General features: G+C 40.8%; 15 protein-coding genes, 4 non-coding genes and 1 pseudogene across 22 annotated transcripts; 12 read left to right on the forward strand and 8 right to left on the reverse strand.

Annotated features, from left to right (window-relative positions):
• The first annotated feature begins 2950 nt into the window (after positions 1-2950).
• On the forward strand, positions 2951-39935 carry LOC129361674 (uncharacterized). The gene is made up of 53 exons (XM_055032673.1): positions 2951-3112; positions 4146-4299; positions 4383-4459; positions 4537-4714; positions 4797-4958; positions 5988-6121; positions 7022-7180; positions 7270-7453; positions 7543-7754; positions 8727-8915; positions 9039-9181; positions 10379-10538; positions 10618-10701; positions 11091-11228; positions 11615-11731; positions 11812-11904; positions 11987-12204; positions 12292-12485; positions 13389-13637; positions 14471-14691; positions 14812-14976; positions 15223-15300; positions 17143-17517; positions 18238-18591; positions 19479-19805; positions 19894-20025; positions 20108-20260; positions 21010-21126; positions 21206-21379; positions 22214-22412; positions 22742-22896; positions 22974-23086; positions 25710-25791; positions 25892-26029; positions 26190-26358; positions 27624-27739; positions 28015-28161; positions 29704-29820; positions 29917-30075; positions 30281-30442; positions 31957-32119; positions 32365-32552; positions 32626-32718; positions 33732-33936; positions 34017-34204; positions 35114-35211; positions 35419-35603; positions 37298-37497; positions 37821-37989; positions 38523-38632; positions 38758-38871; positions 39522-39648; positions 39746-39935. Exons 1-53 carry the CDS (start codon positions 2951-2953, stop codon positions 39754-39756), a joined length of 8511 nt encoding a protein of 2836 aa, XP_054888648.1. The 3' UTR covers positions 39757-39935.
• A 7140-nt stretch (positions 39936-47075) lies between these two features.
• asip2b (agouti signaling protein, nonagouti homolog (mouse) 2b) lies at positions 47076-51682 on the reverse strand. Its single transcript, XM_055033379.1, has 4 exons — positions 51590-51682; positions 51389-51507; positions 48404-48474; positions 47076-47625 (listed from the first exon to the last, which is right to left on the reverse strand). Exons 2-4 carry the CDS (start codon positions 51495-51497, stop codon positions 47458-47460), a joined length of 348 nt encoding a protein of 115 aa, XP_054889354.1. The 5' UTR covers positions 51498-51507; positions 51590-51682; the 3' UTR covers positions 47076-47457.
• Positions 51683-65021: 13339 nt separating this feature from the next.
• Positions 65022-69799, reverse strand: LOC129361676 (sorting nexin-16-like; annotated as a pseudogene).
• Positions 69800-71524: 1725 nt separating this feature from the next.
• On the forward strand, positions 71525-85060 carry LOC129361810 (receptor-interacting serine/threonine-protein kinase 2-like). Its single transcript, XM_055032930.1, has 11 exons — positions 71525-72107; positions 73355-73508; positions 74111-74266; positions 74359-74516; positions 75798-75847; positions 75924-76085; positions 76773-76858; positions 78179-78286; positions 78783-78882; positions 79340-79525; positions 80361-85060. Exons 1-11 carry the CDS (start codon positions 71911-71913, stop codon positions 80747-80749), a joined length of 1746 nt encoding a protein of 581 aa, XP_054888905.1. The 5' UTR covers positions 71525-71910; the 3' UTR covers positions 80750-85060.
• Positions 85061-85797: 737 nt separating this feature from the next.
• On the forward strand, positions 85798-94370 carry LOC129361811 (Y+L amino acid transporter 2). The gene is made up of 10 exons (XM_055032931.1): positions 85798-85977; positions 86163-86695; positions 88690-88815; positions 88892-89036; positions 89954-90077; positions 90705-90808; positions 90905-91001; positions 91111-91260; positions 91902-92085; positions 93128-94370. Exons 2-10 carry the CDS (start codon positions 86176-86178, stop codon positions 93220-93222), a joined length of 1545 nt encoding a protein of 514 aa, XP_054888906.1. The 5' UTR covers positions 85798-85977; positions 86163-86175; the 3' UTR covers positions 93223-94370.
• A 456-nt stretch (positions 94371-94826) lies between these two features.
• On the reverse strand, positions 94827-100672 carry wu:fc46h12 (uncharacterized protein LOC568958 homolog). 3 transcript variants are annotated; one of them, XM_055033433.1, is made up of 7 exons: positions 100543-100672; positions 100375-100428; positions 97389-97556; positions 97098-97206; positions 96450-96560; positions 95521-95599; positions 94827-95421 (listed from the first exon to the last, which is right to left on the reverse strand). In XM_055033433.1, exons 3-7 carry the CDS (start codon positions 97487-97489, stop codon positions 95330-95332), a joined length of 492 nt encoding a protein of 163 aa, XP_054889408.1. In that variant the 5' UTR covers positions 97490-97556; positions 100375-100428; positions 100543-100672; the 3' UTR covers positions 94827-95329. The 3 variants fall into 3 exon arrangements, with proteins under 3 accessions (XP_054889408.1, XP_054889409.1, XP_054889407.1); XM_055033434.1 differs by having other exon boundaries at positions 100375-100458; XM_055033432.1 differs by lacking the exons at positions 100375-100428; positions 100543-100672 and adding an exon at positions 98645-98695.
• A 630-nt stretch (positions 100673-101302) lies between these two features.
• On the reverse strand, positions 101303-112613 carry ccdc39 (coiled-coil domain containing 39). The gene is made up of 20 exons (XM_055033257.1): positions 112374-112613; positions 111360-111479; positions 110669-110815; positions 110438-110596; positions 110268-110360; positions 109323-109451; positions 109022-109213; positions 108833-108936; positions 108615-108747; positions 108153-108347; positions 107877-108041; positions 107648-107785; positions 106414-106622; positions 105486-105603; positions 105239-105398; positions 105015-105121; positions 103235-103375; positions 102696-102875; positions 102517-102599; positions 101303-101695 (listed from the first exon to the last, which is right to left on the reverse strand). Exons 1-20 carry the CDS (start codon positions 112497-112499, stop codon positions 101524-101526), a joined length of 2871 nt encoding a protein of 956 aa, XP_054889232.1. The 5' UTR covers positions 112500-112613; the 3' UTR covers positions 101303-101523.
• Positions 112614-113257: 644 nt separating this feature from the next.
• On the reverse strand, positions 113258-118459 carry dcun1d1 (DCN1, defective in cullin neddylation 1, domain containing 1 (S. cerevisiae)). Its single transcript, XM_055033259.1, has 7 exons — positions 118204-118459; positions 117194-117407; positions 116356-116524; positions 115475-115605; positions 115315-115397; positions 114270-114366; positions 113258-114170 (listed from the first exon to the last, which is right to left on the reverse strand). The coding sequence occupies exons 1-7, from the start codon at positions 118204-118206 to the stop codon at positions 114094-114096; spliced, it is 774 nt and encodes a 257-aa protein (XP_054889234.1). The 5' UTR covers positions 118207-118459; the 3' UTR covers positions 113258-114093.
• Positions 118460-118826: 367 nt separating this feature from the next.
• Positions 118827-119817, forward strand: setd9 (SET domain containing 9). Its single transcript, XM_055033258.1, has one exon. It carries the CDS (start codon positions 118886-118888, stop codon positions 119720-119722), a length of 837 nt encoding a protein of 278 aa, XP_054889233.1. The 5' UTR covers positions 118827-118885; the 3' UTR covers positions 119723-119817.
• Positions 119818-126408: 6591 nt separating this feature from the next.
• Positions 126409-133840, forward strand: eif4a2 (eukaryotic translation initiation factor 4A, isoform 2). Its single transcript, XM_055033071.1, has 11 exons — positions 126409-126538; positions 128379-128436; positions 128545-128677; positions 128894-129033; positions 129443-129611; positions 129690-129799; positions 130834-130977; positions 131863-132000; positions 132073-132162; positions 132404-132483; positions 132805-133840. Exons 1-11 carry the CDS (start codon positions 126510-126512, stop codon positions 132947-132949), a joined length of 1236 nt encoding a protein of 411 aa, XP_054889046.1. The 5' UTR covers positions 126409-126509; the 3' UTR covers positions 132950-133840.
• On the forward strand, positions 128720-128796 carry LOC129362376 (small nucleolar RNA SNORD2). Its single transcript, XR_008606217.1, has one exon. It is a non-coding gene; the product is annotated as a small nucleolar RNA SNORD2 (small nucleolar RNA).
• On the forward strand, positions 129286-129361 carry LOC129362380 (small nucleolar RNA SNORD2). Its single transcript, XR_008606221.1, has one exon. It is a non-coding gene; the product is annotated as a small nucleolar RNA SNORD2 (small nucleolar RNA).
• Positions 130609-130788, forward strand: LOC129362379 (small nucleolar RNA SNORA81). Its single transcript, XR_008606220.1, has one exon. It is a non-coding gene; the product is annotated as a small nucleolar RNA SNORA81 (small nucleolar RNA).
• LOC129362378 (small nucleolar RNA SNORA81) lies at positions 131018-131207 on the forward strand. Its single transcript, XR_008606219.1, has one exon. It is a non-coding gene; the product is annotated as a small nucleolar RNA SNORA81 (small nucleolar RNA).
• Positions 133841-142589: 8749 nt separating the features above from the next.
• On the reverse strand, positions 142590-150983 carry b3gnt5b (UDP-GlcNAc:betaGal beta-1,3-N-acetylglucosaminyltransferase 5b). The gene is made up of 4 exons (XM_055033072.1): positions 150722-150983; positions 150570-150614; positions 148511-148661; positions 142590-144283 (listed from the first exon to the last, which is right to left on the reverse strand). The coding sequence occupies exon 4, from the start codon at positions 144008-144010 to the stop codon at positions 142844-142846; it is 1167 nt and encodes a 388-aa protein (XP_054889047.1). The 5' UTR covers positions 144011-144283; positions 148511-148661; positions 150570-150614; positions 150722-150983; the 3' UTR covers positions 142590-142843.
• A 2662-nt stretch (positions 150984-153645) lies between these two features.
• tbl1xr1b (TBL1X/Y related 1b) lies at positions 153646-170982 on the reverse strand. 2 transcript variants are annotated; one of them, XM_055033358.1, is made up of 16 exons: positions 170796-170982; positions 168536-168592; positions 166673-166776; positions 166378-166523; positions 166033-166249; positions 164674-164806; positions 163676-163817; positions 162610-162673; positions 162402-162499; positions 160312-160372; positions 159947-160068; positions 158949-159023; positions 158728-158855; positions 157403-157568; positions 157200-157301; positions 153646-156059 (listed from the first exon to the last, which is right to left on the reverse strand). In XM_055033358.1, the coding sequence occupies exons 3-16, from the start codon at positions 166728-166730 to the stop codon at positions 156033-156035; spliced, it is 1539 nt and encodes a 512-aa protein (XP_054889333.1). In that variant the 5' UTR covers positions 166731-166776; positions 168536-168592; positions 170796-170982; the 3' UTR covers positions 153646-156032. The 2 variants fall into 2 exon arrangements, with proteins under 2 accessions (XP_054889333.1, XP_054889335.1); XM_055033360.1 differs by having other exon boundaries at positions 170792-170982.
• Positions 170983-176663: 5681 nt separating this feature from the next.
• Positions 176664-185884, forward strand: kcnmb2 (potassium large conductance calcium-activated channel, subfamily M, beta member 2). Its single transcript, XM_055033329.1, has 5 exons — positions 176664-176865; positions 180815-180940; positions 181466-181636; positions 183382-183577; positions 184784-185884. Exons 2-5 carry the CDS (start codon positions 180882-180884, stop codon positions 185066-185068), a joined length of 711 nt encoding a protein of 236 aa, XP_054889304.1. The 5' UTR covers positions 176664-176865; positions 180815-180881; the 3' UTR covers positions 185069-185884.
• A 4790-nt stretch (positions 185885-190674) lies between these two features.
• Positions 190675-209952, forward strand: LOC129362051 (phosphatidylinositol 4,5-bisphosphate 3-kinase catalytic subunit alpha isoform). Its single transcript, XM_055033372.1, has 21 exons — positions 190675-190976; positions 193091-193495; positions 193583-193792; positions 194514-194764; positions 194853-195098; positions 195308-195393; positions 196669-196774; positions 198088-198240; positions 199798-199932; positions 200043-200167; positions 201076-201157; positions 201287-201451; positions 201550-201653; positions 202609-202780; positions 204447-204553; positions 205073-205194; positions 205479-205557; positions 205726-205896; positions 206743-206860; positions 206955-207106; positions 207360-209952. The coding sequence occupies exons 2-21, from the start codon at positions 193144-193146 to the stop codon at positions 207628-207630; spliced, it is 3207 nt and encodes a 1068-aa protein (XP_054889347.1). The 5' UTR covers positions 190675-190976; positions 193091-193143; the 3' UTR covers positions 207631-209952.
• A 3445-nt stretch (positions 209953-213397) lies between these two features.
• Positions 213398-215978, reverse strand: kcnmb3 (potassium calcium-activated channel subfamily M regulatory beta subunit 3). Its single transcript, XM_055033591.1, has 4 exons — positions 215876-215978; positions 214589-214792; positions 214020-214191; positions 213398-213801 (listed from the first exon to the last, which is right to left on the reverse strand). The coding sequence occupies exons 1-4, from the start codon at positions 215959-215961 to the stop codon at positions 213433-213435; spliced, it is 831 nt and encodes a 276-aa protein (XP_054889566.1). The 5' UTR covers positions 215962-215978; the 3' UTR covers positions 213398-213432.
• A 3431-nt stretch (positions 215979-219409) lies between these two features.
• Positions 219410-232456, forward strand: mfsd8l2 (major facilitator superfamily domain containing 8-like 2). The gene is made up of 11 exons (XM_055033377.1): positions 219410-219728; positions 220966-221151; positions 221338-221400; positions 222270-222389; positions 222602-222681; positions 223033-223294; positions 225807-225880; positions 228287-228500; positions 230168-230290; positions 230461-230591; positions 231597-232456. The coding sequence occupies exons 1-11, from the start codon at positions 219653-219655 to the stop codon at positions 231675-231677; spliced, it is 1410 nt and encodes a 469-aa protein (XP_054889352.1). The 5' UTR covers positions 219410-219652; the 3' UTR covers positions 231678-232456.
• The last annotated feature ends 41094 nt before the right edge of the window (positions 232457-273550 follow it).

Here is a 273550-nt window from a genome sequence, read left to right on the forward strand (position 1 = left end):
TACTCATATTTGCATCCTGTCAAAGAAAAACTCAGCCTTTGTCTTTTAGCAAAGGTTTTACATTCTTCCTAAATTTCAAACGTATAAATAGAAATATTTTGGTGGTTCATTTGAAAATGACACAATTCCTATACTTTATATTTAAAAAAATAGTAGACATTGTCTTTTTTCATGTCATGTAATATTTATGGCTCCAATCGAGTTTTATTTAACTGGACTTGGACAAAGAACAGCTCTTTAGATGATAACTTTTGCAGACACTTGCCATAGAGGACAGGTTTGAAGTAAACAAAGATGCAAAAGGATCCTGAAAATTTGTTCCTTTTTTACTTCTGGCTTTACTCAACTAAATTTTCTGCAAACTCAGTCGACCAGCGACTACAGTTTACTGATTGAATTGTCAGTAAAACTATTTCAGTCGACGACAACGACCAATACTGATACTCCTAGGTCTGTTTGCAGCCCATCACCCCCACCGTTTTTCCTTCCTTCTACTTTGTCCTGCAGGGTCATGAGGTTCATCTGAGCCACAGGGGTGTGCTGATGGCTGAGGAGCTGCGACTGCCCTCCCTGTCTGGCGTCCCCATCAACCTGGGCGTCAATATGACCTCTCTGCTTTCACTGCACCTGAAAGGCAGCGTTAACTACAGGGACACTTCGCACTTCTCCTTGAACGGATACGTCCGGCCCAAGTACTGCTGAGTTTACAGTCTTAACAGTGGCCACATGGTTAGTCTATCAGCAGAGTGTAACTGGTGTCTTTGTTCCCAGTGCTTATGTGGGCTTGTCAGCCAGGATGGGGGTGGACGGTGCTCCGGGTCAGGCCGCGGTTGAATGGCTCGCCGAGCTCAGGAGCTCCCCCAGCCTGGATGGGAGCTTCCAACTGCAAGAGGGCCGGGAAGTCCGAGTCACCCTGAACACACCACAGGACTTCATGGACATTATCTCTCTCAGGTAAGCGTTGGTATTTAATGGCGGTTTAGGCTAGCTTTTCTTATTTGAGCCAAGTTTACTTGGGTTTGCTTTTGACATTAAGGTTAAAAATAAATAAATCTTCAGCCAAAAGAAACCGACATCTGATTGGATGTTTTCTCTCCACTGCTGTCTGGTTTCTTCAAAGCACGTGGCAGAAATTCAGTTTTTGTTGTGAGGTGTTATTTAGTGTTGATCTTGTTTGCGTTCTGGAAAAATAAGTAAATTGATTAAAACTATGACCAAATGCTTCCTTTACTAAATGAACACTGTGCCACATTATTATTCGTTTAAGTTTGAGTTGGTCCTCCTTTGAGCAGAAAAACATCCCAAAGACATTTAAGCACTGAGCTCACAAGACATTTGAAGTCCTGCTGTGATATCTGACACCAAGCTGTCAGTAGCAGATCCTTAGAAAATCGTAATTTGGGTCTCCAATGGTTTGAATACAGTTAGTCCCAAAGTTTATCGAACGACAATGAAGAAACTCCTAACCAGTGGAGATGTGTCAAGATGTCACAACTCTCGACAAGCTTGTTTGTGTAAAAACACACTTAATGAAATAACAGAAATAAAAAGAAGCTGTTGTATGAAACACGCTGACCGTCTCTTTGTAATTAGATAATCTGTGCCTCTACTGTGGCATCAGCCTTCTTCTATTTGCGTAATCTGTTGGGATAGCAGAATCACAAGCATCATGAAGAAAAGATTTGAAAGATAGATCTGGAATGCTAGCTTGGACTATAGATGTCCAAGCTAGCCACAGAGATGTGGGCAGTACTACCAGTGTGACTTGCAGCATACACTCTTCATAAGATATTGCTTGATGACCCAACATGTCTCATGTACGCTCTTGCTCCTTTTAGAACATTTTTGTTTTATGCTCTACAAATTTCGGATATTCCCTTTGATCAGTTGGAAAGTGGGTTTGTGGTTGTGTGGTTATTGTCTAACTGCAATGCAAAAGAGGCTACTAGTTCCAATAATGGGCCACTGAGCTATTTGTACGCGCCGTATACTGGACAGTTAAAGGGTAGGGCTACTGGACCTCAGAGAAATCTAAAATGGGAGCACTATCATTTAAAACTAGAGTAGAACAGTTTTATTTTCATTGCTTACACAAATATATTGGTGAATAACTTAAAATTTACAGGTGACAAAGTTAGCATCACAGCCACATCGGCTGATTTGTTTCTGAAAATCGACATGCAACCTCTGTGCTGTCCAGCTCCAGAGTGTTCCAGCTCAGCGGAGACCACAAAGAGGAGATGAAGGGACCAAAGAGTCGGATCCAGAAGACAACCTGCACCCCAAAAAGCTGTGAGTTTGTAGTCATGGCTTTACCTTCTCTGCTTTCTCTGCCATTTTGCTAAAATGATCCTAAACGAACCATCAGTGTTACCTTCTCTACTCTACTAAACAGACACTGAGTTCTGACTCGATACATGCATTTTTTTATTAATGGGGGGGGAAAATTATAGCAGAGTAGTCCAAAACTTGTATTTTAAATGCAAGAAAACTTGTATTTTCAAATCAAAGTTTGAAAATACAAACTGAAAATACAAACTGAACAGAGAAAATACAAACTGAACAGAATTTTTTCCGCTAGATCCGTATCAATATCTATAAGTCTATCGATCTATTGATGAACCGATCATATCACTCTATTCTCATTTCATTACATAAGTTATACCATGCAAGGAGAATTATTCAATTCATTTTAAAAAAAGGAAATGAATAAAAAAACTAAAGCAGCTGAATCAAAAAAGACTTCATAAACGGTTTGAATCAGAAAATTTCTGTTTCTTTCACTGTTCCACAGGTGGTTGGTTGACAAACTAAACCTTAACAATATCTTTACTTGACACTGTCCACACTCACATAAAAGTAAAATGTTTTTATGTATTTTTTGATATTTTGCCATTCTTTTCTAAGGTAGTGTTTTGTAAGTGAAGTATGGTGTCCTGCAGGGTCTAAAATGATTGGCTGGCAGCTGTGCTCCAATGTGTCATACCCTTCACTTCCCTCTGGTGTCGCTCTGCCCCCCACTGGACCGGCCCATCTGTCGCTCCGGCTGCTGAAGCTGGACAGAGGCCTCCACTATTATCTGCTGGAAGCTGCTTACTCATTACATTACAAGGTCTGCATGCACTATTAATACTGACCCATTCAATAAGTTAGGATATTACTGAAAGCTGATGTATTTCAGGAACTTTATTTCTGTCAGTTTCTTTGTTTCTGTCAATAATTATTATTTTCCACACGTTGCTCATAAAAAACATGACATTTGAAATTGAAATAGTACATTAGACAAAAAAAAACATTACTGAAAACAGAAATTTATGCTAAATCAAACGTATTTTTAGTATCTGCTTAAATGCTTTTTTCAAAAGGAAAAGTTTAAAACAATATAACTATTAAATATACTGGTGAACATTTATGCAATTTAAATGAAATTGTTTCTTTCAATATAAATGTATATATCCTCGTGTGATATTGCCTAAAGATGCCAAATTAATATTTCGATAATGTTCTTTAATGTGTTTTCTTTGGATATTTATGTAATAAACCAACACAAAGCAGCACATGTATGTGAAGTGTAGGAAAACGGTTCTGGTTCTTTATAAGTAACTAAGAAAACAACTTTAAAACCCATGACTGTGTGGTTTCAGGTGAAGTATGTTTGCTTTATATTGTTCAGTCCATCCTTTAGATTGGATGTAACACTGCTGTAAACATATCAAGATGTGGTTGCACTACTAAAACCAAATGGCCAGACTAGTGGAGCGTTAAAAGAAGGAGCCGGGGCATTGTTGTTTTGGCAGCCATTTTATTTTAGTCTTAGTCTTTTGGATGAAAATGCCTCTCTAATTCTGATTTAGATGTTTGTAAATGTGAAACTCAAAGAGGTTTTAGTCAAGTTCTAGTAAAGGTAAATAAATAAATAAATGTGTTATGTCTTCATAAGACGTCAGGCTATCCCAACAGATCACAGGCAGTCCAAGGCATGTAGCAAGTCACATTAATGTTTACTTTATGATTACAACGTGTCAAACTGTGGAACAGAGTTGTAATGTTGATGTATCAACTTCATGTGCTGTAATGGACAACCTTAGCTATGCCATAAAAGAGCTACCGGTACTCTATTCATTGTCTGTCCTGTTTTAACCCAGAGGGGGACCTGGCTACCCAGAGAGGCCTCCATCCACCTCCTCCTTGCCACGCCCCAGTCCTCCATTCCCAGGGACATGTCTCTGGACCTGGCCTTCAGCTCCCACAGAGTGCTGTTCAGAATCAAACACCCACTGAAAACCATCATCCTACAGGGTCAGGACAGAGGAAGCATGAAACGGACTTGGGGTTTCTCAGATATTGAGCCTATAAAGACTTGTTTTTCTATGTTTCTTTAGGACAGTTTGATCAAGAGAGGAATATAAAATCTGGGAAGCTTGAGCTTGTAATTGACAGTGTCCATTGTTATATCCTGGTAAGTATTATATAAAAAGTTTGAAGGCATATTTGCTGAGATTCGATTAAACAAAACTTTTTTTCTTGTCTCTGCAGGGCTTGGTGGACAGCACCAGCCTTCAGTCTGAGCAGAGAAAGCGCTACCACCTGGAAGTTAAGATGGCCGATCAACGGCCTGCGATTCTGTCTGTTAATGTCACCCGCGGATTGGGCAGGAAGAGCAGCCTCTCCGCTACTCTGAGGAACGTGTTCAGAGAGACGGCTTCGCTCTCAGGTGATGCTCTGCTGCTTTCACGCCCTAAAACGTCCATCTACTTTTTCAGATGTCACAAAACTAGCAGTTGTCTGTTGTTTAGTGGCTCTGGAGCGGCGGCAGGACCTTAGCAGCAGCAGCAGCCAGTACTCTGTGGAGGCTGAGCTTTTCTTACCTGGACTGGTGGGCAGCAGGATGCTAGGATTGATGGAACAGAAGGGGGCGCTGTGGAGCTCTGTCCTTAGGGTCAAATATGGGCTGAGAGGTGAGAACAAATTACGACCAATACAGTGTTAGCAGCAAGCTGCCATCTTGAAGTGAGGGTTTCAGTTCGCATGTAGAATATGAAAATGTATTTTGTTTTGCATTAGAAACTATTTAAAATGTAAAACCTACAAAGAATGAATATGCAGTGGTGGGCACTGCCAGCTAAAGAGTCAGTTAGTTAGTTAGTTCTAAGCGCTAATTATAAACTTTAGCTCTGCTAATGTTACAACAGTTGGTTAAAACAACATTTAGCCAAACTAATGCAACATTCTGAATTCAGCCTGATACATGTTATTGAGAACATATATTTGTGACTTTTTTTTTTGGACCTTTCACCCAATTTTACTTTCATATTCATTGAGTGTTATGGCTAATTGCTATTTGATCAAAAAATACATGAGGCAGTTTAATCATGTACTTTTTGCAACAGGAGTTCCAATAACAGGAACAGGAATTCCTAAAAGTACACAGTCACTAGTGAACAGTGATACAAGTAGTGACTGTGTTCTACAGCGATGCATTATGGGTACAGAATAAATGTCATTTGATGTACTGCATCACAGGTGGAGAATGTGAAGAGAGAGAACAGGACTGCTAAACAGCTTTCGCACACTTCAAAATAAGAGCATGAGCAGAAACGTTTAGCTAACTGAAGAATTCCTAAGAGTCGATAAAAACAAAATTTTGGCACAAATGTCAACTGAAGCTCTGGAAAAAAGCCAAGTAAATTAGTGTTTCAGAATATGTCTGAAAAAATGAATTCAGGGGAAGCTTAGTGCGCTAAATGTTCTAGTAGTTACCAAAAACACAAAAGCACAAAATGAAAAATTAGCTCCGCTTGTGGCACATTCGTGGATTAGCGAAACTGTATAACAGGTCGAGGATTTAAAAAAAAAAAAAAACTAACAAAAATAATCAATTTATGTTTCAGACCTTTGCAGATGCCTACTCCACAATTATGGCACAATATGTAATGATTGTCACTATGGTTAGTTTTCTATAATTTATGGTTTCCATGTCCTCACAGGGGACTCCAGGAACCTGCATCAGGAGTGCTACACATCCCAGAGACTGCGGAGAGGGAGGGACTCCAACCTCACGTACATCATGAGAGCTGATCATGAATTCTACTGCACTAACATGGAACCTATCAACCACAAGGTGACACTGAACAAACACCGGCACTTTGTGAAAGATTGAACTTTTATGGCAACAGCATCATGTAACAATGAAAATGAGAAAATACCAACTCATTGTTTAAAAACACTGATGGCACAATTATTAGCACCTCGAACTAATGTAATGCACCTAATGTAACTAAATCCTTTTTTAATATATATGTACTTTATCTCTTGAAGGGGCAGTATGGGGTAAAAACTACTTTTTGAGCTTTATATCATCTTATAAAGTCCTTTATCAAAAACATATGTGAAGTGTTGCTTTGATTCTTTCATGCATGTTTACAAAATCCTTTAATCTCTTGTGATAACTAACCAATCAGCTGAGTGAAACGCCTGGGTGGACCTAGCTCCGCCTTCGAGTCACAGTTTCCAAGATTCTCCCCATAATGCCCCGATCAGCTCCTTCAGACTAGCCAGCAGCAATTAGCAAACACCTGGTGGAACTGTGAATCAGCTAAGGTCATTAAATGAGCTTCTTCTCAATTCAACACTGGTAGAAACATTGTTAAAGGGTTAATGGATGTTAATTGTGATGACTTCGAAGCTAAGTCGTATTTCATATTCATCAATTACTTTTAGACAACTAAAGTTAACACAGTTACGTAATTATGCTATAAAGTGGTGCTATGTGCCTGGAAAACACATAATATTGGCCCTTCAAAATTGAGTGTTCCATGACTTCCTGTTTCCTGTTTGGAGATTTCATCTGGATGTGATGTTAAAGAACTGTGTCATGTTAATTTGGTGCCCTCTTTAAAAGCTAAAGGTGTAATACTAAAGACCTTCCAAAAGACAACCAAGCCAGCTAAACCTTATAATTCTTGAGCCATTCTGATAGAAATGTGTTACAATGAGAAATGATCCAGATGTCTGTGAACAGATCCACATGAAGCATGAAGAAAGCCCCAGCCACATCAAATCCGTCCTGGACCTGAGCTACGGCAAACACTGGGATGAGATTAATAACAAACACACGCTGCTCCTCAGTCAGTCCTTCAGAAACCAGTCCACACAAAACCACACCAGTTACATGCTGGAGGTAAAAACTCCTTTGTTTTTTCACCGTTTTCTTATTTTTGTCTTTGTATAAATTGTGTTCCAAAAGGTGACATGTTCTTTCCTTCCCAGTTTAACCTCCAGGTGCCTGAGAAGAACTTGAACTACAGGACTCAGCTGATGCACTCTCGCCTGCTGCAGCACGGCTCTGAGAGCAGCACTCATCTAAAAATCAACTACAACAACCTCGTGCCTCTGGTGGCGGGGTTACACTGGAAGAGCCCCCTTGAAAACACCCTTCGTAAAAAATGGGAAGGTGTGACGCCGTCGTGTGTATTTAGATGCGGGGAACAACTAAGCACCTGCGTCCGACCCGCTGACCATCACCTCTGTGTTTCCATCCAGGCGCGTTCAACATGGACACACCTGGACAGTACATCTACGCTGCCTACAGGGTGAGCCGGCCAAACCGCCACGCCCTGCAGCTCACCTCAGAGCTGACGGCCAGCAAGTGGCTGACCATTCGTAACCTGGTCCTGGACGGGTTCTACAGGGATCGGGGTAGAGAGAAGGCAGCGCGCCTTGAGGTCCACACATCAGCTGCTACCTACGTCCAGGTAAAACATTCATCAGCTGAACAGTAACAGCATAGTGCCTTGTGGTGCCTTTAATGGATAAGCATCCATTCTACAAGATGGCAAAATGTTTTATAAGTCTATGAAAAGTTAAGCATACGTTTGTATTCAGGCTCCTGGCACTAGTAAAATCTGACCAAGTATTTTGGGTCACATTTTCAGTGCAAATACTTTAGTGCACATCAATTAAGAGAAAACTATCTTCCAAGTAAGTTTTCAACATAAAATATGTTTTAAGTCAGTCATTCCTTAATATTGATGGAAAAGTACTAATTCTGAGTGAAATAATGTGCCAGTGGGACAAGACATTTTTTCCATATTATTATTCTTGTTCCACTGGCAACTACTCAGCTGTTCAAAACGGCAGGGTGGACCTATCCCCGCCTTCTAGAAAAACATCCTCTTCGGAGCAGCAGTTTAGAAACTTTCCACCTTCTGCCTCTCAGAGCAGCCCTCCGCCACATCTCCCCCACTCTGCTCCTTCAGACTAGTCAGCAGCTATTAGCAAACACCTGGTGGAGCTGCGCATCTGCTGAGCTCATTATAGGAGCTACTTCTCAGTGTTACAATGCTGGTAAAAATGTTATTAAAGGGTTAAAAGAGAAGTCACATTGTGATGACTTCCTGATGGTGGAGTTTCATGAGCAGTTTTTAACAAGACAGAGGCCCAATTTCAAGAAGTCAAATGAAAAAATAAAATGTCTTTTGTCATATTTGACATGTATAGCATTTTCTTAGCAACTGGAGGTAACAGTTACTTGATTGTGCTACAAAGTGGTGGAAAATAGCCTGGAAAAAGCATAATACTGCCCTTTCTATTGAAAAAAAGTTAGGAGGCAAAATAAATTGATTAAAGTCGAGAATCAAATTTTGGATTAAAAAAGAGGGAGGTTTATTTTGAAGCCATACCATCCGGCCCTGCTTTGATGTCTCATAATCTGTGTCTCTCTGCAGGCGAGGGTTTGGGGTATGGTGGGGAGGCAGGCGGTGAAGGCCCACGGCTCCTTAGCTTCACTCTGGACTCCTCCTCTGAAGGCGAATGTCTCTCTGGAGAGCTCTAAATCCAGCCACGCCTTGCTGATGAGCGCCACATGTGGCAGGCAAAATGTCAGCTTCACTGCTGCTGTGAGCGGTGCTGATAAGGTGGGTGGAGGCAGTGGGCTACGAGGGTTGGAAGCCTCATTTATTTACAGTATAAATGTGTCAATCTTTTTGCTGCTTGTGTAACGTCCTAACAAGCCGTCTCTGTTTGTGGACGTGTTGAAGAATTTGAAGAAGAGGCAGGCAATATTAAAGATGGCCTTCACCGAGCCGAACAGTCCGACCATGGAAATGGAGTTAGAGGGATGGGTGGAGGAGCTGAGGAGGGACAGGAAGATGTATCAGAAAGCAGCCCAGCTCCAATTTAGGTGTGTGTTTCAGTCCGCAGGATAAAATCCTCCTTTGATCGTTGAAATTGAAGTCAGCATCTGATTGACAGCTTATGATTCAACACCTGAATATTTGATCTCAAAGATAATTACTTCAATTAACTTGTAAAATCTGAAAGAAGTGGAATTTCTGAGTTTGTTTTACCACTTTAGAGCAAGTCCATGTTGAAAATGACACTTAAACAGAATTTTTCTACATAAATGACAGATTGTACAAAACACTAGTTATATTTCCATTGATCATACAGTTAAACAATTTGACATTTCAAGAATTAATTTGTTTAATGAAAACACAACAATTTCAAAACACATATTTCTTGGATAAAGTTTTTCTGCTAGGATGACTTAGGGCTTTTGGACCAGATCAAAATTGATTTATGTCCACATAAGTGGAAACACTTTTGTTTACAACACAAGAATCACATGATCAACGACTGGATGTTGCCACTGGCGCAAATCTCAAAGAAGAAGAAGACAGCAGGAAGGGTTGGAGGATTTTGAAAAATGATTTTTAATGATTTACCATGTGAACAAACTCATTCATGTGTAATTTAAATTGTGCTTTTAATTTAACGGAAACACAGAAGTTACGAAATTGTGTTATTTCGACATAGGCGAAATATTAAAAAAGTTTTGCAATGGAAAACACAGTTACTGTCATTTCCCAAACATTGTGAACCAGTGTTTATTTTCTAGAGTCATTTGTATAGAATAATTCTGCACAGGTTTCACAGCTAAACCTCATGTGATGCATGAAGTTGATAAAAGTTTCACAAATCCAAACATGTTTTTTAGAATTTGCCATTAGAGTAAAATAATTCTGTTTGTCATGCAGCATGAACAGTGTTGCATTCTGTGTGTGGCTCTTGTACTTTTTAAGATGAACCCCATTGAAAAGAAAAGAAAATACCTTAAAAATCACTCCTACTTTCCCCAAAAAGGTTTCACAAACCCCAAAGTATGATTTCTGTACTTTGTCATCCGGATAGATTATTGTGTACATTCAGGTACCAACTATGAAAGTACTGATCTATTGGCCCCAATTTCCTTAACTTTAGGAGATTGGCCAGAATTGGAACCTAAAGCTGTGAATCATATACGAACATCAGCATCATTACCACTAAATTAGCTGCAGGTTACTAGAAAGCAGGAAGTAACAACTGCCATCTCACACAGGCAGCCCTTCCAGAACTTTCCTCAGACTCTTCTTCTGCGAGAAACCTTCACTGTGGACCTCGTTAAAGGCCTTTATGTTTTGGAGTCTAAAGCCGGTTTCCACGACAACCAAGAGGTCGTCCACACATTGACTCTCAGCTACAAACCGCCAAGCCCATTTGTAAGTGATTTGCTTGATATTTCATTGACTTAACAGAAAGTGACATTCATTGACCTTTTTGCTTAATTATGACCTGCAGGTTTGTTCTGCACTCATCCACACGTTCAGCTCTGACACTTTTCCATCAGACTCTGAGGTCTGTGTTACTGGAACCAGCAACAAGGTAAGCCCCGCCTCTTCAGAACATTAAAGGGTTTTTTTACCTGAAGGGACTAAAACCAGAAGTGACAGGAAGTCAAATTGATTCCAGTGCTAATAACTTCAAAACTATTTTTCAACATGGATGGATGGATGGATGGATGGATGGATGGATGGATGGATGGATGGATGGATGGATGGATGGATGGATGGATGGATGGATGGATGGATGGATGGATGGATGGATGGATGGATGGATGGATGGATGGATGGATGGATGGATGGATGGATGGATGGATGGATGGATGGATGGATGGATGGATGGATGGATGGATGGATGGAATATGAGTTAAATGGATGATGTAAAACAGATTATTCTGGTGAATAATCTCTCGTTCTGATGCTTTTCCACAGACACACAGAGATCTACGAGGGACGCTGCAGGTTAGCGGGGAGGACAAACTCAGCCTCTTTGGGCAGATTCAACAGAGCCCCTCCAATTCAATTCAACAGACAATAACAATTAAAGCAAACTTCACCCATGAGCTACAGGTCAGTCCCTCCACCCTCAGCCTCCACCCCCTTTCTGTTCTACGATGTTACATTGATTCAATCAACATTGATGTTGATTGAATCAGAGTAATTTCTTGAGACGACGTTTGCTGTGAATAGGCTCTATATAAAAAATTGAAATCAAAAACACGACCACACCACTGACGGTGCTTCTCTACTTCACAATCCTACACTGCATTACTGTCACATGACCAAGCAAAAACCAAACCCCTGAAACACAAATGGCAACAAGATGGACATAAACATTGGTTGTTATTGGACCAAAAATGACATGTTAAAAATGATTGGCCAACATTTTAATGTTGATATCGATGTTATTGCAAATATGAGTGGACCAGGCCTTCATTCAGGTGTTTCTGTTCCAGCTGCAGCTGCCCTCCTCTGCTCTGATGGAGGGATACTTACACTGGATCCCTCAACACAGCACTGACTTTGACTACCAGGCCAGAGGAAAGCTGAGACTAGAGAGACAGGAGTGCACAGTGAGTGTTAAAGATACAGCACACATTCAGATCAAAGCTTGTTAAACATCCAGCACCAGGCGGCCATGTTGGTTTTGCAGCTTTCAGTGCAGCTGAACGGAACAGCAGGAAGAGTCAGCCTCCGTTCCTCCCTCGCTCATCCCTTCAAGTCGAAGATTCCCAAAGCGCTAGAGGTGTGCTCTGTGAAAACATCAAAACATTTTTTGTTTTTGTTGTCGCTACATCTTCTCATTTTCCTGTCAATGCATTGTCCAGGTGAAAGCTGCTGTAGACGCCTCAGAGACTGGCAAAAGGAGCAGTTCATTGTGTGTGCGAGCAAATGGGATGAGCAGGGTGACTGTGACTGGTCAGATGTTCCACCGGCTCCAGAATCCAGACAGAGCAGTGAGACTGGACCTGGATCTGTCCCAGAACCTCCTTCCGTCAGTCAGCGCCCTGCAACTGAACATGGCAGCCAACGTGTCAGCAGACAGGTTAGTTAGCCAATGTCTGTGTGTCTGAGAAAATGTTTTATAGATCTGTAATAGTTTTTATTTCCTCACCTGTTTGTCCTCCTCCAGCGTGGCTCTGCTTGGCTCTGTCACACAGGGACGGGAGGCGCTGCGGGTCCAGGTCAAAGGGTCACGGATAAACTCCCAGGTTCTCCGACTGGCTTTGTGGGGGAACGTTCACCATTCCATGTCCGTATTGAAGGCTCTGCCCTCAGTCCTGGGTCTGAACGGAGTGTTAGAGGGCTCTGATACTTTAACAGAAGGTGCAGCTTTACGGTCATTGGGAAAGTATTTGTCCCCTGTTAGCACTTCCACATATTGTCACCATAAAACACAAAACCAGGAGGTATTTTTATCCAACACAGCAACACAAATTAGTGTAAAGAGGAAGGAAAAAAATTTAAGAAATTGGCTCATTTGAATTAATTAGTGGGACAGCATTATGTAAAATCAATTCTATTGAGTTTTACATTATGTTTTAATGTTATTCCCTCATCAAAAACATATGTGCAGTGTTGCCTTGATTCTTTTATGCATGTTTGAAAAATCCTTGAGTTTCCCATGGCCACCATGTGGAGTGCCTAAACTCTTCCTCCCATGAAGTGCCACCTATTTCCTCAAAGCTTGTCCTCTCACTCCTCCAGACTAGCCAACAGCAATTAGCAAACATTTGGTGCTGGTGTAATTGCTGAGCACATTATAGGAGCTACTTTTCAGGCCAACACTCCTGAAAAAGGCTGGAAATGGCATAATGAGAGGCACTGTTGTGGTGGTGTAGTGTTGGAAAAAGTAGGAGCTTCTTAAAGATAAAGTGGCCCAATTTCAAGGTGTCAAATTGGGAAGTTTAATTGTCTTTTAAGTCATGTTTGATATATACAGCAGTTTTTATAACAACTAAAGGCAACAAGGTAACTTGATTTGGCTACAAAATGGAAAATTGCTAATACCAACCCTTTAAAGGGTATCGGTAAAAAATTTTGAAATAAAATATGTAGAAGTTTGTGGTTGCAGTGTAAAATGGGACGAAAACTTCAAAGGGCACGAACAATTTTGAACAGAACTGTATACAGTAGAAGGTCTTGGCACACTACCTGATTTGTGCCATTTTTACTTGAGAACAATCGCCACAAATCCTGTTATTTTTAGCTCTGTGCCTGTTGCTGCAGGTCACCTGGGGGTTAACGTGATGGAAGCTGTACACAGCATAGAGCTGAGACATCAGCTGGATGCTGCAGAAGGTCTGGTCAAAGGAGAAGGAACGATGGGAGGTGACTACCAGCGGACACAGGCCCGGCTCTGTGTTCGGTCTGGACTCCAGAACCTGTGCGCTAACGTTACCCACCGCCTGGAGAACCGGGGAAACGGACAGCTCTCTGTTCAGCTTTCTCACTCTTTCCACCAACTCAACACCACAGGTGAGCTCTATAGATTTTCTTTAAGACCTGTAATGTAAGAATGTCCAGAATAGAAGAGAAGTTTTTAAGATATTGTTTACTATAAGGAGACCATGCTGTCTCAGTGACAGCTGTTGCTGCAAATCAGGGTTTTTCTTTTGAAATTCCTTGAAAATGCAGAGCCTCTGGGCCTCCCAAAAGATATGCAACCTGGCTGCAAAAGTCCAAACATTTAGCCTTTCTGTTGTCTCCTGATTGTCTTCCACTCTCTCAGAGCCTGAATAAACTGCAGACGCGTCTCTGCGTGTTGCAGAAAATGCAGTTTTCTTTTGAAAAGTTTCTTTCTGCTCCAGTGATTGGTTCCAATAATTGTTCAAGTTATCATTCAGGGAGTTTTAAATCTTCCCATTCCGATCATTAGCCATTTTTTCCAGTTTTTTGCAATTCTTTAATTACAGAAATTTATGCAAAATCAACATAAAAACTACTGCATAATTGTGAGTTTGTTGAAGATTTTCCACAAAAAACGTTCAAACATGTTCGGTTTAAGTGACTTCTAACTCCTACCTGCAGGTGGCAGTATTTCCTACTTATGCTGTACTGCTGCCTCAGTCTTACTTGATGTCAAGTTATTGCCTGATGAATGTAGCATAGAACAAAATTGGAGTTATTTCAGTTCTTTAAAGAATAAAATATTTCTAAAGTAGCAACACAAAATCAGTGATTTTGATTGCAAATAAACACAACAGCAAAATCCTGGGGGAACTGATTAGCTCAGTGCATCTCTAATTATAACTCAGTACATAAACACATGTGTTTATGTATCTGTTAACTAACTGAGGTTGTGGTTGCAGGCATTCCTGATGACAGCAGTGCTAAGGTGAAGTGGACCCAGGATGAATTTGGACAGTCTATCCTTGTAGTGCTGCAGGCTGGAGCAGAGCATGTTAGAGCTGAGTTCCTCAGAGACAGAACAGACCAGAGGTGGAGCTACTTCTCCAAGTTCCAACATCAAGTCAAAGCCCTGAAAGCAAGAGGCCTGCCAGGCTCATTCCAAGCCACAGCACAGCACCAGGTGCAGGAGGCCTGTGTACTTTGTCTTTGAGATTATTTGAACGAGAATGCATTAAGAAATCATCTCTCTCAGAGTATTTATACCCATGCTAACATGTCCGTTATGTTTTTTTCTCCTCAGTTAGAAACAGGAGGATTTGACATAAGTCTGGTTCTTAGCGTGGAAGATGAGAGAACAGCAGAGATGTTTTTCAGCATGGGGTCAAAAAATAAGACGTCTGCTTTGGTCGTGATGCTGTGGCAACACATGAAGCTACTCCAGGGTCACATCCCCAATTCTTTACAGGTACATTTTACATTATTTTGATATATATTGATTTCTTTGAAGAAGGTATTTTTTACCCTGGAAAATATAATTTTTTGTTATAATGACAGAGCCTTCCTTCACATGGCACTTAGACTCCACCATGAAATTAAGAGGCATGCCAGAAAGAAGATGGTCAACTTCAAAAAGGAGTGGCTACAAGATGTAGCCTGGCCCACAGACCAATTGCAATTGAAATTTTACCAAAAGGATGTTTTGTTTTCGCAGATGAACTGTACAGGGGTCTCCACTGAAGACCGACTCTCGGCCCACTGCTTTGGAAACGTGGCAAACCGGCCAGTGGAGGTACAAGCCGTTCGCTCCAACAGACCAAACTGCGGCCTCTGCTATGGCCTGTCGCTTATCCATGTTAGTCTGTGGCTCCAAGCCAAAGGTTGCTACCGTTCTGGTGGCCAGAAGGAACTTAGAGCCAACCTGAGTCATTCTTCTCTGCACTTCCTGACATATTTAGGGCTGCCCAGCAAATCTACCGTTAGGCTCCTCCTTAGGCCTGGCCCCCAGAGGTGGGTTTTGGGGACTGGGATGGTGGCAGGGCCTTGGAGAGCAGATCTGAGAGCAGGACTCAGGGTGGAGTCTCTCAAACTGTATGCCTGGCATGGACTGCTTCAATATGGGACTCATAGTGATACACAAAAAGCTGTAGTGACGGGCCGTGTGAAGATGAAACGACTGTGTGACGTGAGAGCAGAAGCGAGTGTTTCCTATAACTCTGCTACTTCCTACCTGTTGGCTGCTATCCGATGCACAGAGGTGAGGAAAGTGGTCTGGGTGCAGTTTGAGAATATTGTGGGTCCCTTACAAAACAAAACGTCTTTAGTCTTACATGGAGAAACATGGAGCAATAGTCTGAAGGGATTCCTGAGCTACGAAGACCAGCAAGGTTTCCTCAAATCATTTCAGTCTATGCTAGCAAAGGAGCACAAAGTTGAGGTAGGATGGAACCCCAGTGACACTCTCATCCCAAACAAAGTGGATTTCCAAGGATCGGGTCAGTTCCACCATTCTTCCTTCTCTGGAAGAGCAATATTGCTCATCAACAACGCATCTGCACAGATTAACCCCACCGCCGCTTGGAAACTCTTCACGTCTTTCTCAGCTAGCTTTCTGCAGAAGCTGAAGCCACAATGGCTCCTCACCATGACCGCGTCCACCACACCGCGTCAAGCCCAGGCTGAGATGGAGAGTGATGCGTGCCAACTGCTTCTCTTGGCAAACAGACACCAGGAAGAAGAAAAGGAGAGCAAGTGGACGCTTTTTGCCCATCAGAGATGTTTCCTTCTGAAGGTTAGCGAGGAAACAAGGGACCAGAGAACTTGTTTTCCTTCAGAGAGAAAGCAAATAAACCATCTTCCCTGAAAGATGATTTCTGCCTTTCTGACCTTTATGTTTTGTTATGGATAATGGAAACGATGCTGCATTGCCTGTTTTCTGTTCAACAACGTGGCCCTTAAAATAGCCCACAGTCGTGGTTGTAACAGCTTACAGCAGGTCAGATGTTTGCATCCACTTCTCAGGCTCCTGAGCTGCTGAGCTCCTAAGAACAGGTGGAATTGGCATCATGGAGAAACGTTCATGTGATGACGTGTTGAAAGGGGGAATGTAAAAAACATTTGGGGCTTCTTAAAAAGTCAGGGCAATTTCAAGGTGTCAGATATTGCTATAAGGTGAAGTAAAATAATTACAAACATAAATACAAATACTCTGAGACATTAACATCACTTCCAGTCTAAAGAAATTTGTTGGTAAAATGAACTTTAATCTTGAATCTGCCATGAGTGTGGATAGTTTCAGATTTAACTGTGTATATTTAAGGCTCTATTTAAAAATCTGCTCTTGTGTGGATTAAAGAAAATCCACTGTAAATTCCAACTTATTCACCTCATTCTTATTGCAAAGTTTTTGTTGTATCATCCTTCAACCTTGGAAGAAGGAACACATGATGAAAAAGCTTAAAATTTATACGCCATTCATGCTGATGAGGAGTGGGTATAAAATTCTCAAGCAGACATGGAGGACAGTTTACTCCAGCAGTTTAAATTTGTACAGGAAAATGAATTTAAGAAACTCACAGCAAAAACATTTTCTATTAGTCTGCTATTAGAGTGTCATTTTCTTTTCCTCCTGCAGACTCTCATTGGTCCACAGGCCTCAGCCAACATCTCCGTCTCCCATTCAGGATGTGACAGAAACCTCAGAGCAGATCTCCATGCTGGAGGGGAGCAGAAAGGTTCCATCAGTCTGTCTCTAACCTGCGATCCTCATCGCAGTCTGCGTGCATCTGTTCTGCACTTCATCAGTGCGGTGAAATCGCTCAGATTTCCCACCAGCGCAGCGCTGCCTCTGAATGTGTCAGGTGGACGTCTGCCTCAGGTGAATGCTACCCTGGAGCTGGGGCGGTGCTTCCTCCGGGGCAGCGTAGGTGACTCCACCGCTCCGCTGGCGGCTGCAGACGGCCCCCAGTCGCTCACTGTGAATGTGAGAAGCCACTGTCCTCTGCTTCAGGTAACGGCATGTACAAAACAAATCGCTGTAAAAACATTACAGTTAACGATGAAATATTTGTTCTTAAAATAAGGAAGATAAGAAATGTTTTCATTTAACTGTTGGCATGTATTTATGACAGTGTATTAGAGCCATTGGAGATGAAGAAAAAAAAAAGTAAGTTTCAAAAGTTAATCTCTGACACATTTTAGAAAAAATAACAAGGACATGTCAGAGTTTCATAAATTGAAATTTCTTAGATTGAAACTCAATCTCACAAAATTTCTAGATTTTTTTTCTTTGACATTTCTGAATTTCAAAAGTCAAATTTCTGAGTTTTAGAAATGTGAGTGTCAAAGGTTGGAAGGTATTGACAGTAAAATTTTTATTATGTACTTTAAATATCTAATTTGTTGGTGAAAACATAAAAAATGAAGGTCAATTAAATTATACACCGCAAGGTAAAGTTGTCATTTCTAAAAATAATTTGAAGTATTTTAAGTGTTTAACCCTAACCCTATATTTATTGAGCCATTTATATATCTTTGCTTTTATTGTTAACTATGCAAGTTTTGGGCTTTCATAACGGTCACTCGTCATCATATTTCCTCTCAATCAAACTGTTCCTTCTGATTGCTAAACTACTGTTCAGCAGCTTTTAACAAGTGTATAAAGTTATCAGCAGACAGACTGCCTCTAACAGCCCACAGCATGATGCTTCTCCCACTGTTTATGGCGCAGGAGTGGGACCTCCCTCAGTCTCTGGCCCTTCGGGGCCTCTTGTCGGTGGCTCCCTGCCAGTTGACCATGTCGTCCTCTCTAAGGGTGGACGATGAGGATGCGTCTTTAGAGCTAAGTTGGTCCTGTGTCACTCCGTATCTCTTCGGGAGCGTCAGTCAGTCGTTCTCTGGGCTAAAGAGCCGAGGTCTGCCGCAGATGATTAGCGTGGAGGCTTCAGCTCTGGAGGGTTCGGACCAGGGTGGAGCCGTGACTGTTGATGTTGGGACATGTAGGATTAGAGCCAGGAGAATCGTTCAGGACAGAGGAACGGGACAGCGGCTTTGGGCCTGGGAGACAGACTGCCCTGGGTTACAGGTACAACTTTGTTCCACGTTTCATCCAGCTGGACGTCTCGTTTTTACTCTGTCATATTTATATGAACAGCTAAATGCAAAGACCGGAGAAGAGAGGAATCTATAAGGCAGGGGTGTCCAAAGTATGGGCAAGGGGCCATTTGCAGCCCCTGGAACGGTTTAGTTCGGCCCCTGAATTATTATTTCCCCCACCCCCTCTGCAGGTGGTTTTTTTAATAATAACAAACTTACGACCCACAAATTGTCACAAAAATGTTAATTGAAACAAAAAGTGTTCCTTTTAAAGGAACAGTATTATGTGAAATTGACTTGTTTGAGCTTTACATCATGTTATAATGCTATTCTCTCATCAAAAACATACATGGAGTGTTGCTTTGATTCTTTTATGCATGTTTGAGAAATCCTTTAATCTCCTATGGTAACCATTGAGCTGTGCAAAAAGGCCTGGTCGGACCTAGCTCCGCCTTCGAGAGAAAGCTCCTCCTCAGAGCTCCAGCTAACAAACGTCTGCCTCACAGAGCTGTCCTCTGTGACTCAACCACTCAGCTCCTTCAGACTAGTCAGCTGCAATTAGCAAACACCTGGTGGAACTGGGCAACTGCTGAGTTCATTGTGTGAGTTTCTTCTCAATGAGAAGCTGGTAAAAACTTTGCTAAAGGGTTAAGAGAAGGGCAGCGCGATGACTGCCAGAAGGCAGAATTTCGGTCTTTTGTTTTTGAAAAGATGTTATTTTTTTTGGCATGTTAGATCTCTTGAGTTGACAATTTTGGCCCATGAAGCAAACAGTTTGGACACCCCTGCTGTAAGGAATCCAGATATCCTGAGTTTAACATGTTTAGTTCAGCACCAGTTTGGGTCACAGTGACAGCTGGATGTGTGACCCAACAGGTTCATGTGAACGGCTCAGTGTGGGAGCACCCTGGCGGCGTGTGGACAGCTGTGATGGAGACTGGTCTGCAGGGCAGGAGAACGTTCCTCAGACTGGATGCTGAACCCGGGCCAGAGCTGAGAGTTGAGGGCGTGTTGGACTGTGACAGTTCCCCCCTCACCCCTTTGCCCAACAGCAGTACACTGAGATTCAGCAGCTCTGGATTACATGCTGCAGAACTTCTTGTTCAGACGAAGGAATGCCACCTCAGAGCTGGAGGAGATGTAATGTCACGTCCTGGCCTGCAGGTGTCACTGCTATACCACAATAACTGCTCTATAATTCAGGTACGGGTAACATGCAATAGATTCGTTACACAGAGCGCATCACTTCAGCATGATCACTTCATTAACTGATGTTTTCCTGCTTCTAAAGGAGTGGTTCAGTCCAAACATTATGCAGGCTTCAGGCTCTCTGCTGCTCTCACCAGCTTCTGTTTCCTCCCACATCTTCATGGTGGTAGATGGCAAAGAGTTGCACACCGTGCTGTCTGCAGGACAAACTGAGGTTTGAAAACAGAACTGAAATGATGTTTCAAATCAACTCGTTTGACACAAAGACGTCTTATTGTGCGTTTCTTCTTCTGCAGGTTCACAGGGAAGCATTTCTACATCTGAACCATTCCGTCCCCCTGCTGAAGAAACTGGGCCTGTCTGTGAATGTGTCTCTGGCAGTACACTGTGAGAGTCACAAAAATGGTTCACGCTCGTTTACGGCCAATGGCAGAGCAGAAAATCAGCAGGTAAGAACAGCAGTCAGATAAACTGTGAGGTAACGTGTTCCCTCATTTAACCAGAGCTCTGTCCAGATCCAGAACTGAAATATTCTCAGCATGTATCCTCATTCATTTCTTATTGAATTTTGATTTATTGTTGTGTTGAGGATTTCCAATTAATGATGTTTATAATCCATTAAAACTGTACATATTGTCAGGATTTTTCTACAGGGGCAAAGTAATTTTATTTATGTAGCATCAAGGCAGGTCATAGTGCTTTACGTGAATCAGAAGGAAATACAACAAAACAGCAAACCAAAGGAAAGAGCGAAAGAAAAAAAGAAAACAAAAAAGTACAAAACTACGTAGTCTGGTCAATCAAATTCAAATGCTGAGATGAGACCTCCAGAAAGCTCTGATGAATCAAATACCTGCAAATCCTAATAAACTGAAGGAATGAGATTAATGGGGTAAAGAAGTGTTGGTTAAAATTTCTCCTCAATGATGTGAGACCTGAAAATGCCTTTAACTTTTTAGAGTTATTTCTGCAAAAATTGGTGTGTTGTTTTTTCATTGGAAAACTGTAAACATGTTTTCTCTTTATCATTACAAAATAAGAATCTGTCGTCCATTTCTGTCCGTTTTGATATGAAATGGTTATTTTTAGAACCTTTTAAAGACAAAACTATTTCTACCATCACAATACATAAAACCCAAACTTGAAATGGGTGTAATTTATTTTTTGCTGTGAGTCTACATTTTTTTTTTTTTTCCAGTTTTCTCAAGAGCTGAAAATGGAAAGGACATCTGAGACTGTGAGGGTGCAGAGTGAGCTAAAACATGCGGTGAATTATCTGGACAAGCTGGGAGTCCCTGGAAGCAACAGCGTCCAGGTTGGCTTGGCTTTCACACCATAAAAACAACGGCTTGCCTCTGGGAGCAGGGCCACTGAGCTCGGGTTGTATGTTCCAGGTAGAACTTGGTTCTGCTGAAGGACGGATCCTAAGCCTGGAGTCTCAGTGTGGAGCTCAGCAGTCAGGACTCAGACTGCAGCTGAAGATGATTCCTGAACTCAAAGAAGTGAGGGGAACCTTGTGGCACGGTTCATCATGGCTTCACCGCCGAGGCCTGCCTCTGAGAATATCGGTATGCTGTAGACATGTTAATAGACAAAAACTCTCTCAATATATCTATCTAATATATATAATAGATATAGATAGGATAGATATATTTAGATTATAGATATTATCTAGATATTCTTTTTTTAATTCCAATAAGAGATCCATCCAATTTAAAAAATAAGGAGAAAATCTGCTATAAAAAAAAGAACCATGGAAACATACCAAAGACCAATTGCATAGAGCCTCTGCAGTTGTCCAAATTAATTCCCCAACACTGAAAAGATGCTGATGAAATAAAACAAGATACAATATGTTTTTAAATTACGCTTAACTTATTTAAAGAAAAACTCACTCCAACGACTTTTCTGGGATGCAAAAAGGCTAAACAATCCACCTCGTTTAGGCTAATATTGCTCGCTATCACTTCTTTTCAGTCTACGCTGAACCACGCACACACACACTCGAACTCGAGTAAAGTCCATCCTGATTGGATGAATGCTGTGGCCCTGGGGTGACCAAAATTAGCCCCAATGAGCTGCAAGCCGAGGCGGCGTGACTAGACTCCTGTCAGCCGTTCTGACCAATAACACACAGTTGTATGGGGCTGTCAGAAGCCCTGGCGGCTTGACACCTGGTTTGTTGAAAATTTAACAAAAGATGATTGTTATTTATATACCCTATTCTAACCCTAACCCATTATTTATAAAATGTATTTATTTTTAAGTTTATTTTAACAACATTATTGTAAATGTCAGGGAGGGCTTAGCCCTACTAGCTACTAGCCCATTTGTACCAGCCGTTCTTGTTAATAGTGATGAGCAGCAGATGTATTGAGATGTACTTGTGTTTTCTCTCCCAGGGCCTTTGCTCCATGAAGGGAACGTTGTCTGAGCTCCGGTCCAGGGCTGAGCTCAGTGTGGATGGACGCAAGCTGCTCACGTACGGGCTGAATGTCAGCGAAGCTGCCGGTCGCCTGGCTGGGCTCCTCTCATTGTCTCCTGCTGCTCTCAATCAAACACAACACAAGCTGGACTCTGTCCTAACTGTGCAGTTCAAAGGTCAAGACATCGTGTCATTTCACTTCTTCAAATATGTCTCAGTTTAGAAATTAGTTACACTTATGTTTTCTCTGAGGGCAAAGGATTAAGGCAACTGAAAGTATTGTTAACCAGAACTGGAGCCAGTTCTCACAGGGTCATAGGTCACCTCAGGAAATTTGCTCACTCCCTTTGACCCGTACCCTCTGCCTGCAACCCAGGAAATGTTTGGCATGTTGATTGATTGGGTCACCATAAATAATCTGTATTGTAGTTTTCATAAATTCAGGGTCAGAAAAATCCCAAGATGCATTGCACTAACTAGCCTTCTCTTCTGCAACCGTCTTCAGGTCCTTTAAGAAGTGCGTCATTAGACGTTCACCGCCAGGACTGGAGGTTCCGGGTGGAGGGAGAGGCCGGGGCCTGGGGGACGCATGGTGGTACCAAGGAGGCCCGGTTCACACTGAGGCACGCTGAGCGAGGAGAAGCTAGCCCTGCCTTCCAGGTGTAACGAGGTCAGCATGTAGAAGGAAGTTCCCACAGCACTGCTCCTCCCCACTAACGACCTCTGACTGGTTTCAGGTGGAGGGCTGGGGGAGACTGATGGAGTCCCTGCTGAGAGCCTCCATGGCCGTCAACCCTGAGCTCAGCTCTTCATTTGCACTCATTGTCCAAGGACACACCTCCACTCCCAGGTACTGATAGTGCTCAAAGATTTTATAGCTGATTTCCAATCGCTAGCTCTGATTTCTCTTTAAAAACTGTAAATAAATAACAAAATACTTTGTTCCTTTGGCTATTTTTTATTTCTTAAAAATTGGCCCCATAGTAAGACACGTCCAGACCCGAAATAAACCAGGCACATTAGCTTAATTCAGATTTTACTGCTTTAAATTGTAGGGTATAATTTGGATAAGCTTCTGCAGTTTTTAGCTCTTAAGTATTTAACATCTTCTAGCTGGTAGGGTGAGTTAGGTGCATATCATCTGGGATGTGCGATTGTGCTTCTTCTGACTTAAATAAATCACAAGGCCGCTCACCGATCCTGAAGACAGCTAGCCGAGTCTTCTTCACTCACTAAAAACGTCCACACCGAAGAGGATTGTCGTCAGTATGACCTGGCAGCACTGCTTTATGCTGCAGTTACCAATCAGATTTTTCCAAGCATTCACAGATCACAACCTACAAACGTAAAATCGTCTGATTCTGATCACAGCTGATATTTTGGTTGATACACAACAAACCTGCTTCAGGCTTCCTTTAGAAATAAACTATCCAACTATCATGTACCATTTCCCATATGTCTTTCTATTTTTAGTTTTTGCAACAAAGTTTAAAATGAGAGTTTTTCATTAGTTTTCTTCTTCTGCCATTTTTAGTCCCTTTTTGTCTGAGGATTTGTTTTAAATTATACAACTGCAACAAGATGTTGCCTTCAGATTAGAGCCGCCAGTCGGCCCCAAAATGGGTTTCCTGCTTGGACGGAGTGATGTCCAAACATCTTCCAACTGCTGTAGTCAAAAGGAGGATCTTTGTTCCCTTCCTCTCACTTTGATCACAACCACCTGTTGATGTCATCTGTTTAGAATAAAGTCAACACTTGTTTAACTAAATTACTCAGTGCTTCCCAAATTAAAGGAAAAACATTTCTATGAATGGCAGGCAAATCAATGTCTTTATGTTTTAACTGCTACTTTTTGAACTTATTCGGATTAAAAGTGTTTACGTTTTAACCCCTTCATTTTCTGCTCTACTAGCTGATTATGTAAAAAATAAAACCTTGTGCTATAGGAGTGTCAAGAATTGGCAGCAATATTGATGTTAATTTCATTTTACTTTTTTTATTTTTTGCAAAGGTGCCAATATCTTATTTTTTTAGTCCCAGAACCAGACCTTCTGGGGCAGGGATGTCAAAGTCAGACACACCGAGGGCCAAAAAAAAAATAATTTGCCACAAGCCGAGGGCCGGACTGGTTCTACGTTTATTAAAATATGTTGAAATCTTGCACAAAGCCTGTTGAACCAAGACCTAACACAGTGTATATTACTTAATGATTAAACAAGTAAAGCAATATTTTCTTATGGATCTGTCAGTAATTTCAAGTGAAACCATTTTTCAACAGGCAAAGAGACAAAAAAAAAAAGATTTTTCTTCCTTCAAAGAAAAATCGCATGTCCTGTACATTAAAAGAATGAAGCAATATTTTGTTGTGACTCTGTCAGTAACCTCAAGGGAAAACCTTTTCAACAGGCAAACAGCAAAAAATGAAATTGTTTTGGAAAACTAAATATGTTTCTTAATATAAAGATAAATACATAAATTGAAGTGCATGCATTATCAACTGAAAATGCATTATTGTGCTGCTCTATGATGTTCATATTCTTGTCTTTGTCTTAGATTATATTCTTTCATTCCAGCCAAACTTTCTCCACACAGGAGACACACAGGCAGTGATGGCAAGTTACTTTGAAAAAGTAACTTTAATCAGATTTCTGATTACTTCTTGAAAAAGTAACTTTGTTAGATTACTGACTACTTGATTTGGAAAGTAACTATTTTACTTTAAAAGTAACTATTTTAGTTACTTTCAGCAGCTAACAACAACAACAACGGTCCACCACCTGTAAAAATCACATTGATCTTTGCCAATACTTAATAAGTTATGCGATAATGATTACATCAACAATGTGTCTCCACTTATATGGTTGAACTGAAGGAGATTAATGATTACAAAAGTACAAAAAAAAAAAAACTTTAGTAATTTGTGCATGTTTTTGTGTGATTCTATTGTATGGAAAACTATAAATAGGATTTGGCCCAGTGCTGTGGCCTCTGGGCCGGTTCTAACAGTAATTAAATATCATCCTGGGGGCCACAGATAATTGAGTATGCCGGATCTGGGCTGCAGGCCTTGACTTTGACAGATGTGTTCAAGGGAAAACGACTTGGAGTTTAATTACAGTGGAACTAAACTGGTGTGAATTCAACCAGACTCAAAGCACACGACAGTCTCTGTGTTCTCAGTGGCCATTAGGGGGCAGTCTATAAACAAGCTCTTCTGTTATTAGTTTGACTTTATGAAAGTGACACTGGTAGCTTTATTGAATTTGAAAGGCTTGTGAAAAAGACAAATCAATAATATAGAACATTTATAATATAAATTAAACACGGAACTGGGCCAAATTTCATACAGTTTGCATTAAAACATTAAAATTTATGAAAAAAAAAACCCTAGAAAAAAATGGCAGGTGATCTGAATGTAATGTGAATTACTAATAATAAGAATACCCATAGCTGACCTTTGTTGTGATGTCTAGCAAGGAACTGATGGTGAACGTGGTCCACAGCGCCCCCCAGCTGCTGCCATACCTGCCCCCCCAGCTCCACCTCCGTTCTCAGGTGGGTTCACTCCGTTTCAGCCAGGCACTGGGTCTGACTTCCACATCTTTACATTTGAAGTAGAGTTGCCTGCCCCTTAAGATTCTCTTTCCCGTCCCAGTTGAACCAGTCCCAGTCCAACGTGGCAGCCCTGGTGGAGGTGTTGTCAGGCAGGAGGAAGCTGTGGGCTCTGGGGGAGCTGGCAGCCATGGAGGGCAGCTACAGGCAGACTGTGGAGGTCACACACTCCTTCCCACAGGTACCTCCAAGATAAACTATCAGTTCCCTCTGTGGAAATCTTTCTATCTTCAGATTGCATTGTCCTATAAGTTTATAAGTTTGTCTATCAGCAAGAAAAATGATTTGAATTATTTTGATTAGCTTCTCCTACAGAACATGTAAGTGTGTTTGTGTGTTAGCTGCAGCCTGTCCCCAGGCTTGTCACCATTAGTACCATGTATGAGGCCAGAAGGTGGCGCCACCTTTTCCAGCAGGCCACTGTATGGGGCAGCCATCAATTCAGCTTGTCTGCTCTGCACTTGGCTGCTCCAGGTCTGGACTTTGAGGCGGGCAATCGCACTCTGAAGGGTAAACACCAACACACACACACTTTACACAACCTCACATACAGTTCACCGTAAACATGTTCATAGACTGTTTTTCTGAAGCTGCAATTGCAAATGTCACAAAATATTAGTATTTTTAATGATCAACAAACAAAAAGTACTAAATGATTGTTGTATTGAAAATGCATAGATTTTCAATACAATTTGTATTCAATACCATCAAATACCATCAAAGTCAATATCTTTGATGGTATATGTTTTGGAGAACGAGTTTGCCCCTCGATTTGTATTTACAGTGTATGGAGAAAGTACAGGCATGTTAATAAAACTAAAAATATTTTTTTGTCACTCATTTCAGAAACTGAAACTCACATTAAATAGACAAAGCACAAATTATTTCAAACCTTTATTTCTTGTCATTGTGATAGTTATGGTTTACAGATGGCAACCCCCCCCACCCCCCGAAAATTCAGTCTGACAGGAAATTACACTTTTTCCTTCCACTCAGCTTTCTATAAATATTCTTGGAGATACAACTCTGTAAACATTCAGCTTCTTCAAGAATTGACAGTATTTTTGTGAAGTGTTTCTGACTATCTTGTGAACTAGTGAGAGACCATTTGGAGGTGCAGGAGTAAATTAACTGTTCAGACATTAGTTTGCAATTTTTTTTATTTTAGTATTTTCTGAGATGCTGAATTTTGGTTTTCTGTTATCTGTAAGCCATAATCCCCAAGAAAGACACTAAGGCTTCAGATATTTTCCATTTATATAATATGTTAGTTTTCCTTCAATTTGGTTTCTTTCAACAATATTCTGATACTCTTCTTTAAAGTGTTGTTTTTTTATTCTTCGGTGATACTGCTATTCAAATGCTTTTTATTGTCGACTGGTCACACTCCGCTGGCAGCTCAGACTTCTGTGAGCCTTTCTGGAAACGATTGTCTTGTTTTTGGCTCACCCTCCTTTCTCCAGTTCGGGTGTGGAGAGTCGGTTTCTCCAAAGTTCTCTCATCTCCATTCTGGCTGAAGCTGGATGCTGTCTAAATGTTTGCTCTTGTGCTTTCTTGGCAGTAATGCGTAAAATTGTTTTCTAGAAGAACAATTGCTGTGTGCTCCCAAAGGACTACTCTGTAATTTTCTCAATCAATCTTTGTCTCTGTTCTGTTTAGTATCCTGTTCCTAATCTGTGTCCTAATCGTTCCTGCTTACAGATAGTCTCTGCACGCTTCGTTAGAGGGATGCAGCTGGATGAGATTTTTAGTTTCTTTATTGTTCTTCCCATCAGTCCAGGTCAGCGGCCTCCCCCGTTTGAGCAGTCTGGAGTTGGTGCATGAGAGCTCCTTCCACAGCCGACTGGACAGCGTTTCACTGGGCTGGAAGAGGCAGGGACATCTGGAGCAGGTGAGACTGAACAACGTGTCCCAACCCGGGTGGAAAGAAAAACGCCTAAAGACAAAAGCTTCTCTTATGAAATGCATCTGTAATAAAAAACCGAAAGCATATATCTTTAGGCAACAATGTGTCTATATGGAAAGCATATATTTTTCTTCCAGTTTCGGTCTGGATGCTGAGGTGGAGAATTGTTTCAACTTCGTTTACTTTTCCATCTCTTCCAGAACGTCATAAAGTGTTTAAAGGTCATTGTTTTCTTTTTTTTATTATTGTTTTTTGCGCAGGCGCACATCCTCAGGTCGTGGAGTCACTCTGAGGAGACAAACGAGACGAAGCTGGAGCTGAAGCATCCCTTCTGCTCGGCGCTGAGTCAGCTGTCTCTGCACACTCTGTCACTCCGCTCACCCAGGAAGAGCAGCAGCAGGCTGCAGGTACACATCCAGCTCCTCACACTGCGCTCAGTCTCACAACACGCTGCTTTTTGTTGCTCCATTAGATTCCATCCACTCAGAAGTGATACTCTAAACCAGGGGTGTTTAGAGTAGGGCCATTTTCCATCCCTTGAAATCATTCTGTGTCCAAAATATAATAACACACATTCATTTCATCAGACTGTTAATGACAATACGCTTAAAATGAACTAAACTTAAATTTTCTCTGATCTAACAATGCTCCAAATTAAAATAGGTAGACAATTGTAACATTTGTTATATTTCCAGCTGCGGTGATTTTCTTTCACACTGCACTGAATCAAACCAATCAATCCCTTTGGAAAACCTGTTTCCCCTCCTCGCCTGTGGTGGCGCTGTTGTAGCATGTTTTTGTAGCCTAGAATAAAACTAGAATGATTTACAGATTATTTTGGGGTAAGCTGATAGGCTTCATTAAAATGATTGTGTGTCCATTTTATTTTTACAACAGAAATGATTTAGCTTTTTTTAGCATGACTGTGTATAACGTCCATTGTAGATAGAAAAAAAAGTTGTAAATTTTCACACAAAAACTCTGTTGTGGCCATTTTTATGTGGAAGTTTTGTAAATTGTAAATGCAATAAAAAAAATTTTGGGGGGCAGTTAGAATATGTGTTAGTTTAGAACCACAAGCTGTAGCTATTTTTTATTTTTGGTATTGTTTATATTATTTTGGTCATTTTTAGACCCTTCCACCGATTTAAGTGATTATGAACACATTGTCTTTTGTTTTGGTAAACGTCTGGTGTGATGACAGGGGAGGGTTTCGTAAAATGATTATGTTTGACCACTTTTTTAACTTACACATTCAGATTAAGATAACATTTGTTTTCATCTCAACAGAGGTTCAGATGAAAACCTTTGTTTAGATCAAGAGGTCTTTACTTATTGCTTTGTCCATATTTTTGGGAGAAATAAAGTATGTGTATTTACTCAGACAAACAAGTTGGAAGTGCATTGAAGAACCAAACCACCTGTCGCCTCCGGCGGCTTTTCTTGGACATTTTTGGCTTTGGAACTTAGAAGGCAACAAAGGCAATTTTGAGATTAATTTCAAAATTTCTGATTTTTTCCTAGGAAATCTTTCAATTTTCAAACTCAGAAAGGTTCTGTTTTTTTTTCTAGAAAATTTCTCTTTTTTTGGCAGAAATTTACTCCTGTTTTTCCTTAACTACAATGGCCCTAATACACTAATAGTAAAGAGATGGAAAAAGTCTGATTGTGTAAGACAGCCATCCAGGTAGTAATTGTGTGTGTGTGTGTGTGTGTGTGTGTGTGTGTGTGTGTGTGTGTGTGTGTGTGTGTTCTGCAGAGCCATTTGTCCTGGAACGGTGCCGTTCCAGTCAACATTTCTCTCACCCTGAACAAACTCGGCTCCAGTCTGGGCCGGGCGTGCGTTCTGCTTTCAGCCAAGCGGGTCTGTGGATTTCTGCGGGGTCAAAGGTCAGGGCAGGAGGGGATGCAGTTGTGTAGGAGCATGAAGTGCATGTCTGTTGTTGCAGATGGCAGTGTCTTCTGGAAAGGGCTGCGTATCGATGGGGTACCGTGGAAACCTGTATTCACAGACTGCAGAGGTGACATGGCACAACAAGAGTTTCAGGCAGGGCCTGACGTACCAGGTACTACTCTGCTTCTCCGTTAGCAGAGAGACCGTTTCAGCTCAGGATGATTTTAAATGGAAGAAGTTCCTCTTTTGTTTCTTTGTTTTCCTCCAGAAAAGTGCTGAGGGATTGCACGGCCTCCAGCTGTATGTGGATCTCGACCGAGTGTCCCCCGCACCCTGTCACTCACACATGCTCCTGGCCAAAGTCCAGACCAACCTCAGGGACCGCTTGGAGCACAGAGTGGAGCTGGGGGTTTGTCCCGAACAGCCGGTGAGTCCTCACACTGGTAACCATGGAAACTAGAAGAGGAAGAGGAAGTGATCCTCTCGCTAAAAGGATTTGGCAGAATCTAAAGATGTCCACATTCCCTGTGTGTGTGTGTGTGTGTGTGTGTGTGTGTGTGTGTGTGTGTGCGTGCGTGCGTGTGTGTGTGTGTGCGTGCGTGCGTGCGTGCGTGCGTGTGTGTGTGTGTCAGACTGTGTGGTGGTCCGGGTCCCACAGAGTGAACTCAGGAGAGGAGCTGATCTACAGTCAGTGTAACGTTTCGGTGACGGGTCAGCCGCTCTGGTCCCACTTCACACTCACCCTCACCAACACCTCCACTGCCCAGGGGACCAACATCTCTCTCTATACTGAGGTAAAGATACTGCTGATTATTCACTTGATAAATGGGTTCCGAAAAACATCTAAAAAGGATCATGTCCGTTGGATTCAGCTCCCTCTGCTCTGACGACCAAAATGCTCGTCAGAGCTCTAAAGTTTCTAAAGTTTCTAAAGTTACTGTCAAAAATCAGCAGCAGTAAGAGATAAAAATGGTAGTAGTTCACTTTTATGCTAAATATTTGCTCCAAATTAAACATTTAGATTGTAAAACTAAATATTTAACTTGCTAAAATATTTATTTAATATAAATATTAAGTAAATATTATATTGAATATTATCTATATAGAAAGTCAAATTAAATATTTGTTATTATATAACTATTTAGTTTGGACGTATAGATAAATATTTGGCATGTAGACAAAATACATACCTTGCTAATTAAATCTTTAGCATAGTTAGCTTGCTCGCTAAACATTTAGTTTGAAATGGTGATGTGTCATGGTGAAAATATGACTATGAGAAATGAACTACTGGAGCCAGTGTCCAGGCTGTACCAAGCATTCCAGTATTAGGAGTTCTGTTCATTCTCAGCAGAACTCCTCCCAGCGGTTCTGGAGAATTTTAATGTCACCTTGTAAATCTGTGAGATCCGCCGTCTCTTTGGAACCAGAGCGCGGGAATTCCTCCAATAAAACCGAGCATCTAAGGAAACACTGACTGATAAAAAAATAAAAAGAAGAGAGGTTATTCACCCAGATGGAGTGAAAACAAAATGAAAACAAAATGAAACTTATACTGAATTCAGACCCAGTGTCAAGACTCATGTCTGAACAATTAAACACATTTTACCTAAACTACACGTTCATGTTTAAACAACTGCAATGAAATTAATATTTCAGATTCATTCAATGGTGAAGTTAACATAGGAAGTCAAACAGTTCACTAATAATTACAGAGAGAAATGTGTTCAACATGAATTAAAATCCATTTAATAATCATTTAGAATATTATTGAAAAGTCCATTTATTTCAATAACTCCATCACCATTTAAAACACTTACACAGATTAATTAGACAAAGATACAGTTACTTCTCTAGAAATGTTAAGTTAAATTGTCATAAGGTTAAATAAACTAAGGTGTAAATGATAAACTGAAAGCTGAATATAAGACAATAGGAAACTGAAGGATAATATGAATACGATATTGCAATGAGTAAATATGTGATTATAAAATAACATTTTTCCAACAGATTGTTGACTCTTTTTTTTCCTTAAGAAATGATTATTTCTTATTATATAAGATTATTTTCTAGAATCTAGTGTTTTGTATTTACTGAAATTTAATAATCCAAATTATGTACATGTTGTGAAAATTTACTTCCACAAATTGTCTGTTTTGTGCATCTTTTTCCGCACCTACATTGTTCACATCATCAAACAAGATGTAAAAATCTTCATGTTAGTTAAACTAAAAGCTTAATTAATATTTTTATTCTATGTTGTCTTCTATTAATGGTGTTTTGTTTTTGTTTTTTTTTAACTTTCCAGTCAGTGGTGGGTAACTGGAGCTTGTTGTTGGGCAGCAGCGGCTTGTCGGGGCCCTATGGGGCCGGTCTCCAGGTTCATGCCACACTGGACCGCAGACACCAGGTCTGGGTCAATGGAACGCTGGGGGGCCGCTGCCTCCGGACCGCCACAGGCTACATGAGCGGTAAACAGAGGATAACCGCTAACCAAGTCCAGAAACTAAAAAGAGTAAATATGAACGTGTGTGTGTGTGTGTGTGTGTGTGTGTGTGCGTGCGTGCGTGTGTGTGTGTACGTGCGTGTGTGTACGTGCGTGTGTGTGTGTGTGTGTGTGTGTGTGTGTGCGCGCGCGCGCGCGTGTGTGTGTGTGTGTGTGTGTGTGTGTGTGTGTGTGTGTGTGTGTGTGTGTGTGTGTGTGTGTGTTTTGCAGGTCCAGGCCTCTGTGAGGACTTCAGGGCAGCAGTGTGTGCAGGAATGAACCACAGCTTTAATGCCGAGGTGCAGAGAAGAGAACGCTGCAGAGAGACTGAGACTCTGGGAAGCTGGTCACTGAAAACGTCCAATCAGAGGCTGGTGATGTCAGCCAGTGGCTGCTTGGAGAGATTAACTGAAGTTGAGGTAACTAACGTTTTCAGATATGATCCAGTATGGAGCTGCTTCACTCTATTTTCTCCTCTCCATCGTTTCATAGGAGCGATTTCACTTCCTGATCTCTGACATCCAGAAGGAACTCCTGGAGAGGAGGGAGGCATTAAAGCGTCTTCTAGCAGAAACCACTGAACAGGTCTGCTGCCTTAAAGCTGCACTTTAAAAATTCAAGTTTTTATTTTTTGCTAAAAATTTCCCCATGTCATGTCAGAAAAATATGGTGTGAAAGAATGAAGCTCCTCCAGCTTCTTCCTTTGAAATGCATGGCTCAAAAACAACCAATCGGAGCCCCGAGGAGCGCCTTAGCACTGTCCCTCATTCTCATGTACACGATGCTAATTGCGCTAATGGTGGAAAAACAACTTAGTGTCCCAGAAAAACTTACCCTCTAGCATTCACGGCAGGTTTTGCTGTGGTGAATCAGTTGCGGTGTAGCAGAGAGCAAGGTGGAGGATGTGAGCAGCATGTACATAAGCCTGATCGACAGTGCTAATGCCCTCCTCCTGACTCTGATTGGATCGTCACATGTTATAATGCTATTCCCTCATCAAAAACATACATAGCGTGTTGCTCTGATTCTTAAATTTGTGCTTGAGAAATACTTGAAAATCCATGGCAACCATTCATTGAGTTCAAAACTCCTGGGTGACCCAAGCTTCACCTCTGAGACACGGCTCCTCCTTGGAGCTCGAGCTTTAAAGCTACCCTGAGCCTCACAGAGCACATGTCCCTCACAACGCTCCATTTGGCTCCTGCGGACTAGCCAGCAACAATTAGCAAACACCTAATAGAACTGCATATCTACTGAAATCTTTATAGGAGCTACTTCTCAATGCAACGCTGGTAAAACCTTGTTAAAGATAAAAATAAATAAAGTAAAAAAAAATTGAGTTTTTAAAGAAACAGAGTCCCAATTTCAAGTTCCCAAACTATGACGTTAAATTTCCTTTCAGCACAATTACTATATTTTTTATAATTACTGAAGGTAGCATAGTTACTTAATTGTGCTATCATACTGCCTCTTTAACAAATATGTATGAAACACATTATTTTTTCTAAAAGTTACATAGTGCAGCTTTATTTTTTCCCCAGTAACGTCATGCTGGACCTGCAGGTGTTGTGATTAACTCTGTGCTTCTTGTCCTCCAGCCTGCAGACATGCAGCTGCTGCAGGCCTGGACCTCCGTCCCTCTCCTCGTCTCCCAGCATGCCGAGGGCCTGCTGGTCTGGGGCTCCACAGGGCTGCTGTCCCTATGGCTCAGCAGCTCCCTGCGCCGCTCGCTGACCAGCAGCCTGCCTGACCTGCTGGATCGGCTCCAGCAGGCCTCGCTGCAGGGGCAGCAGGAGCTGCGGAGTGAGTGTCTCCGCTGTCGGAGTTCTTCCTCTCACTGACAGGAAGACATCATCAGTGCAGTGTTTGAACTTCCTGTCCAGGGCCGCTGGCGACCCTGGCTGGTGTGTACCAGGACGTGAAGGGCCAGAACCTGGAGGCAGCGTGGAGGGAGGCCGCTGACATGTGGTCCGGCAGGCTGCTGGACGTCCTGCCTCCTGAGCTGGAGAACCTTCACCTCAGAGCCCTGGCAGCAGCAGGCGCCTCCGCCCTCACAGCCGCTCTGGAAGTGGTGAGGAAACAACAACCTCTGCTTATTTTCACTGTCAGTCTTGTGTGTTTGAAAGCAGAAACATTTTTGCCTCCTCAAGTTTGGAGCTGACCCTGTCTTTGTGTCTTTGGGTTGATCCTGGAAGCAATCACTTAATCTGAATTAAAATGAGCTTGGTAGTTTACATTCTGATATTTGTAGGACTGCAAGTTTGTTTCCAGAGGCATCATAATCCATTTCATTTATGGTTTTGGCTGTGTGTTTTTTTTATTTTTTTATTTATTTTAGTTATTGTTTTTGATTGCTGGGTTTGATTTCGGATATTTACATTTTCTTCCCGTTCCACACTGCAAAAACACAAAATTGTACCAAGTAATTTTGGTCTAGTTTGAGCAGAAAATATCTTAATATACTTGAAATAAGACTAACTTAAAAGTAACTTCATAAGTGAATATCTCCTTAATATTGAAGAGAAAATTCTCGTTCCATTGGCAGAACTATTCACTTATGAAAAGGTAAAAATGTCTTAACAGTTAAAGAATCTGCCAATGGAGAACTTTCTCATCAATATGAAGAAATTATTTACTTAAAACAAACACCTGTGCTTTGCAGCTGAGTTACTTTTAAATTAGTTTCGTTTTATTTCAGGTGTGCTAAGACATTTAGACTAGAAATTAGACCAAAACTACTTGGTAAGACTTTGTGTTTTTGCAGTGCAGTGGTGTGTTGTGTACAAAAGTAAAGTTTTAGTGTTGCCGATCTTATTAACAGCATTATCTTAATGTTTGTTCATTTTTTCTGGGAATTATTTTTCTTGTTTCAGGTTGTAAAACAGTGCCACAACAGAGCAGACTCATAAAAATCCTAAAAGTCAATGAAAGCATGTGAATACCATGAGTACTGTGTAGTAACTGTGAGTGTTTGGTTCAGGCGGGTCAGCAGAGCTCCCACTGGGCCGAGGCCAGGCTGGCCACGGCTCTGTCTGGACTCAGGAAACGACTGGCTTCTCTCTACACATTCAGCCGCAGGTACTGCATAACTCAGGCTCACCTTAAACCTCCGTTAGCTCCTGAGTTTATGAAAACGTTCGACCGTGTAAGAGCTGGAATGTATCCCTTCGGTTTTCTCAGAATAAGCCCCCGCTGACCTCAGTCGGTTGAAATCCAAATAAAGACGACATGTTGACGATTTCAGTCCAGGGAGCCACTTGGCCAGATATGTGTGGTTTCTTTCAGGGACTGCACGGTCGCTTTGTCGGTGCCGCTGCTGAATCTCAGCCTGTCCAGGGCCACAGAGGGCAGGTTGTTGGAAACCGTGCTGGAGGAGTGGCTCCTGGGGCCCCTGAGGGCCCTCGCCTCTGTCAGACCTGCAGCCGAGCTTTATCGCTTCAAGAGGAGAATGATGGACAGCCCGTTCAGACGTAAGCTGCTCGAGGGTTGAGATTCAATATGTTCATATCAAACCTATTGTTAGGTTATGGTTACATGAAGCATAACAGGAGTTTTTTATTTGATGTATTTATTTCAAACAGGATTTTAAAAACAAGGGGGGGGGGAGTGCATACATAAACACTTTATGTAATCATAACAAAGCGTTCTTATTTAATTTTTCACCTTATCTCATATTATTCAAACATGATACTTACTGACTCAGTAATTATCATGAATTTGTAATTATTTAAACATGATTTCATATTCAGCTGTTGCAGTAACAGATGATGCTTTAAGACGTTTTGTTTCACTGGAACCACTTCAGTAAACTGTCTGTCATTGTTGTGGTTGGGGAGACGCATAATGGAGTCTGATTTCTTAAAAACCAGGCGCAGCTTAAGAAGCCGGCTTGGCTCTGAATACTTTTACAGTTCATATCCGGATCCTGCGCCACGTTTGCTCATCAATGTTTTTATCTGACTGAACAGATTTCTGAGCTGGTTTCATGCGTCAAAGTTCCTGCCAGCGTTCTTGTTCACGCTGAAGCCATTACAGGAACTTTTGGACTTTCGGAATGTTCGGACCGCAGCTCAGTGGAGTTCAGCGCTGGCAACCCTGTCCAGTCAGAGAGAGAGGAGCGGCAGTAAATCACACACCGACTCCTTTGTCTCTTGACAAAACACATCTGCCGATGGAAACAGTTCGCCTCCAATAAAACGCATCTCTTCAGACTCAGGAGCCTGATTTCTACAAAGCAGGAATCCATGACATTTATCAAATTAGTTTGTCTGTTTTTGTTTTGTTCAAACGTAGCCAAGTGAAGGGAAGGGAACACTGTTCTTACTGGAAACACTCATTTCGGGGTGGTGTCACTAATTCGTACTGCAGTTCCTGCCAGAGCACCTGTTGACGCCGTCTAGAGTGTTAATGGAACAAAGAACCGTCAGGCAGATCTGCTTCGGTGCTGCACTGTACTCAAATAAATGTTCTTTACTAAAAGGAGCAATAATAGACGCAACAAAAAAGAATAAATCAACTTCTACAAATGAACCTAAACTACCACCAGTTGTTTCTAGCTAAAGTAAACAAAGTTGGTAATCACATTACAATCCTATTATTTTGATCTCACGTTACCAGCAATATTAACTGCATGCTTCCGTGAATGAACTCTTATTTTGAGAATCTAAATGAGACGCTTTCTGTGTCGAAATAGCGACAAATATTGAATTAAAAATACAAAATAAGCAACTGTCTGTTTTACCGCCGTATGCGCTGTACAGTGGCTACTGGAAAACACAAGTGTTGTGGATTTTCCATTTTGCAAACCACTTGCTGTATTCTCGCTGGCTGTGCAGGAGGCTCCACTTCTGCTTTTCAATGATGTACGCTTGTATAACTGCAGCCACTTTAATGTGCACGTGTAAACGTTGACTGCGTGCGGGGCGTGGTCAGCAGCAGTTTATTTGGATTTAAAGTGACAGAGTCATAAACAGCTCATTCTGACAGGAGGTGAAAATAGGCAGAACTGAGCAGGTGAAATCTCATAATCTAAGAATGAATTTCTGCAAAAAACAAAACAAATGTAATGAACACATTTCGTTCATTGCATTTCGTTATAGACCTGTCTTAAGCATCATAGGTCACCTGTAATGTGTTTGCCTCTCCCCTCTCTGTGTTCCCACAGACCAGGCGCTGCTGGTGGCTGATCAGTTTGTGGTGACGTTTGACGGCCGCCTGTATGAACTTCCTGTTTCCTGTCCGCTGCTCCTCGCCCAGGACGTCCGCACCGAGCCGTCCTTCACGCTGCTGCTAGGCGCCGACGCTCAGCGCTCCCTGCTGATACGCATGGGCAACAGCAGCGTCCACATTCAGCACACCGGACAGGTTTGTGCACTGCCTGTGGAAAGTATTCATCCTCTCGGATGTTTTTCCCCGCCTTTTTAAAAAAATCACTTTTACAAATCAGTTGTCATCAACAAAGTTTTGTTTTATTTCCACAAAAAGTTACAAAAAAGGGTTAATTGTCTCGTGTTTTTCAGTTTCTATTTTGTCAAAAAGGCCACATTTTGTTGATGGTGATTGATTTTCCAAAGCAAAAACGTCACAAAACACCCAAGTGGAGTGAATACGTTTTACAGGCACTGTAAGTGAACGATGTGTTTAATCAGATTTGCTGCCGACGGTTACAGAGACTCTCTCTGTCTCAGGTGAAAGCTGACTGTAAGGACGCTGTCCCACATGGACCCCTCAGCAGCCGTGGACTGAGTGTGAAAAAAGGCTCAAACAAAGTACAGGTGTCCAATCAGGAGGGACAGTCCGTGTCATGTGACCTGCAGCTGGAGTTGTGCAGCTTCACCCTGGATGGATGGTTACATGGTAGGAGCTGACACCTGATTTTTACATTTATTGTTTTTAAAAAAAGTCATGTTTTTTTTCTCACAGTGTGACGTTAAAACAAATAAGAAGAAAATGTGTTTGCTTTAATGTCAGACGGTAAGATTATGGTTTTTTTATTCAGGGTACCAGTGGCCTCATAAGTTTACATACACAGGTGGAATTTCTAATTTTTTTAAATTTTTTATCCATTTTCCATGAAAAGTGCCTGAGAACACAAAATACAATTATTTTCACTCGTGCTCTGTGGTTAGCCGAAGCAATTTATTGTCAAACAAAAATCACAATAACATTTTTCTAGTGATTTACAAAGAGTAAACCCGTTTGTTTGAAAAAAAAAAGTCTTATTTAAACCACTGAGCGTGAGTGGAAATGGTTTCTGCGTTATCAGTCATATTCTCTGAAAAACGTCCAAAACTTCAGAAATTCCACCGGCGTACATAAACTTCTGAGCCGTATGTAAGCGTGTGATTTCCACGGAAAACGTTTCTGCTCGGACTCGTTTCCCTGCTCAGGCGCATCCACCGGCCTGCTGGGGACCAACGATAACGACGCAGGCAACGATCTCTCTCTGCGTGACGGATCTCAGGCGAAGACTCTGGAGGAGTTTTTCCACAGCTGGGAGGTCGGATTTTTTTGTTGTTGTTTTTCCTCCCTCAATGTTTAAATGTCATAAATGTTTGCTTTGGTGGAGTAGAGCTTATCTGAGCGTGTTTATCTTTCGCCGGTCCTGTCTGTCTGCGTCTGCAGCTGGAGCCAAAGTGCAGTAAATCCACAGAAGTTTCCACAGCAGCGGCGAGACCAGCGAGCTGCGCTTCCTTCTTCTCTTCCCCAGATTCGCCTCTCGGTTCCTGTTTCAGAGTGGTAAGTGAAGAGGAAAATACTTCTGGTATTTCTCAGCCGCTTTTTAACTTGTTGGAGATAAAGAAATTCAAGCTGATTTAAGGGGGGGGGAAGCACTGTGTGAGGAGATTTGTCTGGCAGGACATCTCAAGGAGATTTTTCCAAAATTGTATTGAATTCCATGGCAAGAAACAGCAGATAAGTTGTCCAAAAAAATGTGTTTTTCTCCTTTTCAGGTGAAATCTTGTTGAGATATTCTTTACAGGACCATATGATCCAAACAGATGCAGAGATTTTTATAATGTAAATAAAAACCCGATGACTGCATGAGAAGTCTTCATTTTTAGTTGGATTTTTTACTTGAATTTGCTCACAGCATTTTGAATAATATTCAAACTATTCACATTCAGATGTGCAAACCTGGAAGAGAGGACTTGCAGCTGTAAATGCAGTAAAATGTGTCCAAAGATCTACAATGTGCGGTGTGCATTTATATTTAAAAAAATTGTTTAAAATTTTGGAATTTGGAATTTATTAATTTGCATCTACTACTTTATTGCAAAAAACAAACTGAAGTTTGTAATCAAATGTAAAAAATGAGAAAGAAGTGCTGCTGACCTGAGTGTATAGGAACCAGAGTAGCAGCTAGCTGCGGGGATGTGTGTGTTCAGGTGGATCCAGCCCAGTTCCTGTCTGTGTGTGGGCGGAGCTCCTCCAAAGCGCCCTGCAGGTTAGCGGCAGCGTTTGTTCACCTCTGCCGGCAGAATTACGTTCCAGTGGAGATCCCCGGCCAGTGTAGTAAGAACAGCAGCATAAAATAAACTCAGAAGTTCATTTCAGGTGTTAAAATACATTTGAAATAAATGGAGCTCTTCTTTTCTCTCTTGTGTTTCAGTGAAGGTCTGAAGGACAAACAAACTGCAGACTTGGCCTCTGAGAACCTCTGTTCAGAATGAATACATTTACATACCACTGTTTTCACTCTATATTCATTTCAATGACATGTTTTAATGTGTTGTTATATTTGCTAATGTACCTTTGACAAAGATTCTAGAACTTTAAATAAAAATCCTGTCCTTTATGAATCAGTATGGTTTGGTTCATCGTGAATAAGTTGCATAAAGAAAGCTGGAAGGCGGGTTAATCAAACCTGGTGACACAAGGACAATAAAACATGCACTGATCATTTTGACATCGTGGGCAGAGGGACCTATACTTGTTTCAATATTTCCTGGTTACAGTGAAGGTCTGATTGACAATCTTATTATTATTTAATTCACATGCTAACATGGCACAACATGAGGGTGGTGGGCTATTTCTTTTTGCTCCTGTTTTTACCTCCTCCATTTGCTTTTCTGCCTGGAGCCGTTGGGATTTGGGTAAATTTGTCAACAAAAAATTGGTTTTAGCATTTAACTTGTGGAAATAACTGCCCAGGTTCTTCTTGTCATGTTGACGTTTCTATTGAAACGCATAAAAACACTGAGCCAACAGGTGAGGTTAGGAGGCTAGGGAAGGAATGATTTATTGTGACATCAGAATTATTGTGAAGTCTGAGGAAAGTCAACCTTCTGATTTAGAAGAGTTTCATATTCCTCATCTGTGTTTCATAAATGCGGCTGCAAGATTGGCTGAATTTGATGTTAAAGTTCGTCCTAAATCATTCCAGAAAACCAGTTGCTAAGAGTTTTGTAAAATAAACTCATTGCTATGATAATCTTTTCTTTCTATAAGTGACATTTTGGGGGGAAAATCTAAAGATTTATATATATTTAAAAAATTATTATCAATGTCATTTTTCTTAATTGCAAAACGTAATCTTAATTATTTACGCAACATTTCTACCAACTGACTGTCATTCAACTGTGAATTTTCCCCAACAGACTCAATAATTTCTCATCAGAGGAGCTTTGGAGCAAAATGGCAAATCATATGTGAATGCTAGCGAAGAATAAAAAAATATTTGGCCAATCACCATTGTTAAATTTAAGGTGTTAAATTTAAGGTCTTTGGGGCGCTGGAAATATTGTCCCTGCTACTGAAAATGCTGGAAGTTTTGGATTGCTGTGGTGACGGTTCATGATGGAGACTTGAAGGGAAGCTTGGACTGAATTCTCCATCTTGAATGACGACGCAGAGGATTTTTCCAAATGGCTGCTGAGCTGCAGCTTCTGTTGCGCAGCGTGTTTATTAGCATTAGCAAACATTGCTGGGCTCTTTTCATGTCCATCAGCTGGTACCATTTGTTCCTAGCTGATCAATTATGAGCTTTGCTGTGGTTTATGTTGCTCTGGTTAGCATGATGCTAATGCTGCTTCAGGTGAATGTTGCTAAGGTTTTTTTTATTGGTTTTATGTTTTTGATATGAAGCTCCTCTTGCCTTTTTGCTTCTGTTAAAGTGTTAATGTTTGAAGAACGTTATGTTTTTCTGAGGGATTGTCGTCATTTTCCGAACATTCATCTGAATGTTTCCAAGAATTTTTCTCACCAGGCAGTCGCCACTATGTGCGAGGAACACAGAGCGTTTGTTCCCCCAGGCGGTCTCTCTGAACACAATGAACATCTTAAGGCCAGAGCAGTCAGATCTTGGCTGCGAAACTAAATAAGCACCATTTTAACTAAAAAAACATTGAGTGTACATATTAATATATGTACATATTGTTCTTTTAATTTTTCTAAATATTTTTGGGTTTTTTTTTTCATACCCTGGCAACTTCATAAGAGGAAGACGATGCTGGTAAGGCCAGGCACAGAACGATGAAGGTGTGTTGTATCTTGTGACTTAAACTTTTTAAAGACATAACTCAAATGAAATATGTGGGAGTCGCCAACTGATGAGATGGCAGCCTGAGGCGGAGCGGCGCCCACAGCGGCCTTTTCACACAGCAGAACACAGATGGTTATTTATTATCATTTAATTTTAGGTTTCTCTCTTAGCAAAGTGAGAATAAATTAAAGGGGAAACACGTTGGCAACGTGCCGTCACAAAGCAGAGGTCCGTGTCATGAAAGAGTTCTTCTTTCAGTTCAGAAATACTTTACTTATACCCAGTGAAAATGAAATGTGAGTCATATCATCCAAAGTTCTTCCAAGTGTTGTTGTAGATGCTGATGCTATGATCAGGTCGACTCTGTAGCGGTCTATATTGCAGCGAGTCTGAAGTAGCCTCTGACTGAAGATACTCTTATGAAACAGGCTTGCTACATTTAGGAAGGGAATAAATCCCATCTCATTATTGAAACAATAATCAGGAACATTTTTTAGGAACAATTTGTTTTGGGGAGGGGAGGGTTGTCAAAGTTACCTTGACGTGTAACGTAAAATGTGATTCAAAAAGCTTTAAAAGCTCCTTCAAGCTGCAGGACCAAAGATGACTAGTGATGCACATCAGACGTGTTTTTCTCAGTAAACAAACTGTTGAGAAGTAAAACTAAAATTCAAATGTTGCTTCCGTACACATTTTGCTCAGTCTCACTGATCGAACCTCTGCTTTACCTTTACAAAAGTGTAAGGTTCTAAATAAAAAGTTTTAATGAGTAACTCCTTGATTAAACTCCTCATAAACACTGATTTATTGTAATGGCTCCCAATACAAGTTCTGGACTATTAAAATGAGCTGTTTTTGGCTCCCTCACGCAGAGCTGCTGGCACTTGCTCAGCCCTGCCTCCCGTTTCAAACTCTTCTGATGAATGTAAGAGTTAAAGTGCTAAATATGAATGAGATATTTACTCTCTTTGACAAAAAAGCCTAAGTCAATTGTAGACTTTTCCAAGTTTGGGGGTTCCGGATCCCACAACTCCCTTAGGATTTCTGCCCATGGGTTTTAATGTATGTAATGTATGTAAAATTAATTTCATAAATTCACTTTAAATTTAATAAGTTACTCATGGATCCTGTCTCATTTAAATCCTAGATGGTTGCTGTCACTGATCGCAAATCGTGTGTTTTTATTCGGTCTGTGTCTTTAAATCCAAAGTGGCGCCATATAAATCAATGGACTCTTCTTTTTGTTTGCTAAGCCCCTTTCACAGTGCTGGACCTTTGCAATTTTGCCCAGTTAATATTTGGCTTTTTTCCTCTAAATTTGTCTGATGCCAGACATAAAATATTTTTTTTTCATTACAAGAAAGTTTGGTACTCCGCCTCTCACCTGGAACGTAGCTGAAGAAAGACGCCAGCCACCCCCCACCCCACTATGGACAAGGGTGAACAGAAAATGGATGGACGGGCGGACGGACAAGAAAGTTTGGCCCCTTGAAAAAGAAAAAACAGGTGGAGGTTTTCTGGACAGTCCAAAGTGCAGCTTGCTAAAGCTGGGTGATTTCAGACACACGAAGCGTTCTGTCAGATCACAGTTTGGCAATAAACACAACCACTTCTGATCATTATGGATTACTTTGTCATTTTGCATCAAAATGACAAAGTAATCCATAAGTAGAGATCACAGGTTGTGTGTTTTCACACCATGATGTTGGGAATGCAGAAACAAAGGGGCGGGGCTTACAACTCACAAATGTACAGTTGTATTTGGAAGTTCCCATTTTGTTCAACAGGTTTATTTAGGGGATTGTAAGGTTCCTTTGTTTCAAGCTGGAATTTTAGGCTTCATCACATATTAAGATAAAATTGATTGTCAATCAATTTTATTTTAATATTGATTGTCAAATCAATATTAAAGATAAAAGATAAATAAAAAAAGATAAATAGGACATTGTTGGATAACTTAAATTTGCTAAGTCTCACTACTTTGTTCTTCAAGAGGCTTCATGATGTCATGTGACTTCACAGAACAGCTGGACTTCAGTAACCACACGCAGGTGATGTTCACGCCACACTTTTTATGTAATCATTTGTCAAAGAAAAACCTTTCAAAATCACAAATACTTTTCCTTCATCGTCAGGGTCCCGCGCCACGTTGTGTCTTTTCACAAATAAAAGTGAACGTACTCTTCTTGTTCATGTTAAAGCTAAAATTAACAAAAGAAACACCCACAGGGTCACATTCAGAAGTTTTAATGTGGTCTTATTTTTGGAGCTGCTCTTGTTTTCTCACCCACAGAGGGAATTTCTGGGAAACACATTTCAGCTCTTCTCTTTGATAAATGAGTTCCAGGTGAAGAAACTGGATAAATAAAGTGATTCCTGTCAGCAGTCTTCTGCTGCTACTTCTGAAACGCAGACACGGGTTCTTACTCAAGAGCCTCGAAAAGCCAATAACAGTGTATATAATACCTTGTAAAAATAAAATGAAATAGGATTCTCATGCTGCAGTGCGTCATATTAAACCAGTGTAAATGAGTTGGCTGTGGTTGGAATACCAGCCTTTATTCTTCAGATTGGATCCTCCAGCACGCTTCACTCTGTGGTTCCAGTCACTGCAACGACGCCAAATCCTGTTTCAACATCACTGACAGAGGTTTAACTTTACTTTTGTTCCTTTTGAATTGCTTGATATTGCAACAACAAAATTCAAAGTATTTTTGTGGGGGGATCTTATAGGAAAGGGTAATAAAGTAGTAAACATATACAGGGTTTTGAATATTTGCATAAATGTAAAACTTGAAGACTGTTATCCATGTTTAAACTGAATACCTGTAGAAGTTAGTACAGAAACAATGAACAATTTTTAATTTAACTCCATGTCTATATATTCAAAAACTACATTTATTGTTAAATTATTTTTTTTAAATATGAGCTCAATGAAGATGTTTTTAGTTTTTAATCTGTTATTCAATCATCAGATTGGTGCAAAGTGATCTTATTCAAATAAAAAAAACAACCTTAAATGTGGGCTGCGAATGCTAGCATTGGCATTAGCATCGGTGCTGCTAATGTTTTCCATTGAGATGCTATTTGAGGCTTGAATAGCTTTGCTGATATGCTAACTCCTTTTAGCACAACTTGAAGACAACAGTATTGTTTTCCAGCGTCCCATCCTATTGTCTTTTTTTTTAAGCAAATATTAACCCTCAGTGGACCAAGACAAACTTCTTCATTATCCATCGCTTGTGAGTCAGATTTACGGGTGCACCAGAAACGGCTGAACATAAATGTTCCTGTTAAAATTTGTGTAATTATTTAACCAAATTAACGTGTTAAAATGCCCAACCCTAAAAATTCAAATTTATTTCACTGTGAAGTCTTCTGTTTCATCTGCTCTGCAGTAAATAAAAATTCCAATATTTCGTTGAACATGAGTAGAAAGGCAGAAATTATTGTAGGTCTAAAATAAAAACAATTTATGGTTTTTGCCTTAAAAATGTGTGCTATTGCCTAACATTTTAGGATGAATATTTTCTGTTTTGCTTGTCTTTTTCCACCAACAAAAATAAGAATGGTCCTAAAAAAAAACAAGGTTAGTCAACAGAAATAACCAAAAAAATATTTTCATCTTTTACTACATAATTTGAGAATGAAAGAAAAAGCATTTGTTCTTAACATTTCATCATTAAAGATCTCATCCTAACATTTGCTCAATAATTCTCCCAAGAAACCCCAAACGTGTCGTAAAATCGTTCAGGTTAACCTCAGTGAGAGCTTTGCTCAGTAATAAAAGAGATTCCTAAACTTCCTTGACTCTTGTCCACACAGTGAGAATCCCACTGAGTCCGGCAGCAGCACAAAGCAAATGTGTTTCCTGATGGAGAAGACGGACGATGCCTCTGTCATTTCATGGCTCCCCTGCTCACACATTTAAGTTGGACTTTATCGCCAATCTTTCTTCTCATGCTCTGCCCTGAAACATGAATGCGTCTTGTGTGCGAAGCTGTACTGCTTCTCTGTTCAAACCTTTCCAAGTTTGTGAGTGTGAAAGAAACACATTCGATTGTGCTCCATTAAATGATCTCACTGGTGTAGTCAGCCATCCTTCCTTCATTTTGCCTTCAGTCAGTCAGTATTTTCCTTCTTTAAAACGTGCTGTATTCGTTTTAGATTATCAAACAAATTGTCAAAGATAACCTGACTAAATGCAAAAAGTTGTTTTCTCAGCAGTCCTTTAAAATCACATAGAGAAATTTGTAAACCACTCTTTCTTGCAGATTTCTTGATCAGTGGTTTATTAGATTCAAATTAGATCCTACCTATTAACAAATAACGTGCGCTTAGTCCTTTTATCAGTGTTGTAGTGTGGCCGCCATCCAGCAGAGGTCGCCGCTGGTCGTCCTAAAGTGGAGCCAGTTGATAAAGAAACAAAGATGGCGGGGCCTTCCCAGAACCGGGAAGAGAAACGGTCCCAACAGAGTCTGCATTTCATGCATTTCTGTTTTGAAATATAGAAACTCGACAATCTCCTTTCTAGCCCTGTCACAATAAACGATAAGCCAATTTATCGCATCATATATTAAAATGACCTCTATAATTTCCATTTGCATGATTTATTGTTTTTTTCTTCAGACTGACGTTTTGATCTCAACCAACCCTTTTTATAGAAGAGCAGCTTTTCATCTTTTATTAAAGTTCCTGTTTTGCTATATTTTCATAATATATCTAAGATTACTGTGAGAAAACAACAATTTCCATATTTTTAGTCAGTATTTAATACGGCTGATATTAAATGATTTCAAAATTGTTTAATTTCAGCATATTATGAGAACTGTAGCCTGTTACTTTATGGAAAAATGGTGAACCCTGCCTGCTAGGATACTGCATGTGGTATTTAGTAATGTTATCTTTGACATAAAAATATATTGGATGATGTGAAACATCTCAGTGTGACAAAAAATGAAACCTAAAAGCTTATTTTCCCAACAATGTAAATTGTGTTTTTTTTCTTTTAAGATGTTTTTAATTAATTTTTTTTTTTTACTTTTCAGCTCAACACAAACCCCATATCATCATCAGTTTACTGCATATTTATTAGATAGCAAAAATATAGTCATTTGACCTCATAAAACCACACACAAACAATTAAGTGCAAGCAGTAAAGGAATAATAATGTACATGCAATTTGTTTTTCCACACCACTTCTGCTGTGAGTCTTAAAGAAAAGATACTGAAGTCGTACAGTAAATGTCAGGGTCTCCACATGAGTGACAGGAGAAAATATGCAAATATTCAAAAGCAGCAATGCCTGAAATTCAGTCACAGTTAACGTTATTGGCAAGAAACAAGGAAAATGACACAAGTCAAGTTTTCCATTGGCTACACCCTCTGATAGGAACACCATTCCTGTTTTTAAGGCAATCTTAGCGCAGCAGCGATGCTTTGAACTGTCTCGTTTGAACTGTCTCGTCTCTGTGAGGCGACACACACTGATGTGAGCTAACAGACAGCTCAATAGTGTAATGAGCCAGAATCACTTCATAAACTTATTCTATTCTAATTTTTTCAGAGAAATGGCAAGAATCAGTGTTTATACAGGAAACGTTGTACACTTTTAGTGAGATCTAGCAGGCTCATATGTTGCGTCTTTATCTGCCTTCAGAGGCAGATAAATAAGCTGCGTGTGATGACAACTTAGCTTTTCTTTTATGCTATATCTCCTTAGAAACATCCCCTTATTTTTACTATCTTATTCACAGCGACTGCGCTCTGCTGTTGGATGATTGAAGCAGAATTAGAGAAAACTCCCCAAGTGTGTGCAGGGGTGTACCGGCGGGTCGCCACTAGGTCCTCTTCAGGCAGAGCGGATTCATCCTCCAGCAGTGACAGATGGTGTTAAAGAGCCGGCAGCGGCAGGAGGCGCACGGGTCGCAGCAAGGCAAGTGTGAGGAGCAGTTCTCCATCAGGCGGCCGCAGCGCCGCGCCGGGGTCAGGATGTGGGACTTGTGTCTCTGAAACGGCAGTGAAGGCGACAACATGGCATGTTGGAATAGAGACTGGACCTCAGATCAATAACAATAAACCAGGGAGAAAGTCTGGAGTCGACTCAGCTGTATGTTGGGACGGGTGTGTGAAAGATAAGCATGTAGCAGTAAGAAATTGATCAATTAATCACGTGATCAATAAAGATGAGCTCAATAATTTCCATTTTGGTGATTAATATTTTTGAAGGGCAGTTATGCTTCTGGTTGTAAGAGGATTTTGTTTCATTATTTTTTATTGTTTTATTTTGTCTCCCGGTTCAAATGTGAAGTGTTTTTTGGAAAAATTCAAGTTTATTGGTGTTCTGGAGGCGAAATGGCATTATCACCCCATTCTCAATATTATCACCTTCCTAAAATGTATCACTTTTGGAAAAAAAACCAATCTTTTTGGCAAAAGTGATTTTTTTGGAATGTTTTAGAAAAGAGAACATAAAACTTATGCCATTATTTTAGAAATGTGACAATATATTATAATATTATCGCCTGTCGTAATAATTAGTGGGACGATTTATCGTCCAACATAATTATTTACGGTGACAGGATTAGTGGAAGGATTTACAGGTCATTGATAGGAGTTGGTCAATAAGGGAACTTTATTTCTTGTTCAGTGAGAAAAAGCAAAACCTTTGTTAGACAACAAGAAGGCGTACAGTATTCACTGTGCCGTGTTGGCAGTAAATACTGTCAGCGTAGTATTTATATGCCCCAAGAAAATTGCTTTAATCAAAAAAGAGTAAAAACTTACAATGTGACTCTGCTCTGCTGGAGAAATCTTATGCCTCGCAAATAGTCGTCTTGCTTTAGTTTGTCCCCAAACTAGGAAGAGAGATAACACATGAAAAAAGGTTTATAGACAAGAGACATTTTTTTCTTTACTTTTAAGCATCATTTCAATTCTAGAATTAAAAGAAATGACACTCGATTGGACATCCTATGGATCTGTCTTTAGAGAAGCACCGAGCCAATATATGTATTGTATTCAATAATATTGATATGTTGTTTTATAGTCGATCTATCCAGCTTTCACTGCTTTATTCACTGAAAAAAATCCAACCAGATCTCAAGTCAGTTCTTATCTTCCCACTTTTTTAAGTCTCAGAATATAAAACCATTTTAATTTCAGAAATTAGAAAATGTATTTTGTCCCTTTTTTAAACTCTGGACAGCAGTAAACAAAGTACAAATATTGTTCTCCAAAATAATCCCGGGACTTTGGTTTTCCAAAGTTTATCTGATCATTACCTTGTAGATTATTTAAGTGCAGCAGGTTTTATCCTATATTTCCCAGTGTTCTTCATTGTTACCTTTATACAAAGTTTATTCCTTGGTGCTCAGTTTCCTAGTTTATTCTCCCGTTCTGTTCTTTGTCATTGGTTCTCACCGTCTTTCGCTGAAGAAGGGTTTTCTTTTATGGTTTCATAATTACAGACCTCCGCTTCACCTCCTGCCTTCGGTTTTGCCTACATTCGTATCCGACTTGAAACCAACCATGACAGATGCATACCAAACTGTCTTTTTTTTATTTTTTATTTACTGTTACGCCCGTGACATTAGCCTTTCATAACAGAAGGAGAATAATGACAGAGAACAAAAACAACCCCCCGGGCCAAGTTGCACCTAATCATCTGGAAGAACAGGGTTTAATTTAGACTGGCCTATCACCAACGAGCAGGGCGCCGAGGGGTCAGCGAATTGCCAGATAATTGGTGGGTGAGAGCAACAGAGAACTTGGCATGTTACATCTGTTTTGAGCGATGGAATTTATAGCTAAAGTAGATGAACATTTATCTCAGAGGCAGCCAAAAAACACTCTCCATTAATGAGTTGAAGATGTGAAAATCGGTGCAAGTGGAGTCCTCTGGGGAGAACAACTACTCAGTCATTAGGCAGGACTTCTTCTGCTTAAGAATATGCTCCTTTGATCTCCAGAGGAAAATATGTTAGCAGATGTTTTGGTTAGCATCTCCTAAAGAGAGTTGTCAAGGCTTAATTTAATTATACTTTGAGCATGAGAGGTTGGATGGTATCCACAGACTAATGGCGAAGTATTGTTAAAATATGAACAGAAACACTGTGCTGCTTCGGCGCAAATCAACGTAGTCATCCTCACAATGCTTTGATACTTTCAACATTGAAAGTATTCAAACCCCTTGAGCTTTCTCACACTGTTAGCACTGCAAAAATCAGAATATCCATTTGGGATTTTATTGGACAGGCAAACACAAAGCAGTGCAGAATAGTGAGATGGAAGGAAATGATACATGGATTTCAGAATTAATTAGCATATGAAACTGTGAAAGGTGTTGTGCATTGACATTCACCCCCCTTTACTCCGATACCCTTAATGTCCTTCCAAAGTCACTGGATTAGTAAATAGGCTTCACCTGTGTGAAATTCAGTCTCAGTGAATCTGTGGGATATTGGTCTGGACTGTGGAACATTAATAACACAGTAAGAGATGTGATCAGATAAAGTTGTGGAAAAGTTTTGTGAACAGCATTGTGTGCATGGGTGATATATACGATTTAACACCCACACTTTTCAGACTGAGTTAATATCTTTGTTCGCCTGGGCTACATTTGGACAAAACAAAATGCAGTTTTTAAGCAACATTTCTGGGACAATGATCGAAGCAGATGCTCAGAGTGCCGGACTTGGTGCTGAATACATTACCATTCAAAGTATGAAAAATATTATCCTGTTTTACTCACTTTTATAGCAAAAAAGCAAACAACAATAATTTCTTAACATTCATAAATGTCTTATTTTCAACCGTTTCAAATAGTCACATATATATATATATATATATATATATATATATATATATATATATATATATATATATATATATATATATATATATATAAATTAAAGAGCAAAACTGACTGATATATATAATGATATATATTGAAAAAGAAAAATGTAGTATTTTACATGTGTTTCAGTCCAAAATTAAAAAGTTACATTATGTGGGGGTGATGTGTTTTTTTAATTAAATGGAGAGAAAAAAAGTCTTCAGAATAATTTCTTAAGTGTTGGAAACCATGGTTTTTATAACCCAAGTCATAGAGTTCAAAGGCAATGCAACCAAAGAATAACCTACATAAACTTTTGATTTTAAAGACATAAACCTGACACGTTTCTCTCATCACTGCAGCAAATAGAAATAGTTTTTCAGAAACTCTCAATGACCAGAAACTATACGTTTGGTGTGATTTAAGTATAGACATTAAAATAAACATGTCTTTTAATTTCCTGCAAACCTTTTGCTTCAATGGTGTACCTCAGCATTATTGAACCAATTAAAATGACTTAATATTTTATTTATAAACTAATATTGCTCTTTCATACGCATTTATTTAGCTAAAAGTAACATAGCAGTTTCAAAAAGTGACTAAAGTACATGTACAATTTTTTCAGATACCAGTCTGACTGATAAAACCCAGAATGCCTCATGCTCGAACAGGAGAGCTTTTAACTGCTCGTCATTAACCAGATGTTGTCTATTAAGCCACATAAAGAGAGAAATGAGCTAATTTCTCAGACTTTCCTAAGTTTTCCAGATGTGAGGTGGAAGCATATATTGTCAGTCGGACTATATAAGCGCCTGGCTTTTTGCGGGATTTATCCATCATTTCCACGGACCGCGCGTCCCTCAGGCGAACAATTATTACGGATAATAAAAAGCAGAAAGAAAGCCGGCTGCAATGTGTTTGCTGAACGTCCGTACCTGTGACGTTCTCGGTCTTCCTCGCGTCTTTTTTCGTGTCCTCTGCCCACGAGAGCGGAACGGAGAGCAGCAGCAAGCACAACAAGTGTCTGGCGGCGGTCCTCCTCATGGTGCTGAACCTGTTGAAGATGGCAGAGTCACAAAATGCGTCTCTGGGTGTCGGCGGCTGATGGGGGAAAATAAAAGCGTCGGTTCGCCTACTTTTTGTCTTCTTTTTTCCCCCTCTCTCTTTCTCTTTTCTTCGGTTTTGAAGGCTCGGCTCTGCGTGCGACTCCGGCGACGTCTCGAGCTTCTGCCGAGGCCGAGCGCGAGCGACGAACAGGCGGAGCGCCGCCGCGCGCCGCACCGCGCCGCACCGCGCCGCGCGCGCCGTAACGGTCTCGAGACGCGGCGGGACGCGACGCTGTGGGCGCCCCGCCATGTTTAACACGAACATCCTATTAACATTATATCACTGAGGTAGCTTGTAAAACAGGTGAGTTTTGTTTTTTATTTGACCAATTCGTCATGGAGGTACTGCTACCTCTAAAATAAATGAATGCAGTGCAAATATGCGGTATTTCTTTTCATTTATCTCAAAAAGTGAAACTGGTGTGTCGTAAAAGATCATAACGCATAAGGTGACATATCCCAACCCTTTATTTCTTGTCATTTTTCTAACGATCGTGGGCTTTCAGACAATGGAAACCCGAATTTTAGCACCTCTGACATTTTGAATGCCATGAAAATGTCAGAATCAGCTCCTAATCATTCTTTTTTTTCATTCATTTATTTTATTTTGGTAAACTGTCCACATCACCAGAAACAACAAAGAAATAACAATAAATAACCCACAATTTACCAAAAAAGGAATAGGCTGAAGCAAAACTTATTCTTAGTCTAATCAGCTACTTAACTCAAAACACCTGCAAAGGTTTTCTGAGACAATGAGAGAAACAAAGAAAGAAAAGGACACTGGCTGAACCACAACCTTGAAAGGATTGTCAAGCACAATCCATTCCAGACTTTGGGAGATCTCTGCAAGGACTGGACTGAGGCTAAATGTTGAATTTTCTGTGTCGATTCATCAGTGGTTTAATTGCTAGCATTCCCAGTCACATCCCAAACAAAGTACGAGCTAAATATTGCAAAGTCAATAGACTGTGGAAGAAGTCTGCGTGTTGAGGCGCAGCACTTCATACACAGTTAGCCGCAGGAGGGACTAGAACACCTGAATCCAATGATACGGGGTGGTGAGCAAATGATTTCAGCGTGGCGTGTACACTTCTAATGGGACGTGTAAATCCAACCGGATGTCAGCAGCAGCCCCAGGAATCAGCGCAAGTCAGTTCATGAAATGTGTAACGAAAAAGAATGGCACAGGGAGTAAGTGTTGAAAACAAGAGCTGCTTTGCAAAGATAGCCAGAAAAGCTGAACTCTGCCAAAGATTTAAGACCAATTCTAACTGCTACCAGTGGAAAATAACATCAGCCAGTTTCAGTCCTAATTGATGTCCAAGGCATCACAGAAGAGGCTTGTCGGGATGGTTAAAAGCAATGACTATCTATCAAGAACTTTGCAACTTCATAGCATAGCACTGATAATAGACATTTTTATAGTCTTTGGAATGTTACAGGGGTACCACCTAGGCGCTTCTCTACAGACTTATGACACAGACGTCAAAACAGAATGCATTGGCACTTCACAAAATCTGAAAGCTTGCAAGAGGGCCACTTACAGAGCGCTTCGGAAAGAACTGGAATTAGCAGGTACATTTTCTCTCTGAAAACAATTATCAGTTCACTCAACTGCAGTGGCCTCTATGCAGTCATTACACAGTGCTCCACTGTTGAAGAAAAGCATGTTGAAATTTGTTTAAAGTTTGCTGGAGTTAAATTTGAACTCACACTCTCACTGAGCTTGGAGGCGGGATAGCAGTGCTCCAACAGGAGTGAGAACATTATGGTGTGGGGCTGTTATGACAATAACAAACTTTATAATAGAGGGACAGATGAATGACATTGTTAATAAGAAAATGAATGTAATAAAGGGAAAAGAAAACCTCCATTGGTTTTAGAGACCAAAAATAAAGCTGCTAGAATAAATCAGGCAAGTTGTAATTTTTTGTAAAACCCAAAATATGTTGGGCTTAATTGGTTAAGTGTACGATTCATAGTTTCTGCAAGTCTGAATCATGTTCAGTACTAGTCATTTTATTTTATTGCACACAACCTGTTTCTTCTTTTTTTCCACATGTAAGTGCTGATTCTGGTACTTTAGCTGTTAATGGCATCTGGTGTGAATTTTCCCTGCTGTATGTGCACTAGCACGACACGGATGGAAATCAGTGGATAAATATATAGTTTTGCCATGATCCATTCTTCTATTCATGATACTTTGGAAATGATTAAACAGGAAACACAGATGTTTTAACATCTGCCATGTGTTACCACATGTTTCCCATGAGCCCACCTATACCACCAGCGGAAACATTTCACTGTGGCGTCTTTCAGAGATGTTGCACTAAAACAATAAGACGATGAAACATACATTACATGTTCATTTGTAGCAAAGATGTAAAGTGTTGCTCACCCAAAATCTCTGCAATATTTAAAAAAACCAAAGTGTATTTGCTCTGGCCCAGTGCATCATGTGCAGTGCGTGGCATAGAGCACTGATAAAGTTTGTCACGACTTGCAGTTCATGCAGAATTCATCTCTGGAGCTTAATTCTGTTTCTATGGTTACCTGCTATGGTTACCTACAGTTTGCATCCCCCGACCAAAGGTTGTGGCCTTTCTCATAAATTCACTGTGGGCTTTTAAAGCCTGCACAAAAAAGAAGACTAAAATAAATTGACTGATTAAAATGTTTTTGTCTTTGCAGAAAGAGGAGACACTGGAGGGAATAAGCTGATTATCTCCAGACCTGTGGCCTATTTTCTCTCCATGTGTTAAGAATTACACAAATTGAAAAGCATGACAGGAAAAAGATTTATTAGTGGTAGACTTGCTTGGATAAAACTGAGTGATTGTTTGCAATTTTGCCAGAAATTTTCTATTATGACAAATGAAGATATTTTCTTCCATCTCGGCTTGGGGTCAGGCAAGAACTAAGGCAAATCTTTATCAATGTATTGAAAAGGATGCTGTTCAAAAGGATACGCTTAAAACGTGAAGCCCAAATGTGTTCTTAAATTAAGACAAATGTATAAACTGTAGGGTTTATTCATGAGTGTTAAATCAACATATTCTATGAACACACCCAGTGACCCATCTCAAGCAATCATTGATTGTCATGACTGATGCAGTAGAGTAAGACTTAGGCAAACAATGAAGTATTTGTCATGCTAGAACAGGAAAGGTCTTTTAGATTACACTTCTCCCAATCAACTAGTTGACTTACATATTGTATCTAATGGTTGTCATAGAGACTCTAATATCCTTGAGAAATATCCTTGAGCCAGACATTTTTGAGCCTTATAGTGACGATGTGCTTTTGATCATTGTCACGTTAAAAAGAACCCAATCTGCTTGGTCTTAAGGTCAGCCATACTCAGACATTCTCCTTCTGCACAAGGCAAAATGATGATTCCATCAGTCTGACAAGTTATCCAGGTCCTGGAGAAGCAAAGCATCTCCAGACCAGAACACCGTCCCCGCCATCCATGACCGTCTGTCGGATCAAATCAAAATCAAATCAAATTTTATTAGTATAGCACATTTCAGCAGCAAGGCATTTCAAAGTGCTTTACATCATAAACACAAAAACACAAAGTCATGCATCATGCAATAAACAATACATTGTTACATATTACATTTCAAATACAATTCTAAACAGGTGTGTTTTTAGTTGAGATCTGAAGGAAGTCAGGGTTTCTGCTGTTTTACAGTTTTCTGGAAGTTTGTTCCAAATTTTTTGAAATAGGAGAAGATGCTGAGCCTGTCAATTGTTGCAAATAATGATTCCTTTTCTAAAAATACTGAGTTAACTTTACGCCAGATTTAACAAGAGTCTTGGGAATCATGAAGAGATTATATTGTGGACAGATTGGTCATTGTTCCTTGCTTCATCTGTGGACAATGACCCTCATTGTGGTTCTCTGGACTCCCAAAGCTTTAGAAAGTCCTTGGTAACGTTTTCCGAACTGATAGACATCAGGCACTTTATTGATTTCTAATGTGTTCCCTGATTTCACATGTCTGGTATCAATGCCTTATAGGGATACCAAGGATCTAGAAATCACAGAGTACACCAGCTTCTCTGTCTGCTGCCTGGTGTGCTCTCGCTGGCCTGGACCAAGAGAAAGGCCTCAGTGTTTGATATGCATTGCTCAGCGGAAAAGTTCAGCTCCTTCAAAACAGCGGGAAGCCCTTGTGGCATCCAGAAAGTCTTGGTGGATGAGAATTTCCAGAGCATACGATCCAGAAATGCTGTCTGTTTCAGCTTAACGTCAAATGCCGGGTGGAGTGTTGTTACTGAAACCTGTGAACTGGAACACAGACACAGCTTCACCCTGGGGCAAGAGCACTGTATTCTCAAAACAGAGTCAGGACTTATATAAAAAAAAATGTAGATGTTGCAAAAGCTATGTTGTACAACTTTACAGACACGTTTGCTTGTAAAACCTGTCACTCGTCTTTTGCAAGTTGGCACCGAGAGACAGAGAAATCAGCCACAAGCATCCGACAGGAAAGAAGGGACTACTTTCTTAAACCATACTGAGGTCGAATGAGTGATTGGGCTGCTCAGGGGGTTCAGAGTTGGAAGCCGTTCTCTGACAGTTTGTGGTAAAGTGATGTATTGCGCTTTTACTTGGAAACGTTTGTGAGGACCACTGACAACCTGTCCAGAGTTGCTTCTTCCCCAATCACTGCTGGAGATAGGCACCAGCCCCATGTGACCATGCAAAGATAAGAGGTACAGGTACAGCCATGTGGCTGCAAACTTTCTCCTGATTCTTTTGCGGCCAAAAAAAAGGGGCAAGACATGAGACTAATTGGACAACTTGAAGCTAACAGGCAATCTTGACAACATCTAAAAAAAGACACAGATGAAAAGAAAACTTAACATAGACCGAACTAAATTAAGACTGAAGAGGACTTGTACAATCACAAAGAAGTGGTCTGCACAAGGCCTGCAGGATTCCGGGATGGAAATTACCCAGACCTGCAGTTCAAGCTCTTCTCCTGTCTTCCAGAGACACATAAGATGGAGATGGAAACCAAGAGAATAGCATATCCTGGTTTAATTGAAGAGAAAAACACAAAATGATGCACACTGTGAAGTGTAACGATCAGGATCTAAAATCCATCCATCCATTCTGCTCAGATGTTTTTCCATTTGTGATGTGCGTTCAGATTGTCAACCTTCCCTCACCTCAGACGCTGTGAGTGCTCCCTTTCTTTTCTCTTCGTTTGCAGCACAAATTAAGTTCCAAATTAGTGTTGAAGGCTGTTAATACACAGAAAACCTTGTATTGCAGCTGTTCAGAATGAGCTTCATCTTCATCATGCATCTAAGGCCCACCCTGTCTGGCTCTCATCAACTCCTGCGGACAGCTGATGCTCCATCTTGGTGATGGGTTCTTCAGGACTCACAGTCCTGGTGCTGCTGGAATCATGCAGAGTTCTCTTCAAAGTCTGCATTAAATCTTACAAGACTAAGCCCTTAGATTTATTAGGAAAGAAATTCGTTTCTTTGTCAGTTGCTTTTAACTTTTTGGAGCTTTCAAGAACAATCAGCAGGAAGTATATCCTACAGAGCTGAGAGAAAGTATTTGCTCCCTTGCAGATTTCTTACTTTTTTTGCCGTCTTTGTCACACATGTTTTAGATCATCAATCTGATTTCAATATCAAGCAGCGATAACCTGAATAAATATATATATAAACAGTACTGAGAGGGAAAAATCTTTTCCACACAAACTTTGCCTGTGTATAAGTACAACTGGCCTCTAGTTAAATCATAAATTAATGGTGCACAGTGACATTTTTTGGGTGGCTGAGTTCAAATCACACACAGCCCTGTATACAGCTGGAAATGTAGAAGAAATAAATTATTTAAATAGAGCCTGTCTGACAACATGAAGTAGGTGAAAAACATAACAAGGCACACATCATGAGAAATAAAATCATAAACAGGACTAGAAAATCATTTTTGATGGCTTTGGGAGTCCAGAAAATCACAGTGAAATGATTATCCACAAATGGAGAAAGTTCACCACTGGGACAGTGGTGAACTTTCTCAGGGGAGGCCGCTCCACCAACATTATTCCAAAAGCACATCGATGTCTCACTCAGGAAGTCACAAAAGAACCTCGACGAACAGCCAAAACACTCCAGGCCTCACATGCCTGTTAGGTTCATGACTTAAAGGGGCAGCGTGTGTTTTCAGACACAAAACACCATTTTATAGAACAATCAAGAAACTATGTTTACATCAGTTGTTATAAAAATATTGTATATATCACATATGACTTTAAAAAAAATTCAACTTTGTAATTTAAGGCGTTTGAAATTGGGCCTCTGTCTCTTTAAAAACTCCCGTACTTTCTGATAACTCGGGCTTCAGGAAGTTATCACAACATGGCTCCTCTATTTAACGTTTTTACCAGTGTTTCATCAAGAAGTAGCTCAATGAAACACTGGCAAAGAGCCCAGCAGGTGTTTGCTAATTGCTGCTGACCGTGAAGGAGCTGCATGGGGGAGTCACTCTGAGAGACAGACGCTTGGAAACTCCAGCTCTGAGGAGGAGCTGCGCCTTGAAGGTGGTGCTAGATCCAACCAGGTGTTTTTCACAGCTCAGTGATTAAAAAATTCCTCAAACATGCATGAAAGAATCAAGGCAATGCTCCAGGAATGGCATTATGACACAATGTAAACCTCAAAAAAAGTCTACTTTACATAATACTGCCCCTTTAATAAGAGATCAAATGTCATCCATGGGAGAGCGCCAAGGCCAAAACTACAGCTGACTGAAAAAGAACATCAAGTTCTAGTCAAAGTCTGATCAAAGTACAGACTTAAATTGAAATGTTTTGGCAGAATTTGTTATGCTCAAAGTGTGGCTGAATTCAGTCAGTCACATAGATAAATGTGTGTACAGCGATGTAAGAGTGGGTAGATTTCTTGTGTAATGGAAGAAAACTGAGGAGTTTGTAATTGCATTATGCTTCTCTTTTAATTTTTTTTTTGACAAAACAAATGTGCTAATCATCTTGTACTAATTTCACAGTCTCAGCGCTCTGATTCACAGGAGCCCATCAGGGAGATCAGCCACTTTTTCTGGGTCTGGTTTTAACCGAGTCCAGAACCTGCTCCGCGTATTTCTGGATGTTGATTTAATAAAACAAAACCGGAAACGATAAGCTGATCATCTTTACCTCTACTTTACCTTTTAAAGCCTTGATATTGCTTACATTTAACTTTAAAGCAACACAGACTTGATTTCACATGCATGACAACATTTTTGCAAAGTTTGATGTAAACCACCTGGACTGTTCCAGTGTGTTCCTAAATACGAGACATGAAGCAGGCCCTTCTCAGAAGGCCCTTAAAGGGCCGGCATGGGTGAAAGGAGTTCACAGTTTCCTGATTTACGCTGGAAATTCAGCAAGAAGCTTGAAAGAAAAGAGGACTCATCCTGAGCCAAGCGTGAGCAGTTAATGCTTTGTATAAGGAAGGGATTTTTATTCTTAGTGTCTTAGTGGTTTTGACTAACCACTAAGACCGATTGCAGTTTTCTGGCGATCACAGATGTTTAAAAAACTTGATCTGTCAATTATGATTTTAATCTGATATAATTTCTTTCTGTTTTGCTAAATATAGCCACAATGATGCAAAGTTGTCGGCAATGGTACGACTATTATTGTCCGCACAGCCAGGCAAAAGGGGACAGTGACTGATTTTCAAACCTTAGTTGAAGTAGATATGATTGATGGGTCTCATCTATCTCAGAAACAAGTTTCGATCAACCACCAGTTAAAGAAATCGAGGTCGATTTATCTGTTCAGCCATAGTTGTAACTCTATGTTTGGGTTGGGATTCAGAGCATAGTCTGACCGTCTGTTTGTGTAAGAGTCGGATAAAACACCCAGAATTATATTTTTACAAAGGACAGTGGGAACATAAAAAATCCAGAAGATTTTCCATGTTAAAAATCTTAAAGACAACTCACTTCAGAACAGTCTACTTCTTAGCTCCAAGCGACAGAAAGCAGCTCACATTTTACTGCCACATACATGCAGTCCTGTAAAGCCTGGTTCACACAGCCAGATTTTAAAACAGTGCTCTGATTTTCAAAAAATCTTATTTTTCACTGACATACGTAAGTTCAGAGTAATCAAACATGGCCGACTGAGACGAAACAATGGCAATAGTGTCATGAAATGCAGTGTGAGGTGGTGAGGCAGACGCGGTAGACCCAGGTAGAATGAATTGAGTGACGATTTAATGGTGAAAAAACGAACAAGTAAATACAAAACAGTCCATAAATCTGGCAGCACAGTTGAGGGGAAAACTTGGGTTCAGCACTGGTAGCAACAAGGTACATGAATGGACTGACAACACACCTGACAAGGGCCCGACGAGGAACAAAGGACACAGGTGGGATTAAATACACAGAGACAAGACACACCCGGGAGTGATCAAGGAGAGAGAAGAACATGGAAACTCAGAAAACTCAAAACTAAACACAGAAAAACACAGAACCTGACTGATAGCCTGTGGACTATATATGTATATATGAGAGTCAGAGAAAGAGAGGCTAAGAAAGAAAAAACAAAAAGTCTCCAAAACGTCCACCAGACATTTTGAGGCACCATGACAGTTGTCACATTTTATGACCTTTTTCAGCTTTATATTATCATGTTGTTCCCTGATAAAAACATACCTGGAGTGCTGTTTTTATTCCTTCATGCATGTTTGAGAAATACTTTAATCTCCATGGCAACCATTCGGCTGTGTAAAACACCTGGTTGCACTGAGTGCTGCAGTGAAGGATAAAGCTCCTCCTCAGGGCTGCAGTTCCAAGCTTCTGCTGCCTTCCCCCACTCAGCTCCTTTAGACTAGCCAGCAGCAATTAGCAAACATCTGGTGGAACTGCCCATCAGCTGAGCTCATTACACAAACTACCGCTCAGTGAAGTTCTGGTAAAAATGTTGTTAAAGTGTTAGTAGAGGAGCCATGTTGTGATGACTTCCTGAAGGCGGAGTTTCAGAAGGAATTAAGGCGTTAAGTCAAATTTCTTTTGAGTCATGTTTTATAGTAGCATGTCCCTGAAAAATACATAACACTAACCCTTTAACACTCTGCTGAACTGCAAAGAAGAATTAATCGAGAGGACTTCAAGTCTGACTTCTCTGCTGACAAGTCTTGATTCTTCCTGGTTCCTTGTTTGAAGCGAGCCTTAGCTAACTTCTCCCAGTTTGTTCTAACACTGAGTATTCATCTCTGCAGTCTGGGTGAGGTCTCTGTCTGTTTGAGGCTCCCACTCCTGATCCTCCACTGGAAGTCAGCTGCTTATTTCTCAGCGAGGAGAGCCTCCACCTGCCTTCAGGGGCACCGACTAAAGCAAAAACACAAGTCGACCTTAACTCTCTGGCTCCAGTCTGAGAGTGAAAAATGTCCAGCTTCCACACAGCTGTGAAAGAATAAGCTTCTCACCACATCAAACATCTCGCCCTGCGAACAGCAGTACTCGCTAAGAGGGAGGACAACGCATGCTTGCCAACACATGGCCCGTCAAAAGCTTTGCAGCCCATGAGTCCTGCTGTCGCCCAGCAGATTCTGAGCACATAAACAACAACAACAACAAAAAAAAACAATACAAGATAAAAGACAAATGGTGTCAAAGTGTAGTCCTGACACTCTTCCTCTTGCTGGGGGACAAACATAGATCAAGAGAAATGACTTAGTAGTAAACAAACTAAACAAAAACACATGTATTTTATGCATGGAACCGGAACATGCTGGCTCAAAGCCATAACCCCGCTGAGTGAAATCCACCCAGGCCTGGATCGGTCCAGTCCGGACCCGGACTCTGTTCGCAAGCTAAATAACCCAGATTGGTTTGTTTTCATCCCAGGAGTGTTTAGGACGCCTGTAAACCTTTAAGTGGATCCTGCTTTGGTGAGTGTGGTGCCTCTGATTCAGTAAAGGAAACCCACTCTCAGCTGGAACTTAACCAGACACCAACACTGGGTCTGTCCTTGCTCGACCGTTGGGTTAATTTGTTGATTGGTTTGTCTTTTGAGGAAATTTCCCTTTTGCATGGTTGATTATGCTGGAATTCAGATTTTTATGAACAACTGATTTATAGTTAAGCTACTTCCTGCTCTTTAATTGTCTTGTATCCTCTGCCAGTGCTCTCTGATTCCACCATCTGTCTAATGTTTTGTTTCTACTCCGCAGAGTTTTACTATACTTTAATTATATGTGATGTTAATTATGTTTATTTACAGATGAGGTCACAGTATAATGGTCTAAACTTTTTCCCTTAGCTCGAGCTAAGGCAAAAATAAATAAATAAATAAGATAAATTTAAAAAAGCGTAGCCAACTTTACAGAGAAGCCGCCGCCACCTAGCAAGAAAACAAAAAAAATCAACAGCAGCCACAGCTGTGATTTTGAGTTTGTAGCCTGGATGCTTCAATTGTGGGTAAAATGTTCTTGTTTTCACAAGACGACATCAAGAGCAGATGCTCTCAGGCGGTCCTGACCCACAAGAGCAGTCATACCAGGAACACCAAAAGGCCTGCAGTTCTACACATTTCACACAGTGTTGTGGATTTTCTTGGCACATAGTGTGACTTTATAGCACAGTCAAGTAACTGTGCTGCCTTCAGTTGGTAAAGAAACGCAGTTTATATCAAAATAACTTAAAAGAAATTTGACGCTTTGAAATTGGGTCTCTGTTTCTTTAAACCAAACTCCTACTCCTTCTGACACTCCGTCTTGAGGATGTCATCACATCATGCCTTTTGCAAAAAAAACAAAAACAAAAAACAAACCAAAAACAAAACCTTTTGTCAAAAAAATGACTTACGCTATTATTTTAGGAAGGTGATAATATGTGATCATTTATGGGTCTTCTTATCTTTCACACACACGATACTGTACAACCACTGTTAAATTAAAAGCTAAAAATGGAAAATTAAAGGTATTCATCCAGGGTTTTTGCTTTTGATTTCACTTAATCAATTTCTTTTTTAAATTATAGGTATGCCAGAGGGCAAAACCAAAATATTCAGCTCTGCTGCCCAACTCACAAATGCATTTTTCTGATTCATGTGTATTATATTTATCATTATTTATTACAGCAGAGTTATCCAGGACATGTTCCTAGTTTACTGACATCTGCTTTGGTTTGTTCAGGTGGTCTGCGAAATTCTTCCCTACTGGACTTCAACTCTGTGAAGTTTCTGACACTCAACAGGTTCAGACTCTCTCTTTTTTTTTTTAGACTGTTTGTGCTCATTATCAAAAATTGCGAATAGTGTATTTTGAACTTTCTCAGAATACATCCATAAGCTAAAAATAAAATGAGATAAAACATTCCTCCAGCTAACACTCAGAAGACTTTCTCTTGCTTTGACTTACATTTTTTAAGAGACAGAGTTGTAGATTATTTCAGAGTTGTGTTCTTTCTCCTCCAAATTGAAATATTTTGAAGAACTGATTCATTGACTTTTACCAGTCCAGCAGCTTTTCAGAAGAATATGATGGATTATGTTATCAATATTGGAGGAAAACCTTGAAGAAGTCTTGGAAAAATAGTTGATCAAGCAATATTTACAATCCTTTTCTTGGAATTAAAGATATACAATAGTTTTTTGTCAAACGTGATATATGTCTGAAAATGGGATCACCACAGTCAAGATCATGGCAGACTGAGAAATCCAAATTAAAATCACGGATCCTCTTGCTTGGCTGCCGCAGCAACACATGTTAAAAATTCATAAATGCCAACATTTTCTTTTGGAGTAAACAGCAAATGGGAACACAACAAAAACAGGAATGCGCGGCTGAAAAGGCGCACAAGAGGCTCCCAGATGAAGCAGATTTATTGTGTGAGACAAAAGCATATCTGTCCATCTTTTATGTCTGGATCAGGATTCAGGATTGCAGGGGGCTGGAGCCAATCCCAGATTGGTTTTTAGCAACGAAAGAAAGAAAAGAGAAAAACCACTGAAAGTAGGCTAGTGGGACAAAACAATTCTCAGTGTTAGCATGTCTTCTTTTGGACGCGGCGTGTTTTCACGCTGAGCAAGTGGAGATGAAAGTTAGAGGGGAGATGAACAGAAAGAGAAAAACAACAAACTTACTGATATTTGACAGGATCTGACCAAAAGAGCTTCTGTTTCTACCACTGGACATGAGAAATAGTGGGAAGTTAAAAAATGATATTAGACAATATCAGCTCATTAGACTCAAACTCTTAATGAGGAAACTTGAAAGAAGTCTGTCTATCTATCTATCTATCTATCTATCTATCTATCTATCTATCTATCTATCTATCTATCTATCTATCTATCTATCTATCTATCTATCTATCTATCTATCTATCTATCTATCTATCTATCTATCTATCTATCTATCTATCTATCTATCTATCTATCTATCTATCTATCTATCTATCTATCTATCTATCTATCTATCTATCTATCTATCTATCTATCTATCTATCTATCTATCTATCTATCTATCTATCTATCTATCTATCTATCTATCTATCTATCTATCTATCTATCCATCTATCTATCCATCCATCTATCTATCTATCTATCTATCTATCTATCTATCTATCTATCTATCTATCTATCTATCTATCTATCTATCTATCTATCTATCTATCTATCTATCTATCTATCTATCTATCTATCTATCTATCTATCTATCTATCTATCTATCTATCAAAAAGATATTTACAAATTTTTATTTTTGTAAATTATGATGATTTTCTGTTTACTAATAAAAAGATAATATCTAAGATGACATCAAACTAATAAATATGTGTATATTACTATGCAAAAATGTGGGCTTAATGAAGAGCAGCTTTAACATTTGGTTAAAGGTTATTTTCAAAAGATAATCCACATCAGTGAACATGTTCTGAGTTCTTGATTTTAGCTTTTCTCCTGTTATTTTAGACTCCCACACATGAGTCCTTTTTTTTGCAGCTGTTTTTATTGCCATGAATAGCAGCTAAAAGCCTTTTCAGAGGCTTATTTTGTATTTGGATATTTTTCGAGTGAAGAGGCATGAAAAGGCCATTCAACCATACAACAGGACTAGAATGAATCAGCTCTCCTTTCAGACATAAATGTGCTAATTTTTTATTGTTTCTGAAGTGTAAAACCCCCCAAAAACACTTCTGTTTATTATCCTGCTTGGGCTTTTAAGAATCATGTCTCTCGGTTTAGAAGCTTCACTCTTGGATTCACAGCACCACCTTGTGGTCATTTCCTACATGTCACCTGTGTTGATGGACGATGACGCTCATCTTCAGTCTTTAAAACAATTTACACTGAAACCGTTAGAGGATATAAAATGATTACAGTCAGTTAACAAACATCTTTACTTCCTCTCCTACTGATGCGCATGCAACAAACTCACTCCTAGTGGCATAATCGAATTCCAAAAGTAACATTTATTAAACACAACCTATACAAAATTGCTAAATTGTTGAATTGCAACATGGAGCAGCTCTGTTACGATGATTCTGATTTGTTCCTTCTGAAGACCTTTTAGTTCATCTTCATGTGATCGAGGTCCGACACGTTTGGACAAAAATTCCTGGACCTGGAGTTGACCTCCAGCTGTTAGCAGGTCACGACAGTCATGAGGCATTCTTCAGTCAGAGGCTTCAGTCCAGTAGCAAGACTGACTGCTACTGGAAATCCATCCTTCCCACAGCATTACTATTCATAACAACTCTTGAAAATATTTTATAACAGCATTTGGCTTCAGTTTGAGATAAATAAAGCCCATTTTTAAAACTGAATTACATTAAAGCATATTTGAATTGGTTAGAATAATTGGAAAAGCTTTTTTTGTTTTACTGCTGTGTTCTGTTATGTTCTTTTGGAACTGTGCGTTTCTGAGGGAAATCTACAGAAAAGTCTTTTTTCATGGCCTCCACTCTGAAATCCAAGTCTTTTTAAAATCTGTAAGGGTGATAAAAACTGTAAAGTTTTCATCTTTGAAGACTTGACCAACTGCAAGTAATATATTTACTGTTCACATTCTTTGCACAGAACCCCACTTTTAAAAAATCCCAGGTAAATCACAGATTACTGCTGCACAGAAAATGAAAAAAAAATTAACATTTAAGCTTCAGCACATCAAGAACACGTACAAAAAAAAGAGACTATTTCAAAACATTCTTTTTTTTTTCTTTACTGCTGATTCAGGATAAAAAGCTTCCAGTTTGTGTCTTGATTTAATTCTCCCCTGGTTCCTTTGTCATTCCGAGAATTCCCAGATTTTGCATCTGTTCGTTCACATTTGTGTCGTCGTTTTTGTGTAGATGGAATTCCGAATCTGGAACATTCAAAGCCCTTGAGATAAATGACAAAAGGTAAAGACGTTTGAGAGGAATCTTTTCCATCAAATGTGAGATTTTTCAGATTTTCTCAAAGTTTGGAAGGCGACTAATTTTACCTGCCTTTCCTCCACAGCAGGTTGATGTAGTTCTCTTTATCCTCTAAAGACTTGGTTAACGAGTCAACTTCTCTCTGTTTTTCCAGGAGTTCTCTGAGGAGGCGATGATTCTTTTGCTCCAGAGTTTCACAAAATGCCTGCTCGGCAGACAGACAGCGTTTGAACTGAATCAGAAAGTCTATTCGACCCGTTTGAAAAAACTAAACTCACCCTGCTTTCCTCCGCACTGTAAAAGGGACTCGATGGGTCGTCCGCAGACAGAAAATATCTCACAGGTTCGCTGAGAAGCCAGAGAGGTCTTTAGCAGTTAAACAAAGACGACTCAGGGCGCCGTCTGCAGGAAGGGATCATACCTCGTGCTGACGTCTTTGTGCAACATCAGACTCTCCAGAAAAGTCCCAAACGCCTCTTCTCTAGAAAACTTCCATCATAGTTGTCTTTGAATCGTCGTTTAGGAGGCAGCGTTTGATGGAAACTGGGGAACAGCTCTCTGAGCTGCAACAGGGACACGGAAAAAAGAGAAAAATATATATTTGGTGTTAGATCATAGAGTCAATATGACTTTTTAACATTGATTTCATTCATAAAGTAGCCTAAATAAGTTATCCTTCGTGAAAAGGTAGTTGTAGTTATTATATCACGAATTAACTGTCATTAAATTAAAAAAAAAAAATCTGAGTAGAATTGTTGGCACAACTATGGAGGATTACTGTCACACCCGTAAAATCAAGAAATTACTGAAACAGAACCAGTCCATCAACATGAAGTTGGCTCAAAGGTCTCAGAAGGCAACACACGGCTGAAAAAAATTGAGATTTTCAAGGGCTGTACTATGTTTTTTGTTTTATTTCCTTGTTATGTAGTATCATTTCATAGCAATAAAGTTATTTGGGTTGTTGTAAAAATTTATAATTTGACTTCTGAACTTAACATCTGGAAATTGGGTCTCTGTCTATTTAATGACACTCCTGCTCTTTTAAAAGAGAAAGAGCAGCAGTCTTCAGGAAGTCATCACATATCGGAGCTACACTGAGAAGCAACTCCTATAATGAGCTCAGCAGATGTGTGATTCCACAGGGTGTTTGCTAATTGATGCTGGCTAGTCTGAAGGAGTCGCAGAGGAGGGCTGCTTTGTGCGGCCAGAAGCTTGGAACCTGCAGCTCTGAGGAGGAACTTCGTCCTTCATGGCGGAGCTAAGTCCACCCAGGCGTTTTACACAGCCGTATAGTTGCCATGGAGATGAAAGGATTTCTCAAACATGCATAAATGAAACAAAACACTCTAGTATGTGTTTGGTGAGGGAATAGCATTATAACATGATGTGAAGTTTTAAAAAAGTGGATTTTACATAATGCTGCCCCGTCTGCAAAAAAATAAAAAATCATTGCGATTTTGAGTCGGGAAAAGTTTGCAAGCTGTTTGTCTCTACGGCTTTGAAACTCAATGAAAACACTCTAATGTGTTGTTTAAACCCAGTAGAGCATCTAAATCACTGCTGGTTTAACTGTTTATGATTTGACAATAAGATAGAGACAAAAGTGGCGTCCATGAGTGTCAAGCCAAACACAGGAAGAAAATCACCAACAACATCAAGAAAAGCCACTGAGTATCAAAATTTCACAAATTTTGGATATTCTCTACAAATCAAATCATGCGTTCCAAACTGAATGTTGTGTTTCCTCGGACTGTGTTTGTCAAAACTTCATGTAAACAGAAGAAATCGGTGAGGGAACGTTTTCCACAGCACTGCACCTGCTCTTCACCGATTCCTAACCTGTACAGAAACTCAACCTCCTCCTTCGTGTTGCTCCTGGCTTCACGCCCCGTCAGGTCGTGACCTTCGTACGAGGTCAATTGTGCGGTCGGTGTGTGAATAACTCCCACCTGATTGCTGAGTATGCAGAAGTCTGTGTATCTTCTGAAGACCAGCCAGCTGCCTCCTTCAGGCCTCTTTATCAGAATCTTGTAAACCTACAAAACAGATGGAATTATTGAGCGATCAATATCAAAATAAAGTATTGTTGGAAGACATCTTGTTTTTATGCTGTACGCATTGGGAATCTTCTCAATGGGAAAGAGCCACTTCATACACTCACTGCCTTCTGAGTAACATTACCTGGTGATCATGAAAGGTTTATTGTTTATTGCTTTAGAAAAAGAAAAACATATCTATGATGCCCCCGAGTAGGTCGAACAGAAACAGAGAAAATACATATGCATTCACTTATTCACAAACATATACAGTAATGTAAGAACAAGACATTGTCTGGGTCAAGTTCTAGTTGTATGTAATAATACTTTATTTAGCCATAAACCAGAATGCAGTCAGCTCAAAAAGGAGTGGGGAGAAGACAGACTTATTCACTCCTACTCCCTTTAAAACAATCTAAAACTCTATAATACATAATGAAATCATATTAAATTACTGTTAATTCTACACATGTAGTGTACATGGTTATTACTTTTTAGCATTCTTTGGAAGTGTTGTGGCTATCAACTTCTGTTTTTTGGTTTTTATTTGTGTGTTTTGGGCTTTTCTGCGATGTTTTTTTTTTTTTGGTTTTTGTTTTCAAGTAATATCTGTAGTTTTTGTCCGAATGCTTGTGGTCTGAAGCCCAGAAATAATAGTTTCTACTGTGTGAGGGACAAATCCTTAAATAAGCTGACAAAAACTAAACAATTATTTAATTTAAAAAAAAAAAATCTGATTAGTCTTCCCTTAATCTAAATATGATGTCTCTCCCCTCCCCCCATCTTCCATCAAAAATACTAACATTTTTAAAAAATGACAACGGTGGCATCTGAATCTTTTCCAAAACTTTTGGCTGGGAAAGTTCCAGTGAAAATGTTGGTCATGCGACTAAATTTTGCAATAAACCCTCCAAAATAATTACCATGAAGACAAAACTCAGAAAATGAAAAGAGCAAGCAAATGTCATTACAGATGGAGTAGGGCTGGACGATACGGCTGAGAAATGTATCACCATATCAGCATTTTATATATTGATAATTATTGATTAGTTCTTTTTTTATATATATCTAAAATACTGGCACCACGTTTTGTATTTTATCCACAGTTTTCACTCGTTTTTTTTTCTCTTTCTTTTCTTTTGCTTTGAGCGATTGATTATACGTCATGGTGATAAAACCTAAAGCTGCTGCTGTGACTCATTAGTTTGTTGCTAGGTGACCAAAGAAGGAGTGATTTTGGTTGAAGCCACCAATCTCACCTCGCTGTCCGTAAGACGTTGAGCAGCTAAAGCCTTTCCTCTGCCTACGTCCCCCAGAATGCTGTGCGGTTCTGGATGGGAATTTAGTGAATATTCTATATATTGAATTTCATCTTCGTCCTAGAACAATAGCCGAGATCATTCCTTGACAAAAGTCCTTCTTTTTCTGCCTAAATCATCTTTTGATGAAAAAAATGAAATTTTAGGAAGAAGACAATATTGAATATTATATCAGATGGATTACCTATTGATATTCATCATGTTTCTACTGTGATATTTACTGTTTTGATTTATTTTCTTCATCTGGGATCGGACTTCCTACCGTGAGCTTTTCCCTCTCCTTCAGAATCTCATAGCCCAGCAGAGTTGCACTGATGGGTGTCTCCTCTTCCTCAGTGTTCCCTGGCCTGACACTCTGCTCTCCTCTGGGTCTCCTGCAGGCCTCATCTACCGTGAGCGGAGAAGCCCCTCTGCTCAAACTGGAGCTGTTCACTGTGAACCAGTTGATAGCTAAATGGACTGGAACAAACGGGTCAGCCATTCGACTGTTTTTTTTTCTTTTTTTCTTTTTAGTGAACACCTGCCAACACACACGAAACAAGTTCATTTACAGCCACAATGAGAGATAACTACAAGGACATCATCCTGGCGGATTCTGGTTAAGTTCACTCACTTCAAGTCAGATTTGCTTTAATCCCAGTTTCATTCCTCGTCCGGACTGTGGGATAGTCTCGCTGACTCATCAACTTTATGTGGCTGGATGTTGAGTAAGCAGTAGTTATAGTGCAGCAAGGAATTTATTGACCTTGTGGGTTACACGCGTTTACGATCACAGAGGGTGAATGCACATACAGTCATGTGCTACTGTGTGCCAGACAGGAGGGACTTCCTGTTTCTATTAAATGCCAATTCAAATCAATTAACTGGACGCTTCAGAGAAACGACTCAGCCATGTTATATTTACAAGGAAAAGGCTAAAACCAGCCTTTTTATGTTTAAATCATATCGAGGATACAATGGAGCATCAGCTAAGATAAAAAACACTGGAATCAAGAGAAAAAAGTCACAATATTATGATAATATTATAAAGTAGAAACATGTTGCGTCACAAGAGTGTTGCAAGTGATAATTGCACTAGAATATAATTAAAAAAGAAAACAACAATAAAAGTTAGAATATTGCCAGAATAAATTTCCAATATTAGGAGAATGAAGGTGTCACAAAAAATAATAATGAAAAAATTATAATGAAGAATGTTGAGCATCTTGTGAATTTGTCCTTTGGTATAATTTTGTGTTACCTTCACACAAAATAAAATACTTTATCTTTTAATCACATCGGTATCAAATTCTGTTTTAGTTGCTGGTCTTTCAAACAGTTTTACAAAGGCTGTGTCTATTTTGAAGACAGAACCTCACAAACCAACTCAGCAGGTCCTGTCAGATCCTGATAACCATTTTCATCACCATCAAGTTTTGTCTGTTAGAATTAGGATATTGTTTCAAAATGGCATGATGGTCCAACTTTTTTTTTCTTCTATTATACCAAGAATCCAAATCATCTTCCTCCATCTTCGTCATACTTCAACAAGCTTTAATGTTTTCCTCTGTTTACAATCTCCAATATATCCAAAAGCAGATCAGATCTCAAATCACAGGCGTTGTTGATATGACATTGCATTTCTAATCCTATTATGGCTGATGCCACATGGCGCTGGTGGAAAAACTCTTTATTTGTTGATGCATATTTTTCTATTTTATTTTTTACTTTGCTCGTTTATTTCATATTATTAATTTTTTATTTGTTGAAGAGAGTTATTTTAAAATAACTCATTTGTTTATCAATGCATTTCTTTTGTGTCTCAAGACCCGAAAAACCAATGAAACGGTGACATTTTCTCTAAAGTCACGGTAAATAAGTGGTCACATGGCTGAATGCCGCTTCAGTCTGACACCTTTGAGGAAAACCCCGATTGAGGGAAATTCCCGCACATCTGAAACCCCCCCGACAATCAGCTTGTGCAAATGGTCGAATATCTTACTTCAAGTGAAATCGGAACAATAAGATGAACTGAGTGACTTTCACGAATATCGTCTTTATTAAAACAACGTCTTTAAAAAAACACGTTCTGTTAGAAATGACGGGCTCACGTATACTTATAGCGTTTACTTCCATCGATAACATGAACTACGTGTCCACATGTTTTATTGTAACTGTGGAAATGTCGTTAATCCTACAGACATGAACGTACCACACAGACCCGGAAATGAGTCGTCATTGACAGCGCAGAAAGTGTCTCTCTTAAATATTCGCGCAGCTCCCGCAGCGGCGTCATTCCTGCCGTCCTGCAATAACTCTCCCTCCGCTGAGTGGTCAGCGCGGCTCTACATCACTGAACCGAGAATTGAACGCTTACGTGCTCAGTTATGATGTTCTCTTAATCGGTAAAAAAAAAAAAAAATCGCTGAACGGCGTGGCTGGCTGCTCTCTTTCAGCCTGTAGTTAGCTTAGCTCACTAACATTCGCGACGTTTCGGTAGGCGAGTAAATGGGATAGCTGTTCCTCGTTGCGTTTTACCGCAAGAGGCAGTTCTGCTGTCCGTCCGAGGCTGAGCCTGTGCAGTCCGCACACACCTCCCTATTAGAGAGCGTCATGGAGCCGCACGGGGCCGCGGGCTGCGTCAACATCGGGACCTTGACGAGCACCCTGCCGGTGATCCCCTACCAGAAGCTGACCGACTTGTACTACCTGAGCAGAGGAGGCTTCGGCACCGTCTTCAAGGCGCAGCACTCCGACTGGAGAACCACGGTGGCCATCAAGTGCCTGAAGCTCGACTCGGTCGGAGAAAGGTACCCGGGTCAATGTTGCTTTCAGTGTCAGTGTTGTTGTCAGTGTCAATGTTGTTGTCAGTGTCAGTGTTGTTGTCAGTGTCAGTGTTGTTGTCAGTGTCAGTGTTGTTGTCAGTGTCAATGTTGTTGTCAGTGTCAGTGTTGTTGTCAGTGTCAATGTTGTTGTCAGTGTCAGTGTTGTTGTCAGTGTCAGTGTTGTTGTCAGTGTCAGTGTTGTTGTCAGTGTCAGTGTTGTTGTCAGTGTCAATGTTGTTGTCAGTGTCAGTGTTGTTGTCAGTGTCAATGTTGTTGTCAGTGTCAGTGTTGTTGTCAGTGTCAGTGTTGTTGTCAGTGTCAATGTTGTTGTCAGTGTCAGTGTTGTTGTCAGTGTCAATGTTGTTGTCAGTGTCAGTGTTGTTGTCAGTGTCAATGTTGTTGTCAGTGTCAATGTTGTTGTCAGTGTTGCTTTCAAAGTTCTTAGAGAGCTGTAAGTTACATCAGAACTCATTCAGGTGATGGACAAAATAACCAACAACCAATCAAGTAAAGCGCTCCCACATCATGACCCTGTCACCACCATGCTTTGTGGTGTTTCTGTCAGGTTTGCATTGACCGGAATAAATGGAGAATTACAACATTATTGAGAATCAAAATTTCTTCCATATTTTCACTTTTATCAGACTACTAAAGAAAATATGGTGAAATTAGTGGTTGTTGCTTTCAGGGTTTTTCCACCAGACTGTGACTTTAAAGTTGGGCAAGCCAAAACATGCAGATGCCCACGCTGAGCTTTTAGGATCACATGGGCAAGTTTACTCATGTCAGCAAGGTGCCGATTAGACTCGTGCACATTGGAAACTTTTCTAGATAAGTTTCTATTTGACACAATCTGCCTTGATCAGCCACTTAAAGAACGGCTGCACAACAACCTGTGGTATGTGCTTCCTTTTCAGCGTCCCTATAGTCCTGACACATTCGGAGGAAACTGTCCCAAAATGCTTCATCATAGTGTTGATGATGGAGTGCTCATCATTTAAGCATTCTTTTAATTATTTATTATTATAATTGTTATGAATGCTCTAAGGTAAGGTAAAGAAATGCCTTTGCTTTAATAGAGGGTAAAGGTATTTACCCTGCAGACAGTCTACTTAGTAAAAAAAAAAAATGTCGATTGACTGCATACATTTCTTTATCTCATTGTTGGGAATGTGTGCCTAGCGTTTTGGCTGGAGGGGCAGAGGTCACCCGAGTCTTTGGCTGTGTTTCAGAGAGAGGAAGTGCTTGCTGAAGGAGGCCGAGGTGCTCCACAAAGCCAGGTTCAACCACATCATCCAGATTTTTGGCATCTGCAACGAGCCCGAGTTCTTCTGCATAGTGACAGAGTTCATGAGCAACGGCTCTCTGGACCAGCTGCTGCACGAGGTAACCGCACGGCCTCCCGGTGAGCTCTGACTGGTGAAGGAGTGATTCGTTAGCAGAACTCGGAGGGTCAGAATCGGCTGCGTTGGAGCAGCGATGCGTTTAAGCTGCGCATTAGCTCTGTTCTTTAGTGAACATGGCACCAGAACAGTTTCCAGCCGTGACTGTTCTCATTTCTGAACTGTTGTGCATCTCCTATCACTATGGCAACGTGCCACATGAAAGTCCCTCCCTGCAGAAGTTCAGCTTATCTAGTGAGCTGAACAGTTCCTGTTTTTTGTAACTCTGTTGGTCGTACTCTTTGTTCTCCTGCTCCAACTGTGACCTCTGTATCGATCAACTCGATACAGTTAGCCTTGTCTTTCTTCTTTTTCTTTTTCTTTTTTTTTTTTGCCTTGGCTTGCCAGTGAGTGAAACTGAAAATAAAAGTGAAACACTGAAACCTCCAGTCTTTGGTGAAACTCTGAAACAGTCCAGAGATCAGGAGTTCAACTGATTCTTGGGAAATTCCCACATGAGCTAATCCATATTGGCTTCTCTCACACTTTGTGTTTGGGCTCTTGCATCACATTTCATCAGCTGAAGTGAATCTTTTCCATCCACAGAAGGAGCTGTACCCGGTCCTCGCCTGGACTCTGCGCCTGAGGACTCTGTACGAGATCGCCTTGGGGGTCAACTTCCTCCACAACATGACCCCGCCTCTGTTACATCACGACCTGAAGACACAGAACATTTTGCTGGACGGAGAATTTCACGTGAAGGTTTGCTGCCGAGACGTGACGCGGCTGGCAGAAGAGTTGTGCAGCGGGTCAGCTCTGAGACTCTCGCCGCTCTTTGCTCTTCCTCTCTCCAGATCGCAGACTTTGGTCTGTCCAAGTGGCGGCAGCTGTCTGTGAGTAAAGGCTCCGGGTCCAAGCCCACCGAGATGGAGGGCACCGTGATCTACATGCCCCCTGAGGAGTACGACCCATCCAAGACCCGGCGGGCCGACGTGAAGCATGACATGTACAGGTGAGGCTTCAGAGCTGGAGCTACGGTCGCCTCAGTGGGGTTGATGATTCTTTCTTAGCCTGGTTAGGAATTTATAGTGTTATGGAAAGTTACTCACACATTTTGACCTGTGCATTCCGTCACATTACTGCAACTTCTGACTTATGTGTAGTTTATGCAGACATGTTGTTGTTTACATCCAGTAATTTTGCTGGAGGGCAAAAAGATGATTCTTGTCCTGGGCAGCCGTAGCTGCACTGCTGCAGGAGAGCAACATGAAACCTGGAGATGTAGCTGCTGTTAATGTAGTGCAGAGCGTCAAATCAAAGGGAAAAATAATGCAGAAAACTGTTGAAGAACAACTAAAACACACTCAGTCTTCTTTTTTCTTGCTCTTCTCAATAAGGTCAGGTTTTTATACTAATCTGATTTAGAGAAGTCTGATCTTTTGACTAAATTGATGATATTTTTGTGACATTATCAGATCATTTCCTTCGGGAAAAAAGGTTTTAGGAGAAAAAAAAGTTTTCTAACCGGGTGTTAATGAATTAAATGTTACAAACTTGGATTTCTGTAAATTGAATAATAAACACTGATGAAGGTAAGTACATGAGAATCTCTTTTCTGTCCTGATGGAATCTCTCCTCCTGCTCATCACTCACTGATCAGATTCTCAGGAAACCAATCCTCCACAGTTCAGAAAGTTGACCTGATTGATCAAAACCAATTCAACTCATAAAAATGATCCTAAAACATTGAAAAAGCCCAGGCAATATTTTTGACTCTTGACCCGTGTAATAATCTAATACTGATCCGACACACAAGAACAACTTACAATACAAGGTGATTGTGACTCAAACAGAAACAGATAAAGAACTACGAACTCCTGCAGGGCGCGGTAGATATCAGAACGACAGGCGTCGTCTGCTGCTCAGATTTTTGCCGTAGCTATGGAAGGTTGATCCGCTGCCTGTCAGAGTGAAACGCCGAGCCGAGCCATCATGTGAGGTCAAGAACAAAGAAGTGACGAGGGAGGATTTGGTAACGCTATCAGCCACAGAGTTTATGAGGGAGGAAATTATTGCTGTGAAAACTAACAAAGTTCACTTTCCTCTGTGGGGGGTTTCCCTGCTGCTTTTGAGCAAGAGAATTCGATTGCTGCAACAAAGCGGGCCAGTGAGTTGTCACGCTTCCCTAAACCTGCTCCAGAGTGGAGAACAGAAAACCGCCGAGAGCAGAGATATGACTCCCAGTTTCCCTAACCGGTTTCTCTCTGTGACTCCCTCCCCCCATCACCCGCAGCTACGCCATCATCATGTGGGAGGTCCTGTCCAGGCAGATTCCATACGAAGGTAAGTCGTCATGGCAACCATATGTGTGACCCCCTGGCAGTGAGCTGAACGTGTGTCTGCGTCTTTGTGCGCCCAGAGGTGACCAACCCCATGCAGATCATGTTCGGCGTGCTGCGCGGGAAGCGACCCGACACCAGCCAGGACAGCCTGGCCGCCGACATCCCCGGCAGAGACACGCTCATCAGCCTGATGACCAGCGGCTGGACCTCCAACCCCGACGAACGGCCCTCCTTCCTCAGTAAGACGGCGCAAAACGAATCACATGTTCCACATGTTCTCCAATAGTATCTCACATGCAGTCTGATCTGATAAGTGTGGCAGTCGTCACATTTTTGCGGACAGAAAAGTAGCTGTAAAAATCGCAATTTTTCTTTTTTTTCTTTTTTTGACATGCGACTCTGCGTCTCGATGAGTCGCAGGAGTCATGTGAAAGTTTGTCATGACTAAGCATAAATGAAGTGCTAGCTTCCTATTACACGCTGTCACATGTATGAATAAGAATTTATGGTGACACTTTATTGGACAGGGTGTGTATAAGACTGACATGACACTGTCATAGCACCTGTCATGAACATGAAGGAGTCTTTAGGAACATCTATGACTGATGTCATGAAGTGTCATTCCCTGCATGACATCCTTCAGTCAGAGTGTGGCGGGTCAATCAGGAAGTGAAGGCAATGACATCTGATCAAGGTTTATAGTGGGAAATATTGCTGGATGATTAATTGTCCCAAAAGTTATTGCGATAAGCGATAATATTGTTTTGAGAGCATTTAATATAATGCTAACAGAATAATTCTGCAAGTACGTCCTCTCAAAAACCTTCATTTCTAACAAACGTTAACACAGACATTTCAAAATATCTGAACTAAATAAAGGAAAACAGTCTCCACGGCGCCGACTGATGCGTCCGTTTCATTTTCAGCGTGTTTGATCGAGCTGGAGCCGATGGTGAGACTGTACGACGAAATTGATTTCCTGGAAGCTGTGCTGCAGATCAAGAAGTCAAAGGTCAGTCTCTTCTTTTCATGGGTTTTTTTAAATGGCACAGGGACAGACCCGGTGGTTTGTATTGAGACCGCAGTGGAAGTTCATGTGATGCTTGTCATGTCACCAATGGCGGGTCTTTGTAATGTGTTCATGTCATCTCTTCATATGCAGCTACTGGAAAGAAGTGCAAATGCAAACATCACTTTCATTTTACATATGATGAAATTTGCAGGAATATAATTTAGCAGAAGAAAGACTTCTATATAATATTTTAAATAAAATGGGATGCTCAGAGAGTGGGTTTAATTATTCAACAAAATACTTCAAATCACAGACGGTTTCAGTCCATTTTTGCTTGATCAAGTTGAAACAAAAGTTTTAAAAAGAGACGGTTTCATTTGATAGTCTGAATACACCGGTTAGCCAATTAATCACTTCATCAGCTGACGGTTGTTTCAATAATAAGTTGATCACAGCTCAAGGTGTGACGAATAAACCTGCACTTTGTCCCAAATATGCACTTCCATTTCAGCAAAAACTCATAACAAGAACAACAGAAACATAAAGCAGACACATTGAGAAGCAAAGAATGACATCATGAATTCAGTCAGATATCTGAAACTGGAAAGGAAAGAAGAAGTAGAAACTTATTTCATTATTCCATCATTTAAGTTGTTGTGTCACATAAAATCCATATAAAATGTTATTTATTCATTTAGTTGTAATGTGATCAACTGTATAAAAGTTAAAGGGAACAAATACTTCAGACACTTTCGGTAATGAAAACTTCACGTAACGCTGTTCATAGTAAACGACACGCACATTATTAGCCATTATTAGCCATTATTAGCCATTATTAGCCATTATTAGCCATTATTAGCCATTTTTCCATTTGGGGAACTTCATCATCTCACCGCCTGATGCTGATTCCTGACCCAGGTGAACAGAGAGACGCTGAATGTTGCACACTGTGTAATCTGGGACAGTTTGAGCTGTAATGTGACGCCCAGCAGAGGCTGAGAAACAAAAAATCCCCCCTCAACACAACCTTCTCCTTTTCTAGTTTCTGTGTGTGTGAGAACACACCAGTGAGAGGCCCGGGTCCGGTCGGACAGCTGGAGGAAGCGGAAGTCGTCGCACCCTTAAACATAGATATGGGTCGATGTGCGGCGGTTTGAAACATGTTGATCTAAAACAAGGAGGAGCTGTGTTTAGGAAACTCGTCTGCTTTCTAATTTCGGTTTCCTCTTTTGTCTGCACGGTTCTTCCTTTACTCTGGTGGGTTCAGTGACTGACGTCTGCAGTGTGTCACGTCGCTGTGTGCTTCCTGTTCCCTCACAGCTGAATTGGAGTTCAGGCTGCTGCTCAGCTCAGCCGCCGGCCTGCAAGAAGAGCAACGAGGCCGGGTCTCTGAACGACCTGAAGGAGCCCGTCACCCCGTGGCCTTTGGTTAGTATCCATCCGTCCTCCACCCGCATGGAACACAGGAAACCTGAACAGGAACGATGCTAGATCTGATGGAGGATCCCAGACGTTATTGCGATAAACAATGATATTGTTGTTTTGAGACCATTTTCAAGTAATATAATGGTAATAGCTTAATAACAATGCAGGGACACGTTCTCAAAGATCAATAAACTTTAAATTCTAACAAGCATCAAACACTGGACCTGGAAAACATTTTCAATATCCAAAATAAACTAAACTAACGGGAACAACAAATAGCTTAAACTGTATAGTCTCTGTAAACAAAGTGAACTTTAAAAAAGGAGCTTCTTTAGACCAAAACACCAGACTGAAGACTTTCATCATCCAGGTTTTAGTAGGAAGGGAGGAATGAAAAATCATGCAAATGGAAATGATTGAGCTGGTTTTAATTTATGATGCAATTAGTTGATTTATGGTAAATTAAAACCCTTTTCTTTCTGCTGCTCTATCTGAACAGGGAGCCTCCCAGGCCTGCTGCTCTGGCTTATACTCCCCCCAGGAAGAAAACGTGTCTCTACCAGGTGCACTCATCAGCACCAGTCCCGCTTCCTCTAAACGTAACAATCACACGATAACAGAAAACTTTGGCTCTGGTCTGTATGTGATAGACCGGACACAACGTTATAATATTATGCCATTTCTGGTCAGGAGAGCATAAATTTCACCATCTGAAAATAATTAATGTATTATGAGGATGGCCCAGTCAAAGTCCAGACATAAGTCTGAACCTGCTCACATGTTCTCTCCGTGCAACATGACGGCAAAGACAGCAGTCTGAAATCTGACGCCCAGCAGAAATCTGGTAGAGACGCACCTGAATATAAACGCATGCCACACTTTTCAGATCTTTAGTTCTAAAAATGATAAACCAGGTATCATTTTCCGTCCGTTTTACAGTCCCCCACTTCTTTGTGTCAGTCTATCACATGAAGACGTTTTTGTCTGAGCTGAATGTGGACATGCGGGTCGGGTTCTAGGCGAGTTCTGACTCTCGTTCTGCTTTCGCCGACGCAGAGAGCCTTCCCTCCTCCTTCATCGCTCCGAACCTGGAGCATCCGCAGTCTCTGAAGGATCCCTGCGAGGTCAGCATTCCCAACGGCTTCCAGAGCGCCAAACCCATGAACGACTTGAACATTCCCGTCACGCCCGCCATGCCCACCACAGAGGCTGACGCAGCCATGCAGAACCTCAGCCTGAAAGGTATCAACAGTCAGTGTGTGCGTGTGTGTGGGGGTGATAAATTGTCCCTGAAGTTATCGCAATAAACGATAATATTGTCCTCATAATAATGCGAGAACACGTTCTCAAAGATCAATAAACTTTAAATTCTAATGAACATTTAACACTGGCGCTAGAAAACATTTTAAATATCTAAAATAAATAAACAAAACAAACAGAAATGACAAATAAAATGAATTATGAAGTCTTTTTTTGAAAATAATCAAAAAAAAGTTTAGCTGAGACCAAAGCGGCAGACTGAAGACTTTATCATTCAGTTGTTGGAAGAAAGAGAGAAACAAAAAATTATGCAAATGGAAATGATTGAGGTTGCTACAATTTATCATTCATCTCTTTAATCTTGCATATTCTGTGTATTTCTTATTCTTATTGCGAAATCGTTTGTCAGGCAAAACCTTGAGTAAAAATTTTATGACATAATCAATATTGTTCTCATAAAGCGATTAATCAAATTGATTCAGTTTATCAAAACCTTTGTTTTTGAAGATTGAATTTGAGACAGAACATACAATTCTCTTTTCCGTCGTCGTATAGGTCTAAAATTTTGTTCATAATTGTCTTAAAAAGTTTTAAATTAGAGTTGGTAACTCACCTGCTCAGGCGGTTGGATTTTCAGACCTTTGCAGACGTAGATGAGATTTGTTTCCCCTTGTAATTATCGGCCGAATCAAGTCCTGGCTGGTTTATCGGTGCAGCCCTAGTCTGATCAGCAACAGGGCAAAAATAAGTCAAATAACCATTTAGTTCACCTGATTTCACTAGAAAATCTGTTCCCCTTCCTCCTTCTGTGTGGCAGCTGAGTACTCTCCCCCCCAGCACCAGGCCCCTCCCTCCCGGGGCCCCGTCGCCGACTGGATCTCCACGCGGCGCGAGGACATCGTCCTCCAGATGACGGAGGCTTGTCTGAACCAGAGCCTGGACGCGCTGCTCGCCCGCTCCATGCTGATGCGCGAGGATTACGAACTGGTGGTCAACCAGCCCACGCGCACCGCTAAGGTCCGCCAGCTGCTCGACAACTGCCACAAGCACGACGAGGACTTCTGCCGGATCGTCGTGCGCAAGCTGGTGGAAAACAACCAGGGAGGGCTGAAGCCGTACCCACCTGAGTTCAGCTCGCCCGTCTCGGCCGCAGCGCCCGGTGTGCCGTCCTTCTCCACGTCCTACAGCAACTACAGAAACTTTTAACAGCAGCAGCAGCAGCAGGCGGGGGAAAGCAAACGGAAACTCTTCAGGTTGACGGCACGACACTACAGTTCACACTCCGTGGCTCTGCTCTCAACATATTGGCTCTGGTCTTCATGTGATAGACCCAACACAAGGTCGATATTATTCTGCCTTTTCTGATAAGGAAAAGGTCAGAAGAGCTTAGCAGGATCGGTTACCGGTACCAACCCAATATTTATGCTGATAATGAGATGTTTTTATGTAACCAAAAGGCTGTAAGACTGTATCAGTGAATTTATTCAAAATAGGTGTGATTGGAGAGGATTCAGGTAGATTTTAAGGTAGAGATGCACCGATCCACTTTTTTTCACTTCTGATACCGATACCAATATCTGAGGTTTAGTATTTGCCGATTTGATGCAGAAAAACAGCTGAATTGTCTTCAAACTGAAAAATTATACTGAATTACAACTTTATTCAATATGCAGAGTTAATTTGATAACTCTGCATCAGTACGGCTCACTTAAATACACAAACCGCTTCATAAGCTTTGGTCAAACATGTAAAAACAACTTTCATTTGTTCAGTCAGTTCAATTATGAGTAAAACAGTCAAAATAAAATAAATAGTAGAGAAACTGAAACTGATAAAAACAATAAGTTGACTGTCTTAGTCAAACAACAAATCTTTCTTCAAATGGTTCAGAAAGTGAAATCAGAAATTCTAAAAATAATGTAAAAAGAAAAAGCATGATGTCACTCAGAACACATCTCTTTATAGATCGGACATATTTTCACAAATACAAGATTTATCATTTTTTTCAATATCGGGACCATTATATTGGATCGGTGGACCTGTAATTACAGGGTTTAATTAACAGCAGTACCAAATGCAGTTTGGGTCTAACTGGTGTGTGTTCAGAGTGTGTACAGACCTCCTTGTTGGTTCTTATTTAATTGGATCGAAGTAGCAGTTGTATCTGAAGGAAGTATTTCTTTCTCTGGGTTGTTCGTTGACGCTTCAGTCCAGTTTGAATTAGTCCCTCAGTCTCTCTGTGTGGGTTCAGACTGCAATACAGAGGCTAAATATGTAGAGACGTTATCATAAGTTCAGATTCATCTTCAGTCATATTGATCTTGTATTATAAAATACAGAAGAAGAGATGTGTGTGTGTGTGTGTGTGTGTGTGTGATGGATGTTAAAAGTGGGCCAAGATGATCAGCCGTTACCACAGATCTATATTATTGGATTGGACTCTGCCTATTAGCCGCTGTAGCCAGAAGCTAAAGCTATTTTACAAAAATTGGTTTAATCAACTTTGGTGAAGTTTTAGTCAAAGTTGGTTGGGGTGCATGATAACAAAGATGCTGAAAAACAACTCAAAACTACTTGTATTCTGCTTTTCTCACACACACCTGTTGCCAAGGCCACCAGCCAAAAACATCTGACAGCACAGATTACTTTGAGGATTTGCACACCAAAAGAACGTGCAAACATTAAACCACCCCAAAAAAGCAGGACATTCAGTGAGTTAGAACTTTATGTTTTCAGGCTTTATGTTTAAGTGATTAGGAGAACTGGCTCATTTGAACTCCTGCTCTACTGATGGTCTGTCAGACATTGGCTGACAGATTGTCGCCTTATTTTGACGTTAACTGAACCGAAACACCGAATTCCTCATCACTTCTACATGTTAAGGTTTTCAAAGTCAAACTAGCAAGACTGACCTCCCTCCCACTTTCTCCAAAAAAACAAAAGAAAAAAGTTTTCAATTAAAACCTGTTACCGACCTCTTAACTAGATCTTCTTATCTATTTGCCATTGTTTTAACAATTAATAGCAAAACATTTGGCTCTTTTTCCGATTCTTTGATTGATTTAGTCTTTTTCCTGACTCGGTGCTCAGCAACGGCGTTTGTGTGTCGCACAATAGAGGCTTGACGTCCAGTCCAGTAATATGTATTATCAACGGTCTTTCTTTTTTCTGTTTTTTTGTTGTTGTTGTTTTTTCTGCCTCTCACTCAGTATTCCTATAATTATGTAGCTTTGCACCTTTCTGAACTCCTCCAGAATGAATTTCCTTCTAAAAACTCCCACATGAAGTATTCCAAAAGGCACGTGTGAAGAAAGTCCTCCTCACTCTCTAAGTAGCAACAGCAAACCAAACTCCACTGTACAAGAAGTCCCACTAATACTGAACGTTTCCTCTACTGTAGCAGGTCCAAACAGCAGCAACCTCTGTAAATACAACAGATTTCCCTCTATTGGGAAGTGATTAGTAGCGATCAGCAGAAATGTTCTGCAGGATCTACTTCTCATTTGCACGGAAAGCTGTGGTGCTTCCGCTAAAATATGGAATTCCTTTTCATAGACACTTTATTTTTATATCAGGGCTGGTGAAATATTTTCTTAGACAAATTTCCGAATATGAGTAAACCTTTGGTGCAGCAAAAAAAACTATCTTATTATAGTAGAAAAATCCAACCTTTAATTTGAGCACATGATGGGAAGCAAACACGACTTTGAAGGCACATGGATGAAGTTACAGCATTTAATTTCCCTTTGGGATAAACAATGTTTTTTTATTATTATTATTTGAATTCTATATTAAAAATAAAGTTGGATCGCAATCCAGAAGATCTTAGAGGCCTAAAAGAGATGCGTTGATTTGAAAGGGATTATTAGGGAAACCAATAAAGTAACTTTGTTGTAGATTATTTTCTTAAAGTTAAGAAATTAAAGGTTGGATTTTAAAAATAATCGGATTGAATTTATGCCATATAATTTATTTAAAAGTCTTTTCTTGACCAAACGTTCCTGCTGCTGCATCTTATTTTAAATGCATAAAGGGAGGAGCAAAACTGGATCATTTCCCATGATTTATTATGACGATGATGATGTCACCAAACCTTTTTTTTTTCTATTAATCTGTTGCTTGAAGTCTAGAACCATCACTGACCACTTCATCATCTCTTGCTCATCCATTAAACCATGAACAACATCCATCTGCTCTGTCATTGAAACAATTGAACGTGCAAAAGTAACAACAATCCCAATCATGCCATCAGGTTTCTATCAGTTTCTCATTATTATCATATAATAACTCATTCAGTCACACTGTGTGTGTCAGAGAGACAAATCGCTGTAAAACAAGACAACATTTAATGCTGATGATGTAAGAGTCTTCTATAGTCAGTGTGGTTAGTGTTTGCTGCTGTGTGCAGCAGTCTGTCTGTGCTCCCTGCAGAATTCGCTGTAATCTGTTCACTTCCTGTTTTATCCTGGTTTATCGGTAGCAAATAACACACAAGCTTCAAACGATGTTTCATTTTTAATCAGCTCACTGAAAGATATGAAAAGAAAAACTCGCTAAACTTCTCGTCTTCCTACAGCCTCCCTCCCCACTGAAGCGTTGTCGTCGCGGCGACCTGGAAGCGCTCATGTGCGGGACGTGATTGGTCGTTTCCATCTGTTTCTGCAGAGCTGAATTTGTTTTGACAAACCACCGTGACATCTAATTTTTCAGTCCATTATAAAAAAAAAAACTTAAAAAAAAAAAACAACTTTACAGCTTCGTGTTACAAAGTTAAACAACAATTTGCACTTTTCGGACATGATGTGATGTTTGGCCATTTTTTACTTTAATCACGGGCCTTACTGTCGTGACTGTGGCCTTCGTTTTCTCCAATAGGTGCTTAAATTCCAGTTACTGCTGGGAGAAGTTTCAACTTTCTTCCACACATGAAGTCATGACGGAATAAAAATCGTCTTGGTCACGTTTCTGGGAATAAATACACACAATGTTTCGATGCCAAGGTTTGATCACAATGCATAAAAAAAAAAGATTATAAGGTGGCCCGTTCTTAAAAAGCAATGTCACCCCCGAATCATTATTAAGGACCAGGAGACGTCCATATGCTTCCATACGGTGGGCATGTATTGCCTTGTCTTTGAAAACTGTGCCTCATGTTCTGCTTGTGGTCTCGACTCTAATAAAAGTGAACAACGTGGAAAAGCTCTTCCAGCACATATCAAGCAAAGTCGAGGAATAAAATGTGACAAATTTGATAACTTGTGTATGTTGTTCTATATTTTATACTGTATGTGATAACTGCATTATTGTAAGTGTTTGTGAAGTGTGTGTTTTTGTGAAAAGGGAGCAGGGTTGCCTGTTTTGTTGTTGTTTTTTTTTTCAAAACTGACCCAAACTGGTTCACATTTGTGGTCGACGGTCAGGAAATGTTTAGGTTGACGTGTGGCTGCAACCACAACTGAGACGTTGTTTTCCAAACGCGGTATCATTGACTTAATTCAAATAAATATTCTGTTTTTATCTCTGTCTGCTGGTTTGCTTCATTTGAATATTCTTTTCAAATTTTCTTCAACAACCAGATGTGGAAGAGGAAGACGGCAGGAAACGGTTGGAGGATGATGGTGTGGCATGTCTTAATGACTTGTTGTGTAGACAAACTTCATCGCACAATTTTAGTCGTGTTTCTTATTGAAGGAAACAGCAATTGCAAATTTTTTTGACATAAAAAAAAAACTGTTGACAAAAGTTTTGTGCGCCTTTGCAATGGAAACGCAGCTAAAATCAACAATGTCAAATCCTGCGCTGAGGTCCAACAGAACCAGCACCGCGGGTTTTCCTCAGTCTGCAGTTATAAGGATGTCACATTAAGAAATACTTTGAAAAGGGCAAATACAGTACAGAGGTGACCACCGAAAACCTGGACTGAAAGCAGCTGGTCGTTGTCAACTCTTCAAACTGTTTTTTCAATCATTTTGCTGATGAATGGAAAGTTGGAGGTCGGACTTATCAAGAATATAAAGACCTTTATAATTCTCTTCACGTTATACTAACTTGGCCTGAAGCATGTTACCTTTGTGTTCAGGTCTGTGTCCTTGATCATCCTTTTACCAACAAGTTTGCCAACCCTTGAACCCGGTCTGGTCATTGTCTGGGCTGTATTTGGGCTCAGAGGCGGCTCGGTTCGCCCTGAAAGGCTCCCTGAAGGCAGGAGCTGCTTGTCTCTGAAAATAGCACACTGGAGGCATGGGGGGTGAAGGGTGAACATGTGCTTCAGCCAGTGCTTGTAAAACACAGATTGTGTTTGTGTAGGCTTGCAGACATTGCAACATCGTCCGACCGTCGCTGCCTCTCAGTTCTGATCTGACCTGTGTCCAACCGGAGACTTGGAGAGGTCGCGCTGACCCAGGACAAGAAAACACTCATATCTCATAAACAAGGTGAGCGAGTCGACATGTTTGTAGTTGTTGCGTGTGTTCTCTATTTCTTTATACGTGCTTTATGACTCGTCCGTAAGTTGCTGGCGTTGGCCTCACCTTGTTATTCTGCAGTTTTGTTGTTTGGGACTGTGACGCTTCCACCAGTACATTGGGTTCTGATTGTTACTCATTTACCTCAACATCAGGACTGAAGCACAGATGGGGGATTTAAGGCAGACCATCGGGGTCATGTCACAGACCATATGCCCGAGTTCTGCAGCTGCGTCCGAGGAAGACCTGAAGACTCCAGATGGAGGGCAGCGAGAGAAGATGCAGATGAAGAGGGAGATTTCCCTCCTCAACGGGATCTGCCTCATAGTGGGCAACATGATAGGCTCCGGGATCTTTGTCTCGCCCAAGGGGGTTCTGATGTACAGCGGCTCCTTTGGATTGTCTCTGGTGATCTGGGCCCTCGGCGGCTTTTTCTCGGTGTTTGGAGCCCTTTGCTACGGCGAGCTCGGCACCACCATCCCCAAATCCGGAGCCAGCTACGCCTATATCCTGGAGTCGTTCGGCGGCTTCCTGGCTTTCATTCGTCTGTGGACGTCCATCCTGCTGATCGAGCCGGCCAGCCAGGCCGTGATATCGCTCACATTCGCTTTCTACCTGGTGGAGGCTCTCTACCCAACCTGCCAGCCGCCGTACGACGCGGTGCGACTCCTCGCTGCAGCCTGCCTCTGTAAGGATGTGTGTGTGTGTGTGACTTTGAAAATGCCGCTCATCTGTCAGCTGCTCCCTGAGCCAATTCTTTCATTGCTCTTCTGCATGAGATGATGGTGTGACTTGAGTAGATGCACAAAGCTTTGGGATGCTCATAAACATCACAAAGTTGAAGTTTTTGTTTTCATTTCCATGAATTTGATTTATTGTGTAATATTTGGGAGGGCAGGGGCCAAGTGGGGATTGGGTTTGGAGCAGAAGGAGGGATTTGCCCAGTACGCCGTTCATGCAAGGACCAAAGATAAAATTACAATGTATAAAGGGATAAAAAAAAAAACATAAATATACACATTTTATCAAAGAAAAATTAACCATACTATACTTAAAATTTTATAGAAAAGTCTCTATTGTCATCACAGCATTTAAAACTAACTTTTTTCATGTTTCCACTGGTGGTTATGACACTTATTCTGTCATGAGAGGTTCAACTCAGCCAGGATGGAAGCAGTGTTGTAACATTTTTGGCTTTTCTATTACAGTTGAGTTTTATTTTGCTGTGACTTTTTGTTTGTCTAATTCTGTTAGATTTAATAAGTTTTTAGAGAGTGTGTGCTAGTTTTTCTTAAGTCATTATTTATGAAATATTTCATTTCAGTTGACCTTTCATTAGTCATGGTGGCAGACTTAGTTTTTTTCATACTCTGGGTAATTTTTAGGTGTAGAATTCAAAAAGGTCAAAGTATTAAATTGTGCTCATGTATACATTTACTGGCAGAACAAACTTTTAAGAGTGTCATAAAACACAATGTGGAGTCATACAGAGATGAGACGTAAAGCAATTACACCTGCAGTGAGGAAGAACTTTATGCTCACAAACAATAGCTGTTGCATGAATTCTGTGGATTGTTCCTCAGCTTAAATATGAGATTCCTGTTGCTTCATAATCCTGGGTCAAAGGAGTTGAGCTTCTTTCCAGTAATCGTTGCGCTGGTTTCAATTTGCTCAACATAAAACGATACAGGCGGGTTTTCGGTCACAGTTGCGGCTTCATTAAGCAGACTCACACTCTGCCCTGCAGAATGCCACAGTGTGTTTAACAGCTTTGGAGACCCCAGGAATCAGAAGCTCTATTTAGGCCACAGGGCTGCAGCGTCATGAGCCGCTGTACCAGGAAAAAGGTTTCTGTTTCCGTAACCGCACACTCGCTGCGACTCGCTGCAGACTCACATTCTCAGGCTTCTGACAGCCGGGCCCCGAGTCGGGACACCACCACCTTAGATGGGCCCCCACCAAATGTTACTCAGTAACTACTGGAGGATTTGCTTTATGTTACTCTCCTCTTCAGTTCTGTTCTTCTCATTTTTTATATATTTTTTGCTTTCCTGCTTGCATCAGGTTCTAGATAATGTTGCGATGGAGATAACAGTGACACACAAATCCACAGTTAATGTTTGGCTCTGGGAAAAAAATAAACCTCACCGAAAACCTCTTGGTTTTTCCATCAAGTATTGACCTCTGAACTCTTCCTGAGATAAAAGTTTGTGTCACTGCAGCGCATCTCATCACTGTCCTGAACATGCAGACTGTAACCTCTGCTTCACTGCAGAGGTTACAGTCAATGCTCCCAAAATTAGATGTGCTTCATTAGTAGTAGCTCCCTTCATGTTGCTATGATCTTGTGACTATACTGTCAGCTCCCATTGCTGAATAAAGTTTAAAATCATCTTCTGTTACCTCCAGTAGCAGTGCGTCGCTGTGTGGCGTCAATGTTCTTCTTCTTCTTCTTCATGCGGGTCGCTTCAGGGTCCTGAACCGTTCACACGTAGATCTAGAGGTGGTTGCTTTTATTTAGTGGCATGAACAAGCACACAAAAGAAAAAGCAGAGAAAGACCTACGGCTGGTTGCAGAACAGTTGATTTTCATCCCCTCATTATTTAGTACGGAAACCAAAATGACGTAAGTTTAACATCTTGGCTATGAGGGCGACTTATTGTGTTCTTTTGCTGCTCCAGGTATATTGATCTTCATAAACTGTGCTTATGTGAAGTGGGGGACTCTGGTGCAGGACATCTTCACATATGCAAAGCTCATGGCCCTGTTCCTCATAATCATCGTTGGACTCCTGAAAATAGTGGCAGGTAAGTAAAAAGCAGGAAAGGAAACAAAAAATAAAAAAAATCACCTGCTTTAATCTTTGGGGGTTTTTTTCTGTAGGAGACATAAATAGTTTTGAGAATCCGTTTGAGGGGTCCTCAACCGATTCTGGAGCCATAGCTTTGGCTCTCTACTCAGCGCTGTTCTCCTACTCAGGCTGGGACACACTCAACTTCGTCACAGAGGAAATTAAGAATCCTGAGAGGTAAACTGAGCATGCCCAGGATCAGTCATGTTTGCCATCATTTTGCTTCAACTCAGACTGAAATCCCTGGGAGACAGTGCTGCATAAGGAAACTGTGACTTTTTACACTTTTACAAGAAATAGTTGCTAAGTCAGTTGGGCTTGTTCAGTACATCAGCATCAATGTGATACAAAGTCACACTCATAAAGGCCGTTGCCTGCATCAATATGCCGGATCATCAGCAATTCCCTTCTAAATTCAGAGGGATTGGTAGCAATCCCTTTGACTCAGCAAGAGATATTTACAGAATACAATAGCAGCAACGCCGCAACTCTACAGTGGTCGTGTTGTTCAGTGCTAATAATAGTCATCTTGCAACCTGAGGCCCCGTTTACAAGGAGCTGGTTTTCAAAGAAACCATAACAGTTGCACGTCTGCAGTGATTGGAGTCTCTCACGTACACCGGGACTTTCTGGATCCGAGTCTCAGAGTCTCACCAACACCCAGAGGTGTGAAAGCGTACACATGCAAAACGCATGGATGCAGGGTTTGTTTTACGCATGACGAAAAGCGTTGTGCTGTGTGTGCTACTTGCCCTGTACAGTTTAGCACAATGCTACATGAACATTGGAGATATGTTACTGTTTTCTAAATGAGGTGGAAGATAATAGTCAGAAGCACAAAAGACTTTCGACGACGTAGTAAAATCACACCGCCATCGAGTGCCCTGGCATGACAACTGGTGCAGATTAAAGGTGTTTTGGAGGTTTTGCCTAATTATGGAACTTTTCTCCTATCAATCAATATCAATACATCACTATTAAACATAAATATATAGCTCAGGAGATGCTGAGACCTGGAAAGCTGCAACTAAGTCCAAGTTGTGTCATGTGTTACAGTACTTTTCTGTACATCAGTTCCTGTGGCTCTGTTGCAGGAATCTTCCCCTGGCCATCGCCATCTCCATGCCCATCGTGACCATCATCTATCTGTTGACCAACGCCGCATACTATGTAGTTCTAGACATGCCGTCCCTGCTGGCCAGCGACGCTGTTGCTGTGGTAAGAAGCAAACAGTCACCCGAGAGAGATAAGTCCCACAGATGCTAAAAATAAAGCTGCTCTAGTTGGGGATGAATGCGGTGGGGCAACCAGGACATTTTTGTAGAGGTGCCCAGGCTGTGAGTCTTACTGACATTTTGGCTGGATGGTTCAGGTTTCATTGTTGTTTTTCTGCACGTCTCATGCTTTAGGGTTTACGCCAGAGTTCCAGGATCCTGGTAATCACAGAGGGTGAATAAGATTTGCTCCTGTTAAGGTTGTGAACATTAACAAAGGCATAAAGAAAACGGATCTTGAAAGCTACCCTAAACTTTAATGATCAGCTCAGCCCTATTTTTCTGTGGAATATGATCCCAAATTGTTCTAGGAAAATGTCAGCAAGGAAGAAGGCTACCTAAGTTTTTTTTGTTGTTGTTTTTACTGAAGTTAGTTCAGCTAATAGGTAGTAGGGAGTAGAGTGTTCTGTATTCTTAATTGAAAAACACTAAATGGTATATTTGTTATTTAATTAGTAAAGTAGGATCCTTTTTGAAAGAACTGAAAAATTCTTGGCTTGTCCTGCTGTGAAAAATGGTACAATGTGTATTATTGGAGTATCAGTTTTCCATCCTTCATTGCCCCCCGCAGACGTTTGGAAACGCCGTGCTCGGTCCGTTCCACTGGATCATCCCGATATCGGTGGCCATGTCCTGCTACGGAGGACTCAACGCTTCCGTCATTGCTGCTTCACGGTACTCAGAAAGCATGGAGAAGGTGCTGACATCGAGTTCATGCGGTCAAAGGAACCAGTAGTATGCTCTGCTAATCTTTCCGTTTGCGGATCGCAGGCTGTTCTTTGTCGGGGCTAGAGAGGGCCACCTCCCCGACAGCCTGAGCCTGATCCACATGAACCGCTACACACCCATACCGGCGCTGCTGTTCAATGTGAGGAGCACACCGCCATGTCGCATCCAAACAAATGAACACCTGATCAAAATGCTGAAAAGAGAAAAAAAATAAGACATCTGAATGTTTTTTTAACTGTGGCTTTCAGGGGATCATGGGTCTGATCTTCCTGTGTGTGGAGGATGTGTTCCTGCTCATCAACTACTTCAGCTTCAGTTACTGGCTTTATGTCGGTCTGTCTGTGGCCGGCCTCATCTACCTGCGCATCAAACAGCCAGACAGACACAGACCAGTCAAGGTACGCCATGCTAGATTGCATCTTAATGATCTTACTTACTTATGAAGTATATGTTCCTTAATCTTCTTACATTGCTGCAAATCCTAATAGTTGGCAATCGATCCAATTGATGGCTGCAATCCATAGTTGTCTTCTGTTCTCAACAAAAGGTTTATGATAAAATTAATCATAAATTAATCATGTTTGTACAGCCGACACAAACATTTATTGATTATACACTGAAACCAAATAAGATATATTTGATTTCTGTCTGTTTTTTAACAAGTGAGACAGGAGTTTACGCACACATAGGTCGTTTTGGCATCCGTCATGTCAGAGTGGCCGCTTTCCTTAAGAGTGTGTCGTCACATACCCTTGTATGCACTACAAGTCAGTACTAACAGACGAGACGTGAGGCTATTTGATGCAAGACCAAAATTGTACTATCAACATTATTTTTGATCATTGATCAAATACAGCTTCAGATATTCGACAGGATGAAAGAGAAGTTGCAGTTTTTCGGTCAATGTACAAAGAATCAGAAATCCTCCACAGTGATGTGAGAGATTGACAAAGTTCTACAAGAAACAAATACTGGGAAGGTGTTGCAGGAGTGATTCTATGAGCTGTTGTTTAGTTCTTCTGTGTTCCTGTCTCTGCAGCTCAGCTTGTTCTTCCCCATCGTTTACTGCATGTGCAGCCTGTTCCTGGTCATCGTCCCTCTGTATGGAGACACCATCAATTCTCTCATAGGGATCGGCATTGCTCTGTCAGGTGTGCCCGTTTACTATGTCACCATTTACCTGCCTGAGGAGAGGAAGCCCCGATTCATACGCAAACTCAACAGTAAGCTTTATGTTTCCATTTGCATGTAAGCCTAGCAATATAAACAGTAAGGATGTTTGTGTTTTCCTGAATATTTCTTTGTTTCTCAATGTTTTTTGATTGGTGGTTTGAAGACACAAGTCAACATAGTGGCAATTTTCTCATTAAACAAACAATGAGCTCTGCAGCGTGCAGAAAGAGCTGGTCCACCAGCTGGGTCACCAGCTGGGTCACCAGCTGGGTCATCATCTGGGTCAACATCTGGGTCAACTCTGTGGGACGGCAACCAGTGTTTGTTACAAGACAGTTGATAGGGTTGTGTTTAACAGTTTGGCATCAACTGTTTGTCCAAGTTAGCCTGGCCAATACATTTCTATGCACCTCCACTCAATTTTCTGACATTTGTTTCATTTCTACAGTAGAATTTCAGCCTAGCCAATAAGCAAACAGAAGAAAGAGTCGTGAAGGTTGACAGCGAGTTTCTGCACGATTTTTTTGAATTGTAGTTTGCCTGTGATTATGATTTGACAAAGGCAGCGTCGTGAGCGAAGCCATTCGGTCCATGTTGGCCACACTTCCAAAAGCCGTGCAATTAAAGGGGAATGTTTAAGACATTTTATTGCTGTCAAAGATGTAGGTCAGCTCGGGACTTCTCTCTTCGCAGTGGGTTGTTGTTGTTTACAGCTCACGCAACTTGCAGTAATCTTCATAGCAGTATACGCTTTACTGCCAAACGTTAGTGATTGGGTAAAATTGGATCTTGTCGTTTCAAACAGAGTCAGGCCCAGAGTCGCTCCTCAGTGGCCGAGAGCCCAGACCCTCTGGACGAATCAAAGTGTAGAACAAGGATCTGGTTTTTACCAATAGTGTGTTTATTCACATCAAGCACTGCTGCAATGAAGAAATAACACACACAAACAGACTGCACTGTTGTTGTTTTTTTACTGACAGAGAAATTACATTTTTTGACAGTTTGCATATTTGTTACACATTTGCCACACTCAGATTTCTCATGTCGTACATGTTTCTGACATTTCCCTCTCTTTCTGTGTCTCTCTCCAAGCCCTTATCACCAAATACACACAGGTGTTGCTCTACTGCTGCCTGACTGAGTTCGACACTGCAACAGAAACGCCGGAAGGCGGCAAATCACAGTGAGATGCGCGCGGACCACTCCATTCATCCGGCTGCTTCCTGGGCCCTGTGTGGACAGCGTGTCGGTGTTTGTGGGAATTACTTCTCGTCAGGCCTGCATTTACAAAAAAGAAAAAAAAAGGCCTAAAACCTTAAAAGACTCACTGAGAAGGAGCGACTTCCAACGCGATGATTTATTTTCTTTTTCAACTTTTGTATGTTCTGAGAATATCTTCTGTGAGGATCACATGGAAACATTGTAATACATAAATGTGTAGCTGAAGCACACGTTGTTGACACGCTGCGTACAGAAAGGCACAGAATTCAGTCATCTGTCTGGCAGGAACACATCAGATCGTTTCATCTTCAGGCACAATTTTACGTCCTATTTTAAAAGAATCGTTATTATTAATCAAAAGCAGCTCTAAACAGATGGGATTTTAGCTTTCTAGAAGTTTATTCCAGATATATGGAGCACAGAAGCTGAATGCTGCTTCTCTGTGTTTGGAGATGCTGAGCAGAACCAGGAGACCTGATTGGTCCAGAAAGGTTGGTCCAACAACAACCACACAGTAACAGCATCATTAGATGAATGCTGAGCTAATTAATAATTTAATAACCCGCTAAAGAATGATGAAGTGTCTGTGTGCCTGTTTTTAGTGAGTTCTGTGTCAAAAGGATCACTGGAAGGTTTTTGGTTTTCACTAGGACTCTAAATATGGAGCACAAGAAAACAAAACAATGTCAACAGGCTAAATAAAGAACTAAAAAGAACTCTTCAGAAAATAATACAAAATTAAATCACGTTATACGTTTAATTTGAGTCGTTATTATATACATTGCCATATTTTAGTCAGATCTCCGTCCAGCAGGGGGCGCTGGCTGAGCTGGGAAAACCCGGTCAATCAAACGCAGTGAAATCATTGCGTGTTGTGCGTGTTGTGCGTGTTGTGCAGCAGTGACCACAGCTCTAATTCATAGATTCCACATGTGTTTAAGATATGAGGAACAGGACGAAGTGAAGAGCCTCTCCAGCTCGATATGTTTCTATTTTCAGTTGCCGAGTTTCTTCCAAAACAACAGTGTGTGACTTTAGCTGTATGCTACCTCCAAATAAAAACAAATAACTGCAACATTGTGTCATTAAAAGGAAGAAGCATTTTCTATTTTCAGACGGATGTATTTTGTCTTGAATTTGGTTTCTTTGTTAGTCAGACGACATTTAGAATATTGTTGCACAGACACACACACTGTGAGCGCCTGACTGGCTCATTGTGTGATGCACTGTGTACTGACGGTCAAAATGGCAGAAAAAAGAATCAAAAGAAACACTTTTTTTTTAAATCTCTTAATTCAATACTTTATTTGCTGAAGAGTTACTGTTTGTTTTCGATTCCTTTATTTGCAAAAGTAATCATTGTGTTTAGATTTGTTTTGTTAGGATTTTATATGAGACAAACATAAACTACAACATCATTGTGAAGTTAAAAGAAAGGATTCATAAGTCTTTATATACAAAAATCTAATATATATATATATATATATATATATATATATATATATATATATATATATATATATATATATATATATATATATATATATAATTTTTTATATAAAAAGTCAAATGAATGCATAATGTTTTACGCAAGCCGTTGGAAACGAAACACATGTTGTGATCAGATCGATACGTGGTGGTGGCTGCATCATGCTGTTATTCAATATGTGTAAGGAAGTTAATGAGAGAAAGAAGGTAAAGTAAGTGACGTTAATTACTGAAAGAAAGAAAAAAACTCATATGGTGCAAAAGAGTTGAGACTGGAGCTGAAACCCTGCAGCTTCATTCAACCATAAACCTTCAGCCAGAGCGACAATGTTAGAACGGACCAGTCAAAGTGCAGCTCTAAATTCCACTTAAATGTCCAAAATTGCTGTCCATGAAATCTCTCCATCTAACCCAACTTTGCTTGAGCTGTTGTGAGAATAAGAAGAGGCAGAGTGTTAGTCTCGATGTGTGCAAAGAGAAATACACCCAACATGTTGCGATTATAACTGCAGTGGAAGTTCTGCAAAAATGTAGACCTTAATTCAAATACACAGGAGACTTCTATGGAACAAAAAAATTGTATCCTTAAGAGAAGCTGCAGACGGCTGAATCAAAGCCCGGACAGATCCACTTGTTGCTGAACTGTTTGTATCCTTCGGCGTCGGTCAGCTTGCTTCCTGGAACAGAGAAGAAACCCAGAACCTCATCACCGGATTCCTCAGCAGGAGTCGCACAAGCAGACAGATTAATGGTCTGAGGAGACACGCTTCAGTCACCGTTGATGAGGTTCTGCAGACTGCAGAAGTTGGTGCCGTTGTCGGCCGAGTTTTTGGACCCTTCGGACGTCGCCTCGCCCTGTTGAGCAGAAAACATTGAGGGCAGCTGATTGAGGAATCTCAGGAAGACCGTTGGACTTCCTCTGATTTACCGCGTCAGACAGTCTTCAGTCTGTCGAAGCTGCATCATGACCGCAACAGATGCTGTTTGGTGTGACTGGAACTGAAACCTCAGCTTTGACGTCCATTTTCAGGCGAATTTGGGGGCAGATCCGACTGAATGCGGATAGTTCTGAATTTTAAAAGCAGGATTTTGTTTAAAAAGGCTGTAAGCAGTTAACAGCAGTTAACATCCGGCTATTTTTATTCAGAATAAGGTCAGAGGATACCGAGACCAACACACTCTTCTATCATGTTAAAAGTGGGGCAAAGACTCTAACGCATTAATTTTGATTATTTAATTACACAGGTTATAATATGTTAAACATTTTTTTTTACTGCACTTAAGCACATTTTTGCTCCAATCAGAACCTCATTTCCAAAAAAAAAACTGACAAGCAAACATTCACCAAGCCAAGGTTATTACAGCCAACTGAATGAAAACTGGAACACCTTAAAGTTTGAACAGCTGATGCTTTTAAATGAGCTTAGCTTTTAACAGAAACACCCTAAACATATCTCTTCATCAAAAAAAGAATTAAATTTTACACACTTCCGAGTCAACACGATGACATTGTCGGTTAATTAAATGCATACGACCACGACAATGTATGTTGTCCAGAAACGAGGACGCTTCTGCAAGATTCTTCCTTCCTTCCTCCTGCTCCCTTTTTGGTCAAGCGTGTTTGCCAGTTAACAAGAAAAATTGCTAAGTTGAGCAAATAAACCGGTCGATTTATCAGCCTGAAAGGTTTTCTGCCATCACTTACCGTCACTCTGCAGATGGTGGACTGCTCCAGAAGAAACTGGAGGATGTTCAGCGTCTTGGTTCTGGGAGACGTGTGTGTGGCCTTGATCAGATACGGAGCTGAGGACACAAGCTGGACAGCAGACACTGCAGTCAGTCTGGTCTGCACATTTTAAACATCTGCACCCAAAGCCAAAGGCTTTCACGGGTTGTGGTGAGACTGTCAGTGTGATTCTGTAATCCTTTGCAGATAAGTTTTTGTTCCCCAGAACAACCTGGTTTCTTTTGTCTCTTTCTAAAATCATTTGCTCATTTCAGTTCTTATCATATCATCTGTGAAAGCACCTGTAATCAAGAACATGTCGTCAGCACACTGACCACTACAAAAGTTCAAGTCAAGTCGTTGTATTTTACCCCTAAATAAAATCCAGTAAATTATCCTTCTACTTGTAGCTAAGCATAAATCCAGAGAGGAAGCTGGAATTGAACTCATGACCTTCAGATTGTGAACTCTTTCTCTAATTAGTCTGACTAATCAGAAACTTCTGATTTCATGAGTCAGATTGCTATTTTGATTGTAACAAACAACGTGGATCTCCTCACTTAATGGACAGAAAACTCGACTCGGTGCGTTCTGATTGAACAATGTGCTAAATGACAATGTTCTGACCTCGTAGGAGCACTTCTCCCCTTCATCCAGACAGCTTCCCTTCACCTGCCAGGTCTGGATCTGGTTCACCAGCCTGCCGCTAACGTTCCCGCAGTCAATGCCAAACAACCTGCCGAGCAGAGAACGGTGACCAGAAAAGGCAACAACGGTGTTAAATCGATCAGATCTTCACTTCTGGAAGGAGACGGGAAGGAGAAGAGATGCTGCAAACAACTCTGTGTTAATCCCTCACAGCTGGGATGGAGGCCATAAAACATTTCCACTCGAATCAAGAAACAGAATCAGCCTCACCATTTGATTTTACATTGTGCGGTGCTGCCGGACAGAGAGGCAGTCACTGCCGCCGCCGCAACCAGAGCCGAGGTGAAGAAGAAGAAGAGTCTGGAGTCCATGGTGAGGTTCTGTCTCCGAGTCCTCAGGTCAGACGGACCTGGAGGCAGCTGGGTCACAGGAAACAAACTGGAAACAAGAGGCAGAACCCAGACAAGTTACAGGGATTTCTACAAGCGTGAAAAAAAAAAAAAAACACGTGGGAAGGTTGGATGTTCCTGGTGACCTTGGCTGCAACTAATTCACACCTAATGTGGAACTGATCAGAAGAAAAAGGTCAAGAGGGCAGCGAAGTAAATTATCCAGGCCAGAGGTCAAGTGCTGGTGGAACAACAGAAAACAAAATAAAAGAACTTTGTTTTTTAGGAAATATTTATAGAAGAAAGTGGAATATGTTGAATGTTGTGTTATTGCATCAAATATTAGGAGTGTATGCAACAAAATAAAAGTTGGTATCTTTGGTTGAAAAGCCATGTTTGCCTAAACGCAGCATGTCAGGACAAACACCTCATACCAACTGTTGAAGCTGCAGTATGTAACTTTCTTTTTTTTAAATACATGTTTAGCATCTATTAAAAAAGGTGGCGGGTCGTAAACACCTCGATGTCACCATATTGTGACATCGTTGCCCAGTCACAATTTTTAAATCTTTTTCATCCTGCAACACTTTTCCATCCAGGTTTGTCCTGGATTTAGCTTCGCCTGTCTTAGCACCAACTATGACCTGCCGAATCCCCGAGGCATGACGCTGCCACCACCATGTTTCCACATTGGAGATGGCGTGTATCCCTTCCCCTTCCTCAATCAGGTGACTTCTGAAGGCAACTGGTTGCACTAGATTCTGTTTATGGGCTGAAAAGCACTTGTTTTTTTCTTGTAGGAAACAAACCAGTCAGTGTACATGTTCACATAATCTATTCATCACGCTGCTGAAATGTGCCGTTGAGCTTTTTTTTCTTGAAATGCAGTTGTCTAACTAATCTCATGAACTCAAGTCCTGGTCGGAAATCAGTTATCGTTCCCACAGTAATCCTGGATTCACAGTTGCAGGAATGAATTATGACGCTGTGAGAATGAGTCACCTGATGCCAAAGAGCCTGACCTTCAGGAGAGAGAAAAACGCTTTCTGCTCGCTTACTACTAGACTGACAAAAATTTTCAAAGCCAAACACCCGCCCCCCCCTCAAGAACTCGGCTGCATTGTGTGGCGTCCTCACTTCATCTTCAACTCACACACACAGCAGTGTGTGCTATGGAGTAACTCCACTTCATAGAACACAGTTTTAAATTACTGAGAGACAAAAACAGAAGCCAGTGTCTAAGGGTGAGGCAGAACTAGAAGACAATCATTTCTAAATACAAAAGCAGGAGTCATGGAGCCACACAGCCTGACTCCTGGTGAACTCTACTTACCTGGAACTTGAGGAGTTCCTGTCAAATGACCCCCACTGGGAGGGAGACACAAAGGGAAACTGACACCACATGGACACCGACAATCTGGGACATTCATTTTTTATCGTTCAGTGTCGGCCATTTCTTCTGGGTCCCGAGAGCACTGCTTTAAATCTATGAAATGTTTCACATTTTGTCACTTTGTGAACACAAACTTCTGTGTATTTTACTGGAGTTGTATTCCACCATTTTGGAAATTGGAAAGAAAAGTGTGAATACTGTTTTTTCATTATTATTATTATTATTATTATTATTATTATTATTATTATTATTATTATTATTATTATTATTATTATTATTATTATTATTATCATCATCATCATCATCAACAAAAAAACAGTGAGCATTTGTCAACATTTCCTTCTAATGTCAATCTCCTGAATAAAGTCCATGAAATAAAATTCTCTGTGTTTGCAGCTCCATTTAAGTATAAATGCAGCTGTTCCAAAAATAACAGCTGCTTTTGTTTTTGCCTATTTTAGTGCAAATATCTCTGTACACTTGAAATAAGATAAAACTAACTTACAAGCAACATATAGGAGCTTGTTTTGGGTCAGTAACTTCTTAATATTGATGAAAAAGTATTAAGTCCACTGGCAAATAATTTCACTTTTAACATGGGGAAAATGTTTTATTCTAAGTGACAACATCTGCCAGTGGGGCTAGAACTTCTTTAAATATTCATCATTAAGGAATTACTCACTTAAAACAAGCTGTCAAAGTAAAAACCCAATTCAGAATCCCAGCCCCCAAAAGTCTTGCACTATTGACTCTGAGAGGATGACTTTGAAAAGCACTCCACACTTTTCAGCTTTATAATTAGAAAAAAAGAAACAACTTGAAAATCATGTCTCATTTTCCTTCTACTCTACAGCCAGGCATTGCTTGGTAACGTATCTGAGCTGAATGAGGAATTACATGACACTTAACCAGCTCTCTATCAATAGTTCTGCTTTTGTTTTGCAAGATTCAGTTGGTGGTGTGACAAGAAAGTACAGAGATAAACTTTGTTTAATTTCCCGTCATCAGGTTTACATCTAAAACATGACACTTACTTAATTATCAGTGAATAAAGCTTAAGAAGTGCATTAGAAAGAATGATTCTTATTTAATTTTTTTTAAGTTAATGCCCATATGGAAATGAGCAATCGCAGCTAAAGGTGCGGTTTCAGACTTTGGTTACGTTCCTCAGGGTCAGATTGAGATCAGCGTGTGGTTGACGTCCCCGCAGGAGTCCCTGAAGCTGGAAGACAGCATGCATGAGAGCTCTTGGATCTAAACCACACCTGACTGTGTATGTGTGTGTTTTTATTTTTTTATAAAGATAATTAATAGTTTACCATCTTTACGACTTGTTCGAGCATGGTTTTATCCAGCTCCTGGTGGGATTGGATAGTAGCCTGAAAGAATACTAGCACTGCTACAGAAACACAACGAACAGGTTTTAAGAGAAGGTTTCCTGTTTGTATGGGATTCATAATAAAATCACGCTCACCGCCGTCTGCTTTATTCTCAGAAGGAAGGACCGGTGCTGACCCAGTAGGAGAATCTGTCACATCCAGGGTCGGAGAAAAGGACACTCAGAAGACACAGACATCCACTTCAGTTTGGCAAACTGCTCTGTAATATCACATTTCCACTGATTGTAAACAGCTGTGCTCACCTGTCTGTGTGGCTCCTGAGGCCAAACAGCTGATAAACAGGAGCAAAAGCAACATGCTGAGGTCAAAATCCAGTCAAAAGGAAACAGATCCTTCTGGTCCTGTCTGAGCGTCTGGCTAGGATTTGGTCTATTCAAGGACGCTGTGCCTTCACAGCAGGGTGTGTCTCATAAGAAATAAAGAACTTCCATGAAGCTTCATCACCATGAGGGTGATGTGCTTTACAGAATTATGTAAAGGAAATGAAAGTTCTGTTTAACGCTAAGTGTTGAAGAGGCAGTATTATGCAAAATCAACTTTTTTGAGCTTTACATGTTATGATGTCATTCTTTCATCAGAAAATATACCTGGACTGTTGCTTTGATTCTTTCATTCATGTTTGAGAAGTCCTTTGATTCAGCTATGAAAAAGGTCTAGATGGACCTAGCTCCGCCTTCGAGATGAAGCTCCTCCTCAGAGATGAGGTTTCCAAGTTCGCCACAGATTTGCATGACCACAGATTTCAGACAAGATCAACATTGGCCCCTAACACCAGCTAACACCGGCTAACACCAGCTAACACCAGCTAACGCCAGCTAACACCAGCTAACGCTCTCTTGTGAAATTATTAAAGATGTTTCAGGTCAAACTAGAGACAAAGAGGCTGGAGCTAATCAAAAAGAGTTTGTAGTAAACAAATTGCAGTGAATAAATGATGTCACTGAAGTTATTTATGCACTTTCTAGCCTTTAGCAACTTGAAATAAAAACATTAAAGAAAAGATTGATCTTTTTACTTTTATTGGTGTGTCTTTGCGTTCAAAAGATAATAACTCAGAAAACTACAGCAACCTAAACTGGGCAAAACATATTACATATTTATGAACAATGCACAAAACTTCACATCTGTAAGGAATGAAAAATCCATGTAAAATCAACATTTTTGATTTTACAAAATTAAAAAAAATGAGCTTTATCTTAGTGGGAGGTCAGAAACACATCCAGCTACGGCTTCTTCGTCTTTTTGCTGGAGTTGCTGTCACTGCTGCTTGGAGAGCTGGGACTTTTAGGAGAAGAGACAGGATAGGCACCACTCAGATCCAGGTCCAGGGTCACCGTTTTTACCCAAGGCGAGACAGACGCTGAATGGCTGCTGCTAGATGATGACGCAGAAGACCTAGAAGACATCAGGAAGACACCAAGTTGTCAGAGCCACTCATCAAAGTCATGAACATCAAAATGATTGAGAGCTTTAATCGTTTATTTGAAGGGTGTTGGTTTTCTTAAAAAAATTGATAATACTTAAGTTTTGATTTCTTGTGGATTTAATATTTGGTTGCGCAGTAGAAGCAGAAACAGGATATATACATGTTTCAGAAAGTCGAATTTAAGACTGTTCATACACACACTGAATGGAATTTAAGACTGGAAAAAAAATATATAAAAATGGGAGTGGTTGTATTACAGTCAAGGATAACAAAAATTGTGAAATTTTCTGGGTCTGTTTGTAGATTTCTGCAATTACTCCCATAGTGCCATGCTTAAAAGGTTCTTTTTACCCAGATCATACATGGATTGGCAACAAAAGTGAGCCAGTGGTGAAAAATAAAGGGGCTGTCCACCCAACTGCTGATAAATTTGCACTTGAATGGAGTCGATACATGCAAGACGTCGTAGCTTCCTCTCCATTCGTTTCCTGTGGAACTTTCACAGTACGTCCTACTTGTACATATCCATTCAAAGCATCCCAGAGTTCACGTGGTGAATGACTTTGTACTGGTGTAGCACCTTATCAGGTCCAGAGGACTTGAAAGCGACTCACACTACAGTCATTCACCCATTCACGCACACACTGATGGTGGCAAGTTACTTGTTGCATGACGTAAACTATTAACGCCAATTTTCCTAAGTAGGGCCGCAGTTCTCTCATCTGAAAGCAAACCTAATGTCTATTTATATCAGACATTTGCAACACAAACCACAGAAATAAAGAGTGACCTGGAAGACAGGGAGCTTTGAGCAGAGCTTATCTTGAAGCTCCCCTGGCTGCTGGTGGTTAGAGGTGGACACTGAATATTGGCCTGAGAGAAACAGAAGAGAGGAGCAGTAAACTTTAATGGTCCTGTCATACTAGATTCCTGAATCATGCTAAATAATGCAGAGCGTCTTATCTGCACCTTCTGAAAGCATTCCTCCAGAACAGGTCTGAGATCAGGATTCTCCATCATGGCCTTATTCAACAGATTGTTGATAGATTTGTTGAAGTGCTTTAACTCTTTCAGTTTGATGTCTTGCTCCTCAACAGTTTCACTTTGAGTGCTTTGTGCTGAGCGAACTTCTCTGGTCAGTTTGGTGAACTAAAATAAAAAACAACAACAAAGAAAAACAACAGACAATAATTTATAATAAACCTCAGGAATTTGACTGATAAAACATTTTTAAAATCTATCCAAGACTTTAGCAGAATAATGTCAGGTGAAAGTTCAAATAAAGTGTTAGGAAGTTCTACTGGACAATTTATTTAGGTACTTGTGAATACATATCCAACTCTTATCTATTATCTATTTGTATTCTGTAATTTGTATTTTGTGATAGATAGACAGAAAATCAATGTGTTTGACACAGATATTGGAAACCTGTATCTTATTCTGTTCCAACTGCCGGTACAGATGGATGTAAAAAGTGTTTATCAAAGTGTCACAACTTCTTCTCCAACCTGATTCAAGACTCTGACAACTCTCCCTTGCAAAGAAGCTGCTTCTTTGTTCACATTAGAAATAAGAAGCTGTAGGTGATGTATCTTTTCCTTCTCCACCTTCTCTTCTAGAATGAGGCTCTCCCAGGTGCTGTTCATTTCCTGGAAATGGAGGCAGATAGAAAGACACACACAAAAAAAAAAAAAGGCACAAAGGCTTTCACCCAGAGATTCACACCAGATGGGTGTGACATGAGAACCAGAGCTGGGCTATTGAAGTCATGATATTCTCAGCAGGATTTTGAAATAAACTAACAATTATTTCCACATACAGGAAATGAGAACATGAATAAGAATAACATGGATAACAGCACCGCTATTCCACAAATTAGAATATACACCACAATGACTCTTTGATTGTCAGATCAAAAGTGCCTTTTGAAGATAACAACCTTTGAGCACCTATCATATATACTTTTCATTTCTGTTTTTAAAAGTAGGTTTGTTCTGGTTCATGTAATATTCTAATTTTAAATGTTGTGTTTTTATTAGCTGTAAGCAGAAAATCATCACGAGAAAGAGAAACATCAGTATTTTTCTAATTAGTTTATATAACTAGACAGGGCCGGCCCAAGGCAAAGCAAATTAAACAGCCGCTCGATTAGCCAATCAGCCGTTTAGAGCCCCATTCTTATTTCATGGATAAAAAGAAAAACAATGAATTGCTCCTGGGCGTCCGGGTGACTGGCTACATGGCTGCTACATGGATGAGCTGCTCTAGCCTGTAGGTGTTTGTTGCTGAGCTTCATCGTTTGTGGCTAAAACAAACATTATTTTTACATCAACTTCTGAGTTATCTGAAACTTCTGTTAAAATCATTTGAAGGCTCAGTATCAGTCCAGTACCGGTACCGATCCACATTCTCAGGGGAGAAAGACTCAAATGACATTTTTAGCTATTGGACTAATGCTTAAGAGAAATTTATTTAATCAAAGGTTGTCATGAATATGTGTGTAGAGCTGCATCAATTGCAGTTTTCTGGCCGATCCCTGGTAACTGATTTTTAAAAAGCCTGACCTGACGATTTTGATTTTGGCTGATATAAAATTTTTTTTGTCTGAAATGTCACTAAATATAGTAAGAAAGTCACTGAGTTGGTAACAACGGGGTGAATATTAAACCTTTGCTGATGAAGATAAGATTAGGGGATAAAATGGGCTTCACGTGTAAGTATCAGCCAATTACGATCCCCCAAAATTAAGGAAATCGGCGCCCAGAAATCAACTGGTCGATAAATCAGTTGGCCAATAAATGTATCCTCTTATACATGTATATAAATGTAAACAGCACTGGTAGAGATGCAATAAGTTCATAGCAAGTGTGTGAATGACCTAATGATCGGACTGCTGATTGATAACATTGTTAGCAGAACTAGAGGGCCCCAAAACCACATTTTGCTTAGAGCCCCATGGAAGTCTGGGCCGGCCCTGTAACTAGATAAATGTGATGCATTAGTGACATCTGCAAACGGCAACGATGGACAAGTGGGGGAAAATTTCTGCTTCAAAAATCAGTCTGGAAAACACTGCTGTTGTGTTCAAGTTGTGCTAAAAGGAATTAGCCAATCAGCAAAGCTATTCAAGCCTAGAATAGCATCTCAATGCTAAATATATTTTTAAAATAAGTCATATGAATGGTCAGAGCTTCAATTTATGTTAATATTTTTGTTTACCAGTTTCTGACATGCACTTGCTTTTTGCCTAAGGCCTATAGGAAGCAGCTGACTTGTTTTTCACAGAACCTGAATTTCCCGGTGGAGCTCTTGAATTTGCTGCTTCTTAAACTTCACTGTTCTCTCGGTGGCCTTCAGCTGTTCCTCCAGCTGCACCTTTTCCTGGTACTCTTCACCTTAAACAGACATAATCAGTATTGGTTTTGACCAAAACATAAGGTTATTACAGCAATCGCACAACTTTCACAAGCGCCGTGTTTCCGTTTCCAGAATTTCCCTCCACACATACGTACTGAATTTCTTCATTTTGCTGAGGCCGCTGCTGTAATCAGAGCAGCGACCAGAAAACAACTGGATGGTGTTCTCCAGAGCCCTGGTTTCAAGCTCCATCTTGTGGATGTACAACTTCATTTCTTCTGACTTTCGTCTGAGTTCCTCTTTGTCTAGCGAGGCCTGGTGGAGAAAACACGCAGCACAAATCAAGACGTTTCTGGTGGGCAGGGAAGACGACAGGCTCCGTGGGTGTGAAAGGTGTCTCACCTTAGTGATGTAGTAAATCTGGGACTTCTCGTCGTCAGAGCCCGCCAGTGAACTTTCCATGATCTCAAAGCGGTTCTTCACCGCTTCCACTTTAGATAATTCTTCATTTAATTCAACGCTGGAACAGAATAAAAGGACAAATCAACCCAACATGTCATTTATGTAAACTTTTAATTAAAAAAATTATTAAAATAGCACATTAAAGCATCATTTTTATGTGCAGCAGCAATGAGCGATAAGGTCTTAAAATTTTACTGTTTTATTTTGAGGTATTGATGAATAAAAAACAACTATTTGTTATTTATTCTGGCTCTGCATTTGTAGCATCAAATCTGGAACAAACTTCCAGAAAACTGCAAAACAGCCAAAACACTGAGTTTAAATCAAGAAACATGTTAAGTTACTTTTGACCCATATTAAAGGTTACACTGACCAACACATTTGATGTTTATTGATTTTAACGATGGCACCTGACAAAATGTAATGCTTGCAACTGATTTTCACAGTTGATGATTATATAATAAATGTGTTTATGATGTTTTTATGTTTTCAAGACTATAAACTGACTTGTTGCTGAAATGTGCTATACAAATACACTCAATTAACTGATTTATTGATTGACACATCTCTTCCTCTCGCACTATTGTAAATGGGAAAAACATTCCCATTTTTAAACAGGTTTCGTACTTTAAAAAGTGTGATTTATATCACTAAGCTGCTCACTGTGACTGCGTTTAATCATATTTTCAAATTGAATGATATTTATTGAAAACAAAATAACTTTCAATCACACTGTCAGTTTTGTTCTTTTTCAATAACTGACATTTATCACGACGACGTGATAAATTTTGTGCAAAGGCCTTTTTTTTTACAATAAATGACAAATGATACGATAAATGCAGAGCCTGTAGAGCACAGGTTTTCTTACCTCAGTTTCTGCCTGTCCTGCTCGGTAATCTTGAGCTGATGTTTGAGCATTTCGGAGTAAACGTGAATATCTTCCTCCCGCTCTTTCATGGCTTTCTCCAGCTCTAACTTTCTCGCCTCCCATGACATCATGTTGTCCGCGTCTATATAGATGATATCCCTGATGCGCTTCACCTCTGTCTTCAAAAGGTTGTTGTTCACTAAGCCGTCCTGATGGAAAATCCACAAATAACTTGATATGTTTCATGATTATTTCCCCCCAATACCCACACTATGCACTTTTTTTCCACAAAGACAAAGACTCAGACAATCCTGTCTTTAGTTCAAAACAAAACCATCTCAAATAATTTCTTTTATGATCCTACGTGAGCAGATATAATGATCCTAGTGAAGAACAATTAATGTACGGATTGAATTCAATATGACTCAATATTTTCATGCTTTAGACTCATGTAAGACATTTACTGTTGATTGTGCTCACATAAATTTACCCATTTTTTTGTAGAAATGAACAGACACTTCACCAAAGTATTTAAATTTCCTTCATGTTAAAACCGCACATTTTGATGCATCTTTTGAGATTTGGTGTGACAAATTAACATAATTGCAAAGTTGAAGAAATTGATAGTTTGACACATTTAAACATTTTTAACAGAAGACATTTGGCATATAGTAATTTCTCTAAATACCTGTGCTTCCCCCCTCCTTTAAAGTAAGAATTTAAATATCTAGTACTTTTTTTTTCTCAAAAATTAATTCTATTTAATTTTGTATTGGTTAATAGAAGTTGTTTTTGTTGAAAAAATGTCTCACTTTTGTTTCTCAGAATAAGCTTTCTAGATCAAATGAACTGAAAAGAAAAGCTGACTTGAAAAGTTAAGAATCTGCCTGCCTTTTATTAAGACAAAAGAAATTTCCTCTATGTTTCTGTAAAATGTTGCTTGGCTTCATTTATTGCTGAGCAGGTGAAAAAAAGCACAACACCATGATTTAGCATAAGTTAGAAACACAATATGGCCAGTGAATACTTTCAACTTTGGGATTCTGGACCAAAATGTTTGGACGATACTGGCGTAATTTAATTTCACAAAGGAAAAAAGGTATAAAAATACAGTAAGAACTGCTTCTTATTGTTTAAGCCAGCCAAAAACGATTCTGAGTTAGTTTCCCCTGGCGCATTGTTCCCTCTTTAGATGCTTAACATTTAACGGTATCTGGAATGGCACCCCACTCACCTGCCTCTTCAGTTTGAGCTTCTTCAACTCCTTTTCTTTGTTGACGCAAAGCACCAACAGGCAGTCAACCTCTTCAGTCAGGTCTCTCTTCTGAGCCTCTAGCTTCTCCATCTCTTTCCTCGCACAGCGGATATCGAGCTGCCAGAGACACACTCCCACATATGTAAAATGTAATAACTCCACTGGAACTTTAAAGGGAAATCTATGAGGAAGTGTTTTTCAGACAGACCTCACATTCTTTGAGTGCATTCTTGAGGATTTTGGTCGTCTCCTGCTTGTCTTCCAGATTGGAAGTCAGCTCTTTAACCTTCACCTCCAGCATCTCGGTTTCATCTGTGCGAATGGCTCCTGACAGCTGAGCTACTTTCCTGTGAAGCATCAGTATCTTTGCCTCCTACCCAGAGCAGAGCAGAGAACCAAATTGAAATACTAACTAGAATAGGAAAAGCTGAACAGTCTGAGTGCAGGGTGCTGCATTTGTGCGTATAATTATTTTTCAACATGCCTGATTGTTGTTCATCATCTGGTGTCTGATGAGTGTGTTCTCCATCTTAGTGACCTGGGTCACCAAGTTAGATATGGTGAACTTATTCTTGGACACCAGGGCTATTAGATTCTTCTCCTTCGCTTTGGCACTTTGGAAATTTTGTCTCTGGCGGAACAGCTCATCCATGAGCTCGTGCTGCTGAGCTGCCAGCATCTGTAGGAGGGAAGGAAGGAATATTAGACTGGCTGAATGAATAACAAAGAACATCTTTTTCATACATAAAGATAAATGTAGACAAAAAAAAAGAAGAAAATTTCAATTTAAAATATTTTATGGATTAATGTGCTAATTTGGTTTCAGGTGAAAATAAAGTAAAAGTTAATAAATATGTCTGGACACAGACAAGCTGAGAATAAAGGGCTTTTTTTGTTTTCTTTCTTAAGATGAGAGCAGTAGGTTGTCGGCGTTCCGGCGACACACCTTCATGTACTGTTCTGTCTCCATCAGGATCTGCTCCATGTGCGCGGCTCTCTCCTCCTCATTCAGAGCGCCCTCTGTCACAATCCTCAGCTTCTCCTGCAGTGCAGCGTGGTAGGCCTGGGCCTCTACTAACCTACAGCACACACATGCACACACACACACTGCACGGTACAGTAACATGCAGGGTTCAGAGATGCCTCCTCATATGTCTCACTGACCTTTCGTTGTTGATGTCGATGTCCATCTTCATCTTGGAGATTTGGGATGTAATAGACTTCATATCGCACCTGTTTTGATGCAGCGTGCTCTTGTAACTATCAAGCTGCAGGATAAACAAGTCTTTAAAAAAATTACAAATCACGAATGACAAAAGCAAAGAAGAGCGGCGTGTGCTTTGAGAAACTGACCTCAACCTGCATCCTGCCCAGGTTTTCCTGGTGTTTCTTCAGCTCCTGGCGTAGGATGGCCTTCTGCATCCTCGCCGAGGCGATGTTCCTCTGCAGCTCTCTGATGTTGCTCCTTTCCGTATCCAGCTTGTGCTTCATTTCTGCGACACAGATGTTCTTTTCCCTGGTTTTCTGCCTGCCCTGAGCAATTTGCTGTAATGAACAGAGAAGTTAAAAATAGAAAAAAACAATAAGGTTTTGTTGCAAAAGTCCCGTTTGGTGTAGAAATACACCTAAGTAAAGCCGGTTGTAGACATCTTACAATTGAGCATCTCTCCATGTCTGAGTCGAGTTGCTTTTTCTGTTTGATGGTGTTTTCACACAGGTGGAAGAGGTGCTGAATCTCAGCGCGAGCTTTCTGAATGCTCTCTATGGTCCTATCCAACGCTAGCTGCATGGACAGAATATTCAGAATAATAGAGAACTACAAAGAAGGCCTCCAAATTACCGATGGAACTATTAGTCGTTTTAATCATGAGTAATCAATTACTGAAATAATTGTCAAATAACTTAATAATCCATTATTTGTTAATTGCAATATGCAGGCTCAAAGAAAGCACATTTGCTGAAAGAACACTACAAAAACACAAAATCTTACCATGCATTTGTGCTCTTGTTTCTAGTACAATTTTCTCAGTACATTTGAAATAAGACAAGCGTAACTTAGAAGTAACTTTTCCCCAAGATGTAGGATATTTTTTAATCAAATACTTCCTTAATATTGATGAAAAAGTATTAGCTCACTGGTATTATTTTCCTTAAACATGGGAAAATGTCATGTTATAAGTGAAACATAAGACATTCCTTGTTAGGCTTCACTTAAAAAAAAACTATTTTCCTGTTTAAAAAATCAATTGAATCACTTGTTTATTTGCATCTTTTATTGCATGTTGCATAATAAAAGCTAAGGTGGTTAAATAAAAATCTGCAGATTGACCTTTTCTTTTTTAAAACTGGCACATTTTTATAAAATGTGCCAATTTTTTAAAAACAATGAATCAATAATCAATAGATTAATCGATTACACAAACAATCGTTAATCAATAGATTAACTCCGAATGCAGCCTAATTTTGACTCAGCCAAAAAAAGAAAGAAGGACCACAAAGTAAATGGAATATTGAAACAAATGCCAGATCAATGTTTTCCATACCAAACTAATACATTCAGTAACATGCGCAGTGTGATTGCTGTGTGTTATTACATTACCTGGGTAGACCTAGTTTCTGTTAGCTCTTTGTCAAGTGCTTTGCGCTTTTCTTTGACCTCCAGAGTCCTCTTCTCTATAGTCAGAATGAGCGACTAAATGAGACACACAGATGGAGATTAGCTGAGGAGATACAAGGATGACGGCGAAGCTACAAGTGTTACTTAACAACCTTGATCTTATGCTCGTCCATTTGGGCGTATTTCGTGATGACCATTAAGTCCTCGTCCTTTTGAGCCGCCTCCAATAAGAGGTTCTCCATGGTCTGTTCGTCCAGGTCCATCTGAAGCCGCAGCTCCTCCAGAGTCTGCGTTGCCTTTAGCTGGCTTTTCTGAAGACACAGAAAGAAGAATCAGAGGCACATTTCGCTTCTTCTCTTCTTCAAGTCATGCAGTGTTCAGACCTCTATCCTGTCCATCTTGTCGTATGAAGACTTGATCTCTCTTTCGGCCCGAGCTGTCATCTGACCGTAGCGCTCCAGCTCTCTCACTGTCAGCGCTTTCAGATGCTTCATCACCTCCAGCTCTTTTTCGTTTGCCTTCAACAGAGCCTGTACGCAGTCAAAAAGACAATGTGATAACATAACTCGGCTGTACGTCTAAAACAACGGACAGACACTGACCCACAATCAGACAGTTTCTGCTTTCTTATATTTCCCACAATTTTTGGCTCTGATATTCAGTGTCATCATGAATATCCAGCATAATTCTGACAGAAACGTTTCAGGATTTTCCTGACTGTAAATCGACTTGCAACTTCTGTGCACTCAGTGGTGTCAGCTATGGGAGGCTATGTCCTACTACTAAGATGGCTGGTCTCTACTGCAGTTTAATCAGATTATAAATAACAACAGATAGGGAGTCAAGAAGACAAAAAGCTGAGTCTGTATGTTTACTTATGTGCACGGTTATGCAACTGGGTCAACGCAGGAATTCACTTCAAAGTGAAATTGTACAGAATATGTGTCACAACACAGGTGGAAACATTTCCATTATTTATATCACAATAACCTGATCATTTAATATTGGCGTGTACTTTGAAAAGCCAGTGTATGTGGCACATTTATAACATAAGGTTAGTTCCAACACACTCACCTCAGTGTTAACCAGCTGTAGCGTATCTCTCTGGAGTTCTTCATTAACAAGCTGTTGTCGATCTCTAATTTCCTTAATTTTATTATCCTCTCGCATAACGGCCATCTCAGCTTTATAAATCTGTTCTCGACAAAGCCATAGAAATCAGAAACTGAAACTACAACATCAATTTTAAGAGATGGACATGGTCAATGATAATAAACAGGTGGACTGTAGATATAGGGTCCAAACAGTGACAGAAATATACAATACATGCCATTACACCACCAGCAGCATACTGAACTGTTGATACAAGGATGAAAGGATACAGTTTTGTCATGTTGAAACTCAAACGTAATAATGCTTGAATAAAATACTTACAGTAAATTCAGCCTGTTTTACTTTAGTGTCTATTGGAACCAGAAAAGTAAGTTTTTCACCACCATCCCCTCATCTTACCTCCAGCACAAACCTGAGAGGAGTATTGAAGCTTTTATTTTGACATTTTCAATAAGCTTCATTTTAAAGGGCCTCACTGATCCCCTGTGTAACACTGATTGGGTTAAACCAATCAAAAATTCACCCCAACTCTCACTCTAACGGAGCGACACTTCGTGTCAGTTACACTCTGCGTTTCGGCAGTTGTAACCGATGGTAAATATAACTGATAAATGTTTCAAACGGCTGTCCCTATGTATTGCTACGGCAGGCCCCCAATTAGAGTTAATGCTCCATTAAGTGAACAAAAGACAGCAAGAAAATGCCTGAGAAACAACTTCCAAAAATGAACAAAATATCCTTCAAATTAAACAAGAAAGAAAAACACATTTCAATGTAAATTACATTGTTTGGCAAGTTTACTTCTACTTCTCAAGTAACTGACAAACGGCTGTCAAAAGTTTTGCTACAGTTGGACTTCTAATGCTCATATTTAGCCACTGGACAGATATCTATACTTCGCTTAAGCTAATTGTACAGTTGAGTAAAGTATGCAGCGCGCACAAAGGGAGCTCGAGGAGGGATTTACTGCCTTACCTCCTCCAGCAGCGCTCTGTTGACGTCGCTCAGTTCAGGAAGAGTGTAGCTATAATCCCAGCCAATTTCATATAATATTTTCTCAAACTCAGGGTCACTAAACTGATCAACATTAGAGCTAGCCATTTTTTTTTCTGTCCCGCTTGACAGCGAAGTCTCCCGAAACGCCCTGAAACGATAGGGAAGCAGTTTTTGTCCTTTACGCTGTTAGTAGTCGCCCTTGGCAACCGAACGCGCTTACGTCACCACAAGAGGGCTGCGCGCGACAAGGAAACGACGTCTTGCTGTTTCTCTGGTGATCAAAAAGTTTTAACACATGATCAAATTTGTACTTCAATTTGTCCCGAATTGTTTAAAAATAAACACTTACATTAGATTATATTGTTGACTACAAATTATTAAATAACACAATTCTCAAGTCTGATCTGTAAATATTAATCATAACTGAAAGTGATAGATTTTATAACAAGTCAAATTATGTTATTCAAAACGACAATATAATGGCTAAATAAACAAGAGAAATTGCCTATTTTGTGTGTCTTCAACAAGAAATATAACAAAAAGGTGACACAATCACCTAAATGCATCCTTTACAAGATCATAAACAATTCACAATTTTTGGTAAATAGATTTTTAAAAAGTGGCTTGATTACCCCTCAGTTAAAAATAAAACTAGGAAACTTAAATGATTATGTTCCAAAAATTGCAACAATGATCACAAATGGCCATGTGTTCCAAAGCTACAAATGAAAACAAGGAACATCAGTATTACACCGTTTGTAAATAAGAAACATAATTTAACAAATACATATGAAATTGCATCATTAGTATTATGTGCAGCAACACATGATGTACTGCATCACAAATATGACTGAACAATGAAATCTGTGATTAATTTTATTTTACACATAACCTTGTGTTCATTAATAATTTTTTGAATAAGCCTTTAGTTACTAAATATAAAATATACAAACTTTTTTAAATACATGCAACAATAAACATGGTTATTTCCAATTTATTTTAGCTATGTAAAAAAAAAAAAAATTCAACAATGCACAATGGGCACAGATCAGAAGGGGATATTTTTATGAATCGAAGATAATGTCTGCAGACATACGTCCACAAGTATGCCACAAATGTGAGATTCAAAAATAAGATGTTTTAAAATTCTGTATTTAAAACTGAAACGTATGACTAATTCATGCTGCTTCCACTAAGTAGACATCTTAAAATGAGGCTAAAAAATGAGAGCAGATGGTCACTTTTATTTATCCCTTAATTATTTTTAAACAGTACCATGTTTAAAAATTCCAGTGCTTTAAACTGGCTTGACTTACAAATGCATCATAACACACACAAAAAAACAAACAGAACAAGAAATGTACATCAGTATTAAAATACAATATCCCTTTAAGAAGCCAAGAATTTACCATTGAATTTCAAAGTAAATCCACGTATTCTTTAAAGATGAGCATAACCGGGAAACGGTGATGGCTCTCCAGCTGCCTTGAGCGCACATAAAACATCCTGAAGTCTTTAAACTCATCCACCACAAACAACAAAGATGAGCCTTTATTTTTCCCTCTGCAGGTTACAAACACACTTATATAAAGTCTCTCATGTGAAAAAACTCATCAGAGAAGTCCTGAGTGTTTGAAAAGGCGTCATAATCCCTGCTTGGTATGCTCAACAAACTGTGAACTCTTCCATCAGTTGAACCTCAAACTGTGGAGCTTTTGGTCCCGATGTGCGACCGTGCAAATTCTACAAAGTCATCTATGAGGACAGGCCAGGCTCCTGTTGGGGAAGAACAAGGCAGAACATGAAGATTTGCCCAAAAAAAAAAATGGTTGAAGGATTTTCTATCCGGATCATTGGGTGAGCAGTTTCCCTGACCTTCTTCATCATAATTGGACATGTCATCTGTGATCATTGTGCTGAAGTCTAATAAGAGATTCCAGGTGTCCTTAGGAATAGATTTTTTGTGGTGTTCCTGTAATCAAATGCAAAATATTAGCAATTACAGAGAAAACTCATCTAAACAAATTTCTATTTTCTTTTTTCTCCCCAATTTGTGAGTTGTTAATGACTTTTCATTTCAGCCCACTGCTTTAGAGAAACTTCACAGGTAGTTACAGGTATGCGTATACTACTGAGAAACCAGAAACAGGCCTGTCACAATAAATAAATCAGTTAATTGCATGATGAATTAAAACTCAATCATTTCAAGTTATTGTTTTCTTTTTTCTCTCTGTTTCTCTACTAAAAGCTGGATGACAAAAGTCTTCAGTCTGGTGCTTTGGTCTCAACTTCCCTTTGCTTTTGAAAGAGTTATGTTTACTTCATCATCCAATATATTTGTCGTTTATGCTGTTTTATTTATTTGGGATATTTCAAATGTCTTCCAGTTCTACTGTTAAAAGCCCATTAACATTTATATTGTATTGATCTATGAAAATATATTTCTAGACATTATATAACTTGAAATTGTTCTCAAAACAGCAATATAAATTATTATCACAATAACCTCTGGGACAATTTATCGTCAAGCAAAATGTGTTACTGTGATGGAAGTAACAAGAAGTAAACGGCCAATGACAAAATATGATTTTTACAAACTTCGATGTGTTTGATCAGGGTTTTAAACTATAGACACAAAATAGCAAATAAAAGTGTGTAAAAAGTATTTCTATATATGTATTAATTTGGAAGGTGTGGCACACTTTGTTTATCAGGAGACTAAAGTGACTGCTCATTTCTTCATAAAATAGCAAATCCCTGCTGTAAACAAACACACCTACAACATGATGCTGCCACGACTATGGTTCAGCACTGGCAGAGTGTGTTCAGGACCAACCTGAGTGTGACCTATTGCATAAAACTACGGTTTTCTGGCTGAAATCAATTATTAAAAAGCCTGATCGGACTATTTTCAACTTACAAGTAAGAACTGGTTCCACAAATCCAGGAACTTGAATCTCCCAGCCAGGACTAAATTCCAGTATGCAATCGCCATATCTAGATCTGTGATGAAAACCAGCAGCAGGTCAGTAGAACTGTGATGGACAAAACCAACATGCTGGGATGCAGGTGATTCTTACCCAATCCCTTCTGGCCAGGATTCTTGGCAAAATCAAATGTAAACTGGTAAAAGCCTTTAAATTTGCCCTGGTCCTTTAATTCCATCTCCATCTTTGGCAACTGAGATTTCAGCTTCTCTGTGCTGTCACACCTTTGAAAGAGCAAAAAGGATTTGTTTCACCAACAGTGTTTCCATTACAAATGTGCGCAAAATTTTGTCAATATTCCGCTAATGTCAGAAAAAAAACACCACACAATTTCGCAATTGCGGTATTTACATTAAATAAGATATGCAGTTAAAATCACGTGAAATTAGTTTGTTCAACTGATGCACATTATTAAAAATTGTGCGTCTCTTACATCCTATCACTTCCTGTCGTCTTCTTCATGTTTTTCACCAGTAGCGACATCCAATTGTATGTCACGACATGGGTCATGTGATAAACATGATGCAAAAAAGGGTGTTTCTGTTGAAATACACTACTTTTAACAAAGCCAAAAAACTAATTCCAATGCAAAAACGTCAGGTTTTCCCCAGTATATTGTAAGCCTGGCGGGCCACCAGGCTTTACATGTGCCCTCAATAGGCTACTGAAACATTTTTTGGACAAATGTTTTCATGCCACAGATAATTGACTAATCAGATTTTCAAATTTCCTCTAAACTTGAAACATTTTTACTCAAAACCATGGCAGACCATTGGAGCTCCTACTGGGCTTTCTGGTGAAACCCTGAAATTTGTATCAAAAGACATGATATTATTTTTATTGGTGTGAAAATTTATTTTCAGAATTCCAATTTGCATCATTTTAAGATCAATGGAAAAGCAGCTGTTTTGTGGACAAACGCTTCACAAAAAGAACCCTCTCCACCCACCAATTAAATAACAAAATGATCTCACCCCAGTTCGGTCATGCCATCCATGAACTCCTGTTTGGAAAATTCGCACTGTGTTGCTGCTCTGAACTTCCACGCTATGAGGAGGACATTGATACTGGCCGGATTCAGACCCAGGTCATCGCAGAACAGCTGGATCCCGTCAACGCCTATTTTGTTGTGATCGTGAGGTTCTAAAAACAGGAATGGAAAAACGTGGAATTACTTGATAGGTGCTTCTGGCCGGTTCTTAATTTGATCACTGTTATGCTAAAGGTGTACAGCTGAGTTAAAGTTAAAAAAACATTTAAAAAAACTTGATCAACATCAGTGTTCACAGTTATTATAACATAGTATCTGAAAGGAATGCTCAATGCTTTCTAGCAATCAAAAAAAAAGACTAAGAATTGGTAAACTACTTTTTAATGAATTCCATTGAGTTGAATTACAACAAAAACTACTAGTTAGTACACTGTTGCACCTAAAATGAACTTATTACACCGAAAAATGTTTTGAACACTGAACCAATTTCAATCACCAGGCAATATTTTATTTGCCATTGTCAAAACTTACTAAGCATGGCGGTTTGGCGCTAGGGCACTAATTCAACCAGCAACCAGTCATGTTATTTTGAGTTTAAAAAATGTTTAAAGGTTGACAGAAAATTTTAAAATATCAATTCATAATTATCTATTATTGAAAGATTGGAATATTAATACCTGAACACCAAAGAGTTGTTAAAAAATAAAAACATTTGATAAAAATTGAAATAAATAAGCAATTCTTAGCCGGGTGGGGGCACAAGTAAAGCCTGGTGGCCCGCCAGGCTTTACAAGATGGGGGAAGCCCTGCATCTTGTTTACCTCTGTATCTGTTGAACAGCTGCTCCAGCCTCTTCTTGTCCGAGCCCCCCTTAGTATTTGAAACGTAGAGCTCTGGGTTCTGGAAAAACTTGTCCGTGGCAACGTCTAGCTTCCAGTCATTCTGAGACAAGCAGGCCACCGCAGTCTTCTCATTGGATTGTGTAAAAATGATAAACTGACTAACTTTGTCCTTCTGAAGGGACTTCAGCTTGTTCTGCAGTGAAGAAAAACACAACACACACAATGATACACTGCTGATGCTTTTTTTTTGGAAGGCCTCCATGTAGCACATAAAACATAAAATTTCTGGCTTTTATATTTTATGATCACACTTAAAGAAAAAGAAAAACAAGAATTACCTATAATTCTAACATACGTTTGCAATTTTAATTAATGGAATATTACATTTAAATAACTAAAAATGCTTTTGACACATTCAAATGAGTGAGACAGTAAGTGTACTTGCTTCCAATTTTAATTGAAACACAAACTAAATTTTAAAAGTACCAGGTTACTTGCCTTCATACATATATTAACTTTAAGATTGTTCTATTCCTGATTCTAAGGATTAATTATGGTTTAGATTCACCATTACAACACCTTCAATTAGAGTGAGGAGTTTCCCTCGAGCACAGGTTTCAAACTCCAGGCCTCGAGGGCCGATGTCCTGCAGTTTTTAGATGTGCCACAGGTACAAAACACTGCAATGAAATGGCTTAATTACCTCCTCCTTGTTCTCCCGAGCCTTGCTAATGACTTAATTGTTCTGTTCAGGAGGTGCAGCGGAGGCACATCTCCAAGTTACAAGACACCGGCCCTTGAGGACTGGAGTTAGACACTCCTGCCCTAGAGTAAGCTAACTAAACACAGGAGGTTAGGCAATTACCTAACCAAGCGCTAACAATACGAGCAACGTTTGTTTTCGCTATTGTAAGGACAGGTGCCTCATTGAACCCACTCAAAAGCCCCCTATTCTTATTAGGAACCAAAAGAAGACATTGTTTTCTCACCATGTTTGTCTCGAGCAGACTTTCTTCGCTCCCATCCAGCTAGCAACTGAGTTTTTACAAACTGAACTACAAGCCTTCTTCCGGTTGCAAAGTTACGCTTCAAAATAAAAGTAAAACGCACACAAACGGCCAGTCGTGTCAAATGTGAAACTATATTTATAATCTGCATTAAACAGTTGGATATATCTGTTCAACGCAGACAAACATCTTATGTTAGTTTTTGTTTATTTTAAAAACTGATACAAAACTTTTCGGAAGTGACGTAAGAACGCAAGAGCTTTCAAGTTGTGCTCGGAATACCTAGTTCCGAGTTCCTAAATAAGGGAAGAGAAGTGTTGAGAGAGAGAAAAGGAGAGAGAAAGACAAAGGTAGAAATGTTAGAACAAAATGTTTGGAAAATGGAAGGAGATCAAGCAGCCTTGTGTTCAAAATGGCTGTAGCGTACATAAAATGTAGCAGCCCTTCTAACAGTTCACTTTTATTTCTGCCTGTAGTTAGTATTACAAATTACCACATATTTTGCAAACTATGGTTTCCGACCTGCTTTTATTTTTATTTTTTTTTTAATTTTCCCAACTGTAGCTCGAATGCGTCGTACCGGGTGTTACGTACTTCTCCGTTCCCTTTCGAGGTAACGTGAACGCAACACGCGATCTGCTTCCTCGTCCCGTTCTGTTCCTGGATGTTTACAGCGGCTCTCCGGCGCTTTCGGGAGAAATGGAGATCCTACAGACACCGCTTCGTGCCCTGGGTTGTGTTTAACCTGTCGAAGAATGAGAAGACCCTGCGGCGGGTGACGGAGCCCTCAGAAGACAAAGTGGTCCCAGATGAGCAGGTCTCACAGAGCCTCCTGGGGCTCTTCAGAGCCCTCCTCAGGAACAGCGGGGGGCTGGTCCTGGGAGCCCACACGAACTCCACGCCCCGTTTCCCACTTCACCAGCAGCAGAACGAAGCAGACGTTCTGCTTCAAACTCTGGGGTTCTGTATCGAGAGGAGGCCCAGCTCTTTAGCCCTCGCAGGAACCGGGGTGTTTGTCGCCAGAGGATTCGTACCCAAAGGAGCAACAGTTGCCATGTATCCCGGTACAATTTATCAGCCCTACGAGCCCATCCTCCTTCAGTCCATCAGAAACCCCTTCGTGTTCCGCTGCATCGACGGCGTCCTGGTGGACGGGAACGACAGAGGCATCTCCGGGATGGTGTTCAGGTCGTGCAGCGGCAGGGACAGAATGGGTCCGTACCTGACGAGCGACGCCAGCTGGCTGACGGACAGTCCGCGCAACCCTCTGGCCGTGGGCCAGTACGTCAACAACTGCTCCAACGAAAGGCCCGCCAACGTCTGCTACCAGGAGTACGACGTCCCGGACAGCTTCCCCCTGGAGCTGCGCCAGTTCCTGCCGAACGTCAACTACAGCCAGCACTGCAGCCAGAGACCTCTGCGCTGCGTGGTCCTGGTGTCGCTCAGAGACATAGGAGCAGGGGAGGAACTTTTCTCCAACTACTACACCATTGTGCGCTGAAAAGATTCACGTTTTCTTACCAATAAATAAAGAAAGAAAGAACAAAACAAAACAAAAAAGCAACACAATAAACATGCTTCCCGGCATTTTATGAACCCACTGTGATTTTTATTTGACCTCATTCTCACTTGTTTTGTGGTGCACTGCAAAAAAAAAAAAACAAACACAAAAATATCACCAAGTAATTTTGGTTTAGCTTCTTGTGCAAATATCTCTTGAAACGAGACAAAACTAACATATAAGTAAGGTTTAAGTATCGGGTGATTGCTTAGAGTCAATAATTCATTAATGCTGATATGAATGGAAGATGATTTCACTTATGACATGGGAGGAAACTTGTTATATTTAACTTGTTATAAGTTAAGTAATCTGCCAATAGAAGAAGCACTTTTTCAGCTGTTGGTGTATAAGAAAAAGCTACTACATCTTACTGAAAACTTACTTTTAAGTTATGTTTGTCTTATTTCAAGTGTGTTGATATATTTGCTCTAGAAACTAGACTGAAATCACTTGGCAAGACTTTGTTTCTAGTCAGCACTGGGAGAAGGCAGAGATCATGTTTTTCATAGATTATCTGTCACATCCCATGTCACCATGGCGTGACAGTTTCAACAAACGTTTTTCTTTAAATTTACATATACTGCAGCTTTAAAGATGAATATTTAAATTGTCTTAAGTCTGAGTTTGGATATTGGATCACACTTCGTAAAGTTCATTTAAAGGGTTCGGTTCATTTGAAGGGGCTGCCCTGGTCACCAAACAACGTCAGCGGGTTTTTGTTGAGTTTTGAACATTGTAGAAATGTACTGTCGGCCCACTTCATTTATTCCAAATCAAGTTTGGATGTGTTTGGGGCGATTCCCCTACTGGAACACACTTTTTCCACATTTTCACAATCTGCATGTTTACTGTTTATTTTGGATGAACTCGTAGAAGTCAGGGGTATCATTTGCCCCAACCAACTGGTGTGATGCACCAGTGGTATCAAAAGCAGTGAAACGGGGAGATACGTATTAATTAATGGTACAATTGATGGCATTGAAGTATCGCTTGTAAATGTGTATGCACCCAACACGGATGAGCCTGACTTCATAAAGTCACTGTTTAAGGTAATATTGCAGCACAGTACTGTTCTGTTGTTGTTGGGCGGGGACTTCAACTGTACTATGTCACAACTATTGGACAGATTACCCACTCCAAAAACCCCACTCTCTAGAATGAGTAGGATGCTAAAATATCAGGTAATAGAGACAGGTATGGCAGACGTATGGAGAAGCAGATTTCCCAGAACTAAAGACTTTACTTTTTACTCAAGCAGTCATGCATCCTACTCTAGGATCGATTATTTCTTTACCCCAAAGTCAGAACTATATAGAATAATAGATATAGAAATATTACCTATTACTATTTCTGATCATGCACCTGTTTTATTAAAATGGGACATAGGACATAGGCCAACATCTAAACAATGGAGGCTCAATACATCCCTGCTTAATGATAAAGTATTCATCGCATTTATTAGAGAGGAGCTGAGGATATATCTAGAAACTAATACATCTACAGAAACAACACCTCTGATAATATGGGATTGTGCCAAAGCATTCCTTCGGGGCCGCATCATTTCCTTCACATCTGCGAGGAAAAAACAGAAGGATGCTAAACAAAAAGATTTGGAGGACAAAATCAAAAAATTAGAGTTCAAACATAAAAGAAACGCTTCAGCTAAAATCATGAAGGAATTAAATGCAACCCGCAGACAACTAAACAGTCTATTGTCAGATAAAGTAGAGGGTAACTTGAGGTTCACTAATCAAAAATATTATGAATACGGCCAGAAGGCTAGTAGGTTATTGGCATTTAGACTGAGGAAGCAACAGTCCTCCAACATGGTTCATAAAATAAAAACCCAAGAGTCTGTTGAGACAAGACCTGACAAAATAGCAGAGGCCTTTGCAAAATTTTACAAATTATTATATACGAACACTGATACCTGTAATAATGACCAAGAGCTCACAGATTTTTTAAATAAGATAAAATTGAACCATTTAACGGATGAGGTGGCTTTGGAATTGGATCAACCGATTGAGGAATGGGAGATTAAGCAGATAATTAAATCACTCAAGAACAACAAAAGTCCAGGCCCAGATGGATTTGTCAATGACTTTTATAAAACTTTTATAGATCTCCTGGCTCCCTTGCTATTAAAAGCATATCATCATGCTTTAAAATCCAAAACTATGGCACCGTCTTGGACAGAAGCCACTATAGTAGTAATTCACAAAGAGGGCAAGGATCCTACAGACTGCCAATCATATAGACCTATATCATTGCTGAACACAGATTTACGCATACTCACAGCAATCCTAGCAAGGCGACTTAACAAATTCATCACCCAAATCATACATCCTGATCAGACAGGATTTATTGTAGGCAGGTACTATGCCCATAATATAAGACGCTTACTAAACCTAACAAGCGTTCAAAAAGAAAGAAAGATCAAATCAGCGATCATATCCTTAGATGCCCAAAAGGCGTTTGACAGAGTGTCATGGAAATATCTAATTCATACTCTGAAACGTTTTGGATTTGGTCCACATTTTGTTGACTGGGTACAAACACTTTACTCCTTCCCTCAGGCAGCAGTTAAAGTTAATGGCTTTAGGTCTGATAAATTTGCACTAGGTCGGGGGTGTAGACAAGGGTGTTCGCTCTCACCCCTTCTGTTTGCCATTAGTATTGAACCGTTAGCCCAAATCATTAGAGATGATGCTAATATTAAAGGAATAGAAATCAGCAATGAAATACACAAAATCTCATTATATGCAGATGATGTATTATTGTACTTGACTGAACCTAAATCAACAATCCCCCACTTAAAAGAGCTCATCTCCCAATTTGGATTTTACTCAGGATACAAAGTTAATATAGAAAAAACAGAAGCTATGGACATAAATGGCACAATTTCAGACTCCGTAAAAGTACAGAGTGGCTTCAAGTGGCCCAAGAATGGTATCAAATATCTGGGTATTCAAATACCTCCATCTCTATGTGACCTTTATGAGGCAAACTATAGCAAGCTCCTACGTGTGATTAAAAATGATCTGGACCGTTGGAATACTCTCCCTATTTCTCTGATAGGCCGTGTTGAAAGTATCCATATGAATGTCTTACCAACACTACTCTATTTATTCCAGATGCTACCTGTGGAAATTCCCAAATCTACCTTTGACACCTTGGATAAAATGATAACTGGATTCATTTGGCAAAGGAAGCGTCCTAGAATCAGACTGAAAACTCTGCAGTTATCTAAATCTAAGGGGGCCTCAAACTCCCAAACTTAAAATATTATTACTGGGCTGCACAATTCAAACCCTTATTGGTTTGGTTACAGAATAGTGCAGATACTCGATGGCTGGGAATAGAGGAAAGCATTTGTTCAGTACCACTGCAAGCATTACCTTTCTTAGATGCTCCTGTAAAGGAAATGACAATCTGGACAAAAAACACCCTCAAAATTTGGAACAAAATACAATCGACTTTTAAGTTATTAAAACAGATTTCACTTTTATCATGTATAGGATCTATGAAGACATTTGCACCAAACAACTTAGATTCTGGTTTCAAAAACTGGTCTAATTATGGACTGTCTCACATTCATCAATTAATTAATGATGGACATTTCAAAACCTTTGAACAGATGAAGAAAGAATTTGGTCTCCCTAAAACAGACTTTATAGATATTTACAACTTAGAACCTTTGTGACGACACACAACAATTGGACTAAACTTCACAAACCTACTCCTATAGAAAATTTCCTAATGGACATACAAAGGGGAAAGGAAAATAATAAAGTAATTAGTAAAATATATGACCTGTTTATGTCCATGAATGTGCACGATTCCACAAACATAAAGCATAATTGGGAGACTGAACTGCAGGAGTCAATAGCTGGGGACACATGGGAAGAAATATGTACTGAAGCACATTTAACAACAAATTCTAATACATGGAGAGAATTCAAATGGAAAGTAGTAGTCCGGTTTTTCAGAACGCCAGCAATAACCAGTAAAATGGGCCCAACACAACCCAGTTCATGCTGGAGAAACTGCGGGATGCAGAATGCAAATCATATACATATCTTCTGGTCTTGTCCTAAACTAAGTGATTTCTGGAAGGACATTTTTGAAGCTCTCAGTGTTATTTTCAGGAGAAATGTTCCAAAAACTCCCTTGGTGGCAGTTCTGGGAGTAATACCCGATGGAATAGACAGGAAGGGTGATAGATATCTTCTAAGTATCTTGCTCACAGCAGCCTTGAAATGTATAACTATCATGTGGCTGAAACCAGGGCCTCCTACATATAACACATGGATACAAAAAATTTGGGACATTTATCTGATGGAAGGAATCACATATTCCTTAAGGCTTCAAAAAACAGTTTTTGATATAAGGTGGAGCCCGGTCTTACTGTTACTAATTCAATGACGCCCTTACAGGATTGCTTGTTGGCACCTGTAGGTACCCATGGGTCAGTTAGAATACCTTACTGTTTAAGAATGTGAGGACCATCCTATGTCAGAGGGGATTTAATTGTGTGTCTTGTATTTTTTTTTATTTATTTTTTTTATTTTGTTGTTCTTGTGTGATGTTTGTACTGGTATGTATTCCTTATTGCCTATGTTAGATCATTTGATGTCTCATCTTTTGTCAAGTTATAATGCAGAAGATATATGTCAGTAAGAGACAGACGAATGCAACTGTGGACATGTGTTGTTAAAAATAAATAAAAATAAAGTTTAAAAAAAAAAAAAAAGCAGTGAAACACCCCAAAAGATTAATGCTGCTTACACCATACTGGACAGATAGCAAAGATTTATTACATTGTAAGTTGTAGCACTGTATTTAATTGAAAAAAATACATGATTATGAACCTCATTGTGGTTTTGCAAACACTCAAACAAAGCCCAGACGAGGTGTAGAGTTAATTATAATGTTGACTTTAATTAAATTAAGTGGATTTATGGTAACTTGTTTTTTTCATGCAGTTAAACTAAACATTTGAATTAAATAAGTTGAGGGCTATGTGAGGTGAAAACATTTAAGTAACAACAAACATAGATTCCAAAGCTTCATCTACATAGTCTTTATAAACTTATAAAAAAGGACCTAATAAGTCCTTTTACTGCCAAAGGACTTATTAGGTATTTTTCAGGACGCATTTTTGTGAAACTGAAACATGAGTGAGCTATACGTTCATTTTCATGACCATCTCCATCTAGCTGAAGTGTGCAGGCTTGTGCTTGTTTTTCTGAAAATATATCACTGATTTCTGTCATCGTTTGAGTGGACAGAACTAATAAAAAGCAGGAGGCAAGAGCTGTTTCAGTGAAGAAGTTTTCTTTTAAAGAAAGAACCCCCAGTATATTGCTTCTGGAATATACTGGGGGTTTTACTTATATGCACAAAAATAAATCATTACTGCATGCTCAGATTTACTAAGTTAAGTTATGCTCTCTGAAATGGCACAAGTTACTTAATCACATATGTTAATGAAAATTAAGAAATGTGGATGTATATATATATATATTTTATGAAAGGAGAACTAGTTGGGTTTCACAATGCTGATCTAAAAGTGTCACATTGACTCCATTAAACACAATTTGTTGTCGTTGTGGCTTGTCAGGTCAAACCTCGACTAAAACAGGATCCATTCTGTCAACCTCATATGAAACAGCAGTCTCGATGTATGGAAGCAATCCAGGAACCACCAGAGTGACTCTAGTCTAAAATAAGATTTACTCTGACAGGTGCTGTCCAAGAAAGAAACGCCTGTTTTAAAATGTCACATCTTCAAAACTGAGTGCCCAACAAGACAACGATGCCAAACACACAAAGTTGTTGATGGCTGTGCAAACATCTGTGGATTCTCTACGGCATGCTGCTGAACTTTGGTGTGTATTCAAGTCTGTATGTAAAGTCTGTAAGGTATTTTGGTGAAAGAAAATCTAAAAGGTCAAAATGGTCATCACCATATTCTTGTTTTCAAGAATCTCCATCTGTACGTATATGTTCTGTTTGCAATCCAACATTTAAGACTGATCACTAAGACATCATTGTATGATGATGATGGATGCATTCCGACGGAGCAAGAATCCAAAATATTAGAAAGTCTAACTGTAAGACAGGATAGCGTGATTGTGGTGACATAATATTTAAGCAGTTCTTCCTGAATAAAGGAGCAGAAATTGACAATACAGGTTTCTCTGTGCAGTTTTTTTTCTGACAGTGTCTGGTTTTAAAAATGTGATTTAAACTACTATAAGAACAAAAAAACGTTGGATAATTAAGGTACTGCAAAGATGCGTTGTTGCATTGTGTCTATTTAAATATCTATACAATATATAATGGCAAAATGTTCATTTCTCCAACTCTTCATCCCTAACAGAGAACTTGCTCTAAAATTATTGCACAACCTTGTCACGCCGAGTTTTGACCTGTCAGAGACGCTGTAGCAGTCGATGCACGACCTATTACTGCATTATCCTTCCGCTGAGAAATGTAGTCTGTACATTTTAAAATATATTATCACTCAATAAGATATTCATTTTGATATTATGTTATCGTGCAAAGTTAACGGCGGTAAATGCAATAATTCAGTTAATTTCCACTGATTTTACAGTAAAACTGAGCAGAAGAAATGTCAGCGAAAATAGTCCAGCCGCATTAAAGGCAGTTGGCGTCGCCATCAGCGATCTTTTCAGTCGCATGCTGAAGTGGTGAACGGATCATGTCTAGCGATTCTGCTGATTACAACAGGTAAAGAGCTCCATTTGGAGATTTTTCTGAGACGTAAACTAATATTCAACTGTACCCGAACGGCCGGAAGTGTTCAGTAAGTTGCATGACAACGCATTAGTTTATATCGAGGCAGTTAGGCCCAACTGCTTTCGGAGTGATTTGGTAGCTAGCGTAGCAGTTAGCCGCAGTGAAACACCAGTGCTATAAATTAACGTTGTGGTGCATTATTTGGATTAGTCGTTATGGTTTATAATTAACGTTAGCTACTGCGAACACTCGTCTTTCCTTACGTAGAAGATTTATTTATTTATTTATTAAAGTGGCGGGTGCTTGCGAGGGGAACCGCTGGCCCAGGATGCTTCTCGGCCTAGTTGTAGGTAGAAGCCACCATTGCCCGTACAGGCCCAATTATCCGACATATTGGCCATCAGCGATACAGGCGCACACACGGAACTCCATGTTGAAAGATGTGGAACACGCCCGAATTGGGGCTTGTGATTATTTTCTCCCGGGGTTAAACGGACCCGTCTGAGGTTATATAACCAAAAACTGTTCGGGCAGGTAGTAGACGGCCGGGTCGTTGAATTTGACACGTGCGCCCAGTGAGGCTCCGGGCGGTAGTAATGAGATCCTCTGGGCGTGACCCGGACCGCTCCGGGCACACGCGCCACACGTGCAATATGGCTTTTTCACTCAATGTGGCAGAGCCTCATTTCCCAGGGCCGCTGCCCCCTTCCCCTCAGTACCTCATAGTTTACTATTCACCTAGTGGCTAAATTATTCTATTGAAAAATTGGACACTGGTTCCAGAAGTATAACCTTTCAGGTTTCTTAAGCATAAACGTGTGTAACAGTTGTCAACCTGTTTAAAAGCACGTAGTTGTTTTGCTATGCAGTAGCACAAAATGTACTTCAGCCCGAATATGTGCTAGAAAGTGGTAGATCTGGGGATTTTTCTGATTCTTTCAAATGTTTCCACAGTAAATATTCGTGCACCAACAGAGAGCTGGTACTCATTCACAGTCTGGTATTGAATAAAAGGATTAGGGGTATACTTTATACATTAACTGATGGGATTAATTTTCAGTTGGGTTCAAAACGCAACACATTTTTGTCAGCGGCACTTCAGGATAAATATTAAATCGAAACTGATAGAATTATAATGTGTATAGGCAAAAAACCCTGATCGGTTAATTTCCAGTAATAAATGTAAGATATTTACTTTGGAAGTGCAGAATTTAAAGTGTACTTGTGGAAAAATATTACTAATTCCCCTCTGCTTTCCCAATACTTTACGTAAACTAACATGTTCTACTCCTTTAAACAAAAATATCCAAAATTGAGAACCAAAGGGTGAAATGAGATGTTAATACAGATAAAAAAGAGGGCTTCCTGTAGAAATGTTTTATTTTATTTTTTAATGGTGGTGATGAGGGAGCCTTCAGTACATGTCTGGAATCTTATGCATAATGGCCAAACTATCAATTCCGTTACTGTTTTTCAGCCTACTAAAATAATGGCCTCAATCTTTCTTCATTATGCCCAAGGTTCCAAAAGATGACTTAAGAAGGTGACAATATGTTAAAGTTAGCTTCGTTTTCACACACTTTAACTCAACCTTCCTTAGGTACGATTTTTTTCCCCTCTACTTCAAACTGGAGTTTTACTTCACTCTCGACAGAGGCGCAGCGCACAAGAGCCGGCTGTGTTGGTTTTGCTTTACATTTTAACATATTCTAAAACAAACTTCATTCTGAAGTTGTGCAGTCATCAATCTCATGTAGGGGAAACTCTGAAAATGTGATAAAGCTGCTTTCCTGAGCGACGTATTTATCAGATTTGTTTTCTCCCTAAACAGCTCAAGAGATAGAGACCATGGGGGGCCAGAAGGAATGGAGCCTGATGGTGTCATCGAGGTGAATCCAAAACACGATTTCTTCACTTCACTTTTAATGTAGGGACACAAAATGATTTCAGACATTTTCAATTGTTTTTTTTTTCTTCTTTCTTTCTTGTCAATTCAGAGCAACTGGAATGAGATTACAGACAATTTCGATGATATGAACCTGAAGGAGTCTCTTCTCAGGGGAATATACGCGTATGGTTTTGAAAAGCCGTCTGCCATTCAGCAGAGGGCCATCATCCCGTGCATCAAAGGTACAGGCATCGAGCTGAACACGGGGGCAGCACCTTGTGATTGAGTGAAGTGATGCTTAACCATCTTTCGGGACTTACCCAACATATGGGGATACTTTTTATTACCTTACTGATCACTCAATATCATCCGATTTAACGCTGACTTGTGTAGTTGTGCCTCTGTGTTGTGTGAGGATGCTCTATGAAGGGATATTAAATGTGTTTCCTCACCGTTAGGCTACGATGTCATTGCCCAAGCCCAGTCAGGAACTGGCAAGACAGCCACGTTTGCCATCTCTATCTTGCAGCAGCTGGACATAGAGCAGAAGGAGACTCAGGCTCTGGTGTTGGCTCCCACCAGAGAGCTGGCTCAGCAGGTATGCTGTTCCTGAGGTCATGTGACCTCAACAGTGTCTCAGACCTAGGCAGCATACTGAGGACACTGTTCAGATGCGAAGGTACCATCTTTTATGGATTTGTCACAAATTTCTGAACTTTTTTTTTTTTTTTTTTTTTTTGTTATTTTGTTTTTTAAGAAGATCTTTGTGTGGCTTGGTGTAGTCTCTGTCCATGGCTGCATTGACCTGAAAGATCCTTTGGCTGAGTTTCTTTGTGTCTGTGGAGAGCTTGAGTGATGTGATGGTATACCATCTTTCGGGACTGACTCTTGAGATGGAGAGTTCCTTTCTGACTTACTGATCACTGAGCAGATGTTGCAAACTCGTCTGGACAGCCAGTCTGCACTCGGCCGTCCTGAACCCGTGCTCCTCTCTCTCTCCTCCGCAGATCCAGAAGGTCATTCTGGCTCTGGGTGACTACATGGGGGCGACGTGCCACGCCTGCATCGGAGGCACCAACCTCCGCAGTGAAATTCAGAAGCTCCAGGCCGAGGCCCCTCACATAGTGGTGGGTACGCCGGGCCGCGTGTACGACATGCTCAACAGGAGGCATCTGTGTAAGCAACGCAGCCTGTAGCATTGTTGATTTGTCCTCTAATTGAGCACATTTGAACTGTTTTTATTTTATCTTTCAGCTCCAAAATGGATCAAGATGTTTGTTCTGGATGAAGCTGATGAGATGTTGAGTCGAGGGTTTAAGGATCAGATCTATGAGATCTTCCAGAAGCTCAGCACAAACATTCAAGTACATAACTCCAGATTTCATTCTGTCTCCTTTAAGCACCTGTCCTTTCATTCACTTCAGATCCAGGTTTAACTGGAGTTGGGTGATGAGGCTCAAAAGTAAAATTAGACCATTTTTTTTTTTTGCTCTTTGTTTTTCTAAAAAAAAATACAAATGACATTTTCAGAAAGAGACCTTCATTTCAAACATCCCTTTAAGTTGTATAATGGACTGTCTGGGCCTGGTTACATTGTAAGTATGAGAATATAGACACAATATTAGAAATATGGAAAATTTTACTTTGAGAAAAGTGTTTCACTGAGGAGGGGAAAGGCTTAGTTTGCACTTTTTGCCCCCATCAAAATAGATTAAGTTTGCATAATTGTTTCAAAGTTGGCTCCTGCTAACTTGATTATGTCAAAGGATGCAAAGTAAATCATTTTAAGTTTTTGTTTTTCTCGTTGGAGTTCTCGTTCAAATACAGTTTTATTCTTGTACTTAAAAAAAAATCTTATCTCGACCCAAATATTCCATCATAGTTAACCTGAATTTAAAGTCCTAACAAATAGACTCAAGAAATGCTTTGTGGGGAAAAATCCACATTTTCAAAAAACTAAATCTTGAACAAAGCAAAAATTTAAAACGTTAATAAAAATCTGTTTATCACCCAGCTCTGGCTTCAACCCTCATCTATCTTCTTTCCCAGTTTTTTTTTTTGGTAAGATTTTGTATTTACAATAATCTGCATTGCAATTGTCAGAAATTCTGTTTTGTTTACATTTGGTTAAAAATTGACCAGAAAGGAAAGTCCTTCCTGACTCCACTGGTCGTCCTTCTGCATCTACAGAAGTCTGCTGTAATTGTGTGACCCAGATGATCTGTTTCACGCAATAATGCCAGCAGAGTTTCACGCAGAAGGAGATCATTGTGCACCGAACCGCAAACGAGACGCCGCCGAACCTCTTTCTTAATGTTCATTGGCTGCGGTCTCGAGGTGAAGTGCTACAGCCAATCATCTGCGTCGCCTCCACTCTTAACACTTCTTCTCTCTCCAGGTGGTCCTGCTCTCTGCCACCATGCCTGCTGATGTGTTGGAGGTGACCAAGAAGTTCATGCGTGACCCCGTCCGCATCTTGGTGAAGAAGGAGGAGCTTACCCTGGAGGGTATCAAGCAGTTCTACATTAACGTGGAGAGAGAGGTTGGTTTGCACATCCGCCCTCTGTTCCATCCAGTCCACCCTCTTCTCTCCAAAGCACCCTGCTGAAACCGCGTGACCCGACCCGGCCCGGCCGGGTTTGGCTCCTGCGGCCGTGTAAGCATGGGTACACCAGGGAAGGAGACTAAAGTTCACGGGGTCGCACACGAGGCTGGGAGGGACCGCTTTCTTAATGTCCGCTCTCCTCAGTCTCAAGATCCTGTGTTACACATACTGTGTGTTTTAATTAGAACTGGACAGTAAATCAGTCGCACTTATGATGGGACTGGACAATAGGGCTGAAAAACTCAGTCAGTATCAATAATTATTGATTAGTTTTTGGTTTTTAAGTGTCTGAAATACTGCTCAACTTGTAAACTGTTTTACCCTCCATTTTCACTCCCTGCCATTTATTGCAGAAATTTGAAACTGCTGCTGCACAAATTGGCATACAAGTTGTTGCTAGGTAACCAAAGAGTGAGATAGTTGATGCCACCAACTATCTCAAGTTTATCTGGCTGTGAGAGGTTGAGCAGCTAAAGCCTTTCTTCTGCCTACATTTCCCAAAATACTTTTCATTCTGAATCAGTCATTTAACTTTCTTTTTCGTTACCTAGCAACAACCTGGTTTTCCCACCTGGCCTCATAAATGCTTTAATACAAACAGCAGTTTGCTGTCGTTTCAGATATTTGGAACCAAAAACTAATCAATTATCTACCAGCTGATATGAACCACTTGGTGTTTTTCTGCCATATGGTCCAGGCCTAGTTTGAACTCGCTGCAGCCAGTCAGGCTGCGGCCCGTCAGGCTGCGGCCCGTCAGGCTGCGGCCCGTCAGGCTGCGGCCCGTCAGGGTAACTAACGTGCATCTGTTCTGTCGGTCTGTAGGAGTGGAAGCTGGACACTCTGTGTGATCTGTATGAGACTCTGACCATCACCCAGGCGGTCATCTTCCTCAACACCAGGAGAAAAGTGGACTGGCTGACTGAGAAGATGCACGCCAGGGACTTCACAGTATCTGCTCTGGTATGGAGTCCCGCTAGCCCGTTAGCATGTTAGCTTGGTTTTTCCTCAGCTAACCAGCTGTTTAATTCACAGCATGGAGACATGGACCAGAAGGAGCGAGATGTAATTATGAGAGAGTTTCGTTCCGGGTCCAGCAGAGTGTTGATCACAACCGATCTTCTGGTCAGTATCAAAATGATGAACTATTACTATTATTATTCAGAAAAGCAACCCAAATGATTTAAAATGCTGCAGCAGTCAAAAAATGGCCAAGCAGGTGAAACGTTGGGAGATTAAGGCTCGTTCTCCACAGTGGGTTCCGCTGACGTGGGAACCTGCTACTTAAACACGGGCCACATTCTGAAACGTGAACTTTGCTGATCTGTGGGATTTGGTGCTGGTTTCACGACTGTGTCCTTTCTAGGCTCGTGGGATCGACGTCCAGCAGGTTTCCCTGGTCATCAACTATGACCTTCCCACAAATCGTGAGAATTACATTCATAGGTGAGTAGAAGCAGTTCAAGTTCTCCTCACACTATTTTATTTGTGTCAAGATTGCCATTTCAACAAGGTCCATGAAAATGTTATTTGCTCTTTAAATATGAACTATGTATGCTGAAACCTTGTCTTTTTCCACCAGTTTCAACTTCTCTTGTAATTCCAAACAATATTGCTTAAAAATGTGAAACTTTTCTGAAAAATAAGGAAGAAAATTGGTAATTTTAGGCTGAAAGAATCACAAAATGTCCTTTCCACATGGTGGAGGGACTGTGTTGAATCGCATAGCTTTGCTGTGGACTAAATCGGCTCCTCATCGTTCCCCAGAATCGGTCGCGGCGGCCGTTTCGGCAGAAAAGGAGTCGCCATCAACTTCGTCACCGAGGAGGACAAGAGGATTCTTCGAGACATCGAGACGTTTTACAACACCACTGTGGAGGAGATGCCTATGAATGTGGCCGACCTGATTTGAGCCCTGAGATCTTTTTTTCTTTTTCTTTTTTTACGCAGTGATAGCGATCGTCCACTTGCATTGTGCTTATATTATTCGAGGGGGAGAAAAAAAAAACTACTCAATGCTAAACCTTGGATCAGATTTTTGGTGTGCGTTAAAAGAGAGGTGACTCGTATGGTGGTCCCTCCTGGACAGTTGTAAGTTCTGACTCGTCGGCCGGCTGGTTGGAGCTACAGAGCCATGGGGCGTGTAAACATTAGGGTCCTTATCAGGTATTTCTTTTCATGTTTAAATAAGATGCGTGTATTCGATGTTCTCCACCGTTTAGTAACCTACTTGTGGACTAAAAGGTATAAGTGCTGTATAAAGTCTGCAAATTATGTTATGCTAACATATGTGCGATGTCTTGTGGGCCTGATTAATAGACACTTGTCATGTTATACTGTAGATTCACTTGCTTTTTTTTTTGTTGGTTTCTTTTGTGAATGTGTTTAATTTAAATGTACCATATATTTTTTTTAATCCCACATGCTATATCAGAGTTCCTTACAGGTTGGCCATATTTTGCTGCCGTGGTTTTACCCTTAACAGAGTATATTGCCATTTCCACTCCCCACTGACTCCTTCTTTTCTCTCTTGCAGTGTATGAATGTCTTAATAAACAGAAATTGCTGTAAGTAAATGTATTGTACTGCTGTTGTGTCCAGGTCGGTGAATGTGTGAGGGTCAGATCAGTTTTGTTTGTGGAAGATGGTGGTGTAGAGCTCCCTCTACAGGCCACCAGGAGTAAATCAGCTGCATTGTGTCTGTAGAATCTAAAAGTGGGTATTTTTTTTGCTGTATTTTGTTGAGGCAAAAATATCTCAATTTATGAAAGTAAACCCTAATTAAACTTTGCACTAATATTTAGTGATTTTTGTCGTACGTTTGCAGAAAGTTTACATTCTTTAGAGGTAAATATAACATGGTTAATGGATTTAAAACAGCAAACTACAGTCATGAATGGTACTGAATATGATTTAGTAAAATGTGTTCTTGTGACTTGCATGCTAATATTTTGGATTGGAATTATACAAGTCAGCTTTACCTACTTTTGACTTCTGAAGTCAACTAAATTCTCTACACTTTATCAAAGGCTTTAAAAATAATTTTGAAGAGGAACAGATAAACTTTTGTATCGTGTCTATAAGGTTAGGGTTAGGGTTAGGGTTAGTGTTAAATATTTGTAGTTTTTGTAACTACCATAAAGCTGGTGTTACGCAGTCAGGTCATCTGGGCCGAGAACAAGATTCCCGTTTGCTTTTATGGCCGAGCATAAAAGCAATAGGGGGGGAAATGGCGCCCCCCTGTGGTGCGCACAGTAGACGCACTGTAAAATGTTCCTGGAGAGTGAATACGGCATCTCATTTGGACATCATTTACAAGTTACGACTATGCAAAACTAAAGGGCTAAATCAGTATTCACTGAGATCTTTTCTTCTTTTACAACACCTCTGGACTGCGTTACCCACAATTCCATGGAACTACCTAAAGCACACCATTCGATGTGGATGTTGTGCGCCCTCTGCAGGCAAAGCAGAAGGCGCATTTAGCCTTTCCAACTGCAGCCAGAAAGCTTGCAGCTCTTTAGACACCAAGGGAACAAAACCTTGAAGTTTTAAATGCTCATTTGAACAAATATCTGAACAATTAAATATTACAATCCCTAGGTAGTTAGTATTTGCTTATGCAGAATCTTCAGTGTCATCCAAAGCTGAAAAAAAAACCCCATGAATCTTTCAGAGCTAATTTGCTTAAAAGATGTTTAATTTTTACACATAAATATAAATCCAATTGGTCTATATTGACCAATTTGATTCTTCTAATTTATTTTAATAATTCGGTTAAAAAGGTGACAGTTATGCACATGTACATGATCAACTCTTAATTTCTTGTAGCTGTGATGCACAAAGCAAAATCCTCTCAAGGCTGCAGTTATCCCAGCTGCATCCACACCTTAACATTTTTCTTCCACCCAACTTTCTAATGATTTACTCAAATACTCTGTAAACATCCTGCTTTTTTGAGGATCTTTTGCTTCTTACCCTCCTTTTTTTCTAAGACAGCGTGCCACTCAAGACCAGTTTATTTGTGTATTTCTGTCAGTCTTGTTTTCAGAGAGCCAAACGAAGGCAGAACATAAACAAACTGTTCTGAGTTCATTAATAATGTTGTTTTTGGTGTTTCATCATTTCCTGCAGGAGAGCAACCTTTTAAAAAGAAGATGCAGGATGTGGTGAAAAAGTCTTTGGCAGCAATTAAACCAGGTTTTTATGCAACAATACAGCACGTGTGACATTTAAAGGGGCAGGAGCCTATAACTTTTAAAGGGATAAAGTATCAAAAAAACATGTTTTGATTATTTACCTTACGAAGGCAAGATGATGTAAAATCAACTTCTTTTTTTTATTTTGCATGATGTTATAATATTATTCTCTCATCAAAAGCATACATGGAGAGTTGCTTAGATTGTTTCATGCATGTTTGAGAAATCCTTTGGTCTCCATGACAACCATTCAGCTGTGGAAAACACCTGGGAGGATGGAGCTCCGCCACTGAGTGTAACAAACGCTGATCCTCTGATCCTTCAGACTAGCCAGGAGCAATTAGCAAACACTTGGTGGCGCCAAAGGACTGTTGAGCTCATGATAGGAGCTTCTTCTCAGCGCAACTCTGGTAAAATCCTTGTTAAAGGGTTGATAGAGGAGCCATGTTGAGATGACTTCCTGAAGGTGGAGTTTCAAAAGGAGAAAAGAGTTTCTTAAAGAGACAGAGGCCCAATTTCAAGAAGCTAAACTAGGAAGTCAAATTTCTTTTTAGTTATATTTGATATGTATAGCATTTTTATAACAGCTGGAGTTAACTTGATTGTGCTGTAAAATGATTCTATGTGGCTGGAAGGCGCATAATATGGCCCCTTTCAGACCTTTTTCAGTCAAAACTCATTGAAATACGTGTTAAGAGGAATATTAAGGTCTCTGTCTCCTCAGTGCGTTTTTTAGTGGTCTGGAATGTGGTGGTTCATTTTCACTTTCAATCTTTCACTTCTGTTCAGTCAGAAGACGCTCTCATGCAGATCTGGTTCTCTGTGCAACAATAGACTGGAACGTGTCTGAGCTGTTCTGTGTAAATGAAGCTCAAGTGTCAGACAGGCTCAAAATTCAGACCATTTTCACAAAAACACTTTTTAAAAAGCAAAAAAGAACTGAAACGCACTTCCTGAATGAGTCATGTTTAGCCGAAATGCGTCAGAGAAACGACTGTCATTATCCAGAGGTCTGGATGGACGGGACGCAAAAAACATGTAGACATGTTTATAAGATATAAATATTAAAGTTTGAAAATGCACTCATCGACAAAAACCTGCAAATGTGACACACTGTGAGATGATGTTAGAAGTTCAACTTGGTTCTTCTATTTCTGCCCTGGTGAAAAATGTATGTACTAAATATGTTCAGGTTTAACACACTTTAAGTCAGACTAATCATGAGTATACTTCAAGATCACTTAGGATTAGATAACTTAAAGTGTGACATTTTGGAACAACTAGTTGTGTGCTAAGTGTATTTTAACAGTGTTTAAATTGTACTCAGTATACACTTTGTAATTTAAGTTGAAAATATTGCTTTTTGTGTAATAAAAATGTGCTTGATTAATATGTTTTGACTGTTTTTGTGATTTAATTACATTTAAAATTTTTGAATGTATTTTAAATATGTTGGCATGACATATTTTATATATTAGTAGTGGGAGTACAGTATGCTGCAATTACACCTTTGGTTCATTTTAACTGCTCATGTAGTAACTCTTTAGTTACGCAATGTCTTTTATTATCCTGCTTTGTCACGTTGCACATTACATGCTTCATACACTCCACAGCACTGCAAACACACATCAAGCACCAGAACACAGAAGGATCCATCACAACATGAAACTAATGACATTGTGCTTTCAATATATGACCATTTTGGTAACACTTTATCTGTGCATAAGACGGACATGATCATAACCCCGGCCAGCCAACTTTTAAAGCAACTAATCATTGAAAGTGTCATTATTTACCCAATGACACTGTGACAGTATCATAGTGTCATATGTTGACGCCCCGTCAAATAAAGTCTTACCCATATTTGTTCAAGAGCCAGTGACCTATCACAGAATAGTACAAATTGTCGATACATTCATTGTTTACAGACAACACGCCGATGTCGTCTGTACACAACTTAGGCGTCTATTTTTCTTCTCCTTCGTTTCATAGGCATTACACTGGAGAGCATTTGAATTATTGATGATTTTGACCAACACAGTACATTTCACACGCCGCAGGCCGTGAGCCCTGATTCATTATTAACCATAATGCCTTCACTTTGCTACTGAGATGACTGCGTTGAAAGGAACCGGTGAAGCGATGTGCATTAAAGGCACATTACCACGTCGACATGGTGAAAAGAAAAAATATATATATTTAAGGTATGGTACTTTACCCAAGTGGTCTGACATAGTAAAATGTGTACCTATGATTTCTTCACTGACCCGCCTCACCAGCTGAAGACGGGCACAGACAACCAGAAAGCCTGCAAAAACGAAGCAGACATGAAGAACAGATGCATGGAAGGACGGCGGTGCAGCAGCGTTGAAAATATATGTATAGTTGAAAAATGTTCTGTATTCGGCAAAAGAAACAAAAATACTTTATTTATGACATGGTCATTCCCAAGTGTTTGTTTTATTTTTTTATGGCTGTTTGAGAAATCCTTTAATCTCTGTGGCAACCATTCAGTCGTGCGAAATGGCTGCACAGAAAAACTGGTTGGACTGGTTGGACTGGTTGGACTGAGTGCCGCCTTCACAGAATAAACTCCTCCAAACTTCCACCTCACAGAGCAGCTCTCCACCACAGATATCCCCCCCAGCTCCTTGAGACTTGCCAACAGCAATTAGCAAACGTCTGGTCGAACTGACCAGTCCAGTCTTCTCAGTCCAGAGCTCCAACGAATATTTGTAAATGCTTAATAGAAGAATGTTGATGTGATGACATCCTGAGGGCGGTGTGTCGGAAACAGCAGGCGATTCTTAAAGAGACAGAGGCCCAATTTCAAATTATGAAGCATTTTGAGACTTGAAGATGACATACAGCAATTACTTGATTATGCCATAAAATGATAAAATGTGCCGGGAAAGGACAAAATACTGCTTCCTCTTCTTCAAAAAAAGGAAGGTGAACACACAGAGAGGTGTTAATGATTCACACAATACTGATAAACCAAAAGGTTGTGTTCAGACTGTAGGTCTAATCTAAAATAGATTATGGCGCTCAGAGAAAAACGAGATGTCAGCAAAAAAAAAAAAACTTGGCAAATTTGAAAAAAAAAAAAAAGACAAAGTGAAGTTCTCATGACTAAGTAAGTTTTAACATTCCTTCAGTGTCTCAATCTTACACAACCGGGATTTACATATACTGTTCACCGACCAAACACCTAAAACAACCCAATTCATTTTATTCATAAAGCAAAGTGATATAAAGTAGTAACAAATGAAAGAGCCACAATAATAATGACAATAAACATAATATGTTGTCTTATTTCTGACACCTCTTCTTGACAAATCAAGAAGTATAATGAGTGAAAGTTATAATCCTGAAAATCTGGACTACATTATTTACATCATGACCTTCAGGTCCATTTTAAACCCAGAAGCAAACAAGACGTGAAATGACCTTTGGACTTTTGACTGAGGTTGAATTTGTCTTGTCTGCATCCTTTACAGGTGTAGTTTATAAATAATAAATTAAGTAAATAATACATTTATTTTATGAAAGAAGTAGATGGGTCAAAATGCAGAGGGGATATATATATATATATATATATATATATATATATATATATATATATATATATATATATATATATATATATATATATATATATATATATATATATATATATATATATATATATATATATATATATATATATATATATATATATATATATATATATATATATATATATATAAAAATTCCCTTCTCACCCACCTCGGGTGGTTCTTATCCTCTGAGCTCGGGTCCTCTACCAGAGGCCTGGGAGCTTGAGGGTCCTGCAGTATCTTGGCTGTGCCAAGGACTGCACATTTCTGGACTGAGATGTCTGATGTTGTTCCTGGGATCTGTTGTAGCCACTGCTCCAGTTTGGGGGTTACTGCCCCGAGGGCCCCGATGACCACAGGCACCACTGTGGTCTTCACCTTCCTCAGATTGGCCCATTTGGACTTTCCAAGGAAAACCCTGAGACACTGAAAGCTTTAAAGACAACAGTCTGTAGCTTTTATATGTAAAAACCTGTTTTTGTTTGGCCTATTTGTTAATGTCATGACAGTATAGTATGAGACACAGAATTTGGTGTAACCCTTGTGTACACACTGCTCAATGTGTTAATGGAGCATTTCTAGGCCTCATTTAAAACCTCAAGGCAAAGCAATAGCTCCAAATGTAAATACTTATGACTTCTTCCTGGCCATTTATGTGAAATCTGCCTTTTTTTTTTTAAGTTTTACATCAAGTTATAATATTCACACATCGAAGTGTCGAAAAGAGCAGGAGGTCATTAAAGAGACAGAGATTCAATATCAAGGCATTAAATTATGAAGTCACATTTCTTTTCAGTCATATTTGATATGTGTAAAAAAGAAATAAAAATGTTAATAAATGAGGGTAACGTAGTTACTTGACTGTGCTGTACAACGATACCGTGCCCGAGAAAACACAACACAGAGTCTGATCCATATTGTACGTATCGGTTTTGTAAATCATACAGTGTAGATTGAAGTCAAGGGTCTATGAGGAAATGAATAAAATAATAAAAACGACAGTGTGCGGGAACTCTGAATTGACGAGCTGGACTCTGTGACACTTGCGTCTCATAAACACGCTAGAGATTAGCGAGCTGTGTGAGAGGTCACCACAGGTCACACACACTGACGGCCCACTAAACATACGCCAGCTCTATGCAACGTTCATCCCCTGCAAAGAGATGAAGAAATTGGAAAATTCACCTTTCAAACACAAAGTCAATTCTTTCATGGTGAACACCTGCGAGGAAAAATGACGCTTTGAAGACCAACTTTTTTTCTTTTTTTTTTTTTTCAAAAACTGCTCACCGGAAGGCTGCAGTGGCAAGCAGCAAAAAACTGCATCAGAGTGTGAACTGTTTGTGTTTTGCTGCAGACGCTGGAGGTGAACGCAGTCGGAAAAATACTGGCTGTTTGTGGTTTAGAGCCTGGTGATGTTCGCTCATGTAAAGCTCATACGGCTAACTTTAATGCTTGCATAAAAACATATTCATACAAATATGTAAAGACACTGAAGACAGATCGGTTGCTTATCTGGGCATCCCCTTTTCTGCGAAGTGAGAAGCAGAGACAAAGCGGTTCATGGATGAACCAAAAGCAATTGTTTTTTTTTTTTATTTATTTATTTGTTTGTTTTGCATGTCCTGTCTGGTAGTTATCAGGAATGCCACTTTGAATGGCAAAGTGAAGCTCAACACAACTAATTTCACCAGTGGAGCATTTCAGCGTTTGCTACAAATATATATATGTACTAAAAAATAAACTTCATTACGAATTGCTTTGGGTTTATTTCAGTGCCATGAACACAGAGATGGAAAGGAATATGAAAAAGAGAGGAAAAAAAAAGAATCAGAGAAATCTGGTTAAAAAAAAAATCTACAAGGGAAAGGAAGTGGTAAGAATTGAGGAGAAATTCAGAAAATGATACATTTCTGTTTCTACATCTCCAGGAAGAGATAAAAAAAAAATTAACATGAAACCAACAAACCACAGTGAAAAACAGCATGTTGTCACCTTCCTAAAACAATAATCTACGATATGCAATAAGAAGAATAACACCATTGACAAGTAGAGTTTAATAGTTAACCTAAAGGAGCAGACAAATGAGCATCACATGGTTTTTATGTCTACTAAATACACCTGCAGGCCTTCAAACCGGAGCATCATGTTTTATGAGTAGAACAGTGGAACTTCATGATGAGCTGTTCGTCATAAATAGCTTACCAAGTAAAGAGAATTGACCCAAGAACTGAGCATCGGGATACTCCGTGACCTGACCTGACCTGACCTGATCTGACCTGACGATGCAGCTGGTCGACCAGGTCACTGCATGAGTGCAGCAGCGCTGACACTTAATGCATTGCAATGCATGGATGCCACGTGACGCCGCAGAATGAAATGTGACTCAAATCTCACACCACACAAAGACGTTTGAATTACTTTGCAGCTCTGTGTGGTCACCATCAGTTCCCGGTTGATACAAAGCCATCAGTGCTGCCGACAAGTTACTCGTGAAAGGACTGACTGCTTTCAGATTTGGTCAAAATGAATAAACACATTTTTAAAAATCTTGTTTGGCAGCAGGAGCACATTTCAAACTCGACAAAATATGAAGAATCCAACTTTTAATGTGATTTCTGACTGAAGATTGTTGTCATGCTAACAGCTCAGAGTACTGGATGACACCATCCGTTGTCAGCATACACCGCTAATGCTAATCCACCTCATTTGCTTTTGCTGCTCCTCTTTAAATCTGTCTGGTGGTTAGAAAGCCAGGCAGAGAGACGTTGGATTGTCCAACATGATACCACAAAGCATTAAATTATGTTTTGCTGGAACTGATGAGACCAAGATAGAGTTTCATTTGTATGGCATTTGCATTTGTAAAGCATCCTCTTTCACATACAAGGACATTTTGTATTAAGGGAAAAAATTGGAAATCCCTGGCTCTTAGAGCAGGATAAAAGCTTTTTCCATGAAAGAAATCATCAACACAAAGTTTTCACTAATTGAATCCTGAAGTATTTAAAGATTAGATTTTTCACTGCAGAATTAAGCCAATGCAATGGTTACTTTGGAATTGATGCTTTTTACACATCTTCCTCAGTGCAGTACGATTCAGCCGGCTTTTGACAAGCAACTCATTTTGATTCTCTCTCCTCCCGAGAGAATAATAATAAACCGGACTCAATCTAAAACATAACGTCAGTTATGCACTTCTGTCTTTTTGGACAGACTTGAATTGTGGTACAAATCATTTTACTGATCACTTGCTCCCCTAAACTCACTGATACCTTTTGCATCCAACAACAAAGCCCCGTCTGTGGTGGTTAAGTAGGAAATGTATCCAATTTTGGAAACGGAAGCCATTTTGTGAACCTCAACCTAATGGGTGAACAGGGAAGTGACATTGACAAGTTTTAAGTTTCACTGTTGATGTGATAATGAGAACCCGAATCAAAAAAGACTTCTACTGTTACCTTTTTTTACCAAAACAGAAATAGTTGGAAGTCAACAACTTTCCAGTAGCAACAGGTTGAACTTTTGCTCAGAATCAGGTTGAATTGTTGCACCAACAGTTTGCACCTTTATTCAGTTTTCCACTTTTTTGCACTAAAAATGTGCTTCTTGCTTCTTACTTTTAAATGCTAGTCATGTATTTTGCTAAATCGTTGTCGTGTGTGGAGTGTCCCAAAACACAAAACTGAACAACTGCCGACAGAAAAACCTCATTCGCACGAGACTCGGGTTCAAAATTAGCACGACACAGACACATCTTTGCAGAACTTTAATTTCACATTCTGGAGTCGGCCCACAATGTCTGCACTTTAAAAATAACCACGACAAAAATTCATAGACAAGATGGAGGTCTCACTCCAGCAGTGATGAAACAACCTGACTTTTTCTGCGGCAGTAAACCACTATGTGCTTAGAGGTTCTACAGAAAGGACTGAGGTAATAGCTCCAGAAATGAACCCATCGCTCATCACTGTTGGTGTTATAGTGGACTCTTGCTTCCTCTTTGCACTATAAAAATGCTGCTTTGCAAGGATAGGTGTCAACAAACCACCTAGGTTTACAGAGGAGATACATTCTCATGACAGTACAGTACAGCTTCCCGAACGGTCCTGAGGTGCTCTGCTGGACCTTTGGGTGCGTTGCCTCCTGCCAGAGATCATAAATGTCCTGCACATGGCCGTGAGAGGTCATCATCTGGCTGTAGATACACGGGTGGTATGGTGTCTTGCCCTCCCCTGCAAAATAAACGTGCCGCTGTGGCGACACGTTGACGGCGTTGGCACAGATGCCCATGAACACGTCGTCTATGTAGAGGGAGGCGTTCAGGGTCAGTGTGGCATGGTAGATTTTATGGGCCACATCGCCGGAGACGACGTAGCCGCCCCCGGCCGTGTAGTCGGGGTAAGACGACCACTGGTACATGTCATAGGGAACGTAGTACTTGCTGTCTTTGGTGCGGACGGGCGGCGCTCCGATGTGCACTCTCCCCGTCCAGAAGTCAGTGACCCCCTGGCTGCTCAGCTCCTGCAGGTACCTCACCAGGTTGGGCATGTGGACAAAGACGTCATCGTCTGTGGTCATGAAGAAGCGGGCGTGGGCGCAGTGGCTGTGCATCCAGTGGAACTGCATGATGAGTTTGAGGGTCAGGTTGTGAAAAGAGTCCTTGAAGTTCTTCTGAATCAAGTCGCGGTAGACAGTGTCCTCAGAGACAAGCTTTCTCTGGAAGCTGCTGTCGCTCTTTTTGCTCCACAAAGACTCGGTCTTTTTCCTCCTAACAGTTCCCAAGGCAAACAGAACCTTGACCGTCACGCCCAGGGTCTTTTGGATGTACCTCTCGTTGCCCCAGGTGGATCTGATGGCGTTTCGACGGTTGAAATTCTCTGGGAAGGATTTTACGAAGACAAGGAGAAGGACGTCCTTGTCTGTGCACTTGTCAGGGTGGTCCAACAGGGAGGGGAAGTCACTGAAGCTTCTGGCCTGCTCGCGAGGAATGGTGAAGCTCCTATTAACATAGGAGAAGCTGTTGATGAGGTAGCGGAAGGAGTAGGACTTGACGTGGCTGACGACGGCTGAGTCCAGCTGCTCCCAGCAGATCATTACCACCGATAGCAGCAGGCAGCTTGTCATCAGCTGCACCAACTGGCATTTTCGAATGCGCTTCAAGTTCACAAACATCCTGAAAGTTGGCCAGCAGCTGACGGTGGGCCCCGGCTGGTGGTAGAGGGATGTGTTTAGAGGCGGCGAGGTAAAGGAGTCTGAGAGTGTTGCTACAGTTTCTTAGAGCAGCAGTTGACGGGTCTTCCATCCTAAGCTTGGCTCATTTAGCCCACGGTAAGGGTGGTGTTTGGAGTCAACGGTTCGGCGTGGAAACGCCCTCCAGCTTGGTACAATCATTCTCACACGCACAGTTGTCAATCATACGGTGTATCATCTTCCTTCCATGTAGTTCTGCAAAAAGAGAACACAAGTAATGTTATGACTAACTGTTCTCATTTCTTTAGCTCTTTTGTTAAAAACAAAGAAGTGCAATTGGTGTTGGAAACAGGAAATGGAAATTGGAGCCTGAATTATACGGCTGTGGGTCTCCGAGGCCTGGACTGGCTCTGAAAGGTTTAGTGTTGTAAATAAATGGTTGTTCTCTTATGATAAACCCACTATTGAAAGTATTCACAACTCTTCAGATTTCTTGGGTTACAACCAGAAACAACCTATTTTAGGTGCTTTAGGTCATTACTTTGCAGAAATGTCTTTCACAGAATGCCAATATTCTCCTGTTTTTCTTTGCACAAGAAGTTCAAGCTCAGCCAGATTGGCCAGAGCGTTTCCACTCTGCTGGAAATTCAGGGTAGATGCAGTGTTTGGTTTTCCACACACAAATAAAAAAAAAACTCAATTCAAAAAAAGAGAAAAGTGCCTTGGACCGCATGTTTACTCAACTCAATTGGTTGCACTGGGTTTTATTTAGTGGTGAAGTAATGGGAGGAGCGTACAAATGCAAGCCACACTTTTCAAATCTTTATGATTATTTAAAGGGTTTCTACACATTCTGCATGTCAAAATTCTAATGTTTTCCAGGCTCAAATGTTTTGGCAGGGCTCTGCTGTTCCTAAACCATCCTGTAAAATTGAATCCCTGCTTGCTTAGGAGTCTTATCTAAGGGCTCGAAAAATCACCAAACCACACACCGCTGAGATTGGCTTCCGATTCTTGAAATGTGGTATGATGTGATTTTACTCATTTTTTGGCTTTCATACCAATTTAGACCAGGTCTCCAGGGAAAATTTAGAACTAGCCTAACAGAGACTATTGTATCCTGTAATAGGGCTGGGCAACAGATCAATAACTAAAGCTATGGCAATAGACAGGTGATCAGTATCAATAGAATATATAATATCCTAATGAATCAGGATTCAACACCAAAAAACAAGCAAACATTTCCAACACAAAGAACATTACATTTACAGTTTTATGTGTTCAGGTTTTATGCTTACTTTTGCGATTATTGAACTGCAGACATGAATATTATTGTTAGTGCAGCAGCAGTTGATTGGCTGATTTAAACACGTGTCTACTTCTAACCTATCAGAGAGTTCATATGCGAGTTGCCTTTTTTAACCAAACTGAACCAAAACATGGCGCATTCTGCAGCAGATCTACATGCTAAGGCTGCCAAAGTCAAGCTAGCATGACTGACCCACTTCTCCCTCCCTCAACAAGATTCATGAATCTTGCTATCTTGATGATGCGTTCCATTTTACGCACACGTTTACATTAGAAGCTGTGATGAAACATTATTTTTACTCAGTTTTCTCTTCCATCCAGCTCTGTAAAACACCCAAAATGACAAAACGATATCGAAACCAGAAATTTTATCCCACTTCCTTGACACGATACGGCCTGTTTGGTCTTTCATATAAAATTCCAATAAAATACCTTGAAGCTTGTGGCTGCAATGTGATAAAATCTGAACAAAACTAAAGATTAGGATTGCCATTTCCCAGCAGTGCGCGCTCACTTTTCTTACTACGTTGTAGTCTCATATCAAATATCAATGAATGATCATTGCATGATGAGTCATGTCTTTAAGAGACAATATACTCATCTAAGTGAGGTTACTCCAGTGGAAGCAAGCAGTGTAAAGTGAACCTGCAAAGTTTACAAGCCTGAATCTATATCCAAGATTGTATATAGATAAGAATCCAACTCATAGAAAATGTTTATATGCGTAGATATTTATTAAACAATCTTGTGTCCCATGCATCATCCACTATATTTTTGGTTGTCCTTCATTAAATTCTGACCAGAACCAGAACCCAGTGGGACAGCAAAGGACTTGACTTTTCGAACACAATGTGAGCTGAGTTTTTTGTGGCGATATGTCCTTTTAAATCATCACGTTTGTGTTTTACAATATATAGTGACACTTGAATAACAATTGACCAATTGTTGATGGTGACATGTTCAGATTCTAGACATTTCCAAAGAAATGAACCAAGATAAGTGAAATAACGGTGTTTTATTGAAAGCTGTGTGCTTTTCTGCCATTTGCTGACGTCTATTTCAAAAGAATTTTCCTCTGTAACTTTCTACAGACCCGCCGACTGTTGTGAAAAGCAGCCCAAATTTTAACAACCCGCCCACAGCTGCCCCCCCTCCTTCCAGCCCCCCAAATGTGTTCAAAAAGCAGCTCAAATTTTATCTGGCAACACTGAACTCTGTGGCAGAAAACACCTGCGTGTGTGTGTTCCCTGTGTTTACCCGCGTAAACTGAACAGTGGCATACGCTGAAAAGTCAAAATGCAGTCGGGGAAAGGAAACGGGGGCATTGGGGGCTGTAGAGATGTAGCACTGAAAGATAAAAGCCAACGCAGCAGATGTGGCGACGCGAGCCCGATGATAATGGGGGGGCTTACGGCGCGAGCCAGCCAAAGCGCTGAGGGTCACGGAAAACTTTCAGACACAATGGGAGAGCGTGAAAGCAGCACAATGCCGGATGAAGAGAGCCTGCATCCGCCTGGGCCACAGCCCAATCTGGGATGGAGGGAGGAGGGAGAGGATTGGATCACACCCAGGGCACAGGACTCCCACTGAGACCCGACAGCTTTTAAAACATCACTTCCTGCTCTGGACCTAATGAGGTCACTGGCTCTGAATGGCTCCGCGTGCCGGAAGCGTGAAGAAGAGATTCTTGTCACACAGTCACAACACTCACTGCGCACCGTGGGCTAAACGAAGCGTTGGCCTCATGACCTCATATGGACATTTTAGTACATCTGCTCAAATGATTGTTGGCCTTTTATGCAAGCAGTGACATACAGGAAACAAGTCAAATAATCATTTCAGTAATTGATTTCTCTGACAACCGTATGAAAAATAGGCAAATTACACAGAGTTTTCATGTAGCCGTTTAAGGTTATTTATACAATATTAGAAATACATCATACATAACTTAATTTGTTCAAAATTGTAAAAATATGTTTAAAATAAATATAGATTATTCTGACAACTAATCAGAGAAAAAATTGACACAGTCTGCAGTTTTAGTTTAAGCAATTAATATTTCTTTATACAAGATTAAAAATACAGAAAATGTACTAATAAATAAATGACAATTCTAAGAAGAAAATAAAAATGTTATTGCCTGCAGGACTGATTATTGTGGTGATTAATCAATTAATCATAGAGAAAAATTGACCTCATCAGATTTTTCATTTAAGAAAATATATGTTAATTGTGTTATCTTAAACAACATTAAAAATGCAAATAAACAAATAATTCTATTCATTCTTTAAATGATAAAATCAGTATTTTATTGCCTGAAATGATAAAATCAGTATTTTATTGCCTGAAATGCAACAGCACGCCGCTCATCGTGGCGTGCTCAGCGTGTGCCTGAGCTTTTCAAGCAAAGGAAGGAAATGCAGCCAAAAAGTCAAAAACAAGAAGTGAACAGCCCGGCCCATTCTGCTTAACGAGAGAATAATATAGTGTGGAGATCAATTGTTCCTTTTTTTTTTATTAATCTATTAATAATTGCTACTAACCACAAAAAGTTATTAGTAGCATTTTAATTTTTTACAGAACTTGAGGAGTTCTGGGTAGAGCATTTTTGCCGATGATTTTTTCTTCAATCTTACATGCAAAGCGAATATATTTTTGTAGATTTTGTGGCTCAACCACTGATAAACATGTTGTTCCTTCCCGCCACTTGAGTCTGTGTACTCTAGCTGACGATTAATCGATTAGTAGGTCAGCTGATTAATTCAGTCATCAATTCGTCCAAGTAGTTTTAAGATGTTTTAGCAAAAAACATCTTAAAACGAAAATCTAGCGCAGCGATACATGAATACAACCGGAGCTGAGTGAGAGCAGACGAAGCAATCCGGGCCTTTAAAAAGATGGACATATTTAGGAGTGATTAATCAGGCTCCTTCGCCGGGTGGCGAGCAGACTTGATCCAAGCTGAAATTTTCTGTTTTTGAGAGATATTTCCCTCCCTCACTGACTTTCCGTGAGGACAGATGTGAGCAGGGCGGTAATCTGATACACAGGTGAGTCTAAAACCGGAGCTGCTCACAAACATAGTGTGACTCATTTGTCTAAATAAGCGTCGAAACCTGGAGGAGAGGCGCGGGTGGGACACATTCCACAGTCAGGAGCACAGCCAGCACTCACCGGGTCGACGGAGTAGCTCCACGTTCCCCTCACGTTCCGCTCTGAAAGACTTTCTCTTTTGCTTCAAGTGTGAGCGTCAGTCCTGAGGTGACGAGGTGGGACAGGCTTCTGCTCTCAGTCCACCCAACGTGGGAAGGATCACATCGCTTCTCTGCCGGAGAGAGAGTGAAAGTTCAATCAGATGCCTAGTCTGAGAGCGACAGTGCTGATTGTAAAGTTGCTGGTAATAAAAGAGAAAGAAAGACAATAAAGAAGAAAAAAAAACAAGAGCCAGGTTCTCTGACTGTGCCGTTTCCAGTCCCTCTCTCCCTCCCTGCTTTCACAGCAGCCCAGAAAGGCGGTTCTGAAGCAGGCAGAGGACAGGAGGATCCAGACCCGAGGAGAGACTCAAACGGCCGTTGAACGAAGCCGATTGGAAAATCTGCAGCTGCATCCTGCGTGTCCTCCTGTCTTTGTCCCAATTTAATAATGCAATACACCACACACACACACACATACACACACACACACACACACACACACACACACACACCCACACCCACACACAGCTAAAGGTTGTTCAGTTTCACACTTCCTCTATTTTTCTCATTTCAAAATACCAAGGGCTTCATAACTCCAAAGAAGTCTCTGAAAAGACACCAATAGTTATACAGCCGCGCAAAAGTATTCACACGTTTTTCATATTTTTGTCCAATTACAACCACAGAACGTCCTGCGAGATAGAGCAAATCAAAGCAGTGCATGGTTGTGAAATGGAAGGAAAAGTTTCGTTTTCATAAACCTCCCCCCCAAACAGACAATGTTTTTTTAATCTTAAAAGTGTGACTTCCATTTATGTACAGCTCCCTTCACTTTGCTACCCCTAAATAAATTCAAGTGCGAGCGACTGTCTTCATATTAGGCATGCACTGATAGTAGTTTTTGATTTTATTTTAATTTTTTTGTCCAAAATGTTGCAAAATACAGCGAGAAAGTCGCTGAGATGGCAACAGTGGGGCAACTTTTGTTACAGATATGACCCAGTGGGCGGGGCTAACAGTCAACATCTCTGCAGCAGAGCAGTTGATTTTTAGACCTTTGCAGAGGTGGAGAAGATCGGCTTCACATAACTATCAGCCAATCATCAATCTCCCAAAGTAAAGAAAATCACCCTTCAGATATCTGTCCATCAGTGTTTTTCTTTCATCTCAACATAACTGCAGGTCTTCTGTTTCTGACCTCAGAGGTTTGACGGGACATTAGAGACCTAAAAAAGAAACATGCGACGCAGGGCGGTGAAAATGTTAAAGCAGGGTTGTGTTGGAAAAACATCCAAAGACCATTTATTAATGGTGTAATTATTAGCCTGGCAATCCACAGATATGGGTTTTGAAAACAAAACAAAAAAAAAGAGTAAGTAGAAAGAGAAAGCCAACACTGCAGAGGCTTTAGAAACATCATCTCCACAACGTCATGAGGGAAGCTTTTCGTCAGCTGAGACAAAGAAGTAGGTCAGAGCTGATAAGATGAAGCTAAATGCAGAACAACCTGGGGAAGAAAGAAAAAAAATCCGTCAGCCATAATTGCAGCCAAATGTATTTGGCCCTGGCTCACCTTCCAACAGACAGAGCTACCTTGTAGCATAAGTTTAAAGTGGCCCAGTCAAAGTACAGAGATAAGAACAAGGGCTGTGAAACTCGTTGCTTTAGAGAAGTTTTCCGCTCAGGCTGAGCTTGGCGGTGTTTTCTCGAGATTTGCAAAGCAACTGGAAATTACAAACTAAGTCGTGGCAGGATGGTGTTGGCTCCTGGGGGTCGCGACATCAGGGTTCTTATTTGGGAAAGTGTTTCATGCAGCACATGACGTGCCCAGAATGTTGTGTGGTGGCAAAGTGACAAACGGCTGTGAATGTCTTTTCAGGACACAATCCAGATGAAGTAAATCGTAATGGTGCCTCCCGCCCCATCGTAATGGTAAAGACCGGTTTCGCCAGTCTTTCTTCCAACAACCCTGGCAAGCCAGTTCCTGGTTTTTATGTTGCTACCATTAGCTTAGTCCTTAGTAAAACAGAGATACTCACATTACCTCCTCCGGCGCTGAGCCATGGCGTGTAATTGATCTGCCTCTAAAAAAAAAAATAAATAAAAATAAAAATTATTCTTTTCACGAGTCAACAAAGGACACGAAGCAAGAAATTACTTTTTTTTACTTTCTAAATTAATTTACGGTTACCTGTTTACTGTGCTTGTCTTTAATGGCTTGTGTTTTTTCTGTCTTATTTCTAACTTGATTTGCATTGGGCGGACAAGCACGGCGTTCGAAACGTGCAGTGAAGTCAATGTCAGACTTAATTCAAGCAGAATTAAGTCTGACATTGATGTAGCAGCTTCCAGAGATCGTGAAGTGAGTAATTGTTTTTTGTAAATAAATAAAAAAATATATATATTTTTAAAAAACAATTCGCAACGCGGCCTGCTCCGCCATGACGGCCGTTGCCTGAGCAACCCGTGAGAATTCTGCCACAAAACGCACATATTGACGGCCTCGTGTTGCTTTTATTAGGTTGGTGTCGCAGTAACAAAATGGCCACAGAGTGCTGTGGGGTCGCCTGCACAAACAGACAGGGGCGAAATCCTAACTCGTTATCTTATTGTGTAACGTTTGGGATAGATAGCAGCCGTCAATCATGAGAACACTTTTTTTTTTCTTTTTTTTTTTTTACAAAGGTAAGAAAATTTACTTTCATACACTTTATAAGTAAGTGTTATTAGAAAGATATCAAATGTTGCATTATGGCGAACCTGGTTACGTTCACAGTCTAATTGGGATACGTAAACGCCACGAAAATAATTTCATGTCGTCCAACATGGCGCCTCGAATGATTGAATGACGTAATGGTTAAAGGGTCAACAAAGAAAGCAGTCAGAACCCAACATGTCATAGCACAAATGAAGCAGCATTGTTTTGGTAAATCGTGGTAGTTCTTCGTATCACCAAAGCAGGCTCGAAATGTTCAGTAAATAGCAGAGGTATTCTTCAATTCACATGTAGGAATAAAGTACACAAAATGATCACAATATTAATGAGATCAGAAATATCAAGGGTCAAATTGTCCATGAAATAAACAGCCTTCTTGTTTATTTCATTCAAATCTCTCATGTATTTTAGAGATTTTTATGAAATCGCTGAAATTTCCAGCAGTCTTACTATAAAAAATTGGGTCTCTTAACAGTATAATAGGATTGTGCTGTAATGGCATTAATATTAAACCAGAAAACATTAACATTGGAATAATATTGGAACAAATAAACTGTTTCTATTTCAGATGACTCATTTGGTCAGTTTTTCTCTCTGATTTTGGATTTTTTTTTTTTTTTTACTTTCATGCAATTTTTTACAACGCATTATTATGCCAACAAGATATTGTGTCTACAATTGGGCACATCTGATCAGCATTTCAATAGCTCAACCTGAACTATAACCTCAGCCCCTAAAGCCAGCATTACTCATAGCTATGCTGGTAACAACACTTTTTAAAATTCAAGTTTGATATTGTAGATTTTTCATACCTGTGTCACCATTTTAATGGCACATATCCTGATGAAACTAAAACTGAACTAACTGGCCCAAATGACCATTGTTGCAAAAGGAACTTCCTCTTTTTTTGGCAACAATGTGTGTATGTATTTGTGTGTGTGTGTGTGTGTGTGTGTGATTCAAAAAGGTACACGTCTGTCTGCTGCAGTTAAAATTTCTAATTTCATTTTAAATACTTTAATTAGTATTTATGTGACGGTATGGCCAAGAGTTAGAAGGGAGTTAGAGAAAAGTCATTTTGTGAACAAAACCACCATCTCTACTCAGACAACTCACATGCACAGTGCTTTTGAATTACTTGCTGACGTTGAGGTCCACTAACCCATAACAACACTAATAAAATAAAATATTTCTTTGGCATTTCATCTTAAAAGAAAATAAGTCATGTCGAGTACTTTTAGACACCTGTCCAAAGGTTTGGTAAAATTCACAAAAAAAAAAAAAGAAGCTACTGGGGTCTACTAGCTTGTGTATAATGATGATGCAGATGAACTTTGACCCAGTGTTTCAAATGTTTGCCTGACTGAACAGAAATGAATTCTCGTTTGTTCCCATACATCAAACTAGCATTATAATCTGAAGGACCGTCAGGCGCACATTTAGCGTCGTTGCACCAGAAGCAGAACTGCGCTGTAGGAACCACAGCAGAAACCGTTGCAGGAATACAGATCAGACAGCAGAAACAATGCGCCGGCATTTTTGGGAAACGTGTCATGATTTTTTTTCACAAATATCAATGTTGCATGCATTGGTGTCTGAATGCATGTTCCCTCCATTTCAGTTTGCTGCTGATCTCCTGCAGCTTAAGCAGGCACGGCTCCTTCCGCTCTGCCTCTTTGTGAGCAGAGCAGAAAGCCGCATGTGTAACTGATCTGTGGGAAAATGGGGGCATGTAGAGCAATGTTCTCCCTTGTTGCAGAGTTTGCTCGCCACAATTTGGTTGAAGGGTGGAGCAAAAGTGTTGAGAGTTCCCTTTCTTGTCACGATCTACTGTGGTGGTGAAGAGAGCGCCAAGTTAAAAAGTAAAACTCTTGATTTACTGGTCGATATACATTCCTACCCTCATCTATGGTCATGAGCTTTGGGTAATGACTAAAGGGACAAGGTCACATATACAAGCGGCTGAAATGAGTTTTCTCCAAAGGGTGTCTGGACTCTCCCTTAGAGACAGAAGCCCAGTCATCCAGGAGGGGTTCAGAATAGAGTCTCTGCTCCTTCACGTCGAGAGGAGCCAGTTGGGTGGTTCAGGCATCTGGAGGCTCAGAGGAAGACCCACTACACGCTAGAGGGACGATGTTTCTGAGCTGGCCTGGGAACGCTTGAGGATTCCCCCGGAGGAGGTGGAACAACTGGCTGGAGAGAGGGAAGTCTGGGCCTCCCAACATGGGCTGCCACCCCATCGATTTGACTAAGCAGAAGATGATGGGTTCCTCCTTTTCGTTAAAGCTGTAACAGTTACAGCTTGGCCCCAGTGTCAGGGAACTGGTGTAAGTGAACCAAAGCAGCAGCTGTGTGTGAAGTCTGTTGTTTTGGTACAGAGCAAAGCTACAAAACACAGATATTATCAAAATAGATTTTATTCTAGACCTTAAGATCTGAGTGATATACCAACAGTCTTATCAGGAGGCTGCAGGCTGCAACCGTGACAAAGTACAACATAGGTCTGTGGAAAGACACCCAAAAAAAATTCTGAAAATTGGTATTTACATGTTCTGTGTTATATTACACAAACAATTACATCTGTTGTTTTTTTTTGTTTCTTTTTCTTTCTGTCGTTTTGAGTACGTGGCTACAAACGAATCAAAATTACAAAAGTACAAAACCTTCGAGGGCTTTCCGACATAGCAAACATAGGATCGGTGTTAGTACTGTTCCTGCCCACCCAAAACCAAACAGGGATAAAATACCATTTCATTGTCAGAGGAATCCAGTTCAGACACTGCTGGCTTGCTTTATCAATGCAAATAAAGGTACAAGCATTTTTTGTAGCTGATATGTAACAGGTCCTTTTTGATTGATGTGAGTTGAAGATGACCGATAAAACTGCTTCAAAAGACAATTTTCAGATTGATTGAATCTTCCCTCAGTTTAGGCTAAAGTGCAAATCCACTTCAAACGCCTACTGCTTTGGTCGCAGCTATGACGGTGCAATGGCATCTTATAAGATTCAACGAAGCAGCATACGTCTGGATGTTCGCTTCATCAACAGCCGGACTTGTCTTCAAAACCTAAACACCGCAAACAAATTGTCTGTCACCTGTGTGTTTGTGATAATGAGTGGCAACAACTGTCGACTGCAGTGCGGTACGTAGGTCGGGTACTGGGAAACCGGGTACAGCCGTTTTAGCAAAGAGAAGACGCCCTTTTAGAAGAAAGTGAGGGAAAGAGCAACTGTTGCATCACCGTCTGGGTTTCACCAGGAGAGAAACAAAGCACAGCTACAGCTAACAGACGGCTGTGTCAGCAAAATGCATGTGACTAACAGGTTTATCACTTTACCTCAGATCTGAAGCAGATTAACTTTTAGACATTTTGAATAGTCAGTTTCGCAAGCACCCGAAAAATGATTTCGTAAAAAACCGACAAACTGGCCCGACGTCCTTAAATTTGCGTTGGTCGGAAAAAATGATTTCATCTACTTCTAACTTAGGGGCTTTTATTGGTATTTTCAAAAAATTTTTTGGGACCAAAAATGAAAAAATATTGATCAATATTGGCCAAAATCGTAATTGGCAGGTCAAGCTTTTTAAATATCAGGGATCGGCCAGAAAACAACAATCGGTTCTCCCCCTTAAATGAAAACAGCTAGGATGGTTATCAAATACTGTCACTTGCAAAAGCAGTCATGACTCTTGAAGCTTTTCAACATTCTGTCATGGTAAAACCATGTATGTTATTGGGTTTTATGTCATGGACCAACATCAAGTGTAGCTTAATTGCGCAGTGTTAGAAAAATGGGGAAAAAAAATTGCAGTGTGTATTTGTATTCAGCCTCATATACTCTGATTGAAAACTGCCTTTAAAATAACCAGATCAGATCAGTTGGCAGAATAACAACCAACCTAAAGTTTTGATCTATGTGAAACAGATCAGGCTCACTTTACTATCCCAATAGTTAAAAATGGTAGTGGCAGCATCATGGTGTGGCGATGCATTATTTATTTTTTTTCTGTAGAAATGGAGAAGGTGGTCAGAGCATGAATGGAGCTGAACACCTTGATGAAAAAGACTTCAGACTGGGATGGAGGTTCAACTGACAGAGTGGTCCAGTCAAAGCCCAGACCTAAATCCATTGAGGAATCTGAGAAAAGACTTAATCATTGGTATTATTTATTCAACTTGGCTAAGCTAACGCTGTTTTCCAAATTTTTCACTATGTGCTTATTTGTGTAGGACCATCACACAAAGTCCCAATAAAATAGAAGGAAAGTTTATGATTCCGACTTAAAAACTGAAGAGATGTGAATACTTTTGCAAGGCTCTGCTCACTCTAAAAACCGACAACAACTGAAAAACATCTCTTGGATTAAAAGAATGAGTTGGCATATTTCACAAACAGGAAATGAATAGCTCTGTGAATGAAGAGATGAGCTTCTCAAAACCTTCCCTGGCCTCGTTCTTACACATCACAAGATAAACCCAGTGAGGTCCAAATGTAGTTCTGTGTGGGCTGCCAGATTCTGATGGGTATGATGTGCACGCAGCGACAGTTCTGACTGACATGAGAAAACAGAAGGATGCCGGAGTTTTGTTTGACCCAATGGGGGTCCAAGTGACGTTGGGAAAGTCTTCCCATGTCTGTACGGCGCAGGCGTGACGAACTGTGGGACATCCATGAAGAAGCGGAGCCTGATGGGACAGACAGCAGTGTGGCGGACAGGCAGGGACAGTCTTTTTGGCTATGTACACATTCGTAGTCGGTCCACAGCTACACAACACCCAAGTGTCATTTTCTCAATTCGAGCACACAAACCTGTAAAACAGAAACCACAAAGTTAGACGGGGTGTTTTCCCTTTCATTTGACATTCAGCATCTGGAGGGTGGCAGCTTCTTATCAGTTCACACTGGGAGATGCTCTGCTCTCAGTCTGCAGACTTGCATTGACACAAAAAACGTCTCCACCGCAGAGACTTCGGGTTTCAGACCGTTAGGTTGGGTGAAACTACGTGAACTGGTTTGGGAAAACACCGACAGGCGTATCTCGGCCTGCCTCTACTCAGAAGAGAGCCTGTTTTTGTAGTTTGCTACTAATAGAGAGGAAATGTGAATCGAGGTGCGAGGATACTGAGTATTCAAATTAAGACTGCAGCTAATGATTATTTTAGTAATCGATTAATCAAATCGATTACACACTGTGCAGATTTTTCATTTAACCACAAGCCTTATTTACTCAATATCAGAAATACATGAAAAGATGCAAATAGTCTTTTAAATTAAAATAAGACTTTTTATTGTTTAAAATTAAATGGGTTTTTTCTTGTGTTTTGATCATTTCTAACAAAGGCTGCATTTTCAGATAAAGTAATACTTTCTGCCTGGCTTAACATCTATTCATTGTAGGGCTGATCTGTTCATTTTTTTGTAATAGCTAATTAATTGGATAGAAAAAGGTTCTTGAACAAAACACATCATCTTCTGCTTTAAAGCTCCAGTATTTAACTTTTACAAGGAATGTTTGTTTTTTTTTCAGCGTATTTGGTAAATCAGACTGTGCATCAAAGTTGAGAGCAAAGTTACATTAGCTTGTGATTGACAACGCTAAGACCCACCTCATGACTCTGATTGGTTGTTTCTAGTTAGAGCTGTGAGAAGGCAGAAGGGCTCCATTTTCTCACAGATCATCTGTCTTGCAACAAAGTGTCACAACATAGTGAAACTTTCAACAAATATGCAAAAGAAATCGTTTTTATAAAAGTTAAATACCGCAGCTTTAGCAGTCATTGACCACATTATTAATATTTAGAGTGCATTTTAAAATTATTTAATTGAATAAAATTGTGCTTTTTTTTGCTGTAAAATCTCCTGTCCTTTAGGGAGTGGCTCCATCTAGTTGAACTGAAAGATAATACATGTATGTGTATATATATGATATATACAGAGAGGAAAACTCACCGATCCGTCTGACGCGCTCGCTCCTACTCTGTCGCCTGTGGCGTTCCAGCACACCTCAAAGATCCCACCGGTCCCCCGGTAGCTGTGAACTAAAGCACCCGTCTGCAGACACATAGAAACTTTTCTTAGACCAGCGTGTATAAAATACAGTTGCAGCCTTGTTTCAGCTTCTATCTGTGAGTAAAGCAGAGTTTATTCCAGACCTGAGTGTTCCAGATGTGAACACACTTGTCGAAGGAGCCGCTGGCCAGGTGCTTGCCATCAGGACTGAAGGCTACGCTGTAGACGGGCTCCTGGTGGCGGGTCAGTGTGTGAATACACACCCCACGCTCCACGTCCCACAGGCGCACGGTCGAGTCAAACGACGCGCTTTAAGGGAAGGAAAAGCCGACGTAGTCACAAATATGAAGCTATGGGCTGCAAAATATATATATAACTAATGACCAGAAACTGTAGTGACACCAAATGGTCATGGGTGCACCAATGGATCGGTCGGCCGGCCCGATTTATTTAATTTTGGGTTTTGCATCGCGGGTGTTGAATCGCATTTTTCACTTAAATAAGACTTTAAGATTAAAAGTAAATGTTGACCTTTTAGATTTGTAGAAGTTTAACACCTGGCAGTGTCAGTTATAATCATGAAAAACTTTCATCAGGTCAGTTTTTTTGAAGTTTTAAAGATTGGTCACAAAACTGTAACTGGTGCACCTCTAGGAATCGTAAAACAAAAAAATTGATCAATTAATATTTGAGATGCACCAATTAAAAATTTTGCATCAATATCATATTATAAATATATACATTTTTATAGTCTTTCCACACAGTGACAGGCTGCTAACGGTCCTTCTGCTTTAGTTAAACACTCCAGTTTTGTCCTGCATCCTTATGAGAGGCCCAAACAGGGTTCCCCAAAGTTTAGCATTTGGACCACTATTGTTTCTTTTGCAGATTAATGATAGCTGGGAAGTTTTTAAGCTAATAATTTGTTCTGTTGGCAGACAACATTAATGTATTTTATTTGGAAAAGACTTCAACCATTGATTGCACACAGCAGAAGAGTTCAATAAAATTAAAAAAGTCCTTCTCTGATATTTTAATTGACTTTAAATCAAAATAAAGCAAAATATATGCACCCTTTTGCCATTTCTTTATTCAATTTAACAACTGGACTTTTGATAAATGGTGATCAAATACAGTGTAAATTTCTCACAGTATTTATAGACAGACTTAAATCATGTTAAAAAAAATTTTAGTATTGAGTGATGTATTATCCTTCCACTTTGAACTGTTGCAAGGAAACACAAAATTCAGTTTATTCTTTAAAAAAAGAAAGGCAAGTAGAAAATATTATTTTCTACTTGCCTTATTAATAGAGAACCAACAAATAAAATTTTTATTCATTTAAATACATCCACGTTTCAGTGCTTGGCAGATTTTCCAACAGTAAAAATGATCTGTGGTGTAACGAGAGCCTTGTGAGGGCAAAAAAAAAAAAAAGAGAAAAAAGTCGGCATCTCTGAACTCGTACCTGGCCAGCATGAAGTTTGCACTGGGATTGTTGGTCCCAGGGCCGGTGGGGCTCCATTTGATGGTGTAGATTTCTTTACTATGGGCCTGGAGGTCATGGACACAAGAATCCTGCTTCATGCTCCAGATCTACAACAGAAGGATTGGCGGCAATGACTGGAATAAATCTCTGAATTCGACATAATGTACATTAACAAACATGTTGGAATACAGACTGCAGACCTTGAGCGTCATGTCGTCTGAGCAGGAGGCCAGCAAGCTGCCCGTGGGATCCCACTTTATGGCATTCACTTCATTCTATATGAGCATGATTTAAATGAAAATAAAGAACATGTAATAAGAATTAGAGATGCTGAAGAAAAAAGACACCAACTATTTTAGAGCAAAAGCTTTCTTTGTCCACTGCAATGCTGCTTTTATTATAGCTTATCCCAATTCCTATTACTGGAGAGACTCTACTTAAAGGTTCTTGATTGTTTATAACTGGTAGAAATCAAGGGACACTAAGCTCAGCCTTAACAGTTATGTCTGACTTAAAGCTGCAATATTTAACTTTTATTAAAAAAATTCTATATGTTTCTCCATAGTTATTGAAACTGTCGCCATATGTGGTGACAGTTTGGTAAGAGGTGGATAATCTGGAAAAAAAAGGAGTTCCTCTGCCTTCTTACAGCTCTAACTAAAAACAACCAATCAAAACCAAGAGGTGGGTTTTAGTGGTGTCAATCACAATTTTGTGTGGCTTTTGCTCTCTGCAAAGCCACAGCTGGCACAGCCTGCGATAAATACTAAGGCTAGTTAGCATAGCAAAAAAATGATGGCGGATAAACAATTTTAAGTTGTTTTTAGCTGCGAGTACATGCAGGTGATTGACAGCACTAAGGCCCTCCTCCTGGCTCTAATTGGTTGTTTTTGACCAGGAGCGGTGCATTTCTTCAGACGGCAACAGTAGCTGAAAGAGGAGGTGGAAGGAGATTGATATTACTCCGTCACAACATGGCAACAGTTTTAACAAATATGTAATAAACATACTTTGTATAAAAGTGGCATAATGAAGCTTTAACAATTTTACACATACTGTTATCTCTATCTGACATTAGCGTTGGTTTGATGTTCTAACACTTTTCGGTTTGAAATCTGAGGGTGAACATGATTGAGCAGACCCCGTGTTTCCACCGTGCTGCGCGCGGCGTGCGTGAGAATCGTGACGGCTGTCATACCGAGTGTCCCTGGAAGGTCTTGACGGGTCTGTCCTGACCCAGCTTGCACACGTGGATGCACATGTCTGTGCTGCAGGAGGCGAACGTGTTGTTGTTCTGCCAGTCCACATCCAGAGCTGGTGCTGTTGGCACAGAAACACACAAACACATGGAAGTCATAATCTGGATATAAAATGTTATGCTAACCTGTTGCGATCAGATCTACGTGAACTGTGAGAAGATTATCTTCGCAACGACATCAGACATATTTGTCTGGCTGTAAAAACACCTGATGACAGGGAGAATCTCAAATTCTAACACGTCTGAAAATGAGAGTGCGACTTGAAAAGTGGAGTGAAAAATAGCAGCTGGCTGTTGTCTCTCACCTGAGTGGAAAGGAAACTGCTGCTTTGCTTCCCCTGTGTGTGCGTCCCAGATAATTGTTGTCTGTGTGGACAGAGAGAGTTCCATTACTTTACGTCCCAATTTGAAAAGTGAAACAAAGACTTGAAATTTGTGTTTTCTGAATGATTCCGAGACAACAGAAAAAGTGCAGAGTCAGGATTATCCAGAATTTCATCAACAATCTTGTTGGATATGTTAAAAGCGGTGCTAGAAGGGGAAATAATTTTTTGGGCATTGTACATGAAAAAGTGCAGAGGGACAAAACTGACAGACAAAAAAAAAAAAAGAAAAAAGCTCAAGATTAGAAATTAAGAAAATACAAGGTAAAATAAGATGATATATGCAGATTGGAAACAGGGCTGGATTTAAAACAATTCTTTGAATGCCTTTGTATTGATTTATAAAACCCTTAAATTGACCTTTTATTACGTCATCACACTTGTGGGCCTTTCCGGATGTAAACGACAACATGCAACGTGTCTACAATCTGTGCAAGCAACAAATGAAAAATGTGATGTGCAAGATTAGGAATCCTAAAATCCAATAATATAGGAGAGGAATTAAAGAATGCTGCTTCTATCAATGATTAGACGCTCAAACCTGTGCTGTAAGTGAGGAGAATATTGATGATGTTTCAAACAGGCTAGAGTCACCGAAACTAAAAAAGTCTACTAAATGAAACGCTAAATGAAATAGCCCAAAAAGCTAATTAATAATCAATAATTGGCTATTATCTCCACATATTGAATCAACATCTTACAGCTGCATTTCCCTTTGTTGTTACAATAGAAGACTGCAAGAGGACGGAGGTAAAGAAGCAACTAGGATCAGGAAATGTTTTTTTTTTTAAGTGAGTTTATTTGTTACGCATTATGAAATAATTCTGCACAACAGGAGTGTATTCTTTAAAATGTATTCTATACTTAACAATTAATACATGTAATCAATAACATCGCAACTCATGATCTGCTACGTGGATTTAACAGTAAAATAAAATAATTGCTCTTATGTTTCGAATAAGAAAAGATTATGAGATCATGTTTTGCATTTTTGCTTTAATTTGCATGCAATTACAATGAAACTGTTTTATTTCTGTTCTTAAGAGTCTAACCAGCACTGCCTAATATAGAGTTAACATGTTGTTATGTTTTAATACACTAGATGGCAGTGTTTACTCATCAATTGATGCGTTTCTGACTCTTCAGAAACATTTAAAGCAGCAATCTCTAAACTTTTTACATCCACGTCAAGGCTTGACAATTTTACTGCGGTCCCCAGGAGGGGGCCGACTGTCACAGCCTGTGGGGGTTTCCCTGACAGAGAGCGAGAACGCAGCCTGTTAAATGGCTACCTATTAAATGTGACAGGTAGCCAATCAGACTGCGTAGTAACGGAAGCATGGAGGGAAATCCCAAAACAGCTGACATTGCGCAACTGAGAGCCTGGTCTAGTGCTTAATGCAGCAAATAGAGTGCACACCGTCATTTATCCAAAGCCTTTTCTTTGTGAACCTGCCTTCAAACTGCATCTGGGAGTGATGGAAAACAATAACACCTGAGGCGGCGAAGCACTTTGAAGACTTGATTGCCTCATTATGGAGCCAGTCGCCACATATCATGCAGAGTGGGCTGGGAATGTGGGAGTCACCTTCCGGTACGGGTTAAATCCATTCTCCTGTCTCTTCTCATTTTGCTGCTTGTGGGATCAATGTTGGCGCACGAGACGTAACCGAGATAATCTGGTTAAAGGATTTTCAAAATAAAAGATCCTTCAGGGTTAGGGCTATTAGACAGAAATATTTAATTATTTCCGGTACTGGTCTGCGGGCCCGGGGCTTAGGACCCACTGATTTAGAGCAACAAGAAGCTGATGTGTGGTCTCATCCTTTCCCTGTCTTTATATTTATTATTGTTAATTGCATATTTGTAAATGGAAGTGCAGCTATCTTCACTTGAAAACAGCTTTTCTGCTTCAGATCTAGAAAACAAACCCAAGAACAATCAATTCAAAGTTTGAAATCCCAAAAATATGGCAAGCAGCCAAACCCCAGCTGAAAATCAATAAGCCTTACCTTATCTACTCCAGCGCTGAGGATGAAGTTGCCTTTTTTGTTCCACTTGAGTGCAAATATGGGCCCTTTGTGCTGACCCAAAGTACTGGCCAAGTTTCCTGAAGAACACAACAATCAGACTCCGGGAAGGAGATAAACGAGGTGTGTTTTGTGCAGCTGCCGTGTGATTAAAGCTGTGTGTTTGTGTGTGTGTGTGTGTGTGTGTTACCGTCTTTTGTCCATATCCGGGCGAAGCCGTCGTATGAGCCGGTGGCCAGTAATGTGCCCTCACTCTGGAAGAGAGATGGGATTCTTGTTAGCTTCAGGCTGCCATTTGAATGGATTTCACCTTCATAATTATTAAGTTTATTGTTTTTTCATGTGAGACTTTAAGAGGAAAACGTCTGCTTTCGTTTTACGTCTGTGCGTCACCTTAGCAGTGGAATAATAAGTATTTGTTTTGTTGGAAGAATGGCATTATGTCTGGCAACAGGGATTCCAGTTTTGTGGCTGATCCCAACCGATAACTATAGGTAATGTCCTTTACAGGTTAGATTGACAAATAATAAATTATTACACAATGCTTCGTAAAAGTATTCACACCCCATAACCAATACAACTTTATTTTTATGGGTTTTTTTAATAATGGAAAACAGTCCAAAAAGATGAAGCCTTGTAGTAAAAACTGTCGTCTGTGTGACCTGAATTTTCTTTCTACCTTTTGCTGCTAATCGCCTGCCATTTGTTCGTACTATACTAATTTAGGTCTGGACTTTGACTGGGCCATTCTTACACCTGTCTATGCTTTGATCTGAACCATTCAGTTTTGCTGAAGGTTGTTGCTCTGCTCCTTCCCGCCCAGGATTGCTCTGTATTTAGCTCCGCCCATTTCCCCATCAGGTCTGAGCAGCTTCTCTGTGCCCGCAGCATGATGCAGCCACCACCATATTTTACAGTTTGGGATACAAGACACTCGCATTTCACAAATAAAAAAGAACAAATACAGAAATTAAAAATGAATCAAAATGATGAAAATAGATTAAATAAATGAAAAAAATATTAAATATTAAAAGACAAAATGTTTGTTTAAAAATAAAAGTTTCAATGAATGAATAAAAACCAATGATCATAATAATAAAACCAAAAGATGTATATTATGCTACTTAAAAATTGAGAGGAAGAAAATAGTACTTTTCTCGTGGGAAAATTAAAAATTGTTGTGACGAGATGGAAGGTCTTCAGCGCTTTAATGTCCAGATCTAGGAACATTTCTAGGTTAGACTGCAGACACTCACATTCCAGTCCAGCGAGGTGACGTCCTTGTTGCTGGGGACGTCCTGGCCGCCCTCCCGAATGCAGTGCCTCAGGACCAGCTGGGTGGAGCCCCCTGTGCTGTTCTCACTCAGGTTCCAGATCCGCGCCGTCGAGTCTCCTGACCTGGATCAGAATAAACAGAAAGGGACTATTTACAAGGCAAAGAAAAAAGAAAAAACAAGTTATTTATTTGGTCAATTGAGGGGGGTTTTCCCCTGCATATTTAGCCTTCTATCTGAATTGTCATTGTTTCTTCACCATATGTCCACTTTTACAGGGCGTGTTTATTTGACAGTGTCTGTTTTTAATTCTGTTTTAATCTCCGTGGAGCCGCACTAACGAGCTCCGGGGATGTTAACGCGGAGCGGCAGAGAAAAGCACAGCTGATTCAAATGGTGGGCGTTGTGACTCAGAACAACACAATGGGTGACTCTGACTTCTTCATTAAACAGGAGCAAAAAGAAACAGTGTTTTCCTCCAGCAAACGCGTGTGTGATGAAAAGAAAACACTCAGGAAGCAGAAAAACATGTCGACGGATCAGAGGCGCTGTGAACTGCAGCGTCAAAGACGAGGTGTGATTTCTGCTGCCAGATCTTTCCCTGGGATATCTACCTCGAGCATTCATGTGTTGCTATGGTAGCGAAATAAAACCCCATCAGATCAGGATCATTTCCATTAGCAGCAGTATGCAGACATGTAGAAATAGGATTAATTGTCAAAATACTTCTGCGTTTTTTGATGTAGAAAAATGAAGAGTGGTCGACCGCTATTTTGGGTTCATATTTGCGATTTTTCTTTTTCTTGCATCGACAAGTGTACACTTTTAATGTATTTTTCGCTGTCTAATTTAGTTCTTCATGCCATTTCAAAGTCTGTCTTTGTCTCAGCATAAGATGGACTACGTTTTTCTGAGAAACTCGATTAAACATGCCACGACTGCTCTGAAACACGCTCCAAACACAGAAAGGCGATGCTGACCCAGAGGCGAGGAGGTCGTTCACCGGGTTCCAGGCACAGATAAAAACCTCCGACTCGTGGCCTCGCAGGACCATGGCTTTGCTCTGGGGGATCTCCACATCCCGGTCCACCTCCATCATCTCTGAGTGGTTATCTACAGCAGAGAGAAGGGAACACAGTCAAACCAAGGATTCGCTGGCTATGACACAAATAATCAGTCAGACCCACACACTACACTCTGGTGTTTCAGCACTGAGCTGCCGATACTGATTTTAGATTATTTAAATTTTTCTTGAATACAAAAAAATGACACACTTGTGTTCACATATCTGGAAGAAAAAAAACGCACACAAAAAAAAAGAAAGATAAAATATCAAAACAAAGGATGAGAAGTGGTGCTCTTCCTGTTGTTCACCACAATAACTTGCTTCCATGAAGTGAGTGGCTTCTCTGGGATTTAGATCAGGGGAACATGCAGGATGTCCATTTTGAGAGTGACTATCACAAAGTGCTTTAATATGACTCCAGGATCTGCCAGGGTTGTCATGGTAACAACTTTTGTTTAGCACTTGAGACATTTTCTTGGCTCTATGACTTGATATTTTGTCTCAAGGGGGAAGAAAGCCACATATGCAAGTATACAATTTTATTTATGTATTTAAAGGAGCGGCCTGTATTTTTGAGACACAGCACCAGTATTTAACACAATCAAGTACTATGTCACCTTGAGTTGATATGAAAATGCTGTATATATCAAACATAATGTAAAAGAAATTTGATTTTACAATATAATGCTTGGCAATTGTGCCTCTGTCTCTTTAAGAAGCTCTTGTTCATTCTGAAACTCCGCCTTCAGGAAGTCATCAAGAGAATTTTATCAGCGCTGCACTGAGGTAGGTACAGTTCCACCAGAAGCTAATTGCTGCTGGCTAGTCTGAAGGAGCTGCGTGCGGGAGTTGCGGGGAAGGAAGCCTCCATGACGCAGAAGCTTTGAAACTGCAGCTCAGAGGAGGAGCTACATCTTGAAGGCAGGGCGAGGGCCAATCAGGCGTTTTGCACAGTTGAATGATTGCCATGGAGATTAAAAGATTTATCAAGCATACATGAAAGAATGAAAATAGCACTCCAGATGTGGTTTTGATGGGGGAATAGCATTATAACTTCATGTAAAACTAAAAAAAAGTAGATTTTACATAATGCTGCTCCTTTAAGACATTTCAAGGCTATAATTTTAGAATTTAATATTTTGTAAGGATGCATGCTAAAGCATTCTGAGTAGAAAAAAGCTTCCTCACTTCTCAGAGCACTTTTATCTTGACTTATCCTAAATTCCCTACAAATCACACAAGGAGCAGAATGGTGTGCGTGGAGTTAGCTTACTGGCTAAGGCATGTGATCCGTTTTCCTCTCCGTTAGCGGGTCCCCCGTCCCCATTCTTGGAACCTCCCTGTGGCCCCGTGCTGCTGCTGCTACCTGCTGCCGCCTGCTGAGCCAGTTTGTCTCTGTAGGCCTGCTGCCGGGTTTGGACCACATCCGGCATGACAGCGTCAATCAGAGACAGTGACTCGATGGGCCGTCCGTCAAACAGGGTCCCGTCCTAGACAGAGACAACAAGCTTCACAGTCACACAGCACAGAAGCGCGTCATCGTTCGTAGGAGGACTGACGTTGGGAAAAGGAGCGAAACTACGGAGAAGGTTTTTCTCCTAATTAAAAGGAAGCGGACCTCATTGATGCTGACTTCGGCCTCCACATACTGCAGGCCCTTCTGGATGATGGAGATGAGGGCAGCAGGGGGCACCAGGGCTCCATTGATGTTCGACTGGCTGATGTGGCTCTCTATGCCAAAGGTGAATGCTGAGTGGGAGAAGCCTGGAGGATGGTGGGAGAAATCGGAAAGTAGGACAGACACTCATTAGCGTAGTGTCCAAAGGTTAGCTGGTGTTAGCTGTAGCAGCGAATGTGAAATCATTTTATATCGACTCTACAAGGTTTTCTGATGGCACAGAAAGCAGCTGTACCTGACTCTTGTAGGTATCTGTAAACCAGGAAGTTGACTTCATCGCTGCTGATGCTCATTTTTAGTCCTGCTGATTAAACCATCGGGTCAGCACAGGTCAGTAGCCTGTAAAACACGAACAGAAGCGAATTAAACAAACTGTAAAACTTCAGAAAAATCCCAACCCGGAATGATATTTTCTGTTTCCACCCTACTTTCACTAAAGGCACATGCCTTGTCGCTGAAGCCAGGCCCACCGGTTTCCACTCATTAACCTACATCTGGAAGTGATTCCTGCACGGCTTGTGTTTGTACTCTATTCCTGTTCTGGCAGAACCTACGCTGTTTAAATGGAAATGTCGGAATAAACAAGGAGAGTGGAAAAAGGACAGAACGTCCACTGTTTGCATTCTGCCAGCCCGCTGAATGAGTCAACACGTCTTCAGCTATGTCCCTAAAGACTGATGTCCAACGCCAGCTAAACCTGGAGGCCTGGAATGGAGGAAAAGGCCTCCAGGAAGCAGTAAAGCAGCCGGTTAGAGTCCAGCTGGCTACTGAGCCTCAACAATACGACTCAGCATATTTCAGGTTATTCTACACAAGCGCTGGCAGAGATGAAACTCAGTGTTTGATCCTACATGCATTCACACCAGTCCAGTTCAGTCCGCTTTAATCCAACTCCAGTCCGTTTCCATATGAAGTCCGGTTCATTTGGGGAGGCGTGAGTTTGTAATCGAACTCTGATTTAAAAAAGCGAACTCTGGTCCGACTAAAATCCTCGACCTCGGTTCGGATGAAGGGAACTCTGGTGTGGTTTGAATTCATATGTGAACACCAAGCAGACCGGAAACCGCTTCAAAAGCAGGAAATGGACTGTAAGGCAAGGCATTCTGGGTAAATACAATCAAAGCAAACATGAGTCTGGCGTTGGAGGGAAAAAAAGCTTCTTTTTTTTTAAAGGCAAAAGAGAAATTCTCCAACCACTAGAATCTGATACTACTCCATATTTTCTTGCATTTAGTGAAGAAGAAAGTTGTGCTCTGTGTCTTCAGTTTCCTTCAGTGGTTCTTGATGCAGCGCCACCACAGGTGTGGAGGGGAACAGTTTTTCAATTAGTTTGTGGTGTGGCATTTAAGGCATTTTCACACCTGATAGTTTGGTAGACTCGGTTCCAGTGGGGACCAAAATGGCAACATCTGGTTTATTTTCAGCTACTGTAATTAACTTTCACACTTCACTCTGTCAATTGAATTAAACACTTTGAAAAACTGTTCATCCCATCACTTGTGGGGGCGCTGCACCAAAAACCACTCAAGAAGAATTTAATGCAATTTCCTTCTTCACAAAATGAAAACAAAAATGCAGTAGCGTCAGATTTTAGTAGTTGTAAAATTCTTTTTTGGGGGGTAAAAAAACATAAGCAATATCTCCCGCTGGCACTAGACTCTCATTGTATTTACCCAGAATGCCCTGCATTATAGTCCGCTTCTTGCTTTTGGAGAGGATTCACATATGAATTTAAGCCGCACCGGAGTTCACTTCAACCAAACCGAGACCTATGTTTTTATGTTTTTGGTCCACATCAGTTTGATTTCACATTGACACCTCTGGAATTTGATTAAGGGAGACCAACAAAGTGAATGAAATAATGAAACCTCCAATCAACATACAGAAAACCAACCAATATAGATTGAGAGTGGTCAAATAAAGAGCCAGAATTATGCTGACTGATGGCTAAAGTATGCGGTCAATTAACTGAGTTTCAAAGCCTGGAATTTTGGGATTCATAAAACAAATGACACAAAATGACCCAACTGCATGTACAGAATCAATTTAACGTTTCTTTTCTCAATTCTTAATAGGAATGTGGTCATCAATACACTACCCATGTGATCATCAAGACGTCTTCAGTTGCACATGATGGCTGCCTCGTCTCTGGACCCTGAAATGGAGAACAAAAAGAGACTGAATGTTCACAGTCATCTTCTTGAGCCTTCAAATGCTCCGTATTTGCACTTTGCAGTGTCGCTTTGCTTCTTTCAAACTGCCGCTTTTCAGAAAATTGACGCAGCAAGACAACTTCTCAAGTTAGTAGAGCGACAGTATGTCAGAAGAGCATAGCTACTTAAAAAAATTAAGATTTGCGAAATATTCCCCAAAAACGTGGTTTGTCTGTTTTATGGTAACTTCGTGTCTAGAGGGCAGAAAGCTGAGATCCTGGAATATCCTGGGATATTTCATTTAGAAAACAAACCAAATCAAAAAAGAAAACAAAAGTTTCTTCTTATTTTTAACTGAGTTGAATAGTAAGAAGGATTATCTGCACAGATTTTATTAGTTTACTCATAGCCATTAGGCTGCTGTCCTTCATTGTGTGGAAAATGAAGAATAGTTTAAAAACTGTTTTTGTATACTTTATAACTGTATTCACATTTGCATAATCAAATGGTCAAATAACCATTGCCCTATACACGTAGAGACATTCTGTACGATTGAAAGGTTCATTTATTTCAGTAACTCCTTCACTAAGTGAAGTTTATATACGTTACTTACACACAAATTGATGTTTTCAAGCCTTCATTTCTGCTAATTATGAAGATTTTCCACTCATAGTCATGAAAATGTGACATTTTAGACCAGAAAATTCAGATAAATCAGATAAATTAAAAACTTTTTAAACACAGAAATGGAGTTCATTGAAAAGTGTTTAATGCCAGTTTTAAGGTTATTTTCAAAAAGGTGCTTTAATTCAGACAAATGAGCCTCATCGTTCAATTGAATACGTTCTGCACCTGAACATTCACCAAAGAATGAAAAAATCTAAGACGTCTTCAGTAACTGATAAAAACAAAACGATGTCTAACTAATGAAAAACAGCAAACCCACTTTAAATACGAATCAAAACAAACATAAATAGACTAAAAGTCACAACAAAAACCTAAAACTAAACTGTAACGACAAATCCTGCAGCTGAAGGTGTTCAGGAAGTCCAGATTGCTTCCTGGACATCTTCATCACTCACAAAAGCTGAGTGATGAAGCTTTTGTGAATGATGAAGACGAATGGTTTGTGGAACCAGCCAATCAAAGGATCTACATCAACCACCAACAAGAGGAAAACTCTGAGGTGTAAACTGTAAATCTGAAGCTTTTGTTTGGAGCTCGATTGCCTTCAATGTCTTCACAACTCTTTAGAACAGGGAAACACAGACTTGGTTCACATGGTGATATTGATGCCAGACAGACTTCCTGTTGTCTCTAAAAGCTCACAGCTGTGAGGCTGCGGAGCTTGTCGGTGACCACGAAGGGAAACTGTCCAGTCAGCAGATTTCTACATCCTGATCTCGGCGATAGCGTTACACTTCTGTCAAAAATACACTTTTTAAATTTTTTTTCACTTTTTGTTTGTTTGACATAGTATTCAAAATTTTAAAGAGATTATATTTATAATTATCAAAATTAACATAAGTACGTGTGTATGAGTTTAACTTTAAAAAATACTAAAAAAAAATTAAAAAGAATAAAACATTTTAATATGGTAATATTTCCATTCACAAAGACGCGCCCGTGCTTGTTCAGAACGGCTAGCAGAAGGAGCTAACCTAACTTTAGAGTGGACATCAGGCGAACCAGCCCAGTTCGTGGGCACACGGGAGTATCACGGCCATTCTATAAATAAACAGACAAACAACAACGTGGAATTCCTGGGAACTGCCTTCTATTCAGATTAACTACTGCAACTCAGTGGTTTCGGAAACTAAAGTTATCGCAGAGGTAGTGTAAAGCCGTGTAACTTTAGCTCCCTGGCTACCATGCGTGTGTAATCAGTTCTGCATGGCGCTGCGTGTACCCGTCAACACACATGCCAGTCAGTCAAGGCGGGGTACGGCTTACTTATTTTGATGCGGGCTTTTGCGTCCCGTGCCTATTGTAATAATTTCGCATTTGTGCTTGTTATTTTTATTGCTTTAGTACTACTAATTGCCATTATTTGAATCCCTCTCTAACATAAATTCCTGCCTCGAGCCAAAAGGTCGTCAGGCTGCTACCCCCGTGGACTTGCCAACAAGCTAGCTGGCTAACTGGATAAACCTAGCATGCTAGGCTAATAGGCTAATGACAGTGTAGCTACAATGTCATACCTACTTGGGTTAAAACTTCCAACAGACCGTATCTTCCATTCACTTTGACGCTCAAATCAGACCATGATGTCGCTTTAATCCATTGCAGGGTGGCTCCCTTTAGCGCATAGATGAACTATGGTGAGGTTATAATATTAAAGCTAAAACCCGGCGGTAAGAGCCCAGCAACGGCTTCAGACACACAGCGGAGTGACCTGTCATGCTAAAATGGGCTGCTTGTAACTACTGTTATTTCAGAGCGTCAGACAGACACTAAAGCCTATTTGAAAGATTATTAACCCCTGGTGCCAGCAGGGACACAGTGTATGTTTGTAGTATCGTCGGTTAGTGTGGAGGATAACGTTAAGTAACCGGATTTAAAGAGCACATAACTATTTATTGGTATCTCTAGACTAGTTTTAAAAGGCCTCCGTGCACCTGCGTGTGTTTAACACAAGCTGAAAGCGTTAATCAAACATCAAATCACGGTACATTACTCACGTTCAAAGAAGGCGGGTGAAAAACGAAGCGGGGATTCTTTAAAAAGAGCGAAGACAGAAGAAAACGAGGAGAACTGAAAGCCTAGCGTTCAGAAGTTTATCATGAATCAGTCATAACAGAGCCTTCTTGCCCATCCCCCACTACACCTCATTTTCTCTTGGCAAGTCACCACTAGCTGTGGATTAATGACACCCCAGCCCCCCATCCTTTGCTCAGTCATTCAGACTAGGAAAGTCAACAACAAGCTTACATCATTATTGCAATTTGGATTTTACACTGATTTTTTTTTCCCTCTTTTTTTTTTTTTTTCCTCTGGCACCTCTCAGTGCTCATATCCGTTTCCCTAGCTTTATATCTCATGGTGAAAGATATTTTTCTCACATTCCTGTCTTTATAGGCTTAAACACACACACACTGATCAGTATCTAACTTGCTGTACTTTTTTTTCCTTCTTGAATAAAAGAATATCCTTAAATTCAGTGGTGGATACCGGCAACTACGGAGTTAGTTACCAATGCTGAAGCTCTACATAACACATTATTCAGTGGAAGCTAATGCTAAAGCGCTAACGTGAATCAAGCTTATAACCACAAATCATCTAATAATGTTCTTCAACAGGGTCAAATGTCATGTCAAACTGCTGTGAAAATAGCTGTTTTCACCGCTATTTGTACTTTATACTTTATATGCTAAAATAGCATAGAAAAGCATGCTATGTTAAAGCATCATGTTATTTTATATATTATAATCTTGTATATCAATAGTTATTACTTTTTTAAGCTTGGTTTTTTTAAAATATATTTTTCACACTTTTTGATCTTAAGTGTGATTCTATTCTATTCTATTCTATTCTATTCTATTCTATTCTATTCTATTCTATTCTATTCTATTCTATTCTATTCTGTTCTGTTCTGTTCATTGCATCCTAGACTCAGCACTGATAAACATCAGAATGTCTGTGTGCAAGTCGATGGCAGAAATGTAAAAAAAAACAAAAACAAAATAGTTCCCATTTGTAAAATGTATCTTATTACACAAGTTAATGAATCATATCATCATATCCCAGTACTAATCAACACCAGAAGTCCTCAGGCTCTTTTCCTCCATCTCTTTAGTTTGTATCATTTAAAACTCCACTTTTTTAATCCACTGAATTGCGGCCAATTGCTCCTATAATGCTTCGATTGTTAGAAGAAAAAAAAAGAGCGCATAAATCTGTTTCATTTTGTCTCCTTATTAACGAGAACGCTCCCCCACTTTCTGGTCGGTTCTCTGACAGCCGACAGGAATAGGTGCTCCGTCACTCCCACTGCATGAGAGGCTTTTGGCAGCAGCAGAAGAAGAGGACGTCTGGAGCAGATTCCTCATGCAGAGTGCCAGGTTTTATGCAACATATTATTCACTCTACAGAGACAAATCTTGTGAGATGACTCGCCTCCTCTTTGTCACTATAAATCTCACTCATTCGGTTTCACCTCCTGTGCACTTGCATGGTGCAGACCTGTGTGCCACAGGAGGGCAGACAGGAGGCATGTCTGCATTACAAGAGAGGAAAAACCCAAACTTTGAGGTGTGTTTGTGTCAGCAAAGTGCTTTCGCTCTCCAAGAACCTGAACCAGCACAAAGTCCTTTTGTGAAATAAATAAAGTATTGTGTTGCCTGTATGTGACTTTTGCTTATACCCCTGGAACTTTTCAGCATTCGCCGTGACAATGCAATAAGCCAACAAGAAAGCTGCGGGGCGCTGTGGGATGTAGGTCCAGAAGTGTATTACAAGCTTCAGCGCCTTTCAGACCAGCTCTGAGACGCCTGAAAGACATCATCCCAGAGGTTTTCACAGTGCAGACACAGAACCACAAGAACTCCCTCTAATTAAAACAAACTGTGGAAACCGTGGGTGTGCGTGTGTGTGTGTGCGTGTGTGTGTGTGTGTGTGTGTGTGTGTGTGTGTGTGTGCGCGCACCGAATGCACCTGGGAAGACTCAATGTGCTGTTGAGCCAAATAGTTGCTGGAACTTTCTGTGGTTGTTTTAAGACCTGGAGAACTTACTGACGTATTTATTATTTATTTTTTTTTTTGCCTCATTGTAATTTGCATTGAACATAAAAATGCTGAGAGACTGCAAACGGCACCGCAAGTTCAATATTCACTCCAAAGAAATAAAATTTTGTAGTTATTTTTTTTATCACGCTTCCACCATAAAGTTCAGTTGGGTTTATTTGGGATTTTATGCTCAGATGACCACAAAGAAGCACATAACTGCAACGGAACTATTTCTTCATTCTTTCAGATAAAAAGTATGGAAATGTCGAAAGCATAGCTATAGTAGACATTTATTAGCTTTTCGGGTCCCTGAGTCATTGCGCTGTGAAAGGTGCCTGGCAATAAAATAACAGCTGCCGCAACTGTTTTGAGTTAGGTCTTTGTCGCCCTTGCACATTTCCAACCTTGTCCTACACCTGCTCATCCTGGTGGGGTGGGGGTGTGGTGGAGGTCGCGTTAATGTGTGAGAGGTCAGCAGAGTCTCTGCAGGAGGCAGCAGGACGGCTCTGCACGTCCACAGACTGACAAGTCTTCACATTCCACTTTTCAAAGTAGCTTAATCTGTTTGGGTTCATCGTTCAAAGTCTCATTTTCACCATGTCATTCATTCGTTCATGCATTGATTGATCAATATCGCATAATTCAACCTAAATATTTAGTTAGCAAGCTAGTATTTGAGTTCTAACTAAATATTTTGTTAGCTCCAACCTACATTGTTAGCCAGCTTGGTAACTTTTTCCTTTAGTTTGGGACTAAATATTAAAATGGAGTTAGCAAACTAAATATTGAATTTGTAAATGAATTATTTAGTAATTATTCAGCTTACCACATAAATATTTAGTCTCAAAATGTAGTTTGCAAGCTGAATATTTAGCTCCAAACTAAGTATTTAGTTACGAAGCGCAATATTTACTTCGTGCTGCTCCCAACAAGATGCCGCCCTGCGTGGTTGCCCATTGTTGCCCATATCAGAAACCGCTACTCCCTTTAATATCCATCAGATTCACTCTTTTCACTCAGTTTTTGCTCTTGTGCTTCATGTGAGTCATATTTTTCATTTTAATTTAGTAAATTTTCCACCAATCCAGGGAAATTGCCTTCAGTTTAATCAGAAGATGACTATGATTCCTGTGTGTCAGCTCAGAAAGCTGATCTGAAGGACATCACAGGGTTTTTATGTTGACCTGTCGGTCTATTTCAGCCACATCCCATCGCATCTGTATGAATATCTGATGGAGTGAAGCTTTATTTTAGCATACGGATGCAGCAAAGAACCTGAAAGGGCTCATTCAAGGCTCAGGCTGTCTGCGTTTGATGTGTGTGAAAATGAAAAAGAGGCGAAGAAATGGGGCTGCAGTTCAGCTCGCTGCTGTCTCAGCAGGAGCTATTTCAAGTTCCCGGGAGAAACAAAGCAGCAGCATCGCCTTTCATGCCCAGCGTACACGTTTCACCTCCAAACGGAAACGCGGGCCGCACTGTGTGGCTATATTTAGGCTTCACCTCCAATAACGAACACAAGTTCCTGACCATCCGCCCCCTTCGGTCTTTCTCATCCTGTTGTTTTATTTTGTTATGTTTTGTTTTTGAGGGGGTTTTTGGCCCGAGGTTTAATTAAAGGGGAAAGCTTCCTGCAGTTCTGTTTTAACAGAGTTTGATTTTTTATTTTTTTGCTGCAGCTGCAGGGAGATGGACTCGTATAATTTTACAAACCAAATAGGATACGCACAGACTGCAGCCAAGATCAGCTGGGGTCAGCCAGGAATAGTCCCTGCTCTGGTCAGACTGTTGAGGAAATGACTGCTTACGGAGGGTTAAAGGACAGAAAAACAGCTGGAAGGCCCAGAAGAAATAAACAAGCCCTTCATTATTCTGAAAGGCGGTTCGTCAAGCGAGCACACAGGGGTTCTGTTCATATTTATTCACTTAAATATCTGGCATACCACCAATACTTACTTATAAGTGTTTGATTATTAACTGAATTAAATTTATTAATTGCCTGAATTGATTTCTGTCCATTTAGTTCATGGAATGTTTTGCTCATCTTTCATTTCTTTACTTATTTATTTAATTTCATTGATTGTTTGATTGACTTCTATAAAAAAAAATTCACGATTGTCTCTTGAAGTTTTTGCAACTTTGCCTTTATTTGTGTGCTATTTACTTATTAGCTAATTGATTTTTTAATTAAAAAGTAAGTTTTTTATGACATTGTTATTAACTTAATTTATTAATTTTATCTCTTGATTGATTTTTATAATTTTTTTCAGCATCTTTTATTAACTTTCTACTAACTTTTATCAACTTATGTACTTATTTTTTGTTGATTGGTTCATTAATTTCTATTTTAAAAAATCCTAATTGTTTTTTGAAAGGTCTTTGTCAACTTTTTAAATGTATTTATGTATTTATTGGTTGACTGATTTCCAGAAAACCTTTTCATTGTTTTATGGTATTTTTGTTTAATTAACTTTATTTATTTATTTATTGGTTGATTGACTTATATAAAAATAAAAAAAATCAATATTTTTTCATCGACGTTTATATAAATTTACTTTATTTTAGTGATCGGTTGAGTTCCATATTGTTCTACATGATCATTTCTGACGTTATTGACTTTTATTGACTTATTTACTTATTTGATTGATCTATCCTTCAATTCTGATGTCCTGATGTAAATTTCTAGTTTAAAACCAAATGCAGTAATAAAAAAGTAATATTGGAGAATGCAAAAATAGTAATGGTGGAGATCAAGCACAGATTTGTGGACAGACCATGCTGATTTGGTAAGTGGCTCCGTTAGCCTGGGTATAAGACGTGACAAGTGTTGCTCCACCTCAGGTGAAATTTGATCTTCAGCATCCAAAGAAGAAGAGAAACACAGTTCTGCTTATTGCATGCTTTGTAATATATTGCTTCAAATATCGCTTCATTATCCTTCAAGAACTGCTGCCTGCGTTAATGAGGAATGCAAATAGGGTTCATAACACACAACATCTGCTGTGTGTTATGAATTGAATATAGTTTGTCAGTAGAAAAGTTGCAACAACTTTTCAACAAAATAAAGTACCTGAAATCAAAGAAACAAAGAGGGGGGAAAAAAAACAAAAAAACTTGTGCTGCACTGACACCTGGTGGCCAAATTTAGCCACATTCGTGAGTCCAAGTGTCTGACATTCAAGTTGTGCTTTTGTGACATTTGAAAACAGGGATATTTGAAGTCTTAAAATTCTGGCTTTGAAGCTGTGCCCTCCCTGCAGACCTCCTCATATAAATATAGAACTGGACGCAAGCAGTCATGGCCACTTACTCAGAGTGATGAAGCAAGACCGGCTGGTTTTGAGCAGGACTTGCACTGTGGAGTGAGAACTCACATGACGGTGCTGGGTATGGCAGGCATCCCGATCACTTGGGGTAAGAGTTTAGACGAGTGGTGGCCAGCTGCTCTCCCTGGCCACCCAGACCTTGTTGGGAGAGCCACTGCTGACTCTTATAAGTCCAAAAACCGGATTATCTCAACAGTCCAGCGACAGGAGGTGGAATCCCTCTGACTGTATGTATTACCACCTTTATTTCATTTTGGCTGACACTAATCACTTGGCACAGCTGGGGACTTATGCTTAGCTTTATGGGGATGTAGGAGGATATTAAAGCAAGCACACGGCTGGAGATGGTGACCATAGATAAGTCAAGCCATTTACTGGAAATCTGCAGCTACAGTTTCCTAACTAGTGTACTAAATAATTCAGAACAGGCTATTCTAGAATTGAAACAAATCATTTTGAGACACAAACATTCGTCAGGAGTCCGTTAAAATACCAGTATGTAACCCTCATTTTAAAACAGATAAAAATTTCATGTATTTGTTGAGAAAGTCACTATGTTGTGACAGTACTTGACAGAAAATCTGTGACAAAAAATCTAGTTGCTTTTCCTTCTCCCAGAGCTAATTAGAATCAACCAATCAGAGCCAGGAGGAGTGTCTTAGCGCTGTCAATCATGCCATTCCTCACTTCTTCAATTTTTTCAGATTATCTTTCTCGTTACATACAGTCACAACATTGTGATAGTTTTAACATCCATCCATCCATCCATCCATCCATCCATCCATCCATCCATCCATCCATCCATCCATCCATCCATCCATCCATCCATCCATCCATCCATCCATCCATCCATCCATCCATCCATCCATCCATCCATCCATCCATCCATCCATCCATCCATCCATCCATCTTCGGTACACCCCTGTCCCTAGTGGGTTCAGCAGGAGCCCTAGCGCCAACCTCCAGCTAACGTTCTGGGTGAGAGGCAGAATTTAGAGAGACCAATTAACCTTTGTAGTTATGACAAACATATGAAAAACATATATTTTTTGTTATAAAAGTTACATACTGTCCCTTTAAGTCTCCACAGTTCAGCTACATTTATCCTTTTTTTAAAGTTAGAATTTATTAGTATTGAATTTACCAGAACTAAGTGAGATGAATTCTGTGTTTTTGAGTCAGTTTAGCTGCTGAAAGACAGAATTTCTGAATCAGGCTATAGACCTTGATGTGGTTTTCCTGGGTCCGATTCCAGTCTTGGGTTACTTGCTGCTATTCCTGGCTCTTTCCAGTCAAATTACTGTTCAATACATGCCACAAGAGTCCAAAAATTGTACATGTTAGCTTTGAGTATGTTACTCAAATTAATTATTTAAATAGCTCAAATAATTTAGGTAGATCTACAGGATAAGTTGTACATTCCAGTTGTAGAATATACAACTCATATGTTACTTAGAAATAGTACTAAAAAAACTAACATCTGTATGGTCAACATTGAATCAAATCCCAAGTAATTGCATGTATTTAAGATGGATATTCTCTAAAAATTGGAACCTACAAGCTCAACCTGATCAACAGCATGTGTTGATAAACTGGAAATGTTGGTGGGGTTTTTCACCAAAGTGTTTCAAACTTTGACAGACCAGGACTACTTTGTGACACTTGGTAATCATACATCAGGGCAAACACATTTTAATTCTGGGGCTCCCCAAGGCTCCTTTCTCAGTCCTGTTTTATTTAACATCTTCATAAACTCCCAGCTCAGATCATAAAGTTCCACATCGTCCCTAAACATCTGTATGCTGATGATAGGCAAGTTTATATCGCTGTCTTTGGTTTACCAACAGCTGGGTAAATAGGTCAGAACTTTCTCCAGACTAAAGTAATTCATATATTGAATAATAATATATTCAGATTATTATTATTATTATTATCATTATTATTATTATTAGACAATAAATAAATAAATGTTAATTTGAACATAAAATATGCTATTGAATCATCTTTTGACAATCTTAAATACATTGCAAGAATAAATGGTTTCCTTCCAAAATAGGACATTAAAAAAAATTGGTGCATGCTTGATTTCAGACATTAAAGGTCACTGGAATAGTAGAAGACTTCATAAATTAATACAAAACCAGGGTTTGGAAGCTTGGCTTGCTTGGCTCACAATGAAAGTTTGTCGCCAAAATTCTTGCTCTCGTACAGAACCACAAGTCTTACGACAGCTTCTGACTTGTACTGATTCACATGCAACCCAAGTAAACACATCGCTCTTACCCTTCCATTCTGAACACTTCCGCCTACGCTGCAATGGTTTGTGGGCCCTTTCTGCACGAGAAAGGCATCTTAATAATAAGACGGAGCACAAAGCTGATTTGAGCAGGGCTCTCTTTCTTTTGGCCATGAATGCAGATTCTTGTGGATTGTTGTGCAGAGAGTGGGCTTTGCAGCAAACATGTCTGATTTTGTTCAGATGTGAAATGTGTTGCTACGCGTGGTCTCCCAGTAATGTTTGGTCTCTTCTGCGAAATGTGGGGGGAAAAGAAAGTGACATAAATGTGAAAATTAGTCATCGAAAAGTCCCTTGTTTATTATTCTGCAGGATTTTATTCAGTAAAACAAAAAACAAAAAATGAAGGCAGCTTCTTTAAATCAAATTAGGATCTGCAAAAATATTCTTACTCTTCTGGATGAACTACATGAGCAAACTGGTAAGCAAAGCAATTAATATGATTCATATACTCCTATATAGATACAGTTAACATTTAATGTACAGCAGCTAAGACTGAGTTCTTGCTAACAGTAACAAGAAGACTGACAGAAAACAGTTCCAACAACAAAGCTCTCTGCTGAAGCAATGGAAGGGGCCTCGGCGCCCCCTACGGGTGTGTTCTCACACAAAAGACTCACTTCATTGAAACTCGTGGAAGTTCCTCAGGTTCACTGAGGAAACCCCTCATTGAGTCTGCGTAGACACAGCGAGCCGGAGAACTTTCCACACACTCCCTGTTCTTTCTGTCCAAATACAACCCAATTTATTTATAAAGCGCTTCTGAAAAAGCAGAAGATAGCCCAGAGTGTTGTATGAAAACAAGACAAAAAGAATAAAAGTCAAGAGCAAAACAACACTCAGCCCCAGAAACAAAGACAATGAAAAGAACATCTCAACTCACACTATCGGAAAAAGATGTGTTAAGCACCTCTTCTGCTTTGTTAATGTCATCATGTTTTCTTAATTTGTAGTTGTGCTTCGTTCATGTCTTCGTGTTTTTGAATATTTTCTTGTGCTTTTCATTTTGTAGTTGTGTTTAGTTATTTGTCGAAGTGGTTTGCACTTCAGGGCCGCCGGAGAGCTGAGGTGCTCATCAGTCACACACCCATCTGGAGGCATTGATCAGACTCTTCACAGCCATACAGAGCTCTGGCAGTAAAAACCAACAGTCATAGACAAAGTTTTGTCACCAAGGCAGTCTCTATGACAAATGCAATGAACACTTGACAACCAGGAGGTTAGCTTCTAGGAAAACAAAACACTTACGGCATAATGTGCATATTTCCACTATTCTAAACGTTTTCTGAACTGCTGTACCCCCCACATGCATTTTCTCTACCGATGTTGAATAATTGTTGCTATCAGTAAAGCTTTTCCGCTGAATCTCATCACAAAACCCTTGGCTAACTCCCGGCTGCCTTCCACAGATCAGCCAGTCGTTCATTTGAATCAAATTTATTGCTGTTATTTATGGGACCAACAGCAGGCGGAGTGAGACAGTTCCCCCGTTTTCAAAACACCGTCGCTCTGGACTCGATGACTACGTGTTGACAGCGCAAATGTTGGGGATAAAGAAGGTCGGTTTTCCACCCGGCCCTCATCAGCTTCAACACCTTCCATCTCTAGCTATTTTGTTTGACCTTCGGAGGATTTCTTTGTGCTAGAAATGAGACGTTTAGTTAGAAACCACAGGAGTGCTTTCTGGGCAGGCCGAAAAAGCTTCATCCTCCACTGAATGAGCTTACTATCGAATAAATTGTGTTGCACAAGCAAAATCCATCAAAGGTAAATTCTTGTTTGACATTTTCTTGACTTAACTTACTCTGTAGCCCAGAACAGAGGTAATAAATGGGAGAATTCATTACAAGAGCCGAACATAAAACTGTAATTTTTCACAGGACTTTCCAGCAGTCTCGCTGCTGCTGCGCTTCTGCAAGCGGAGGAGCTCCAAGGTCATCAGGAAAGATGTTTTTTGTGGCAGGGGCCAGAAATGCCGCAGAGTCGGGAAAAGAAAACGAGAGGAGGTAGGTGGTGTTTTCAATATATTTACACTGAGAAATGCAAAAGTTCACACGTTGCTAAGAGAGCTACACTTAAAGCGACGAGATGTAACTTTTACAAAAGAAAAATATGTTTTTTCCACATTTATTAAAACTGTGACCATATCATGACAGTTTGCTAAAAGACAGATAATCTGGGGGGTGGGGGGGGAATCAAGAGGCTGCTATTGGTGTCTGAAGAAATACACCGCTCCCTGTCAAAAACAACCAATCGCAGCATGGAGGAGGGGATTAGCGCTGTCAATCATCCTCATGTTGTCCCTGCAAAATGTGCAGATTGTGAAGATGAAACTGCTTACCATTACAGGAAAGCCTTTTATCTGTTGTCATCAGTGGCTATATTTTCAACAAAATATATTAAAAAACATGTACTTTTACAAACGTCACATTACCACGTTTTTTTTTTTATTATTATTATTTTTTTTATGTTTGTTTTTGTCTTCTAAAAAACATTTTGAAAAACGATGCCGTTTAATTTTCTGATCTTAGGTCGATTTACCAGAAGTTTCGAGAGGTGGATGTTTTGGACAAGAAGAAAACGGTGACGGCTCTCAAACCCGGAGAAGACCGAGCCATTCTCCTTGGACTCGGGATGATCCTGTGTTCAATCATGATGTATTTTGTGTTGGGCATCTCCGTTTTACGCTCGTGTGCAGACAGGTACTGTGTCATAGAGGTGCATCCAGTGGGACAGAGGCAGCTAGAAATAAAAGAAAAATGCAGCAAAAATAGGCAGACAGCAAGGGGGCAAAACGGAGAGAGATGAGCTGTGCCACAGGAAATGGTGATGGACAGCGCTGAGATCAGCCCTCTGGCTCTGACTGGTTGTTTCTATTTAGTAATAGGTGAAGGTAGAGGAGCTTAATTTTCCCAGATTATGTGTCTCATATTCATACTGTCACTGCATAGTGACAGTTTCAACAAGAACAACACATTTTTATTTTTTTTTTAAATAAAAGTTGCATACTGCAGCTTTAAATGATTCATTGTTTTTGTGCTGGGACCCATCACTTCCAGGCCGCCATCTTAAACCACCTGGTTCTCTTCAACAGGACTGAGTTTTAAACCATAAGTGTCAGAGTCACGCACTGCTTGACCGGCGGTGATGTCAGACCTACAGGGAAACTGAAATGTTGCTCATACGAAGATTAAACCTTTAAGGGTTGAAATGAGATGGAGTGTCTGAATTACAGCTTAATACCTAAATGGTTTTGATGAGTCAGATTTAATAAAGTCTCGGTTCTGAGAGTCCAGTGAATTGTACATTTCTGGATTCCTGCGCAGTGTTTCCTATCCCCCCCCCCCTCTGCGACCTTACAGGAAAGTTAAATCACGAGGAACAGTTTTGGCTTGTGTCACTTATCCAATCGGATTCCGACACCAAATGGTTTCTGCAGACTTTTGGGGAATTCTCCGGAGAGCGGCGGTAACGTGCTGGACTCCTACACTATGTGTGATGAAGCGTGAGAGTTTCTAGACTGTTCAGAGCATGCGCCGAGCTCCTGAGGCCAAACAGCAGTGGCTGAGTGCTGCGGTGGAGCAGCGGCGAGTTTGGTAGCAACCAGGATCCCTTCAAGATGGATGCGACCTCATCATGCACACACTGGCCTGAACAACAAAAAGAATGTGAAACTCTTGGGCTGCCACTGCTGCTACAGGGTTTCTGTCCTGCCACTGCTAGGATTGCAAGCCAAAAGATGTCAACAAGCAGCTGAAACAAACAACAACCTGCATGCTCATGGAAATCAGCATGTGTAGGTGTACTGAGAAAAGTATATTGAGACAGGACTCTGGGCCCAGACAGGAAAGGCAAAGGCAAAATTGACCAGAAAAATCAAAATAATAGCTCAAGCTATTACAATATTTGTAACCTCTTATCCTGCTTTACATTTCGATGAAGTTTTAAACCTGAAGTGAGGCAGACATTGACTTCAAGCTCAATACCACCCAGTGCTACAACTGTGGCCTGGAAAAATGCACCAGTCCTCCAGACAGGGGGGAAAATTTTTGTGCTGTCAAATTTTTGTGCTGTCAATCAACCTCGTGTACTCGCTGCTTAATGTGCTACTGACGGAAAAGCCAAATACTGTTTTACAAAAAACATTTATCCACTGTCATTGCTAACTAGCCTAAGCATTCGTGGCAGGCTATGTTGTGGTGAAACAGCTGTAGCGCAGCTGAGCATGAGAGTGATTGACAACGATAAGACCCTCCTCTGGCCAAAGTTAACTTTCCAGTTTTTTTTTATTTCCACGTTTTAAAAATAGTTAGTGTTTTCTACTGTAGGGAAGATACTAAAAACTCTCAATTAAAAAAAAAATTACTTCAGAATCTTTTTTTATTCTTTGCCTCTTTGGGCAAAGTTCACAACCTGAACTAACCGCCTTTATTCTGTGTCGATCCAGTGTGTGGACAGAGGAAGGGACGTGTGTTGTCATCAACTCCACGGTCACCGGCGACATGAACTGTTCATACAGTTGCGGGTCAGACTGCTGGAGGGTGTCCAGGTTCCCCTGTCTGCAGGTGTACGTGAGCGTCAACAACACGGGTCGAATCGGCCGTCTGTCGCACAACGAAGAGACGCAGGACGCCAACTCTGAGGTACGTCCGGCGCCAGAGAAAACACTGGGACTGGCTGAGTCAACTCAAATGTTGGCAGGAGGAGTCGACATGCTGGCTACAGCGACAGCCTCACTCCAACCACTGATCAGAAAGGGTCTGTTGGTTTCAGGGGCGCAACGATGTAACTTCCTGAGGTGAACGTGGGTTCGTTATAGTGTTACGGGCCATTGTCCTGTTTTGGTGCCACTTCAAGAGCAGTGCCCCTATATAGTGCATACCAACCTAATGCGCCTCTACCAAAATTTTAGCAATATTAAGCTCACTTCAAAATATCACAACTTCGCAATTGCATTGTTTCCATTGAATAAGAAATGGAAATAAAATCAGACGTCAAGTGACAAGTCATTAATATGCCACTCCATCATCCTCCAACTGCTTCCTGTTATCCTCTTCTCCGTGGTTTGCGCCAGTAGCTGCATTTCCTTTACAAATGTGCATAAAACTTTGTCGATATTCCACCAACGTTGAAAAAGCACAATTTTCCAAGTGTGGTCTTTCCAAAATCTGTTTAAAAATATGCTGCCGTGTTCCTCATACCACTTCTCCATCTTTTCCGCTGGTAGTAACATCTCGTTGTTGATCATGTGACTTGTGTGATATGAGAGAAGTGCTTCCACTGCAGTTTTGCGAACTACACTAAATCATTACATTGGGATGCCAAAACTTTATATCAAAATTTTCGAAATTATCGTGTTTCCATTGCGCAACTTTATTCGCGAAATGTCAAACTGCTCAATTTTATGGTCTTAAAATGTTCAACAGCAGCTAAATCCACCAGTTAGCTCATCGATAGCCGTTAGAAACATGCCACGCCATCATCTTCCAACTACTTCCTGTCGTCTTCGTTTGTGCCAGGGGCAACATTGGACTGTTGATCGTGTGACTCACCAGATGCGAAAAAAAAATTGCTTCCATTACAGTTTTGCCATAAACCAATTTCAATGCGACCCAAAAGAAGAAGCCTCATCCTAGCGCCAAAGTTTTTTTTTTATTGAAAAAGAGCTTCTTCTTTTTTCAACATTGGCCAATAAATTAAACAAATCTATTCTTAAAATGTCAAATTGTGCAATTATGTGGTGAATGGAAAAACACAGCTACTAGTTAGCATTCACTGTTGCGTAAAGCCTGACCAACCAAATGAACGTTTCGCTCGGTGTAACCTGCCGTCCTCTGCTCGCCTTGCAGTGTGTCTACGTCCCCCGGTGCCAGAAGGACAGCGCGGCCATGCGCGCCGTCATCGTCAACATCTCCCAACACCTGAAGACCAACCAGCACGTCTCCTGCTACTACGACCCCAGCGAGCAGCAGGACACGGTCCTGCTGACCCGGCTCTACGACCACGGCGCTGTCTTCCACACCCTGCTGTGGCCCTCGTGCACGCTCACGGTGGGGGCCCTCATCATCGTCATGGTGAAGCTCACGCAGTACCTCTCCAGGCTTTGCGAGGAGATAGGGAAGATCAAGAGGTGAATCACGTGCGGCGGCTCTAAAGGTCACGAATGTTGGGTGATCGACATCTGACATGTAAAGAAGATTTTTTATTTATTTATATTAATCTTTAGCAAACTTTGCCGTGACCTTTGGGAGACTTCCCTCCAGGGCCGGGGTTCTGAAAACTTCCACCCCGCAGCAGCGAGGATGTAGCTTGTTTATAGAAGCGGACTGGATGTTCCTGGCCGGAAGCTGACAGACATGGAACTGGCTGTTCCTGATAAAACAAGAGATTTTTATTTTGCCTGGTTTTTATAAAGCTTTGTAACGCATCTGAGAGGATGTGTTCAATCCAAGCACTGCGTGAGATTTTAGGGGGGAAAAAAAGTGCTGGAGTGACCAGAGTTTTCTCCAGCTGCACTGAGTAGGATAACAATGCGCTGCTCTCACCCCTCCTGTTTCTTTGCTCTGCCACTCACGCGTTGGAAGCTAAAGGAGTCCCACCCATCACTCATTCAGACAAGAGACATCCTGAGACCGGAGCTTTTCAAAGTGAAGATGTGTTGTTTTTCACTCAAGGTTATCCTCAGAATCTCATTCCAGGATATGCCTACTTGACTGCTCTGACATGTAAGAGAATGAAACATTAAAGTATCGTTGAGGTACTTCCTGATGGTTTACTGAGGTCTCATCAGCGCTTTCACATCCAAGTACGATGGATAGCACAGCAGATGAGAGAAAACAACTTTAAATCACTGACCTGCCTCAACGGGGCAGTGTTTATCAAACGCCTTGTTGCAGATTTGTTTTTTGGGTTTTGAATTTAACAAAACTAAAAGTATTTAAACAACAGAATATTAGATTTTTACTCTCATTTTTCAGTGTTTGTCATCATTTCTGCAGCTTTTTCTTAATGTCTTTGTTACTCATTTCCTCATCCAGTTGGATCAGGACTAGGGATGCAACAATACAAAAATTCCTACAGATTTCGATATTACTATTCATGTCATGGTCGATAACCGGTAATTAACAATATTGTCTATATTACATACATATTTCACTATCCTTTCGGCACCTTGAGGAAAGTGACCACAATGGTGACTTAACCTGTACTTCTCTGCTTTAGGGAAATTACCCACAAGCTCTAGCTGTGCTTCCATTGACCATATAATTGAGCAATTTGACATTTCAAAGATAAATTCACTACACAGAAACCAATTTAAAATGAAGTTGCTCAATTAAAGATTCTGGCATTAGGATAAGGTTTATGAAACATGAAAAGGAGTCACATGATCAACAGCTGGCGCAAACCATGAAGAAACAAACAACAGGAGGTGGTAGGAGGAGGATGACGTAGCGTTTTTACTATGACTTATCACATGAACAAATGAATCCATGAATGGTTTTCAGACAAAGGTTTGCACACTTAGTCATGGAAATCCAGCGACTGTGACATGACCAAAAACCATGTGATGTTTCTGTTTGCTGTGGAACGGAGGAACGCACCAAATGAGAGCATAAAGGAATGTTGGTTCATTCAAACTGTGTGCTATCTGATCAACTTATAGTTTAAATCAAATACTTTCACCACAGCAATCTGAATATGTCCCTGTTGGAAGCAGCTGAATCCTACGTCCCCGTTTCGGAGGAATCTCATGGAACCCAATCAGATATATTATACAGCGGTGTATTAGGATTATTGTAGATAGAGAAAAAAAAATCTGCCAGAAAACTCTGAATTTTTTAGCTAAATTGCAGAGATTTGTAGAAAAAACAAAACAACAAAAAAACTTCTGAGTATGAAATATATAAAAAAAGAAGGAGATTTTGAGATTAATTTTATACACTTTCTAGAAATGAGGACATTTCTTAGTTTGAAAAGCCAAAAAATGTCCTGGAAAAAAATCTGAAATTTTGAGATTAGTCTCAGAAATTTCAGATGTTTTTCTGGCAAATGTTAAAATTTCCAATTTCTTAATTTTCCTTATTTCAGGAAAATGTAATAAAAAAAATTTGTGACAAAAATGCACTGTTTTTTCTCTCTCTCTCTGTCTACAATGACCCTAATACGGCGCTGTACTTCTATGCTCTTAAGAACTGTGCATACGTCATATAGTTTCAGGTTGTAGCTGTTGGGCAAGAAATATTTTTTCACATTTTTTTCCCCCCCAAAAAATACAAAATAAGATGTCTGCTTTTCTCATTTGGTGCTGGCGGTCTGCTCCGAGACATGGCTGAACAAGTTTTTGCTCATATCCTCAAGAAAAACTTCAGTCCGTCCCAAGAGGTCGGCCTTCCACTCCCGCATTCAACCTGAATGAAGCACTGAGGGCCACACTGAAAAATAAATAAATACAAATAAATAAATCAAAGGAGAGCAAACACTTGCAGTCAAAGAGTGTGTCTGGTTGTGGTTTAGTTGTAATCAGTGCAGGAACCGGAGGAACCAAAGCTGCAGAGATCGCTGGGATTTTTCTGCTGGAGAAAAGCAGCTAACTCGTTAGCTGTAGGAAAACTGATGTGAGCAGGACTCTTTGTTGTGGATTTGCACACAGACTCTTGTGGATTGTGTGGGACTGTAGCGAACATCTCTGCTTTTGTTCAGATGTACAAGGGTGGTCCCTGAGCAGCAGTTTTCTTTCTCCCGCCTTCTCTGCAGCTGGAAATGTGAGATAATAAGGAAATTACTCATGTGATAGGAACTTTTTCATCTGATTTAAAAAAAAAAAGATTCTTCTTGCAATGCTTCTTCAGCAAAATGAATTAAAGGCCGTGTAGTTGTTCAGCTTCTGTAAGTCAAAACGGGAAACACGGGTAACGGATATCGATTCTCTGCTGTTTCACTTTTTAGAAAACGTGCGAGACAATTACAACATTTCTCCCGTTTTTTTCTTAGTAAGGCGGATGGAAAAAATGTTGCACGTTCGCAGCTAACAATAACCACCCCACTGTTTTTTAAATCTGCAGTCAGCCAGAAAAGTGCAGTCAGTGCACCACTAATTCAGACTGGGTTCCTGCTAAAGGAAAACATCGCTCCACACAAGAAAGCTATCTGCTGAAACAATGGAAGGGCTTCCAAAGCTGGAAGCCTGGAAAACAGGACATAAATAACAAAAGAAGTGAAAAACAAACGGTCAAAAATGGAAGTTGATACCTCTGAGTGAGCGGCGAGGAAGTGGGTTTTTTTAACCAGAAAAGCCAAATAAACCATCATCAACAAAGCTAAACAGAAGAAAACACGATTCTGCTTGGTTGGACCAGACGACAGGAAGCATAGTATCCATCCATCCATCCATTGTTTTCTGCTTATCTAAGAACAAGTTGTGAGGCCAACAGGTCCAGAGAGGGAAACCCAGACATTTCTCCAGGCCAGAAAGGAAACGTGAGTTCCTCCAGCGTGATCCGGGTCTTCCCCCGATCACTAAAGCATGTTCTGTTCAAGGTTCTACTCTGCAGAAGCTGATTTTTTTAGATCCAGACATAAAAAGGATTTTTAAATCCAGAGAACTTGCTGTGACCTTTAGCAGACTTCCCTCCCGGGCCGGGGTTCTGAAAACTTCCATGGAGCAACAGCGAATGTAGCTTGTTTATAGAAGCCGACTGGATGTTCCTGGCCGGAAGCTGACAGACAGGGAACTGGCTGCAAGCAGGGATTTTCCTCTGCATGGCTTCAAAACACAGTGAGGCGTCTGATAGAAGCACTTTACACATGCGTCTTATTATCATTTAAGGCAGTTCTTCTCTGGTCACATATACTGTAAAAGCTGTCTGGTCACCAGAACTCAGTCCAAGGGTGCACCAGAAGTCACATCATTAGTCACTGACTAAACATCTTTCTCCCAGAGTGACTCATTCAGTGGTGTAGTTGTAAGAAAAAAAAACATGACTTGAGAGTCTAAATATATTGTTTATAATGTTTGCTCCCTAAATTCATCAAGAATTTATAGTCCTGGTGGTGGAGGAACCATGGAAACATTAAAAGGGCAATATTATGTGTTTTCCAGCCAGATAGTGCTATTTTATAACACAGTCAAGTAACTATGTTAACTTTAATTGTTATAAAATTGCTACATTAATCAAATACAACTTAAAAAAAATGTGACTTTGTAAATGAACGCCTTGAAATTGGGCCTCTGTCTCTTTAAAAACTCCTGCTCTTTCTGAAACTCTGCCTCAAGGAAGTCGTCACAACATGGCTCCTCTATCAACCCTTTAACAACATTTTACCAGCTCAGCAGATGCACAGTTCCACCATGTGTTTGCCAATAGCTGCTGGCTAGTCTGAAGGAACTGAGTGGGGGAGCACCGCTCTGTGAGGCAGAAGCTCTGACACTTGGAAACTGCAGCTCTGAGGAGGAGCTGCCTCTTGAAGGCGGGGCTAGGCCCACCCAGGCGTTTTTGTCATTGTTTGTTCTTTTTTTTGTCAGCTGAATGGTTCCCATGGAGATTGAAGAATTTCTCAAACATCAATACAAAACTCCAAGTATGTTTTAGATGAGGGAATAACTTTGTAATATGATGAAAAGCTCAAAAAGGTCAATTTTACATCGTACTGCCCTTTAAAACCATGTTTCCTCACATGGTTCAGGGAGGAGTCGGTTTGCTTTGGGCCTTGCATAAGTCTGTATGCTGCAACATACTTTTATGCTTGTCTCATTTTTTGCTGACATTTATTTAAATATGTCGTTTGTGTTGTCCTTTGTCAAACCCCCCCCTAAATAAAACAAAACACCAGGGGTGAATGAGTTTATTTCCCCTGTCTCATCATCCCATGAGGAACATCTGCTCCAGCTGCAAGACTGTGATTTTCCACTCATGACCAAACTGGGTCTTTGTCCTGGTTCACATGTCTGAACGGCAGAAGCTGTTGGACAGCGAGGGGGTGATCTGATAACTAAACTAAAATGCTCTCAGTCACAGGCCAGAATAAATCAGGAACAATAATCAGGCATCGTCTTGATAGAAAGTGTCCAATTTCAATGCAAAATTCAACGGCTTTGCATTGAATTTCCACTACACAATAACACTGAAACATACCTGTGGTATTCATTAGATCTATTTTTCCTTTCTTTAGATCAGAAATTCTACATATCAAGGCTTATTATTGAGTGAAATTGGCCTAATTAAAGTCCAAACCTAAATTCAAATGGGAATCTTTTGAATGTTCGTTGATTGCCATGTGTTTTGACAGAGATCGAGTTGCTTGGTAAAGAATAACAGGCAAAAGTTTCCATAGATGCACAAAGCAGACATACTCTATATGAAAATCATAAGTGATCAAACTTATTTAGAGGCTCAATTGTGTTTTTGGTTTTGGTTGGTTCAGAACTCTAATTAAATTAATAATTTAATTAGGAAGAATTTAGTTATCTTTTTAAACCACTTATTCTTTTTTTGTTAGTCCTTTATTTTTCTGCAAGCAAAACGATAAAATGGTGAAAGGAATTGTTTGTTTGTTTGTTTAATTCACTTTCCTTCACAGTCTCTAAAAAACCAGCCTGGAATGTATCCAATGTGTCCTATTTTATTTCTAAAGCCAAATCACGGTGCATAAATTTGATCCTGAACGGGTCGACTCTTCGAGCGCAGTTGAGCCAAACGGTCCGGATCTCCAAACAGGAGCCTAAATTCCCATCGATCCAGGCTAGCTGTGTGGCGATAGCGCGCTATGAAACAGAACAGTTTGTTTTCAGGAGAGCACAATGGCGAACAGTACGAAGTATGATCAATTAATATCGCTCCAACATGCTGCTGACATCGCCGGCAGCTAGGAGCGGGGCTTTCTGCTCCACGGTTATCGTCTACATGGACAGAGGGTAACATTAACGTCGCTCCGTGAGACTTCCCGAGTGGGCACGGATGGGATTAACTGGGCTAGCCGCAGCTAATGACGGTGCTGGCTGACTAGCTTCGCGGCTAACCGGTTTGAGTTTGCAGTCCAACTCAGGTACTGTTACCTCGTTTCTCCTTCGCTTTGGTCGCTCTCGCCGTGAAGTCCCACACACCCAGCCACGTTTGAGCTCGCGCACATCAAAAAATATTAACGTTAGACTAAAATTAGCTCCTGTGTGAGGCGAGGCTGTCATATCGCCAATGACATTGATCTGCTTATAGGGAGCCTGGCTAGTCTGGTCATCGAGCTCCCCGAGAAACAACACCCAGCCGACGTTCAGACAAAACGGCAGAGGTCGGGGGAAGCGTTTCGTCCGGCTGCCAAAGCCTGACCGCAGCCGTGTTGTGTTAGCCTCTGGCCAGCAGCATGCAGCTGAGCTTTCAGGAGCCACCGAGTTTGTTTACATGCTGCTTGAAGTCCCTTCAACCCGCTTTTCTGGCCACTGATCGGAAGATTCTGCCTAAACACACATGGACGTTCTGTGTTCTGTTTTAGAAACGCCAAACATCTCGGTGGTTTGTTATCGGCAGGGTTCGGTCATCTGCTCCCAGCTGAATTGGGTGAAACAAAATCTGTATTACTTTATCGTTTCGATTAGCAGAAGGGGCGCTCTCTAGATCATCGATGGGCAATAAAGCAGCTTTGAAGCGTTTGATAAACCCGTGTGGGATATTTTATGGGATTCATAACTTTTTTGCTTAATTAAAAAAAAAACAACTCGCATCAAATGGACAAAATTAACGCAGATGTGCGACGTCATGTAAGCTGTATTTATTATGAAGTTTTGTAAGTCTGTAAATAAAGTCACATGACCTCCTCCGACCGCGACATTCGTAGCTTTCAGGGCAAAAATGAATAAAAGTCCAGAACATCAGAATACCGTTTAGTTTGAGATTATAGCTCTAATCTTCCATATCCTCCATAGATTAACAGAATCCTTTATGTCATAGATGGGATTAGAGATCCACCAATCGCAAAGTTTGTGGCCAATCTCTCATCTCCAGAACTGCAGACTCTATAAAATAGTTTTAGCAAATGTTTTTCTTTCTTTCTTGAAAATAATTAAAATGTACATTTTCCTCACGTTTGTGTGTGAGAATTCAGTTCAATTCAACAATACTTTTAATAATCCCAAACGGAAAGTAAATGACTGAATGACAACTTCAGAGTCGTTTTTGGCTGGTGAAGCTGCACACAGGGAGGTTTTCCAGTAACAGTCGGTCTCGCAACAAATCTGAAAGGGCCTCTGACTAAAGACTGTTGCTGCATGGCTTCCTCGTGACTTTCATGACACGCTAACAGCTCAGCAGAGCTGATATTCCACAGTAACATGTCATGGATGACACCTGCAGTTGTTAGCCAGCTACGCTAATCCGCCTGGTTGGCTTTTGCTGCTCCTCTTTAATGATTGATGGAAGGGAAGTTTTCAATTTCCTGCTTCTCTCTCTGCATTTGTAACGTTTCCTTTTCAACTCCTCTGGGATTTGGGATCATAGTTCAGGTATTATTTGAGCTTTTCAGATGCTAATCAGCTGCTCCCAGTTGTAAAAACAATCTTTTGTTGCCCTAGGTTACGCATCACAGCACCTTTCCGAAAGTTAAAAAGAAAAATGTAATGGCTGTTTGTGTTAAACAGTTAAACAGGATTATCTCAAAACAAACATGACATGAATAAAGAGGGGGGCATTTTAGCATCGTAACATGAATTAGGCGCTTTCAGCCGTACTGAACCAAAACAACAACAGCTTTGTTTGTATTCCCTGCAGAATGAAAGATACTCATCTGAGCTCTGAAGTCTCCCAAAAAGTTGCCAACGTTTCTAAATCCAACATTTTCCTTTCAGAAAGAGCCGAGTCAAACAGAACATTTTGCTGTAACACATCCACCATCCAAAGGTTCCGGCTTGGGACTTTTGTATGCTAAAAAAAAAAAAAAGATTATTTACATAATTAATTAAAATCCTGGCCCTAAATCTTTTACATTCTGATGTAAGACTTCTGTATCATTCTATGCAGCACACTCACAATGGTTCAACGAAAGTAATGGGTAAAAAACAAAATACTGTTTGATTCCTGCCCACATCTACAAGGTTTAGCTTGTTTAAAAGGTCAGCCATCGCTCTGTGACTTCTTACATAATTGTCTTTTTTTTTTTTTCTTGCCTCACAGTCAGCTGATAGCTCTCATCTGGAAATCGCCGGACAGGATTCACCGGGACCGCCATGCCTCCCCGGCCCTCTTCCGGAGAACTATGGGGGATGCACTTGATGCCCCCCAGCATCCTAGTGGACTGCCTGCTGCCAAACGGCATGATCCTCACGTTGGAGTGCCTCCGGGAGGCTACGCTCATTACGGTCAAGCACGAGCTCTTCAAGGAAGCCAGGAAGTATCCCCTCTACCATCTGCTGCAGGAGGAGAGCTCCTACATCTTCGTCAGCGTCACGCAGGAGGCCGAGCGCGAGGAGTTTTATGACGAGACCAGGAGGCTGTGCGATCTCAGGCTCTTCCAGGCTTTCCTCAAGGTTATTGAGCCAGTGGGCAACAGAGAGGAGAAAATCCTCAACAGAGAAATAGGTGGGCTCCCGTCAGCACTGCCGGGGTGCGCAGCACGCGGCCGTTGAACAAGTACGTGATTGCGATCTGTTCTCCGTTTATCTGCAGGCTTCGCCATCGGGATGCCCATATGCGAGTTTGATTTGGTGAAGGACTCCGAAGTACAGGACTTCAGAAGGAATATTTTAAATGTTTGCAAAGAAGCTGTGGACCTCAGAGACAATAACGGCTGCCACAGCAGGGCGTTGTACGTCTACCCGCCTAACGTGGAATCGTCCGCAGAGCTTCCCAGGCACATCTACAATAAGCTAGATAAAGGTGAGGCGCTCCACCGAGCGGTCACTGCATCCAGGAGAAATAATCACATCGGCACACTTTGCGTCCAGTGTCCTTCGTCGTTTCATTAATTTTGTAAACCTTTGGCCTTTTAATGTCAGTTTTTGTCTTCTATGATTTTCCTTAGGGCCATTCTTATGCAAACTCTATTTTTTGAGGTTTATATGTTGTTATGTTGTTATTCCCTTATCATAAAAACATTCCTGGATTTTGGCCTTACATTCACGCATGTTTGAGGAATCCTGGAATCTCCCATGACAACTATTCAGGGGTGCATTAGCGCTGATTCATACAAAGCACCACCTATTTACCCACATCTCTGTCTTGGAGCTGGACTCCCGCCTCGCAGAGCCAGTCTGAAATTTAACATTTAAAGCCTTAAAATGTTGTAAATTCATTATAAATGTAAGTTGGGCAGAAATGCATCAAGCACAGGTCTTACATTCCTTCTAACTTGCTGTCAATGTACTCTGGATTTCAAGGGATTAGATGCAAAGTCAGATTTCTTTTAAGTCATATGCGATATGTGTGGCATTTCCATAGCAACTGAAGGTAACATAGTTATGTATTATGTGTCTGGAAAATAGATAAACCCTCATTGTTTTAAAAAAGCTAGAATATAACAAATAAAAAAAAAACTGTGGAGATTTCTGTTTTACCAAACAGCTTCTGCTGTGTTTTTTTTTTCTTTTCTGTCCTTCAGGCCAGATTATCGTGGTGATCTGGGTCATAGTTTCTCCCAGCAACGACAAGCAGAAGTACACCCTGAAGATCAACCACGACTGCGTGCCTGAGCAGGTGATCGCCGAAGCCATCCGGAAGAAGACGCGCAGCATGCTGCTCACTCAGGAGCAGCTGAAGATGTGCGTCCAGGAGTACCAGGGGAAGTACATCCTCAAAGTCTGCGGCTGCGACGAGTACCTCCTGGAGAAATACCCCCTCAGTCAGTACAAGGTACCCCGCTCTGCGCTTTTCAGCACTCATTTACGGCTGAGTGGGAACTTTGAATTCGCTTCATTTCACCTGTTGCTGTGCTCTACAGTACATCCGCAGCTGCATCATGCTGGGAAGGATGCCCAACCTGATGCTGATGTCCAAAGAGAGCCTGTATACCCAGCTGCCCATGGAGAACTTCACCATGCCGTCGTACGCCAGGCGGATCTCCACGGCGACGCCCTACATGAACGGCGAGACGGCCACCAAGTGTCTCTGGACAATCAACGGGACCCTGAGGATCAGGATTCTCTGCGCTACCTACGTCAATGTAAACATCAGAGACATAGACAAGGTGGAGTTGCTGATCTGTCTCTTCTTTTAGCAAACAGAAAACATTTTTGGTAATCCCAATGAGGCTAAAATGGGAGAAAGTTTCATGTCAGATAGCGAGGGGAAAAAAAGAGGGCATCTGTCTTTTTATGTAGTGTATGTAAACTTCTGGTTTCTGTGGTTTTTGTTAGTTTATTACCTGCTTCAAATTTCTCTCGTTTCCTTCTGTAGATCTACGTCAGGACTGGCATCTACCATGGTGGGGAGCAGCTGTGTGACAACGTCAACACTCAGCGCGTTCCCTGCTCTAATCCCAGGTGAGGAGGCGTAAACGAGAGCATTTTATGTTCTGGGATTGTGCGACATGCTTCGGCGTTAGCTACGTTTCCATTACAAACGTGCACAAAACTTTGTCAAATGTTCCGCGAATGTCAGTAAAACACAAATTCACAATTGTGGCGCTTTTATTAAATAAAGAGACGCAATTTAAATCCCACTTGACTAAATTTGCTCATTAAAAAACAAGCCACGCCAATACCAACTACTTCCTGTCGTGTTCTTGGGTCTTTTCTGCAAGTAGTAACCTCTTGTTATTGATTACGACTTGCGATTCAATCATAGTTCAACGAAATAGGCTATTTTTGATATGGCTGAAAAACCACCCTATCCTAACACAAATACTTTTTTTATCAAAACTGTGATTTAAATATTTTTTTTTAATTGGCATATTTCCAATAAGCAAATTTATATTTGTAATTCCATTTGCACAATTACATAGACCTCGCAACGTGATGTCATACGCACAAGATCCCACCACCCAGTTCCCTGCTGGAGGGGAAAAAAACTGCGTGTCCAAGATGACTACCATTGGCTTTAGCTGCCAAGTTGTCAACAAAACATCCTAAATCAATATATATAAAAGAGAGATGCTACAACATTAAAAACAGCTATTGTTTTACAAAGTGTAAAGGTATCACGTTTCATAAGTCAGGAAAAGGTTTTAATTAAGAAATATAGCAATGGAGAAGGAAGTAGGTCAGTTATGCTAGCTTGACTTTGACAACTTTAACATGTAGATGTGCTGTAGAACTCTGTGTTTTGGTTCAGTTGAAAGAAAAAGTCAACCTGAACGGCAACTCTATGACACATCATCAGTGTTTAAATTAGCTAATCAACAACAGCAGTGTTCAGACAATCACTAATTAATCATCGCAAAATACACATCAAGCATGAAAAATAAAAGTGTAACGGACTGAAGATTTTTGAGAGGGGAATGTTTGCATGTTTTTTTGGTTTAGAGTCATGATGCATACGGGGAGCTATTGTCTGTCAGTTACTATGGCAACGGGGCTTTCTGTAACATAGCCAACACAGAGAGTAAAAAAATAAACAATATGAGAAATTTTGAGATATTTTTCAATGTTTCTCTGCGTTATCTTTCCTTTTCTGTGGCGCACTGCACTAAGTTAAAGTTACCTCCATCTCCACGTCTCATTTCGTTAGCGGAGTTGTTCTACCGCGGCATCGCGGCTGTGAATGGCAAGTAGAGCTTGGATCGTAGATTTTGAGGGAACGTTTCCTTTTGATTTCAGGTGGAACGAGTGGCTGACCTACGACATGTACGTCACAGAAATTCCCAGAGCCGCTCGACTCTGCCTCTCCATCTGCTCCGTCAAAGGAAGGAAGGGAGCTAAGGAGGTCAGCAGAGAAACACACAGAAACTTTGACCCTAAGGGTTTCTCAGTCATGAATGATTTGATCGAAGAATTGTTGTTAGCAATTGTTCTAGAATATGGATCTGAATGTGTGCGTGTCTGCTTGAGCCGCTGGCTGAATGTGGTCTAAATAAACTTAATCTGTTTACCAGTTAACCATTTTATTGGGCCTTAATGTGATTGAGGAATAGTTTAAGTGGAGTAAAAATAATTTTTTTTAAGGAAATTAAACATTTTTAAGAAGTAAAAATCTGAAAACATGGCATGCATTCAACTGCCGGAGTCGGTTCTCTCCTTTAGAGGTTAAAATTTTGACTCGCAACAAAAGGGAATTCAACAAAGAACTTTGCAAAATAAATATGAAATTTGTCCTGAATTCACAGAGAATTTGTGTAAACATCAGCTTTCATGTGCTGCCATAGATTTTGAACCACATTTAAATCTGTACTTTGACTAGGCCATTCTAATACCGGAATATGCTTCGATCTAAACCACTCTGTCGTAGTGCCGGCTGCATGTGTAGGAGGGCTGCACAGATTCAGAGAGGCCATTAAACTGTTTCAGATGTCGTACAGGTTGGGATATTGTCTTCTAAATGCCAATCTGAAGCCAGTTGACATTTTTTCCTTCCACTAAACATCCTTCACTATTTTTTGTTGGCCTGCTACATGCAATAAAATGCCAAGAAAATGCAAGTACGTTTGCGATTGGGATTTAATATAATGTTCAAGAAAAATGAATGTTTTTTGCAAAGATATCTGCATGTCTGAAGTGAATTAATATATATTAGTCTATAAAAGGAATTTGAAAAGATAAAATATGGATTTATGTTCTGGGTAAACCTCTTTAGATGAAAACAAGAAGAGTCAAATACATGAATTGATTTTCCATAATTTAAGGAGCAGCTCAGACAGGCCTTTGTTTTTGGATGGGCTGTAGTTTTCCACAGCAGAATGAAAGGAGCTAAAGATACGCTGCCAGTTATCTGCAGCTCTCCATTTTTCCTCCACGTCTCACTGCAATAAATTACTGTCAGGACGTTCGAAAGCAACACATAACAACCGTTCTCTGTTTCGCTGGCCTGTTTTTCATTCAGACACACGTTTTGACAAAAGGCTCTATACGTTTAACATCTGTTCCTCCTCAGAGCCGACCATCACGCTCCAATCAGAAGCCAATGAAAGGAGAAATGTTTTAATGTTTGAATGTTAAAACAGGGATTGTGCTCTGTAGCCCCAAGCCAGAGCCATTTGGAAACATTTTCCTACTTATCTCGTCATCTGCGTTTTCCTGCAGGAGCATTGTCCCCTGGCCTGGGGCAACATCAACCTGTTTGACTACACACACACGCTGGTAGCGGGGAAGATGGCTCTCAACCTGTGGCCTGTCCCTCACGGCCTGGAGGATCTGCTCAACCCCATCGGTGTCACAGGCTCCAACCCCAACAAGGTGAGCACTGAGTGATATGGCTCTTTGGCCTGTTGATACAGTTGTAATTCTGACCTTATTTCTGTTTTGAAAGAAACAGAAAGGATGTGCATAAATGTGATCTTTTCATGTCTTTTATGACGTGTCGGCTGCTTACATTTGAGCCTGATGACTGGATTTCATACGATGGGGGGGAAGGATGTCTTTCAAAACTGGCCTTAAAGGGGCAGTGTTATGTAAAATTGACCTTTTTTAGCTTTACATCATGTTGTGATATTATTCCCTCATCAAAAACATACCTGCGGTGTTGGCTTGATATTTGTTTAATTGTTTAATCTCCTATAGCAACCACATAGCTGTGGAAAACATCTTGGTGGACCTAACCCTGCCTTTCAGAAAGAAGCTCCTCATCTGAGTTGCAGTTTCCGAGCTTCAGAGCTTCTGCATTACAGATTCCTCGGCTCCTTCAGACTAGCCAGCAGCAATTAGCAAACACTTGGTGGAACTGAGCACCTGCTCAGCTGATTATAAGAGCTACTTCTCAGTGCATCGCTGGTAAAAATGTAGTTAAAGGTTTAATAGAGGAATCATGTTATTTCCTGAAGGAGAAAGAACAGGGGCTTCTTAAAGAGACAGTTGCCCAATTTCAAGGCATTAAATAAGAAAGTCCCATTTTTTTGGAGTTATATTTGATATACACCGTGTTCCAAATTATTATGTAAATTAGATTAAAGTTTCATAACGATACATTTTTTTGTTGTGCTATTAAATTTATAGATGATATTGTGTGTCAGGGCTCTTTGAATCACTATAATTAATTTTAAAGAACTGGATTGATTGGTTTCTCTGGTGTGCTCAATTAAAGGAAATCTACTTTAGAAGGATGTTCCACATTATTAAGCAGGCCACAGGTTTCAATGCAGTTCATTTCAAAACAGCAGCTCTGGGAAGATATTCTGACATCCTGCAAAGAAATTCAAGCAGAAACTTTCCACAAACTCACAAGTTCAATGGATGTAAGAATTGTGCAGGTGATACAAAAGAAGGTGTCCTATGTTAACATGTAACTCGGTCTGTTAAGATGTTTTGGATTGAAATAGCTTGATTTTAGTACAAGTGACCACTTTATGCTGCACATTCAAAGAATGACCATTCGCAGTTCTTTATCATCCATGACATGTTTTGAAAATCTGCTGTGCATAATAATTGGAACAGTGCATTTTGAGTTTTATGTTAAAAAAAAAGAAAAATACTGTTCTCATTGGGAGCTTTGTTCAGTAAAATGTTATTTATACTTATTATTAAAAGTTCATGACTTGAAAATTATACTGACCACTATTTGCATTGACCATTTGAGAAAATCTGAGAAAATATCACTTGCATAATAATTTGGAACACAGTGTATACAGCATTTTTATAACAACTTGAGGAAACATAGTTACTTGATTGTGCTATAAAATTAAATGATGTGGCTGGAAAACACATAATGCTGCCCTTTAGTGAGTAACCCGTTGACACAGACACCTGCCTGGCTGTAGTGAACTCCCTGATCGAGCCCCTTCGTCCTCCCTCACACAGGAAACCCCTTGCTTAGAGCTGGAGTTCGACCACTTCAGCTGCCCGGTCAAGTTCCCCGACATGAGCATGATCGAGGATCACGCCAACTGGAACATTTCCCGGGAGCTCGGCTTTAATTACTCACACCCCGGCTTGGTAAGATAATAACGTCAGGAGAAGCTGGCAAACGCAGGGCCGTACTGAAGAGTCAGCGTGTTGGTGAAGGAGTTTGGGGTATTAAAGTGTTTGACATCTGGTTTCCGCAGAGCAACAGGCTGGCACGGGACAAGCCCCTGACTGAGACCGATAATGAGCAGCTGCGCCAAGTGTGTAACCGGGACCCTCTGTCTGAGATCACTGAGCAGGAGAAGGACTTTCTGTGGAGTCACAGGTACGTCGATCTGTCTGTGCTCTACGTTGAAACGTTAGAAATCGGCTGGTAACCAGTTTTCTTCTGTGACCAGTGGTCTTTGGTGTGGAAATGTGCAACCATTTTCAGTACGATTCTAAAGGCGTTTTTCAGTGAAACATGGCAGCTGTTCATTCAGAACGCCACATTGAGGGAGTTGGACCTCAGGCATTAGATTCTGCTGGAAAACCCCGTTCTGTTCATCATGGGAAATGTTAGCAGCACCCATTTGAACATTTGGCCTGACATTGACAACTGATATGAACATATTTATGGCCAATGCCTGATATCACATTTATGTAATCTCTTTCTACATGGAAAGAAATAGTTTGATTTTATATTAGTACTTCCACCCCATGTCCTTGTCAAGTTACCTGCTATTGTCAACTTCCATTCGTTTTCATTGACAATATAATTTGATATTTTTGCAAATAAATTTGCTAAATAGAAAGACAGCAATTTTGAAAAAACCTTTGCCTTTAACAACTTTTGCCGCTAGGAGGAGGTGGTATCAAAATTGGTTTATTTCTCAAAACTGTAATGGAAACACTGTTCGCATCGCACAAATCACATGACCAACAACCAGACAAAGCAGGAAGGAGGCGGCAACAGGAAGTGGTTAGACGATCGTGTCAGGTCGTGTTTTATAATGACGACCGCATGAACAAATTTATTCATGTGAGTTTAGTTGCCATTCCTTTTTGATAGAATTAGACAGTTTTTAACTTGTGTGTGAAAAAAAAAACAAAACGTATTTATGGTTGTAAGAGCTGGCTAATATCTGAATCTTAAAATTTGGAAACTAACCACAATCTCTTTTATTTATTTATTTTAAGTGATAGAAAACACTTGCACATGTGTGACGAGCCTCAAACCTGCTTTTATTCCAGACATTACTGCATCAACATCCCAGATATCCTTCCCAAGATCCTCCTGGCTGTGAAGTGGAACTCCAGAGACGAGGTCGCGCAGGCGAGTGGATATTCTCACACGCGGACAGACCCGATGTCCTTGTCCCGATGTCCCGCGGACAGACCCGACCGACTGGAGACGTTTCAGACAGGCTGAGTTTAAACCTTTTTAATGTCTTTGTAATTCCAGATGTATTGCCTTCTCAAAGACTGGCCTGCCATTAAGCCAGAACAAGCCATGGAGTTGCTGGACTGCAACTTCCCCGACCCCATGATCCGAGAGTTCGCCGTGAAGTGCCTTGAGAAATACCTAACCGACGACAAACTGTCGCAGTACCTCATCCAGCTGGTCCAGGTGAGTCAGGCTGAGGAGAACCGGTTTCCCGCCGCATCGCCGTCACAAAGCCGAGGAGCAGGATGCTGAAGTTGTTTTCCCACGTTATCTGTGTCCAGGTTCTGAAGTACGAGCAGTACCTGGACAACCCGCTCGCACGCTTCCTGCTGAAAAAGGCTTTGACCAATCAGAGGATAGGACACTTCTTCTTCTGGCATTTAAAGTGAGTTGATTTCTGTCTGGAAGCAAGTGAACAATTAATCACACAATAAATAGAAACAAGCGCGGTAATTTGTTTACAGTCTTTATGATCCATTACATTTGTTTTTCTGTGATTTTTATTTTCTCTTCATTTGGTGTTTTTGGTTGTTGTGGTTTATGTTTTGGATGTTTTAAATGTCTTGCAGGTCCACTTTTAGAGTGATTTGTGCAAACTTTTAGTTTTTGAGAGGGTAAACTTGCATTATTATGCAGTTTTCAATATATTAGTTGAAAATGGTCTCAAAACGACATTGTTATCGTTTGTCACGATAATAAGGGCTAAACCAGGGCGTCAAAGTGTGACCCTTAACATGATTTTGTTCAGCCCTCCTGACCACAAGACAATAATGGTTAAAAAAAGATACACATCAAACAGCGAACCAAAAAAATGTGGAAATCGTTTGTTTTTCTAAGAATAAAACGACAGTCTGAATCCCTTTTTATGTTTCAGATTTTTTGATACACAAATTTCATAAAACTTTTGTTTATTGTTCAGCGCAGGTAAAACAAAAATAATTGCAATAACTCGTTTTTGCATTCTTAATTCATTTTGTATTGTTAACCGTATCATTTACAATTTATTGTGATAAATTTCTTGTCATGATAGGAATTTTGATTTATTGCTGCCATGATAAATTCCTGTTAAAAATTGTCTGTCATTTTTATCATTATCACAATCATATCACAAAATATCATTATGAAACTTTAAGTCCATATCGTCCTCTAGTTAAAATTTGCCAGTTTTTGGATCTGGGGCCCAAACATTTGGACAAAATGTGTTTTTTTTTTAAAATAATACGAAGGCAGTTTTCCAAATCATCTGTCCATAATCTCCATGTTGAACATGACGGCATCATCTCCTAACCTCCTAAAAATTCCTTCTTTTTTTTCTTTTTCTTTTTTTTGTGTGTGTGAAGATCAGAGATGCACAACAAGACGGTGAGCCAGCGCTTCGGCCTCCTGCTGGAGTCGTACTGCCGGGCGTGCGGCATGTATCTGAAGCACCTGAGCCGGCAGGTGGAGGCCATGGAGAAGCTCATCAATCTCACCGACCTGCTCAAGCAGGAGAAAAAAGACGAGGCGCAGAAGGTAACCCGACAGCTGGCAGCTGCTTCCCTTTCATCCACGCTGGGTGCGGGTTCAACCGCCGCAACATCTGGACCGATCCGGTGACGTGGATGCCACCAGAGTTTTAGATCTCCGCCAACTGGAGGGTAGACAGGTCTTGAATGGGAACAATAAATATTATTAAATTCGTGCAGACTTTAGCATATTGAATATTCGTTGAATATTCAACATTGAATATTCCTCACTCCACTCAAGGCTAGGCGGGTGTAATACCAGGTTTTCACGCTGTTCACACTAAAATATAAAACAAGAATGTATGACGCGATTAGATTTTTGGACTGCATGATGACATAAAACAATCATGCACCAATATTGTCAAATATTGCAATATTAAGTGCATTATATGTCTGCTTTCTCTCCATCTTTCTCGTCGGTGCTTCCAACTCTGACGTTTAGCATTTTTGCTGCAGTTTGAGTTTTTGCTGTTCTGAGACTTGGCTTTGGACACATGGACTGAAAGTTTTATCACAATATTTTATGGTGCTATTGCGATAACGATAAAAGTGACTTATTTTATTTTTATAATGGCTCTGACTGCATGCCACAGTAATTACAGTAAATACAGGGCTTGAAAAACATTCCCATTTATTATGAGCTTCTTTAGGACACCAGTCACATAAAGAAGTGTCATTTGTATTACTAAATAGGACTTAATCATATTTTCAAATTTGTTGTTAATCATTAATACTCTTATCAAATAAACAGAGGACAAAATACTGAAACCTACAATACGGACACAGAGACTTTTCACAGACATGAATATCATTTTTATATTTTTTAACACAGAAACGACGGCCACAGTATTTTATAAATCTGGACCAGTAGCTCCGCTAGTTTATGAACTAGAACTTTGGTTTGGAAATCGAAAAATAAATTGCTCAACAAATTCTTCAGTTCTTTGCAATATGATCTCGAAGTCATAATATATCCGCAGCATATTGACCGACCCTAATCTAATTGTTTTAACTTAAAATGGATAACAATTATTCCACTGTTAAAGTAACATATCATATTTTTCGTACTGTAAGTTCAGTCGGTCGTAAAATGCGACACGAAGTGAAAAAACGCACACAAGATGCACCGGAGCACAAGCAGCATGTGTTTAGAGATCGATAAACCTGAAAAGCTGCTGTTCCAGTGTTTAGGCTCACCTCCACTTTTGCTCAGATGTTTTTGTGAAAGTTGGCTCTTGTAATGAGGATGTCTGTGTCTCTGACACCGTTCTGCTTTCTGTGCTTACTTGTGTCCAAACTGCGGCTGCCAAAGCGAATTGTCCTGATTGTGTTCCAGCCAAGTGGAGCTGAGGAGCAGGAGAGGATGTGTGCAACGCTCTCTTTTATTTGTGAAATAAATCTGAATGCAGATCAGCTGCCAAACTCAGATTTTTGGCTTCATGAAACTGTCAACTGTAGTTACATTTTAAATTATTTGTAGATCAAAATCCTGCAATCAACACTATGGCTGTAATCCTCACATATGACCACCAGGGGGTGCATTCTCATACAAAAAAAAAATCACCCCCAAAAAATCACAGTGTCATAAACGGTGAATGTTGCAGATGAGTTTGAGGTGCAGTGTTTACATCAGAGTTATGGAAGTGGCTGATTTCTCTTTCATCTCCTAAAAGGTCCAAATGAAGTTTCTGGTCGAGCAGATGAAGAGGCCTGACTACATGGATGCACTACAAAGCTTTACCTCTCCGCTCAACCCAGCACATCAGCTGGGAAACCTCCGGTACGCCCTCTGACCTCTCACAGCAAAACAGCACACCAGTCTGCAGTCGAGGGCAGAAACCATTCATCGGATTAATGGAGGTCAATTGGATTAATCGTGATTAATCCAATTGATCAACTGATCTGATTAATCGGATCCACCTTTTACTTCAAATGATGAAGCACTCACTAAAGGAATCCTATGTGATTACATGTTGGGCAATAAAATGTTTTTCTTATTTGAAATAGAAATGTAAATATTTTTGCCCTTTTAATGTATTTTTATTGTTGTATAAAATAAGGCTAAGTGGTCAAATGAAAAATCTGCAGAATGAGCAAGTATTTTATCTGATTAATTGTCAGAAGAATCGATTTCTAAAGTAATTATTTATGTTATTTGGGGACATAATGAACCAACTGCTTGGAGCTGCAGCACTCATGAGTAGAAACCGAGTTCAGAAAAGCTGGCTGTTTTTTTTTTTTTTTTTGTTGCTTTTTTACAGAAAAATATTCCTTTTTTTTCTTTTTGCTTTGGTTTCAGCCTGGAGGAATGTCGGATGATGTCATCGGCGAAGCGACCTCTTTGGCTGAACTGGGAAAACCCGGACATGATGTCCGAACTTCTCTTCCAGAACAACGAGATCATCTTCAAAAATGGAGACGGTGAGTTCTGCCTCTCTTTCTCTGTCACACTCGGTGCAGCATCCAGTTCAATCCTGCAGGGCGTGTCACAGCACACACACACACACACACACACACACACACACACACACACACACACGCACACATCTATTTCCCCTGCTCTTTTAGAAGCGTGTCTGATTCACACTCGGCTGGAGCTTGTGTGAGATCGGCCTGACTTTAACGGCTCCGCTCCCACAAAGAGCGGCGCAGAGCTGCTGATCAAAGCGGCTAATATTCAGTTGTTCACCTTGGTGCTTCCGCAGATCTGAGGCAGGACATGCTGACGCTGCAGATCATTAGGATAATGGAGAACATCTGGCAGAACCAGGGCCTTGATCTCAGGTAGGCCAATCACTTCCCCATGACAGCCGGAGATGCAGGCGCACGCTTTCAGTCCCGTTTTTTAAATTTAGTTATTTATTTATTTTACATGCTGGCAGATTCGTCGGCCCCTCCCGTTCTGCGAACAAGCCCGTCATCTCTGTCCGCGTTTCCGTGTTTTTCTCTCAGGATGTTGCCATACGGCTGCCTGTCTATCGGTGACTGCGTGGGGTTGATCGAAGTGGTGAGGAACTCTCACACCATCATGCAGATCCAGTGCAAAGGAGGCCTGAAGGGGGCGCTGCAGTTCAACAGCCACGCTCTGCACCAGTGGCTCAAGGATAAGAACAAGGGGGAAATGTGAGCAGCATAAAAACTTGATATGTAGAAAGTATTCAGACTCTGTGTTTTAATTTTTAATTTTTTTTTTCACACAAATGTATTGGTTGTCTATGACGGAGCAACAGGAAGTGGATCAGACTGTGAAGGAAAGACAAACTTTCCATCTGACTGAACAAGATTTAGCACATAGTCTTAATTGGATTTAGGTCTAAACTTTGACTAGGCCATTTTCACACATGAAACTGGTGTTGATCTAACTTGTAGCTCTGGCTTGTATGCCATCCATTAGTTCCAGCTGAAGACCAAGGCCTCCACACAGCATGATGCTGCCACCACCATGTTTCACTATGTGCTTGCTTTTGGACACAACTTGATCCGCTGAGCAGCCACTTCCACATGTTTCTGCTATTAAAAATCAATTTTATCGATTTATGAAATTTTCTGTTTAATCTTTTGGAAAGTATATTAAAAATTGTAACAATTGAATAAAAAGCAAGTTTTTGGAAATAAGAAATAGTCACAGCTTTGTTCTCATAATATTGGATCTTTTGTTGTGCGGCTATTTTTCCCTCACATTATTACGACTTAATATTGTGTCGTCAATCTCGTACGACTTTTTCATACAATGTTCTGAATTTTTTTCTCGTAATTTTTTTTCTTAGCGTTAAACTCGCAGAATACTAATGCGACACAACTTTGATTTTATTTATTTATTTTTGGATTTTATTTTGAAAACCATACTTTTCCTTTAGTTTCTGAGGAATACTTTGCTTTGTGTTGGTCTGCCACCTAAAATTCAAACTTGCAAAACAGTTTGGATTGAACAATGATTTCTGTGCTGTTGTTATTTTTGTCCTCCATTAGGTACGACCAGGCAATCGATCTGTTCACCCGGTCGTGTGCCGGCTACTGCGTGGCCACCTTCATCCTCGGCATTGGAGACAGACACAACAGCAACATCATGGTGAAAGATGACGGACAGGTGGGAAGACCTCTGCTTGACTCGTTCTCAAAAACTCCCTTTTCCTTTTTTTTTTTTTTTTAAATAATCAAACGTTTCTGCTGTGCGTTCGCAGCTGTTCCACATAGACTTCGGCCATTTCCTCGACCACAAAAAGAAGAAGTTCGGGTACAAGAGAGAGCGGGTCCCGTTTGTTCTCACGCAGGACTTCTTGATCGTCATCAGCAAAGGAACGCAGGAGTGTACAAAAACCAGAGAGTTCGAAAGGTGAGACTGCTGGAGTGGAACGATCTGGGACGCAGACATGGGGAAATTTATCGGCAGCTCTGGGAAAGATGAAAATCACATTTAGCCTTTTTTCCAGCAGCAGAATATCAAACTGAAACAATAATGAAAAGTCCAGCTTTTAATTCTGAGAACGTTTATCTACTGGAGACAAAAGTGATTCTCGTTTACTGTGCGATTAATTGTTTCATTGCTCATTGTGACTCCTCCCCACCCCGCTGACCATCCCTCTCAGGTTCCAGGAGATGTGCTACAAGGCCTACCTGGCCATCCGGCAGCACGCCAACCTCTTCATCAACCTGTTCTCCATGATGCTGGGCTCCGGCATGCCAGAGCTGCAGTCGTTCGACGACATCGCCTACATCAGGAAGACCCTGGCCCTGGACAAGTCCGAGCAGGAGGCGCTCGACTACTTCATGAAGCAGATGAACGACGCCCATCACGGCGGCTGGACCACCAAGATGGACTGGATCTTCCACACCATCCGCCAGCACGCCATGAACTGAGAGGACTCCGTTTCCTTCCCGAAACCACGTGAAGGTCTGGTTAATGCCGCCGAGCTAGACGACAAAAACAAAGATGCTTAAAAGAAAAAAGCAACAAAAAAGCCTGCATTGAAGACAAAACGCCTAAAAGCGTCTATTAATCCAAGTCAAGATATTCTTTCCCCTAAATAATGACTTTGAGAAACAACTGTGACATTTCTCATACGAACAGAATGAGCGGAGAGGACCTGAACGGCGCTGATCTATATATATATAGATATATATCTATATATATATTTGTACACATGCAGACACAAAAGAATATTTTCTTACTTTTTATTCCTTCCCGTACATCTCCAACCATCAGCCGGAGCTTTCCCTGAAGACGACCTGACTGAACCGTTTTCTACTACCTTGTTTCGATGAAGATGACCCCCGACCCCGATAAAGGACAGAACGCCTTTTGGTTTACGACGCGGAGGAACCATCAACAACACTCAACGATCTGTGGTCTGAAAGATTTCACGTGTTCTGCAGCACACTATGAGACTGAACCCGCAACTCGTCGGCGAGCGCGCAGCGTAACTGAGTTTTCTACAGCACTATATCTCTTTGCTTATATGCATTTGGTGCACATATTTCTATGTAACAGAATATTTTCTACTGAGCCAAAGTACCATATATATATAAATGTATATATAAATATATATACATATATATATATGTGTGTGTTTGTGTGTGTATGTGTTCAAAACCCCACTACAGAGCAGTCTTATTTTAATCAGCCTAAAAAAACCAGTCACTACTATTCCATGTTTTGTGTGTACACATAGCACTGATCTCTGCAGTATTTGTTTTGTCTGTCAGTATTACCGTCGCACCCACTCAGCAGAGCTAAAGCAGAGCATCACCCAGCTCCAATCAGAGTCTCTTTTTCTTTTTTTGTCCAGCGTTGAAACATAGGAGGAAGAAAACGTAAAAGTGTGTGTAATGTTCCTTCAGCTTGATGTTCTGTTCCACTATGCAAGTTGTGGCTCTAACATGTACTGTACACTAAAAAAATGAACAAAAGCTCCCGAAGGATACTCAGAACCGTGACGGTGAAGGACGGACAGACGGCTCGCCTCTGGGGGGGTAGTAGAAGAAGCGAAACCGTTTCCCCGGAACACTAAAGTTACTCCTGCTTCCTCCCAGCAGAACCAACTCTGTGGAGGAAACGCTTTGGAACCCCGCCCCTTTTTGTTTCTCTCGTCCTCTTCGCCAAAGCCAAGTGCGTTATTGTGCCTCGTTCTGTGTCTTCATCTGCCGATTTAGAAAGAAAGGTGGCATTCTCTGATGCTTTCAAGTAGGCATGGGTGGAGTTTAGGCACCACTCCCAAAAACAGGTTACAGAAATGTTAGTGTTAAAGTTGCAACATGTTTTAAAAACATGTCACTATGTCGCAACAGTGTAATATGAGACAGATAATCTGAAACAAATGAAGCTCCTGTCTTCTCCAGGTGGTCCTACTGCAGGAATGCAGACGACCAATGAGAGCCAGGAGAAGGGCCATGGTGTTGTCGATCTCCCTCATGTAGGCTAGCTGTGCTAATGGTGGAAAAACAACTTCCTGCTACAGAAAACTATTCACCGTCACAGGTGGCCATGCTAACTCGCCGTAGGGTAGCAGCAAGCAAGGGGGAACGGTGTGAGCAGCGTGTCCATGAGTGTGATTGACATCCTTAAGATGCTCCTCCTGACTCTGGTTGGTTATTTCTGCAGATGACACTATGACCACAGTTTTTTCTACATTATTTTCTGACATATTTGTCAGGACATAAAGACATTTTTATCAAAAATGTTTAATAAAAGTCAGATAAGGCAGGTTTGAAATCCTTTGAATGACTTAAAAGGTATTTTTAAAAGATTTTAAAAATGACCAGGATTACTCAGGAAACCTGCATTTTTGCCTGAGTGCTCTAGCCAATTAATTACCGTGGCGACCTGATACCAGCCCATGTCTTACTTGCATACCTTTCATTTCCTTTTCCCCCGGTGGATCAGTCGGTCTCCACGCTTTTAGGAAGCTCCTCGTCTCCAACATGATGTCCTCTTGGCCTTTTCTGCTGCTCAGGAAGCCAAACCCCATCACGGCGAAGCGCGATCCCGAAGCCCCTCTCCCTCTAAACGACTCCATCCTGTCGCCTCCACGTCGTTCACGCATGAACTCCCCAGACATGAACTCCCCAGACATGAACTCCTGCCCCCCTTTCTCGTCTGACGTCATTTACTTGAATTTCATGTACAGAAACGATCTCGTTACTCGTGTGAGGTACAGTCCGAATGAAGGTAACAAGACGCTATTACATGTGCAAATGCTTTCCTTGAATAACTACAGAGGTAATATATATTTTTGTATTTTTGAAATGTAGACAAACTCATGTATGTAACCGCTAAATGAAAAGAAACAAACAAACAAAAAAGAGGGGCAGCGGTGTGTTACCTTATCCAGTCTCCTCTCAAGTCCAGCTGCCTTCCTCCATTAGTAGTGAGGACGGAGTGACCGACAGACAAGTTCTCATGTACCATCGTCTTCTCCTGCCCCTGAAGTGGAACTCTAAGCACAAAACGTTTTCTGAAGAACCATACGTTGCATGTTTTAAAGCAGAGCAGTTTTTGGGTTTCTCCTATACTCACTCGTCTAGAACCCGTAGAGCTTCGGATTACTCGTTTCATGCATCCTCATATGACCATGTCTGTTAAGAAACTATACATTCATTTATTGTGCTGTTGAATAAAAAAGAAAAAACAAAAAAAGCATGTTTCCCTCTTTAGATTTTGCTCCGAAATTCAATTTGCGCGTTTTAAGAATCGACAAGAATTTACAAAATGGTTTCATTACAACTCGGATTAGAAGTGAGTTACAGTTGAAAGCCGAAGCTTACATAAACCAAATAAAAATACTTTTTTTCACTGAAGTGAAATTGGACCAAATTCCTCCTGTTTTACATCGGTGAGGATTACAAAACATTTATTAAAACAACTGCCACAAAAATGAGAGACAATGTCAGAGATTTATTTGTAACTTTTTACATACATTTCTTCATCTTTCGGGAAATTTTTCTGCCATAATTCAAGAGCACACATTTTCTGTCTGAAAGTGGGATTTTATGTCTTTTGCTCTCAAAACCTTTAATAGTTGTGCTTACATTTTCATTTTGAAAGCGGGACTTTGTGTTTTTCTGTTTGTGCTCAGAACTTCTGCTCTTTCAAATATTCATTGTGCTCTCAAATTTTCCAGAGAAATTCAAGTTTTACGCAGGACACTAATTCCAGCTTTCAAACTGAAAATGCAAGCAAAAGTGAAAAACTGAGAACAAAGGACACAAAATCCTGCTTTCAGATTCCAAATCTGCTCTCGAATTACAGCCAACAAATTATTTTGGTAATTCTGTTTGGTGTGATTTAACTTCAGACATGTATATGAATTCTCCCTCCAATCTGCAGATCAACTTTTAAATATTGAAAATGATTTTCAGTAGACTGAGCCTCAGGACTTTTGCTCTAAAACATCTAGACAGTTGTGAAAAGACGTTTGTGTCGTTGAAAGCTAAGCTGATAAAAAAATGTTTTTTTTAAATAATTCAGAAAAAAATTTATTTTATTTTTGCAGTGACGTTCCATGATGCCTCATTGTTTGGAGCTGATCCCAGTTTGTTTCTCCACCATGGTTTTTTATTTATTTAAACCAATCATCAGTCGTGTTCAGATATTTCAAGTGAGCCTCTTCTCCTTCTGTGTGACGTTCTGCTCCAACATGCTGGTTTGCTCCCGGAGGACGTTTCCATCCAGCTCTTTATTCATGGCAGTGTTCTTGGACTGAGCTTGAAGGAGGCGCACAGCCTTGGATGAGAAGCAACCCTACACATCGTACCAGGATTCTTCAGCGTTGGCACAGCACAGGACTCATGGGATTGCTCTTTTTTTTCCCCCTCTCCTTCTTCTACTTGCTGATTTTCTGTCTGTACTTGATGTTTTTCTGGAGGCGGAAGTAGCTTCTTGTCGCATCATTCACTACAAGTGGGTGTGAGTAGCAGATCCACTCAAGCCGTTCCTGGTACAAGTGTTGGGCGAGCTCTGCCAGGGAGCCAAAGTGATTCTTGCGGCCTCCTGGGGAGGAGACACTCGTATCGTCTTGAAGTGTTCCTCACCGCCACCGAACCACATCTGCTCCTCTTCAGTCGCAGCCATTCAGCTTATCGGATGGACTCATGACGCTCGTTATGGGGTAAAGTTAATGGATCATTTCATGAACAGACAGATAAACATAAAAATGTTTTTTAATGTATATTTATTTCTGAGATTAACTAATACTAACGGTGTGTGGTACTGGAAATGTTTTTTTGATCCGATACGGAGTGAGCACAAGGCCAGTATCGCCGATACCGATACGTTTTATACCGATACGTTTTATTTTTAAACGTCGCCATTGAATAATTAGGGGATTTGACTTCAGTTAGTTATGATGATAAAAAAAAAAATACAGGACAAACATTTTAAACAATTTAGTTTTTTTTATGAACTAACAATATACAGTGCAAAAAGATCTTTCCATGTGTTTTTGATCTAGTTTTTGATGCAAACATCTTCAAATAAGACAAAGCTAACTTATAAGTAGCTTGTTTTAAGTCCCTTAATATTGATGAAAACATATTGGTTCCACTGGGAGATTATTTCACTTATAACATGGGAAAGATGCCTTGTTTAATAATCAGCCAATTGAATTAGTACTTTTTCATCAAAGTGAAGAAATTTGTAACTTAAAACAAGCTTGCTGATCTTTCTGAAAAGTTACTTGTATGTTAGTTTTGACTTATTTCAACATATTGCTAGGATATTTGTCCTAGAAACTAGGCCAACATTGCTTGGTAAGATTGTGTTTTTACAGTGTGCTAGTATAGAAATAATATAATTACCTGGATTCTACTGCATGTAATTATCAGGATAACTGAATCTGTAACTGTGACCTGAATAGAAATACTATTTTCTCTTCCTTTTATAGTCACCCATATTTATATGTTAAGGCTGAGGTATATATCTTTACAAAAGTGTATGTTTTTGTGATCCTGTAAGGTTTTTTTTCCCCAGCGGCCAGAATAGATGATAGTAGTTTAATCTATCTGCTAAAATTGCACCTATGATCACAGATTACACCGTGAAAACCATTTATCATAGATATTCCTGATTTCTGTTGAAAAGCCTCGGCCAGGCATACGGCCCAGCATGCACTCTGTGAGAAAGTTTGAGTAATTTGCTGGAGTTACGGAAGAGAAAGTGCAAACAAAAGTCTTGATCTATTTTACATGGACTGTCTTTGTGTTGAAACTAAAGCAGCAGCACAGATGAGTCTTAAGGTACTAAATAGGCATCTGATGAACAACAAGTAGCATTACTGTAAAGCAGCAGGCGCCAGGCTAGCCTAATATGTTAACATGGTTAATATGTACACTGTGTTTTTGCAGTATACTAACATAGTGTCTTATTGCCGATTTATGAGATTTACCAGTGATATTACCAGTATCACTGGTAAAGCATATTTAGATTTTTTTTTTTCTATTACTTTACCATCATTGGCTCAAACTTGAAGTGAGATTTAATAACCACCGTAAGATTTTGATCTTATCAGATTAGGCATGACCTGCTCAATAACCAGCTCCTTTAAACTGTAAACTCTCTTGATGTTTTGACCAGTCAAGTGGTACTTTTAACCTTTTTTTTCTGATCTCAAAGACCCCAAAATATCTCACTTCCTCAAATCCAACCGGTTTGTGTTCCACCATAAGTCACAAGGTAGATTGCATGCTTGACCTCCGGAGGAGTCTGTACATTTTGCCCTGAGGGTATCTCAAAGTCTGCCTTCCTCCTCTGGAATAACTTCTCAGATCAGTGGACAGACGGGCCAAGCACTGCGTCAGCTTCACAAGTCCCACCAATAACGATCCGCCACCCAGCATCAGACAGGGCCACAGCAGTCCGAACAGCGCCCTCTGCAGGGTGTACTTCCTGTTCATGATGACATGGTTGGGGTGGCCCTTCTGGTCACTGAAACACGTGGAGCTGTTCTTCAGCTGGCCGTCCACCCACTTCTTTACTTTCTGCACTTCGTCCTGAAGCCCTTTTCTGTCCATTTGGCACTTGGGGAGATAGAAACACTGGAATAGAAGAAAAACAATCCAAGTCGCTTGTTGCCTCAGGATCTGCTAAAACGGATGTGTTATCGATTCCTGGACTTCAGGTCTTTAATTTCGCATCCGTCCCATCAGAACCAGCACAACCGCCTTTGGCCATTATGATCTCAGTAAGCTTTAGTGCAGAGTCACATGTGATGTCAGGAGACCCGGGAAATTTAGAAAGATTAAAAAACATGTACCTTGTTTGGAAGGAAGACCGAATCCTCGTCAAACTGGAGAAAGGCCGACTGGTTGGAGCCGGTGACGCTGACGGTCACAGTGAGGCAGGGCACCGTGCCGACCCCTCTGCAGTCCACCCACTCCTCCAGGATATCAGTCTGAGGCAGGACACAGCTGGCCTCCTCCCAGCAACTGGAGAACAGTCACCAGGGACATTTTAGAGAAGAATGACCAAAGCCCTCTAGCATTGTAAACTATCACCAGTATTTTAGTTTGTGCTTTTAAGGACCATGTCGTGCTACATCTGCCACGGGAGGTTCAGTTGTTAGCACTTGTACCTCACAACAACAACGTCCAGGGTTCAAATCTTAGACGGAGGTCTTTCCTCCTTTCCCTGTGTTCTGCCAAAGGAGGTATAGTAAACGGCTCGATACATGGTACCTATTGTAGAGCCTCGTTTTTTTACTCCAGCAGAAGAGCAGAGCAAAGACCCATTCCGGAGCGGCCCACCCCACCGGCGAGCAACGCAGGTTAAATACGATGCAACGTCTCAGCCCCACTGACAGCCTGGACGTGAACGCCAGCACACCTGTCGATGTAAGGCTTCACCGTGGTGATGCCGACCACAAAGAACATGAGCACAGAGAAAGCCATCATGGTGAAGCCCAACAGGATGGCTCGTTCTTCTCCCACACTAGACGTAGGCATCTGACTCCGGGCCCCGTGGGGGCCGCCGCCGTCTCCTCTTTGGCTCTTCTCCTGCTCCTGTGTCGCCGATGTGTGCTGGATCTCCCTGTGTCTCACACACACACGCACGCACGCACGCACCACACACACACACACACGCACACACACAAGGACATAAATCAGACTTAATGACACTCAACCTCAGATTTTATGGTGTGTATTGATTTATGCTGTAAAAGATGTTTTGCTTCAGATTCTTTGAAGCAAACAAAGAATCTGAGTGTTAAACACCAAAATCATCTGCTTCAACTCTGACATTTCAGTTTTTCTTTTTGTGTAAATATGTACAGAAAACTTTAAAATATATGAGTTTGTTATTTCAGTAGCAAAATCTTGCACCAAAAACCAAAAGTTTGAACACAAAAACAGAGCAGAACAAATCACCGAGTTTCACTGGATTCGATCCGCCCACCGAGTTTGACGGAATAAATTATTTCACAGGAGCCGTGAAATGAATGAACACGGTGAAATCATTTAGATTCTTGAGCAAAGGATTTCTTTAAAAATACATTTTTATGATTTCAATTTATTATCTGAAAAGGTAGATCTAATTATTTTATGGGACATTTGATTATTTAATTGCAGTTTTATCATTTCATGGTATGTTGACATATTTAATAATTTAATGACGTATAATTTAGTGCTAAATTGAATAATCTGTCTGTTTATTGAATTTTTGTCATTTTTATTCATGCATATCTGTTGTTAGTAGGTGGGGAATATGAGGCAATATAGCCATCTTCTTTTAGAAGAATGTTTTCCCTCTACTTTAAAATTAGGAATAAAACTGTGGTGGACATTTCCCAGAAAAAAACATGTCATCTTTCTCTGAAAGGTCACGTAACCCTCGAGGCTCTGAAGCAGTTCTATTTAGCCAGTCCGAGGGCAACGGACCGCCTCTCCGGACTGCAGCCGACATCCAAGTGTAGATGTGGAATAAACAAGTCGCAGTGTGAAGCATCTTCACTCGATGCAGACTCGAGCCGCCCGTGTCGCTGCTTTCGCACCGTCCCCCAACGTCGGCCAGCAGTTTACTCGGTGAAGCTTCTGCTTGCATTTCCGAGTGTTTTCCAGCCGTAATGAACTCCCAGCTGTGTTTCCTCCAGCCCAGTCGATCATTTGCTCTTACCGTGTCCGCCGCCTGCGAGCGCCAGGCAGGTTGATGTTAATGGGGATGCTAAACGACCTCCGGGGAGAAGCCGTGTTCAAGAACATGCCCGGTTCTATCTGGAGCCGCCTCCCTCGGCCCGCCGGTACCTGTGTCCTCCTAACAAGCCTGTATTTGATTTATTTTCTTCCTCCCTCTCTCTGTATCTGAAAGTCAAATGTCCTTCCTGTGCCCTGAAAGATCATCTCATGTCTTCCAGCAGGCAGCCAGGGGGATTAATGCACCGGGTTCCAGTCAGTTCACCAGGGAACTTGCTGTTGTTTACCAAAGCTCAAAGGTGAGCGCAAAATCTTCCACCCTCATGTGTTTCTATAGAAACCGGTACAGGTAAGGCAGGTGGCACGTTAATAGGCTCTCACTCGGCCTGTGACACTCTGCTGGAGCTGTTTGCCATGAAAAGGCTGAGCTTGCTCTTGTCTTTCTTTTTAGACAGATTCAAAGCTTTCAAGCAAGATAAAAAGTAATAAAAACCAAAAAAACTCACCTGAGCAGGTGAGTCCTCATCTTAATCCCTCTGATCTGCTGAAGCACCTCAGGTCACCTGGATACACCGGCTGCAGTGCAGGAAGCTGAGCTCGTTCATATGTGTCACTCAAACAATCAGGCTCTCTGATATTATTTATAAATTGCTGAAAAGCAGGTGGAGGTATTAACCTGTTGACGGCTGAGTTTAATAAAAGCCGCCCGAGGCCCCCAGCGGTCCCCAGTGGCCCCCAGTGGTCCCCAGTGGCCCCCAGTGGCCCCCGGCGGCCTGAAAACGCAGCAGCCACGTCTCACCCGCTTCACCCACTATTGAATTCAGTTAAGCTTTTTCCTTTATAAACTGTATTATGCAGACAGCCAGAGGCGCGCCTCATTACTTTGTGTTTTGTTTCCTATAAATTTGAAAGTAGATTTGATCAATAGTCCGTCAGGCTTTCTGAAGGTCGCCGAAAGTTTTTCATTTTAATTTTTTTGTTTTCCAACAGTTTCTGGTTAAATCTACCTGAGCTAAATAAAACAACATATTTTGTAATGTGAAAGCAAATAATAATAATAGTAATAATAACAATTAAAAAAAAAAACAGACTTGACACAGATTTTTAAAAGTTCAGTGGCAGCTCCAGATAATGTTGATACCGGGGCCCCGAGGAGGCCAGCAAAAATGTTTAAAATAAATAAATACAATTTTTTTCAAAAACACCTAAATTTCTATTAACTTTTTAATTTATTTGTAATTTTATACATTTGTTTATTCATTGGGTGTTACATTTATGTGGTGTGATTTCCATTTTTCAACATCATCTCTTTAACGTCCATTTTGTAACTTTCAAGCTTCTGTGTACTTTATGAGATACACACACCCTAATGATGTGGAAAGACAATAATCTACTATTATTAGTAGTATTAGCAGTATTATTAAGGAGACACTTTGACTAATGGCAGCCGCTGCTGCAGCTCCACACACGTTCATCACACACTGTGTGTGAGGCATCAAGTGGCCCCTGAAGGAACCAAAAACAAACATGTTCAACTAACAATGTGTGAAGCATGTTAATAGACATAAGAAATATTTTCCTTCCTCTGCACAACTTTGTGCTGGTCGATCACATGGCATCTCAGTGACGCGCGTCGAGGTTTGTAGTTGTACTGTGACAAAAAGTTGGAAAAGTTCCCGGCGTCCGACTCGCTGTGGAAAAGACACTGCAGGTGTTTTCTTCACCTTAATAATTAATGGCTGGTCGTCTCAGAAATCTTAAGATGCGCTGCTTTCTGCAATGAGCGGTTCTGAAAGGAGCCGGCGTTCAAAGAAAGGCTCTCAAAACGCCTTAAGAAGCGCCGCTAACAGAAAGTCTGGCCGCTTTGAAGCAGAAATACAAAGACTGCCGGTAAAGGCAAGAAGCAGGGAGATGAACCACAAACTAAAAGCTCTGGAGGGTTTAGAAACAGGCCAACTAGTTTTGAAGATGCAAACATTTATGCAGCAAGGCAATTTAATGAACTGTTCTAGTTGTCACTACAAGAAAAGGATATTTAGTAACGGTCTGACCATCAAATATGAAACTGGTTTGTTATATCTGTAATTCACGTTAGTATTAAATAAACTTTCATCTGTTTCTCTTGGGGCCAGAATTTGTCTCCATGGTGGAATCGCCTGAGGAATCTCATCCGATCCTCCAGAGACTCTCGTTCCTCCAGAGAGTCCATCCGCCCAACGCCAGCGCCTGGACACAGAAGCCAAGCATCGAAACCTATCGCAGAACAAAAAGGATTTTGTTTGAAAAGCCTTTATCGCCGTTTCCCCCAGAAAACCCGCAGCGCTCAGTCGGGGTGCTAGAGCAGTTTTTTGTTAAAAGATGCAAAAAACACATCAGAGGTGCAATAACAGCTTGTTGGGCCAAGGGGCAGGTGCAGAGAAGGGGCAGTTGATTTACACATCCTCATACCAGGTTCAGTGCATCAAAACTAGTTTCATTCGTTTTCACTGTTACTGGTGCGTAAAAAGAAAACATTTAAAACGAACAAACAAGTAAAATAAACAAATAAACCCTTCTAGTCCACCAGTCTTATAATACATGCTGCTTTATTATCGCTTACATTGAAGAAGAGAATGGTTGGAGTATTTTTTTTTTGCTCACAATTTGTTAATAGGCTTTAGTTCGCTGTCTAGATTAAATGAAAGATTCTGTTAAACCAGTGAATACCCTGGATAATTCGCCTGGACCATTTTAATTCTGCAGGATGTCGCCGTCCAGAGCGGTTAAAGAAATGATGCCAGAGGAAAGGTGAGCTCATCCCCCAACCTCAGTGATCCATTCTCCAGCACTGGTTACGTAAGTCACATATTGACTGTGTTACGGGAAACACAGTAACACATTGAACACTTGCAGTTTCTATCAGATTATATGTTTAACTGATGCAGTTGCTTTGCAAATGAGTTTCCTTAGGTTGCAGTTGTGAAATTTTTCTTCACATCTCAACTGTGTTTTACGTGAACCTTTTAAAAATATAACAAGTGACCCTATAAACGTTACCTCTACCAAGTTATGTTTGAATTCTGAGGTGTCTGCTCTCGGCAGATTTGTGTCAGTCAAAATCACGCAATCTGACGTTTTATTGCCATTTGATTATCTTTCTTTCTCTTTCAAAACAAAAACAAAAAAGTTTTTGTGACCTTTTCTATATTACATGTAAACATCTTGTTTCAGCCGTATGTGTTTATTTGGACTTTTTTAGTTCAGTTCAACTCCCTTTTCTGTAACAAAAAAAAGCAAACACCTTTGCATGTACACTGTGTGCTGCGCCCACTTCCTTACAGGACGGCAGGAGAATCCGACGCTTTTGATGTAACTGAAGAAAACAAGATTAAAAATGTATTAAGCGCCGGGTTCTCCGCCTCACCTGGCAACCCGACACCTTGCCTTGACCGTGAGGCTTGCAGCTTGGTTCTGCACTTGTAATGGGACTGGAGCAGAATCTCATCTTGGGCGTAAATGCCTAATGGAGTTGCGCCGCTGCAATTATTTCCAGTCGGGGTGAACTGTTTTTCTGTCCTGATGTGATACCTTCACACGCCTAAGACCTCTCCTCTGTTGTCTGAAGCCGTGCCGTGATCTCGCACAATGCTGTGACTTGTTCCTCCAGTCATCCGGCCCGGAGGCTGTAAGTGGACGCATGGTGTGTCTTGTTATCTTGTGGCGCCGCTGAACATTTCACGACAACATACACTCGGTTCGGGGCGGCAAGCAAGTCGGCACAATGGAGACTGGCCAGAAGAGGACTCTGACTTTCCTTACCATTGGATTGATATTCATGCTGAGCGGGATAGAGTACGGTGAGTTTTTTCAAATATCACTGTTGAAACATTCTGCTGGTGGTGCACATCACAGAGAACATGGCGGCTGTTTGAATGTCCGGTGTGCAGTGCTGTGCTAACGACCCTCCACCAACCTTCACACTGCAGCCACAGGCTGAAGGGTTTCATTAGGATTCTGCACAACGTGGCGCATCACGAGCTGCGCTTCCATCACAAATGTAGGCAAAACTTTAAAAAGAAAAAAAACAAGTGTTGGAAAAACACAATCTGACAAGTGCAGTGGTTCCCAGAAATAAGAAACGCAATTAAAATCACACGTGAATAAGCTTGCTGGCATGATAGGTCATTCGCTAACATGCTGCGTTATCATCCTCCTACTGCTTCCCGTCTTCTTATTTGTCTTTTCCGCCAGTAGTAACATCCAATCGTCCATCACGACTCGTGTGCCGTGAAAAAAGTGTTTCCATTGAAACTTTGCGAAATCGATACAGCCGACAAAAACCACCTCATCCCGGCGCCAAAGCATTTAATTGATATATATGTCTGTTTTGAAGCCAAATGTATTTTCAGAATTGCAATTTGTGGACCAGAGATCGCTCCGAACGCAGGCAGCGGGTTGCAGCGCAGGGCATTCTGGGTAAATACGACCAACACAAACGCCAGAGTCTGACGCTGTTGCAGGAGAAATGACTCATGTTGGGTTATTTTATTTCTTAAATGTTTTTTTATTTTTTACCAACCACTGAAATCTGATGCGGATTCCATTTTTGTTTACATTTTGTGAAAAATGCTGTTGTTCTCAGTGTGTTCTTCAGAGGGTTTCATGTCCTTCAGTAGTTATTGATGCAGCGGCGCCATAAGTGAGGAGGTGAGCAGGATTTTCAAACAGTTTGGCTGGTTTGACATGGTGAAGTATGAAAAAAGACCAAGCCTGCTGAAAATGTAACCAATGTTGCTATTTTGATCCCCAGTGGAAGCGATTCTGAAGAACTATCAGGTTTTCTAACTCAGGGTTGTTTAGAGTTAAACACATAAGAACAACGTGCTTTTCAAAGCTCATTAGGTTTTTTTTTTTTTTTTTAGAAACCATGTGTCTTTTTTTTCTTCCATTTTATCTTCCCTGCAACATTTTGGGTTGATTCGCCACATAAAATCCCGACAAAGGATGTAAAAAAGGTGGAGCGGTGTCAGCATTTTTGCACCACTTTGTCTGTAAGAACTCTTCTCTTCCCCTGTTCCTCTGCTGCCGTTCCAGCTGTCATTCTACCCACAATATGGAGGTATCTGCAGATTCTGGAGGCTCCACCTTACTTCCTGGGTCTGGGCCTGTCTGCCTTCAGCCTGAGCGCTCTGATCACGGGTCCTCTTTTTGGAGTCTGGTCAGATCGAAGCAAAACGACCAAATCCATCATCCTGTTCTCCAACCTCTTTGAAATCGCTGGTGAGACGTTTACCTTTTCCTGAATGCTACGTTATGAGATGTTGACATGTTATCTCCTTCCAACAAGAGGTTATGCGACGACCTCCTGTTGAAGCTAAACATACATCCAGAGTTCTAGTTTCTGAGTGAAGAAACTGTCGTTGTAGAGCCTGAACACTAGCATTGTTCTTTTTCATTTGTTCCCAGGTAACTTCATGTATTTTATTGGCTATTCAAAGTGGCTGTTATTATGCAGTCGGCTTGTCGCAGGTAACACACTCACTAATACACACAAACACTCACAGTGGCATGCATGTGAGTCATGGATTACTCACCATCAAGGACATGGTTGAAGTGTGCCAGGTGTTTTGGTGGGAGTAGTCGACACTTTGAGTCTTCAGAGGCAATTTGGTGTGGAATTTGTAGTTAAAACATTTGTTCTGTTATATCCAACTACATCCGCCTTAGAAGGAGAGGAGTCAGAGACCTTAGGTGCCTCTTATCTTTTTTGTGTGCTGGAATTGGATCTTGTACTTCTGAAAACCTGAATGGGTCACCATGAACACACAGAGTGAACTCTGTTTTTACACAAATCAAGTTTGAGTTTGTTAAACTTTTCTATTAGTAGCATTTGATTTAAAAAAAATAGAAGAAGTACATTCTCTTCTTTATGTCATAATGTTATTCCTTCATCAAAGGTGCTGCCTTGATTCTTTAATGCATGTTTGGGAAATCCTCGAATCTCCCCTGGCAACCATCCAGCTGTCCAAAAACGGCTGGGTGGACCTCGTCTTCAAGGGCGAAGCTCCAGTTTGCAAGTTTGCACCTCACAGAGCACCCGTCCTCCATAACCCCCCCGTCCTCCACATCAACTCCTTCAGACTAGCCAGCATCAATTAGCAAACACCTGGTAAAAAGGTGCCTCTGCTCATTATGGGAGCTGCTTCGCTGTGCAACACTTGTAAAAATGTTAAAGAGTTAATAAAGGATGTTATGTTGACTTCCTGAAGGCGGAGCTGCAGTAAAAATGTCAACACAGGAAACAGGAAGTGATCTGTTCAAAAGAGTCCAGATCCTCTAGAGGAAGCAAAGCATCCCTTTAAGCTGAGATGAACAGAAATATGCTGTTTTTCTTTCAGGTGTGGGTGCAGGAGCAGGCTCCTCCATCTTTGGCTTCCTAACCCGGAGCACTCTGCCAGAGGAGCGAGCCGGTATCTTCGCAGCCATCATGGCCTGTCGTCAGGCCGGCCTTCTCATCGGTCAGTTCCTTTCCTCCCTCTCCCACGTCTCCGCACCCTCCTCTGTATTCCGGTGAAACATCAGACACCGGGAAGGATCTTTTGGCTTTGATGTGCGGTTTGATCTGCGAGGAGAAGAGGCCATTCAATAAAATCACCTCGGTGTACGGCTAGTGTCTTGTGCACGTCCTCCGTTCGTCTCGTCTTTAAAGCTCTTCCTCCCGTCTCTCCAGGGCCGGCGTTCAACTTGTTCCTGCGGCTGTGTGATTTCAAACTGGGGCCCTTTGTTGTGAACAAGTACACGTCTCCTGGGGTAACCGCATCCACACAATCAGTAATCTGAGGTTCTCCGAAAGGCTCATGAACACAGAAACGAGCCGTAGAAATAGTCGCTCCGCATTCTGAACTCTTGTGGATCCCCCCGCCTTGTTCTCTCAACAATAGAAATAAAACACTATGCAGCAAAGCTCAGGCTTGTAACAATCCGTGTCTGTCTGTTTCCATCCCACCATGCCTTAATGAAACACCTGTTGCACTGATTCAGCCAAGATGAAATGGAGAGGCCCCTCCTTCACTGCTTGCTTCAATTTTCCACATAATTTGAAGCTGATCTCGCATCTCGATGTTTCAGGCATCTAGGATTTCAAATGTGTGTCTTTTTCAGATCTTCATGTGTCTGCTGTGGGCGCTGCTTCAGTTCGTCGTCCTGGCTGGATACTGGGACGCACCGCCCATCAGCTCGCAGGGGGGAGTCGTCGCGTTGGAAATGAAACAGCAGGAGGAAGAGGAGGCGCCCCTGATGGGGTCAGACGAGGAGGAGGCGCGTACCTACAGAGCCGTCGACTCCGACCAATCGGAGACTTCGTCCGCGTCGCAGAGAGCCCACGAAACCTCAAACCCCTTCAAAAACTTCAGCGTCAGCAACGGTGAGCGAATGGCTGGGCTTGGACTGACTGAGCACTGACTGTCAACTTTCCTCCGGCTATCGGAGGCTTTGTGTAGGAAGAGGTGTCACAGCCGATGCGCAAGTTCTGAATCTGCTTTATTGACTTTTCTTGCAGTCACACAGACATACACACAGGGTTACATTGACTTTCTCTGCTCAGAAGGATTTTGCGCAGCGTATCAAATCAGATTCTCTTGTATTGACAGTACTTCTGTATTTTCTGCTTGTATGGAAAAGCAGAAAATACATATAGATGATGTGAGGCGTCCTACAGCATTAGCCTCACAGTAACGATACATACAAGACAAGCGGTGATTGGCTGTCATTATTGATTATCTGTTGTTGCACTTTGAACCGATGTGTGCGTGCGTGAGTGTGTGTGTATGTGTGCTTGTATGTACTACACACAGAGGACTAGTTTCACATTCACCAACAAAAGCAGGTCACATGTGAAAAGTGAGGACCTGTTTTCTCTGTCTTCATTTTCCTTGTTTATGTTTCACTTCAGCTTTGAAGGACCTAAATGCGTCTTCCATTAATGTGCTTAAGGAATTGAGGAAGGATATTTTTACCCATTACATGATTCATTCCTTGTTTTCTGCTTGCCTTTCACAAGATCTGGCAACGCTGATCAGTGGGCGCCGACTGGACACATTCAGGAACAGCATACTGCAAGAACAGGAACCAGTGCTAGAACTAACTAAGTAGGATGTGGTTTACTTTTACTAGTTGGAAACTACTACCCCAATGTTGAGGTTTCCTCTAAACCAGAGGTCTGTCATCCAAGGAGCCATTTTTCTCTCCTCATATGGGTGACTACTCTGGAAAACATCTCATCGTCAGTCTGAATCTTTGGAGAGAAGTTTAGTGTCATGGTTGTCGCTCAGGGCCTCTACTGCTGATGGAAGTCGGTACGGTGTCCCAGTAAGGACAGATGTAAATGACTGTGTGTGTGTGTGTGTGTGTGTGTTCATGTATGTGTCAAACCCGGTTATCGATCTTCTCACTCTTTGAAGTTGAGGCAGAGAGAAGGCTTGCAGACCTCCTTGTTTATTGACTGGCCTGCTTTGGTTGACTCGTGGATGAAATGGAGACAGAATTGGTAAAGTGACCAGAGTTCCCATCGATTCCTGTTTGTTGTGAAGAGAATCTGCCATACTAGAAACTCCGCTCCGTTTAGCTGTTACAGTGTCTGGTATTCGCTCCCTTGAATTATTGATTCTCCTGGACTATTTTTCCCCTATAACTGTGGAGAACCTTTGAAAATGTGGCAGAGCATACGTTTTCTTTCATTAAGTCCTGTCTCTGTCACGGGCCAAGGAGAAGAAAAATAGCTAAAAATAAAATCACTGTGGTGTTTTATTTTTACTGTTTTACTTTTTGGATTTTGAACTGCTATCATGTTTTTTTAATAGTCTGCTTGTATCTTTTACAGTTGGTTTGGCTTGAACCTGATCAACATTCCTGTGCATTTACAGAAAACTGCAGCATTTTGGTTATTTTCAGAAAACTTCTTTAACAATCATTGATCCAGTGAGAAATGTTACAACGATTATTAAAAGAAGGACTGAATGAAAAAGTTTGAATTTATTGTAGCTGTTCTCTAATACACATTGGGATCATTATAATACATAAATACTGAAAAACATGAACATCTGGCTAAAGAAGATCCATCCATCCATCCGTCCGTCCATCCATCCATCCATCCATCCATCCATCCATCCATCCATCCATCCATCCATCCATCCATCCATCCATCCATCCATCCATCCATCCACATTCATCCATCCGTCCGTCCGTCTGTCCATCCATCCATCCATCTTTATTAATTGTCCATCAGTCTTTTCTTATCTATCTGTGGCTGAAAGGAAGCAATCAGGATCACCACTCTGGATGTCTGACATCCAGAGCTTTCCCATGTCGAAAGCTTCTGACCTTTCGACATGGGAAATGTGTAGGAACCATTCAATCCTCCGAGTATCTTTATTGAGAAAATCTGTAGTCGACATTTGAACCTATTCTGGCTCGTATTTGCACAAAACAGCAGCTGCTTTAAGACAGCATATTTATATACACAGTAAAAGAGCGATTTACAAAAGCTGAACTCCAGTAAACAACAGAGGAGGGAACAAAGACATCTGAACCAGAGCGGACCGCTCGCTGTAATATGGAGGCTTTTCTCCAGCCATCTGATGAGAACATCCAAATTTAGCTGCAGCCCGGCTCGTTTTCCAACCCCGCTACGTCCATACGGGAGCTTCTGTTCCAGGAAAAGATGGGACCGAGACATGGAGATCTATTTATCTCTCATCCTCACAAGAGGAAAACCTCCAATTCACACTTGTCTAAAGCAGAAGAAGTTTGAGTTTTGAGGCTCTGGAGTTTTCGCTCCCTCCCGAACTTTATCTCCGCATCGCGTGCCAGCAGAGAGACTTTTCAGCTGAACTTGTTTGCTGATTTTCTCGTTGATTTTTCTGTCTTCCACACTACAGAGTTTCTGAGAGAAGAAGTGGTTGTTCTCCTTACGGCTCAGTTCATCACTCTATTCAACCAGACAGCGCTGGAGGTGAGGAGCAACCATTTCGATCTATCAGTCAAAGCTTGCAAACATTCTGCTCAGGTTTTTCACTCGGGGCCTGAGCAGGAGCCAATCCTGACTCAAGACACCTAAACAATTTTGTTTTTATCGATTCTTGATCAAATAAACACAAAGTAAAAATCAAGTCACCTTTCCTCAATGTTAGGGTGATTTGGGGTGAACAGAGCTGCAAAGTGTTTTTGCTCTTTTGCAGATATATTATGTGGTGGATTTTTGTTCATCCTGCATCCGAATGTTTCAAATCATAAAAAGCATTTAACAGCTTTTCTTTTTGGTGCATCTCTCAGAACAAAATGAAATTCTCAGAACTACTTGTTCAATATAAAAAAATAAATAAATAACAGCAGTTTCTCATTTCTGTGAGCAAGAGGCAAATTTACGGCCGCGCACAGGATTCTGTACGATTCTCTGCTTTTTCTTATGCCATTTGTTGAATAGTGTTGAAACGATTCGAGAAATGGACCAAAGCGACTGAGAAAAACTGTCAAATTTGTTTGAGAAAAATGTTTGAGAAAAAGCAAGCAGACAAAAAAATCTGTGAGCAGAGAAGCAGCCTGCAGCAGGCACCACAGGCTTCCTGTGTAATTGTTTTTAATTAGCTCAAGGTACCCAAAGTCATTTGTATCCTTTTGGACTCGCATCGATTTCTTACCGAGATCGTGTGCTGATGACGGGACGCTCAGACTGCTGTGTAAAGTCCTCTGGAGCGCATCCTAAAGATTTTCAATAGAGTTCAGGTCGGGGCTCTGCGGAGCCCAATCCATGTGTGAAAATGACACCTTTATGATGCCTGAGTCAGTCGTTCCCACTTTCAGCCCCAGTAAGCCCATTGTCAAACATCCCGCTATGTGAAACCTGGAAGTCAGCTGACTTTAATATCGACACCAAACATTTGAGTCCAAAGCTGACCAATCACAGCAGCAGCTCCAGATCAATGTGTTGCCCACTCGCGATGATAAACCCATCATTTCTTCTTCTAATGTGCTTATCACTCTGAAATACCACACAACCTTATTCCATTGACCAGGGTTCTGTCTTTACTCCACACATAATGAAACCATTTTTTTTTGTTTGCCTCACAGATTAGTGGCTCTCAGGAGGCCAAACTGTTATTTAGTCACAGTACACTGAGTTCTCTTCACACGACACATTAAACTCTACGCTGGACTTCTTTTGATTATATTTAACCAGACCTTTAAATGGTTTCCAAACACACGTACTCCACTCGAGATTCCTGTCAGCTGGGTTTTTCCCTCATAGTGTCTGGTTCCGTCTTTTCTTTTCAGAATCTCATTTGAAACTGAACTTAATCCGATTTCATTTGCAGATTTTCTTTTGTTTTTGCTTGTAGCACCATATGAAACTGAGGGATATCAGAAAAGGTCAAATCATTTTCCCGAACAGCGTCATTGACAGAAGTATTGATGACAAAAGTTGGAAACAGCCAGCTTAGAAACCGGACCTGCACTTTCTCTCTCCTGACGTGTTTGATGTGATCAAATTGCCTGAATTCACCCCACATCATTTATACCAACAGGCCATAAATGGCCTTTTCTCTAACAACAACTACAAAAGTCTAGATGCCAGAGCATTTTATTCGTACATGGTGTCAGTAACGTGATCATGTGGCGCTTTCTCCATGGTCACTGTTGATTAGATGTGTACCTTTTCCATAGCGCCGTACTTGATTATATTTTACCAAACGTACTTTCTAAAAATATGAACGTTAAATTTGCACGAGGACCGGCACCGATGGCTGCCAGTTCTTCCAACTTTCCTTCTGCTATCCATCTCCGTCTTCTTTCCTCGTCAAAGGAAATAACACGTTTCCTTTGTATTCTTGTCTGTTTGTGGAGCCAACAGCGAACGACTCTACGCCCATTTCACAGTGAAATCAACTGAAGTGATGGGAAGCCACTGCTTGTGCCCTTCCGGTGCCATGTGGGGAAAAAGAAATTGTGGCAACAACTTAACTTGTGGGAACGACTTGTCGTAGCCACAAGTAACTAAGTTGTCGAGTTTTGGTTTTTCTCTCTGCCTGGTGACTAAGGAGAGAAAAAAAGACTTGTGGGCACGACTTGTCATCGTGAAGTCATTCCCATTAAATAAATAAGTAGCTCCCATTAGATATTAAGCTGTAACCATGAATTAAACAGGTCGTTTCCACTTGTCATGAAGTCGTGGCCACGAGATATTAAGACGTGGGCATGAATTGATTTATTTTGTCTCCCATTTCACCAGTTGGGTTCTGTAGGTGCGCTTTCTCTGTACAATGATGTTTTGTACTCTTGTCATAACTAATTTCACTTTCACCTTCAAATTCCTGCTGAATCTACCCTGACTGTCTGTCTTTAACTGACCCCTCCCCTCCAGACCATGGTGACCCCTCTGACTCAGCGCTACTTCAGCTTCGGCGAGCTGGGCAACAGCCTGATGTACAGCCTGTGTGGGGTTGAGGTCATCGTGGGCTTCTTCTTCGTGCGCTGGCTGAGCAGCAAGGTTGCGGACCGCGTGGTGCTGGCCGTGGGCCTGGTCATCTGCTGCACCGCCTGTATCTGGTGCCTCGTCTTCCTCTGCAAGCCCCGAGGTGCTGAACTGGCCGTGAAAAGACGCGGACACACCCAACGACTGCACACGCACACTCAGACTCAGGGAGGGACTGTTTCAGAGCCAGGTTGTCTTTGTCTGACCAGTGTCGGTGTGCGGAGCTGGAACTGGGTCACCCGGCAGATGAAATGAATGAGTTCTTTAAATGATATCATTCAGGCTCTGGTGGGCCAGCAGGAGCTCACGCAGGCAGGCGGGCAGGCAGGCCGGATCCTGTGTGCTCGCGTTGGCCTGCGTCTGTTGCAGCTCGTCACGTTTATCGCACTGATTAACAGTGACAGGTGCTGGAGCCGGGTGCAGCCTGGGTACATTTAACAGGATTACAGTAATCTAATTAAAGGGGGTGGGGGAGCTATTTGTTAGAGCGTAGCCTACATTTGTTCTGTATTTGTTTCAGTTCCACTTAAACAAACAATAGCATCAAACTTATGACAGATGGATACCTGGGCAAAAAAAAAAAAAAAGGATTTCCAGACTCGGTCCTTTGAGGGAGCGGCTTAATTTGCAGAACTGCCTTTTCATCGTAAGATTATAGACGTTCAAGTCGAACAGGAACATCCAACCGTTCGAGTGGGCACAGATTCCTACAAACATGTGCATGATGCAAGGCAGCACAGAGCAGAAACGGAGTGGCTGCCAGCTTGGCAGAGGTTTTATTTTGCAGACAAGAGCTCTCTGTGGAGGAGCCAGCCCGTTTATGAAGGAGAACCTAGAAACCAGTGGAGGGAGAGGGAGAAACCGAGATTCACCAGCTGCGTTTCCACCACAGACGTGCCCAGATCTTTGTCTATATCCCGCTAACGTCCACAGAACGCAACTTTGTAATTGCAGCGTTGACATTAAATACGAAGTGGAGTTAAAATCACACGTGAAAAAGTGACGTCATTAAAAAACCCTTCGAGTGACAGATGTAAACGGTTCCTTGAGATAGATTCATAATTTAGCCACGACGCTGGGGCTCATCATCTTTCAGCCATCAGAGGAGACATCGGCATTCAGGCGTTGGCGTGATAAGCACCGCCAGTGATTTTACAGAAGAGCTATGGATTGAAAATGTTTCAATGAGAAACTCGTGATGCGAGGAAAAGTGTTGTAGTTTCATAAAATGCAATTTGGCTGAAAACACAACATTTTCATTAGCCATATAATTACCCAAATTGAAATAACAAAAATAAATTTGCTTTATGAAACACACCAATAAAAAACATAAAATCATTTTTTAAAATAAAAACGTCTTGTATTTGTGAATTTCACAAAACTTAAATGAAAACATTTTGTTTGAATCACAGACGGATTCAACAGACGGATGATCAACAGACGGATGTTACTACTGCCGGAAATGACAAAGAAATGACAGGAAGTAGTGGAAGGATGATGGCACGGCATGCTTTTTAATGACTTATCCGTGTGATTTTAAATGTGTTTCTTACTTAATGAAACTGCATTTGTGTTTTTTCAACGTTAGCGGAATACAGACAACGTTTGCTTTGTGCGCATTTGTAATGAAAACGCAACCAGTCGCTCTACTCAGTCTGTTGACACATAGCTGAAGAACAAAAGCAAATCTATTTGATAAAAACATGAAAGAAGTTTTTACAGAGTTTATAACCATTGATTCTATTTCTCCATATTTCCCGTGCCTTTCAGGTGGATTTGAATGGCAGCTTTCAGTTTTCATCGTGGGAGTTTTCCTGCAGCTGCTCGGGCTTCCGTTCGTGGCTGTGTCTCAGGTGTCGCTCTTCTCCAAAGTCACTGCTGAGAAAACTCAAGGTGTGCTCATGTTATGTTGTCAAGATGTGCAAACAACAGATTGTTGCTGTGCACATAGAAATTGTAAAACAAAAAACAAAAAGTCTCGCAAATATGGAATGTCAAAGCCATATTTTAATATCGACGCAAGTGAAATATAAATGGATCTTTTTGTTTTGCCTCTCTGAAAGGGTTCAGCCAAGGTGTCCGGCGCTCCGTCGGAGGCCTGGCCACCATCTTGGGTCCTTTGTGGGCCGGAGGATTGACCAATAACTTGTACGTGATGTTGGGCATGATGCTGGCTCTGCTCGTCATGATCACAGTGAGTAGAGCTGGAGCCTTTCACTGACTGGTGAAAACGTTGTTAAAGGGTTAATAGCAGAGCCATGTTGTGATGAGGTTCAGAAGGAGCCGGCGTTTTTAAAGAGCCGGCGTCCCAATTTTATGCTGTTAACTTAAAACGTCAAATTTCTTTGAAGTCGTATTTGATGTATACAGCATTTTCATGACATATCTCAGCTTGTTTTGTGCACAGTGCATAAAATGTTTGGTATTAAAATGTATTCAAGATTATCATCTTCAATTCTGCAGTTAACAGCAGATTTCTTCAGACGCCTTGTAGATTTAGCTTTAAACCTCAAGAGCTGCTGTCCTTCAACCCTAACCCTATCAACAAGTCATTGGGTTCTATAGTCTGCCATTCATTTGATTTCGGTGAAGTGGAGAAGAGATATTTCTGAGAGTTGCAGGACAGCGGGTCGTGAGGACTGGACTTTGGTACCACAGCTGCTGTAGGGTGATGCCAAGGAAAGCAATTAATGTTAAAATCTAATCCTGTCCAGGCGTGGGTGGGTCGGTGGGCATAATCTTAGTCTCAGCTTCAGATCATGGTTTCTAAGCAGCGCAGTGACAATGTTTTCACTGAGCTGCAGGGTGTCAGGTTCTGTTCTTAGATTATGGCCTGTAGACCAAACATGGTCTCTTGGGGAAACCTGGTTTTTGTGGTCACCGCATTGTCTGCTTCTCCTCCAGACCTTAAATCCTTTTCTTTTTTTTTTTGTCAGTGTTTAAACTTAAACATCCCATTCATTGGGCCTTTAACCGGCCTGCTGTGATTAATAGCTAATTGCCTCGATCAATAGCACTTTGTCTACGTGGGGATAATGGTGCGACCCAACGAGTTAAACAGCAGCTACCGTTAGGTTGTTTTTTTTTCTTTCTTCATTTTAAAGCAAAATCTTTTGCTCAGCGTGTCATAAATAGCCCACGCACTGTTACTCAAAGGCCTCTGTTCTCTGCAGCCACATGCCGCTATATGTGTCTACAGGTTATGACGGTCCTGTCCTACGAGCGGCTGGCCGAGCCGAGGGTGGTGCGGTGTGCCCAGAGCGCTGACAGCGGAGGGTAGGGGGGAGAGGAGCGGGCCGAGACAGACCGGGACTGACCGGGACGGACCAGGACGCGGGCGACGCCCTCCACTTCAGAGAGAATAAATCCAAGTTTCCTGAAGAGGAAAGCGTCTGAGCGCGGAATGAAGATGATCAAAAAGCTTTGCACACCAGCCTGCATTAGGATGAACCACATTATTCATATTACTACCAGTTAATTAATGACATTTTTACACAAGGGGGCACCATTGCTCTCACGTTGAGTACTTACAGACATAATTGTAGATGAAAGCTATTATTTTTAAGGAGAACTATTTATACTCCCATGTATAAGTGGGAAAAAAAGGCTTTTTTTTCTTTTGTGTGTTTTTTTTTCCCTTTCCTGTGCGACTTGTGTATCAGAAATGTGATTCATTCTTACCCCTGTGAAGAGGAAAGCTCTCTGAAAATGAAACGGCTGACACAATGAGTGCAGAAAGTGGAGTTGTCAACATCTTAGCGGCTTCGTGTCAAGAAAGCTGACAGGAGAAGAGGGTCAAAGACAGTGATTCTTCACCGATTTATTGGTACCTTTCTTTTTTTTCTCTAAAAAGAGGGAAAAAAAGCGAGACACACACACCCACACACACACACACACACACACACACACACACACACACACACACACACACACACACACACACACACACACACCCACACACACACACACACACAAGACTTGGATGTAATTACACCACACTGTTATCTGAATTCCTTTCTGTTCGGCTTGCAAAAATGAGACTCTCGTGAAGTTTAAAAAAACCCCAAAACAAACAAAAAAAAAACTCAATACAATAAAAAAATACTTGCTAAATTGCCAATTCTGTTCTTTTAACTAAAGGGAGCAAATTAAATTTTAATAACATACATTCATAATTTACAATTTGACAAGGTGTGAGTAGTGTGCAGTCAGCTGTTCTTTCCTGTGTTCTCCTCTAGGATGTGCTGCGCTACACATCAGCAGGCGAGGGAGGAATGCTGTAAGCAACATCAAGGCATTGTCGATTCTCTTTGTAGAAACGAGTGTTGGTTCGGCTGGTCTCTGTGTTTTTGCATAATTGCAGATAAGGCTCAGTAACCTTTCCAGTTTTCCTCGCTCAGCATGTGATATTTGGCTTCCTTTTTCTTTTTTTTTTTGGGGCCTGAAATGGAAATTCTAATCTCTGGGACTCAAGGACATAATATATATAAGTACTTTTATGCCCTGATCAGCGTATTGAGGTGCTTGACATTTTAAGGGAGATAGCAGAGAGCACAGATTCGGGTCAGGCTGGAATTTGACTCACTTTGAACAGCAGCTCTGTCTTCCAGGACGCGTCTCTCCTTTCCACTAACCAAAACAGTCGGTTTACGGTGAACCTGCATTTTAATCTGCGGGGATTTATTTTTCATTTGGATATTTATGGCTAAAAAAATAAATAAATGAACCAAAAGCACAGCCAGATAGCATTTAGAAACAAATAAAGAAAGCTGCTTTCCTCACTCTGCTCTGACAGAAGCTTAAGGTGCTCAACAAACCTGCTGAGTGACTCGCATCTCTGCCGTCTTCTCGTTCGCCGTTTCGCCATCATTTTGCGAACACTTGAGAAAGCAACGCAGCGTTTTTAGGAGGCGGCATGCGGCACGTTCCACGTTAAACGAAGACAAGCTGAGAAGTCGGAGGGCCTTCGTGTGAACCAAACCAGCATTTTTTGGATTTTTTTTAAAGACACAGAACAACCATTTGATGTAGGGGCAACCAATTATTTCTGTTAGCCAAGGACAGGCGTGCGTCGCTATGGAGATGGGAGTTTGCAAAGGGTGGCGGTGGGGGAGGGAGGGAGGGAGAGAGGGATGGAGTTAGTCGGCGGTGCCAGGGAGAGCGGACGCAGTGGATGTTTTGGTGGAGCAGAGCGAGGAACCTGTTACTGCCACTGAGATGAAGCAGATACGGTGCAGTAATTAGTTTCCCTCCTCTGTTGGAAGGAACGTTTCCTTTCTCAGTTCAGCATTCCATTAGGAAGGCAATAAATAAAAGCCTCTGTGCACCGTGCTGGGTTTTCAACCTTTTTAGATATATTTATACATAAATGATGACAACGTTCTGACGCATGAAGGTCTGCACACTGCAAAGAATAGGCCAGATAATTACAAAAAGAGGAAGCTTGCATTGTCTCAAGTAGGTTCTGTGAAGAAGTTATGAGTCATTACTATCTTACCTGCAGTAGATAAGGGTTTTATATACACTTTGGATTAAAGAAAAGAAAATGCGCAGCCTGGGAGAGCTGGTGATTTGTCAGAGCCGCGAATTTCTTCCATCTGAAAAAAGTTGGAACGGATCAGCCGACGCTATATTACTGTTGTCTGCACAGGCCTGCAGCTCGCCACACAGTATGCAACCTACTGCGAAATTGAACAGATTAAGTGTTTCTTGTGAGATTAAAAAAAAGAAAAAAAGAAAGAAAGAAAATCAATCGCATAGCATCCATTCTATAATGTCTATTTTTTACCCTACATGTCTGCTTTGTTGCACAATTTGTGCTTCACCTCAGTATTCTGTACTGTGAAGTATCAACGTCTGTGTTGGTCGGAGGTTCCGGTCCGGTGCAACGTATCATGTCAGGTTTATAATCAAGGTCTTTTAAGTTATTTTTGTCTGAACATTTCATTAAACGTTTCGACTCTTTTTTTTTTTTATGTCAGCTCTGTGATAACACATCTATATATAAATATCATATTTTTTAGGTCAATTTTGAAAAGTCTAAGTGTATTTTTAGGTTTGCAGATTTATTGACTGCGCTCATCCCTTTGGTAGTTCAATAAATATAGTTTTTTTTCTGAGGCAATTACATTTCTTTCAGTTTTTACAGTGAAACTGAAGGTTGAAGAAGCTCCTGGTCCATTTGTGTCTTGGCCAGAGAGCATCTGAAACGCCACATGTTCAATTTTAAGATGAGCAAAGCAAGTTTCTGAAGCTCACAGGAATATGAATTATGCTCATATACTAGTAGACCAGCTGCTGAAGTTCTTTTTTCTCAGATTATCCTTGTGACGAGGTGACGCACTCAGACATATTGTCATCAACTTTTCTTTTGGACCAATTCATTCAAGGATTCATTTCGGCCCTCACTGTAAAAATTACAGACGCTGTTGTTCCGCTGAGTCCTTGTTAAACATTGACTCCATTCATTTGTTTTTTTTCAGAGACTTCCTGTCTTCATTTAGAACCTGCTTCATGCCGGGCTCCACTTCCTGCCTGTGGGTCCTCAAGTCACACACCAAAGTTTCAAGGTTGGGATTCCATCACCCAATAGAAAAAATAAAATGAATAAAAAATAGAGTATGTTGGAGATTCTAAAGAAAGTTCCTCAAAAGCAAAATTCTTTGAATGTCATGCAGAGTGACAAAAACACGAGAGGCAACAATCGACGCCCATCAGCTTTGAAAGCTGAAATTTAGATTTGGTGCATCTTTGACACTTTGCTGCGAGACAGCATTGGGTAATTACATACCACGCATTCGAAATGCATCTGGAATTTAGAGAAAACTGCTAAATGTTTCCCGGCGGCTAAAAGCATCTGCTTTTTATGGTAATGTGAAACCACGACAATGAGCGCCTGCCTGCAATTTCGCAGCGTTTCTATACCTGAAAGAACCCGCGCCGGCTGACATGAAATGCGAGGTGGGGTCATGTTGGTATTCAGCGCTTGCATTTAAAAATTAGATCTCCTAATTTATGCAGCAGACCAAACCGCTTGTATCAGGGGATACATTTAGAGGCTGTTATTTTGGCATTGACGCGCTTTAAAGCTAAATTGGCGATGTCATCTGACAAAAGATAACAGGCCTGCGCTTCTGAAGGGAAAACCAGCGTCCGACTGGAAGCCAATATGTAACAATTATGCTACCAGCAGCCGAGTGGCTCTCCTCTTCCTGATGGGATTAGCCGGACTGAGGCTGCTTGTTAATAGGTTGGAGATGATAGATGAGTTATTAGTTGTGAAGGAGGGGGGATGAAATACTGCAGCGCAGCTATATTCATTCCACCGTTCTTTTTTTCCACTTCCCTCTTTAACTGTCATCTATATTTTCTGTGGAAAGGTTTGTCCTTCCAAATTATTTATCAAGAGCTTTAATTCTCCAGGGATATATACATATATTTAAAAAAAGGCAGTGATTTTGTTTCTCCAGAGAAGATTGTTCATCGAGAGATTTTTTAAAAAAGTGTCAGCCCCTTGGTGTTGCAGCAAATCGGTCAACGATTTACAGTTTTACCCACAATTGCTGACTTGGGAATGCGACCTGTGGATGGTTTGGTCAGGGTGTGGCTCATGTCCAGTTGCCTCGGGGGGACAGAGAAATGAGTGTTTCCCATCAGAAATGTTTCGCTGTTGAACTGGACCAGTCAAAGTCGCCATCAAGCTAATTTTCTACGAGCAGCTTTCCAAATCTTTTACATTTTATTACAGGACCAAGACTCATTGAAACAGACCTTTATCTTGGCTATTTTCTATTCTTCATCTTTCTTTTCTCCCTCCATGAAGGATAAGTCCTTTTTTAAGACATTGTTTTGCTTACTTAACTTCTGACCGGAGCTTTGGACATTTTAATGCTCTGCACTGCAGCTCGTTACCGGCGGTTAGTTTTTTTTCCTTTTTATCCATAAACTAAGGATTTCTACAAACATGATCAAATATATATTATTGTAAAAAGAAATCAACTCATGGTGAAATTGTGTGTTTTTGATATTATAATGACAGAAATTGTGAAAAAAAAAATCTGCTCCACTGAGGGGCCCCTTAGTGGCTCTGGGGCACTAAGCAGCTGCTTAGTTTGCTTATGCTTTGGGCCGGCCCTGGACCCATTAATGTAACAACAATAACAACAACAAAAAACTTAAGAAAGAAAAAGTGAAATGACTGACATTAATTTCGCCCAATCAGGTGTGTGAAGAAACACCTTCCTTTGGAAAGGCCTGCTGTGACTGCAGACATGCCCACTTGAGTTCTTGTCTCCGGGCGAGAGATTAACACTCAAGGAGGAATATATTTTCTTTTCTCTCCAACTAATTATGCAAAAGTTTTGCTTTATCTAATTCACAGTTTTGCCTGTGTTCAGGCATAATTAGATGAGAGTTTGGATCCACACCTTGAAGCAATATCGAGATGGGCGACTAATGAGCTGACAGGGGAGCGGGAGCAGAGAGGGGACAGTATCGATGAGTGCAAATCACCATTTTTTGCACGTTCCCTTCCTCATAAGTGGCTCGGGAATCAGGAAAAACCAGGACTCGCTGGTGGCGGGGAAATGATTTGATTTATTGCACGTGACAGTCGCCTTTGAGGGGAGCATCTGCAGGCCCCCCGATCGCCGTCCCTCCTGGATTCTGTGCGCCTTGGCGTCGCCTCAGATGCACTGAATCAATTGCGTCCATCCACACTAAGCTTCCACCCCCGAACTAATATGTAGGTGAAATTAATGCCTGTGGGACATGCGCATGTTCTGAGTTGAAGACGGCCGCGCTCGCTGATTGGAGCCGCTTGTAATAGCGATGGAAATGTATGCAGATAATCATCGGGCTCATTTGGGTGTGTGGCTTGCTTATGAACCTGCCGTTGCTTTGTGAAGACGGGCCTGATTCTCGTGAAGCGGGAGGAGAACCATGAGAGCCCGAGCGCTGACGGTCAAATTTGCTCATCAACCCGTTTCGTTCCAGTGCGAGGTAAAAAATTAGTAGATATTTCACGGTCTGGCCCTTTGAAGGAGGCGTCGCTCGGCAGAGAGCTGAGGAATGAACGGCAGCAGAAAGATGATGGAGGAGAGCAGAGGAGTGGGATGAGACAGCTGAGCAGTCTGGGAATGGAAGGAGGTTGACGGGTTGAAGGGTTTTTCAGGGCTGGAGAAGAGTGGAAATTAGGATAGAGGACAAAAATATTTGTCTTTCCATATTTAAAGGGGCAGTAGTATATAAAATCAAAATTTTCTTAGCTTCACCTCATGTCATAGTATTATTTCCTCACCCAAAACCTGGAGTGTTGCTTTTATTCTTTCATGTATGTTTGAGAAATACTTGAATCTCCCCCGGCAAGCATTCAGTTGTCCAAAACGTCTGGATGGGCCTAGCTCCGCCTTTGAGGCGCAGCTCCCCCTCAGAACTGCGGTGTCTAAGCTTCCCGGATGCCCCCTCACAGAGAGACTCCTCCACTGAGCTCCTGCAGACTAGCCAGCAGCAATTAGCAAACACCTGGGAGGACTGCACATCTACTCAGCTCGTTATGTGAGCTACTTCTCAATGTAACACTGGTAAAAACATTATTAAAGGGTTAATGGAGGAGCTGTGTTGTGACGACTTCCTGAAGGCGGAGTTTCAGAAAGAGCAGGAGTTTTTAAAGAGACAGAGGCCCAATTTCAAGATGCTAATATCCAAAGTCAAATTTCTTTTGAAGTCATTTTTGGATATTTGTAGCATTTTTATGACAGATGAAGGTAACATAGTTACTCAATTGTGCTACAAAATGATTATTGTTCCTGGAAAATACATAACACTCCCTCTTTAATGTGTATTCTACTGTTCTCTTCCAACCCATTCTTTTATTTTTCATTTGTCTCTCCGCTGATCAATTATCTTTAATGCTTCCTTTTTGTTTATTTCTTTCCTGCTATAAAATCGTGTTGAACTTTTGGATTTTTGCTCTAAATCTTGGCAAAAAGACAAAAAAGAGAAGAAAAAAAAAGTCCTGAGACCTCCAGACGTTCGAGTTTGACGCAGTACGGAACGTTGCCTGGAGACACGCGTAGGAACCGTGCAGACGCCCATTTCTACTGGTTGTTGTCGGACGGCGTTGAGGTCAAGGTTTATCTGTGCGCAGGGCTGCGGGAGCACACTGAGCTCATTAACGGCGTGTGTGGAGAATATTATCCAATGATGAGAACTTCATAGGAGGTCAGCCGAGGATCAATATTAAATCCTATCTCATTTATAATCCTGCTGGGCAGAGAGGCTCTGCGGGGCTTTGGCTGCTTGAAGGAAGACGCCGTCTGTCAATTTACCTTTAATACCAATACGAATAAATGGAATGACACACAAATGCTTTGAGATGAGATTTTTGTTGTTGTTGTCTGTTTGCAATGCAGTTCAGTCAGAGCACTTTTTTATTTTTTTTTTCCCCCGGTGTCAACGAATGCTCTAAAAATACACAGATGACGGCTGATGAGGCCTGACCGCAAAGCGCTGCCACACGCACACGGAGAAACGTGATCAAGGGGAGTATTGACATGGAAGCAATATGAAATTGTTTGAAATCAATTCATCAAATGTCCGTTGGATCTCCTGGCAGATTACTGCGGCGTCCTCGGCTATTTTAAGGAGATTTGTCTGCTCTTATCTGCCATCGTTGCTCTCGTTCACACACCATCCTCAGATCAAGGGTTTGGCTTTGGCTGCCTCTCAAAAGTATTCATACCCCCAAGAACGCATTTACATTTGCTCATGTTCGTTGTGGATTTTATGTGCATAACCAGGTGGGAAATAAAAGGTGGTTTCTGAAGGTTTTTGCAACTTAAAATCAGAAAAACGTGGCCCGCGTTTGCTTTCTTACGCCTGAACAAAACGCAGTGCAGCCAAAACAAAGTCTTCGAGCAAACAGCTCATGCGTTTAATTTGGTTCCAGTGTAGGTCCAGCTCCTCTGCAACTGCCTCAGGAGTTCTGTAGAACTTTGGAGTACAAACGGCATCATGGGGGCCAAGGAGCACAGCAGACGGGTCTGGGAGATCGCTGTTCAGGCAGGGTTTGGTTCTTAGACGACATCTCAGCCTTTGGATATTTATAGAGCTCTGCATTTTCTTGTGGGCAAGCAAATATTTCCAGTTAGACTGAATTGTATTTTAAATTAACCAAAAAGTTTCTTTCTTATTGTAATTCAGATGTCTTGCAAAAGAAAGGACCGTCTTTGACACGTGTTTTGAAGGAAAGAAAAGCCATTTTATTTATATTTCATGAAACTATTGTGCGTCAAAAATGATGTAAACTCTTTTCAGTAATCAGTGTGAAAGCCTTTATTGAAGCATTTTAGAATTACAACAACTGAACCATTTTTATTTATTCTTATGATCTTTTTTCATTGGTATTTTTGACCATTAAACTTTTGCAACAAACTACAAGTTGGCAGTGGCAGCATCATGGTGGGAGAACATCTTCCTTGAACAGGAACAAGGAAGTGAGTCACAGTTGATAGAAAGATTGGTGGATCTTCCTATCCATCCAACTAGGCTTCAGGAAACTTGAATATTGTGTTAAAATGGACCAGTCCAAGTCCAGATCTAAATCCAATTGAATATTGGTGGGGGGAATCCAACTCCTATAATTTGACTTAGTTTGGGGTATTTTGCAAAAAAAATATCTGAATATAAATGCACACTGTAGTTTATAGAATGATTTGGAAAAACATGTTGAGAACTTTTATTTTCCATTGACGTCAAAACTATTTTCCGCTCATGTCTGCAACTATCTACTCAGGTTTATTTGTGTTGCACTTTTCAGCAACAAGACGGTTCAAAGTTCTGCGCACCATAAAAGCACCACACAGCCATCAGTTAAGAAACAAGCAATAAACATTACATCTGGTCTAATGGCCATCATCAAATTAGTCAAGCGAATATACATCAATGTTCCAGTTAGTTTCAATCAAAGACGGGAGTTTTAGCCTTGATTCAAAGGAACTCTGTGTTTCAGCTGTTTTGCAGATTTTCTGGAAGTTTCTTCCAGCTGAATCCGGTTTCTCCCAGCCTGGTACGGCGTTGTTCATTTTAACTTAAAAGGTTCCATTTTTTTACAAGCATACCTGTCTGCTGCAAACCCCAACGACAAACGCGTCAGGATGTAAATTCCCGGACACGGTTGCAAAACAAACAACAACAAAAAAACATCCCAAACCCTTTATTTATTATCTTCATGCTCTCCCAAATCTTGGAATTTAACCTTTGCTTCGAAACCATTCCTAGGCTGTGAGAGTCATTTGAAGTAGCGCACCGAAAGGTCGCTTCCAGTCCCCTGAACAGCGAAGGGAGACCGTAGGGGTCCGGGTTCCCAGAGGCTGCATGTGTAATCCAGTCTAAGATGCATGCAAATCTCATCGGTGGGCCGAACACAATGGCCAGTCTGTGTGGAGGAGGGAGGAAGGAAGCAGAGAGATGGTGAAAGCTGAAGTGATGTGATGGCTCTTAGTAGAACCAGACAAAATAAAGTTCCCAGACTGGTGAGAAACTATTTAAAGGGGCAAAATTATGCAAAAAATACCCTCCTTTATTTATTTATTTTTTTGTTTTACATCGTGTTATGCTGTTATTCCCTCGCCAAAATCATACCTGGAGTATTGCCTTGAGTCTTTCCTGCATGCTTGAGAAATCCTCGAATCTCCCGTGGCAACCATTCAGCTGGGTGGACCTTGCTCCGCCTTCGAGGACAAAACTCCTCCTCAGAGCTGCGGTTTCCAAGCTTCTGGTGCTTCAACATAGATTCTCCCTCCTCTGTGACACCCCCACTCAGTTCCTACAGACTAGTCAGCAGCAATTAGCAAACACCTGGTGGATGTGCACATCTGCTGAGCTCACGACTTCTGAGTGCAATGCTGGTCAAAACCTTCTTAAAGGGTAAATAAAGGTGAGATGTTGTGATGTCTTCCAGAAGATGGCGTTTCAGAACCAGCAGGAGCTTCTTAAAGAGACAGAAGCCCAATTTCAAGGTGTTAAATTATGTCAAATTTCTTTTAAGTTATATTTTGATATTTGCAGCATTATAACAACTGAATGCAACATTGATTGTGCTATAAAGTGATGCCTTTTAAGCATCAGCATGGGTCATCTAATAAATGAGGAAGAAAAAAAAGCAGTGTTACCCATATTCTGCAAATTTCTTCTCTGAGTGCACTTCTTTATCTTTGGCGTATGAAAACAAAAGTAAGCAACCTGCGATCCTGTGGGAAATTAAAAATCTTCGTCCGATCCCAGTCAATTAAATGAAACGCACTTTTTTTCCTTTTTTTATCCCTTGTACTTGCCCGGCCCCAGAAATCTATTTTTGACGACGTTCACTTCAAATATGCCCTTCAGAGAAGCTTGAAATCAGAACTCTGAGGTGAGAGATGCATGGATTATTCTCTTTCTCTCTCTTTTTTTTTTTTTTTTGCCCCCCAGATGCAAATAAACAGAAAAGTTTCTTTCTTTATGTCTCGATCTTACAGAACGGTGAGGAGGAGGCTGGGCTCCTCGTGTGAAACACTGGCTCAGGTCGCCGTGGCGCCTTTTCTCTCTCTCCTCCTCCAATGGCGTCTCTCTTAATCGTCTGGATGGTTTTGTTTGAAGAATCTTTCTGCATCCCTTGAACCCTGTTACATTTCGACAACTTCATGCATGTGTGTCTTTCTTCCCCCGAGCCGGCACCCCTCCTCCATTGAGGGCAGCCCACAGCCCGGCGGGGGGCCTTCGCTCCAATTTGCCATCGTTTGTCACCATTTGTCGGACGTGACGAGCAAAACGCCGGGCCCCGCTCGCCTCCCGTTTGGCCACAGCGCACGCGGGATCAGCTGCTCGGGTCCCTTTCAGCAGGATCCTCTTCTTCCTTTCCCCGTTAATAATCCTGCTGCTCATACTGGCAGGGGCGAACAGGCGCTTAAAATAGCATCCCGTCTAATTACCTCATTCCATCTGACATTAATATTGTAGCATGTTGCTGCTGCATTATTGAGGGTGTGTTTGTTTTGGTGTGTGAGATGTTAATTAAAAGATACAGTGGGAGCCGCTGCTGGATGACAAGTTCTTTATATCCCAGAGTCAGGGGGCTTTCATCCCGTCTCCCTGTCTATTGTTCTTCCAGGCAGTCTTTTCTTTTTCTTTTTTTTTCTTTCTGTGGCTTCTGAGTCTAAAACATCTCTATTACATCCCCCTTTGATTTCAAGGTAACTGTGTAATGCACTTTAAAGCCTATTTTTATGATAAACTGTAGCTGGAAAGACTTCCATTTGCAGGGCTGAGCCGCGGAATAAAGCCAAGATGTTAAAGGCTGATACGGCTGAAGGACGGTAAACCTCCTCCTCCTCGGGAAGATGGCTGGGACTGATGCGGCTCTCAGTGGGAGGAGCGGGAAACTGAAACATGTTAAATGGCTAAAAACGCCATAAAAACACAGGAAGGTCTGGGGGGGAGGGGTAAGGACTCCGGATGGCTTGCAAACAGACAAGCTGTAAACCGGAGGTGATTTCTGATGTGTGAATCTGCAAAACATTGGCTGACTTTCCATCGACCATAAAATTGCACAAATCGAAATTACGAATATAAATTTGCTTAATGGAAACTTGGCGATTTCTAAAAAACTAATTTAGTGATGGAAGCATTTGGTTTTTCTGCAGTGAATTTTACAAAACTGCAGTGGAAACTATTTTTTCACATTTCTGTTCCAAATGCGCACAAAGTTTCATCGATATCTTCTAACATTAAAAAATCGCAATTTTGCATTTGCATTGTTTTCATTAAATAAGAAATAAAAATAAAATCACACATGAATAAACCTGTTCACACAATACGTCACAGTTTGAACAAAAACAAGAACAAACCATCATCCTCTTATCACTTCCTGTTGTCTTCTTTGTGGTTTTTGCCAGTGGTAACATCAAGTTATTGATCCCGTGACTTTTGTGATGCAAAAAAAAGTGTTTTCATTGAAGTTTTGTGAAATGCACTAATTTCGCACAGCTGGCAGATTTTTGCTGAAAAACTACCTGATTTCTGCGCAAAATACTTTTATGGAAAAACGTGGCGTTTTCGTAATTTCAAGTCGCACAGTTTTATGATTGAGCCGCAGCTGCCTCCACCAGAGCTCTGACAGCATCACACAGTTCAAAAGTTGAGTTTGTAATTTAAAAGCGTTGGATCCGTAGCTCTTCTGTAAAATCACAAACCACAATTTCCCCAAAACGGCGCATCTGTCGCTGCGACGCCTGAATAAAATGTCGACATCTGATGGTTTAGCTGTTAGCCTCCGAGACCAACGGATCAATGAAGATCCCAAAAAGGTTTTCTACTGCTGATGACATATAGACAGAAACTCACTTGAAAAGGACAGGAAGAAATGAATCCAGTCGTTCAGTCATTGTTTGTTCCTCTCGTCTCTGTGTTTTATCTCTACAATAAAGTACCAGGTGACCGAGCCATTAGGCCGAGTTAGCCGGCTGCTTCTCTGGTCAATCAGGCCACGGTGACAAACAAGTTGGCAAAGAATTAGACATGAGGATCCTTGGCACGGCAGCTCAGACTGCCTCCTTTCAGCCCCGATGAGGGACAAAGAACAGATGTCTGGTTTAAAGCAACAGAGTTCCTCTTGGGCTGCAAATTTGCTCTCGTTTGAAGTTAGCCCAGAGACAGATCTCATTTTCTGCCCCTGTACCAAATCACATGCATACCTTTATTCACTTCTTGAAGTTTCTCATTACGTGAAATGAAGAGTGTCAGATATGGAGGAAGCTATTAGGGGAGAGCAGCAAGTCCAGTAGGACATAATTGGAAATATTTGTGCTGAGCTTTAGATCACTGACGCCGATTTAGAATCTGACCTCTTGGCTGCTGTGTTTGTGACCCAGAGGGCATTTACAGTCCACACTTGTGATTTATTGAAAACGCACGGGTGAAGCAACGAGTTCAGATGTTGATGTAACTGGGAAATACTATTTATGTAGCAATAGCTTAATGATGTCTAAACCGTTGAGCTCCAAAGCTGATCGATAAGCTGAACTTTTGTACTTGTGTTATAGAAATACTGCTAGAAAGATTGACTAAGGGACATAGAAGATACAATCAGAAGCTGAAAGTAGTTATCAGCAACTGTGTTTATGTTCTGGGAGGAAGTACAGTTCTGTTTGGTCTCCCGACTTTTTTAAAATGTAGGAACAAGAAAATCTCCTCTAATCAACATCAAATCAAATCATTACAGATTTGTCCTCAATAGAGAGTTAATGGAAACTGATGAGTGATAGGGGACCGCTCACTTTATATCATATATTTTCTCATAAATTCCTCATTTTCTGTACGATTACAAAAGAAACATACATTTTTCCTCCTTTAGCTGCATTTTCACTGACCATAAAACTGTGTAATTTGACATTCTGAAAATAAATTTGACTAATGACAATTTCCAAAAAACAAAAAATAAATTAAAAAACACTAATTTTTTGGTTAAAAAGTTTAGGCGCCAGGATGAGGTGGTTTTTATTTGGCAAAACTGGAAACCCTCTTATTCCCGCCTCACACCGGTCACATGATCGACAACAGGAAGTTGCTGCTGGCAAAAACCACAAAGATGACGAGAGGAAACAGCAGGAGGATGACGACGCAGCACATTCCTAATGACTCGTTTGAACAAACGTACATGTGATTTTAATTGCGCTTCTTATTTGACGGAATCATCACAATTGCAAATTTGTGTTTTTTTGACATCGGGGGCAATTTTGACAAAGTTTTCATTAATGGAAACAGCTACTATTTGAGCTGAATATTCATAAATTCAGTCATACAACAAACATTTTTAAATACATATTTTACTTGTATGAAATATATCTATGACATGATATTTAGTAGAAAACTATAAGCTAAATATAGTTAGCTAAAAATTGTTCAACCAAAGCATTAGTGTTTCTGCAACGTCCGCAAAGCTTCAGATGAACTAAGTCTCCCGTTTCATCTGATAATTAACAACTAAAATTATAATCCTGAACTTACACAGACTGAACTTTGACTTCAGTTAATAAATTCTCAGACGTTCACCTTTTGCTAAACACGCTACATTCTGTGTCAAGCGCCTTTTCATCATGCAGTGCTAATTCTCAAAAGAACTCTTTTAGTGCAAAAAAATAGATAAAATAGATAAATGAAAAAAATCTACCTGGAGAGGAACTACTAAAACAGAAAGATGGAGTGTATCCAATCAGCGCAAACTATCAAATTTATTTGTTATGGTGTAATGGTGTTTTTGTTATTTTTGGAGTTGATTGTACCTGCTGCAGAAGTCATAAAAGCATTACAACAATAGGAGCTCCGCAGCAATAAGTTGCATTTTCATTACTTGTCAGCGCCGTGTGTGTGTGCGTGTGTGTGTAATAAAATTATCTAGAGCAAATCATGGCTACCAGTGAGCAGATGTTCCACTGCGGAGCTGTTGTACGGGTTAAGATCACCACTATTTACATGCTGCAACTGAGCCTTGTGAAGTCAAACCTTAACTCATCCTCCTTTTCTTTTTTTCTTTTTGTTTTGTTTTTTTTCTTTTTAATTTTGCAAAGTTGCATTCGTGCTTTTCAAAGTGAGGGCCGCAGCCAACCAGGAGGCCAGTAGGGGGCGCGAGAGACGCCTCAGAAAGTTAGGAAGAAGAGGAAAAAAAACAAGGAGTAAAAAAAAAAAAAAAAAAGTATCTAATTTTCATTATCATGAAATATTAGATAAAACATTTTACAAAACTGTTATTTGGCCTGCGCGTCTTTCTGATTGGTGGATAGTGAAGGACATGGCTGCGAAACAAACAAACAGTGACTCATATCCAACTACAATAAGAAGGTATGATTTTAACATTCATCCTAAAAGGGAGGGAAAAAAACCTGGAAGTTGATGTTTCTTTTTGTTGTTTGCGGGTTCGTAAAGGTCGTGTTTCTTGACCAGAAGCTCAGCCCTGTTGTCGCCCACAATACCACCTATCTGAATGATAAAGTATTATTATGGAAGGCTCATTGTAAATAACTCCAAATTAAGTTCCTCATCAGTTTATATCCGTCTTTAACACATATTGCCTTTACTTCATTTTATTTCTATAATCTACACTGAACAAAAATAGAATGGCCTTCTGTTTAATGTAAGAGTTTTATGAACATTTGGATGATGCAATATATCGAGAAACTCAATATATTTTCAGTAATCACTGATCTTCGTATCGGCTTTGGTAAGATCGTGTTATGGCCGTTTGGAGCGGATTGACAATCCTTTGAACATGATCGGGGGGGTCAGGTCGAGGGATTCGATTTTGACCGAGTTGGTTTCACGTAGGCTACAGACAGCCTGAGGTGTGAGTCGTCTGCTGTGCAGTCCAATAGTCTCATCAGCCAATAGTCTCATCAGCTGTGTGTGTCGCTGAACTTAGCCGATCACGCAGATGGACGAGCCGGATGTGGCCATCTTGTGCTGGAGTGGTCACACATGTCGCTGGTCACACGTGGCCGACGAGGTTGAGGTCGATTTGCTGTAGTGCCAAGTCTTCTGGAAACGAACCCTTAAACGGCCTGCGGTCCGATAATGGACATCGAGTCGTGCAGCTGCTGCTCTAGTGGACATCTGTTTAATTTGAAAGCCACTTGCATTTAGACATGGCTGCAAAAATGTCATTTATTTATTTCTTTTTGCATCTGCTGTTTTTACAGTATTTCTTAAGCTAATTGCTGGATGCTAAGCTGTTAACACATAGCTTAGTATTCCTGCATTTGCTGCTAAGCTAATCTGACCGTTGATATCAATCATTTCATAGATGATTGTGCAACACAGTGGTGCTACTAAGCTAAATTGAGCAACATTGATAAACAACATTAAATGAAACTTGAGCCTTAACAAAGCTTTAAAAGGCTTTAACGATTTACTGTGGACAGAGCTTTTTGTTGGGTTTTCATGTTGTTTGATGGATGACTACATAATTCCCCCACTGGGACTGATAAAGTTGCACGACTTTAAAAGACGAGCTGCAGCTGAACCTTTAACAAAATCCTAAAGAATTCACAGAGTAACAAAGGAAGGGAGTCGGTTTGCATTTTGTCACTAACAAAGGGGGAGAAAGAAAGGAAAGCATGATGTGAAGTTTTCTGCAGTTTGTGTTGGTGTGTCGAGTTTCTCCTTGTGTGAAAGGACGCGAGTCATAATTGGATCTTTTCTGTATGAACTCTTATCCCCCAACTTTCTCTTGAACGTTCGAAAAATAGAAAGCGGCTGCAGAAACGACCCTTTTATGTGAAGCCTGCAGTTTGTCGCACGTGTGGTAAACTGAAAGGCAAAACAAAATTGTTTATTGAAATTTCAACACAAATCTATAGCCCATCTCCTAAAGAGATAATATTTCACATGGTTTTCGGGGATGCAAATAAAAACAACTTTTTTGTCTGAATTTAAAATCCGAAATAGAAACAACAAAGAATTAGGATAGCTAAGGATGCCAGCAGAAATGGACTCAAAACTCAAAATGCAAAAAGATTAAAGTAGTACCAGCAATGTCTCCAAACTGAATATGAGATCAAACAATGGATATGAATAGGGGGATTTTCTCACAGCGAGGATCAGGAAGGGAGAAGAAGCAGCGGTTTGGACTCAGCTATTGAGAAACGGTTGCTTCCTGGAGGTGTGGACTCTGCTGAGGTTTACCCAATCGCTGACGTTTGTCCGTTTCAGTGCCATGAAGCTTCCCAGAAACTGCCTGCGCTGTAAACATCCTCCATTGATTGGTTGAAATTCGACCAGAGAAATCCAAGTCAATGGGAGAAATCCTAGACAGAGAAGTGAATCTGAATTGCGTAGCAATGCGATAGCCGTGCTAGCTCAACCTAACTTAACCATGCTACAAATTCAGAAATCTGCAGGATGAGCTAACTACCGTGCTCAGAGACAAGCTAATATTAGCAATACTTGCTAATAGCAGTACGTTTCTCTAGTTCTCATTTTAAAAAAACTGAAAAGTAAAAGGCTATACAGTTCTACGTGTCAAAGTTTGTGTCCCATTTAATTAGCTCCAGCTCAATTTACTTCAATCACAAGCGTAAATATTAAAGTTTTCTCACTGGGCGGCACACACAGGAACCGTCTTTGTTCATTTCCCATCTGTCTGTCCATCCATCCAGCCTGCAGTACACATTCATGATGAACTTTCATATTAATATTTGTCTGACTTTCAGTCCAGAATCTCCTGAAATTTGCATATGAAAAATCCCTAAAAGAGGGTTCAAACTAAGTTTTTAAAGATCTCAGTAAAAGGCTGTGGCTCAGAGGCAACAGACCCAAAATGCTGCAGTCGGTTTGTTGACTCGCACACAGAATATCACGTGTCTGTTGATATGATAGCACGATAAGATTATGGTATTTGTCATTGAATTACACTAATGCAACGTGTTCTTGCCAACAAAAATGGGGGGTAAGTGGGGGGTGGGGGGAACGATTAGTTAAAAAAAAAAACCAACAACAACAAGATTTTATGCTTTGGAGACATGTAATCATTGATTGTCATGTAAAACACTTCAAAGCTGAATTAAATCAGAAGCTTCTGCCTGGGATTTATAAGCCTCCACCATTTCCTAATCAAATCGCTTTCATCAAGAGCTCATCTAGTTGTTGGAAACTATGTTAATGTGTTAAAATGAGCAGAGGATTCACCGGTGTAGCTGCAATCAGCGCTGACTTTCATTACAGTCTGATGGAAAAATAAAGGGAAGGCAGCACAGAAAAGAAAAGGAGGGGGAAAAAACCACTGGTGAATTATGCGTCAGCGACAGGACAAAAAAAAAAGGAAAATGTTCTCTCTAATTAAATCAAGCGTGCCCTTCACTTTACTACGTTTCCGTATCTTGTTTTGATCTGCTGCTGGCTGCTGGTAACCTGCACAGGACGTCTGAAAAATAGTCCCAGGATTAGATTACGCTCTGCTCCTTTCTGTTTTCGTCCGTCCGCCCTGAATGAAAAAGACTCAGTATGGTTTGTTTCAAGCAGACAGCAGTCAGACTCATCTCAGACCGCAGACTGGTGGCTGCTGCAGCACACTTCAAATAAAAGCTTAGGCAACGCATTTATACCAGGCTTAACAACAACAACAACAACAAAAACATGTTAATTAATCCTCTCCTCAGTCTGCTGTGTTCCCAGAAAGGAGATGTGCGCATCCTCATTCAGGTGTGCTCGGCGTCGCATTGTGAATGACTAAATATGAGAAGGTGGCGGCTTATACAGCAAATTTCTGTCATCTTCAGCCGGTGAGCGTCTGTAGTCAAACACTTTCATGCAGAAAAATCTTCGAAAAATTGTCATTTTTAAGGATTCTTAAAATTATTGTTTTTTTCCTCTCACCCAATTTTTGTTTCATGTTGTGGAAAAAAGAAAAAAAAAACTGTCGGATTTTGACACAGATGTTTGCAATTTGGTGCTTTTCTCTCGCATTAGTTAGAAGATGTGCAACGCTGAAGAGAAAAAGGCTCGAAATGCTGGAATGTTCAGCAGCTGCAGGCGACGCACAACATCCCTGGTGTTAAGCTGCGACACCAATCAGTCATCAATTACTGCAAGTGCTTTAGGAACAAAGGCAACTTCTTTTTTTTTCTGTTTTTATATTATAGTGACAAACTAATGTGTCTTCAAAGAGTTTTTGTGTTAACACAACGAAGCAAATGATTGTGAAGTGGAAGGAAAATGATCTTTAGCACTTTTTACTAGCATCCACATTTTTTCATTGTTTAGTGAGACTTATATGTCAACGTTTGTTTTTTTGACACGGAGGAGGTCTGCCTTGACAATTTCTAAGAAAATGCAACTTCCTTTAACGCATGATTTTTCCTCTTCATGATGCATTTTCGGACTGATAAAACTCACGCAGTGGAGCAACTTAAAGTCCTAAAAATACAGTAAAAAGTAAAAATGTATTCACACCCCCTGAGTTTCTCCGACATAGTTCATGGCAAACTACTGCTTTTTCCAACAATGGTTAGATTAGATGAACGTGTTGATAGACTTGCTGCTGTGGCATATTATGTCCATTTTCAAAGACGATAGACTGAAGACACAATCCAGAGGAGGATTAACCTTTGGGATATTGTCTTACATCCTGTTTTGCTTACCAGTGTTCTCTGTAAAACCCGCAAGGCCTTCACAGAACAGCTGGATTCGAGGTGTCTGAGGCAGTGGATGTGCAAAAATGGCCTGAGATCACCCACAGACAGGCTTTCATTGCTGTGCAGCGACTCGTCTTAGAAATGAGAAACACAGCATGAAACTGTGAGTGTCGAGATGGGAAATCTTCCCTCACTGCCTGAAATCAAATGTGTACTGTAGGAAGAAAAGACGTCAGCACACGTCGTATCAGAGCATTCTGTCAATGACCCAAAGTTTTTATGCCAAGAAAAACATGAGCGGGCATTCGTCGTCGTTTTAATGTCAGATGGGTCAATCGCTCCAAGCCACACAGCCTCATCGATCCGGATCGATGAGGCAAAACCCAAAACGGAACCTTTGTTGTTCCCCTTAGTATCAGTAAAATGAACCCTGTTGAAACATGTTGTAGTTCACTGTCATCATCCAGTCTCGTTTAGAAAGAGTGTATAGGTAAGTCCTGACAACAGCTGGACAAGACAATATTTACCCACTCTGCTTAGCAAAAGTTCTAACAATCTGTCAGACTCAGAACATCTGTTGTCCACTGGCCTGTTCAGGTGATCCCAAAGGTTTTCTGACAGACTGACTTCTGGACTCTGGGTAAGTCTGAAACTTTAATTTCCTCCTCAATCATAAGGTATGACACATAGGAGACAGACATTTCAAAGCAGTTTCTTTCGTGTTGCTGTCGACCTTTTGGTAACCTCTGCCTCCGGCTTTTTGTGACAGTGGGATGTTCTGTCTCTCACATGCGGGCCATGCAATCACAGAAACATACAAGGCAAAAAGCCTCTGTCACAAACCACTCCTAGCAGAACTCGGGTGCCTTCTCGCTGTCTGTGTGTTTTCTCCAAAGGGGATTGAAGTCAACCCTCTGCTGATATGACTCTCAGCAACCAAGCAAGACAGTCGGGGTCTTGTCATGGCCAGCTCCTGGAAGAGCTGGGCATTTTTGCAGCTTAAGGTTGTGATGCGTTGATGACAGACGGTCTATAAATGCCTTTTATGTGTAAGGGTTAGTTTATGTAATTTCAAGTTTCCTTTGGTTCTGTGAGCCTGGTTCGATCTTTTAAATCTCACGTACTTGGAGGATACGTCCGGCTAAGTTGGTGTTCAAGAGGATTCATCTTTGACGCTTCACAGCCAACCAGCTTTGTGAAAGAGCCTAAACAACCTTTCTGACCTTTGTTAGGATCCTCGGTTGACCCAGCAAGTATGTTTTGGGACTGTGGGAGTAACATGGGGACAGTGCATGTTATTTCATTGTCACAGGCAGAATTAATAAAAAACACACAGAAGGTCACTAGCTGAGATTCTAACAGCCTTGCTGTGCAGAAACAGTGCTAAGTAAAGCAGGTCTGTGGTACACAATGGTCTGAACTCCATTTGTAAGTATCAGTGAAGATAAGTATTTTTCTGTTTTTGCATCCATTATCTTAAACAAGATAAATTCCCAGGTATTAGCCATTTACAAGGGATAATTAATCAGACGTACCTGTTACTTACCATTGCGTTAGCTTTTAGGAAAAACGTGCTGCCGGGATCAACAAGGACAACACACCTGCAGTCAAACTGGTTTGAAACTTGAAGCTTTTAGCCAAAAGTTAAACATTTGCTGTGTATTCAAGATGGCGCCCAAACTGCTGATATTAGTGAGCATGAAATAACATGGGGGTGAAAACAAAAGAGACGTCTTTTCCTCTGCAAACAGAAACCGAGCCTCTGTGATGAGACACAAATCTCAGCAAGTCTGCGGATGCAAATTAGGGTGGAAATGAAGTGTCTTTTATTGAGTTCTTGTGATATCAGGTTTTGAAATGGAAGTCATTTTTAAATAAGTGAGACATGCTATGACCTTTAATGTAAAGTTCACCAGGTCTGATTTATCGACCAGCTGATTCCCTTACTTTCAGGAGATCGGCGATCGGCCGACACTTACATGTGAAGCTGCTCTCATCTACCTCAGCAAAGGTCTAAAAATCAACCTCTGTCCTCTTCTGCTCTCCCCTGACGGTCATGTCTGCACGTTTGCCATGAGCAATAGTCACCCCAATGTCGCCAACTTAACAACTTTCTTCCTATTTTATTTCTTTGCTCGGTGGTAAATGGTACTAATTAAATGCCACCGCAATCAGACTTCTGAACATCACGCAACAGCTCGCTGTTTATGGCAGTAACAAAGGATGGATTGATTTTGACATTGTCCATCAATGGGAGCTGACAGTATTGTCTAAGAAAACTCAGAGGAAAGTTATGTGTTGGCCCGACTTGCCTCAGCCGTTGTAAATGTCTGGAATTACAACGTCCGGCTTTTTTTTCTGGTGCCGAAAAGTCGAATAAAATGTGACACGATTGTCAACTGAAAACGCTTTCAAAAGCTTTCTGACACACGTCCACATATAGAAGTGACAGAAATCCAATTTTTTTTTATGGGGTAAAAAGACTGGAATTAGGCTGTTCAGACTACAATGGAAAAAATTTGATGTGAGACTCATTTGCCTGATGTGTGAACGTAGCATAAATACGTACGTAGACCAAAGAAGACTATAGAAGATTAAAGTTTTGGAAAATGGAAAATAGTGAGTTACAAAGCCAGCAGTGCTTTACAGAATTGAGCACTTTTACCAAATTATGCAATTCAATGGCTTTTTGGTTAAAATAAAGAATGTGGTCAACAACAGACTAGCAAGACGCCACAGGAAGCGATTAAATTCAACCAGCATATTTCACGGTTTGCTCTTATTTATGATTTACTGTGCATGATTCATCGAATTTTATTTTCAAATATTAGCACCAACTTCATAATTCTGCATTAAACCCCAAGATAGATGAAAGCGTCATGGTGAACAAAGACAGAATAATTCTCGTTTACTTCTGAGGCATCGGATCATCTGGTGCTGTTTAAAGAGAAACCCTTTTTTTAATCCAAAATTAATTTCATTTAAGATGCATGTGCAACCACTCAAACAAGCTGACACAATTCATTTTTTATTGCTTTTAGCAGAGAACGATGAGGGCATGCTCTTGTAAAGTACTTAAGTTTCCACTTTTTTTTTCTTTTTTTCTTTTTTGCAAACGCATCATATTTATGTGAGGAGTCGGTATTTATGGTGTTGGCCCTTTGGTTTAATATCTTCTGCAATCTTTCCTCTATAAACCAGCTGGTGGAGCACAGCCTGACTCATCGTGATCTGTCCATGTAAAAATGTTGGTTTCTGTTTATCTAACCGCCTTTTCAGAACCACAAACAGCATCTCAAGGTGTTAAGATGTGGGATGCTTTTCTGTCTTAGTTATAAAAAGTCAGTCTTCTGATGCCTGAGCCTCTTGGTTTTCACTTTGTTCTTGTGGCACGGTGCTCCACGCTGCTGGAAATCGCTCAGGCCATCTCCAAGTTGGGCCTGGAATGTTGGAAGGAGTTCCTCTCGGAGGATGTTTTGGTCCCAGTTTTTATTGAGGCCAGTCTCACATTCACAGACCCTTGCATTCAGTACATCGCATTAGGTGGATTCATGGCGGGAACCACCACGGGACTCATGGTGGATCACACCAACAAACTTTTCTTGCCCAGTCTTCTGATTGTCTAATTAAGGACTGCAGTCATTCTTTGATGTTTTATCTTGGATAGAAATTGCTTTTTTCTCCTCCCTGCTTTTATGGTTACAAGGCTCTTTATTAAAAAGCTTAACCTAACTCTGCATGCAGCCGTTCACACATCCACCAAGTTAATCAGGCACTAGTGGCAACCCAGCTCACCTCAGGGGGTGACTGTTCTCCTTTAGTGTTTTTTACAGCTGTATTGAAAGTAATGCATTTCACTTCTTTCACCTTTAATGTTTAATGGAAACTCTGCAATTGCATTTTTTTTTTTACTTTAGTAGAATGTCAACAGAGTTTTGTGCACGTTTTTAATTGAAAAGTAGCGACTGTCTGCTATAAATATACAACCCCAAAAGTCCCCTTTATGGATCACTGTGTTTGACTTTCAAGTTGATCACTGAGATCGCAGGTAGTGTCCTTTCAGAACGTGCAGCTGGGATTGTGGGACCAAGGGGGCGGAGCCTAAATCCCACTGCCTTTCTCTGGAAAGGATTTGCGTTTAGGATTTCCGTGACATCAATAAAAACAAAAATAATTGCATCTGATTCAGCTCGTCTGTGTATGTCTTCCGCTTTGCTCTTTGGTGAGCAACAACTGCTTCACCACAACATATCCTGCTATGAATACTAAGGCTGGTTAGCATAGCCACTGATAAATAGTTTTCCTGTGACGGTAAGTTGTTTTTACACTTTTAGCACACTGAGCAGCATACAGGAAGTTGACTGACAGTTATATGACCCTCCTCCTGGCTTTGATTGGTGGTTTTTGACTGGGAGCAACTCAATTTCACACTTGTGCATATGTATTAATTAGTTTTATTTTGTAACCAGGTTGCTGTGTATTGGAGTCTTCTGCCCAGGTCCCTGTTGAAAATGAGATCTGGATCTCAACGGGTTTACCTGGTTAAATAAAGAAAAAAAAAAGAAAAAAAAACGCAGCTCAAAGAGGAAGTGAGGTCACTAAAGCTGTGACAGCATGGTGATACTTTTAAAAAATCTATAACAAATGTATTTTTTGCGAAAGTTGGATACAGCAGCTTTAATATGCCAACTGTCTTCCTAAATTTAATGTTGAGATGTTGGTTAAGAAGACATAAAGAATGTGCATGTTTAAAGGATGGCCCAAAAGTGACTTTTGATGAACTAGACAGTTTTCACTGCCGTCTCTGGTGGTAAACATCATCGAACACTGAAATCGATCTCTACAGCAATCAGTCCGTTAATTAGATTGATCGAGTGATTTCAGCTGGACTCTATCACAGCCTCACCTGTGCTGACGACTGCAGTGAACTGCCACAGCATCAACACACCGAAAATGAGTTTTTGTTATCCAGTGAATCTCTGCAGATAGCAAAGCTCTTTGCAGCGATCTGGCACACATCAGATCACGTTTCCCGAAAGGATCAGCAGAGTGACTTGTCCCCACAAAAAGTTCAGTTTCACAACTCTTTTGGCCATAACTGCATTTGTTTTTTGGGTTTTTTTTTCTTTTGCACATAAATGTTTTCAGATATTGTTGTTATTATTAGTCATATTAAAATTATCACCAGACAAAGATAATTAGAGCAGAGTATCGTAGATAAAAATAAAATTAAGGACAAAGTCCTTAGAACAATCGTTCTAATGTATGTCTGTCTGGGAAGCTGCGTCTACATTTACCTTGGAAATAAATTCAATAATTTGAAGACATGCCAAACAGTTATTTTTTAGTTTTTTTTATGAAATGTTTTTGCTCTAAGATAAGGGGATTTTTTTCACCCCAGCTGTACTGAAAGGAGTGTATCTCAATGGAAACATTTTTTTTATTTTTTTTTTGCATCACACCTGTCATGTGATCAATAGCCGGAAGTTATCGCTGGTGAAAAAGAAAGCAAGAAGTGGTTGGTGGACGACAGCATGGTGTGAATTTAACTGTATTTCTTATTTAATGAAAAAAAAAACACACAATTGGTTTTTCAACATTAGCAGATTATCAAAATAGGTTTACACACATTTGTAATGTAAATGCGGCTAAAAGACCCAAAGCACAACAGCTAGTCCACCTCTGAATGGCTCAAGAAGTGAGAGAGTATCGGAGTGACCTAGTCAAAGCCTGAAGTTGGATGTGTTTGAGATGTGGAGTAAATAGAGAGCGGTGTGTCGTATTCATGCAGATCATCCTACTTTCACATGGTGGCGCTGCAGATGGCCATGTTTTTTTGTCTTTTTTTTTTTTAGGTAACTGTGTGGTTGTGACTGCATGGCACAGCAGTTCAGTTACAGACCCACAAATACAAAAAGTTCTCTGGAAAACTATTCCCATTTGTCATAAGACACTCCTTTAGGACGCAAGTCACATAAAGAAGTGCGAAGGTACAAATATTTATGCTACCAAATATCCAAACTGAATTCAAAAATACCTGATTGGTCCCAAAGGGAAATTAAGTGTTGTAACTCATATACTGTGATTCCTGTAAATAAAGAAATGTGGTGATTTCTTTCTAAAAACAGGACAATTAGGAATGATCAGTCCGGTTATCAGGCCATCGGATTGGGACCCAAATGACCAGATTTTATAGGAATAATCGTTTTTAATATTGCGAGATTCTGTGTCACGATGTCGCTCAGACATTTCATACTCAAAAGTGTTTATCCAGTGTTATTAATTTATCCAATCCTGAGAGGATAAATTAGAACGATTATTCAGAGATGATTTGAATTACGCTTCGGGGAAATTACTTTTTCTTTTACACAGGGTCAGGGAAACCTCTTACCCTAAAAAAATGGAAGCATTACTTGAAAACTGCGTTTTGCATTGGATCCGGTTTTCTCTGTATGACAATAAAGTTAATTTTCCTGATTTAAAGCTTTAATCGTGTGCCAATCGGTCTTGCCGCCCTGCATGCAGACCCCTGAGGACAAAGCAAGCACGTCCACTTCAGTTCAGACTTTAACTGGACCCGGACAGTACCGGTGACTTCTGTTGTCACCAGACTCCAGACCAAGGCCAGACGCCAGCAGGCATCTCCACATGGTTTTGTTTATCGTCTGGCAAATAAAACGCACGGTGAGATGATGGTGAATTTAGCCATTATTCAATCTGTTTTACAAGCTGATTATAAAAGTCCCCATAAATAATTCCACCTAAACAGCTGATTTAGTTTAAATGAGACAGGTTTGATGGCACATTATTAATGGGAGCGCCCTCCACCGAGAGCGAAATAGATTATTAACTATGAGCATGTTATGCATCATAATGTTTTCTAACTTATTATGCGGTTTCAGAAACCTGATCACATTAGTCATTTTCTTCCAACGGGGCATGTTTGCGTGTGTCTGTGCGTGTGTGTGTGTGTCAGTGCAAAATGAAGAGGAAGATTAAAAGATGCGTCTTTGGAGACTTCAGAAATCCTATGGAGACCATAATATTAACTTTTTCTTGACCCGCAGTCTGTGGTGCAATAATGCTTTTGTTTGTCGGTTTTTTATTAAAACTGATAAACCACTCAGAGTGTCTGAAAGTGTTCGGCTAGCAACATGACGCCTGGTCCGGCCAGACAGATGGATGGAAGATAAAGCCAGGGTATTCCTGATCATTGTTTTTTGCTTTTTTTTTTTTTTTTTTTGCACAAATATTCACACGCCTCGGAGATTTTCTTTCACGTTTTGTGAAGTCGCAGCGAGGAACGTCGTTGTGTTGGGGTTTTTAATGCGACCAGTCGAATCAAATCAGTACAAAGCTGCAAAGGGGAAGGAAAGTGACTTATCTTTTACAAGTGAAACAGCTGAAAAGTGCGGCGTGCAATTTGCATTCAGCCTATCTGACTCAATGCTTTAGACAACTAGACTAAAACTTATACCAAGTCATTTTTTTTTGTAAAATAGTTGAACATGGTTTCAAAAATTACCACACTTTTCAGATTTTAGTCTCATATAAAATCCCATCGAAATAAACCAAACTTTGCCTTGAAGAAGGGTGTGAATACTATTGTTTGACAGCATCTACTTGAATACAAAACGATCTGTTAGTAAACTAACACGCAGCACGATTAAGCCCCGTCACTACATGACTGTAATCACACAGCGGCTGAGACCTGCAGAGCGGACTGAATTCCTCAGCCTCTGGCGGCTTAAAGCACAACCACACAACGTGTATTTTACCACTTATTGCTCTTCCTCCTGGCTGCTCGCTTTTATTTTGAATATTTTTTTTTTGTGTTTGTTTGGAAGGTGGAGGGAGGATATTTACATTTTCATTAGCATACTAAAAAGCTTATTTGCATGTTTTAGTAAAGTCAGCACTCAAGTTTGCAGAATTTGTTCATTTAGCTGCAGCAGCTTAATCAGGCTGGAAGAGCTCCTGAAATCACATTTACAGTTTGTTTCCTGGCGAAACGGGAGCGGCTGGCCGGGAGTAACACACAAGATGTGAAATCGGGTTTTGTTTTGTTTTTTTAGTTATTATTACTATTAGGGCTGCCAATGTTTAATGCATGCGATGAATCTGAACATTTTAACTCGCCAATATTACATAACAGATTAATTGAAGTTTCACAGGAAATGAATGAAGAGGAACATTTCTAAATTAACGTTTAAAACAAACAAACAAACAAAAAAAACCACTTGCTTTAAAACTTTTCTGAATATAAAAACCTGGAAAAGCGAGAATCTTAAAACATGTTGGGTTTGAGACAATAAACCGTGCGTACAGAGGCACTCTTTGAGTCGGACTTTATGGGCGATTGCCCAGGGCGGCATCAGGAAGGAGATGGGTTCCCAAGAAGTAGAAAAAAAAAAGATCTCATCCATCAGGCATCCCTGATGGATGAGATCAGGGATCAACTGACAAGCTTGCTGCTACTTGCATGCATGAGTACTGGGAGACTTCAAGTACCAAAACAAACAAAACAAAAAATAAATCGGCTTTTTAATTGGTTGGATTTCAGCAGAGGGAGGGGCTTATCCACACCAGAATCATAAATTCTGTGATGAATTCATGATTATCCACAGAACAAGAGTGTGTTTAATCTGATCAAATCTTTTAGTCATTTGACATATTGACGCTAAAATATAGATTTAAATGTTACAATTTTTTTTTGCAGAACCTCTGTAACACTGCGTGACACGGTGTTGCTAACTGAAGTCCCTCTCCTTCATGCCTCTCTCTCGACTTTTCATTATCCTTACAAATCTCCCGGCGTGCTAACAAGCCGCTCTGTTCAGTAAGTGAACAGACGGAGCTCTGGGGGGGCTGAGGGGGGATCAGAGAGACTCCGAGCTCTTGGGTTGGTGTGTGTTCAGAGATTCACTTTTTCATTTATTTATTAATTTCCCGACATACAGCTGGGGCTCAATTAGTGTCCATTTTTGCTAATTAAGTACACTCTGTCTGAATCAGTGGTGCAAAGACTCGCGTTGTTTGTCAAATCACGCGCTGTATCCGGCTTGCTGCCCCTGAGGCAGGCTGGAGGCCCTTTCTACCCCGCCTCCCCCCTCCACCTCCCCTCTCTCTTCTCCTTGATGTGTTCAGAGATGAAGAGAGGAAATAAAGAATTCCCTCTTGGTTCTTCTGTTGCGAGCGAACATTTTCTCTCCCCGGTCCTGTTTATAGGAAGCCCGGCGCCTTTAACAAACGAGGAGCCGGTGCGCGTGTCGATATTAGCGCCCCCCTCCCCTCCGCCCCCCTGCGTCCCCTCTCACGCGAGTCTGTTCCCTTTCAGGCGGACCTTTGATCCTGAGCGTGACGCTCGTTACCGTAGCGGCGCGCTGAAGTGCGGCTGAAGTCATGGCGGAGGAGTTTTCCCGCTTATTTCCCCAACAATGCGCGGCGGAGGAGCAGCTCAGCGGAGCCGGTAAATCCTTCAGTATTCTGAAGAAGAGACCCGCGAGTCACAGACATTTCCAGTGTGAAAATGCCCTCCGCTGGTGTCTGAAGTTAACACTTTGTAGTATGATACGTGTTAAGTCGCCCTCCCAGAGAGTCTCGCGGCTCCGTCGCCGTCCGTCTCCGCGCTCCATCTGCGTTCGGCGGCTCTCGTTTCCGAGACGTGGCCGCGGTTCGGGTCAGACTTCTCCAGCACGGTCCGTCAAAAGCCCCTTCATCCCGTGTCGCTCTTATCGATGCCGCACACTAACCCCTCTCTCCACTGTTGCCATGGCTACGGTTTGGCAGGGTTGAGCAGTATCAAAAAAAAAGAAGAAAAAAAAACCTCGTTCTGGAGTTTTAGAGAAGATTCCTCTCCACACTTACCTTTGTTAGGCAGCTCTAATGTTTCTCGTTTTGATCTTCTTTTGATGGAGACCTCACACACACACACACACACACACACACACACACACACACACACACACACACACACACACACACACACACACACACACACACGCACACACACACACACACACAGGCTGCATGCAGGCCGTTTGACCGGTGATTCTCTCTGCGGATGGACGCTCCGGTCCAGTCCGGCCCGGTCCGGCCCGGTCCGGCTGCTCTCTCCTAGCTGACAGATAGCCACCTCATTATCTGCAGTCCACAGATGGGGAATCTCCAGCAGTCAGGAAGCCTGGCTTTCTTCTGCTCCGGGCTTTGAAGCTCCGAGAGAGGAGAAAGACACAAAGAAGCTCACACGCCCTACGAAAAACAGGCGCCGTTTCATGCCAAATTAAAGACGGCAGCAAATGAAAGCTTTGCAAAAAATAAAAAAAATAAATGCTAGATTTGGAAAAATAAAAACAGAGTCTGTAAGAGTCGGTTGCCTCGGAAAAACTTCAAGTCCCTGAAGGCCAACAGAAGAGTTTGGTTAACGTTGCTGATGATATGAGGAGCTGCAAGACTGAGTTTTCTAATCTAACCAGAGGTTGTTGTTAAAAACTGTTCATATATGTAAACATGAACTGGACCAGCAGTTTTATACGTTCTGTTTTTTTCTAATTTCCAAATGCTAATTCGCGTTCTTGCTCACAGAGCATGAAGTGGTGAAATGTATGTGCATTCTCCCTTCCTGAACAGAGTTTACCACTACCACTGCTAATTAGTGCAAATCTAAAGTGCTGCGCGTTCCTGGGAGGGAGCACTTTTACATTTTTGAGGTCATGAACCAAAAGCACCAGACATTTAAAGTTGATCCTGATCAAACTGCTCCTGTAGTCGCTTGACATTTGTTGAGGGAGGACAATGGAAAAACCTCCTGTAATAATCACAGGGTCACCGAAAGCCTCTGGATTTCCGCTGTGGAGACATTTAACTCAGAGCCTCTTTCACACGATATTTAAAGTGTATATGGGGCATTCAGACTGGACGACTCGCTCACGCTGAATGCTTTGCCCTTTTTCACAAAGCAGGTTTTAATGAAACATGTGGGATGTCCTCCGGTAGCCGTAGTGTTGTCTTCCTGTAGCATCGAGTTAGCAAGCAGACATTTACGCTTCATGAACCATGAAGCATGAGGAGACATCACTGAGTGTTTAAGTACAAGAGCTTATGTGAATAGCAACAAAAAATGATAAAAATAAATATATTAGTGGTCATTTGATCTTTCACGTTCACATTTCACCAAACTACATCTGGTGCTGATTCCTGTAGCAGTAGGACTCAAGTTTTCTCAAAAGTGCTCATAATTCTTTAAGGTTTTTCAAACCACAAACATTGGTATATTTTGCCTTTTTACGTTTATGTCAGAAACCAAACCGAACCGAACGTAATTGTGTTGTTTTCCCATTACATAGGAAACATAATTAGAATCAGACATTAAAAACATGCTGCAGCGTTGTACTCCTACTTCTTCCTGTCATCTTCTTTGTGATTTCTTCCAGTAGTACCATTCGGTTGTTGATCACATGACTCGCGACGCTAAAAAGTTTTTCCATTGCAGTTTATGCAAACTTCGATACGGCTGAAAAAACATCTCATCGTATCTTTTTAATCTTATTCTTTAAATTGGTATGTTTCCATTGAGTAAATTGTTGTTTTAATTCCATTTTGCTCAGTTGTATGGTGAATGGAGCAACAGTTTGTGTTTTGGATTTCTTTCTCTTTACACTTTATACTAGCTTCAGGTTTCATTTCCCTTTCTTTCTTTATCTCTCTTTTTTTCTTTCTTTCTCTTTTGCTTTGTTTATTTTTTACCTCTGTCTTCCTGCTCTCCTTCGCAGCTATTAATCATTTCCTTATTTTCCCTACCTGCTACTCTCCTCTGCTGCATTCACTTACCTGTAATTAGCTCTTCTGGTTCCTTTTCCCTCTTCCATCGCTCCCTCAGTATTTAAGCCTTTCAGGTTCTAGCAGGTTCCTCCCCTATATTCCCAACATTTCCCTCTTGTTGTTTCTTGTGCTTGTCTCCTGGTCTTTGTCCTGCTGTGAGTCTTTTTTCATGTACTTAACTCATTAAAGAGTCTTTGGTCGTGTCTAGGGTCTCTTACTCACCATGACACAAAGTCTGACAAATACCCTACAAATCCACGAGCTGGAAATGTCAAAGTTGCGTTTTCTTCATAGGTAAAAGTGTTATCAACAGATCGATGGGTCCGTAAAATTTCCTTAAAAGACTTTGAATGTTAGGGATAACGTAAAGTACAAACGATAGGCACACATATTGTGAAAACAGCTTAGGCTTAAAGCTTCTTAAATCTCAGCTAAGTCTCTCACTGCTGCATTCATCTCAAGTGAAGACATCAATCTCAAACACAGTTTAAGCCTCAACAAAACTGTTGGCTATGTTGGCGACTCCCATTCATTATGCAGTCGATCAATATGTTCCCATTATTGGAGACAACATAAAGCAGTTATCCTCCCCTGGTGGCCTCTGGGTCAAATCCAGCCCAGCAGAGCCGCCGCATAGCTTAGCTTCTTTTAGGAATGACCCACAATCTCATACAGGAAGGAATCACTACACAGCAGAAATGCTGAGTTTAAGTCGGCTATTTTTTTTTAAAAGATAAAAAAATAAGAGTGGGCCAAAACTATCTGTGAAGGCAGAAACTTCCCAAAAAGTAAAACAGGCTGACCAGACGACACGTTCCACCTGGCAGGTGGAGTCATCTGGGAATGACCAGCACATCCAACCTGACTGTAAGGTGGCTTAGAAACCTCTGCCTTTAAATAAAACATGCACCAAAAGCTGTTTTTGACAGAGATCTTTGAAAGTCCAATACGATTCGTCCCCGAGTCACATGATCAACAACCAGATGTTACCACTTCCAGAAAAACATGACAGGAAGTAGCAGCAGGACCCTGGCACCTCATGTTTTCTAATAACTTATCACATGAACAAACTTAACCCACATGTGACCTTAATTGTGTTTCTTATGTAATGGAATCACAATTTGCAAAATTGTGCTTTTTCCAACATTAGCGGAATATCAATACACAAGATTTACACACATTTGTAATGGAAAGCAGCTTCTGAGGGAAATAGGAGGGGATGAATATTTATGTAATCAGTTATTTTACGTTTAATATATTAGTGTAATTGTCATTGTTTTGTAGAAATCACTTTGTATCATTTTTTTTTGTCAAAAAAGCCAAATCGTGTTGATCTCAATTAGCCTGGAAAAGTAATAACAAGGCTGAAACCTCCCAGGAGGAGACTTCCTGTTTGTGTTGCCACCGTTAGCATCAATAACGCTGAACAGCGTCACGTGTGCCAGAGTTGTGTTTTTGGTGGCCCTGTAAATCTTGACAGGGGAACCTATAACAGAGCTCTTCCCTGGAGGGAAAGCCATCATTAATACACCTGGGGATTTCCTGCGCCGGTGAGTCGAAATGTACACAATAAAAAATTTATTGGACAGCCTGCTGCCAGGACTGAGAGTCACGCTGCCTTCCTGCTGCCGAGGGATTTGCTCGCAAAGTAAGCGAACACAGACGGCCAGGCTCAAACGAAACGGCAACAAGACAGTCAAAAACATTTTCCCTTTTTTTTTTTGCCACACTCTGAGGAGTTTCCAGCCCCTCGCTGGCTGAACAAACGGGTTCCGTTATGCGTGACACGTGCCTTTAAAATCGTCCTTCGTTCATAAACGCAAACAAACCAATCAAAGTAGCATTCTTTTGCACTTGACTGTTTTTCATTTCGTTTCCCCTCGTTGTGAACTTTTGACTCACTCTTGCATGTTACTGAGAGAAAGATTTACATTGGGGTCGCCAGGGTGAAGGAGCTGCCAGCCGTCAGTCAGTAGGTCACTGGTTTTAACCCCAGGTGGGCCTCAGTGAAACACCTGAAAGTTGTTTTGGAAGTCCCCTACTGCTTGCTCTTTACCTCTATTTTGTTCACATACATAAAACTCAGAGAAATGCTGTTCTCTATGTGCCATATGTGATATATTAGGATGCTGCTGACTTTCAATTCTGAGAGGAAATAGCAGCTTCTTGAAATAAAGCAGATTAAATTCAAGCATGATCTCCAAGGAATAGTCATTGTTAGAGGTGTTAACCTGGGTTATGACCTATTGACTGGAAAAGTCCAGATTTTTTTAGTGTAGAGTAAAGCAAACCTTTGGTGTCTTAAATCAAATTGTTAAAAAGTGAATAGTTTAAAAACAATAGGTCACATGTAGTTAATTTTGTCCTTAATTTACCAGTGAAAATCGAAAGTCTTTTTTTGTGCAGTATTTTTTCCCTTTTTGCCACTGAACTGGATTGTCAGGGTGTTTGAGCTTTTCAACAGATATCTCAAAACTTTAGTGTCTGCACTCCAATAAATTCAATGACTGGAGCAACTTACAAAGATTAAAAAAGCTCAGTACACTAACTGAATAAAAACCCTAGTTCAAGATCAATGTGCCTGTTTTTAAAACTGTTGACCTGTCATGTAAATTATAGTACGTTTAGTCAGTGTGAAAATGGTTCCATTTTTATTTTTCACTAATTTCTTTTCTCTGTTTGGACAATCTGTTCATGTTTTCTGAACAAGTCGTCGTTGAAAAGAAGAATGTATTCTCAACCAATGTACCGGGTTAAATAAAGGTTAAATAAATGTAAAAAATGTAAATACATTTTATTTCAGTAAGCGTTTCCTCCAACGTATTTTGAAACTGCCGCCCACCAGACTAAATGTGTTTCATACACCAGTAACAGATCCACCGGTAACAGACAGCACAGACATGTTGGTGTCTGGTGGGATGGCGGGAAACACAATGGTAACATAGTCAGTATATGAACACGTAGGGAGGATGATGTAAGGTGTCTTTGTTTTATTGACCAGAATTATTTAACCATTTCCTGTCTGCATGCCGACAACTTCAGCGAATTAAGTGACAAGTCATGGATAAAGGATCAAAAATCTTGGACACTTTAATGAGGATAAAAGTGCAAAAAAATAAAATAAAGTAGATTTTAAGTGTAGTTGTATTTATTTTTTATGTTTGTCCTTTAAGACTGTAGTCAGTATATAGTTACTGTAAATTATGTCTTCCGATAGCACATAGTGATATTTTCAAATCGCCTGTCAACTTTAAACATCTTTTAAGTCGGAAGCAGAGAATGCTGCTGGGTGACTGTCGCAGCATCTCTCCCACCAGGATTAGCAGGTTTTCTGACTGATGCATCACTGCTGCTCTGTTACATAAAATTCCAATAAGCTGAATGTGAAAAAGGTGAAAAGGTATAAAGCATTTTGCCAGGTTCTCTTCCGTCTGTTCAGAGTCTGGTAGGAGGTTATTATCCACTTTTCATTTCAGAGCCATTTCCTGTGATTTTACTGAATTTCACCATGTATTTGCTCCTTATGTTCCGACTTTTCAGCTCCCTGATTGACCAAACACATCAGAGACCAGCCTGTCAGGATGCAGGATCCAGTGCTCTCTTTGCTCACTGTCAGATTGTTCCGGCTGATCCCATCGGCTTGTTTGTTTTGTTTTCTTAGTTCATCTTGTGCTCTTTACCTTATTTGAACTTCAGAACCTTTGACGAGTAAATCTCGTCTTGGACGAAGTGGCTTTGTTTTCTGTAGTGAAAGTTTATTTTTGGGTCCCCACCTTCCTGCCTCTGACCTGCGAAGCACTGCAGTGGCAGTGTCAAGATAAACATGCAGGTCTTTATGTGTGTCCTCTGAGACAGGGTGAGGAAGTGATGAGAGGAAGTGTGTGTCTGCACACCATAAATATTTCCTCACTTTCACTCCTTTCTTTCACCCTTATGCCCTGTAGGCCAGTTTGAGACGCATCAATAAAACTGACGGATGGCTGTAAAAAACCACTAGAAATCTCCTCTTGGAGATTTCTAGTGGTTTGACTTTGTTGTCACATTTGGATGCTTTAGAATCATCAAACACATTTTAAAGGAGCAGCTTTATGTATTTTCCACGACTTTTTATAGCAGTCAAGTAGCTATGTTGATTTCAGTTGTTATAAAAATGTTCTATATGCCAAGGATGAAATTTTAATTCATAATTTAGTGCCTTGAAATTGGGTGTCTTACTCTTTCAGAAACTCTGCCTTCAGGAAGTCATCAAAACATGGTTCCTCTGCTAACTCTTTAATAGCATCCTCCTATAATGAACTCAACAGATGCTCAGTTCCGCTAATTGTAGCTGGCTAGTCTGAAGGAGCAGATTAGGGCAGTTGCAGGGGAGGGCTGCTCTGTGAGGCAGAAGCTTGGTAACTGTAGCGCCAAAGAGGAGCCGTAACTTGAAGGCGGGGCTCGGTCCACCCAGATGTTTTGTCAGATGCTGACGTACATATGTCTGCTATCAGTCAGAAAACAGAAATTTTCCAGGAGAGAGGTGTGATTGTTCTGTCATGTCCGCCAGTATTGACGATGTTACTGGCCGTCCAGAGACATAGAGAAAGAAAAGCAACTCCAACGCACGCCAACGGCAGAAACAGTTGATCAGGTATGCGAGGCAAATCTTTGCCACGTCCGAGCAAATGTGTTTCCATCCCCTCTTAAGCATATAAACTCTTTTTCGGAAAAGCTGAAAACCACCTGACAAAAGTAAAATATATTTGAATTTTGCTGCCTTTAGGCAGACTATTTAAAAAATAAACTTAAACATGGATGATTACTGAAGTTTGAGTCCAAAAACCTTAGATATTCCTGTTGAACAGGAATATTTGTAATATTTACCAGACTGATAAAAATCACTGATTTTGTTCCCACTTATTGATACATCTTTGCTGATTAGGCCAAGTATTTAAGAGTTTTTAACCTACATCATGTTGTCAGTAGAGTTCTATTTTAGTGATTTCTTGATTCTAGAGATTGCGTGGTAAGGACTCAGTAGCTGCATTTCAGTTACAAATTTAGTTGATATCCTGCTAATGTAAAAAAAATCAATTTTCAATTGCTGTTAAACACAAAATACAGCTAAAACCACTTGGACATATTTGTAAATCGTTTAAAAACATGCCAGGCCATCATCATCCAACCACTTCCTGTCTTCTTCTCCATCGTTTTTGCCAGTAGTAACATCCAGTTTTTCATCAGGACTCATACAATGAAAAAAATGGGGGTTCCATTGAGTTAAAACTTTATTCTTTTTTTCTTTCAATTTTGATGAGCGCAATTTTAAGGTAATTGAAGTCGTAGCTATGGCGACTGGTAGAGTTTAGATAGGCTTTTATAAATATACTGTATATTTCAAAAGGGGGCAATAACTTTTTGACACAGAGCCAGGTTGGGTTGGGAGGTTACTTTCCTCTTAAGAAATAAAATCAAAACGTCAAAACTTTTCATATTTCTTTGCTGATGGAGTTTGATCACCTGAACTCTAAGTGAGGGGAAAACACTTCCTCACAGAACCGTAATTGCATTTAAAAGCCAAAGCATTCCGGTTTTTGCTGCCTTCATGCCCTCTCTTTTCCCCCCTCTGAACTGACGAGGAAAGCGCACTCGACTGACTGATCTAAATCACAGCATTGCATTAGAGCCAGATCTATTTGAACAAATTCCCCTCTACCTGTCGCATTAACCATAATGACTGGCAGTTAATATTGAGGGGCACGATGTATCTGGACACAGACGGCAGACATGCAGCAAAGCTTTTAATAAGATTTGCTTTTGAATGCTTCATCATGCTTTGTGTGGCGACTTGTCAGCCGTGGATGCAAGAAGTTGCCTCGCTGTGAGTGTGCAGGAGTTTATATGGGCTGCATGATGAATAGCTAGTGTCAGGTGTTACCATGGGGATGATTACTTGAAAGCAGCCAAGGCAGTATAAGCATTTGGGATTTCTAGCCAAGCCATCAAATGCTTGGCAGGCCATTTATTTTGAATATACAGGTAGTTTCAGGCGATAAGAATCAGCCTTTGTAAGAGCGTGCGTGTGTGTGTGTGAGACATAGACAAAAGAAAATCAGGGCGAATTTCTGTCAAACAGTCTTTTCACATTTAATTACAAAGCAGCGGTGACACACATCGGCGTCCTCATCAGCTTCCGTAGAACTCCGGTAAAAAGGACCAGACAGATCTTGGCTCCAGCAGCGAGGAAGTTTTTTATTGTTTGGTATAATTCTGTTTTCTTTCCGTGTCTATCCTCATTTTCTCGTCGACCGGGTAGAAGGAGGGGTCTCCCGCCCCGAAGCGGAGCCAGTCGGCCTTCTCAGTCACGGCCTTGTTGCCGATGCGTCCCACAGGCCATAACAAAAGCGCCGCCAAAAGCAACCTCTCCGAACTTTGACTGGCAGCTCGGTGGAGCGATGTGCGCCGATGCTCGCTCTGCGGAGATTTTTTGTTATGATAGTAGTTTTCCATGTAGGATCCGCCGATCCCGATGGTCTTTCTCCTTTTCTTTTCTTCACCAATTTTGGACAACTGCTTTCAAACCACAGCGCACCCCCACAAGGTTTACTGAAAACTCTTTCTCTTCCCGTCCTTTCCCCCCCTCCATCGGGGAGGATTTGCGATTCAAACCGGGTTGAGGGACCTAAACCCCTCTATCTCATCGGCAAACATACAAACGCATAATCTGCTCTTTCTATCCGCTCCATTCTCATGCATGCTAATGATCTCTGTTGGCCCCTCTTTTCACACAGCGCCGGAGCTTTGAAACCCACCCTGGCAGTCAGATGTGGTCTTTCACAAGCTGCATCACGCTACATTTTCATCCATTCTAGTGTACAAAGGACAGTGTTCCCTCTGATGTTTCACCTCCTGGCAGATCGGCGGTGTCGTCACGGCCTCCTCGTCAAACACGCACAACGCAGCTGTGAAATCTCCCGGCTTCACCTTGTCAGAGCCCGGCCATTATCAGAAGGACGCTCTGGGAAAATCGAGGTGGCGACGAAAGTGTCCTGTCACTGCATGGAAACTAAACGCAGCCGGGCCGTGCTGAATGAAGCCGGCGAAGCCTCTAAAGCATGGTAAATACCGCGGCAGATGCATCTGTGCCATCCAAACAAAGACAACACTGTGGAGCGCTGAAGTGTTTATGAGCTTGATTAGAGAGATCCTCGGTTTCAAGATAGGGTGTTTTTGTTTTGTTTTGTTTTTTCTACATTCATCACCTTCCTCACAATGAATTTTTAGGCAAACGCACCAGAGGCGTTGCATTTGCGGTAACCATAGAATTGTACATATTTAAACTACAAAAATAATTTTGCCTAAAGAAATGCACCAGTTTGGATGAAACTTGTGGTTTTTGACAAAGGCTGTATCATCCGTATCAAAATCAATGTATTTTGCAAAACTGCATCAGAAACACATTTTTCGCATGATTAACAACCAATGTGTCACTGCTGATGGAAATGCTGAAGAAGACAACAGGAAGTAGTCGGGTGATGATGGCTTCTTTTTGTTTTGTTGCTCCATCATGTAGAAGCTCAGAAGCTTCTACTTTCCGTCCGATCAGATTGATCCGTTTCGCAAAAGTCTGGAAGCATTTTTAGTCTCTAGGTTTGGATTTAGTCAATAATTGTACAGGGCATTGACTCAAGAGGAGAGAATATAAACTAATTCTGAGCTTTAGATTTTTATCCTGAATAAAAAAAACAAAGAAAAACAACAACCTTGAAACACATTAAAGGTTTTTGGATGTGATGTGATAAAACATGACAGAGTTTTCATATGGAGGGAGTGTGAATAGTTTTGGAAGCTGCCGTTACCAGGGCAACAGCTGACGTTGCTGTTCTGCAGTCGGAGCTCACGCTGACAGAACAAGCTCCGGTCCGATAAGGCTTGTCCAATTTTTGTGTGTGGATTTAGGCCAGCGCTGGATCATGTGTGGTGACCTAAAAAGGGCAAAGATAAAGGCTTGGCCCGACTCCGCGCGCCGTCCCATGCCAGGCTAGCGTGCCAGTTCTGGCCTGTCGCTGAGCCCGAACTTCCTCTGGCCTGCTTGACCCGGACACCAGCGTCACGGCTACCTTGACGAGTGAAACTCTGTGTTGCCTCTAATTCCATTTATTTAAATAGCTTTCTAGAGGAACCTGAGGGTTATGTGTAACGTGATTCATATGTGACGCTCTCTTCATTGCCAGGAAGAAGAGGGAGAGAGAGAAATGCTTTAGCAACGTTTTGCTGCCATCCTCTTCTCCTCTTCCACTTTTTGCTTAGCTTGCTCTTTTCCTCCTGTCTGAAGCCAGTGAACCATAAAGCCCAACGAACCCAGAGACAGGTACTGTCAGGGTTTTCTCCATTCCCGACTCCGGCTGGGAGACTGTGAACTCGACCACTTGTGTCATCCAATTCATCCGTTCGCCTCCTTTCCCTTTGACTGTTTATGTGAATGTGGGTTTTTAAAAGTCACGCAGAAAAAGAATTGTCCTTGCATTTCCACTCCTACGGTGAGTTGAGGTAATTCTTTATTATCAGGATGTTGAAAGAAATTCTCTAAAAGCCTTCCAGCTGACTCAAATCGCAGCAGCTCGAGTTCCTGTGAGAGTAAAGAGATCTCATTTTGATTTCTCTTCTCTGTCCTCCCCCCTGTAGATTTCTGTTTTCTTTCTCTCATGAAAAGCTTCGCATGGCCACGCTCTCTTTCATATTATAGAACTGAATGTTCTTTAAGTTCCTTGTTGCTCTCAAACTGTAGATTTACTCCTGGCTCTGCAACTACAGCAAACTTAAGCAAACTCTGGTCCGCCTGCAAACCCAGGCCCGGTTTGGTTGAAGTGAACTTTGGTGCAGTTTGAATGCGCATGTGAACGGCAAGCGGACCAGAGACCGCTCTAAGGGGACAACAGTGCAGTGCGTTCTGGGTAAATATAACCAGAACAAATGTCCAGCCCTAGCAGGAGAAATGTCTTGTGGTCTTTTTTCAAGAACAAAAAACATCCTACAGTCACTACAATCTGGAGTCACTCCATTTTTGTATACATTTCATGAAGAAGGAAGTTGTGCTCAGTGTCTTCCTCAATGGTTTTCATCTTGTTTTCCTCAGCAGTTCTTGTTGCAGCGCCACCACAGGCATCGGGGGGGAACAGCTTTCTCGAGTGCTTTGGTTCGTTTGACACAGTGTGGCGTGAAAGTGAAAATGTAACAGATAGTTTGGTCAAACCGAGTCAATCGGACTTTCCAGGCGTGCTTCCTGAACCAAGCAGAAGTCTGCACGGGAGTAAATACTTTCTCACATCACTTCTACCTTATGCCGTAAAAATAACAAGCTCGATCTGAAAAGCCCTAGCTGACACACTCGTCCAATCTTTTCACATCTTTGTATCCATTTAGCTCTTAATTCTCCCCTCCCGTCCTCCTTTCGCCTGACCTCATTCGCTGCTCTGTCCTCTGCTGATTCTCCCCTCCTGTTTTGGCCGTGGCCTCCAGATCAGCAGCCCTGGCTCAGCAGCAGCAGCAGCAGCATCAGGGCTGCTGATGACAGGCAGGGGAGGGGAACAGTGGCTTTAGCAGATTTTCTGCTGCACAGTTTCCCACCCTTCAGAGTTGATGGGGCACTGACACCGGTTAGTCAAAGGCAGTGGCTGCACAGGCTACTTTAATGGATCCCACTCGCAGCTCCAGCTGCAGGCTGACAGCTGGAGAAGCACACACACACACACACACACACACACACACACACACACACACACACACACACGCACGCACGCACGCACGCACGCACACACACACACACACAAAGCCACTGTTATGCTAATCACTCGTCCCCCAGGCTTTTTATGACAACAGTGCTGAAAGGTAAAGGCAAAATTGGAAAACATTATTTACCATCACAGGAGTGTGTGCGGAAGGCATGTGTGCATAGAGAGCAGGGACTCCGGCATTGCAGGTCCTCTTAATTAAACTTGAAGAAATCATTTCAGGGCAAAAAAGAAAAAGAAATGCAGTTTTTTCCACCACCCCACATTTCCTTTTTCTTTTTTTTTTCTTTCTTTCTTTAGATGTGAAAGCTCCAGCAAAGATTATAGCGGCACGCAGTGCCAGCTGTTTGGCTAAAAATGTTCCCACGTTATGGTTAGAGCGGGGTGAGAGGGAGTAACGGATTATCATTAACGAGATTACTGTAATCTGGTTACAAGAAATGCTTGGTATAATCTATTAGGATTCAAAGAAGGAAGATTTTTTTTTTTTTTACTTATTTTCACGTTAAATAACATTTTGATGGTGGCAGATTGAGAAATTCTACATTTATTACAGGTCAGTCGGGGTTAATTACTATGTGTTAGGGGTATAACAAGATCCCGCAGCAAGAGATGACTCCATTCAAAAATGACAGAATATTTCCTCTTGGAGTAAAGTCACAATCTGCTGTCAGGTTCTGGTTTTGTCCGGTGAAGGAAGAGCAAACTAGAATAACTAGACTATTGATTCGAAGGTGTGTGTTTTAAGGTCCCACTCGTTGCGTTTCCATTGACCACATAATTGCATCGTTTGACTTTTCGAACATAAAAACGCTGAGTGGAAACGCTGCAATTTCAAAAATCTTGATTGAAAAGTCTTGGTACCAAGATGAGATGGTCGTTTTTTTTAGCCGTATTGAAGTTGGTTTATTTAGCAAAACTGCAACAGAAATGCTTTTTTCACGTCACACGAGTTACAGAATCAACAACTACTACTGGCACAAACCTCGAAGAAGACAACGACAGGAAGTAGTTGGAGGGTGGAGGCATGGCATTTAAAAAAAAAAAAAACTTACCTTGCAAACAAACTCATTCACCTGATTTTAGTTGCGTTTCTTATTTAATGGAAGCGCCGCAACTGTGAAACTGTTTTTTCGACATTAGAGGGCTACGGACAAAGACTTGTGCGCATTCGTCATGGAAACGCAGCTGATGTTTGAACCTCTTTATAAAAAAAAATGAAAAAAGAAAAAGAAATCAAGTAGTTCTTGAGTTGACTTTTTGTCAAAATGGCTGCCAAAAAATGCTTGCGAAAGTCCTAAAGAGACCGTTTTGACAGCAAATATCAGGAAGCATTTTGGGCTGAAAACAAAGTGATAGACAAGAGACAAGATACAAGCTAAACTAATATTTTATTCTTAGTA

This window comes from Poeciliopsis prolifica, unplaced genomic scaffold, assembly GCF_027474105.1.
Source record: "Poeciliopsis prolifica strain line A6 unplaced genomic scaffold, Auburn_PproV2 SCAFFOLD008, whole genome shotgun sequence".
Classification (NCBI taxonomy): Eukaryota; Metazoa; Chordata; class Actinopteri; order Cyprinodontiformes; family Poeciliidae; genus Poeciliopsis; species Poeciliopsis prolifica.

What these genes read in the sequence shown, in the direction of transcription:
- dcun1d1 (XM_055033259.1), bottom strand. An exon ending in GCTGTTCAACAGATACAGAG is followed by an intron (nt 116,525 to 117,193) that starts GTAAACAAGATG and finishes TCCTGTTTTTAG; the next exon opens with AACCTCACGATCACAACAAA. An exon ending in GATGGCATGACCGAACTGGG is followed by an intron (nt 115,606 to 116,355) that starts GTGAGATCATTT and finishes GCTCTTTCAAAG; the next exon opens with GTGTGACAGCACAGAGAAGC.
- kcnmb3 (XM_055033591.1), bottom strand. Translation starts at nt 215,961, where the DNA reads ATGTTCTTGAACACGGCTTCTCCCCGGAGGTCGTTTAGCATCCCCATT. An exon ending in GTGAAGCCTTACATCGACAG is followed by an intron (nt 214,192 to 214,588) that starts GTGTGCTGGCGT and finishes ACTGTTCTCCAG; the next exon opens with TTGCTGGGAGGAGGCCAGCT. An exon ending in CGGTCTTCCTTCCAAACAAG is followed by an intron (nt 213,802 to 214,019) that starts GTACATGTTTTT and finishes CTTCTATTCCAG; the next exon opens with TGTTTCTATCTCCCCAAGTG.
- LOC129361811 (XM_055032931.1), top strand. Translation starts at nt 86,176, where the DNA reads ATGGGGGATTTAAGGCAGACCATCGGGGTCATGTCACAGACCATATGC. An exon ending in CCAGCGACGCTGTTGCTGTG is followed by an intron (nt 90,078 to 90,704) that starts GTAAGAAGCAAA and finishes TGCCCCCCGCAG; the next exon opens with ACGTTTGGAAACGCCGTGCT. An exon ending in TCCGTCATTGCTGCTTCACG is followed by an intron (nt 90,809 to 90,904) that starts GTACTCAGAAAG and finishes TGCGGATCGCAG; the next exon opens with GCTGTTCTTTGTCGGGGCTA.
- ccdc39 (XM_055033257.1), bottom strand. Translation starts at nt 112,499, where the DNA reads ATGGCTAGCTCTAATGTTGATCAGTTTAGTGACCCTGAGTTTGAGAAA. An exon ending in ATGCACTCAAAGAATGTGAG is followed by an intron (nt 107,786 to 107,876) that starts GTCTGTCTGAAA and finishes TGTCTCTGGCAG; the next exon opens with CTCGATATCCGCTGTGCGAG. An exon ending in CAGCAAAATGAAGAAATTCA is followed by an intron (nt 105,122 to 105,238) that starts GTACGTATGTGT and finishes TGTCTGTTTAAG; the next exon opens with GTGAAGAGTACCAGGAAAAG.
- LOC129361674 (XM_055032673.1), top strand. Translation starts at nt 2,951, where the DNA reads ATGATTGGCTGGCAGCTGTGCTCCAATGTGTCATACCCTTCACTTCCC. An exon ending in GAAAACCATCATCCTACAGG is followed by an intron (nt 4,300 to 4,382) that starts GTCAGGACAGAG and finishes ATGTTTCTTTAG; the next exon opens with GACAGTTTGATCAAGAGAGG. An exon ending in AGAGACGGCTTCGCTCTCAG is followed by an intron (nt 4,715 to 4,796) that starts GTGATGCTCTGC and finishes TCTGTTGTTTAG; the next exon opens with TGGCTCTGGAGCGGCGGCAG.
- LOC129361810 (XM_055032930.1), top strand. Translation starts at nt 71,911, where the DNA reads ATGGAGCCGCACGGGGCCGCGGGCTGCGTCAACATCGGGACCTTGACG. An exon ending in CCGTCACCCCGTGGCCTTTG is followed by an intron (nt 78,287 to 78,782) that starts GTTAGTATCCAT and finishes CTATCTGAACAG; the next exon opens with GGAGCCTCCCAGGCCTGCTG. An exon ending in CAGTCCCGCTTCCTCTAAAC is followed by an intron (nt 78,883 to 79,339) that starts GTAACAATCACA and finishes TCGCCGACGCAG; the next exon opens with AGAGCCTTCCCTCCTCCTTC.
- asip2b (XM_055033379.1), bottom strand. Translation starts at nt 51,497, where the DNA reads ATGAGGAGGACCGCCGCCAGACACTTGTTGTGCTTGCTGCTGCTCTCC. An exon ending in GAAGACCGAGAACGTCACAG is followed by an intron (nt 48,475 to 51,388) that starts GTACGGACGTTC and finishes CTCTCTTCCTAG; the next exon opens with TTTGGGGACAAACTAAAGCA. An exon ending in CAGCAGAGCAGAGTCACATT is followed by an intron (nt 47,626 to 48,403) that starts GTAAGTTTTTAC and finishes CTGCCGTTTCAG; the next exon opens with AGACACAAGTCCCACATCCT.
- setd9 (XM_055033258.1), top strand. Translation starts at nt 118,886, where the DNA reads ATGTTTACAGCGGCTCTCCGGCGCTTTCGGGAGAAATGGAGATCCTAC.
- tbl1xr1b (XM_055033358.1), bottom strand. Translation starts at nt 166,730, where the DNA reads ATGAGCATCAGCAGCGATGAAGTCAACTTCCTGGTTTACAGATACCTA. An exon ending in AACGACCTCCTCGCCTCTGG is followed by an intron (nt 163,818 to 164,673) that starts GTCAGCATCGCC and finishes ATTCTGATCCAG; the next exon opens with GTCAGGAGACTCGACGGCGC. An exon ending in AGACCTTCCAGGGACACTCG is followed by an intron (nt 159,024 to 159,946) that starts GTATGACAGCCG and finishes ATGCTCATATAG; the next exon opens with AATGAAGTGAATGCCATAAA.
- mfsd8l2 (XM_055033377.1), top strand. Translation starts at nt 219,653, where the DNA reads ATGGAGACTGGCCAGAAGAGGACTCTGACTTTCCTTACCATTGGATTG. An exon ending in ATGCAGTCGGCTTGTCGCAG is followed by an intron (nt 221,401 to 222,269) that starts GTAACACACTCA and finishes TTTTTCTTTCAG; the next exon opens with GTGTGGGTGCAGGAGCAGGC. An exon ending in CTTCCTCTGCAAGCCCCGAG is followed by an intron (nt 228,501 to 230,167) that starts GTGCTGAACTGG and finishes CGTGCCTTTCAG; the next exon opens with GTGGATTTGAATGGCAGCTT.
- wu:fc46h12 (XM_055033432.1), bottom strand. An exon ending in GCACAATGTAAAATCAAATG is followed by an intron (nt 97,207 to 97,388) that starts GTGAGGCTGATT and finishes TCTGCTCGGCAG; the next exon opens with GTTGTTTGGCATTGACTGCG. An exon ending in TCTGCAGAACCTCATCAACG is followed by an intron (nt 95,422 to 95,520) that starts GTGACTGAAGCG and finishes TCTCTGTTCCAG; the next exon opens with GAAGCAAGCTGACCGACGCC.
- b3gnt5b (XM_055033072.1), bottom strand. Translation starts at nt 144,010, where the DNA reads ATGTTTGTGAACTTGAAGCGCATTCGAAAATGCCAGTTGGTGCAGCTG.
- kcnmb2 (XM_055033329.1), top strand. Translation starts at nt 180,882, where the DNA reads ATGTTTTTTGTGGCAGGGGCCAGAAATGCCGCAGAGTCGGGAAAAGAA. An exon ending in TTACGCTCGTGTGCAGACAG is followed by an intron (nt 181,637 to 183,381) that starts GTACTGTGTCAT and finishes GTGTCGATCCAG; the next exon opens with TGTGTGGACAGAGGAAGGGA. An exon ending in CGCAGGACGCCAACTCTGAG is followed by an intron (nt 183,578 to 184,783) that starts GTACGTCCGGCG and finishes CTCGCCTTGCAG; the next exon opens with TGTGTCTACGTCCCCCGGTG.
- LOC129362051 (XM_055033372.1), top strand. Translation starts at nt 193,144, where the DNA reads ATGCCTCCCCGGCCCTCTTCCGGAGAACTATGGGGGATGCACTTGATG. An exon ending in AATCCTCAACAGAGAAATAG is followed by an intron (nt 193,496 to 193,582) that starts GTGGGCTCCCGT and finishes GTTTATCTGCAG; the next exon opens with GCTTCGCCATCGGGATGCCC. An exon ending in CCAGAGACGAGGTCGCGCAG is followed by an intron (nt 201,158 to 201,286) that starts GCGAGTGGATAT and finishes TTGTAATTCCAG; the next exon opens with ATGTATTGCCTTCTCAAAGA.
- eif4a2 (XM_055033071.1), top strand. Translation starts at nt 126,510, where the DNA reads ATGTCTAGCGATTCTGCTGATTACAACAG. An exon ending in CCAGAGAGCTGGCTCAGCAG is followed by an intron (nt 129,034 to 129,442) that starts GTATGCTGTTCC and finishes TCTCCTCCGCAG; the next exon opens with ATCCAGAAGGTCATTCTGGC. An exon ending in TGATCACAACCGATCTTCTG is followed by an intron (nt 132,163 to 132,403) that starts GTCAGTATCAAA and finishes TGTCCTTTCTAG; the next exon opens with GCTCGTGGGATCGACGTCCA.